At 36.0% G+C, this 288358-nt stretch overlaps 9 protein-coding genes across 15 annotated transcripts in view; 5 read left to right on the forward strand and 4 right to left on the reverse strand.

Moving 5' to 3' along the window:
- Positions 1 to 7486: 7486 nt before the first annotated feature.
- Positions 7487 to 8719, reverse strand: LOC117995586 (NADH-ubiquinone oxidoreductase subunit 8-like). The gene is made up of 2 exons (XM_034983570.2): positions 8375 to 8719; positions 7487 to 8192 (listed from the first exon to the last, which is right to left on the reverse strand). The coding sequence occupies exons 1-2, from the start codon at positions 8688 to 8690 to the stop codon at positions 7759 to 7761; spliced, it is 750 nt and encodes a 249-aa protein (XP_034839461.1). The 5' UTR covers positions 8691 to 8719; the 3' UTR covers positions 7487 to 7758.
- Positions 8720 to 34515: 25796 nt separating this feature from the next.
- On the reverse strand, positions 34516 to 156638 carry LOC117995566 (leucine-rich repeat-containing protein 15-like). The gene is made up of 2 exons (XM_069508683.1): positions 156514 to 156638; positions 34516 to 36787 (listed from the first exon to the last, which is right to left on the reverse strand). The coding sequence occupies exons 1-2, from the start codon at positions 156537 to 156539 to the stop codon at positions 35077 to 35079; spliced, it is 1737 nt and encodes a 578-aa protein (XP_069364784.1). The 5' UTR covers positions 156540 to 156638; the 3' UTR covers positions 34516 to 35076.
- A 10891-nt stretch (positions 156639 to 167529) lies between these two features.
- Positions 167530 to 168423, forward strand: LOC138404550 (uncharacterized). The gene has a single exon (XM_069508829.1). The coding sequence runs from the start codon at positions 167530 to 167532 to the stop codon at positions 168421 to 168423; it is 894 nt and encodes a 297-aa protein (XP_069364930.1).
- A 25256-nt stretch (positions 168424 to 193679) lies between these two features.
- On the forward strand, positions 193680 to 245298 carry Evi5 (ecotropic viral integration site 5). The gene is made up of 17 exons (XM_034983936.2): positions 193680 to 193779; positions 203377 to 203434; positions 213179 to 213310; positions 214868 to 215032; positions 223305 to 223537; positions 223863 to 224054; positions 224718 to 224882; positions 225772 to 225966; positions 226389 to 226547; positions 226991 to 227224; positions 228110 to 228328; positions 229733 to 229840; positions 230526 to 230717; positions 231090 to 231257; positions 232430 to 232525; positions 233183 to 233287; positions 239144 to 245298. Exons 2-17 carry the CDS (start codon positions 203380 to 203382, stop codon positions 239297 to 239299), a joined length of 2574 nt encoding a protein of 857 aa, XP_034839827.1. The 5' UTR covers positions 193680 to 193779; positions 203377 to 203379; the 3' UTR covers positions 239300 to 245298.
- A 214-nt stretch (positions 245299 to 245512) lies between these two features.
- On the reverse strand, positions 245513 to 252844 carry parvin (beta-parvin). Of its 4 annotated transcripts, none has more exons than XM_069508706.1 (8): positions 252754 to 252844; positions 252474 to 252596; positions 252263 to 252352; positions 251708 to 251979; positions 250799 to 250989; positions 249532 to 249646; positions 248972 to 249215; positions 245513 to 248558 (listed from the first exon to the last, which is right to left on the reverse strand). In XM_069508706.1, the coding sequence occupies exons 2-8, from the start codon at positions 252583 to 252585 to the stop codon at positions 248482 to 248484; spliced, it is 1101 nt and encodes a 366-aa protein (XP_069364807.1). In that variant the 5' UTR covers positions 252586 to 252596; positions 252754 to 252844; the 3' UTR covers positions 245513 to 248481. The 4 variants fall into 4 exon arrangements, with proteins under 4 accessions (XP_069364807.1, XP_069364809.1, XP_069364811.1 ...); XM_069508708.1 differs by having other exon boundaries at positions 252742 to 252825; XM_069508710.1 differs by having other exon boundaries at positions 252766 to 252784.
- A 2184-nt stretch (positions 252845 to 255028) lies between these two features.
- On the forward strand, positions 255029 to 260787 carry LOC117995917 (LITAF domain-containing protein). Of its 3 annotated transcripts, none has more exons than XM_034983940.2 (4): positions 255029 to 255160; positions 255381 to 255535; positions 258229 to 258382; positions 259540 to 260787. In XM_034983940.2, exons 2-4 carry the CDS (start codon positions 255394 to 255396, stop codon positions 259643 to 259645), a joined length of 402 nt encoding a protein of 133 aa, XP_034839831.1. In that variant the 5' UTR covers positions 255029 to 255160; positions 255381 to 255393; the 3' UTR covers positions 259646 to 260787. The 3 variants fall into 3 exon arrangements, with proteins under 3 accessions (XP_034839831.1, XP_034839830.1, XP_069364689.1); XM_034983939.2 differs by having other exon boundaries at positions 255031 to 255164; XM_069508588.1 differs by lacking the exon at positions 255029 to 255160 and having other exon boundaries at positions 255259 to 255535.
- Positions 260788 to 264858: 4071 nt separating this feature from the next.
- Positions 264859 to 273286, reverse strand: LOC117995918 (RNA polymerase II transcriptional coactivator-like). Its single transcript, XM_034983942.2, has 3 exons — positions 273172 to 273286; positions 265659 to 265770; positions 264859 to 265116 (listed from the first exon to the last, which is right to left on the reverse strand). The coding sequence occupies exons 2-3, from the start codon at positions 265713 to 265715 to the stop codon at positions 264859 to 264861; spliced, it is 315 nt and encodes a 104-aa protein (XP_034839833.1). The 5' UTR covers positions 265716 to 265770; positions 273172 to 273286.
- A 268-nt stretch (positions 273287 to 273554) lies between these two features.
- On the forward strand, positions 273555 to 276520 carry LOC117995768 (uncharacterized). Its single transcript, XM_034983762.2, has 4 exons — positions 273555 to 273737; positions 274196 to 274313; positions 274397 to 274596; positions 275312 to 276520. Exons 1-4 carry the CDS (start codon positions 273646 to 273648, stop codon positions 275919 to 275921), a joined length of 1020 nt encoding a protein of 339 aa, XP_034839653.2. The 5' UTR covers positions 273555 to 273645; the 3' UTR covers positions 275922 to 276520.
- Positions 276521 to 282529: 6009 nt separating this feature from the next.
- Positions 282530 to 288358, forward strand: part of LOC117995595 (putative peptidyl-prolyl cis-trans isomerase dodo) — a 6319-nt gene continuing 490 nt past the window's right edge. Inside the window, exons 1-4 of one of the 2 annotated variants that reach the window (XM_069508755.1) lie at positions 282530 to 282618; positions 282706 to 282795; positions 285127 to 285345; positions 286342 to 288358. The exon at positions 286342 to 288358 is cut by the window's right edge and continues 490 nt beyond it. In XM_069508755.1, the coding sequence (XP_069364856.1) occupies positions 282732 to 282795; positions 285127 to 285345; positions 286342 to 286562 (504 nt within the window). In that variant the 5' untranslated portion in view covers positions 282530 to 282618; positions 282706 to 282731 and the 3' untranslated portion in view covers positions 286563 to 288358. Of the gene's footprint in view, positions 282641 to 282705; positions 282796 to 285126; positions 285346 to 286341 lie in introns of both variants that reach the window. The other variant, XM_034983578.2, reaches the window with a different exon arrangement.

A 288358-nucleotide genomic window follows, 5' to 3' on the forward strand; every position in this document is an offset into this window, starting at 1 on the left:
ACTGCCGGTGTTACACCAGTCGACGTGCATGTATAAGTACAGACAAGCAGACAACAAAGTGATCCTATAAGGGTTGCGTTTTTCCTTTTGAGATACGGAAGCCTAAAAAAATACAATTTCTGTTTAATTTCTGACTTGCTTAGGTGTAGACGGATGATACACTGTAACAGAATATATAGGGACTATTTCGGAGTACGCTTGACCGATGTCCTCGTTTGCCGGGCCATCGGCGCAAGATAATTGAATCTAAGGGGCGGAATGCCTATCATCAAACTAGATTTGTGTTAAGGTGAAGATTCATCACACGATCAACCCATGCTCACTACAGAGCACGAGTCTTCTCTCAGAATGAGAAGTGTTTTGGTCATAGTCTACCATGCTGGCGAAGTGCGGGTTGACAGACTTCACACAGGTTTTAGAACATTACGGAGAACTCTCAGTAATGCAGGTTTCCTCATGATATTTACCTTCACCGTAAAAGCAAGTGATATTTAATTACTTAAATAAAAAATATAGCTAGCATCTAAATATGCATGCAATCACACACTCCCACTTACACACACACTCACACACAAGCACACACACACAAGCATACACTCACACACTGTTGTAATTTTATTATTGTATTTATTCTAATTTTATTCTGTTAAAATAGTTTTAATTATCATTTTAAGTAATCTCTTGTGGCCTTCTGTTAAAACTAGATTTAGATTTAAATAATATTCATGTAATTACGCTGTTGATTACTTTCAAATAAACAAAAAAAACAAAAAACAAACAAAAACACACACACACACACACACACACACACACACACACGCACACGCACCCACACACACACACACACACACACACACACACACACACACACACACACACCATCTACCCGAGACCCGAGGTGAGCCAGAGATGATGATGATGATGATAATCTGATGTTTTATACGTGCATTTCCAATTTCCCAGACAAGAATTAGAATTATAGCGTACCATGGTCACCCATCCAATTACTAACTTGAACCATCATTTTTTCAGTTACAGACCGACCTAACTGCGGGCCACTCGGACTAAAATTCACTTTTCGCGAGAAAAATCAAGAAACAATCACTGTGTTTCTTCATAGCATAATTTCACCATATGGAAATGTTTACAAAGTATCAATATAACTGTCCATCTCTAGTGGGTACAGACTACTTACAGACTACAGAGTAGGATGGTGGGTGCAAACAGAGGGGCGGAGAGATATGTCGCGTTCTTTTGTTCATTTTGCAGCTTGTTAGCTAATGGCACCTGTTCTTGATTAAGGTTCGTACTCACCTGAGCGGCGCGGCGCGGCGCTTCAGCAAGCTGCACGTCGCGGCACAGAGCGTCAAAATATCATTTCTATCATTTTATATGGCGCATATCGCACTAGAGCGGCGCTGCACAGCGCTTCAACGCGCGTTGCCGCGCGGCACGACTGGAGAGAATATTTTGAAGCGCAGCGAAGCGACGCGCAGTGCAGTGACGCTAGTGCGACATACCCAGCGGCGCGGCACGGCGCTTCGCGCTCGTACGCGAACGTGTATAAAAGTGACGCGCAAGTGACGCGAGGTGCCGCGTACTGAAGTTGTAGTGCGGTAGGCACCGTCGAGCGGCCTGAGGTGACGCGTTCTGCAGTCGGACTGAAGCGCCGCGCCGCGCCGCTCAGGTGCGTACGAACCTTTAGGACGTGCCCGTACTCCTCTTTGAAATTTCTAAAGTCTCAGTGTTTGTTTGAAACGCGGCCGCCCCACTGCTAACAATAGCTTGTTGATCAAAAACCTGAAGAGTGGCATAGGCTACTTTTTATTCCGGAAAATCAAAGAGTTCCCACGGGATTTTTAAAAAACCTAAATCCACGCGAACAAAGTCGTGGACATCATCTAGTTATTTATATTTTTAAAAGAGCTACTCATGGCGCGCCTTGTTACCACGCGCATCGGGCGTCGGCCATAATGCAGGCGCATGAGCGACAAATCCTTTTTGAGGCGTCACGAGTGGTGCTCGGTGCCCACAAGACCCTGCACCCGTATGCACTGCACACCCTATATCCAAAGTAAAGGCTCTGACCCTTGCTATAGCTGTTATTGGCAAGCCACCACGATAATTTTTAGTCGTACCTACTCGTTAGATTCATCATCATCATCATCAACCAATAGACGTTCACTGCTGGACATAGGTCTCTTGTAGGGACTTCCACGCGCCACGGTCTTGCGCCGCCTGAATCCAGCGGCTCCCTGCGACTCGTCTGATGTCGTCCGTCCACCCAGTGGGGAGTCTTCCAACGCCGCGTCGCTCGTTAGATTACTACTAAATATTACTCTGAGGGATAAGATCCGAAATAACAGGGACATAGCCCAAACTATTAACAAGCTTAAGTGGCAGTGGGCAGGTCATGCCTGTCGTAGAGGCGATGGCCGTTGGAGCCGGAAAGTCCTTGAGCGGACACCGCGATTAAGCAAGCGAAGTGTGGGACGCCCTCCAGCACGATGGACCGACGATACCTATAAAGCGGCTGGCGGGAAGAGGCTGGATGAGAAAGGACCGGGTATGGTGGCGCTCTTTAGAGAAGGCCTATGTCCAACAGTGGAAGTCCACAGGCTGATGATGATGATAAGAAAATAATAAAATTTACTTATTTCAGGTTAACATACCCATAAATTACAAGTCAAAATTAATAAAAATAAAATACTAATACATAAAATAATTATGGTGCTGACTCGTTAGATTAGAATTTTCTGTGGATGACGAACCTAACATTGCAATCTCATGGTAAAAATAAATGAGTAACTCACAGCAGTGGCAAATAATAGGGAAAAGGGAGCGGAAATAGAAAACCTTCCTAGATTAAATATCAAAGCGCCACACTCCGTTTAAATAATGTGCGTAAACATTATTAGCAAAATGAGTTCATAGACTTGCCATTTTATGTTAATATTTTCTACCATACAACTCAATTAAAATTTTCTTACAAATAAGATTTTTTTACCCAGTATATAAGCTGAATATTACCTTGCGACATAAATTATGGGTGATGATGTCATTATTTATAAGTCCCGCAAATTGATAATGTGCGAGGTCGCCATTTCAGTGACGTCAGCACTAGACTGAAGTTTCGAACTGATGGTATATTTTTAATTAAATATACGTCAAATGACGTCAAAATGACGTCATTTCGATGTTAACGAGACATGGTTCCAGCGCAATAGCAATTTGCGGGACTTATAGGAGTACCTATATACAAGCTATACGTGTCTTTACAAAATGACGATATGTACATATTCTCTACGACAATGTACTTAAACGAACTTAAGTAATTCAGTAAAATGAGGATAGCAAACGCGTCGTCACGAACGGACGCCCAGACAGTAAGAACGGCATACAACCACTTCAATCTAATTAATTAGCTAGACAGCTCAATATTGGCACAATGAAAATCTGTTATCCAAGCTACTTTTCGCACTTTTTTATGATTATAAATGTAACCTCACCTGATATCTTAATAGACTCTGTCTAGTAAAAGCTGAGAGGAAAAAAGGCGGGTTTAAAAAACTGGATGATGTAAAAAAACTAGACATTTCGAGACATCTTGGTAAATATGGACTAAGAGTCAGCGCTTGCCAGACCTTTGTTATTTATAACAATACAATTATATCGCTCGTACAATTATATTTATATATAATTCTATGAGCTTTGTCTAAGTACCTGGAGTTTTATATCTTTGATCAATAAATGATTTTATGAATAACCCTCACGCGCTATAGGTACCTATAGTAAAGATCCGTACTTAGAGAGTTTGTGCACTAATCCGTGATTTCACGGATCCGTCAAAAAGTATGTATTTGTATGACGGCCACTTCGAAAAATCACGGATATGAACCTAAAACGCAAGAGTGGACAAACGCCCTTACGCTAAAGCAACATAGAATAACATTTCGGCATGCCATAGAACCTCATACTTACAAAACTCAGTTTGAAATTGTGACAACATATAAGTCCCGCAAATTGCTAATGCGCGTGGCCACCATTTTGGTGACGTCAGCACCAGAGTGAAGTTTCGAGCTGATGGTATATTTTTACTTAAATATACCTACGTGAAATGACGTCATTTCGATTTTAATAAGACATGGTCCCAGCGCAATAGCAATTTGTGGGGCTTATATCCAACTTTATTTTATTTGTTTGGGGCTCTTGGGGCAAGAATGACGCCAGATAAAAAGTTGCTTTCGCCAAATCACCGCTTCAGCGTCTCGAGGGCGTAATATAATGAATCAGGACAGGTAACCTCCTGTGACATTGTTTTAATTAATATTGTTTCCTTCCTCTGTAATCTAATGAATACAAATTAAACAAGTCATGCTCTTTTAAGTTTTGTTTCTACTTTTTAGAGTTCCGTACCTCAAAAGGAAAAACGGAACCCTTATAGGATCACTTTGTTGTCTGTCTATCTGTCTGTCTGTCCGTCTGTCAAGAAACCTACAGGGTATTTCCCGTTGACCTAGAATCATGAAATTCGCAAGTAGGTAGGTCTTATAGCAGATATTAGGGGACAAATCTGAAAACCGTGAATTTGTGGTTACATCACAAGAAAAAAATTAAAATGTGTTCATGAACAAATATTGCTATTTTCGACTTTCAAGGTAAGATTGCTATATCAAGTGGGGTATTATATGAAAGGGCTTTACCCTAAATCCTAAAACCTAAAACAGATTTATTTTTATTTTTAGGCATATTAGTTTTTGATTTATCGTGCAAAATGTCGATAAAATACGATTGTAGTACGGAACCCTCAGTGCGTTAGTCTGACTCGCACTTGGCTGGTTTTTACAGAACTTTCTTCCTGTTTGATCTTACTTTGCTCCTCCAAAGTCTTGAATAAATCATCATTAAACAACTTAAGTGTGAGACTTTTCTAACAGAAGAGAAAAGCGAACAGATATTTTTAAGAGAACAAGACATTTGGCGAACAAGTCTTTTTATAAATGTAAGTCTTTCAGCGAGTAGAAGTTTGTTTGGTTATATTGCGAATAAGTCCTGTTGTTATAATAATCCAAAACCAGTATGGTTCGGAATAATCCAAAACCGTGTGTCTGTTGCTTCATTACACCTAAACTATACCATATAACTATAGGTATATATATAGCCTCAATAGCTCAACCGGTAAAGGAATGGACTGAAAACAGAAAGGTCGACGGTTCAAACCCCGCCCGTTGCACTATTGTCATACCTACTCCTAGCACAAGCCTGACGCTTAGTTGGAGAGGAAAGGGGAATATTAGTCATTTAACATGGCTAATATTCTTTTTAAAAAGAAAAAAAAAGCAAATGATGCCCGATATTCTGTCAATATGGTTAATATAATAATTACTATCTTATTTATCCAATATTTTAGGGAAAAATCTAATTGATTTTCCGGGATAAAAAGTAGCATGCCACTCTCCATGTCTTTATCTGTACCCATGCAAAAAATCACGTCAATCGGTTGCACCATTGCGACGTGATTGAAGGACAAACCAATAAACAAACACACTTTCGCATTTATAGTAAGGGTACTGAATTGATGGAAAGGACTCATGATTCAGCAATGCGGAATACGATTATAAAGAAAAAACAAAACCCAGTCCTAATCTAATAAACTGACTATCGCACTGAAATTCTGATAGGTACAACAACGCGATATCCACCGGGACAGGATACAACTACATTCGGATAGTAATGTTTAACTGAATTAGCTTGTCATAGAGATTTCATACATAGAAGTCGATACATTTACATTTCAATACATACCTCGATTGGACATAGTGCGCAGCCCGCAGCCCGTTGATTGAATTATCTCCAACTATCGGCTGAGCAAACAATTACAGCCGCCAAGCGCTAGTTTGTAATTTTTTGTTTGTTCTGTATATAGGGGTTTGAATATTTCAGCCTGACCTACCTACATAACACCTCCATAATTCAATATCACTTGCTTTTACGGTGAAGGAAAACATCGTGAGGAATCCTGCATGCCTGAGAGTTCTTCATAATGTTCTCAAAGATGTGTGAAGTCTGCCAATGTACATTTGACCAGCGTGACGGACTATGTCTGAACCCTTTTCATTCTGAGAGTATACATTATGTGCTAGTAGTGAGCCGGCTATGCAGGCTGATGCCTGGTACACTCATACAAAGGTCCGCCCACAGCAGAATTTAATTTGGTCGGCCCATTGCGTGGGCGACCTTCCTCGCCCTTTTCACTCTGGGTGGAGTCGCTCTCATGTTGCCAGTATTTGGATGAGGTCATGACACTCAGCAATGAGGATTGCGATGCAGAGAGATTTATCTTACTTTGCGGTACACAATGGCGACATGCAGCACGTGTCGCATGATTGTATATGCGAAGTGTAGCGCGATCGCTTCTTTCAAGTGCACCCCATACGTTTCTAAAGAAAGCAATTAGCATAATTAGGCTGAGATCTTTAAAGCGTACTTTGAGTTTTCTCAGACTTAAGTTTCAATTAAACCGAGGCAGATATAACGCCAGTGATATAACACTGTCTCCTTTTATTATAACATATAACAGGACTTTTACTGATCAATAATCACCCACCCCACCCAAATCGTTGAACGAAAACACGCAAAATAAATGCATCATTCATTTAATTTTTCAAACCAACATTGTAAAATCTAAATCTACGCCATATAAAATTATTATAGCATTTTATCCGCCTACATTTAAATTAATTGGATTCATACTGGAACATGTATTTAAAAAAATATATGGTAAAATTAATAACATGAAACTACAAACACGGGTTATAATTTAATATTTTACGATAAATTAATTTTCAAAGAGCTTCAATAATAATAAATTACTCGCTAAAGCCATGAAAGCACTAAATAATTTTAATTATAATATTTAATGGGGATTCATTGTATTAGGACTTTGAAGATAACGACCACCTGAAATTGTAATTTCACTAGTAACATTTACCTCTCAATTCAAAAGACGTTTAACGCAGTACAAAATAATTACAATCTCTATAGTTAAACAATATAAAATAACAGCTTGTCAAGCTACTGTACACAAGTGTATGTATACATAATAATTATAGCATATATTATTATTATATTAACGATTCTTCGAACTACGTTGGGATGGCAACCTCTCACTGGAAAGAGCAGCGTTGGCAAACCCTTCACTATGTGGACAAATGGCAAATGAGTTGCAAGGAGCCACTAGACTCAGGTGGCACAAGATAGCAGCGTTGAAAGACTCTAGAAGCATGACCGTAGCGTAGACGAATAGCTTGCATCTCAGAATAGGCTAATTTTATTCGAGGGAAAATAGTTCGCACGGGATTTTTGAACGTTGATCTACGCGGATTAAGGCCGCTTTTCCACCAGAGATGTGTTATGCTACGTTGCTATGGATGCGTTTGGTATCATATTCATTGGTGCACATAGCATAGCACTGGTGGAAACGGATTCAACTATGTTTATTATATGGAAGGATGCGTGTTATGGATGCGTGCTATGGATGCCTGCTATGGGCCGTCACGAGTGGTGTAGCTATGTGCAGAGCAGAGTACCTACATTACCACAGCTACATAGCTTAGTATTGGTGGAAACGGTCACATATTTTCGTAGCGTAGATTTCACATCTTCGCAGCATAGCTGCATAGCACATCTCTGGTGGAAAGGCACCCTAGACTTGGGTATTATCCAGTTAAATTATAAAAATATAGTTACAGATAAATTTCAACGATACAAATGATTGTCTCGAATAGTGCTCACGATCTCTGGCTCCCAGCGATCGCCATTAAGCAATAGCTTTTCTTTATTGTAGAGGAGTTCTTCGCGTGTTTCTGTTGAGTATTCAAAATTGGGTCCTTCGACTATCGCATCTACAGGACATGCTTCTTGGCAGTACCCACAGAAGATGCACTTGCTAAGGTCTATGTCATAGCGTGTAGCCCGACGAGATCCATCTTCACGTTCCTGAGCTTCTATGGTAATAGCTTGCGCTGGACAAAATGCTTCGCACAGCTTGCATGCGATGCACCTCTCTTCACCTGTAGGATATCGTCTTAGAGCGTGTTCTCCCCGAAACCGTGGTGACAATGGACCTTTTTCGAATGGGTAATTTATCGTTGCAGGTTCTTTAAAAATGTGTCCCAAGGTCACAGCGAAAGCTGTTACAGAAAAAAATTTAATTTAATTTTGATACAATTATTTTTAATGTCGCACGGCAGTGCGAGCGCTCTCTTCACCACTAAGCTGTCACTGCTCAATAGCTCGATTATAACCTTCTTAGAGTAGGTATATTTTAATTATTTCTAATAAATAGTAAAGTGATATATAAGCTAAATAGTACCTCTTACTATTTCAGTCCAGAAAAGTGTTTGAGCGATTCTGTCAACAAAATCTTTCATTTCCGTTTTAGGTGGAGGGTCAGACACGTAGAAGAAGTTTACTTGGTACTTGGTCCGTGGATTGGAAGCAAATGGTGGTCCTGGAACACATGGGGAAGATGGTGGACAAGGGGCACATGGTGGAAATGGGGGGCATGGTGGAAAAGGGGGGCACGGCGGGCTTGGTTGAACTGACGTGCCACACGGATCGGAACATTTGCGCATCTGATGTCCTATTCCCTTTAAATCACTCTTGACTAGTTTGCCTATTTTTAACATTATTTGTTTATGAAATAAATTCCAATGTTTTGTCGCTACGTTATACGCTATGGCAAAGGCTACGTTTGACGTTAAGTACGTTATGGTTAGGTATTATGGTATTATTGTTTATGGTTGTCACTGATGACAAATATTTATTTTTCCATCACTTACAAAAAGTTTTCACTTTTAGTAGTAATGAGAAAAAGAATAAAGAGTTTTACATGACTAATATTTTTAAATCTTTGCTTTTATTTCACCCCTAGTGCTCAAATTAGTTATAGTACGCGACAGGTTGAGTTGGCAATCGGGGTGGTGACATCCCGCATACCCGCACATCCCCCGCACGCGCCATTGCTATTTAACCCTGTTGCGTACTATAGGTACCTAATATTAAACTAATAAATGTTCGTACTTTATTTTCATCGATGTCCGCGACGGGAAAAAGACATTCGGGCTCGTCGCATACGGTGACGATATCTCAGGTGTCATAATTATGGCGTTACGAATATAACAAGTATATAACAACACATCAACAATTCATACATATATGGATATAGTTTCACAATGCGCATGTACAAAGTGACCACTTGGTCAATTAGTCATAGATTCAGGATCAGACCGAGAGCTCACTCACTTTGGTTCACGGTTCACTCTGCTAGTACCATGTACCAAGTGTAATAAATTCCATGGGCAAACGTATTCCAGCGTATTTTTACATGTTTGTTGTGGACCAAATCTTATCAACCTTAATAATCCAGTTATTTTCGGTATTGTATAAAAATATCATAACCGGGTGCCAGTTTTCAACAGTTCCATTTCAATTTTCTCTATATACAAGTTTCCCAGACATTCGAAGGTATTGGACTGAAATAGCGAAAACTAAAGTGGGTCATATAATGCTGATATAACATTGGCTAAAACTTCCAGCGGTCACTTTTAGCTGGACTACATTTTTCGTTCCAATTTTTCGAAGCTCTTCCATTTTATTAATAGAGCAATTATATAAGAGGATGGGTTTATTATGATAGATGGTATTACCTTTGACTCAATTGAAACTAAGTTTTAGTTCCACTGGTCTACCCTCTACAAACATGCCAAGCAATGTAAAAGGCCCTATATAGCTAGGTATCCACAATCGAGAATTACTAAGACTCCGCTGTCCGTCCACCTGTCTGTCCGTCTGTCACCAGGCTGTATCTCATGAACCGTGCTAGTTAGTTAAAATTTCCACAGATGATGTATTTTTGTTGCCGCTATAACAAGAATTATTAAAAAGCAGATTAAAATAAATATTTAAGGGGGCTCCCATACAACAAACGTGATTTTTGCTCGTTTTTATAGATAATGGTACGGACACCTTCGTGAGCGAGTCCGACTCGCACTTGGCCAGTTTCTAATTGTTATTTTTATTGATTGTTGTGTATAAATAAGGATGATATTGGAGTTTGTCTACGTGATCAAATCAAATCAGAAACGAGGAAATCCATTGGAGAACCAGAATACCGACATAGCTCAGTAAGATACAAAGTTGGGGTCCCAAGGTGCTGGAATGGCGACCTCGCACCGGAAAGTGCAACACTGGAAGACCACCCCTAAGTGGACAGACGACATCAAGCGAGCCATAGGGAACCGCTGTTTGATTAAAGTAGTGCAAGACTATGGCGATGTGGAAGTCCCTTATAAGAGTCTTTTATCCAGCAATGGATGTCTATGGGTTGGTGATTATGATGATCTTATTATTTTTTATTTATTCAGATACAAGTTAGCCCTTGACTGCAATCTCACCTGGTGGTAAGTGATGATGCAGTTTAAGATGGAGCGGGCTAACCTGGAAGGGGTGTGGTAGTTTTTATTAAACCCTTGCCCCCTATGGTTTCTACATGACATCGTACTGGAACGCTAAATCACTTGGTGGCACGACTTTGCTACGACGCGTAATAGTGATAATACGCGTACAATAAATTCATTCATTGTGATTTAATTTCATCAACCTCTATGTGGTATAAGCTGTGATAGCCTAGAGGTTAGGACGTTCGCCTCCTAATCAGAGGTCGGGGGTTCAATCCCGGGCAAGGACCTCTAACTTTTCGGAGTTATGTGCGTTTTAAGTAATTAAATATCACTTCCTTTACGGTGAAGGAAAACATAGTGAGGAAACCTGCATGCCTGAGAGTTCTCTATAATTTTCTCACAGGTGTGTGAAGTCTGACAATCCGCACTTGGCCAGCGTGGTAGACTATCGCCAAAACCCTTCTCACTACGAGAGGAGATCTGTTCTCTGTAGTGAGCCGGCGATGGGTTGTTCATGATGTATGTGGTACTGTATTATGCACAAGATGGGTAGTTCCGAACATAATATATTTTTGCTGTCTACAACTTGTTTTTGCTTACAACTGCAATTCCAGGATCGTATTAATTTTGCAGCTACATAGAACACGAGATTCGTAGGAGAACTAGAGTAACCGACATAGCTCAACGGGTTGCGAAGCTGAAGTGGCAATGGGCAGGGCATATAGGTAGTTCGTAGAACCGATAGACGATGGGGTCCCAAGGAGCTGTAATGGCGACCTCGCACCGGAAGACGCAGCGTTGGAAGACCCCCACTAGGTGGACGGACGACATCAGACGAGTCGCAGGGAGCCGCTGGATTCAGGCGGCGCCAGACCGTGGCGTGTGGAAGTCCCTACAAGAGACCTATGTCCAGCTGTGGACGTCTATTGGTTGATGATGATGATGAGTACGAAATAGAACACGATTTGTATTTGAAATATCCTTTCTGTAGGTATTAATTTGATTCAGTGTATAACATCAATAAGCTTATTCCCAATTCCTTGCATCAAGGAATATACGTTCTTAAAGTATATACCACTATATCCCTTTGCCAAAATGGTTCCTTTGCGTCGCAAAAGGATTTGCGATAAGGACTTAACATGATATTAAATGCTTTGATATTTCATGAAGATTATTTTAAGCAGACTAGTAATTTTTAGGGTTCCTTACTAAACAAGGAACAAGGAACCCTTATAGTTTCGGACATGTCCGTCCGTCTGTCCGTCCGTCCGTCCTCGGTTAATCTCAGAGACTATTAGTACTAAAAATCTGTAATTTGGCATGGGTATAAATATTAATCATGCCGACAAAGTGGTGAAATAAAATTGTAAATATTTTTTTGGGGTAGCTCCCCTACATGTAAAGTGGGGATGAATTATTTTTTCTCGTCTACCCCATAGTGTGGGGTATCTTTGAATATGTCTTTTAAAAATACTGTGGGTGTAGGAACATCATTTTTCGATTTTCTAGATCCGTTTGTAAAATATGATGTTTTAAAGTGCTAATTTTTATTAGAGTCAAGTTATATCTGTTTCTTGAGGTTAATTATTATTGTAGGTACGTGGATATTATAGTTTTATTGTCTCTATTGTATTTGTGATTGATCGAAATCCTATTCATTTCATTTAGTTTAGATTTATTTATTGTTATAATAGCTGACCCAGCAAACTTTTGACTACGGAACCCTACACAGCGCGTGGCCCGCCACGCACTTGGCCGGTTTTAAATTATTCTTATGTTAATGTACCTTCATGTATTAAAGCATGTATGTAGATGAGGGAGTTCCCATTTTCCTCATAAAGGATTAGCGGGAAGCGAATTTTCTCCTATGCATTAAGTATGCAGGACAAGAGGAAATCTTTATTATGCATACCTACTTTTAGTGCAAAATGTTACTCTCTGATTCTGGTGTGAGCTATTCGTTTTGTACGTAAGTGAAAAATTACGGGTTTAGTTCCCGGTTGGTTAAAACGTACATAAAAATTGTGTATATTACGCGCCAGGTTGAAATGACAATCGAGGAGGGAACGCCCCGCACACCTGCATAGCCCCCACGGTAACCCGGTGCGGGCGATCACTGATGATGTGCGAGGTGTCCCTTCGTCTTATGTTTGATTGCCATCTCAACTTGTCGCGGACTATACAAATAACATTAAAAAATTACAGCTAGAAGATTACTATTAGAGAGATAAACTTTTACCTTTACATACAACTAATCCATATACTTACTTACCTACTTAATAATATAAATGTCTCTGTTTGCTAGCTTTCGGAGATAGCTTGTATCTCGGGGATAGGCATAGACTCTTTTGTCCCGGAAAATCTGAAAGTTCTGACGGAATTTTTAAAAAACCTTATTCCATGTGGATGAAGTAGTGGACAACATATTCTATTATATTTGCTACAGACATAGCTTGTATCCCGTATACGGATCTAGGCTAAGTTTTATCCCGGAAAATAGAAGAGTCCCCTAGGGATTTATTAAAACCTAAATCTTTGCGGACGAAACTCGCGGGCATCAACTGATCTAAATAATAATAAAAGGAAAAGGTGACTGACTGACTGACTGACTGATCTATCAACGCACAGTTTAAACTACTACACGGATCGGGCTGGAATTTGACATGCAGATAGCTATTAAGACGTAGGCATTCGCTAAGAAAGGATTTTTGAAAATTTAAGCCCTAAGGAGGTGAAATAGGGGTTTGAAATTTGTGTTGTCCACGTGGACGAAGTCGAAAGCATAAGCAAGTATGAAAAAAGCAAAATGAGTTTCATATAAAAGAGCTTAGAGAAATAATAATAAACTTACTTTTGTGATCCGCGACACAACCGCGAATGCCATCATTTTTCCTAAAGAGATTTAGCCCCCGAGGCACTTCGACTCCGAACACATAAGATATTATATTGAACACACACGAAAGTTTGTTTGTTACCCCAAGACATAAATATATAGTCCGTCGATATTGATGAACGATCACATATCACATGCCAACACTCCCAGTTATAACGACATTTTTTGTAAACGATCTATGTTATGTAGCAACTTCTTACTAATAAGCAAGCTGTGATAGCCTAGTGGTTAGGACGTCCACCTTCTAAGGAGGTCGGGGGTTCCAACCCGGGCAAGCACCTCTAACTTTTCGAAGTTATGTGCGTTTTAAGTAATTAAATATCACTTGCTTTAACGGTGAAGGAAAACATCGTGAGGAAACCTGCATGCCTGAGAGTTCTCCATAATGTTCCAAAGGTGTGTGGAGTCTACCAATCCGCACATGGCCAGCGTGGTAGACTATGGCTAAAACCCTTCCCACTGTGAGAGGAGACCCGTGCTCTGTAGTGAGCCGGCGATGGGTTGATCATGATGATGACTCACTCGTGATATCCAACTACCTATTAGAAAATAGCGTTGCACATTTTTCACATTTTTCTTCCTTGTAAATAGGGTTTTCTAGCGTAGGTTAAATGATTTGGAGAAAAGCTTCAAATGTTAATAAGAGTTCCGTACCTCAAAAGGAAAAGCGGAACCCTTATAGGATCACTTTGTTGCCTGTCTGTCTGTCAAGAAACCAAGAGGGTACTTCCCGTTGACCTAGAATCATGAAATTTGGCAGGTAGGTAGGTCCGCCACTACCTATCCACTATGCTATCACCGCTTTTACAAATTAAGTAGTAGGTAAGCGAAAAAAATTGTCACATAAATCGCTAAAATTTGTACAAAAAAACCGGTCAAGTGCGAGTCAGGCTCGCGCAACGAGGGTTCCGTACAGCAGACGTATTTTTTCAACAATTTGCACGATAATTCAAAAACTATGATGCACAAAAATAAATAAAAATCTGTTTTAGAATGTTCTATAATATGTTACCCCACTTGGTAGGTAAAGTTATCTTACTTCGAAAATTGAAAATACTAATTTTTAGTTCATGACCACAGTTTAATTTTTTTTTGTGTGATGTAACCACAAATTCACGTTTTCAGATTTTTCCCCTAATCTAAATATATAAAAGAGAAATACCACTCACTCACTGACTGACTGACTGACTAACTGACTAATCACGAAATCTCAGAAACTATAAAGACTACAAACTTTAAATTTGGAAGGTAGGTTCTTTCTAGGACGTAGGTGTCAGCTAAGAAACGGTTTTGAAAAATTCCAACCCCTAAGGGTGCGAAAGGGCGGGTCGAAGGTTGTATGAAAGTCCTATGTTTTTGTAGTTAGAGACGTGAAAATCGACATTTAGGTTATTAGCTTTAAATAATAAAAATCTGTATAATTCAATTTGGGAAATTCCCCCCTTAAGGGTGGTAAAATAGGGGGCAATGTTTTTATAGAAAAGTTTTACCTATTGTTATTTTTACTTGAAATTTGAAATTTAGGCTATTTCTAGGGGGTAGGTATCATATAAGAAAGGATCTAACTAAATTCCCCCCCTAAGGGAGTAAAATGGGGGGAAAGGGTAAAATGAAAATCCTATGTTTTTGAAGTTAGAGATATGACAATTGGCATTTAGGTATTCTGGGTTCCGTGTCTTAAGGTGAGATTGAGTGAGTAGGTAATAAATGGCCTTTTGCAGCGGGAAAATTTCAGATCTCATGAGAAACCAGTACGCGGACGAAGTTGCGGGCATCTGCTAGTGTCTGCTATATGACCTGCCTACCTACCAAGTTTCATGATTCTAGGTCAACGGGAAGTACCTACCCTGTAGGATTCTTGACAGACCGACAGACAGACAACAAAGTGATCCTATAAGAGTTCCGTTTTTCCTTTTGAGGTACGGAACCCTAAAAATGCTGCGGAGACAGTGACATGGAGGGGGCAAGAATACACGGGACCCCGAGAATAAACCGGCCTTTGTGTGAAGTTGAAAATCTTGCATTATTTTGTAACGTTTGTGTTATTATTATAAATATATTTGGAGAGCATCACAGTCACGTAGGGGTGTCGTTAGTCGCTCTTTATGCTAATACGGTCGCGTCACACGCTTTGGCATGCATCGATTTACGATTTGCTCTTTATCTCATTTACTTTTTCATAAACGAAACACAGGATAATGGCTTTACTTATTCTTAAAGAAAACACATGTTAGAATAACAATACTTACGATATAATATGTTGGATATTAGCGCAGTAATAGCCTTGTGGTTAAATACTAATTAGGGCCCCTATTCGGGCGGTCCGACCCCGGCTACGCACCTGTAACTTTTTGCATATGTTAGCTGTTGAGTTATATGCATCATCATAATGATCAACCCATCGCCGGATCACGCACGGGTCTCCTCTCAGAGTGAGAAGGGTTTTGGCCGTAGTCTACCACGCTGGCCATGTGCGGATTGATAGACTTCACATATCTTTGAGAACATTATCGAGAACTCTCAGGTATGCAGGTTTTCTCACGATGTTTTTCTTCACCGTTAAAACAAGTGACATTTAATTTCTTAAAACGCACATAACTCCTAAAAGTTAGAGGTACGTGCCCGGGTTCGAACCCCCGAATTCCGATTAGAAGGCGGACGTCCTAACCACTAGGCTATCACAGCGTTTTTATAAGCGTTATATGCGTGTTAAGTTTACCACTTGCTTTTAGTGAAGTCTTGCGATCCACACTTAGCCAGCGTGGTGGACTGTGACTGTGGCCGGCGACGTGTTGAGATGAATAATGATCATGAGTTAAGGTAACCTATTAGCTGTCTAAAGATAAGAAGGATAAAAAGCTTAAGCCTAAATTCTAATTTAATTTGATTAAAACTGTTGTGGCTATTATATAGGTACGTCTTACCCTATTTTACTTAGATGGAATCTTGGACATTAACTCGTAATTTACTCAAGTCTTTAAAAATAAGTACGGGCTTAATTTTTAAGACCACTTTTCAACCCTCATAAATAGGTAAACCATCAAAGCATCGATCTTATCCCAACAGCCTTGGACTCATTTGAAAGTTAATTAAGAGGAGTTTATTCGTAGTGTGCGCTAAGCAAACTGAGTTTGTTAATAATTTTAGATACATATCACAAATTTCGTCACTGGCAGCAAGTGGACCGTGGCCTAGCGGTCAAGGCATCCGGTACGAATCCTATCGGTTCCGCAATTTTTGATATGTACATATTTAAAATTATTTAGAATTTTCCTTGTAGTGTAGGTAGCAACACTCGTAAAAATTATGAAAACATATTTTGGTTCTAATTTGAATTTAACCAAGCAATACACCGATACTTGTTTCTTTAACGTGTCTACAAAATTTTATTGAGTTAACATTCAAATGAGAATCAAACTACGTTTGTATAGAGTAAGCTGAGAGATGCGCTAAGGAAACTTCTCCGTCATATTAGTATTGTATTTGACTTTGTCCTGCTTCTTTTATTTTATATTATTTCCACATAAAATTAAGTTTTCCTGAAAATCCCGTACCTAGAACAACTACTATTTTGCGGCATATAAAGGCTAGATTCATCATCATCATCATCATCATCAACCGATAGACGTCCACTGCTTGACATATGCCTCTTGTAGGGACTTCCACACGCCGCGGTCTTGCAGCGGCTGAATCCAGCGGCTCCCTGCGATTCGTTTTATTTCGTCCGTCTAAGGCTAGATTACTCATTGCATAATCCTCGTCGTAAGTCACAGTTAAAAAGAGACAGATTCACGTTGCTGGCATAAATTTGTCTCTTTTTAACTCTTATACTTAAACTTTACTTCATTCCAAAGACATGAAGCTGTCTCTTTTTACTTAAGTAAGCTTTGATTACAAACGAATGTTCAGCCATTTCGAAAAATAGCCCGGACCAGCAAAGAAAGAGAGACCGGTTTTGGGTAACCATCTAATGGAGCTTATTGTTATTTCAAAATCACAGGCAGAACTTCAATTTTTTTAATTAATTTATAATAATATTATGTTTTAGTTAATTAAACTTTTTACAAGTACTTTCGAATCGTCAAACGCATTCAATCGTGAAACGTCAAATTTGACGATTCACAAAATTGAAGTTCGATTCAAAAACTGGTTCGGAATCTTAGATTAATGTATACTATCTCTATGTTCGGAATGCCTTTCCTTATTATACTTTTTAGCGGAACGGAACCTTGGCCAATCTTGAAGAAAAATAATTTGTAGTAAGTAGACAGTTTAATAAATAAAAGAGAAAAATGTTTCCTGATAGCTTTATTGATAGGATCAAATCCTAAACACAATATAAAAGAGACACTTATGTTACGGAACCACTACAATTTAATAATCTATATAATTTTCATTTCACATACTACAAGACACGATAAAATACATACCTAAGGTAAAATACGGTTAATTTTATTTTCTTTTATAAGTGATACTACAATGTTTTAATCTAGACTAGCCAACGAGAGATTGCGTTTTTGACGTCTTCCAGTTACATCTCGAAAACAGCTGAACCGATTTCACTAATTCTTTTTTATAATACTCCTTGAAGTACGAGGATGGTTCTTACAGAGAAAAAAATTTAAAAAAATTGAATCGACTGTTAGGCGGAACGAAGTTCGCCAGGGCAGTTAGTACAAAATAATATTGTGTAACTTCTCGCACACTAAGTAGTATATAAATTAAAAAAAACATTACCTACTTTGATATCTGTTAAACGCAATCTCTCGTTAGCTATATAGTTATTTAGCTAATTATATACTGTAAATAAATGACATAATTCGTTCAAATAGAAATAACCATTAATAATTGATAATAATTTAATAAGTATGCGCACTTACCTATTCCGAATGATTGTTATAAAATATGGGTTTACCTACAATATAGGTTTGTAATAGCTGAATCTGACCCTTCTATGTCCTTTAATTAATAAATATGTACTTGAATATTTTTAGAACCCATAGTTTCAATAAATCTCACATCAAAATAGTATACTGCAGTGACTTCCGATTATAATCAAAATAAGTAAAAAACTGGCCAAGTGTGAGTCGGGCCTGGTTCTTTTAGGGTTCCGTACATAATTACGAAAGTCTGTATGTTTTGGGTGTATAAAATATTTCTTTTCCGAGCTATTGAAAGAAGAAAACTCCAAAAAACATTCATTTGTTTTGCTCACAATTTACAAATAATTTTTGAAATCGTTGTTTTCAGTATTTGTTGTTTAAATACAGCATATTCTATAATATAAAAAGGAATCACTAAATGTGTTGCTGATCGCAAATCTCGAGAAAAACCGAACCGATTTCGCTAATTCTTTTTTTATAATATTCCTTGAAGTAGGTACGAGGATGGTTCTTACGGAGAGAAAAATTAAAAAAAAATTGAATCGACTGTTAGGCGAAGTTCGCCAGGGCAGCAATAAAATGCTGATATTTCATATTTCTAACTAGTTTAGTTTTTGAAATAGCCCTCGTCACAAACTGACACGACACTTATTTTTTAGGATAAAATAAAATAAAAATATATTCGTACTCTACTTCATGACTTCTAAAGAATGATACCCCACGTGCTAGGCTAAATAAAATAATATAAATCCGGCTACTAGTACAGTAAATAAAGCCGTTTTTTGGTCAACCTCGCACTAAATTTCCGATCCAAATTCTTTTTTTTTTAGGTTAAGCGTCACTTACTGACCATAAAATCACAAAATGCTGACAGATCCAGGTGGAGCTTCGATCGCAATCTTGAAGGAAAGTTTTTGGCCGATATCTTGAAAACTATCCACTTTAAGGCAAAAATTAAATAAACTATTATTTTAGAGAGTAAAATTTTGCATCTTTTGTTTCCTGTAAACTTTTTTGTAAAACTTACCGTTTACGGTTTATGACCGATTTTATGAACCGGTTTTTCTATTTCGGCCGATAACTTTTAAAATAAAGGAAAAACTGGTTGATAAAATCGGTCATAAATTGTAAACGGTAAGTTTTACAAAAAGCTTACAGAAAACAAAAGATGCAAAATTTTATTATCTACAATAATAATTTACATAATTTTTGCCCTAAAATGGATAGTTTTCGAGATATCAGCCAAAAACTTTTCTTCAAGATTGCGATCGAAGCTTCACCTAGATCTGTCAGCTTTTTGTCATTTTATGGTCAGTAAGTGACCCTTAACCTAAAAAAAAAGAAATTGGATCGGAAATTTAGTGCGAGGTTAAATGCTCTATTTACTCGACTATACTGTTTCATTTATTGGGGCCCCCTGAAAATTTCTAATTCCATATTTGATTTTCGGTCAACGTTCTTCTACACCAAATACCAAAATTTCTGGTCTGTAACTCATTTCGTCTACAGACGGACAGATAGACAGCAGAGTAACATTAATAGGACTCCGTTTTTACCCTTTGAATACGAAACCCTGAAAAGAAGTTATTTTACACCCGCGGCCATAACTTTAATAATACCTATTATCTTATAATTTCACCATCCATGATATTAAAATGCCAATATAAAAAACATAAAAGACTAGCTCTACATACATAAGATGGGTCAACAAATTAAGATAATAATTAGCATATTATTATAATATATATCTATACTAACTTTCGGAGTAGTGTACAATAGTCGGGAGCGCTTATGACTTTGAGCGCATCTAATTGAAAATGTTTTCTGCAAAATAATCCATAAAATAATCCATGAAATAATTCCATTTATTTTCCTTTTTATTCGTCTATTTATAATAATGTATGACTGTTCAGTGTTCATCTACGTATACTATTATATATTCTGTGGTATAGTTTCTTTATTATGTTTTTTAGGTTTCCGTACCTCAAAAGGAAAAACGGAACCCTTAAAGGGTCACTTTGTTGTCTGTCTGTCTCTCTGTCTGTCTGTCAAGAAACCTACAGGGTACTTCCCGTTGACCTAGAATCATGAAATTTGGCAGGAATATCTTATAGCTGGCATTAGGGGAAAAATCTGAAAACCGTGAATTTGTGGTTACATGACAAAAAAAAATTGTGGTCATAAACTAATAATTAGTATTTTCAATTTTCGAAGTATGATAACTATATCAAATGGGGTATCATATGAAAGGGCTTCACCTGTGCATTCTAAAACTGATTTTTATTTATTTTTACGCATCATAGTTTTTTAATTATCGTGCAAAATGTCGAAAAAGTACGACTGAATTACGGAACCCTCGTTGCGCGAGCCTGACTCGCACTTGGGCGGTTTTTTAATCTTTATATGATTTGCGATTTCCGTGCGAGTCGGACACACCCTGCCAGCAGGCAGAAGTCCGTAGGGATTTTTTCCTCCCCCGAAGAAAAAAAAAAAAAAATGATTTGCGATACAGTAACTTTCGCGGAGCTTGGGCACTAGGTAGTCCCATTTGAATCCGAGAAAGTACGCATAAATCCAAACATTTTATACCTACTGAGCTGGGATGTCATTAAAAAAACACGTTTGTTTTAGACTTCAGATATTAAGCAAAAAAGTGTAGACTAGCATGTCTTATATATATAATATATACGTAATAACTACTGAAAATTTAAAATGTTTTTAATTTGATACTGACATATTAGGTAATATCCACACGCAGCTAATGGATAAGACAGAGTTACAGTCTTTGAACATCGAAAAAGTGAAGGGCTTCCAGTTAGTCTACTACATGACATTGTCTAAATTGCATATAGATATTGCTATTAAATATTCTACTATGTGTACACGTACACTCATAACAGTCAACATTGGAATTTCTAAGCAGCCAGATGTTGGCAGAGGCCTCACATTAATAATTTGGTTGTTTCCAATATCAACTAAATGTGTGTATGTCTACTATATTCACAACGCGTGAATGTTAATCTTGTGGTTAATGAAATCTTTTGTTATATCTTTTTTTAAATGAAACTTTTAGTCACAATAATTCAACAAAACCATGAAGATAAGTAATATGCTACATACAAAGTTCAAACAATGGTACATTTAATTAAACAAATGTAAACAAGAAGTACTTTATATCTACATGTTCTGAAAGGCTGATCAAATCAACGTATAAAATTAAATAAAGTAAAGCTCGCAAAGTAGAAAAGTCATTCAGTTTGATGGTGGTCCAGTAACGGCTGTTGCCAATCATCGTAATAATATTATAGTACATCATAGAAAAGCACTTAAAAACCACTTGACCTTAAATTTATAAGATTAATAGGCCAATTCACCAATTTGATCATTGGTCAGCATTTCAGAAACTGGGTAGGGATTAGCCACACGTCAAGCAATAAACTCCTGAACTATATCTATTACATTTATAAATCGCTACAAATACAATATATATTTCAAATACAGTTCTAAGATATTAAATTCAGTCGAACCTTAAATTAATTTTCCTGATCTCCTAATTTATAATTCTTTTTTTCGTAAGTAGCTAATTGAAATAAATAATTTGTTTTCTTTTATACCACCTATGCCTAATACGTATTACAGATCTATGACGACATAATGTGTACATACTGAGCATACTGAGCCAAAAAACGTAAACTCTATAAAACTAGTGCCAAAGGCAGAGCGTGGTAACTTATGTCTTTGGATATTAATGAGTCTTATCCGCGACTCCACGTATCCATATTAACAAAATTTTCGTCAAAGTTGGCATCATTTATACTGCACCAAGTTACATATTACGTAAACTACGAATAAACCTAGTTAATAATAATTTTGCCCTAAAATGTCTTTTGGCCCTGAATATTTGTATCATACAATAATTATATTCACGTTAAACCTCTATTATACATAATATTATATTATATAACTAAGAAGTTGTATACAACTCTTTTGTTATCTGTAGGTACCTACAAATACAATTTTTTTAAAGCAGTTTTTAAATAATTTAGTACACCGTCATATTATATTAATATGTTAGTTCATCTACTAAACATTTAGACACAATAATATAACACCAAAAAGAACCATTTACTACAACATCGATTTTCGTACTTGATTCGGTGCATGATTATAAAAAACTTAAGAGTGACAAGTCGGTCACTTTTATTTAATATAACCAAAATACTTATTCTAAATATAAATATTACAACATTATTTTTTGTTAATAGAAAAGCCAAAACACCTATCAAATTATATGCACACTAGCTTATGCCCGCGACTTCGTCCGCGTGGAGTACCTCTCTATACTCCAAGAACTCGGCATTAAAAAACGACTATCGTCGCTAGTACAGAGTCGCATATTAAAATTCTTCGGACACGTCTCCCGGCGTGAGAGTGACTCCATCGAGCGTCTTGTCGTGCAGGGCAAGGTGGAGGGAAACAGAGGGCGAGGAAGGTCACCCATGCGATGGACCGACCAAATTAAGTCTGCTGTAGGCGGTCCTTTGCACGAGTGTACCAGGCTGTCAGCCAGCAGAGAGAAGTGGGAATGCTCGTGAGGCATATAACATCTGCCCTCAAAGACGTTGCTTCGTGATGACCACGACCACTCTGCCAAGAGTGATACGACGAAGAAGAAGAAGATTTTACGCCCTTAGGGTTGATCTTTAACAATGAGATTTTAACATATTATGAGCTTAATAAAATATGTCATACTGCTAATTGCAAAAATACTAACTACAAAACTTCTAACTTCAAAACTGACAGACTTCCATACAAACTTTAAACCCCTATTTTACCCCTCTAGGGGATGAATTTTGAAAAATTCTTTCTTGGCGGATGCTTTCGTCACAATAGCTATCTGCATGCCGAATTTCAGCTCGATCCGTCCAGTAGTTTGAGCTGTGCGTTGATAGATCAATCAGTCAGTCAGTCAGTCAGTCAGTCACCTTTTCCTTTTATATATATATAGATTTTTATAGCAACAATGCGCGGGCGGTTTTTTTATAGATTTCTGAGATAAAAATATACTTATAACATGGTTTCAAAAATATTGCATAGGACCAGGTTGTTGATTCTGAGTAAACTATTCAGGTTTCTCATTAACAAAAAAAAAAGTTGTAATTTAAATTAGGTAAGTACAAAAACCTGCTTACATTTTGAAAAATATTCGTAATGTACAAAACAGATCAAACATCATCTGCACGTCACTACAGATATCACAAAACCACTACAATATTTTTATATTTCAAAACAAATATATCTTAAAATGCAAACAGGCATTTTGAACTCATACGTTTTTTCAATAAATAGATAATTACAATATAATATCATCTTATTTTTATTATAGAAATAGTTACACACTTAATCTAAGTATAGTAGAATTATTCTGATATAATATTTCTTGTTGCTAGAATTGCAGTAAATATAATATAGAGATATGTAGTACTATCACATAATTAGTAAGACAATAACAAATTCTGCTGTAACTAAAAGGATATCACTAGACGTAACTACGTAGGTTTAGCTTTCATATATGAATAATGATTTTTTATAGTTCAATTTGCAAACTATCAATTTTGGAATTCGATTATTAATTTGAAAATTAAGAGTTAAAATGCATAAATAAATTAAGCAATCACATTTAGTTTTATTTAAAAGCAGGAATCAAAGTGCATAACGACAAAAAGGTGAGTGATAATTCAACAATAGTTATCGATAGAAACAAACCATAAAAATTTATTAAAGAGGACATTATGCTAAATTTTCACAGGATTGCATTACAAATTCTTGATTTAATAAAATTCTCCGAAACTACAAATTCACAAATTGCACATTTGCACAAGATTAAACTTACATTTTGATCATTTGAATTAAACATCCAAAAGAAACAAAATTTTAGTGATGATAAATAATTATACTAAAACCATTCTACGTTTGTTATTCATATAGATAGTAAGTCATATTCACCAAAACACTGCAATCAATTGTCAAAGGCAACAATGAAGTCTTTTTAATGGGACTAAAACAATTTTTTTTTAAATAAGATTTACACACAGTTCTCTTGTGAGATTTCGCTCAGCTTATTTAAAATCTCGCTCAAAATACTTACCCAGAAATAAAAAAGTGAAATTCAAATCTCTCACACTAAATATCTCACAATTACGCTACGCTATTTTTAATTCATTTTGTTTGCACGTTGTTAAACAAAAGTAAATAATTATTAATAATTCCATTATAAAAAAATATTAAATCAGCAACCCAACCAAAAAATATTACGATGAGTAATAAGGATTTATGTACTAGATTATACTTAGTACCCCAGCACTATAAAAAGAGAATGTAATGATTTATTTGCTCATCATCATCATATTTATGCAGTTTGTGTTGACCTACTTATATAAAATAAACCATCACTTATAATTAAATATATAATAATTTTAATGGGTTCATTGAATTTAAGACACATACGTGTGTTTGCCATTATTGAACTTACAACTATCGGAAAATTATTATACACTAGGAGACGTGCAATTCTCCCTAATTGAGAAAATATGTAATACTATGATGCTGATTGTAGATCATAGCCGACTAACTATTTTTCCACACTAAACTTCATTTTGAAAATCTAAACCAAGCAATGTAGATGTAGACACAATCAAAAAATACATTTAATTACTGACAATGTAACTCACATTGCAAGACGAGATGCCAGATCTCGTCTTGCAATGTGAGTTCAGCTGGGAAAAAGCTAGAGAGTTAGAAATAGTAGAATACTATTTACAAAAATTATTCCGAGACAGCATTGCTGCCCAAATTATAATTTCTGATTGTTCAATATTTAAAGAAGTATAATAATTGGAAATAATGAAATCTATAAAGAAGTATTTTGCACAATTTGTTTAATGATTCGGGATAGCTGTACACTAAGATATCTACCTATTTGGTTACTGTGAATATCTTGCTCCAAACTCAACACATTATTAGACATTATTTCCACATTATTTTGTTATCCTTAATCGAAGGTTTTCAGGGAAAAAAATATTACTATTATCTATGCATCTTACACATATGAATATTTGATTTCTATAATTTTTGTATCTGTCACAATATGTACTGTTTTTATTTACATCTAATTTATTTGGTGTTTCATCTTACAGTGTTTATGTCTATGTATGATTACATTATTTATATTATTGATTATGCTATATTGTAATGTACAGGTATATCATTTCATTTATCTTCAATGTTCTACTCTATGGATTGTTTATTTTAATGTATGTTTATATGATATTTTGTACACAGAGTATATAATAATAAATAATAATATTATGTAACTAACAATAAAATAATTTGGTAAAATAAAATAGTTAATATAATAAAGATAGTAGATAGAAGTAAAATAAAGATTCGGTATAGCTTTACAGTAAGATACTTATTTGGTAACTGTCAATATTTAGTCTTCAAAGCCTATCGACCAAATTCTGCTGTAAATCCTTAATCCAAGGTTTTGGGGAAAATCTATATCTTATTATTATTATCTATGCATTTTAAAAGTATGAAGATTTGATTTCTATAACTTTTGTATCTGACACAATATGTACTGCTTTTATTTATATCTAATTTATTTGGTGTTTCATCTTACAGTGTTTATGTCTATGTATGATTACATTATTTATATTATTGATTATGATTATGCTATATTGATATACAGGTATATCATTTCATTTATCTTTAATGTTCTACTCTATGGATTATTCATTGGTGTATTATGATACAGAGTAAATAATATTATTTATAGTAATATGTAAATAATACAGTTTTCTTCTCATAAGTGTACGTAAGCGTTACAACAATAAAACTACTTCATGCCAACATTCAATGAATGCCAACAATTAAAAGAATCAAAACGTGACTTTTAAAATCATTTAATTCAACTAATTGATTAAGATAGGTTATAAAGATATATCTATAAAATTAAATATAAATCTGTTGAGAAGCAATTATTTTTTAGTAATTATGTTAAAAGCTGTGATAGCCTAGTGGTTAGGACGTCCGCCTTCCAACCGGAGGTCGGGGGTTCGATCCCGGGCACGCACCGTTATATGCGTTTTTAAGTAATTATAATATCACTTGCTTTAACGGTGAAGGAAAACATCGTGAGGAAACCTGCATGCCTGAGAGTTCTCCATAATGTTCTCAAAGTTGTGTGAAGTCTGCCAATCCGCACTTGACCAGGGTGGTAGACTATGGCCAAAACCCTTCTAACTCTGAGAGGAGACCTGTGCTCTGTAGTGAGCTGGTGATGGGTTGATCATGATGATCATGATGAATTATGTTTAATATTACAAAACTAAATTCTCACCGTAACAATAATCTGTATAATTTATTTATTTTTAAATTAAAAATAATGATATTAATAATAACAACCATAATGTTTAATTAATTACTTCACTAAAGTAAATAAAATAATAATACACTTACTAAAATCGTGTTACAATTATTAAAATCGATAAAGACAAAATATAAGTACTTGAAATTTCAGAAAATAAATCTAAAATTGAGTTAGAAAACATGACTATCGGGAATCTTTTCCTGCGAAGGTCACAAAACACTAATCGCTTTATTGCATGTTGGCTAATATACCTACATTATTGCTATTTGTACAATAAACATCGTATTCTTGGGAATATTAATCAAAGAATGCATTTTGTACCAGAAATATTATTAAAAACTAAGCAACCGGTGGACATTTTAAAATTAGAAATCATTTCAGTCTAGGCACAAATCATGATGTCCGAGCCGTAGATAAGGGTTTTAAATAGCTTCGAGAGTTTCAATACGCGTGTGTATCATTCAACGTTTTTACAAATTGTGAGTAATTAGAATAAAACAAATGAATAAGTTAATTGAAGGTATTTATATTATTTTATTTATTAATAATAATGGTTTCAAACTACAATTTTTGAAAAGAACCCACAATAATATTATTTTCCATTAATCTATCCACTAATAAACCATAGGTTTTCATATTTTTTTGGACTATAGCTTTTCATTGGCTACCTGCCTGTTACACCTCCGAAGAGTTTTAGTTTGATTGTGTGGTTTTTTTGTTAGCTACCTATTACATCTCCAAAGATTTATAGATTAATTGTGTGGTTTTGTTACCTACCTGTTGCACCTCCGAAGAGTTTTAGTTTAATTTGTGTGGTTTTTTCGACTCTATCCGTTCCATAGTGAATGTCTCATGTGTCGTGTCGTTCTGAACACAGAATAAGGTAACTGAGTGACGGATTTTATTTTTGTATGTGTTGTGTTCGTGTTTGTATTTTTGATAACAACTTATGATAACAGTGAAAAAAATCTAAAGCAATGTGAGTAAACTCTTGTTCATGTAAAAAGCACTGGAGCACATTATATTTGAGGGCTTTGAAAGTTTATATTAGGGTTCCGTACCTCAAAAGTAAAAAAGGAACCCTTATAGGATCATTTTGTTGTCTGTCTGTCAAGATACCAACAGAGTACTTCCCGTTGATCTGGAATCATGAAATTTGGCAGGTAGGTAAGTCTTATAGCAGACATAAGGGGAAAAATCTGAAAATCGAGAATTTGTGGTTACATCACAAAAAAATAAATTAAATTGTGGTCATGAACTACAAATAATTAGTATTTTCAATTTATTTTCAAAGTAAGATAACTTTATCAAGTGGGGTATCATATGAAAGGGCTTTACTTGTGCATTCTAAAACAGATTTTTATTTATTTTTATGCATCATAGTTTTAGATTTATCGTTCAAAATGTCAAAAAAATACATCAGCAGTATCCGTACTATCCGTATCGCGAACCGAGGGTTCCGACCCTCGGTGTGCGAGACTGACTTGCCGGTTTTTTAATGATCAGCTATGTGTTGTATAGCTAATAATTAAAAAAATGATTTGTTTTTATTTTTTCTTGGATTCCTTTTGCTCAATTCGACCATCACAACAATAACATTTTAGTTCATCTGGTTACAGGCAATGTGAGCTGTTATATTTTCTAATAAATAATACTAACCTAATAAATGCAAAACCGAATAAATTAAGTAATGATCGGTAATATAATCTTTGTTTTGAATTATTATCATTAGCATAAATCAGCGATATCATATATATTATGATTTTAAAAATATAATATTATACCTAGTATCTATCTTAATAGTTTTTTTTTCATTTCATTTTTTTATATTGTCTTATATATAACTTATTGTCTAAATAAAACCTATACGGTATTACACATGTTTGTTCCTTTAAATATTAAATCAAAGTTATAATATAAGTTTTATTCATTTATTATTAATTTTTAATCTTTCATTTGCTGTTAAGTATCAAGATGATCTACGTGCTATATTCTGCATCAATCTATAAAACCTAAAATTATTATCGTACTGTAATTTTTTTTCAATTTGTAATCTTTTTTTTTCGTTTTTAAATTATTTGTATTTAAATTATTTAAATAAACTATTAATAAACGTTAATAATCAATTATTACGTTGTGTAATTAATTAACAATTAATTAACTATTATCAAAGTTATTAAATTACACAATCTAGTTATAATATATTTTCTAATTAAAAAGTAATTAATTAAGAATAATATTATATAAAAAACAGTAAACATAGAGTAGAATATATTTTACGTAAAGATCCAATTTTTTTCAGGGTTAATTTTAAAAGTTTTTATTACGGGTTAGTTTTTTATAAGTTTGATAAAGTTTATCTCCTCCGCAACCCTGGTATTTTTTTTTCATATGAAGACTTTTTAAAAGCTGCTTCCAAAAAGTCTTTCACACAATCCTTAACAGTTTTGACAAATTAAATTATGTGCAGCAGTAATTTGGTGCAGCATCTTCTTCTTCTATCTATAATAATTATAAAAAAAATGAAAAAAAATGAATCACTAAATATGTTGCTCATCGCAAATCTCGAGAACCGCTGAACCGATTTCGGTAATTCTTTTTTTATAATATTCCTTGAAGTACGAGGATGGTTCTTACGGAGAGAAAAACTTAAAAATTTGCCTGAAAAAGAATCGACTGTTAGGCGGTACGAAGTTCGCCGGGTCAGCTAGTTTAAATTAAATATCAATAAATCTCATTGGGCTGATGTTGCGCTGGCTAAAATTTTGATCCTATTCATTTTCAGGGTTTTTTTGTTTGGCAAAGTTCATCTCCTCCGCAACCCTGGACCATTGTTTTCGTATGGAGACTTTAAAGCCTCAATCAAAAGAGTATTTTGGACAATACTAAACATTATTAGAGAAATTTTGATATTATATTTTTGATGTTAGATTACCATGTTTGGAGGGTAACGATAATAAAATAAAATTATACATTTCGCATATGCTCGCAATGCAGTCATGAAAAGGCACGCGGTGTATGTTCACTACTGACTACATATTAAAAAAAACTACATTTTGTTGCCGATCGGTTTTTTCCCATGAATTTTACAATAAATTAATTATTTATTTGAGTATTTATGCCCTGTAATTATGATTTTGATTCCCATTGTATGAACAGTTTAAAATAAACGTAAATTTTATCTTGAATTTCCTAAAAAAAAAAAATGGGAATTATTGGCATTAATTTTTACTGTTTTTAAATGAACTGCTAAACTACTTACTCAGCCCTTATTCTATAATAGTAATATAATACTCTAGACTACATACATACATTCAAAAATATAAATTTTGTGAGCTCTACGTACCAGCTTCAAAACAGCGCAATGTGCGTCCAGAACGTCAGATACAACTTATCCGTTTAAATTTTCAGTAAGGAAAAGAGGCGAATATTATTCTGTCCCACGTCCGTCTATATTGAATGATAATAGTGCGAAGCGCGAGTACTAGTACCAATTATAGTGGACATAGAAGTACCTAACTATTGGAAAAAAGAACGCCTTGATTTTCAGTTTTGAGAAATTATTGTCATATTTATCGGGATCAAACATCAGAATATGTACCTTGTTTACACATCTATGGCAAAATTTCGTACAGTATAAGTCCCACAAATTGCTAGTGGCCGCCATTTTAGTAACATCAGCACTAGACTGAAGTTTCGAGCTGATGGTATATTTTTACTAAAATATACGTCAAAATGACGTCATTTCGATGTTAATGAGACATGGTTCCAGCGCAATAGCAATTTTCGGGACGTAAATTTAAAATTAAATTGTCAGATGTTAATCCATTCTTCCATTCTAATATTATAAATGCGAAAGTGTGTCTGGTCTGTCTGTCTGTCTACTAACCTTTCACGGCCCATTCGTTCAAACTATTTTGACGAAATTTGGTACAGAGTAAACACTGTCATATTATTTGGGCGAAAGCACGAAAACTAACTACATTTCACTCTAGAATTATTAAAAAATAAAAATACGAATATCACATGCTTTACTGCGAGCATTGCGAATTGAATGTTTTTATTTCGTTATGGAATTATTAAAAACAATCAAATCATTAGAAACACACACTAAGTATAGTCCGCGACAGGTTGGGATGGCAATCGGGGTATGAGGCAGGGGTACGCCCCGCACACCCTCACTTGTCACGTACTATACAATACAGTCAAAACCGTTTATAACAACATCATTTTTTTCACACTTACTATAGGCATGTGTTCGCAATCACAATTTGAGAGAAACACTAATATTGTGTGAACTAAATTTAAATTTTACGAATATCGGTATTTTCAACTGTTTGTTGTCAACAAATTTTAAACAAACTTTTGAGCATTTCGGCAATTAAAGTGTATGAATTGTGTAGTGATTCTTTCAAATTGTTATAGTTTTAGGTTTAACTTAAGAGGTTAGGTTTTGCTTTAAAGCCTCAATAGCTCAACGGGTAAAAGAGTGGACCAAAAACCGAAAGGTCGACGGTTCAAACTCCGCCCGTTGCACTATTTGTCGTACCTACTCCGAGAACAAGAGATTTAATTGGAGAGGAAAGGGGAATATTAGTCATTTAACATGGCTAATATTAAAAAAACTATGTAGCTTCATTTTAATTTAGTTCGAAACGATGGGACTGGCATATAAATCATCTGTAGAAGCCCCTTACTAATATGTCAGATTTTAAAAAAAAAACAACATCATTTACCGGTCCATGTATCGGTAATAATGTCCAAAATGCAAGTCTCAGCTTTTTGGTAAAATAAAGACTAACACCGGTTTTTATAACTACTACCTTTTGCGATCTAATAATCATGGTCCCTTCAATGTTGTTATAGTAGATTGTGACTGTATAATTATTTATAAATAACGTATAAGTAAGTAATTTTTATAACCATTACATACATATATCCATAAAATTACCTACAATAATGGTGATCGTAATATAAGACCATGGTACGGCGATGAAAGTACTTGCAGTATTTTGTTATTTTTTAAATACCTATTTAAGCTTTTCAATGCTGTTTTTAAGGTTGGCTAGTGAATACTCAAATAGTGCAGGTAGATAGGTATAATGCATACATTTTGAAAACTCACTTGCCATTTTTGCTCGATGTCAACTGTCATCTAAGGCGAGTCACCGAGGCTAAGCGGAAAAAACTGGTTTGCTAGATCAAATGTTTTAGGTATTTACTATTAAATAATGGCCTTGCTAAAAATATACAATATACCTAAAGACATTGTCTAAAGAATGTGCTACACAATAGGAAGTATTTCACTCGATCAAATAAAATATTGAAAAAAGCCGAAATAAAAGCCTAAAACGAATTATTTAATACTAACATTTCTCTATGGAAATATTTGTCTTTAAGTATTACAGAGAACCTGCTAAATTTTGGTTTTCAACAGGACTTCTATAATTTATTAAATTCAAATTTAACGTTTGAAACACAGAATTTGAACGTTGCCAAGCGGTTTACTTCAAAGCCGCGCTGCCCGCCTCGGTGACTCGCCGTAACTGACGCCGGACTGAAATCATGCTAAGGTTGTATAATGTATTTTGATATGACAGTTGACACGTAGACACAAAAATGGCGCGTGTGTTCTCAAAATGTATGCACTATATTTTTTAAATATCAGCTCTAATAATATTATCATTTAATATAATATAGTACTTATAGCTAAAATGAAAGTATTACTTAAACGGAATGTAGTATTAATTTGTTTATTATACATAGCTATTATGAATATTAGTATCATAATATTATAATAGGCATGTGATAAAATATTTTTGACGGTTTTCGACGGATAAGCATGTAATACCGATAGGTTTAGGAAAAAAGAAACTATTATTATTTCTTGTATATAATTATACTTAGTTGTATTATACTTATATTACATACCTATTTATTTATTAATTGGCTTATCTATTTTGGCACTTTGCCACCTAAACATTCAATACTTAAAACTCGAGCAATACTTAATGACAAAACTTTTTACATAGTTCATTTTAGTGAGCAAAATAGGTATTTATGTCTTCATTATATTTATAACTTCCCTAGACCGTAATCATATTATACATGAATTTACTTAAAAAATGTGCCTTAAATTAAAAAAAAAACTTTTGTGACCGTTTTGATGTAAATTCACAGTAGGCTAATTTTTCAATTGTATCTATGGATATTTTATAGTGTAACGTTGCTATGATCAACAAGATAAAAATAAGTTAAACACACTTGTGAGCAATGTTGGAACTTATTCCATGTTGGAATTCGAAGGGAAAATTAGTTTTTATTATTTGTTTTAAAGGTGCTCAAACCTTTTCTAGCAATAAAAGGATTCAGGCCTCATACAGAGCCAAAAATCCATATTAATACTAATATTATAAATGCAAAAGTGTGTCTGTCTGTCTGCTAGCTTTTCATGGCCCAACACTTTAACCAGTTTTGATAAAATTGACATCCCAGGACATAGGTTACTTTTTATTCCAGAAAATTAAAGTTCCCACGGGTTTCTTCAAGGCCCATCCCTTATTTTTTATTTTTTTTTATTTTGTTTATTTGAAAGTAATCAACAGCGTAAATACATAATTATTATTTAAATTTAAATCTAGGTATAACAGAAGGCCAAAAGAGATTACTTAAAATTATAATTAAACTATTTTAACAGAATAGAGTTAGAATAAATGTAGGTATATACAATAATAAAATAAAATTACAACAGTGTGTGTATGATTGTATGTGTGTGTGTATGCGTGTATATAACCAATTTGTAAGAAATTTGGTTCAAAAGTAGTTTGCAACCCGGAAACTGACATAGGCAACTTTTTATCGCGGAAAATCAAAGAGTTCCCACGGAAATTTTTAAAACTTAAATCCACGCGGATGAAGTCATGGGCATCCTCTAGTATATAAAGTATACCTCATCGTTGTCAAATTTAAGTATAGATTTTCCATACCTTTATCATACCTTTATCTAGAATCTAGCTTATGCCCGCCACTTCATCCGCGTGGACCACACAAATTTCAAACCCCTATTTCACCCCCTTAGGGGTTGAATTTTTAAAAATCCTTTCTTAACGGATGCCTACGTCCTAATAAATATCTGCATGCCAAATTTTAGCCCGATCCGTCCAGTAATTTCAGCTGTGCGTTGATAGATCAGTAAGTCAGTCAGTCACCTTTTCATTTTATATATTTATTTTGATAATAAATCAAATCATGATCTATAGTTCGACTCGACCGTTTTATTTTAAAAATTATGCCTTTTATGACTTAATTAATAATTATTTATCATTGCGTCCAAACAGCTGGAGATTTTATTTTAAATTCATTAATAGTTTTTAATATTTACAAATAACATTTGAATATTAGCAGTAAGTATAAAATTGGTGACGAAAACACTTGTATTAAATCAGGATCAGAATATTAAAAAAAAATTATAGAAATATTTTTTGATATTTGCAAATAAAAATAATATAAAAGACTAAGAAGAGAAGACACAATATAAGCGCCATGAAGATGTTAGATATTGAGAAATAAAATTAGGTATACCTAACTAGTAATTTTTAGCATTTGTAGGGACAAGATTTTTGGTGTGCTGTAATAAAAACCTACGTAAATATATACCTACGTGGTCTTTGAATAATATCGAAAATTAAAGACCATAAAAGACATTATATCAAATACCCATTTTAAACAGTTTGTACCTGAATATTCACCTACATGGGTGGTTTTAATCTATACTAGGTACACAGAAATAACTATTTTTTATTTTATTAATGATGGTCTTCAATTTATCAATATAATAAAATACTCTGATCTTATTATACAAGTAGGTAGATACTTATTTAAGGATTTTTTATGATAGTAATTTTGTTTACCTTGTAAAAAAATTGTACATGAACGGATTACAAAATAGTATCTACCGTTACACAAAACTATGTTATCTTTATAGTTCTGTAGGTATATATTTTAATATATTTTATTTAACCTAGCGTGCTTTATACAAGAAGCAAAATTTACGAAAGTCCAGTACCGCGAAGAAGTTAATTTTACAATTTTATATACATTTGAAAAGTAGGTAATTATGTAAAATTGTAGGTGTAGAAAAATATAATTTTCTTAATTCTAAAACATATGCCTATTTCTTACTTAATTTCAAACTTACCATTTATTAGAATATTCAGTTTTAAATTGTCCTTTGTCTTACACGTAATCGTCATCGTATCACATAATGTCTTTTGTCGACACTTGCAGCAAGTTTGTAGGAAGGTAATGAAGCGGGGCGGAATCGTAAGTAGCTGAGCCGGATGGAGCGGGGGCCCGGAAGGGAACACGATGCGCGCGCCTTTGAGCCTGAGGCGTGGGAGCACGATGTTAGCTGCCCTTCGTCACCAAGTGGTAGGGCGCGTGAATAGTGGCAACGCTTCCTAAATCCGTTCGCCCGAGCAGCTCTTCGGGATGATCATGCTCGTGTTCTCTCCGCTTCTCCTCGTTTGTATAGTAATGCGCCGCGCGACGTCTCGAACAGCACAATGCAGTGGTAACAGCAGCCAGAATAGCTACGCACAAAAGCATTAACCCAGCTATTACACTCATCTGCGCTTCATGCGTAGTACCACATTGTTCCAGACCATCGAAGGTAAGCTCCCCAAAAGAAACACCATGAAGTCTTAGAGGTGAATGACATTTCAGTCGCCGTATCGTTGCATTTAACACAGTGGTCGCCATAAAAACTAACATTGTACCCGCTGAACATTGGTCGCATCTCCAGTGATTCTTTGATAAATCGACTTGCGCTATAGCTTCCAGCCGTTGTAGATCATCTTCTCCAAGAGTTTGAAGTCTGTTGCGTGATATATCGAGCCTTTGCAGGAATTTGGTCTTAGTAAGAAGTTTATATGGAAAGGTGGTTATCTTGTTCCAAGAAATATCTAAAGCAATTAAGTGGTCGTTGTACGTAAAGAAATTCGGAGGTATTTCTTTTAATGATAAATTAGCTAAACCAACGGCGTGAATTTCTGGTAATATTTGAAGAACAATTGCAATTTCGTTAAGCGGTAAATTATTACCACTGAAGTTGATAGTTTTTAAGGAATCTACTACGGGGGCAAATGTTTGCAAGTGGAACCTATCAATTTTGTTGTGGCTAATGTCCAGATGGACTAGTGCGGTTAAATTAGTCAGTGCAGCGGGCGCCAACAGGGCGAGACGGTTGCGTGCCAATGAAAGCATTCGTAATTCCCGATTCTTTCCAAACATATTATCCACAACCACTGATAGTTGATTGCCATCCAATCTAAGCTTTTTAAGTTTTTTTAAACTGATAAACTCGTCCGATGTCAAATATTTAAACAGATTTTCCCCCAGGTCTAACTCATCCAAATGCGGAACTAAATGGTAGATTTGAGTGTTAATTCTTCGCAAGAGACATCGCCGACATTTGAATATTCGCAGGTGTTGAATGTCTTTGAAAACTTCTGGATTGAGGTCCGCTAATGGATTGTCACTCAAATCGAGAAACGATAACTTTGCTAACATCCGGAACAGCCGAGGTACGAGGGTAGAAATTTGATTGTGCGCCAGGTTCAGGGTGTTCAAGGCAGTCAGATGCCGGAATGTCTCACTTGGCATTTGTTCAATATTGTTGTAGTCGAGATGTAGTTCCGTGAGGTTTATGAGACCTCGGAAGTTGTCTGCTCCGATACTGGTCAGGTTGTTATGCGTGAGATTGATGAGCCTAAGGTTTTGCAGTCCCCAAAATGAATACTGACCTATTGAGGGAACATTAGAGTTGACGATGTGAAGTTCCTGTAGATTGACGAATGGCGTCGGTTGAGTGAATATAGGTCCGATCGTGAGATAGTTAGGTCGATTTGTCGGTGCAGATATGATGACTTTGTCTGCTTTATGGTCGATAAACTCGACGGGGATCGATCGCATGTCACCCCGAGTACATTCGACATAGTGCCCGCTCCCGACCTCTGGGTTGAAAATGGTGCGGCAAATGCATTCGCTTGGGCACATGGTGGCCGCTCCGACGCAGGTCAACGAAATACCCCATATTATGAGTATTATCTTGGTGAATCTGAAACAAAAAAAAACGAAATTGTACTGAAATGTATCCGCAATCCGCTTTTTTCTATGTACATTCGCTTATAATTTTTAGATTTCAATGTGGTTTTCACCCTCATTTATGTATTGTGTAGAAAATTAATACACGAGGAAGCTTTACCTATAGGCTATATAATATTATCATGTTAGCACAGTTTCATCTATGGACCAAAGTAAAATCATTGATGTCGAAAACACCCCTTAGATTTGTTATATGAGTAAAATAGTAAATAGTTCTATGTCGTCAAAAACATAGTACAGAGGGCAATCTTAAAAAGAACTGTCGTTGGCATATTATATTACGGAGAACTATGCATGAAATCATCTATAAAACTTTTATCTCTGGAAAACATTTTTTCATTATAAATATCTACGCGATTATTTATTTAAATATTTATTCAAGGACTTAAATCCACGTTGATAAGGTCACGAGACTTAGATGCCTACACGAATACAGCAACATAATATTATATTTCATTTTTCGACATCAAATTTCCGAGATATTTAATTTCCTAAGATCAACGTATATTTCCCTGGAGATATGGATTGAAAACACTCTCTGCCTTCAATCTAAAAGATGTACATGATGTGCTTACTATATGTTTTTGCCTAACTATTATATTTTCAAAGCCTCTTCTCACGTTCTGTTCCTCAGCTTTGAGAATCATGGCTCCCTCGAGATATCACTTTTTAGGGTTCCATACCTCAAAAGGAAAAACGTAACCCTTATAGGATCACTTTGTTGTCTGTCTGTCGCTCTGTCAAGAAACCTACAGGGTACTTCCCGTTGACCTAGAATCTTGAAATTTGGCAGGTAGGTAGGTTTTCTCGCTGACATTCGGAGAAAAATCTAAAAACTTTGAATTTATGGTTACGTTACACTAAAAAAAATTGTGGTCATTAACTAATAATTACTATTTTCAATTTTCGATGTAAGATAATTATATCAAGTGGGATATCATATGAAAGGTCTTTACCTGTGCATTCTAAAACAGATTTATATTTATTTTTATGCATCATAGTTTTTGAATTATCGTGCAAAATGTCGAAAAAATACGACTGTAGTGCGGAACCCTCGTTGCGCGAGCCTGACTTTCTCTTAGGATATTGCGCCATTGCTCTCTATTGGAATATGTACAGAAGGTATTCAAGAAGGGCGTGTCGGCTGCTTCTATACTACTTACTTACGCTCACTACTGCCTACTTATCTTTCTTGAATCTTTCTAGTGACCATGAGTTAGGTATATTTTTAAAGTAAGTAGGTACATTTCTGTCTTTCTATATATAAAACATAAAAAATGTTTCTATACCATACCAATGTCCGTTATAGTTTTAAAAATCATCCAACGGATTCGCCCCAAACAGGTTTCATTAGAAAAGCAATAAAGCAAACAACAACAGTGAAATTCGCATAAGTCATTAAAAAAATTAAAGTAGAACCAACTTGAAGTAAACTGCTTGGAACCTACTTGCAGGGGTTTATATTGTACGTGACGAGGCAAAATTTACCCCTATAATAATGAACTTGGCCCTTTGACCTACTAGGGACCAGTTTGATCGAAATCTATTGTGAATGGTAACTTAATAGTTCTTGATACCTTCAATGTTTTGATATCAATAAATGAATTTCATATTGTGCCCTAAACGTGTAAGTTTGGTAGCAATACGCGATATAATTAGTTTATCATACTATTAGCTGATGCCCACGACTTCGACCGCGCGGATTTACATTTTTCAAAATCCCGCGGGAACTCTTTGATTTTCCGGGATAAAAAGTATGTGTTAATCCAGGGTATAATCTATCTCCATTCCAAATTTTATTCAAATCCGTTCAGCCGTTTTTGCGTGATTGAGTAACAAACATCCAAACATCTACACTTTCACATTTTTAATATTAGTAGGATAATACCCAAGAACTTATTTTAGCTAAGTTCATTTTTAATATTAAAAATAATATGTCTTTGCCTGGAGTCAACAATTCTACAAATCGTCATCTCGTGAGGATACTCCAGTGCCGGAATAATATAGGTATGCGTACAGAATATCTATTGTTATCTTTAAATATATGTATGGTGTTGCATAGATTTTTGCTTGCTATTAGTATTTATGTAGTAGGTATGGTCCGAATCTCTCTCTCTGGTGCATGTTGCATGTTGTACCATACAGATATTTTTCTTTCTAGCACATTATAGCAAAAACAGTTCCCTGAGTATATTATGCTCTCGGATTGTAAAACTTTCTTCTATGTGAACTGTATTCTAAATTATGCAAGAATAAACAATGAAATTCGCAGTGCCACAAAAACATCCAAATTTTATTGAACAAATTACCCTATTAAGTATCAGAGGCCATTAGGAATGTAATTGCTGCTAAAAACTGAAGGTCCAAATGCTATACATCAAGCGGAATTAACGCGTTCAACAGAAAAAAACTTGCCTAAGCCTCGCGAACTAAAACGAGATTACGTGCCCTGAAATATGCGCCGCGCTTTGTCTGTGAAATTCAAACTCCCTGAAAAATAACTCAAAGATAACAAAAGGATTTTGACGAAGGGTCTACCAGATTATCCGTTCTGGGAGGAATATTTTTATAATTTCATTCGTAACGTCCTATAAAAATAATTTAATTTGATCCCATTTTGATCTCTTTCATTTTCTGCTTATTGTCAACTTGAGTCATGCTTATCTAAATTAATATTTTTTGGTTGGTTACACTTGTAGCTTCTGTATTTTTGTTTAATTAGTAGTTCAATAATAATTTATCCTTCTCAAGAAAGATAAAGGTCGTAAGACACACAGCCTGGTAAGTCGTAGGAGATTTAAGCCTAAAATATTGCAAATAAGCAAAAATTATTACCACAACGCTATAAAATGTTAAATTTCGCTATACCGGTTGCAGAAGCGCTTCGAAACGGATCGGCGTAATTTTTTGAATTTGTATAGTCAAAGATCTGGAGAGTGACATGGCTACTTTTTGTCCCAGAAAATCAAAGAATTCCTGCGGGATTTTCAAAACTTAAATCCACGCGAACGAAGTTGCGAACATCAGCTAGTAATTCCATATTTTTCAGTACAATAGCAATAGTTGACAGCGATTACGGAAAATAAATAGCTGTACTTAATCTAACGGGAAAAGGCAGCCTTATCAATGCCTTTTTTTCCATTCATCCATTTGTAACAAGACGAGCGATTGAGGTACCTCTTTGTAATACTATTCATATAAAACAGACCGGGTTTTTATCTGTTTAAGGTTCCTGGACGATTCAGTTTTCTATTCATTTATTTATATATCTGCCTAAGATTTTTTTTTAAATATTACAATAAAACTTAAAGCTAGCCTTATCTAATTACTATACAAATCATGCCCGCGTGGAATGGTGCCAAGAATACTGGCTGCATTTCCGCGCTGGACAGCCAGGGTGATCCGTTTCGAAAAAAATGAGCCAGCCCTTCTGTCACCAGATGAAGCTATTAATCGCGGTGAAATGTCTCGTAAATTTTTTTAAGATTATAATATCAATAGTTTTATTATATTTACTATTTACTTATACATCTTTTATTTATAAAAAATCAATCACTGAATGTGTTATTAAGCGCAAATCTCGAGAACAGCTGAACCGATTTCACTGATTTTTGTTATAATATTCCTTGAATTACGAGGATGGTTCTTACCGAGAGAAAAATTTAAAAAATTGTCTGAAAAAGTCTAAAAGCAACACTTTTCTATATTCCCATACAAAAGATTCGTAATACTAATAATACTTAAAAGTTAATTTGAACTTTAATCCCATACCATAAAGTTTTAGTGTTAGTGGAGGGGTACCGGGAAGGCAAAACAATTAAGTGACGTGTTAGGCGGTACGAAGTTCACCGGGTCATCTAGTTATCTATAACAATGCTTCCTACAGCATTTATTACAAATCATACACCCATACGCACCTGTGGTGATACAAGTTGCTGCATAGTTGTCACCATGTATCAGCGCTACACCCTAAATACGAACCCCTCTAAATACGAACACAAATAAAGTTCTTACAAACTTTTCCTTTCATAAGAAACCACGGAACCTTTCGCGTGAAACTCGCTCTTTCACGAAACTACTTTATTTCTTTTTACGTGTACACGTGTATTTATAAAGTTTCGCTGCTTAATTGTGCGGAAGTGTACTCACAGTACTTCGCGTGTTAAATATTAGTTGTAGATTTTAAGGTCTCCGTCTAAGGTCTAATATAGGCAGTCCAATCCACCTATACAATCCGCCACAGGTTGAGATGGCAATCGGGGTATGAGGCGGGAGGACACCCCACACACCCGCATATCACCCGCGCTCGCCCGCACTGGGTTAGCGCGGGGGCTGTGTGAGTGTGCAGGGCGTTCCCTCACCGACTGCCATTTTAACCTGTCACGTTCTATAGATAAAATAGGGAGCTTATAAAAAAATCTACCGGTCGATGTCGCAGAAGAGGAAGTACTAGCTATCGATTATTTTCTCGCTTAAGAAACGTACACCTGATATATATAATTCAGTGTTAATAACAGAGATAAATGTATCTTCTTGTTCTTGATGTACAAAATGTATTTAAAAATAGCACGACTGGGGGAAAGCACGGTGTTTGCAATATGTAAACTAAATCAGGCCTATGCATCAAATATTCAACTTGATATCTTAGGTACTTTTAAATCAAATCGACCAATAAGTAGCCAAGCGCAAAAATCGCGTATTTTAAGAGAAAAGTTGGTTTCCATAAAAAACCTTTTCCCAGCGGCTTGGACTACGATTTTTCCGATTCCGTATCAAGACAGATTAAAAGGATATATCTACCCATCGAAAACATTCCCCGTGGCTGTGGGGAAAAGAAATTTCGTGGTTTGTAAACCCCTTTTGGGTGTTTTAAGTTGTATTAAACAACTTACAACTTTGGACAATCCAATAATCCAAGGCAAACCTAGCTGACTATACATAATTTTGTTTCAATGATTTGCCGTACTAGAAGACTCAATTGCGATGCAGCTCTGGTCAATTATAAACATCAGCGAAAAGTTGCCTGTCTAGTGATATTTTGTAGGATGTATTATGGAGAGTGTGCCCAAGATCTTTTTGACCTGGTTTCGCCTTCACCTTTCTACTACCGTACCTATTGGGCATCATCGAGATCTGTAACCGTGCGTAGTCAAAATTCCACGGAAACTTATGGAGTGATTTGCCTCCTAGTTTCTAATTTGAACCGTTAGGAAGGGATGCCACCCTTCCAGCATCAGTTTGCCCCTTCATTCTTAAAATAGGTACCTTCAGGTCAAGTGTGAATAGGCATCTTTTAGGCAAAATCTTAGGCTGCACCATGACTTGCCAGCAAGTCTAATTGCAACCAAGCACTAGTCGATAAATAAAAAAAATACTTCGTTAGCTTGATACAAACTGCAATACCGTAATATGTTTGATGAATATTGGCTAACATAATTGCAGTTCGTTCGGGCGGCGATATTTTTATGATGCGCCTGGACTCTGGTTATTGCTCAAATTCGTACAGCAATCGTTTTGATACGGTCGCGCTATTAATTTTTAACTCGTGGAAAGTACTCGCGCAATCGCTTTTTTAATTAAACTCTCACGGAGCATTATTACCCGTTGGATTTTTTACTTTAACGCCCAGGTCGGCTTATCAATTGGATATCAGCTGTAAATGATGACAGTTTTGGGAAGTTGACCATACCTTACTTATACTATAGTTAACTAACTCTACTTCACTTTCAAAACGAAAAATACTCTCTCCTCACTCCCACTTTTTGAACTGAAATAGACAATTTTGGGATGGGCTAAAACTTCAAGGTCGCGTCACTGACATGGTAGTTTCAATAATACTCGGAGTGCCGATAGAGGTTTTTTTAAAATTTATGTGCTATCGCTTGGCTGCAATCAGACTGCTGGCAAGTGATGATTCAGCCTAAGCGCTTGTCTAGAAAAAAACGAATGGTTTCAATTTACAAATTATTAAATTTTAATTTTTGAATTTAATTTTCATAATCTAAAAAAAACGCTACTATTATCTTCTGCCGGCAGTCCCTTCTAACTGCAATTTTTTATTTTTTATTAACTACCTATAGTATTCTATCGATGAGAATAGTGATGTAACCCAAACTATACTCTATGTAGTCTATTTTAAGTTATAGATTATCCCTAATTATCTTTTGGGATAGGTAGGTAGTAGGTACGTAGTTTATATGAACACGGGCGATTCTCGATCTTCGATTATTGTCGATCTATTCTTTATCTCATAATCATTATGAGATACATCTATCAATTATTTGATTCCTACTACCAAGGTATTAGTTCTAAGAACCGATAGGCGTAAGAACTGGTTCAAAGATAGTGGAGTGGTGACCTTGCATCGGAAAGCACTGCATAGGCAGATTCCCCACGTGGCACGTCATCAAAATAGCTGCAGTGGAAGAAAGCAGGGGCATATAGAAGTCCCTAACCGGCCAAGTGCGAGTCAGACTCACGCACCGTGGGTTCCTCGCGCACGGAGGAGACATCCTGCATAAAGGTAAATAAAAATCTGCTTTACAATGAACATGTAAAGCCCTTTCATTAGATACCCCACTTAGTATATTAATCTTACTTTGAAAGTTGAAAATACTAATTATTTGTTCATGAACACTTTTTTTGTGAAGTAACCACAAATTCACAGTTTTCAGATTTTTCCCATACGTATTCTATAAGACCTACTACCTACCTGCATAATTTAATGATTCTAGGTCAACTAGAAAGTACCCTATAGGTTTCTTGACAGACACGACAGACAGACAACGAAGTGATCCTACAAGGGTTCCTTTTTCCTTTTGAGGTAAACCCTAAAAGCGACCTGTGACCACCACAGAGACCATTTATATACACTTTTCGCTCCATGACTCTGTCAAGGAAACGATAATGAAAAATGTATTTCATAATTGCATTTTATACATAATTATTCGAACAGAACTCTTTACGCCTCATTAAAATTTGCAAGCATACAATGCCGTTTCTTGTTATTCATTTTTTATGAAAGGCCTTTAATTTAAAATTGCAAAAATGTGTATTTTTAAAGAAATAATTTTAAAGTCTAAATATTTTAATTTCTGTATTCACAGGAGCATTTTGAATTATCTCAAATTTTATGCCTATAAAACAATGCATAGTCGGAATTTATTATTATTATGAGTCCATCCATAACATAAATCTATTATAAATAAGATTTTTTTCAAAATGTAATGTAATACTAGTGTCATATTTTAGTAGGTTATTTTTACGAATAAAATGACAAAACTATGTTTGTAGATAGATAATTTATACATATTATTAGATATTATGTGTAAGTAAATCCTTACTTAAATAGCAATAGTTATTTGTTATGCAAGGGTGCAAAGATGTTATTTTGTCCCGAGAGTTTGTATTGAATTCCGAGCAAGCGAAGGATTTTAAGGTTGAACCACGAGCGAAGCGAGTGGTTCAAAGATAGAATCCTGAGCGTAGCGAGGAATTCAAAGACTCGAGTGCAAATAAATTTGCACCCGTGCGAAATACACTACTTTTCATCTCACTACATCGAGGCATAGATGATTGATACAAGAGGCGCCAGTACCGTGGGTTTCAATAAGAAGTTTCTATATTATTAGGCCACAAAACAGGTAGTGAAGGAGGTTCTCACAGGAGGTTCTAATTAAAGAAGATTCTATAAATAATGAATAAAGTTTTATTCAGGTGCGTTCAGAATTCAAATTTAAAATACTTACCACAAAAAAAAACATTTTTATAATTCAATGAACTTCGTTAAATATTGTTTACTCAAGAAAGCTGAAACAGATTGTTTAATTTAATTACCTAAATAAAAATAGAAATGAATTAATTATATTTTAATTTAATAAAAATAAAAGTTCCTACGGGTCACTTAACAAGTTAGTAAATAATAATAATTAGTAAAGACAGAAAGGACGAACCGCGTTTTGGAACGTTTCATTATCACGTAGTATTTTTAATCGAAAGAAAAAAGTAAGTAGGTACGCAACCATAGACGCATAGACGACAGTTCGTTACGTTCGAATTTCAACTCGTACTTTGTGCCCTAGGGAGCAAAATTACCACTTCCACTCAGATTTCAAAGGGCAAAAGGATTGTTACCGAGCGAGTGAGATGAAAATATTATTAAACATCTATTTCTCTGTCCCACAGTAAAAAGTGTTGTGGCTCGTGAAATGATGTCCAAACTCCAATAAAAAGTTCAGCAATCATTTAGCCTGTCAGCTTGCGACGACGGTTAAATGCGGATTTGCGAGTTTTTCCGACTATTACAAGATTAAATTTCGTTCATTATTTGATAATGCGGGCGGCCTGCGTTGAGAATATAATGAATAAGCGGAGTGAAAAATTCTTCGCTAAGTTTTGGATTTTGTCATGCATTAAGCGAATTATGACAAAGTGATAATTAAGATTAACGCAACCACTGCTGTGGAATTGAAAATTCATAAATTATTCTCGGTTTACGTTATAATATTTATATCATGTACTAGTTACATTTTGTCGTTTTTAGGGTCTCGTACCTCAAAAGGAAAAACGGAATCTTATAGGACCACTTCGTTGTCTGTCTGTCTGTCCGTCTGTCGTGTCTGGCAAGAAAACCTATAGGGTACTTCCTAATTAGATAATTTTTTCGAGACATTTCACCGCGATTAATAGCTGGTCATCTGGTGACTGAAGGGCTGGCTCATTTTTTGCAAAACGGATCAGCCTGGCTATCCAGCGTGGAAATGCAGCCAGTATTCTTGGCACCTTTCCACGTGGGCATGATTTGTATAGTAATTATAATATAAGGCTAGCTTTAAATTTTATTGTAAAATTTTCATTAAAAAAGCATGCATTTATTTAATATTGTCAAACGAGTAATACTACTTGTTTTGTGTGAGTTACGCTTAGCGGAAACATTTCGTGATAGAGCCGAATTTGGGGTTTTTCCTAATAAAAATTACTCTTGTCTTGTTATTTATTTGATTTAACTTTTACTTTATTACATTTCGCCTACGCTTCCTTTGTCACGAGAACGTCGCTCTTTGGAATCTTCCGCTGACAGACATAGGGATTTTCGTTCTAAGTGCAATCACCCACTAGCACGGCTAGTCGCGTGCTACGGGTGGAATTTATACGAGCTGCGACAGAAGGCGCTAAAAATGAAAAAAGAAGTGATTTTTAGATATTGACCTATATTATTAGCACGTCCTACGAAAAATGATTTCAACATGATATATACAAATACTTGCGCCAGCACGATGAGAAATCGCGCGCGTTATATCATCACAGTCCCCATCATAATGCGGGGTGCGTCAATAATAATTTATATAGGAAACTAGCTTACGCTCGCGACTTCATCCACGTGGATTACACAAATTTAAAATTCCTATTTCATCCCCATAGGGGTTAAATTTTCAATAATTCTTTCTTAGTGCGCGCACGATCGACGCCAGCCGTCCCGTTCGCTCACAGCCGCTCGCATGGGCTGACCATGTTTTTTGAGGACTATGATTCAACACAACAAGCTTATAATTTCGTAAATTTTCAATATATATTTTTGAAATTTTGTGTTATAATATATTCTTTATGTTTTTTATTTTATTCAGGTACAAGTTAGCCCTTGACTGCAATCTCACCTGGTGGTAAGTGATGATGCTAGTCTAAGATGATAGCGGGCTAACCTGGAAGGGGTATGACAGTTTTTATTAAACCCATACCCCTTTGGTTTCTACACGGCATCGTACCAGAACGCTAAATCGCTTGGCGGCACAGCTTTGCCGGTAGGGTGGTAACTAGCCACGGCCGAAGCCTCCCACCAGACCAGACCAGAAATTTAGAAAATTATAAAATTCCAAACCCCGCCCAGGAATCGAAACCGGGACCTCCCACTACTAAGACCACAGCGCTCACAACTGCGCCAGGGAGGTCGTCAAAATATATATGTATATGGTCGTCAAAGGTGTAAAAATATTCGACACGTGTTTCGGTTTTAGCGTGAACTAAAACTAAAGTTGTATATTCAAATAAAAGATTACTGAGGTACTTTGTATGATAATTTAGTAATATTTAAAAAAACAGAAACAGTAAGTACACGGAGAAATAAAATTTATATGTGTAAAGTTCGGCATACATTACCACGATCTCTGGTATCAGACGTTACTTTTTCAAATGGATAAAAATGTTGACGTCCCGAACAAAAAATCGCTTCGCATAATAACGGTCTAGATCTTGATGTATCACGTGAGATTTATTTTCTCGTAATACCTACTCGTATCTGTAACCACAAATTCTTGATACAGAATTTTCGAAAGGTAAACTTAGTCTATGCACCCCTCCCGGATGCTTCTGCTCCTCAGACACCGAGCATACAGTCGAGCGTATGCTGAACGAGTGCCTGTGAAAATTCGTATTAAGGTTTTCGGTCGAAAATGAAGGTCAAAAAATGTCTGTTTCAGAATTTTTAAAAATTCTATCCCCTCATTGATTTTCAAAAATCCCACTCGTACGAAGCCAGGTTAGCTACCTTCGATATATTTAATAACATGAGCTATATTTGTAAAAGTTAAAAGCTCTTGGAAGTTCTTTCACTTTGTCTCCAGATCCATAAGTCTTAGAAGTTTGAAAGTTCTTATAACTACTTATGATTTGTTTTAAGCCCTAGTACACTAAGATGCGATGCCTACGTGTGCCTACCTGCTACTAAGTTTTAATAAGAGTCCATAAATCGGAATAAAACAACACATCTCACTCTAGTATATTGCATTGATTCATTACACGTATTTACACTAAACATATATACATTTGCTAGTCGTATTTACATTGATTCATTTTCCTTTGAGTGGGATAGGTACTGTTGACAGAACAAAGCTATTGGCTAATCCTACATTAATCTGAACTAGACTGTTGTACACGCAAACTGGCCTATGATTACTAAAGAGACGTTTATCCCCAATAATCGTCAGTAGGTCGATTCTACTATCTATTGTTTTCCCTTAGCAAATAAAACTGGTTACCATTGTACACTTTATGATTATCAATTGTGAAATTTGAAACATAATGGTGTAATTGTGATAGGTAATTAATTACGTAAACTTAAAACTAAACAAGAATTTTCTCACAAAGTGAGAAAAGAAAATGAAATATCACAAATCAGTTAATAACCGGTTTGAACAAGAATAATTAAATCATTTTAAAATGGGATAAAATGTTACGAAGTTTTCAGTTAAAAATGTTATATCCTATAAATGAATTAAAGGAAAATTTCCGAACAGCGAAACAATAAAAATATCATTCCAATCGTTACGCGGCTTTAACGAAACTAAGTACGATTTAAAAGCAAAAAAAAACGAAATCCACTTTAAAATATAATATTACTAGCTGATGCCCGCGACTTCGTCCGCGTGGATTTACATTTTTCAAAAACCCGCGGGAACTCTTTGATTTTCCGGGATAAAAAGTAGCCTATGTTACTCTCCAAATCTTTATCTGTACCCATGCGAAAAATCACGTCAATTATTGTCATTCAATCACGTTGCACCGTTGTGACGTGATTGAAGGACAAACCAACAAACAAACACACTTTCGCATTTATAATAAGGGTACTGATTATGAACTATTTATATTTTCCTCGTATCCCTATGAATTAATTGAGAAATTGAGAATGACTAATGAATTACTAGATGATGCTTACGTTTTTGGTCATGTGGATATACCTGAGTTCTTAAAAATCACGGAATTTGCTTCATTATTAAAAAACAAAACGTCAATAATTGGCTCTTTTCTGTCCGCACGCCAGCAATTTCCAACAGGACGATAATAGAAATTGTTGAACACTTGCATACCTACGTAGTACCGAGGTTCTAAAACCGAAAACCGATTTTTATGAAATTTGGTATAAGACTATAGAGTTAGCTTACATCCCGGGGAAGGGCATAGGCTACTTTTTATCGCGGAAAAGAAAAAGTTCCCTAAATACACGCGAACGAAGTCGCGGGCATCACCTAGTAAGTAATATAAGTAAGTCTCGACTGAAATTTAGTTTAAAAAGTCTCAGCTCGTCGCTCAAAATCACTTCGCGTCGTCCTTCCATCATTACTCGGTCATAAATTGCTATTATTTCCGGCCTGGACAGTAATTTACATTGTAGCATACTATCATAGGTTAGTATCTGTGGTCAGGTCTCGCTCTATGGTCTTGAGAGTCGAAAGTACTCACTAAAATGTTCAATTGTTAAAAGTGGCTTAATAAAATACAATATTGTGAGAATGTCTCTTTTATTTGTTTAAATAGTTACATGTAATTAATAAAGTGTGATACAACATGATACATGGCGCAGTCTTTGTTGACCTACGTATAAAATCGTAAGCAAGAAACATCAAGCAACAAAATGGCGGTTTCGTCATTCAACTTACCAGAGAAATTGGATGTACTAGGAAACTTGGCTGAAAATTGGAAGTTTTTCGAACAGAATGTGAACATATATTTAACAGCCGCGGGTCTTAACAAAACCAGTAATGAGAGAAAAATTGCGATTCTTCTAAATATAATTGGTGAAGAAGGCGTGAAAATTTTTAATAATTTTTCCCTTGCTAGCGATGCTACTTATGAGCAAGTAATTCAGTTGTTCAGAGAGTATTCTGAGCCAAAACAAAATGTTTTATATTCTAGATACCTTTTCTACCAAAGGTCTCAAAAGGAGGAAGAACCTTTTAACCAGTTTGTAAATGATCTCAAAAAACTGACAAAGGGCTGCAAGTTTGGTTCAGAAGAGGAGGCCATAAGAGATAGGTTAGTTTTTGGTACTACAGATAAAAAGACTCAGAAAAAGTTAATCAAGGAGGGTGATGTTTTATTGGATGATGTTATAAAAAGATTAAGACTGGCGGAGGTTGAGAATCAGCACGCTGCTGAAGTTTAAGGTACTTCAAATGTTCAGGTTAATAAAGTTAATAAAAATTTCATCGAAAAGAAGACATTAAACATGTTGATACGGTGCAAATGGTGTGGTGATGAGCATGAGCGGAAATTGCAACTCTGTCCAGCAAGAGGAAAACAGTGTGAAAAGTGTAATCGGTTTAACCATTTTTCTAAAGTGTGCCGTACTAGGCAAGTTAAAACAGTGGCTTTTAGTCAGTTTTCTGGAGGAGAATCTGACCATGAGTTTTATTGTAATAGTGTAAATGTTAATATTTGTTCTATTGAGTGGACGGAGACACTCATTTTAGAAGATAAAGAGAGTTGTAAGTTTAAGTTGGATACAGGTTCAGATGTCAATTTGATTCCATATAATGTGTTTCATTCGTTATGCGAAAGTAAGAAGTTGAATTTAAAATGTTGTAAATTTAAATTGCATGCCTATAATCAGACAAATATTAGAGTATTCGGGAGTGTTTTATTGGAAGTGAGGTTAAAAGATAAGCACTTTTACATTGATTTCATAGTAACTGACTCGTGCTTTCAGCCAACTCTTGGCAAAGATGCTTGCATTATATTAGGCCTTATAGAACGAAAGAAACAGGTTAGTAGCGTAGATGTGGAAAATCTAAGTTCAGATAGCCCAGAAAAACAGATTCTTATAGATAAATATATTGATGTTTTACTGGTTCAGGTAAATTTCCTAACGAATACAAAATTTTACTAAAAGAAGGATCTGTGCCTGTTTCTAAACCACCACATCGCATACCTTTAAAATTGAAGGAAAAGCTCAAATTTGAATTGGAACGGTTATGTAATAAGGGTGTCTTATCTAAAGTGGATACTCCTACTGAATGGGTTAATAGGATAGTGGTTGTTGAAAAAGATGAAAATAACATTAGGGTGTGTTTAGATCCACGTGATTTGAACAAATGTATTTTGAAAAAATATTTTGAGATACCCACCATTAATGACCTGAAAGCTAAGATTGGTAATGCAAAATATATTTCAGTGTTGGATTTAAAAGAATCCTTTTGGCAAATTGGACTTGCAGAGTCCAGTAGAAAAATTTGTACTTTTTCCACTGCATTTGGAACTTATCAATTTAATGTGTTACCTTTTGGTTTTGATGTTTCCGCTGAAATTTTTCAAGAAACTTGTGAAACTTGTTTTAAAGGGATTGACAATGTATTTATTTATATTGATGATTTTTTGGTTTTTGGACATACAAAGGAGGAACATGATGTAAATTTAAAAAAAGTCTTAGATAGGGCTAGACAGTTAAATATAAAATTCAATTTGAAAAAATTTCAATATTTGCCAAAAGTTGTTAAATATTTAGGACATGAAATAGTTAATGGCTGTTTGTTACCTGATAAGAATAAGGTTAAGGCGTTAATGGATTATGATGTACCTAATGACAAGAAGAGTTTGCAACGTTTTTTGGGAATGGTTAATTACTTAAGAGAATTCATTCCAAATCTCTCAGAACTAACTGGACCACTTAGAGAGCTATTAAAAAAGAATGTTGATTTTGTCTGGAATCAGAGTCATGATAATTGTATACAAAAAATTAAGAATGTTTTAACTAGTCCACCTGTTTTGAGAAATTTTGATCCTAATAAGCCGTTAACCATTCAAACAGATAGTTCAAAGGATGCAATTGGTTGTGTATTATTACAAAATAATCAACCAATAGCATTTGCATCAAAAAGTCTAAATGATGCTGAATGTGAATATGGACAAATTGATAAGGAATTTTTGGCCATATTATTTGCATGCAAAAAATTTCATTATTATATTTATGGAAGACACACTATCATACAAACTGACCATCAACCGTTAGTTGCATTGATGAAAAAAGAAATTCACTGCATTGCATCTCAGCGTTTAAGAAAGATAAGGTTAAAACTTAATATTTATGATGTTGATGTACAGTATGTAAAAGGGTCGGAAATGTTGATTGCAGATGCTATTAGTAGAGCATCTTCTAAAGCTGATTGTGTGAGTGTTGAAAATTCTCTGGATGTAGTGGTACATTCAGTCAATGTTAGTGATGAATTTTTAAGTGATATTGTTGAGGCAACTGTTAGTGACATTTTAATGCAGAAGTTAATTGATTTTTATAAAAATGGGTGGCCAAAGAGTATTGATAAAGTTCCAGATTATGCTAAGTTTTATTGGAAATTCAAAGATGATGTTTTTGTGGAAAATGGACTGGTTTATTTAAATCACAGAATTATAGTATACCAGATTCACTTCAGAAAATAGTATTAAAAAAAGTTCATTCATCGCATTTTGGTACAACTAAAACTTTGGGCAGGGCTAAGTCGTTGTTTTTTTGGCCTAATATGAAAAATGATATTATTTCATTGGTAAGTCAATGTCCATTGTGCCAAAAATATAGCGTGAAGAAAGCAAAGGAACCTATGATTATTGATGAAATTCCAAAACTCCCATTTCAAAAGATTGGTTGTGATTTTTTGACATTTTGCAACAATAACTATTTGATAGTTGCAGATTATTTTTCGAAATGGTTTGAGTTAGTCAAAGTTAATTCTCTGTCAGCTGCAACTGTAATTAAAATCTTGAAATGTTTATTTGCTTCACATGGCATTCCAAAAATTCTCAGAGCTGATAATATGCCATTTAATTCACAAGAATTTAAGGATTTCGCAAAACAATGGGGTTTTTCAGTTGTAACATCCAGCCCCTTATATCCAAAATCAAATGGTTTTATAGAAAGATTTGTAGGTGTTGCAAAGAGTATGCTTAAAAAGTGTAAGGAAGTGAAGTCAGATATTGAATTAATGCTATTAGAATACCGTAACAGCCCAGTGATTAATAGTCCATATTCGCCTTCACAACTATTGATGAGTAGGAATATCCGATCAATATTACCAATGCATGACAAATTATTGATACCAAGGGTCATAGCTAATTTTACTGAGTTTCAAGTTAAAAGAAATGAAATAAATAAAAGAAACTATGACAGAAATGCTAAACAGTTTAATTATAATTTTAAAGAAGGGGACAAGATTATGTTTTTGAAAGATAATGTTTGGTTGCCAGCTGATATTGTAAGCGCACATAGTTCTCCAAGATCCTTCATAATAAAGGATGATAAAGATAATTATATGAGAAGAAATACATCTCAACTAAAACCGTTTTACAAAAAAAGTGTAATTATGGAAGAACAAACATTACAAGATTTGTCACCAGACAAATTATTGACCAAATTGGAAAACTATGAACGTCCCAAAAGACTCATAAGGCCCCCTAACTATTTGCAGTATTATGATACTTCATCGTAATTAGTAATTAAGAATTTTAGGTTTTAGGATTGTATTTGTAAGGAGAAAGATGTAGCATACTATCATAGGTTAGTATCTGTGGTCAGGTCTCGCTCTATGGTCTTGAGAGTCGAAAGTACTCACTAAAATGTTCAATTGTTAAAAGTGGCTTAATAAAATACAATATTGTGAGAATGTCTCTTTTATTTGTTTAAATAGTTACATGTAATTAATAAAGTGTGATACAACATGATACAACATAATATTTTCCTTACATCCATATGGATTAATTGAAAATCCACGTTCGTGGAACATTGAACTTACAATATTACGGATTCGCAATCAATATACAACGTCATTATGAGCTTTGCTAATTATTATTCAGAGTTTTCGTTCCCGGGTGGCAAGAACGAATCAATTCCATTTTATAATGAAGGGTTTCAGAATATCACTCCATTCATACGAGTGAGGTATCGGGCGTTTTTACATAATCGGTACGAATAAAGGTAGACTTTCCGGTAGCGACTACATGATGAGCAGAAATGGGTATTATTGCTACTTTTAAATCATTTTAATGGTACGATTACAGTGGCGAGTCAGTGTCCTCGGCCGAGTACTCGGTTGGTATAATCACTTACGAGTGCTCGGCGCAATTTCGAAATACGGCCACCACAGCACTGTCTCGGCCGAGTGACATTTTACTGTCTCGCTTCACTACTCGGTAGGTGTAATCAGTCCATAAGGGTGTTCTCGCTCACACGCTCTTTAGAGTCTTAGCGTCGTGTCGGTGACTGTACGCGGTCAAATAACAATAAATTGGGATTAAGATATGTGATAGTTTTTCAAACTTTGTGAAAGCTTTTTTTCTAGGCTAGCGATAAGAAAAAAACGATCGTGCGATATAGTCGCGCATTGCAGTCGCTCGTCTTAAGGGCTCTTCATACTTTCTGTGCTAACTTACGAAACAATGTGCTAGTGTCGCCTCCTCGCATGTCGCAGAGGCAAGTCGTGATCTTGCATCATGCCAGCTTAAGCTTAGAAAAATCCCAACACCATAGAGTTATTAAGTACTAGCTGATGCCCGCGACTTCGTCCACGTGGATTTAGCTTTTACAAAATTCCGTGGGAGCTCTTTTATTTTTCGGGATGAAAAGTAGCCTATGTCTACTCTACCCAAAATTTCATATTAATCCGTATAGTAATTTTTGCGTGAAATATTAAACTAATTATTTTAGTTAAAAGTTATTTAAATTTGAAATTTAAGTAGGTATGTTTCATTTTAATTCAAATTAAAAAGCTTGAAACATCTCAAACTCTGAGACCATTCTGACTCTACGTTTGCTAATATAAGCGGAAGTAAAGAGAGAAACAAAACAATTATTGGTGTTATTACAGTGGTGGTGCAATTCGTGGCATCAAAAGTTTTGGCCGGAAACACCCTTAGGTTTTTTACATTTACTTCAGAACTTTAATGAAAGGAAAACAGATCAATAACTAGCTTATGCTCGCGACTTCATCCGCGTGGACCACACAAATTTCAAACCCCTATTCCACCGCCTTAAGGGTTGAATTTTTAAAAATCCTTTCTCAGCGGATGCCTACGTCAAAATAACTATCTGCATACCAAATTTCAGCCCGATCCGTCCAGTAGTTTGAGCTGTGCGTTGATCGATCATTCAGTCAGTTAGTCAGTCAGTCACCTATTCTTTTTATATATTTAGATACTACAACCTATTGAACAGCATGCGTTGTAATACCTACCTACTATACTTATATCAAGTAGGTATGTCCGGGATCTCGTAAGTTCCAACTACAGCTGTATTACAACTGCATGAATGGTTGATTTTTAAAATTCCGAGAGAACTTTATGATTTTCCGAATAAAAAGCAGTACGCGACAGATCTGCCAATCCGCATATGGCCAGCTGGTAGATTATGGCGAAAACCCTTCTCACTCTATGAGGAGATCCGTGCTCTGTAGTGTGCCGGCGATAGGTTAATCATGATGATGACGCGACAGATCGAGATGGCAATCAGGGTATGAGGCGGGGGACGCCCCGCACACCCGCACATCTCCTGCGCTCGCCCACACAAATTTCGTCAAAATCGGTTATACGAATGGGCCGTGTGTCAGACACTCTTTCACATTTATAATGTTTCTGTGGAATCATATAATTATGTATAACCTATAAGTGTCGGTATTTTCGTGGACGAAGGAAAACTCTTACTGCCACAAATTACTACTATATCTTTATTTAGGTAAAAGGGATGATAAAAACGGAGCTCTATAGCGGTTGCCGGAAAATATGAGGCAATCACATAAACGATGTAACGCCTAAATAAAATATGATCGAGCGGTATCGTAGCATGAATGTATTAACGGTTCATTTAACCGCTGCTTTCGTTCAAGCAACGACAATTAACGTGCTCTAACGGCTTACATTTTTGTATGGATTTCCTTAAATAGGCATTGATTTCCTGTACATTGAATGTTTACTAATGTGCAACTTTTATAAGGATTTGTATACGAGTACCTTTCTAGTAATAGTGTGGTGTTGACTAGTCTAAAACGCCCAGGAGGTACCTATAGGTAAACAGCTAACGAGTTAGACCAATGTTCGCAATGTTGGTTCAAGAAGTAAACTGCCAAACCGCAATTTTTTTAGAAGAAGAAAAACTTTAACGTAGATTTAATCTAAAGGAATCGTGAATTAATATCTGCCTGTATGCTACGTTTTTAGTTTTCCCGGCCCATCAGTTTAACCGATTTTGATGAATTTTTTTTACTGGTTAAATTTTCAAAAAATTCCACAGATTTTTAAAAATATTAATCCGGGCAGATCAAGTCGTGGGAATCATCTCGTAATTAATAAATGAAAATATCTTCGCTGCAAAGTAAATGCGAAAGTGTGTCAGATGGACAGGCACACTTTCGGATATATAATATTGGTATGGATATAGATAACGTGCAAAAAGACTATGAAATAACACCTTAACCCAGCGATTTGAGTACCTACCCTACTATTCTACATCGATACCTCAACCAAACAAAAAGCAATTTGAATTTATATGTATGAGTTTCATCATCCAAATTTTCTGATTGCTGAAATATTGTCGGTCTACAGCAGGGTACTCACTAGACGTGTAGCATGTAGCGTATCTGATACTGTATCAACCTGCAAGTGGGTACGGCTCGTCCACGGTCACCGCGTGTCCATCTACGAGCTACGTGTTGCCGTCCACGCGCATACTGCGCGCCGCCTTTGTGTTCGAACTTACTGCACTCCACGCATGAGCGGGTCGCAGCGGGCTCATACCTACGTGCTCACTTGATACGGTATCAAATACGTTACATGCTACACGGCTAAGTGAGAACCCTGCTTACTAATCCGGTGGTCGACAACTAGTCAAATCTGTATCTTTTTATCAAACGTCAAAACACGCGCTTATAGTAGTATGCTAGCTTCTATGAAATACTGGCATGTGACGTCACAATGATTTGACGTGCTTTTGTTAGTTTTATCGATGATTCAAAATGGTTATTACACTTAAAACTGACAAAGGATGTGAATTTTACGTATTCTGGAAGACCCTTTATTTAATAATCACTGAGAAATGATTTATTTTTGATATAGGCTTTATATTTGCCGTTATTGGCTTTCGCATACAATCGTAACGGAATTAGTTTTATTTCAATATAACGTAATATGAAAAGCCTAATTTAACTGCTATCAATTTTACCAAATGATTCATTGTAATTTCATGACATCTATATAGGATGAAAATAATAATTGAACCGATAAATTATTGATGATTATGCTATGTTTTAGGTATATAAACATATAACTAGATTATTCCCACGGCTTCGTCCGCGTGGAATACACAAATTGGAAAGCCCTATTTTACCCCGAAGTTTGAGCTGTGCGTTGATAGATTAGTCAGTCAGTCAGTCAGTCAGTCAGTCAGTCAGTTGTTTCTTTTATATATTTAGAGAGAAAATATATGATGATTCCACAGAGATTTTGGTGTAGGTAGGTAGGTACATCACATTTCGCTATTATGCACATTTTGAATTAAAACATGGTTTTTTAGTTTAATCGATAATTTAAAAGGTTATTACACTTAAAATTAACAAGGGACGTGGTTTTTAAGTATTTTGGAAGACACTCTATTTAATAATCACTGAGAAATAATTTATATTTGACATAGACAAGTGCCGTATTGTGGACAACCGTAAACGTATTAATAAAAATAAACGACCCTAAGCTTAAGGTACAAAGCGAAACGCTACATGTAAGGCTACGTAATGTCGCCAAAAAAAGTCCGATCGTTACATTAAAAAATAACCTTAATCCCATGAGTCAACACATTTGTCAACCTTACATAACGCAACTGTTACGTCACGTAAATACATTTTGTTTTTGTAATAAAATAGGTAAAATAATTCTGTTTCTTATTATATTTTGACAACCTACCTTAACGCAGTTGTGAGCGCTGTGGTCTTAAAATCTTGTGAAGACTTTCACCTTTCTACTTTCGTACCGCAAGGTCTGCACCCGTGCGTAGTCGAAATTCCACGGATACGTACGAAGCGATTTGCCTCCTCATTTCTAATTCGAACCGTTAAGATTTGGAACACCCTTCCAGCATTATTTTTCTCCTCCAATTATATTTACCTTCAAGTCAAGAGTGAATAGGCATCTTCTAGGCAAGCGCGCTCCATCTTAGGCTGCATCATTACATGCCGCCAGGTCTGATTGCAGTCAAGCGCTAGTCTATAAATTAAAAACAGGCCAAGTGCGAGTCAAACTCGCACACTCAGGGTTCCGTACTACAATCGTATTTAACCGGCATTTTACACGATAAATCAAAAACTATTATGCCTACAAATAAACATAAATCTGTTTTAGATTGTACAAGTAAATACCTTTCATATGATACCCCATTCAGTATAGTAATCTTACTTTGAAAGTTGAAAATAGCAATATTTGTTCATGAACACATTTTAATTTTTTTCTTGTGATGTAACCACAAATTCATGGTTTTCAGATTTTTCCCCGAATGTCTGCTATATGAGACCTCCCTACCTGCTAAATTTCATGATTCTAGGTTAACGGGAAGTAAAATAAATAAATAAATAAATAAATAAAAGTTTATTCAGCTCACAAAACAAGAAAAGACAAAAAAAAAAGCAAAACATACAAACTAAATGTTACAAATTAAAAAATTAAAACTAGGTAAGCTTAAAACTACGAGCTCGGCAGTACTAAAAAGAAAAATACCATAATAAAGTACCATATAGGTTTATTTGACAGGCCCGACAGACGGACAGACAGACAGTCAGGCAGACAATGAAGTGATGCTATAAGGATTCCTTTTTTCTTTTTGAGGTACTGAACCCTATAAATTTTAAATGAAATTGCACATTTTCTATTGGCCCAAAAGTAGCTGCATCACTGCTTCCTGGCAATTGAATAGCGACCGACCGAACGGCTACAAAAACGCCTTTTGTCCCATACAAAATTGTTTATTTAGAGTAGCGTTTGATTGTACACATACCTACATAAAATCCGATACACACACAATTGGAAAGTGCCCCAGTAATTCCGTATTGGATCGTCGTTATTCCCAACTGCTACGTTTACACGTGGCTATCCGATTCGATTTTTTCACGAATAAAGTTTTACCGTATACGAGTCAGTCGTTTACATCCATCGATATAAATGACAAGATATGCCCTAGCGAACAAAATGTTTCACGGTTTTGGAACCGAATACCTCTTACATACTCAAGAATGACCCGTTTGAAATCCAGACGTCACTGAGGTTGCATTGGTGCTAAAGCACAATTGAGTCGTTGCCATTTTGTTTGTTCTATAGCCCTTTCCAAACAAAGTAATATCCTTTCCATCATAACCATTCCATCCAATTTTAGGGTTCTGGATCACCAAAGAAAAAGTGAATCCTTATAGGATCATTTCGTTGTTTGTCTGTCTCAAAACCGGTCAAGGGAATTAAAACCTATAGGGTACTTTCCGTTGACCTAGAAACATAAAATTCGGTAGGTAGCACTGTCTCATAGCACAAGTAAAGGCAAAAATCCGAAAACCGCTAATTTGTGGATACATTATCAAAAAAAAAAAAAAGTGTTATATCTTCTACGATAGTGTTCGTGTGAACGAGACAGCATAAACATAAGCGCCACTGCATAACGAATCCAATAAATTGTTTCGAGATTTCTCGACTTACCGTGACTAGCTCGATCGGTAATTAGTATAAGTACGGGAAAAGATATTTTACGAGGACGGGAATTTATCGAATGGCCCGTGTGTGAACAGCTACATAGAGTTATTCACTGCCACTGTTCCATTCGACAAAAATCTCGTATACGGTATGCGAGAAAAATATCGTCGAATCGTAGCTAATCCCTTCCGATCGTGCCAACTATTACATCATGAGACAGACACATTTCTGTTCGGGATTCTGGAAAATTCTGGGAAGGTTTTCCATGTGCCTTAATGTTAAAGGAATAATTACGCATTTTTGTTGACATTCTCTAAGTAGAATCTTCTTTTCATTATTTTATGTAACCACAAACTCATGGTTTTCGGTTTTTTTCTTTATATAAGCATTGCTTACTGCCAAATTTCATGATTCTAGGTCAATGGGAAGTACACAGACAGACAAAAAGACAGACAGACAGACAATGAAGTGACCCTATAATACTTCCTTTTTCCTTTGGAGGTACGGAACCCTAAAAATGTAGGAGCTATGAGGACGACAATTTGATTCAGGGAACAATCTTTTCAAATCTCAATAAAAATCAAATATCAAGTGAAAGCAATGTAGAGTAACCCGGAATGGAGCGAAATTTTCTCCATTCATTCCACAAACAAAAAGAATCCAGCTGTGAAATACCATTTGACGTGCGCCAATCAGTATGCGAGGATAACTCCGAAGATCCAGCGCGGTCCCTCTTGGCATAAATCTCCGGAATTCTATTATTATTTGCCGCCACGAATATTAGTATGAATATTTATCAGAGGGATCGGTGCATGAATAATGCAGGGTATACCGCTGCAGTACGCTAGGCCTATCGACGCGTCGCTGCTCAACCGAATCCTCAATGAGCTGTAGTTGACATAACTGTTATTTGATGGGACATTTCCTCGGACCGCGCGTAACTGGATAAAGGAAATTCCTTTTAGATCTTGCCCGAAATAATTTTGTAATAATTGCTTCGTTCTTTATTGGAATCTAGATGATGCCCGCGACTTCGGCCGCGTGGATTTAGGTTTTTTGAAATCCCGAGGGAACTCTTCAATTTTCCGGGATCAAAAGTAGTCTATGTCCTTCCCCGGGATACGAGTATAAGCTAAATCTGTACCAAATTTCATCAAAATCGGTTGAACGGTTGGCCCGTGAAAAGTTAGCTAACAGACAGACAGACACACTTTCGCATTTATAATATTAAGTATGGATAGGGCTGTGCTAGGCCTTCAAGTTCAAGTTATAATTCAGATTATTATATAATTCAACATCCCTGGTGCAGTGGTCTTACAATTGGGAAGTCTCGGTCTCGATTTCTGGCAAGGGCCATTGCAATTTATATTTTTTAAATTATTGTCTCTAGTCTAGTCTGGTGGAAGGTTTTGGCCGTGGCTAGTTACCACTCTACTGGTGAAGCCATGCCGCTTGGTAATTTAATGTTCTAATACGATCCCGGGATGAAACCAATAAGGGGTATGGGTTTAATAAAACGGATACACCCCTTCCAAGTTAGCTCGCTTCCATCTAAGACTGTATTATCGTTTACCACCAAGTACAAAAAAAGTTGGCAAATCTATCTAAAATACAAATTAACTTATATATCAACGTATCCGACTTAGAAACTTGAAGCTTTGCGTGTAAGTTTTCTGCTTCGATAAAAAAGGATTTTCAGCATAAACTTTTAAAATTCAAATAAATGTATAAAATTTTGTAAAGATATGTGAGATAAATTAAGCAAAAATAGAAACACAATATATACCTACAATCATAATATTAATCTATGCCTACAATATTGTTAGATAGGTTATATTTTTATAGGAAAATTGCAGTTTACCAAAAGGGGCTTGCTTTAGGTATATATCGGGTGCGTCGGTCGGGCTGTACAAACAAAAACCAAAAGGATTTCGCAGGAAAGCCGAATGGATTAAGCATTGCATGCGATCGCACGTTGCCTATTGCGGAGTTAAGCCGTGCTCTTGCATTTTGAGCTTGGCCCAAACAAGTGTAAGTATTACCGAGTTCAACTGCAATAAAGCCTTAATCGTCTAGGCCAATACAATTGCCCTATATAACATGATGCCACCAATTGTAGAATTTCAGAGATTTATAAGGAATCTTAATTTTAGAAATAAAAATAAAAAGATTTTTTATTCAATTTTTATTATGGAGAAAATGTTACCATTCCAATCCATTATAATATGAATGTTGCTACCATAATAATATTATGTCGGTTGATAATGCTCCAAGGAGCTGGAATGGCGACCTCGCACCGGAAGACGCAGTGTTGGAAGACCCCCCCCACTATAGGTGGACAGACGACATCAGACGAGTCGCAGGGAGTCGCTGGATTCAGGCAGCGCAAGACCATGGCGTGTGGTCCCAACAAGAGACCTATGTCCACCAGTGGACGTCTATTGGTTGATGATGACGATGATGATGATGATGATGATATTTAGAAACTCTACTAAGGTCATTGAGCCCCGTATTTAAGTCTTCTAGATTCGCAAAGGTTCTGATTAGCCAATCTTAACACAATAACCATGGAATTACGTTGTACACAACCAACATACATAATATTATAGTCGAATTGGCCGACGTTCAGCCGTCGCAAATGGCCGACTTTAGTTGACACGAATCGGCCGACAAGTTTATCGCATCGTATAAGTAATTAGCCGGTCACGTGCCAAATAAAGCGGGGTTTTCCTCCTACTTAACGTTGGTACGTGGGGAAATTATGGATGTGATATTAAACCAAGTTGTACTGGCACTACGAAAGTTATACCTACTTCGTTAAGAAATAATATAAAAAAGTTTCGACTACCTATCGATAAACTATAATAACAGCTTGAGGTAGGAACAAAGTATAAATAACTACAGACAAGTCCCGGATTCGTATCAGAGAGGAAATATTCCTTTGTAATATCATCTAATTTTCTTTAATTGTATGGATCACCTATTTCGATCAAAGCAAAATTTAATTTATTAAAAGTTAGTAGGTAAGCGGGGACTTCTTAAATGGGTTGCTTACTCTATGATAGTTACGCGAATAGTCAAGAACAGATCCTACAGTAATTCACTCAAAGTTTATAGAGAGTTGATTAATCAACTTTTACTTTGTATAAGAGTTTTCTAAGAGAGCTTTAGGTAACTTTGACATTCGTTTAATGCAGAAGTATTCAGATCACAATGCTTGTAGTTTTAGGGTTAAAAAAATTACGAGAAATTTCACTGCGTTTAATAGCCTCATCTGGTAACAGCCTTGGCTGGCTGATTTTTTGCGCAATGAATCAGCCTGGCTGTCCAGCGCGGCAATGCAGCCAGTATTCTTGGCACCATTCCACGCGGGAATGATTTATATACCTAGTCATTAGATAAGGCTAGCTTTAAGTTTTATTGTAATATTTTTATTAAAAAAAGTTTCAACGTTAATTTACTAAAAGTAAGCGTCCCCGATATACCTACTAAAAAGTTTCCTATTTTTTGTTTTGGTGAAAAACCTTTTCAGATTTTTCACCAAAAAGTGGTGCAAATAGTTTGAAGCCTCTAAATGTAAAGTAATAGGCTTTCGTGCTGTTCAATTTATTTTGATATAATATTATCTTCAATGAAAAGAAACCTGAAATTGGAGTTGGTATCGAGAAGCATAAATCACTTTAGCTCTGGAATTATACGAATGAAATATTAAGGTCTAATAGATCGGGTTTCTCGAGACCTCTTTCATTTATATTATACCTATTTCAAGATCAAAAGCCGAATCTCAACCCAATTACTGCTAATTATTAATATTAATTTAGAGCCTCAATAGCTCAACGGTTAAAGGAGCGGACTGAAATCCGGATGGTTGCCGGTTCAAACCCCACCCGTTGCACTGTTGTCGTACCTACTCCTAGCACAAGCTAAACGCTTAGTTGGAGGGGAAAGAGGCATATTAGTCATCATTGGCTAATATTCTTTTTTTTAAATAAAAAAAATAACGGAAAATATATTCAACAGCTTTAACACATTATATTGCTCTATTTCCTGTCTTCTTTCTTATCTAAATATATAAAAGGAAAAGGTGACTGACTGACTGACTGATCTATCAACGCACAGCTCAAACTACTGGACGGATCGGTCCGAAAGGCATGCAGATAACTATTATGACGTAGACATCTGCTAAGAAAGGATTTTTGAAAATTCAACCCCTTAAGGGTTGAAAAACGGGTTAGAAATTTGTGTAGTCCACGCGGACGAAGTTGCGAGCATAAGCTAGTCTATATATAAAAGGAAAAGCTGACTAACTGACTGACTGACTAATCTATCAACTCATACTCCTGGACGGATTGGGCTGTTTGGCATGTAGATAGTTATTATGACATAGGCATCGTCCGATTGAGTTGTACTTTATACAGTTGTTGTTGTTGTCGCTTTGCAACGCATGCCGTATATATGCTATTTGGAAATAAAAAGAACCTATTCTGTAATACATATAGGAAGTTACTTACTTATGCCTAGTAAAATACAACTACAGAACAGGTGTAGGAGTTAAATTCCTCATTATAGGTAAAAGTTTTCTTTCGAAGTCCCGCAGTAAACCGACGTCTTTTATATGACGGTGACTTTTCAAACAATTTCGTTGCTGTAGTGAAATATCTATAAACTTTTGTTCGAAATCGTTATGCAAGTAAACTTCGCGACCTTTTCGTACAAAAATAAAAACATTTCATTCTTATAAAAAGGAGTGAAAAATTCGTAAAGAAATAACAAATATATTCACCCTTCTTACAAATCACCATCAATTTGTTTAACCTGTAAATCTAAACCATGTAAAAAGTGTATAGGCTCTTTACAATATCACTAAAAGAAAGTCGACAAATAGATATACCATTGTTATTCTGTTTGATATATCGATGTCAGTGACCTCGACTATCAATGGACAGTGAAAAGTAGCGCCTGGGGAATATACTTCCTTTATCTACAAAGGTGGCAACGCGACGCAGCTCGGCTTTGAACACAATTCATGCCTTTCAAACCATGAGCTTAAATCTTTTTACACGACTACCCAAAAAAAGGAGCAAAAGTTTTTCCAGGGCTCATCTATGTAAATATAAATGAGTTTTTTGTTCCACCATAACTTTTAGTAAATCATCATCATCAAGATCAACCCATCACCGGCTCACTACAAAGCCCTAGTCTCCTCTCAGAGTGAGAAGGGTTTTGGCCATAGTCTACCACGCTGGCCATGTGCGGATTGGTAGACTTCACACACCTTTGAGAACGTTATGGAGAACTCTCATGTATGCAGGTTTCCTCACGACGTTTTCCTTCACCGTTAAAGCAAGTGACATTTAATTAATTAAAACGCACAAAACTCCGAAAAGTTAAAGGTGCGTGCCCGGGATCGAACCCCCAACCTCCGATTAGAAGGCATACGTCCTAACCACGAGGCTATCGCAGCTTTTTTTAAGTAAATACCTATTTGGACCAATACCAATACAAATTTGGATATATGGGGTATCGTTAGAATTCTTACATCCTCTCGTGTGACACCAGCTTAAATTTTTTTGTAAAAATTAAATATGACGGCTGTATACCGATCCAATGCACTGATCTTTACGAAATTTGACACAATAATAACTTACGTCCCGGAGATTGAGGCTTATTTTATCCTAAGATCTAAGTCCCACAGGAAAACCGAAAATTGGATAAAAAGAAAAAATCCATTCGGATGAAGTTGTTTACTCAATATTTCGCTGGATTCTGGCGGTGCAAGACCGTGGCGTGTTGAAGTCCCTACAAGAGACCTATGTCCAGCAGTGAATGTCTATCGGTTGATGATGATGACTCAATATTTTTACACTAAATAAAATTCCATTACTTAACCAAAATACCAGCAATCCAATTTCACAAACACAGTCCATTTTCTCTATGTTGACGTTTATGAGGCTGCTTTTATGCTGACTATATTAACATTGTCAGGAAAAACAAAAAAACAATATATTTCCGCCACGAATTTCTACTAAAAATAATATTTGCCTATCTGTCTGTTCGTTACCTGTGCGTTTGCGCTGTATTCATCCGATTGAGTTGAAGCTTTGCACAGTTGTTGTTGGAACTCACAGATTTTTCTTATATAGTTCCATCAACATATACCTAATAGGTTGCATTGCGATGCATGCGCCCTGCGGGCATCATCTAGTCACTACTTATATTATTAATGCGAAAGTGTGTTTGTTTGTTGGTTTATTGGTATATTGGTTTATTGGTTTGTCCTTCAATCACGTCGCAACCGAGCATCGGATCGACGTTATTTTTTGCATGGGTATAGTTAAAGACCTGGAAAGTGACAAAGGCTACTTTTCATCCCGGAAAATCAAAGAGTTCCCACGGGATTTTTAAAAACATAAGTCCACGCGGTGAAGTCGCGGGCATCAGCTAGTTGATATCGTTAGAAACCATTAGAAAATTTGAAAATTTCCAATAAATATTAATTTTAATTGATTACCGACCAAAATGATTTGTTTGCGTGGCTCAAAGTAAATTATCAAACTAAATGATTGTTTATATCATTGAAATGATTAAAATGTTCTAATATGCATAAAGCTATGTTTACACTATTTGACAAATTACGATTAAGTAATTAGGTAGCTGATCGTTCTCCCTGTGCTGGGGACAATACGCAGATAATTTAATTTAAGATCCTCAGCTACTAATTTCCCGTGTTTAACTGCTATAATATTTTTTTAAAAAAAGGTAAACCATAGTAAACATTTACTCGGACCCCATTTACAGGTCATTTCCTAGTGTAGGGTCTACTGGTAAAAGTTTATGTAATGTACAAGTAAGCAAGTATAATAAATACTTAGTCACTTATCACCATGACTTATACTTGTACCAATACTTTTTTGAATAATAAACGATAACGATTATGATTATGATTATAAACTTTCAGCTTTTATAAAATAACGAAGGTCTGGCACGCGCTGGCTCTTTCTCCAGTACTATTGAGCCACAAAGCACTGTGTTTTGCAACGGGCATTTCACTAGTGTGTACAAAGCACTTCGTTACGAATGTAGTATCCTCCCGACGTCCGTGTCCTTGCCACTTACAATCTACGTAGTGCGCACTCAGAGAAAAGCTGAGGAATATTCCAGCTATTGTATTTGGACTGCTCTTTTTACTTTTTCATAGGTATACCAAGGACAACCACTTTTGATTTCAAATGATTCCTATTATAAATGCCATTCTATATTCAAAAAATGTTACACAAAACAACTAAGTAGGTATATGAGTTTTTGGATTTGTATTTCATGAGAGTTTGTTTGAAAAAAGGACAATTCATTTTATAATCAAAGAACAACTTACAGGCACAATCTATGTTCTGAAAATAAATGCCCAAGTGTATAAGTCCCGCAAACTGCTATTGCGCTGGAACCATGTCTCATCAACATTGAAATGACGTCATTTTGACGTCACCCGAAATAAAAATATACCATCAGCTCGAAACTTCAGTCTAGTGCTGACGTCACTAAAATGGCAACCACGCGCATTAGCAATCTTGCGGGACTTATAACCACCGTTATCTAAATATATAAAAGGAAAAGGTGACTGACTGACTGACTGACTGATCTATCAACGCACAGCTCAAACTACTGGACGGATCGGGCTGAAATTTGGCATACAGATGTATTATACATACTATTATGACGTAGGCATCCGCTAAGAAAGGATTTTTGAAAATTCAACCCCTAAGGGGTGAAATAGGGGTTTGAAATTTGTGTAGTCCATGCGGACGAAGTCGCGAGCATAAGCTAGTCGTATATATAGTATCTTTGTAAATCCTTGCACAAACGGCTCGCAGTTATTAAAAAGTATTAAAAAGGTGTTAAACAGCAGTGAAATATCCGCACTTTTCTTAGGAAATACCTCAAATACTTGGTCTTAACGTCACTTACAGTGAGAATAAGGGAAGCGGGGAAGGATGAAGCCAGATAAATTTATCCTGGGAGAACGGGGTCACTTGTACCTGCTATTAAATTTATTGCTTTTCTTTGAAATATTTCTATTTGAAATTTATTTCTTTGTTTGTTGCCGGAAAATGAGTTCGCAAGTAATGTCTAATTATTTATACTACTTATAATAAATATACCAAACTATTTTTATAATTCTTACAATTTATACAAACAATTATACAAACAAATATATTAAAACAAAATTTTACTAAAATCCAGCAAGAATTAAATCCCAAGGACGCCCAAGAAAGCTGGGCAGCTGGAAAACTTGACTGGACATTGAAAACGCAGACTTGAGAGTAAATAGACTGCATAAATCAGATGATCGAGACCGGGTGAAGTGGGCAACAAAATGTAGGTAAGCGGACCTCTCTAGATGGGAAAACGCTAAGTCGAAGAAGAATAAAATTTTACAGTTCTTTCATTTCACAAGGGCGAGTGGCTCATGCTTGTGTTTATGTCGTATCGGTATACGTAAGGTAAAGTAAATGTGTGCGTTTACGAGCAGTTGCTCGCGACTGATTTTTACGACATGCACGCACACTTACGCAATGCCCGTGTATATGACGTAACCACATGTAAAGTTCACTCGCCTTCGTGAATTGCAAGCACTGTACTAACATATTAAGGCTGTTCTAGCTTTTTAACTATCGTTAGTGATTTCTATTATACATGTAGGAGACTGTGACGCGTTTGCGAACTGAGTCCATGTGAAAAAGGACCACGGATGGGATCACTAAACTACAGGGTTTGATCGTCGTCTCTCCAAAAACATGAGTTATCATTAATCCAAGTAAAAAATCCCATGGGTCAAAAAGGGTTGATCGTTTATTTATCTTGGTAGAAAATTTTGTAGTCAACTTTTCCCTTTATTTTATTAAGCGTTTCCACAAATTGATTTCCCTTAGCTTCCTTGAATACGTCCCGAAGTTAAGCACCGTTTACATACAACAATTCGATAAACAAAAATCTTTAAAAGTAACTTCAATTTATGTTAATTATTTAAAATTACAAATTCACTTTATAAAATATATAAAATAAAAATATCAGAAAGAATGATAGTAAAAAAATGTAAAGACTAGTCTCTATAAAAATACTATGTATCTCCCAATGACCACCACCTATAGACGCCTAATAGCCGGACACTCCCGATCGCCAAGCTTAGGCAGTTGCTTAGCATAAAAGTCGGTCCACGCCCGAACGGCAATCTCACCTGGTGGTGAGTGCTGATGCAGTCTAAGATGGAAGTCGGCTAACCTGGAAAGGGTATAGCAGTTTTTATTAAACCCATGCCCCTTCGATCTCTACACGGCATCGTACCGGAACGCTTATTTGCTTGGCGGCACGGCTTTCCTGGTAGGGTGGTAATTGGTCACGGCCAAAGTCTCCCACCAGACCAACAGACCGATACATAGCCGATATTCTGCTAAAACTTTTATTCTGAGAGGAGACTGATCTCAGTAGTGCGCTGGTGATTGGTCAAGATGATGATATCAAGTATTCGTAATAAACCAGTAAAATAAAAATATTGTGTGAGTGAGAACATAGTGTAAAAGAACCTTATAAGAATAGCCGATTCAGCTCATTGTGAATTGCTATGTTCCGTAAATGCGGTCGTGTCATAACAAGATCTCTTATTGAACAATTTGTTGAAAGGATATTCTCGTTTTATCCGTATTTTAATAGGATTACTCCATCCGTACTTATCTTCTCAAAGATGTAAATGTTGATCTTTCTATTGTCTTTTCTACAACTAACTGCTGTTTTGGCTGATTTATAGAAAAGTGCCAAAATATCGTCATGTAAAAAGGAAAAAGGAAGCGAAGGTTACTTTTTATGATTCTGAATAGTTTTTGGGGTTTTTTTCCGTAAAATAATATTTCTATTATTAAAGCTTCTATAAAAAATATTTCCTTTAAATTGCAATTAATTTGCCGCTTTAAAGAATAATATAAGCAAAATATTATAATTTAATATTTATAGTGCTTAAAATTTAACTTGTAATTTCTTTATTTTGTTATGAGTGCTTTAATTTTTACAATATCTTTCCCTTGTGCATTCATACTTTACAGATAGGTGCACGCATGCATCTTTTATCCGGCAATTTATTTTAGTTTTCAACTTTTCATATTCCCATAATAGATCAATTTGATTTTAATGAGCACCGATGATGAACAAGATTTTACCAGACAAACTCTATCACCAGTTAGGAATGTAGAAATAGCTGAGAAATAGCTGTGTATAAAAAGCTAATTTAAAAAAATCCTGATTATATACCGAAAAGTTACAAGCAACATGCAAAACTAAATAAAATAGCTGTTCTCAAGAGAAAGTTACCAAAGCATTACATATTCAAATAGTCACAAAATAATTATAAATCTACGGTCTACAAGAATCTTCTGTACGCAAACTGATTACTACCATTACCATAAGAGCCCCGAATCTCGTTAAGCCGGTAGCATGTAGATTAGAATAATTTTCCGCCTATGGTTAGCAATAATTATTACTCTCAGATGCTAGTGATAATAACCACCGACAGGCGACAGTTTAACGTGTCTGTATGTGCGAACATGTTTCCGAGAGAAGCGCAATGATTTGCACGATATCCAGAGACTAGAGTGTTTCGTTTTATGTACAGATTTGGGCCTCTCAATCTTCAGGACAATTTATTTTTATTTCCTAACACAGCTGTATCTACCTTGATTGGTCTATATTCTATTCGTTTTCAACTTTCGAAATTATTTGACAATACTAAATTATGGACTAAGAGCCAGCGCGTTCCAGAGCTTCGTTGTTTTATGAAAGCTGAAAGTTTCTCTGCCGCTTGGATCATGGGAGATAACAGGTAATAAAGGTGTAAAAAAATCTTACGTCAAAGTATAAAGTCTGTTTTATTAGTATTTTCTTCGGAATAGTATTGTATTTATAATGAAAATGAAAATGAAAATCTTTTTTATTCGTATAAACTTTTACAAGTGCTTACGATGCATTGCCAGACACTTAGTATGGTGGCAAAACTCATCCAGGCACCTTAAAACTTCTGAGCGTCTGGCAGGGGGTTGCCACAACAAGCTTGTAGGTCAAGTATTTTTATGATAAAACTTACCGTTTTGCTGAAAAACGCAAAAAACCCATATTTATGAGCTTTGACCTTTAATTATTTTTTTTGTGTCGGATCGATGGTGATTTTTCATATTTCATTTATAGTGGTGTTCCAAACATTTGTACAAAATTTTAGCTCTATGCGAATTAATGCAACCCTACCCCTATTTTTTGAGCTAAATTGACTGGATTATAAAATTCCGTCAAACTGTATTGCTTGTATACCAGTCTGACATCACAGGTAGCACGTATAGCTAGAATAAGTAAACCTATTCGTAAAAAGTCGGGATGGGACAGCTTGTTAATACGACACCCATTAACAGATAATAGTTTAGTAAAACAATAAGTACACCAAAATAGCCCCAACACGTTTACCTCCGAAAACATCGTAATCATTTGTGAATCTTTTGAAATCAGAGGGGTAACGCACAGATGTACACGATGGACGCAGCATTACGACCTCTAAACGAAAGTGCTTAAGTACTTCTATTCCCTAAGTATGTCAATGTATGGACCATTGTACAAAATGCTTAGAGGGATTCCACATTACAGACAGCTGCGTAAAATGCTGGGGTCGGATTGAAAATGGGGATTTGACCCCAAACGGGGTCACCAATATAATGGTGACGAGATTCGCGATCTACGTATACTTGTTATCAGCCATGCTTTACAATTTGCGGTTCAATTTCAAATATTTTTACTCATCCAATGTCCACTATACTTAATATAGCAATAACAATATACATAAATCACTACCCATATTATAAATGCGAAAGTGTGTTTCTTTGTTGGTTTGTTGGTTTGTCCTTCTATGACGTCACAACGGAGCAAGGGATCGACGTGATTTTTTTCATCGGTATAGTTTAAGACTTTTATATTTTCATATCATTATATTATTGTAAAGCCTGTTTAAATTATCAAACGTACCTACTGTTATAAATTTATAATTAATATCTATTTAAGTAATCTATAAAAAATTGTAATCCTATTTGGCCTTATTTTCAGTCTGTTATTATGTAAAATTATATTGTATATATCGCTGTTGATTGCAAAAAAACGAATTAAAAAAAAAGACCTGAAGAGAGACATAGGCTACTTTTGATCCCGGAAAATGAAAGAGTTCCCACGGGATTTGTAAAAACCTAAATCCACGCGTACGAAGTCGCGGGCATCAGCTAGTAAATAAATAAATTAATTCTATTGTTCTATTGGAAAAACTTTTAAATATGACTGAGTTGTGAGATGTTTGTTGAGTGTGTATATTTAAAATGACCGAGTTCATTACATAATTTATTGCATTGTACTGTAGTTTCCATATAGGGATATCAACGCACAAAAAAGAGATATCGTATATTTTATTTTAACAAATAAAATGATACAAAATAATTATTCTATTAACTATTTGATATTATAGTTAAGGGAATTATCCACTTTATCCATTTTATTTCACTTTGTATAAACAGATTTGTAGAGCGGTCGCTAAAGTTGTCCTGCCACAAGTTAAATCCTGGTTTGACCTATTTTGTAAGCAAAACGAGAACCGGAATACCTACTGGATAATCTAAGAGAGTACAGTACGCGGCCGAGTGTAATGTACATCGACCTTTAGGTTTTGTAGAGCAAGAGATAATTCTCTGTGGTTGAGACCGACAAAATGTCACATGGGTATGAGGGACAGAGACAACTCTCTACGAAGCCGAAATGTCATTCTAAAGGCCGTACATTATTACATTATTTTTTGCTGCGTACTGTACATAACAATTATAACCAAATGCTTCGTTGGTATAGTGGCTACCTTATTTATTTATTTTTGTTATTATTAGTTCTACAACTACGCCCCCCTGTCAATGTCATTCAAGTGCCAAGAGAGCCTTGTCGGACTGTAAGAGCTAAAATTTAAAAACAATTTAATGTGAATTACTTCACATTCGCACCTATCACCTTCGCACCTATATCCTTAGCAAAGTGTAGGTATGTACTGATGTAAGGCCATCTCACACATTAACACGCAATTTGTATACTAGCCATAAGTGGAGCTCTTGGGAGTTGAGAGTATTAAAGGCGGAAAGCAGCGATGCACATAGAATGCATAATCTACAATCTACATAATCTGCTATACAATAGGATCTAGGAAGTATTAAGAGTACAATACAACCGTCTTTTATAAATTCAAACAACACACGCCTATTATAAACAAATACTATACATGTAGGTGCCATTAATGAAAGGTCTTGTCTGGTGGGAGGCTTCGGTCGTGCAAAGCCGTGCCGCCAAGCAATTTAGCGTTCCTTCATTTTCTTTACATTAGATATAAAAATAAAAACTCAAAATTCAATTGTTTACTGCATTTTTTACTGTTTTATTTAAATTCTACGTCAATCATATGCTGCAGCTGAAGAGATCATCACAAAATTTCACAAACGTTTTATAACAGAATTTGTTTTGATCCCGGGTATAACAAGTGAATCGATACGATTTTTACGCATTTGATTTTTTGTTTATTGAAAGCTCTTGCCTGTTCTGGTATATTTTAAAGGGTGCACTTGATGTTAAACCAATTTGCTGTTAATTTGATCATCGCAATATCTACATATGAAGAGACACAAAAAGTTTTGTTTTGATAGATTTTTAGTGTGCCGTACCTTCAAAAGGAATAAAGGAACCCTTATAGGATATCATTTAATTGTCTGTCTGTCTGTATGTCGGTCTGTCTTATATGTCATGGGAATCAATGGGTACTTCCCGTTAACCTGGAACCATGAAAATTTGTAGTTACATCATTAAAAAGTGTTATTTCTTGTACGTTGGTAAAACACTTCGTGTATGAATCCCACTTGTACTTGACTGGTTTTGTTTACTGATGAAATCTAAGTCAATAATGAGGTCTAGGTTGAATTTGTTTTGCCTTAAAGGGGCTTTATCGATCTGGCCTCCAAATTACACTAGTATATGTACATGGCAACAGACACGAGGGCTGGTAAGGCATCACCGTAGCTGGTCATACGAGAAATGTTGAGTAGAAAGATTCCACGAAATTAAATTTAAATTTAATGTACAAGCCATTTCTTTTATCTAAACCTTATATGTTGTTGGAATTTCAATACGCTTCCATATTACAATCATGCATGCAGTAAGAATCAGGGATTATAATTATAATAATAATATTCATTGGAATGCTTACCTAAGTAGGTATACTAATAGGAAACGGAGGCAGGCTGTGCATTTCACATCCAAAGCGGTATTGTAAAAGGGATACTAAGCGGCTAGGCAGTCCATAATAGATATGAATATTATTAAGTAGTATTGCATGCATTATTTTGATGTTGATGCTAATCAACCAAAATTTAGAGCCTCAATAGCTGAACGGGTAAATGAGTGGACTGTAAACCGAAAGGTCGACGGTTTAAACCCCACCCGTTGCACTATTGTCTTACCTACTACTAGCACAAGATTGACGCTTAGTTGGAGAGGACAGGGGAATATTAGTCATTTAACATGGTTAATATTCTTTTATATATATATATCTCTCAACTACAAACAATTGCATTGCATGTAGCTGACACATAAGCGACAAACAATATAGTTCATTTTCACGCGTAATTACAATTTTACACCTCTTCAAAAATTTCCCACGAGCTCGCTGTAGAGGTGCTTGGATAATTGATCCGTTTACAGCCTGTGTATCGTCAACAAGCTAAAATTTAATTCCGAAAGGCTGTAAATCGTGAGATTTATGAATTCTATTTTATTTAAACAAATAGAAAATGTTGTAAATAGTATATTCCCTCCTATAGTATATTCCTATAGTAGTATATTCCTTCAAAATTTCCCACGGGCTCGCAAATTTTGTAGAGGTGCTTGGATAAAATTGATCCGTGTACAACCTGTGTCAACAAAATAAAATTGAAATACGAAAGGCTGCGCCTGCAAATCACGAGATCGGTAAATTCCATTTTTTATTTAAACAAATAAAAATGTTGTAAACAATTTATTCAAAAACAAATTGGCAGGTTATTCTGGCGCAACCTAAAAGTTAACAAACAAGGAACAATACAACACCTTTTACACCTCTACAAAAATTTCCCACGGGCTCGCTTTTGTAGAGGTGCTTGGATAATTGATCCGTTTACAACCTGTGTATCGTCAACAAGATAAAATTGAAACCCGAAAGGCTGCAATCATGAGATTGATAAATTCTATTTTTATTTAAACAAATAAAAATGTTGTAAACAGTTTATTCAAAAACAAATTAGTAGGTTAATCTGGCGCAACCTAAAAGTTAACAGGTGAATGATATTTGTTGTTGTCGCGCATGAAATAATGACGAGATAAATCAATAATTGGTTGAGATTTCAATCTAGAATATCAACTTATATTCAGTGTAATACGTTTATATTATGGAAAAGTGCGTATAAAGTGTAAGTAGGTACTAACGCGCTTATGACGCTTCTTTTGAATGCTCTCTATAACAGCATAGTTCACGACAGTAACAAAACGTCGATTTTACCATATTTTTGTTAATGTTTTTTTGTTTCCATTAGGTACTTTTTTTGTTGTTTCTGTTATTTTTTAAAGAGTTCCCATGGGATTTTTAAAAACCTAAATCCACGCGTACGAAGTTGCGGGCATCAGGTAGTTAAATATATTTATATGTTAATTTGAAGTTAAAAAAGAATAGATAGGTATTTAGAAAGCATAACCAAGAATGCTTAAAACAATTTCAACATCAACGAAGAATGGAAACTTCTTCTTATCAGAGTTTTTCTCATGAGTAACCGCAATTCAAACAAAGCCTTTATTTCGGGAGTTGTTTGTGAAGTCTCAATGGCCCATAATTTCAATTACAAAGGACTCCAGTTAAATAACAAGGTAAACTTTGCTGCGGGCCTTTAGTTTTATATTATGATTAATGGTCCAAACAAAAACCCATTTTGATTTATATACAAGTACCTATCCTCACTTTTGATTTAATAAATAAACTTAAACTGCGCCTGCATGAAGGTCGTCAATGTCATTTATTCTGTATGGCATTCAAAATGTATATGCAACTGTGCCTCGTAGATTCAACGTCTCCTGAGCATACTCTGGTGTTCCATCAACGTAAAACGTATGTAGAGTAGGTCTTAGAGTGTCTGAGTAGTGTTACGTGGTGTGGCACTGCTTGCATGTTTAAACTATTTACCTATGATATGCCGTTTTGTCAAACTATCACTTTGAATTGAATATTTGAAATTTAACTTGATGGCCTAAGAGGAACGTTTGTTCGGATGTTTTTTTTTATAAAGAATATTAGCCAATTTAACTTGCTGACTAATATAGGGTATATCCCCTCTAACTAAGCGTACAGCTTGTGCTAGGAGTAGATACAACAACAGTGCAACGGGTTGGGTTTGAACCGGTGACTTTTCGGATTTCAGTCCGCTCCTTTAACCGTTGAGCTATCGAGGCTTTAAAGTGTGTTTGAAAAAGGTTTGAAAGGTGTAAAAATCTTACGTCAAAGTATTAAGTCTAATTTTTACACTTTCTTCAGAATAGTATATGCAAATATCACGTCATGCATTGCCAGACACGTATGGTGGCAAACCTTTTGCCAGACACCTCTAAGGTTTAGTAAATTATTAATGTTTAAGGGTTTCTGGCGTAGTTTCCCACGACACTAAGCGTCTGGCAATGCATGACGCGTGATTTCTAATACTACTCCGAAGAAAATATAAAAAATTAGACTACTCACTTTGTAGTAAGATTGTTTATACATTTGTTACCTGTTATCTCCCAAAGCCACCATGATCCAAACAAACGTTTCTTCCAGTGATGGGGATAATAAGCAGAGAATCTTTCAGCTTTAATAAAATAAGGAAGGTCAAGCACGCACTGGCTCTCTCTCTATGAAATTCAATATTCAACTTTATTTAACTTGGCATGTTATTCCCTTTTCAAAAACACTTTTTTTTAACCTTTTTTATAATTTTCAAAATTTTAAACTGATATATTATAAAAACATCAGCCTTTAGTTTGCACTTATTGTTAGAAAACGAGTTTTGTAAAAGTTAAATTGGATTCTTAGATAATGAAACTCTTGGCTTAGTGAGGTAATAAGTATCATCAACATCATCATCGTGAGCAACCCATCGCCGGCTCACTACAGAGCACGGGTCTATTCTCAAAGTGAGAAGGGCAATATGTATACGCAGCATTTAAAGATAAACATAATTTCTTGAGGCATACAATATAATTTTAGGGACAACAGAAATTACAAAAAAAAAAATTTTTTACGCTGCGCAATCTTCAATTGTTCTGATTGGCTGAATTTGTGTGATTCCTGTTGCAACAATGCTTTGTAGCCAATAGTGAGCAAGCGTCAACCAATCAGAGGTAATTGTGATCGTGACATTGTAACTGTCACTCTACCGCAATCAAGCAACTGGCAACGACCAAAATAAATTAATTGCCATCCCAGACTTTGCGGTAAAATATATTAATAGGTCGGAGGCAGACAGTAAATTTTAAAGGAATTGGAATATCCAAGACAACAAAAGTAGGTACTGGGTTGCCTTTAAATAAAGCATGGAGGTCAGCTATAACTTAGGATCTTCTTTTGTATTTCCAAGAGCTATTTCTTAAAGCTCGCTCGTTCAGAATTAAGATGTATTAGTAGAACTACTTAATTATCCGCAATTCCGTTCCCGTGAACCTACTGTTTGATTGCCAAATAAATGATCATTGGCTAAACTAGAGAGTAATGTAAGAGATGAAATTGATTAATTATCGAAATAACTTGGTTTTGTTATTAAGAAAAAACCGGCCAAGTGTAGTGTTCCGTAGTCACAATCCTCGAAAAATAGATGTAACTCCTTAACCTGTTTACCTTACTTAGCCATGATAGTTTTACTTTAAAATTGATTATATATACTACTGCTGTGAATTTTTTCACGTTCCTATATACTACCATTTGGCTGATAGAGGGGGGGACACTTGACTCTAATAAAAATTAACACTTTAAAACATCATATTTTACAAACGGATCTAGTAATCAAAAAATGATGTTCCCAGACCCACAGTATTTTTAAAAGACCTATTCAACGATACCCCACACTACGAGATAGACGAGAAAAAATAAGTTAGACAGATAGCAGTTCTACAAACAACAGCTTCTTATGCGTCGTGAAAAAAAATGTTGTTGTTCTTAAATTATTCCCTTTTGGTTAAAAAGTTTATTCAGACTATTCAAAGGTGCAAAAATTCTACTATTATATATTCTGTTGTATTATACTACTTAAAATCTTATAATTAATTCAATAAATCAATAAGCAGAGCTTTAGGCTAACCGACGAAATAATCCATCCACGAGACAATGCATAATTAAATTGCCATTAAATCCGATTGGTAGTCTGATGCATTCAACTGGAATTAATCCGGATAGTTGTATTTAATCAGCTTGATTTATTGAAAAATAATATTGTTTTGAATCTATTCAAATACGTTAAAAATTTAGCACCAAAATATATGAGATACACCATGGTCCTAATGTAACATCCTTTTCTGGATAAATAACAATAATTTATTTATTATTAAATAATAAGGAACACTTACAATATACATATTATTCTACATTTACCACATGACATACTAACTATAACACACACTGATATGTATATCGATGATAAGTGAACACAACATTTGCGATTTCTGCGCCAAGTAAACTTAATATGAAGGTGTGTAGGTGTACTCGTATATATATATAACAATCGGGCACAATTTAGGTAAGTTAAGGCGATATTAATCATCATACAATACATATCATCCGAGTTAATACATGATTAAATCACCACTACACGTCCGGATATGCGACGCTAATGGTGTCGGCGCAAAATCCGTTGACACGATGAATCCACCCAAAATTAAGCCGACTACCGCACCGTTGCATTTATTGGGCTTAAATTTGTTCCCACGTACCTATTGTACATTATTCTGTTCTTATTCCAATCTCTGAAAGTAGGTACATCCCAACAATTACCGTCTATATTAAACCGTCTTTTGTAAAAAGAAATATATACAATATATAAAATATACACTTATACACAAAAAAAGAAAACAAATCCCGTCGATTTCCCGAAAGACATGCAAATAAATTAAACCTTCCGCAATCAAAATTAGTACTGCATACTGTCCCTACGTAATGTCTATAAAGATATATAATAATTTACCAGACAAAATTCGTAACATAAACAATGAAAATTAATTCAACAAAATATTAAAAAACTTTGTATTAGAAAAGGGCTACTATGCCGTAAATGATTTCCTAAACGACGAACATAAAAATAAATAATAATATCGGTCTCCCCACTAAGGTCTAAGGACCAAATTGCGACACCCAAACTGGGTATCCATAATACTTTGTACATACTCAATATGATGTAGTTTATGGAAATACAATAAATGAAAATTGAAATTGAACTTATTAACCACATTCTTTGTACTTCATCATCATCATCATCATCAACCAATAGACGTCCACTGCTGGACATAGGTCTCTTGTAGGGACTTCCACACGTCACGGTCTTAAACCGCCTGGATCCAGTGGCTCTTTGTACTTACATATATTTTATTTTTTAAACTGTCCGAAACTTTTGACTCCACGGAAGACCAGCGCTGTGTCTGTGTTCCCGCTACAGGCGCAGCAAATACTGAGTGGAGTCCATTTTGGTACCACACACCGCGAATCTTATTTTGAGGGCTTTTTTTTGTGTACTTTCTTTGACATCAAAAAACACTATCTTTTTTTATTTCTTGTTTCTTTCTTTTAAATTCTCCTATAAACCTCCCAAGTTTTTAACTTATTCATTTACCGACTTGGGTTTACTTTGTTACCCAGCGCAATCGTGTGGTATTGCAAGTTTTCTTAACTATTTTAAATGCATCTTCAGTTTCAATTCAAGTACAAAGGGTACTAGCAGTAGTAGTGCGCTCCATCACTTACCAGCAAGTCTGATTACAGCCCAGCGCTGGTCTATAATTTATTTGGATTGCAATTACTTGCATTCATGGCATCAGTACCCTTATTATACATGCGTTTGTTTGTTGGTTTGTCCTTCAATCACGTCGCAACGGTGCAACGGATTGACGCGATTTTTTGCATGGGTATAGACAAAGACCTGGAGAGTGGCATACGCTATTTTTTATCCCGGAAAATCAAAGAGTTCCCACGGGATTTTTAAAAACCTAATTCAACGCGGACGAAGTCGCGGGCATCAACTAGTTGAAATATAATCACGAAACATTCCGAGGGCCACTCCGAGCTGGCATTTACGAAGGACTGCGAAAGACAAATAAATTCGCGGAATGTCGTTAAAATTGCCTGCGATCTAAGTGATCATTTGTTAAGTCTGATGGCCATTTAAAGGGATTTCTATTTTGTAGCACTTTTCCTTAACATAATGGCGTACTGTAGTCCGAAGTAGTAGTGCTGTTAAAAACAGTTACATTTCTTTCAGAAGTTTTTTTTAAATTTATAGACTAGCGCTTGGCTGCAATCAGACCTGGTGGCAAGTGATGATGCAGCCTAAGATGGAGCGCGCTTGCTTAGAAGATGTGAAGAAGATTTCTATAAGACGTAGAAGTATTCAACTGCGAACCTGTGAATAATAAAAATACACAACTATTGGGATTCTGTCTAATATTTCAGCGAATAAACATTGCGAATATAGTCTTTAATCATTCATACGTCACTCCTTTGATACTAAATTCCCTTTGTCCCTGTTAGGAGTCCGCCAATGATCAATGTAGCGCGTAAAGCATTAAGTCCCAGGTCCTAATCGTGATCGACGCATGTACGAGGGACGATCGGTTTAATAATAGGGCCGTTATAAGGAAATGGCTCAGGATTTAGTTCACGACGAGAAGATTAAGGGTGATCTCTAGTAAATCCCCATTTAGGTCGACATACTAATTCGATAATTTTTAACCTGCCATTTATTCTATAAGACACTTTGTTCACTTTTTAATTTGACGAGCGATGAGTTTAGTCTATAATAATCTGAAATATAACTAACTTATGTTCGCGATAACTCGTGGTAACTAGCTTATGTTCGCGACTTCGTCCGCGTAGACTACAAAAAATTTGAACCCCTATTTTACCCCTTACGGGTTGAATTTTCAAAAATACTTTCTTAGCGAATGTCTACGTTATAATGGCTTAACCAAATTTCAGCTCAATCTATCTATCTATATTTACGCTTTATGAATTCACAACAATAACATGACGTGCCTTTTTATTCATTTTAATCGAATTGAGAACCGCTACGTGTTTTTAAAAGTCGTTTAAAATATGAATAATGAAACGGCAGTACCTACTAAAGGAATTGATATTATAATTTTCATAAAAATCATCCGCGTTTTATTAAGAGCTGATGCCCGCGACTTCGTCCGCCTGAAATTAGGTTTTAAAAATCCCGTGGAACTCTTTGATTTTCCGGGATAAAAAGTAGCGTATGTCACTCTCCAGGTCTTTGTCTATCACCATCATCATCATGATCAACCCATTACCGGCTCACTACAGAGCACAGGTCTCCTGTCAGAGTGAGAAGGGTATTGGCCATAGTCTACCACGCTGGCCAAGTACTGTGACGTTGTAAATTTTGAACTACTAACTAGCGTTTCGTTTTTAATAAAAAATCAATTTTGTTCAAAGTATGTTGGTGCCACCTAGCATCAAGGTGCAGAACTACGCGTGGGTCGATGTTCAGAGTTCATTCGAGCCACAATAGATGGCGTTTGCTTCGTTGTCAATTGTCGTAAAAATAAAACAAAATAATTAAATAAAACCATAATATCATTTGTTTATTGTTAAGTCATTAACAAAACGGTTCTTATAATATATCCTTAGGTTCCGCAAATATTCAAAAATGAATTGGCTTCATGATCAAACTAAATGAGAGCGGCCACACTCGGGTTGCGTCTGGCAACACCGATTGGTGAGATTTAGAATTTTTCTGGAGTCAACATGTGAAGACGAATTTTTTCGTTCCAGGAAAATCTCACTCTTTTTCGCCCATGGCTTCGCCTGGGAAAATACAATAGTTATAAATTTAGTCATCCTAACGTATTTCAATGTTTCATCAATTATGGTGAGTGAAAAATCAAGTAATGTGGATTCGACAAAATGGCGGTTTGGTTAGAGAAAATCCTAATTTCATGATTTCCCTTTCAGTTCCAGTTTATTTTACCTTCCCAAATAAATGAGGATAATGGGTTGTGGGTGGACTCCTGAAAACCATTGGTGGCCAGGAGTTCAATAGGGTTTCCGTTTGCGTTTCCGTTTGCGTTTCCGTTTTTAGTTTTCGGTTTTCGTATTTATTTCTTTTGCACATTCACGTTGGCAACTTAATTTCTATGGATAAGACTTGGTGAAAATCTTTGTAATGAAACATTTCGGTTGTGAAGAATCAAGTTAAATCGAGTTTTGGGAGCTTGGCCGATGCCGTCCAGCTACCTTGCAGTCTTCGCACCTACAAGTAAGCAAATGTTTGTATCCTGGAACAGTTTAGTGAACCTTCTTAGTGTATGTGTACAGTAAGAACCCTGTCTTTACTACTGAGCTTTTATTTTGAAACAATTTTATGAATTTTACTGTGTCATTGTCTATTCCATGCCAATGGCATCTTAAATTTAAAACATAGATTTTATGTACTATCTACCTAAGGCATTCTAATGTATCTAAATTAAGTCTTGACATTAAGCTAGAATAACTAAGCATTATTAGCCATCACTATGTATTAAGCGACCCCGGTAAAAGTTACATTAAAAACAATTTTGCCTAACATCTAGCAAATTTCATTTATAACACCTCATATACATTACAAGGGAGTCGACGGCTAGCTTCTATTCTTTACTAGGTAGATAGATCAAGTAAAGTAAATTATTATTTTCCTCTAATCTTTGTAAGGTGGTAGATTATTCCGTATCCGGGTATATTTCCATTCCGCCCAATTTACCACCCTTACAAATGGCGCCCGAACGTTTTTTTATATAGTTATTTCTGTATATTTTGAGAAATTTTGTAAATTTTATGAAATGTACTCCGCTGATTGTACAATTTTCTAAGTAGTGACACATTGCAAAGAGCACTAAGCTGTTTTTTATGGTTAACTAACTAAATAATAACTAATAGTTAGAAATTTTGTTTGATAGTTTAAGTAATTTTCTGAGTATAGTCCAACATTGGTTTTTTTTCTTATTTAATTAACACATTATAAATGGTGCTTATGCCGTTTAATTATGTTATCGACTTACCTTGGAGGTGTATAAGTGAATGTTTGCCTTCAGTTTAGTAATAAACATTGCTTAACTGAGTTGTTGTTGGGTATTGCTTTCAATAGTAAGTACATCTTATGTTTGAAAATTCCGGTAACTTAGTATAATTAAAGTTTTGAAACGCTATGTGCCGTTAACTAGTTACACACATACATTTATAAATACTAAGAGTTACAACTTGTGAAACTAAATATATAAACTATATTCAGAGATTACATTAAGTTCAAGTATGAAGTTATGAACAATTTTTTTTCAGTGACTTGATACTTCATTATTTTGTTGAAATTTTGTTTAGAGCTGTGTTAAGGTTATGATAAAAGCTACTTCACACACAAAACATGTTAAGTTTAATTGAATGCTGGTAGTTTAAAGTGACATTTAGAAACAGATTTTGTTGTATTTTAGGTTATGTGTTAAAAGTGTAAAGTAACAGCCATCAAACCATTGCACAATCTCTTTGTTTTTTTTTTTTTGAAAGATAATATGCTAGTCAGAGTTCATTGCAACTTTGTTGCCTGTTTACTTTTGTAATTGTAAAGGTTGTAACACACTGTGTACTCATAAAGGTGATACTGCACCTTACAATCATTTATTCAATTTTGGGAAGTTTTATTTTGTTATATTTTGTTTACTATAGTAATAATATGTGCTTGTATTATTAACAATATTTTGGAATAGGAACATAATTGATAAAATAGTTAGGATAGACTTAAGAATATTGTTTTTGTTGTGTATTTTGCTTGTGTATATTTAATAGTTTAAATAACTTCTTTTGTGTTTGTGTTTAACCAATTTGTATGGGGCTGAACATAGACAGTTACACAAGCTCGATATTTTGTTAAATGTGTTTTGACTTAACACAATGGAACAGACTTTTGCCCAGTTTCATTCACTTTTGAAGGACGAATTGTGTTATGAGGTATCCATTCGTTCCGAAACTCCAGCACCTGCAGTGCTAGGTTTAAAGAAACAGTTAAAACAATTAATTCAGGAAATTCCTTCTGAATCAATTTTAGAGACGGATTTCACTTCTGAAAGTGAGTTAGGGGTTATTACTAAAAAACTTCAAGACTTAGAAGATTTATTAAAAAAGTGTTCTGACACTAAAGATAGACATGCCCTCTGTAGGTCTAAAGCTTTAGCTTCACATTTGTACTTTAGAATTTTGAGAATACAGTGTTCCGAACTCAGCTTAATAAGTAGGAAGAGTGAATTACATACAAAGTTGCAGAGTTTGATTTCCAGATTAGATGCTGACAATGAGTCGTCTCACGACGAATCACTGGATTCCGAGAGTACCGCCGTTGACTGCACTGGTGATAAAAATGTTGCCAAGTGGAAGTTAAATTTCAACGGACAGGGTGATCCGCGCAGTTTCATCGAACGCGTTGAGGAATATAAAAGATCTTATGGCGTTTCAGATGGAAAATTATTTGTTTCTGCATTTCATCTTTTTACAGGCCGAGCATTGTTATGGTACAGAGGCAACAAATGTCAAATTTCGTCTTGGTCAGAATTGAAAACTTTATTTTTAGAGGAATTTGATGCAGTAGATTATGACTACAGGTTGCTAGGTGAAATTCGAGCAAGAACACAAGGCTCTGAAGAACCTGTGTCTATCTATTTCGCTATAATGTTTTGCATGTTTTCAAGGTTGTCAACACCACTTTCCGAAGAACAAAAGTTACAAATTTTATTACATAATATTCGCCCTTTTTACTCAGAACAATTAGCTCTTGTTGACATTAAGTCTGTCGCAATGTTGAAGGAAAAGTGTCGCAAACTAGAGGCTGCGAGGCAGCGTTCCGCCTTATTTTCTGAGCCTACTAACAGTAAGGCAACTTTAAGTTCAGAGTTTGCTTACAAACAAGTGACAAAACAGATAAACACACTTTCAGTCACACCTGCACCTAAGGTTGATACAAGTAAAGGCACTGATTTTTCGAAAACAAATAAACAACTATGTTACAAGTGCGGCAAGGGTAACCATTCCTTTAAATTTTGCAGGACAGTTCCGAAATTTATTAGATGTTTTTCGTGTGGACGTCAGAACTTTACAGTAAAGACATGTCCAAGTTGTAGTAAAAAGGCGATTAGTAAACCCAGCAATCTTAGTGAAAAAGGCAAATGGAGACTGGAGATTTTGCCTAGATTGCAGGAAATTAAATTCAGTGACAAAGGGGGATTCATACTCAATACCGTACATTCCACAAATTCTAGATAGCTTGAAAGAGGCAAGGTTTTTATCATCGATTGATTTAAGTTCAAGTTTCTGGCAAATTCCGTTAGCTGACGACTCTCAGGAAAAAACCAGTTTTACAGTTCCTGGTAGAGGGTTATTCAAATTTAAAGTCATGCCGTTTGGCCTATGCGGTGCACCAGCACGACAGCAGAGGTTAATGGACCAGTTATTTAATCAAAATTTTTGTAGTGATATTGAAAATGGAATAGTATTTTGTTATATAGATGATATTGTTATTTGTTCTGCTGATTTTGAAACCCATTTAATTTTATTAAACAGAGTTCTGGATAAACTAAAAATGGCTCAACTATCCATAAATTTTGATAAATGTAATTTTTTTAGAAACTCTTTGAAATATTTAGGGTATATAGTGGATGAATTTGGTTTACGCACAGATCCTGGAAAAGTTGCCGCAGTTTTGAACTTTCCGACCCCAAAAACTGCACAGGAGGTAAAGATTTTCCTAGGCACTTGTTCTTGGTACAGGCGCTTTATTAGGAATTTTTCAACCATCGCTGCACCACTCAATAGACTAACGAGTAAAGGAAAGAACGCACCTAAATTTGAGTGGAGCGAACAGGCAGAGGTAGCATTTAATACATTGAAGAATGCGTTGGTAACCGCACCTGTTCTTGCGGTACCGAATTTTGAAAAACCATTCAAAATACATTGTGATGCTTCTGCATATGGTGTTGGTGGTATGCTGACGCAAGAAACCGATGGTTGCGATCATCCCATTGCGTATGTCAGTAGGAGCCTAAATAAAAACGAAAGGAATTACAGCGCGACGGAACGCGAGGCTCTAGCTGTGATTTTTGCAGTGGAGAAATTTCAGGCTTATTTTGGTTCCAAGCCAGTCACAATTATCACAGACCATGCATCCCTAAAGTGGTTCTTAAATTTAGAAAATCCCTCAGGACGACTCGCCAGATGGGGTTGTAGATTATCACAGTATAATTTTGTTATCGAACATAGGAAGGGTTGTGATAATGTAGTTCCGGATACCTTGTCGAGACTCATACACGTAGATGTAGTTGGTGATCGTGATGATAACTCTAGTCAACAAGTTTTGGTAGATGACTGGTATGACAAAACATTTAATGGCTGTAAAATCAATCCAGCAAATTTTCCGAATTTTAGTATTTTGAACGATAAACTATATCGTTACAGTAAATGTAAATACCAGCTTCTCAGTGAGTTCGACTGGAAAGAGGTAGTCCACAAGAACGACATCCTTAGAATTATGCAACAAAACCATGCAGATGCAACTGCAGGTCATTTTGGTGTGTTCAAAACTCATCGCAGATTATCCCTCAGATATTTTTGGCGTGGTATGTATAAGGACGTGGTTGAGTACGTTAAGAATTGTGATACTTGCTCTGCGTATAAACACACGACATCAGCCACTCCAGGTCTGCTAGGGAAGCCTAAAGTCTGCGAGAGACCTTTTCAGGTCATTTCGGCTGATTTAGTCGGACCTTTGCCTAGGTCTAAATCAGGATTTACATTTCTTTTTGTGGTGACGTGTTGTTTTTCGAAATATACAATGTTGTTTCCGTTACGGCGTGCCACAGGTGCCGCTGTTGTTAAAGCGCTAGAGAATTTTGTATTTTTGAACCATAGTGTTCCAGAGACTGTGATTGTGGACAATGGGTCCCAATTTACAGGATCTGAATTCCGTAATCTCATTAAGCGTTATAATATTCCGAAATTACACTACACACCATTGTACACTCCGCAAGTTAACCTTGTTGAGAGGTACAATAAGGTTGTTATGACTGCTGTAGCCGCTTTTGTGAAAGATAACCACAGGTCCTGGGACGAAAACCTGTACAAGGTCCAGTTCGCCATAAACAGTGCGGTTAATGAATCCACTGGATTCTCCCCGTTCTTCCTTGTCCACGCTAGAGAACCGGTTTTAAATGGTTCCTTCTATAAGGACACGGATAAGGAGTACGAGGCCGGAATTCCAAGGGAGGAATACGCAGGAAAGTTTGGAACTTTGGAGGACATATTTGGTCAGGTTAGGAGAAATTTGTTTCAGGCTCATGCAGAGTATGCAACGCATTACAACTTAAGGCGTAGGTCTGCAAGCTATTCTGTTGGGGATATAGTGTGGAAAAAGACCTATCCACAAAGCGACGCTACAAATTTTTTCGCAGCTAAGCTGGCACCTAAGTATGAAAAGTGCAGGGTTGTCAAGGTTTTGTCACCTTTGGTTTACGAACTAGTTAGAGTAGCTGACAACCACCCAATAGGCACTTGGCATATTAAGGATATTAAGAAGTAGATATTTGCCATTACTTAGTTTGGTCTAAACTGTTTGAATATTTAAGTTATCAATATTCAATTAGGAATTTGAATGAGTGTAGTGATGTTCTGAGTTAACAGTTACATTACCATGGTTCAGTTGAGGAGGAATGTAGTGGATGTATGTAGGGATGAATATGTGATGATTGGAATGCTTGTGGTAGACCAACCGGTTGAGAAAGTAAAAATGCAAATATCGTACTTTGGGGATAACGAAAAGGGGGGGTTTTGTGTTTTGTTTTCGTTTTCCTTCTAGATAATGGATCATTTCTGTTATTTTTCCGATTCTGTTCCGAGATCTATTTTCTAGGAGAGTTATTTCGTTTTTTTTCTCATATTCCGATTTTGATTCGGTTTTATTTTTCCGAATGGGATAGAGAACGGTTGCCATATCAGATGGACCCGTTCACAACCAGTTTTTCCGTATTTGTTGAGTAACAAATATTAAGATGGTAGTTTAAAAGAGTGAACCACCGTAGGCCTAGACGCATTCTATCAGTCAGCTGAAGAATGATGCCAAGATGTTTCCACTCAAGTGTCTTAGACACCATGAAGTTTTTTTGTATATATTCTTTTTAGAAGTTAGGGTTGTGTAGTTAAGTATAATGTATAAAACCTTACACTGTTTTCAGTATATTTATTTTGTTAGACAATTTTCCTTGTTAGTAGTAGATGTGCGTTCACGCGTAACTTCTGTGTTTTTCTTGTTTGTTTCAGGCAAATTGTTAGTAGTTGTTGGATGACGCTGAGGGCAGCGTGGTTCAACCTGTTGAACCTTTTCGTAGGAGGGGAAGTATTGTGACGTTGTAAATTTTGAACTACTAACTAGCGTTTCGTTTTTAATAAAAAATCAATTTTGTTCAAAGTATGTTGGTGCCACCTAGCATCAAGGTGCAGAACTACGCGTGGGTCGATGTTCAGAGTTCATTCGAGCCACAATAGATGGCGTTTGCTTCGTTGTCAATTGTCGTAAAAATAAAACAAAATAATTAAATAAAACCATAATATCATTTGTTTATTGTTAAGTCATTAACAAAACGGTTCTTATAATATATCCTTAGGTTCCGCAAATATTCAAAAATGAATTGGCTTCATGATCAAACTAAATGAGAGCGGCCACACTCGGGTTGCGTCTGGCAACACCGATTGGTGAGATTTAGAATTTTTCTGGAGTCAACATGTGAAGACGAATTTTTTCGTTCCAGGAAAATCTCACTCTTTTTCGCCCATGGCTTCGCCTGGGAAAATACAATAGTTATAAATTTAGTCATCCTAACGTATTTCAATGTTTCATCAATTATGGTGAGTGAAAAATCAAGTAATGTGGATTCGACAAAATGGCGGTTTGGTTAGAGAAAATCCTAATTTCATGATTTCCCTTTCAGTTCCAGTTTATTTTACCTTCCCAAATAAATGAGGATAATGGGTTGTGGGTGGACTCCTGAAAACCATTGGTGGCCAGGAGTTCAATAGGGTTTCCGTTTGCGTTTCCGTTTGCGTTTCCGTTTTTAGTTTTCGGTTTTCGTATTTATTTCTTTTGCACATTCACGTTGGCAACTTAATTTCTATGGATAAGACTTGGTGAAAATCTTTGTAATGAAACATTTCGGTTGTGAAGAATCAAGTTAAATCGAGTTTTGGGAGCTTGGCCGATGCCGTCCAGCTACCTTGCAGTCTTCGCACCTACAAGTAAGCAAATGTTTGTATCCTGGAACAGTTTAGTGAACCTTCTTAGTGTATGTGTACAGTAAGAACCCTGTCTTTACTACTGAGCTTTTATTTTGAAACAATTTTATGAATTTTACTGTGTCATTGTCTATTCCATGCCAATGGCATCTTAAATTTAAAACATAGATTTTATGTACTATCTACCTAAGGCATTCTAATGTATCTAAATTAAGTCTTGACATTAAGCTAGAATAACTAAGCATTATTAGCCATCACTATGTATTAAGCGACCCCGGTAAAAGTTACATTAAAAACAATTTTGCCTAACATCTAGCAAATTTCATTTATAACACCTCATATACATTACAAGGGAGTCGACGGCTAGCTTCTATTCTTTACTAGGTAGATAGATCAAGTAAAGTAAATTATTATTTTCCTCTAATCTTTGTAAGGTGGTAGATTATTCCGTATCCGGGTATATTTCCATTCCGCCCAATTTACCACCCTTACAGTACGGATTGGCAGATTTCACACACCTTTGAGAACATTATGGAGAACTCTCAGGCATGCAGGTTTCCTCACGATGTTTTCCTTCACCGTTAAGAAGATTGAAGGACAAATAATTAAGAAACCAACACACTTTCGCAGTTATAATAAGGGTACTGATGAAAAATTACGCTCCTAGAGATATTTTGGATGAGTATTTGTACCAAAACGGAAACTTTAAACGACATAAATTAAGAAAACGGCTTCCTTATATGACGTGGATAGTTTGGTTTGGCGTAATGTTCCTTTTATGGGCTAGTTGAGAAAAATACCTAAATGAAACAATATCAATTTTTGTGACACCGCTTTTACACCAAGGTCTCACGTGTATTTTACATATGGCATTGTTGCCCTTTTTTGTTTACAGCCAAAACAAGTTGTAACAGTATACAAAGTAAAATATCTGTATAAAGTTCACTACTAGGTACCTATCTGCTATCAAAATTTTTAACAAAACATATCTAAAACAATGACAATACTAGTTTACCATCTGATATATATTTTAACAAATTTCTTACTATTTTGTTGAAATTTCGTATAATCCTTTTCCGCAATGAATATTATGGATGGCAATACATTTGGACCTGTTATTTTAGTTTAGTTTAACAGAAAATTTTAGAGTCTTCAAATGTAAAATTCATGTTCCGTCCCTTTTTAGCAATATTAAAAAGAAAAAGATGCAGATAGTCTAAATTTTGTTTAGAGAAAGACAAGAGAATCGGCGCCACTATCTAGGTATTCATACTTGCTCTAAAGCTTTGAGATTCTCTACAAATTCACAAAGCATTTGTACGATTCACAATTATTATATTTCAAAACTCAATTCAACAAGTTAAAGGTGAAATTTTATAAAGTAAATCGAAGAAATCCAATAATTGCTTTCATAACCGCGAGAATAATAGTCTATGCGAAAGGTTGTTCGAAAGGTCGATTAAAAAGTTTTTAAAAGCGTTGTCTGGATTCAATGAAGCGTTAAACATTTTCTGATCGGGACTGATCGCACCTGATCGATCTGAGATCAGTCTGCGATCATTTCACTCGATGTGATGGAAGTTGATTATATAATATTTATCTATCTATAGGTACCAAAAATAATAATTTTTTTTTTCTATTTATATAAATAAAAATGAATCGCTGAAATGTATGTACTTACGCGTAAAACTTTCGAGCGACTGCATCAGTCAGTCAGTCAGTTTTCCCTTTTATATTTTTCTAATTATTTCGTGAACGCCATGTAATAATATGAATGTAAAATATCTTGGTTAAAACTAATTGATTTTGAAATTGTCATTAGATGTAGCATTTATGGTGATTTCAGACGGCAAATTTTTTGTTCATTTCTGCTAGAGAGAGAACCAGTGCGTGCCAGACCTTAAAAGGCACCCTTAACGTTTAAACCTTTAAACTTTAAGGGTGCCTGGCAGGGGGTTGCCATGATACTAAGTGTCTGGTAATGCATGACGTGATTTGTAATACTATTCTAAAGAGAATATTTTAAAAAAAGGACTTTATACTTTGACGTAACATTTTTAACGCCTTTGGTACCTGTTACTTCCCAAAGCCACCATGATCCAAAAAATATCTAAACAAACGTTCCTCTGAGTGATAGGAACAATACGCAGAGAAATTTACAGCTTTTATAAAATAACGAAGGTCTAGCACGCGCTGGCTCTTAGGCCATAATTCATAAGCTTTGACACAAAACGTACCTATAGGATATTTTCATCGTCATTTTACTTTAAGAGGAAAGGGAAAAAAGCCTTGCCTTTCATTGCGGCATCTTTCACTTGAAATGAAACGTCTGAGCACAAAATGAATCAAAAGTGAAAAAAAATACGAGAGACAATCACTCTAGTGAATATTCACTCGAACTGAACCGTCTGATATCACCTTTACAGTCGACGGGAATATCAAAATGTTTTCGAAGAGATGTCGATTAAAATCGCGACAGCCACCAAATGTCCGGGTCAACAAAATAGGCCAAGAGATTGTTATCGGCATAATAGGGCTGTTGACACTAATCAAGATGTTGATAACAACACATACTGGTCCGGCGGGTCACAACAAATTTGGTAACCATCACCAATAAATGAAAATGATTTTTTTTGTAGTCGTTTTTATTTTTGCAACGTACTTTGGAAGGGCATAGCTCGAAAACGAAACCGAATCGTGATCAGTCCTTAAGTCCAGTCCGCCTGGGTTATACAGTTTGCATGAGCACAATTAGTACTTACTTTTTTATATCATCACCAGCCATATCTCATTATTAGCCTTATTATTAGGCTAGATGGTAGTAGCGATAAAGCTGCAATTTTATAATGGTGCTTTATGGTAGGAAAAAACCAGCCATATCCATATCATGTAATTTTTGGTAACTACTTTTTACGGCCCATCCGTTCAATCGATTATGATGAAATTTGGTATAGAGATAGCTTGCATCACGGGGAAGGAGATAGGCTACTTATTATCATAGAAAATCAAAAAGTTCCCACGGGATTTTGAAAAACCTAACACAATACAATAATAGTACAATATATAAACTTTATCTAATGAATGTGACATTTTGACAGATCCTCAATACAAAAACTGTCATAGCGTCATTATTTGTTAGATAAAGTTGTGAAACAAGGCTTTATTGTGTAATAACTCTATATCGATGGTTCTCCAATATTTCTAGGAGCAATGTTAATAATTCGGTTCCGTAGCGTTGCTTGCTTATAAACTGAAACTCAAATCATTTATTCAAAGTAGTAAGTATTAGTATTTTACACTGTTTGATAGTCAGTTGTTGGATTAGTAAGACGGTATAGCTGTGATAATTAACTACGTATGCTTAAAACTAAAGCTACGAGGGTTTCAAACCGCCCAGGTCTGACAAGAGCCCACAACAAACTCAGAAGCTGCGACATTGCCCGGCTACTACTACTATCATTTTACACTCTTTAGAGATTCCGTAAAATGTAAAATATTATGTAGGTATATTTTAAGAAACTACCTTCATTTAAATTGTAATATAGAATAAAGAAGTTTTATTTTACACTAGCTGCCCCGGCGAACTTCGAACCGCCTAACAGTAGATTTTTTTTTTTAATTTTTCTTTCCGTAAGAACCATCCTCGTTCTTCAAGAAATATTATGAAAAAAGAATTAGCGAAATCAGTTCAACTGTTCTCGAGATTTGCGATCAGCAACACATTTAGCGATTCATTTTTATATATAGAGAAGAGAAGATATGTCAAATACTTATATGAAATGTAAAAAAGTAACAACCACGATCTCTTTGACTAAACTATGCGATTTCAATTTGAAAAATTGAATTTACAGTTCACACTCAGTTTCAACAAATCGGAATGTGATTGCCCTAAAAATGGTCCGTTATTTGCACTCCCTTCAATCTGCAATCAATGAAAGTCACTTTTCATGTTTTTGGCTGAAGCTCTAGTTTGCAAAAATAGCATTGCCATCACATGGGAGGGGGGCATCCCGGAGACCACGTCATGTGGAAGTCCCTACTGTGTCCAGCAGTGGACATCTGTAGCCACAAATTCAGGGTTTTTGGAATCAGCCATTGAAACCAGCAGCTCCCTGTTTGTCGTTGTAATAGTTTGATGTCATCTGTCCACCTCATCATTATCATTATCATCAACCGTTAGACTCCACTGCTGGACATAGTCTCTTGTAGGGACTTCAACACGCCACGGTCTTGCTCCGCCTGAATCCAGCGTCTCACTCTCTGATACAACTCGTCTGATATCGTCAGTCCAACTAGTAAAGGTCTTCCAACATTGTGCCTTCAGGTGCAAGGTTGCCACTCCAGCACCTTGAGGCCCCAATGTCTATCGGTTTTCCGAACTATGTGCCCTTCCAATAGCCACTTCACCTTCGCAACCCGTTGAGCTATGTCGGTTACTGATTTCCTTCCACCTATAGTTATTTACAATAATCTGATATTCAAAGCAAAAAAACGAATAAACAGATTATCCTAAAACGTCCTAGTCTGATTTATAGACCCTTTCAGATAAAATACATTTGGTGAAATAAAGACGAAGGTCGGGATCCGAACTCATAATAGTAAAACATTCGTGTGTTGTTTTTTCGGCGATCAGTGATTTATACAAATAAATTCGACAGATCGTTTCTAATATTTAATGTTAGGGAAAACGTCCTAAAGGGACTCCCTAAGTTTGTCTCAATATATGGACAATATTTGTCTCAAAGGTCGACCCACAAGGCACAGGAGGTCATGTCAGCGCTCCGCGTAACCTCTGTCAGAGTGAACTAGATTGAGGGAGCTCCATGGAATTAGGTACAAACACCTCGTAATAAGAATTATTATTTAGTACATTCAGGTGGAGTTCTCGGCACCGTTCACGATAGTTAGGGAACTTCTAACAAAACGTCGAGGGTACGTCACTGCCAGGCGTCAAATGATACTTGAGTCTTGACATATCGTCGATTCAGGATCAAACTGAGTGGGCCCTCACTCTAGTTCAATCTGCTCTCGTTTTGTTCTTGAATCTACATCTATATTGTGAAATATTAGGTATTTTTAAAGATTTAAAAATATTTTAAACTATTAGTCGTGCTGTGCAAACCAGAAATGAGGAGATCCGTAGGAGAACTAGAGTAACTGACATATTAACTGACTGAGGGCAGGGCACATAGTTTGTACAACGGATAGACGTTGGGGTCCCAAGGTGCTGGAATGGCGACCTCGCACCGGAAGACGCAGCGTTGGAAGACCCCCCCACTAGGTGGACGGACGACATCAGAAGAGTCGCAGGGAGCCGCTGGATCCAGGTGCCGCAAGACCGTGGCGTGTGGAAGTCCCTACAAGCGACTTATGCCCAGCAGTGGATGTCTATTGGTTGATGATGATGATGATGATGATTAGTCGTGCTGCCATTACGGCCCATGTCATATACCTAGTCGTTTCATAGCGTATATTTAACTCCTGCCATTGTAGATGAAGCCTCGTAGTTTGTTAGCATCCCCACCCATCGGAGTGGGAATGGCCCCGCACATCCACACAGTCCCGGCGCTAACCAGGTGCGGGATAGCGCGGGTGACGAGCGGGTGCGCGAGGTGTCCCTTCACCCCATACCTCGATTGAAATCTCCACCTGTCGCGTACTATACCTATTGTTCACGTCAAAGGTTATAAAACCCTGAGCCACTTATTGTAAAGCTTACAAAAAGTGCAAAATTTATGTCATTTGAGTTTAAGCGAATTCACTTAAGTTTTCTCGCTGGAACATCTATTTTTTATCACCCCTTTCATAACGAGATCTCTGAACTACTCAAACTTTTTTAATGGTTTAAGATCTTTTTAGTTACCTACTTAAAAGTTTCTTAACCTATTATTATTATTTAAACTCGATAGTTTAATGTTAGGCTTATCTACTCGTATATACCTAAGTTATGAAACAGATAAAGGCAGATTGATTGAGATAGAGTTCTATTTAGAGCCATACTTCAAGAATAGAAATAGAAACGAAAGATGTTTTATTCACATACATTTTACAAGTGCTTTTGAATCGTCAAATGAATCTACTACTCGTTCTGAATTTATTTCTTTACTTGTGCTATAAGATCTAGCTACCTACCAAATTTCATGATTCTAGGTCAACGGGAAGTACCCTATAGGTTTTCTTGACAGATACGACGGACAGACAGACAGACAGACAGACAGACAGACAGACAAAAAACAAAGTGATCCTATTGATTTACTGGGTAATACCTATCCTCGGTATGCTTACAGCAACGTCGTCTCGCATACCGATAAGTTACATAATATACATAGTTTCTTGAATTCACATATACTAATATTAAAAACATATAATCAAAAATATAATAAGGTTCCTTTTTCCTTTTGAGGTACGGAACCCTAAAAAAGAGAATTTACCCACATTAATTAACCGAAGCGATAAAATACATCTTTACGCACTAATCTACAGCAGAAGCATTTAGCACAGACATGTGAACGAGGTCGAGACGTAATTGCACCTGAAATATTTAATGAAATTTTGGTTAACTTTAATAACATTGTAATTTATAACCCGAGTGTGGTCCTAAAATAATTTATAGCTCTCTTAAGATAATTTCAGGTACTTTAATAAGTTCCTGTAAATATTCTTGTTAGTAGGTCTGTGATCATACAAACTAGGTACATCTGTGGCATCAAAATAAATAAAAGGTAAATATATTATAACCACACAGGGGTCACTAGGAATGCAAACTTTAATGCGTCGTCCTAATACAACGTGAATACGCGGCCATTGCGCGAATGCCAATTAGGATATAATATAATAAACATATTTCGTTGGTGCAATTTAACTAGAATATTCTAACCAGATAGTACCCGATAGTAACCCTTACTTAGTAATTTTATAAAAGCTGAAAGTTTCTCTGCGTATTGTCCCCAACATTGGGAGGAATGTTTGTTTGGATCATGGTGGCTTTGGAAGATAGCATGTAATATAGGTGTAAAAAATCTTACGTCAAATTACAAAGTCTAAATGATTATATTTTCTTCAGAATAGTATTAGAAATCACGTCATGCATCGCCAGACAAAATTAGTATTGTGGCCAACCCGTGTCAGACAGCTTTAAACTTTTAAGCTTTAAGGGTGTCTGGCAGGGAGTTGCCATGATACTAAAACTATTCCGAAGAAAATATAAAAAAAATGATTTTATACTTTTTTTTTTGACGTTAGATTTTTTACACCATTGTTACCTGTTATCTTCCAAAGCCAAACGAACATCCAAACAAACGTTCCTCCCAGTGTTGGGGATAATACGCAGATAAACTTTCAGCTTTAATAAAATAACGAAGGTCTGGCACGCACTGGCTTTTAGTCCGCAAGAGACGAAGTTGCAAGTAACATTGCGGTTGACACGAGGGAGCTAAACCACTAATTATTGATTATGCAAACTGAAACACGACCGTGCCGTCGAATTTCCGACGTCAAAGGCAGTTTGAGTCTAGCACTAAGCGAGTGTATTTTAAATTCTATATGTAAATGAAATATCCTTTTTGATGTTTAATGGATTCAAAAGTTATGATCAACTCGTCGTCGGCCCTCTACTGAGGAAAGGACTTTTCTCCGAATGAGAAAGCTGCCATAGTCCGCCACTCTAACGAAGTGTGTATTGGTAGATTTCGCGTTCATATGAGAACATTATAGTAACTCTGTGGTATGCGGTTTCTTTACAATATTTGCCTTTGCCGTTAAAGCAAGTGATATTTAATGAAGTTACAAATTTCGTTAGTGTAATATAACTAGAATATTTGAACTCAAGTAATGAAGGTGCAAACAACATTACGGTTGACACGAGGGAGCTAAACCACTAATCTTTGATGCAAACTGAAACACGAGCGTGCCGTCGAATTTCTGACGTCAAAGACAGTTTGAGTCTAGCACTAAGTGAGTGTATTAATAACTAAATGTAGATATGTAGATGAAATGTCCTTTTTGATGTTAAATAGATTCAAAAGTTATGATCAACCCGTCTGCGGCCCAATACTGAGGACAGGACTAATTCTCTCCGAATGAAAATGGTGCTGCCAAAGTCTGCCACTCTAGCAAAATAAGGATATTCTAACCCAAGGTGCAAGCAACATTGCGGTTGACACGAGGAAGCTAAACCACTAATCATTGATGCAAATTAAAACGCTCCATCGAGCGTACCGTGAGTTAAAATTATTGAAACTATGTTGATAGATGTCTCATCACTATAATTTAGTCCCGAATACGCTCACAAGTGAAGGTGCTATAAAAACAGAGGGTATCTCGTAAAATTTAGCTCCTCACGCGCCATTTTAACTTTTTGTGCCAAATTTCATGTTAAAAGTAAGATTTCAGTCCTTATTTTAAAGGTGAACTTTTGATATGACAGTCGACCCATACAGTTAAAATAGCGCGTAAGGAGTCATTTTTTACGGACTATAGCGGAGTTCAGTGAGTAGATGATACCACCTGCATTTTAATAGAAAGCAAGGCTAAATGCACGTGCTTAGCGTCTCCATGCAGAGCGTTGAACTGGGAACGTTTATTACCTCGACACAATGGGGATCTCGATGTATGATAACTATTTGCATGATTCGTATAAGAAGCGACAGGTCGAGATGACAGTCGGTGAGGGAATGCCCCGCACACCTGCACAGCCCCCGCGCTAACCCGGTACGGGCGAGTGCGGGTGACGTGCAGGTGTCCGGGGCGTCCCCCTGCCTCATACCCCGATAGCCATCTCAACCCGTCGCGGACTATACAAAGCTTATACATGGGCTGCAGAGGATGATGTGCCTCGTCCGCGCGTCGTTCGTGGCACGGCCCGTGCTGGCATAAATCACCCTTAAACTGTTAAACAGGGGCTTTTATTCCCTCGATGTAAAGGTGCAAACAGCTTTGTGGTTGACACGAGGGAGCAGAACTAATGGATGTAAACCGAAATAAACAAGAGCGTTGTTGTCTTTCCGACATCAGAGGCACTAGGCAGTAAATATGCATACTACAAACATGCTCCAGTATTAATTGCAGTTGGAGTACAGTACGCGGCAGAAAGTAATCATTGGCCTTTAGAATGACATTTTGGCTTTGTAGAGCGTTGTCTCTGTTACTCATACCTATATGAAGTTTTGTCGGTCTCAATGACAGGGACAACGCTCTACAAATCTGCTATCTCCTTCTAAACATCGATGTACATTACTTTCTGCCGCGTACTGTAGGTATATTAGCGGTGGGATGGAACTTCGTAAGGTTTTTAGTTGGTAGAAGTCTGACATAACCACTGTGCTCCTCCGTAGCCAGAGGTATACATACATATATGTATATCCATGATGGATCCATGATGGATTTTCCTCACAAAAAAGGTATCTGATGTTAACTATCCCGCCATGGTTTCACTTGGGTAGAATTTTTGAAAATAAATTCTTAGTCGTAGTCCACGTTACAGAAAAAACCTCCATACAAAATCTTTCTTAGACCCAATATAGGCTTAAGTTCTACGTCAACCTCGGATGTGTAGTGGCGGACCTTTTGAGTGGGTCCACGGCGGAAGGTCTGCCTCGGCGGACGTCGCTGGCTGGGTCGCGGTTGATTGCTATGGTGTTCCCGTGACCCAGTCGCCAGGCGTCGCGCAGAAGCGCCGCTGGGTTTTAGTGGGTATTCCGGTCGATTTCCCAGCGATAAAAAAAGTACTTGATATAAAAATACATTGGGCTCAAAAATCTAAATTATAAAAATTTATACGTTTACGAATCTTTAGATTTACGATTATTTTAATGTTAAATGTAATAAGCGGGATGTTAGGCCTATTTCCAAAAAGAAGAAAATTTTCAATTCTGCGCTTTTTAAAGATTTTCGCTTCGTAAAATACAAAATGACTTCATGTTATTAATTATTAAGTAGGTACATTTGAAATCTATTTTGTTTTAGAAGAAAAACAATTACACACAAGTTCACTTACAAAAACATTACACACCAACAACCAACACACCAACAAAACAAAAAAAAACTTATAAAAAAGAGTTAGGCCACCAAATACACTGTTCAATAATCTACAATGGTATACGAATTACTTTCCCAAAAAACACTCATCAACCTAAATCGGTCCCACCTAAAATAGTCTGGCTTTGAAGACACTTTTTGTAAGCAATTAAGGCTTTTAAAACTGAACAATTTTGGCTAGAATGCAGCGTCCACATAACTACCGAGCGTTAAAAAAATCTAGTCTGAATTTTCCTCCAAAAGTGCTGAAGCACCTAAATTCTACGTATCTATCTACCACAGAGAATTAACATCATGTTCATGACACTATAATATTTCATTTGGAACAAAGCCGTTTATAGCGAAAAAAAATGCTGTAGGTATGTGACTAGGTAAAAATAGAATAGAATAGAAATATATATATTTTTTTGTAATAAACTTTTACAGGTACTTTTGAAACTTTCTACCCCTGGTTTGGAATTTGACAAGAACCAGCACAAAATTCAGCGGTTGATTTTTTTAAAGATTCGATGCACAATATTATGCCATGTAAAAAAATATCTTGCTATTGCAGGAGCGCGCAAATCTAGGCTCATTTACCATTTTCATACAAATACAAATACAAATACAAACTTCTTTATTGCGAATATGGGTAAACAGTGAAGATGTTACAAAACAAAAAAGTACAGCCAAATTCTGCCTATCAGCATGCAATATGTTATGATATACCTAACAACGTGTACATAGTCTTGATAAAATTAGTCACATTATATATTTAGTCGCAAAAATAATTAAATAATAGTATTGAGTTTTGTAGAAGAAAATTTTACAGTTTTTTTTAAATTTATCATCAAAGTACTCGTTTATGGAATAATAGCATTTTTTTACAAGAAATTCCTTAAGTTTGTATTTCAACATACTTATACTAAGAGATCTATCTGCGAGTTCTTTTGGTAATTTATTATAGATTCTAGGAGCCATATTTATTATACTCTTTCCAAATTTCGCGGATGAGTGCTGAGTGAAACAAATTTTGTTGTTCCTTCTGGCATTCTCAGAAAAGTTAAACAGATTTTCATTCGTTCTAATGAATACAACAACCTCATGTATGTAAAGACATGGACAAGGAAGTACTTTCAATTTTTGAAAATATGGCTTACATGAATCAGTCGGTTGAAGGTGACAAATAGACCTAATACATCTTTTTTGGGATTTAAATGCTCTATCCCTGTTAGCAGAATTTCCCCAAAATATTATACCATATCGTAATGTTGCAGTTACGTAGGAATTGTATGCTACCATAACTGCATTTAGATTAACCACTTTAGAAAGCATGTATAGTGCAAATGAAAAACGATTCAGTTTAAGACACACATTATCGATTTGGGTTTCCCAAGATACGCAATCATCAATGTAAAGACCTAAGAACTTAGTGTTACTTATTTCTTTTATTTCAGTTCCTAAATATTTTATGTCAAGTGTTGGTACGAGTAGATTACTTTGTCTATTTTTGAAAGTCATTATATTAGTCTTGTCTAGATTTATTAACAAATTATTTGATGTCAGCCAACTAATAATATTATTTATAGCATTATTGATGTCATTCTCCAGTGTTATTTTATTCTTACCAGTAAAAATTACAGTACTGTCGTCCGCAAATAAGACCATTTGATGATCAGTGCTAGTAGGGAAATCATTAATATACGTTATAAACAGCAAGGGACCTAATACACTTCCCTGTGGCACACCGGTATCATTTTTCTTTGCGCTAGAGAAATATCTCTCTTCAGTCTTATTGAGCATATTTATGCGCGTTATTTCCGTTATTTGATATCTTTCATTAAGATACGACTTAATCAATGCTAAAGAATTACCCCGCACTCCATAAGCATACAGTTTGTTTTCTAGAACCTTATGGTGAACATAGTCAAAAGCCTTTGTCAAATCCATGAATAATGCACACACAAATTCTTTTTTGTCCAAACCTATCATAACTTTTTTTACAAAATTATATATAGCCAAATTAATTGTTTTCTTCTTCCTAAATCCTACTTGCTCATCACTGATAATCCCGTTAAATTCCATGTAGTCGTTTAAGTTTTTGTAAATATGTTTTTCTATTATTTTTGAAAAAATCGGTATTAATGAAACTGGACGATAGCAATCTAAGTCAAGCGTATCCCCTTTTTTGAATAGAGGTATAACGACCGATGTTTTTAGTTTATTAGGAAATACTCCAGATTCAATGCATAGATTTATGATATAAGTTAGAATAGGTGATATAATTATATTTACGCTTTTAATGATTTTTGTACTGATCTCATCATATCCAGTACTTGTAGTATTTTTTAGTGTTTTAATTATTGTTATGATATCTTGAGGGACTAATCATAATCATAATCATAATCTTCGACTAATCATAATCTTCGATTGTGTACCTAATGTACTTTTTCCAAAAGCATACGTCTTAATACTCCGTCATACTATGTACCTATCTATATCAATCTATTTTTATACGAAGATCTTTTGTGACAATTTAGTCTTGTGACACTAAGTCTAAGTCAAAACTTATAGCATAATTTAAAAACTACCTACTTATACACAAGTTTAATAAAAAAAACCGGCCAAGTGCGAGTCAGGCTCGCGCAATGAGGGTTCCGTACTACAGTCGTAATTTTTCGACATTTTGCAGGATAATTCAAAAACTATGCTGTATAAAAATAAATAAAAATCTGTTTTAGAATGTACAGGTGAAGACCTTTCATATGATACCCCCACTTGATATAGTCACTCACTTCGAAAGTTGAAAATAATAATTATTAGTTCATAACCACAATTTTTTTTTTTTGTGTGATCTAACCCTAAATTCACGGTTTCAGATTTTTACCCCCATGTCAGCTATAAGATCTACCTACCTGCCAAATTTCATGATTCTAGGTCAACGGGAAGTACCCTGTAGGTTTCTTAAGGGTTCCGTTTTTCCTTTTGAGGTACGGAACCCTAAAAACATATTTTATACCAAATAAAAGATTAAACATGACCAAATCTTGCACGATATGGCTTATTAATAATGATTTTTGAGAGCAACCACTGAGTTTCTTGCCGTTTGTTCTCGGTAGAAAAGGCATTCCAAATTATTGATTCATTTAACTTGTAAAATGGTACTATTCTATTCATTACTAAATAGTAATGCTTTGACAATAAGTTAATAATAAGTTAACGAGAAAAGCATTTCCTCGGAAAAGTAATTATCTCAGTGTAATCTAAAAATACCATTTTCCGCCGGAAATTATGCCTTCTGCATCACCGGGGTTCTCAAAGCGGAAACAAATTATCGGACGTGTCCTGGCGAGATATCTATAGCACGCGACAGGTCGAGATGGCAATTGGGGTATGAGGTGAAAAGACGTCCCGCACGACACCCGCGCTATCCCACACAGGATTAGCGTGGGGTTTGTGCGGGTTAAGGGTGCATCCCTACCCCGATTGTCATCTCAACCTATCGTGTACTATAGCTATCTAGCGGACTCCAAGCGCTCAAGGTTACGTCCGCTACTTACGTCCGATAGCGGTTTGCACAGTTCAGTGTAAATTTTATAATACAGATGACGCGGTGGTCAGCCGCATCCGATAGTTAGTTTCCGCCTTAAGACTTCTTGATAGTTATTATCTACTTTAAGGAATTCGCAGAAACCCTATGCATCATTTTGTGTGACGCCACCGCCCAGTGTCTCCTTCACAACTAAGACAAATCTAACGATACCATCAAGGTATGATTCCGAACCACGCTGCACGCAGCAGCGCTGCCGCAACAGTGCTGTCATCAGCTGTCACAGTCCTGTCGCGGCACTACTGGTCCCCATACAATCTCTATAAGCTTATAATATGACATTACATTCCGAGCTAGGCAGCAATGTTCCTCTACATTGCCTTGCTGCCGCGACTGCTGCGTGCAGCGTGGTTCGGAATCATACCTTCATTCATTAAAATCTATCCACCTGTTACTGCAGGTGACGCAACGCAGGTGACGGTGGTGAAAAAATTTTTAGATTCATGAGCTGTCATGATGTCACACGGATTGGTAAACAACATTGTTTTCTTAGTAAAATACATTACCACTTCAATCCATGTGACGTCACAGTCGGAATTGCGGCTACGGTATTATGCCTTTTGGGTATTTGTAGAACCTGATAAACAACTGAAATCTTTAAAATGAATTTACAAAATTCATTACACAATTTCATAAACTGAAATTGTCATTTTTCGATTGTTTATTGCTAATACTATATTGTTTATACATTTTTAGACATTCCTCGCTTGCTGTAAAATACCGTATTATTACAAGTTACCCGGTATACCCGGTAAGTGACGTTAAGACCGAGTATTTGAGGTATTTCCTAAGAAAAGTGCGGATATTTCACTGCTGTTTAACACCTTTTTAATAGAACAACTGCGAGCCGTTTGTGCAAGGATTTACAAAGATACTATATATACGACTAGCTTATGCTCGCGACTTTGTCCGCGTGGAGTATACAATTTTCAAACCCCTATTATACCCCTTAGGAGTTGAATTTTCAAAACCCTTTCTTAGCGGATACCTACGTCATAATAGCTATCTGCATGCCAAATTTCAGCCCGATCCGTTAAGTGGTTTGAGCTGTGCGTTGATAGATCAGTCAGTCAGTCAGTCAGCCACCTTTTCCTTTTATGTATTGAGATAGTGACTGGGACCGACGTTTAACTTTTTATGGTTCTTGGGTACGAGTATATCTACAATTACTACCTAGCACTAGCCATAACTTAGACCGATAACGTATGTCGTTATGAAATAAAAACTAATCGACTAACCAGCAAAAGTAGGTCGGTGCCGGTGGATTTTATGAACTTATAATCAGTTTTTTTTTACGAAGCTAACGTATGGCCCGCATAACGGTGCAAGTTAATAACAAGCATTAACCAATTGAAAATTTCATAAAAACTCACTATAAAAATTAAAGTTTATCGGTAGAAAAGTCCAAAATTAGTCTTGAAATTCACTTTTAATAGAATTAAGTATAATACTGGTAACCGCAATTTAAATGTTTGATTTCAAACTAAGTATTTAAAATGCTTCATGTAATTTTAACTACCTAAGTATGGCTATCAGCTGACCCGCCCCAGTATAGTGGTATTTTTGAAAAACGGTGTGAATTTCTAAAAATATTGAAACACGCAGACAGGTAGGTAGGCACTTCTTCATTTTTGCCCGAAAGCCCAAACATCAATTTTCATCTATACTAATATTATAAACGCGAAATTGTGTATGTCTGTCTGTCTGTTCATCTGTCTGTCTGCTAGCTTTTCACAGCCCATCTGTTTAACCGACTTTAGTAAAATGTGGTATCGGGGAAAGACATAGGCTACTTTTGATGCCCGAAAATCAAGGAGTTCCTACAGGATTTTTAAATTCTAAATCCACGCGGACGAAGTCGCGGGCAATATCTTGTATATTATAAGTATAGCTAGAAAAATTACGGACTTTCCTACAAACTTTCATCCCCTATTTTACCACCTTGAGAGTTGAATTTCCAAAAGTTATCTTCTAACTCTCTAACAAATAAACCTGGAATAGCGGTGGAATAGTTATACTCTGTTTTGTCTTTTGCCTTCAAATGTCAAATTACTGATGACAAAGAAAGACAAAACAGAGTATAACTAATCCACCGCTATTCCGGGTTTATTTGTTAGAGGGTATGTGTATAGGTATTTACGTCAAGAACCTACTCTCAAATCTATATAAAGAATTGCCGAAATGTTATAACAACTTCCGTACGACTGCACCAAATTGGTTAATTCTCTTTTGTTGTGTTGTCAGGACAAGGTTCGTAAGAAAGAAAACTTTTGGAAAATCCACGGGAAAAGACAGTTCCCGCGGGACGCGGACAAAGTCACAGGGAAACAGTTAGTTTTTAATAAATTTCTAAATCTAGCGATTTTAAAGCAGCAGTTTTAAACAGTATAATCATTGAAAAACCCTTTGTGCTGAACTATGTCAGTCAGTGAGCCAGGACAGATCTTTTTAAATGTAAAGATTGAAGACACAAACATTTTCATTCAAACAAAACTTCGTCATAATAAATTGTTGTGCAAAAGCCGGCAAAAGGGAGCCCTGCTCATGGCCTAAGAGCCAGCGCGTGACCAGACCATATATAAAGTCTATTTTTTTATATTTGCTTAAGAATAGTATTAGAAATCACGTCCAGACGCTTTGTATTGCCAGACATTTAGTATGGTGGCAGCCTCCTGCCAGACACCTTTATAGTTTCATAAATTATTAACGTTTAAGGGTGTCTGGCGAAGGTTCCCACGACACTAAGTGTCTGGCAATGCATGACGTGTTTTGTAATAGTACTCCGAAGAAAATATAAAATATTAGACTTTATACTTTGATGTAAGGGTTTTTACACCTTTATTACCCGTTATCTCCAAAGCTACCATGATCCAAACAAACATTCCTCCCAATGTTGGGGGACAATACGCAGAGAAACTTTCAGCTTTTATAAAAAAAGGAAGGTCAGGCACGCGCTGACTCTCTTTCTATTACTGTAGTCAAAGGTCCGCTTAACAGGCTGTTATATTTCACATTTGTATGGAAACTTTCTTTTATTCCCGTCGCTGGTGGGAAAAGGAAAAGCATGACACCGTTGCAATGCCATACCTATATCAAAAGATTTTAAAGGCTAAGCAACAATGAATGCACACAGGTAAGTCGGAAAGTTATTCGCAGGAATGAGTGTAATATTTTACAATGAAATTCCACTCAATTTTACACTTGAATTTACACAATATTATATGAAATCTATTAACACTGGTATGCTCCTTGAAAAAGCATGTCATACAATCGAAAATTATGTACTTAAACGATAAAAAAGCATGGATTTGATTCGCTCCAACAAAGCGCGGTTTACTTTTCATAGTATTTATTAATTACATATGAAAAGAGCACGCTCTGAGTTTGTTACTATGTTTCTTCTTGGTTTTTTACGACTCAAAATCACTTGTAAAAGTTTATTTGAATAAAAATTACATATACCACACACCACACTGCACAGGAAATATATACAAATTGTTTATTGAGCACTAATAGTTTTGAACAATGCAGTTTTAAAGTTAAGAGTTATAGCGTCAATGTAAAAGATTGGGAAGCCATATCAATTATTGCTGTCATAGGACATAGTGTATTATTAGAACCTCGATTCCAGGCAGTAGGTATAATTCAGTTCTATCGACTAAATTTTAGGCTAAAGCCTAAAGCCTAAAATTTTGTCTTTAATACAGAGTGTAACCAGAACGCTAGCAAATATGAAGACAGGTGATACTACTGATGATTACTGATATGATACCACCAAAAAAAGAAAACGCAAAAAATAAAAAATAACCCAAAAAATAATAATTTTATAAAAGTTCACGATATGTTGCAAATGAAACATCTGATTGACGCTAGAGGTCAACGGATGTTACGTAAGTAGGTCATTCGGAGGCAAAGCCACGTCGTAGGCGGGGTATCGACCCGAGTTTTGCACTCTATACATTGCGGGGTCGAAAAATACAAAATCACTAAAACTACAAAATGAGGCAAATGGTTATTGGTGTTAGATTGTGTTTAGGTAGAATAACAATAACGCTAAGTTTTTTCTAGCGTTCTGGTTACAACCTGTATAATATATCGAACAAAGAGAAAATAGAATAACTTGCCCTCTGACTTCTAACAATGGAGGTATATTGTGCTAAAAGTGAGTATAGATTATGTATAGATCTACATAGTTGTAATAGCTCAAATTCTAATCTTTGACCGTTGACCTTTGATAGTTTAAACGCTAAGATATTGATGTTCAAATTTAACTATAACTAGGTAATGCTCTACGACGCACGGTAGATAATAGAGTAATATAATATACCTACCTATATTATCTCGTCCGTGTTAACATTTTCCTTACATGGGATCTGGAATAGTTTGGCTAATTAGCTGAATATTGAGACAATCATATTTGGAATTTCAGGATGAGACAGTAAGCTAAGCAATTATCAACCGAATATCCTAATAATTTATGAATAACTAACTTATGCTCGCGACTTCATCCGCGTGGACTATACAACTTTCAAACCCCTATTTCACCCCCTTAGGCGTTGAATTTTCAAAAATTCTTTCCTATCTAATAGCTATCTGCATGCCAAACTTCAGCCCGATCCATTCAGTAGTGGGCTTTCCTCTTCTAGAATACTGCTGCTGTTGCTCTCAGGTCATCTCGACAAGATCGTACAATTAAAGGTAGATAAATTAAAAATAGGGTGTCTTTCCCTTTTTTGAAGAGTTTGATCCTAAAGTAATAAAAACTACCAATAAATTTATTCGATCGATAAGTGTAATAAAAATACAATCACATTTTACATTTCAAATTTCGCCGCGAAAACGCTACCCGCCATCTTTATACGTTCATTAGCTGCTATGACGTCACACGGATTGATAAACAACGCTGTTTTTTTAGTGAAATACAACTTCAATCCATGTGACGTCACAATCTGAATTCATCACGGCATCATCAGCTTCGTGCGTTTAGAATATTTTATAGAACAGATTAAAAAAAAACTTTGAAATGAATTATAAAATTCATTATTATTATTATTTATTTATTTTACATCTAATTGGAACGGCAGTGTCACTTATACTAACTAGATGATCAATGATACATTTAAATACAAACACAAAAAGACACAAAATACAAAATGTTAAACGATAAAACATTCAAGGATTTTGAATGTACGCTGAGACCATTGAACGCCCTATTCATGCAATGCTCTTTATATGATTATATAAATTTATAAACTAAAATCAAAATTTTTCGTGCTCGTGCCCGCCACGTGTTGGCATAAATCACCCCTTAAAACCTACTTAATTTCCACGTCAGTCGTCACGTGATCTATCTATGGCATCGTGAAGGAAAGCTCAAAGCTTGCCGTGCGAATCTCAACACGTGGTCTAAATACGCAATGCGCTAGATGAAGGTATATCACTGATATAGGTACTACCCTACCTTAGAATTTCTACAGTGTGACATTTGCAAATGAGACTTCGGGAGTAGGTACGTGCTATGAACTCTAAAAATTCGTAAAATTTGACCTAATTTTGCTTAACTTAGATCACGAATGTGCAAGGATCACCAGCCCCTCTTTCGTGCCTCTTTTAATTAGTTTTTAGATAGTACCTACGAATCTAATTCATCGTGGTGTTGTCGTCATTTATCATATTTTATCATAACTTGCTTAAGCCCGCGACTTTGTTCGCGTGGACTATACAAATTTTAAACCCCTATTTCCTTAGGGGTTGAATTTTTTAAAAATCCTTTCTTAGTGGATGTCTACGTCATAATAGCACGATCCGTCCAGTAGTTTGAGCTGTGCTTTGATAGATCAGTTAGTCATGTCCGTCAGTAAGTCAGTCAGTCAATTAGTCAGTCACGTTTTCCTTTTATATACATTATATTTAGATTAACATAAATAAGTTGCGCAAATTTCATTTAAAAAAAAAATCTGTTTTAGAATGCACAGGTGAAGATCTTTCATATAATATCCCACTTGATATAGTTATATTACTTCGAAAATTGAAAATATAATACTAAATACGTGACCATAATTAAATTTTTTTAATGTGGTGTAACCACAAATTCACAGTTTTCAGATTTTTCCCCGAATATCTGCTATAAGACCTACCTACCTGCCAAATTTCATGATCCTAGGTCAACGGGAAGTACCTACCATGTCTTGACAGACCGACAGACCGACTGACAGACAGACAGACAGACAAGAAAGCGATCCTATAAGGGTTCCGTTTTTCCTTTTGAGGTACGGAAACCAAAAAATCAGCCTATTTTATAGCTATACACTAATTTATAGGCCCATAGTACACTACCACTAAATACAAACGTATTTCACACAGAGTTCCACTTCACAACCACAGACACCACAATACTCGAGCAACATGATACAAGTGGGGCTCCTCTATTTCTGTATTACAATGTACGTGACGTAAACTTTCGAACTATGGCATAAGCAATAAAATATCAATTGCCTTAATGATGACGGAAAAATGACGAAAAACTATTAACAATTAAAAGTTTAATTGAATAAAATAAATATATTATTTAGAGATACGTTAATTTCAAATACAATTATATCTTCTATTACAATAATTTAATTAATAAAACGAATCTAAACAATGGAACATAAAAAATACAGATCGAAAATATCATCTAAACCACTGCAACGAGGCAGGGTGCCCAGAACGCTGGCAGCGTTACCTCGTTGAATGGCCAGACTAATATGCTGACCGAGGTAATTGCCAGCCCTCAGCCCTTTATTGAATAAATAAATTCAAATAAGATACGCAACGATTACTATGTGTCATAATTATCACTCATTATGTTAACAAACTGTTTTGTATCGGGGTCTTTATTTAGCAACTGTTCAGTTTAGTGGAAACGAAGGGGTAACTTTGATACGTAGAGAACATAGAATCACTATGGAAATTATATTAGGAAGATCAAAGGCCGTGCCCTTTGAATGTATTGAAATTAATGATGGTACAACGAACTAAAGAATAATACACCCATATGTTAATAGTCCCTATGGAGATAGAGAAAGAGACTAAAATACATGGGCCGTAATTGAATGAAGTATTACTCACTGCGCTTTGATAAAACCCAATCGACATTGAATTCAATTGCACTTGACTTGCTGTAATAAAAAATATAAAAAGATAACATTGTGTACAATATGCGGATTTAGGACTCTAGTGTGCCTATTTATAACTCGTAGGTCATGAATAGGAACACTATTCATGACTTACGAATTATATAGTTAGTGATATTTTATTGTGTAAACAATAACTCAATCTTGTGAAAATTGTTTATTCCAAATATGAAGTGGTTTTACAAATATTTATTTAGAACTGCCGCCAAAACTGCTTCAAAAATTCAAAATAATTATTAATTGTATTGAATATTTTATTTACAGAGTTTTTAACTATCACTGATATTCATTTCTAGACTCTATTCAGTTGAAATTCTTTTTGTTCATAATTTCATAATAATTTATTAATTTTCTAATATAAGTGAGTGAGCCTTGAATTACTAAAAATAATTGAATCAAAAAAACATACAGGCAAAATCTATACCATAAGAACAAATTACAAAATTGCTACTTACATGGATATAGATTAATCTTTGTAGACATTGGGGCCGATTCGCTTTCACACAATCTCTAAACCTAAACTAAATTAACAGGTCTACATCTAGTGCTATGCTTTTCTGCAAGCAACATTATGAAAGGGATAGCAATAGATTTAGACGTATCATTTTAGTTTAGTTTAGAGATTGTGTACAACGGAATTAGCCACAATGTCATATTTTGTAATCCCAACGTAATGCTTTTATGACTAAATATAAAATTTACAAGCAGATAAAATCTTATCACGTTCAAGAATTGAAACTTATCCTTGGCTGAACTATCGAAATAGAAGTTTCGTTCGTAAATTTATCTATCTTGCTAAGTTGGTATCGTGGGAGCAAGTTTGGTTAAAGTTTGCGAATCGATGTAGCGGAATTTAAATTCCTCGATGACTATTAGGGCCAGCGAATACAGATGGAGTGGAGTAGAGCCAAGTCTTTTGGTTAAACTCAGCTTACAACTCTGCTCAGAAAACAAAACAAGGAAGAGACTCAAGGGACGTATTAGGCAGTGCCAGTGGTCCGACCGCCGGCGAGAAAACGACTAACTATCAGCGATTTTCTCTCTTAAGAAACGCACAATAAATGTACATTCCGTGGAAACGAAAGAGATGCATATACTATCAAAAGTTGCTTTCTGACTGTTCACACTGCTGACGACGACTCGCTTTACTAGTTTTGTCGCTGAGCAACGAGCTTTCAAAAATAAACTCGCTCAGCGATATTCGTTTAGCTATGTTTGCTCGCTTGAACACGTGTAACGCGCGCGCAGGTTTGCACAGGACTGAGCGACCGCGGGTGAATGGCGCGAGTAATCGCTCGTTGCACTTGCACACTCACTTATAGCCCGGCGACAAAACTATCGAAATTACACACTCGCTTCCCGCTGATCGCCAACTCGTTTAAGTTTCTAGTTCTACTCGTTTCTCGTTCATCGTCGGCGGTCGGACCACTGCCTTACAGCCGCCGCCGCCACCTCCGTCATCGTCGTCCTAGCAGAATGAAATAAGTGAGGGAACTCTCGGTTTGATCCTGAATCTTCGATAATATGACAAATTTTACGTTATTTTGACGTAAAATGATAAAAAAGGAGGACTACATTAGGGCTACCCAAAGAAATTTTAAGTTCTACTTCTAGAATTATTACTTTCTATATCGATGGACCTGCGTCAAATGTACTAACATGTGACACTTGCCAGTGACGTCGAAGCCTCTAAGTTTTGTTAGAAGTTCCCTAACTGTCGTGAACTGTGGCCTTTGTAAAATCAAAGGTTAGGTACATTGAGTTGTTATCAGGAAAAACGCTGCGCCTCGGTTCCACTCCACTTTGCTAGTGTGTGTTGTTTCTCATAGTTTCACGGTTTTTTGATAACAAAAATTGAAAAAGTGCCATTTCTTAGATTATTTTATTTTTGAATCCAAGTTGAAGCTACCGTGGAATAATGTTCACTCACACTAGTTTGTAAGCTTCTCCTATGCAAATGGCATGCGGGACTAGCCACTTTATTTCATACATTTTGTTTTATATAAATAAAGTGGAACAAAAAATTGCTCACTATTTGCATAGAAATTTGGTTTTTATGTTTTTAATCAACTTTGACGTTTTTTTTACATTTTCCTGTCGCATTTTGCATACCTAATTCAGCGATCACGAAAAATTTGTAATTTTTTTAACAACAAATAAGTCCCGCAAATTACTAATGCACGTGGCCGCCATTTTAGTGACGTCAGCACTAGACTGAAGTTTTGAGCTGATGGTATATATTTATTTCGGCTGACGTCGAAATGACGTCATTTCGATGTCAATGAGACATGGCTCCAGCGCAATAGCATTTGCGGGACTTATAGGGAAATAATTGTTTTATCTTGTTAAAAAGGTAATACCTATTTTAAAATTAGTGTGGGGTTCGTTGGACAATTTTTGAAAAAAAAAAGCCATCGTTTAAGAAATTATACCAGTCATTTTGATGTGTCATTGTAGACTATCATGAAAGGGTAAAATTTTAAGAAATCGGCCTTGATAGTTTCTTCTACGTGAAGATTATTCTAGTTCTACAATTCTACTAAGTACTACCTTAGCATTGAGGTACTACGGATCTCCTCATTTAATCACGTAGAGAGATTTCTTAAAGTTTACCTGATAACTAAAACTTTGTTGAAATATTGTTCCTCAGTATACCAGTAGTAAACCGATAGACATCCATAGCTGGATATAGCTGCCTCTTGTAAGGACTTCTATATACTTACCATGTTCCAGCATCCAGCGGCTCCCTGTGCCTCGTTTGATGTGGTCTGTCCACCTAGTAGGGATCTGTCAATTCTACGTTTTCCGATGCAAAGTCGCCATTCTACGGACCACTTTTTTTTAAAAGAATATTAGCCATGTTAAATGACTAATATTCCCCTTTCCTCTCCAACTAAGCGTCAGGCTTGTGCTAGGAGCAGGTACGACAATAGTGCAACGGGCGGGATTTGAACCGTCGACCTTTCGGTTTTCAGTCCACTTCTTTACCGGTTGAGCTATTGAGGCTCTGAATTCACTATAAGTGGTCCCCTGACGTTATGTTGGCACTATTGCAAATCACACAATAATAACCCCTAAGTTCTTTGAAATAAAGCAAACAAAACGATAGTACCAACATGACGGCAGGGGACAATAATTGAAGTGAACAGTATGTACTATGTAGTTCCTTGTGATCCCAACGTCTATCAGTTTTCTGAACTATGTGTCCTGCTCATTGCCACATCGGCGTCGTAACCTGTTGAGCTATGTGGGTTACTCTCGTTCTTCTACGGATCTCCTCATTTCTGATTTGATCACGTAGAGAAACTCCAAGCGTAGTTCGCTTGCCCGCTGAGTGACTGTGAGTGTAGGTACCTATTGTTATTTCGCGCTAATCTTCCATATGTACATGTCACTTCCCGCGAGCACATTGTTGACTTAGGCTGTCTTTGTTGCGGGGACGAGCAAATAATTTGCACAGCCTCTCTCAACATTTTCGTCTGGTTTCACAATCGGCTTATATTCAAATATTTTAGATAGAGCTTTCGTTCGGTATGTAAAGACAATTGGATATTTACTTTTATAACCGTATTACCTACTTCTTGACGAACTTCATTTTAGATTTTGTTTTACGTTCTAAAGCTACGGCCACACTTGCGTGTCATACACGCGGGATGTGGGATGTGATGCGGGTTTGTCCACGATACAAATCTGAACGTAAAATTGTAGTGGTTGCGTAGTCGCGTAGTCGCTTAGGTTATGTAGGTTTGGATGATGCTGTAGAGCGGCTATACACGAACTGCTTGAAGCAGTGGTGACTAATGAGCAGGGTTCAACATTTTCGTAGCATTTTTAATTAGTCAAAAGGATTGCACACTTCCGATCGTTAATATATTAAATCTCACTACTACCTATTTGGTTTATTGGTTTGTTGGTTTGTCCTTCAATCACGACGCAACGGAGCAACGAATCGACGTGTTTTTTTGCATGAGTATAGTTTGAGACCTGGAGAGTGGCATAGGCTACTTTTTATCCCTGAAAATCAAAGAGTTCCCTAGGGATTTTTAAAAACCTAAATCCACGCGTACGAAGTCGCGGGCATCAGCTAGTTTATTATAAAAAACAGTAAGTCCATTCACATGACTTTACCGGGGTCATAAAGTTTTCAGTAGGCAATTATCCATGTGTGGTTGGATGGTTTGAATTCCCTCATAACGTGCCAATGCGGCATTAGAGTTGTAAAAATTGTTTCGCCAAAATTTTCTATACCTTACTCACGATACCCCTAAAATAGATTTAAATGTAGGTTACGTAATATATCGGAAAAAATTGTTCGTATTACCTCGCATTCTTATCAACAGTTTGGTAAGAACAATAGTTCGTGTTTTGAGATGCAGCTCATAGACATAATATTAAAATAATACTATTTTCATAGTACACTAGATATGGCGTGCCATACAAAATGACAGTCATTTTTTGTACCGATTCTCCACCGATTTTGTCTGGTCGTGGCTAGTTACCACCCTACCGACAACGCTGTGCCACCAAGCGATGTAGCGTTCCGGTACGATGCCGTGTAAAAACCAAATTGGCGTGGGTTTAAAAAAACTGCCATACCCCTTCCAGGTTAGCCCGCTTCCATTTAGACTGCATCATCACTTACCACCAGGTGAATTTGCAGTCAAGGGCTAAATTGTATCTGAACAAAGAAAAAGAGCGAACCGGGAATTAAAACTGCCTCATTATCAAATCAAATGATTCTTGTGTTGGCAGATTTCTCATCATTAATATTTAGTTCCGAGTACGCTTCCTGCTGCTAGCAGAACCAAAATTGCGGTAATCAAGTAGCTTCAAAAACACATACTAAATCTCATACCTAGCGTAGATACTACGTAAATAGTATTAATATATACCGATGTGCATAATATAATAACACTCCAAACAAAAACTACTCCAAACACATCAAAAAATAAAATATTTTCTGCGAAAGGTTCTATATCTATCTACGTTTCCTTATGGGCTCCCTACGCCCGTTATAATGGATCTCTTGAGCGATGAACGCTTATAAGATCACTTTGTGGTCCATCTCTCAATGTGTTCAGACTCTTTTTTCAGAACGACATCATATTGAAATCTAAACATCTAAAACGAAAAGGTGACAGACTGACCTATCAACGCACTGCTCCAACTATTGGACGCTTCGTGCTGAAATATGGCATGCAGATAGCTATTATGACGTAGACGTCCGTTAAGAAAGAATTTTTGAAAATTCAACCCTAAATGGGCTAAAACAAGGGTTTCAAACCCGCGTAGTCCTCGCGGACGAAGTCGTGTACATAAGCTTGTTATTTATATAATATTAAGGCTGTAGCTGTTGTTGTCTGTAGTTTCGTACTGCTGTTAAAAGTTCAAGGTCCTAGTCCTACGGTTTTCATATTCATATTCTTTATTTTTGCGTTTCACATGGTGTTTACAAGAATAACACGAGGTACATATGAGACCCTGTTAGGGTATAGCAAAATATACATTAAAATGATTAAATAATTCACTTAAGTATGTAATATTTTACAGCATTCATAAATTATAAATATTAATTATAAATTATAACAGAACTAAGAAAAAGAAACAACAGTATGATGTAATTTTAAATTCCAATCGAATTTAAAATTACTTCAATATCAACTACCTAAGTAATATTAACTCATCTTTAAATATATAAAAGGAAAAGGTGACTGACTGACTGATCTATCAACGCACAGCTAAAACTACTGGATGGACCGGACTGAAATTTGCCATGCAGATACCTAGCTATTATGACGTAGGCATCGGCTAAGAAAGGATTTTTGAAAATTCTACCCCTAAGTGGGTGAAATAGAAGTCTGAAATTTGTGTAGTCCACGCGGACGAAGTCGCGAGCATAAGCTAGTCAAAAAATAAAAATAAAAATGTAAGAGTTGAAGACGCGGGCATCATAATCCAAAACTAGCTGATGTCCACGAGTTTATACGAAAAAGTAGCACACTAACATCCGTCTACAAAGTTCCAAGCTATCTCTGCTAAATTTCATCAAGATCAGCTGATCAACCATTACACCGTGTTATTATTGTAGAGACTTTCCTTTAAGCTTAGATACCCGAACAAACTACGCATTTCAAAATGCTGCAGTAGTACTTACATGAAAAGATCTTACGTAATGGAGGTCAAAATACACTATAAACTACCAACTGAATTCGAAAAGATGACTGTAAATGTTTTTAAGGGACAACTTAATAAGTTACTTTTAGAAAAATGCTACTACGGCGTCAAAGAATATTTTAATGTAATAATTGTTGACTTAATAATTGTGGATAAATTTAATTACTGACATCTACTTAATTTTAATGGTATTGTTATGCTCTGACATTTCATTGATTGCATGCTGTAAGACTAATAATTTTATTTGATAAAGTTTAATAACTTCATTTTTGATCTTCGATATCTCTTAAGATATTTGCACACTATTAATTTAGTTGAATGTTAAGGGCTCTATATATTGTATACTTCCATCTTTTTTGTACCAACGTTCTTGCAAATAAATGATTATTTATTTATTTAAACTTTTGAACAAATATGCCTAAATAACAAAATATCTCTGGTTAGCTATCTCTATATTAATATGAAGTGTATTTTGTTTGTGTTTTTAAGTGAACGCATTTTCCGTATAGGCATTAACGAGGTAGACAAGCTATAATCACTAAGGTGGGTGGAACACCATTTTCCCTGTCCCCTCGAACCTTCTTAAACAACAGCCTAACAAAACAAGCCACTTACATAACATCAAAGTGATTTTCTTGAGAACTTTATCTCTTCTTACAGTTGTATTATAAGTCAAATCTCTATATTATTCGTACATAGTATATTATACGAACAAAACCGTAAAAGGAACTACGAACTACTGTTATTTTGTCATCAAATAAAATATTATATTCATTGTACTTACTTACTTTTTTGTTTTGTTTAGTTACAAAATAATTATTCGCAATCACAACGTAGCGCGTAGTCAAAGTCTTTGAAAATCGTGTAGGAAAATTTTAATTATTTTACTATTTAATTTTAATGAAATGTTTCAGGTGATAGGTGCTGCCATACCTTTATTAAATTAATACTAATACTGTGTAAAAATAATAATTTCACTAAACTTTATTATTTATACACAGTATATAAGGGAAATTATTGACATCGTGAGGACAGCTGCATGCCTGAGAGTCCTCCATAATGTTCTCAAAGGTGTGTGAAATCTGCCCATCCGCACTTGGCCAACGTGGTGGACTATGGCCTTACCCGAAGTTATTCTGAGAGAAGACCCGTGCTCAGTAGTGGGCCGGCTATGGGTTGATGATGATTATGATTTTATGAAAATGAATCTTGAATATCCGCTTATGCCCGTAGCGTTTTCCTTAACAGACCCGACGTGCGGCTATAATCAGGTTGGTAAAAGGCTATTTTATTTTTACTAACTAAAAGCTCCGTTAAACTAACCCTTTACGTGACGTGAAAGTGTTTCACTTTGAAAGCTTAATCTTAAGTCTTCGAGAAATATCTGAGAGCTCTACTAATTTATATATGTTTGGAAAAATCTTTTGTTTCAATTTTCACAGAGAATGTAGCACCTGAGTTCAACTATTAAGTCCCAATAGTTCAACTGTATCTAAATCCTTTTAAAAGTTGAACTACTTGGGAAAATGTCCCACTAGTTCAACGGTTGAACCAATCAGTTGAACAAGTGGGAACGAGCGTGTATTTCTGTTGCTGCTATATCAACAAATAATATAAAATCAAGATGGCCAATTTCATAAGGGTGTCAATTCAAATGAAAAAAACCGACAAAGTGCGCGTCAGGCTCGCGCAATGAGGGTTCCGTCGTCGTCGTATTTTTTCGACATTTTGCAGGATAATTCAAAAGCTATGATACATAAAAATAAATAAATATCTATTTTAGATTGCACAGGTGAAGACCTTTCATATGATACCCTACTTGATATAGTTATCTTACTTAGAAAATTGTAAATACTAATTATTCGTTAATGACCACAATTTCATTTTTTTGTGTGATGTAACCACAAATTCACAGTTTTCAGATTTTTCCCCGAATGTCAGCTGTAAGATCTACCTACCTGCCAAATTTCATGATTCTAGGTCAACGGGAAGTACTCTGTAGGTTTCTTGACAGACCGACAGACAGACAGACAGACAGACAACAAAGTGATCCTATAAGGGTTCCGTTTTTCCTTTTGAGGTACAGACCCCAAAAATAATTAAAAAGTATATGGAATAGATTATAATTATAGAAAAATATAGATAACTAGCAGAAATAGTATACACAATATATTAGTACAACTGTATTTCCAAACAGGCAGTTCTTACCAATATTGTGTAATAGTGTCCGCAGACCACATTAGACAATAGGGCACGTTCTCCTATTTCTGTCAATGCTCTCCACTTTGCGAATGGGATATCGTAACCATATTATAAAGCTTTAGGGTTGTTACATGTATTAAAATTCGATTTATGTGATTTGCCTATTGACATTAAATTTTTCAGTAGGTTGTTGTTGAAGATTCCTAACGAACGTATTTACACGGACTCGGATCGGTTGAGTGCGTAACCGCTGTTAGAGGTTTAATTATTAAAATACCTTCTTAGCTGTTATCTACGCATGTACGTCTATTTACGTACTGGATAACATTATTAATCTTCTTTCCATGAAAAATTGCCCGAATAATAATAGTTTAGGCAAATGAAAACGTTTGACAACCCTAGCAAAACAAAAAAAAACATGAGGAAGCATAATAAAAGTACTGCACAGGGATTTTTCGTTAGAATTTCAAAATGTGTAAATAACTTAAAACCTCTAGCGCACTTTCTCAAGCTATGTATTTATAAATTTCTAAGCTGTCGTAGGCACTTACTTACTGTTTGCAAAACTTGGCTCTAAAAACTATACGCTCCAAGATTGTATTATTTATACTTTCAAAACAGTTAATGCAACTGCAATTAATGCAAGTAACATACAATTAAATTGAAATTATTATAATTAAATAACTAGTTAAATATATAACAAAGAAATATCATAATTGGGCATTTAATACACAATTAGTGTGTGGCGACTGGCGTGGCAGAGTGGAGTGGCACCGAGACATGGCATCTTATATTTACATATTGATAGGGTTCCGTACCTCAAAAGGAAAAACGGAACCCTTATAGGATCACTTTGTTGTCTGTCAGTCTGTCTGTCCATCTGTCTGTCAAGAAACCTACATGGTACTTCCCGTTGACCTAGAATCATGAAATTTGGCAGGTAGGTAGGTCTTATAGCAGACATTCGGGGAAAAATCTGAAAACTGAGAATTTGTGGTTACACCACATTAAAAAAATTAAATTATGGTCACGTATTTAGTATTTTCAATTTTCTTAGTAAGATAACTATATCAAGTGGGGTATCATATAAAAGGTCTTCATCTGTGCATTCGAAAACAGATTTTTATTTATTTTTATATACATCATAGTTTTTGAATTCATAGAAGGCATTCCGAACCAGTGGTAGATGCATCCGACTATTCGTAACCACTTGTAAAAGTTTATACGAATAAAAAAGATTTTCATTTTCATTTTCATTTTCAATTATCGTGCAAAATGTCGAAGAAATAAGACTACAGTACGGAACCCTCATTGCGCGAGCCTGACTCGCAATTGGCCGGTTTTTTTTGAAAATATTACAATAAAAATTAAAGCTAGCCTGTTATAATGATAGTAATTGTTATATTATTTATGTATACGATACTAGTGACTCGCCATGGCTTCTAATTTTTTGCAATGCAACTAATGTGGTGTCAGTGTGGTTGTTTTGTTATATTTCAAAACAATAAGACAACACTTTCCATGAAAGCTCTCAGTCCGTTTGATTTCTTCCGACATCTTGAACAATTATCTGCATATTTCAACAAATTGACACAAAATAATTTAAACTTAGCGTATAAACCTTTTTCACGAATCACTCTATCTATTGATGAAAACCGCATCAATATCTGTCGCGTAATTTAAAAGATTTAAGCATACAGAAGGCGGGGAGCCACTTTGTTTTGTAATGCGTAAAGTAAAGTTTAGAACTGAAAGAATGGTGACACAAATATACTAAAAACAAAAAATAAAACAACGCCTTACAAAATTAAAGGGAACTCTTCAAGATGTCTACTTGTTTTATTATCTCCAAGATTGTTATGAATTTATTTCACGCATAAGGACGCGGCGAGATTACTTAGGCCTCCAATGATAACAAAACATTTTAAGCCCTCTCTTTATCCGTAGTTCAATTAATTTCTTGTTGTAAAAATGTTTTTCCACTTATTATGATAATTATAACTGTATTTTTTATAAATCCACGTATTTTTTTTAATTACCGTGGGAATTCTTTGTTTTTCGCGATTAAAAGTAACCTATGTCTGTCTTCAGAATGCAAGCTATCTTTTGTACGAAATAGACGATGCTAGCGACTTTGGAACTGTTTCGATTTTCTGGCATAGAAAGTAGCCTATGTCTGTCCCTGGTAAGCTATGCAAAGTACAGAACCGAATTTTGTCAAACCCTGGATGGGCCCTGAAAAGCAAGCTGACAGACATGCTTTCGCATTTATAATATTAGTATGGATTAATTAATTTGATAGCATTTAATGATATAAGAATGAAGCAATGCAAATGGCACGTTAGCAAAATACAATGAAGGAAGCTCTTCGCTAAACGGCTCTTTAAAAAACCCTTACAAACCACTACATTAAAAAAACATTTACTTTGTATAACTCAAACACACTCGTTACATAATTACTTAAACGTACATAAAACAGATATGACTGGAATGAAAAGTTGCTCTAACAGTAATCAAATACTCTCGCTCAAATGTAGTACTACGTCTCGTACAACATATTTAATTTTCTCGAGTGATAGGGTGTTTTCATATTGACTGGACACGGATCGGCGTGCACTATTCGCCATTACCGTGCCGATAACGACACCATCCAGTGTGAAACATGATCAATATTTCATAAATTCGACTGGACCGATACGCTGAGGGAGATTGTGCATTCATTCATATTCGTAAAAATACAATTCGTAGGTAGCCGTCATACAAAAACACGAATTAAATGCTGAGTTCAAGCTCACGTTGTATGACAGCTATAATACTTCGAATCGTTTTTTTATGAAAACAAATACATTACATTAGTACCTATTCGTTCGTGGTTCGATGGCGGGATGGGGGGTGCGATGGGGGGGTGGGGGTATCTTTTGCACTTATAGAAGTCTACTGAAACCTGCTGTTGTTCTTCTGTAAAATTTTAATTTTAATTAACTTCAAAATTGTTCTTATCGGCACAGAAGCAAATTGTGATTCAGACAGCTCTTTCGTCATCACAAAGAGGGTAATGTTGGCTTTGCATTCAGCCGACATTTTAATCATCATTATCACAGCAACTATAGCCTTACGAACACCTGTTAAATACAAGAGAAAAGCCAATTTTTGTGTAATAATTAGGCCGTCTTTCCATCAGCTATCAATAATTTAATTTAACTGCAGGGATGCATGGCAAGAAGACTTTTCCTATAAAATTAAAAATATACAATATGACTTTGATATTTGAATAGTGCGTTTTGGCTTTTAAGTCTAAAGTCATGAGTTACAAAAACCATTGGATGTAATTTCTCCATAGAGAAAATACCAAAAGGGCTCTGAATATCTAGATTTTTACCTAATCATTCAGTACATAATCTTTTAGTATTATTAAAGCGAAAACTTTTAGGCATAACCATAAATCACCCGATTTCAGAACCGCATCAGCGGCATGCTGTTTTTTTTTCACATGTTCGATACACTTCATTAAATAAATCTATTCATTACTCTAAATCTAAATTTATCATTGACACATTTTAGCTAAAACCTGATGAAAAGAAGGCCTTCCCATAGAGTAATCACCTCTTACCCGTTGGAAAATAAATAGTTTTTTTCAATCAGAAACAAAGTTATGACTGTTAAAGCTTGGGTTTAAATAAAATAGATAAGCAGGAAGGAGAGGTAGGCTATTTTTTTGGCTTCATTCTAGATGCAGTAATTATTATAGTGATTTTTCATAGTTTTCTAAAAATTGTTTACTTACGATGAACCTTTTAACTGCGCCTTAAAAAAAAAAATTAAAAAAAAAATACTGGAACCGTAAGCTTAATTTGCTTTTACGGTAATGTTAATGTTAATATTGAAAATGTAAACAAAAAATATTTATTTAACAAAACAGTTTTGTCAATTTTAACATTGTCAGATGGTACCCACACTAGGTAGTCCTGTATCGTGGGTACCTGGTTCGCAAACATAATGTAACCGGTAAATTAACGCACGGTAAACTAAGGTATCTAAAATATGTTAAGGTAATATTGACTATTAATATTCTTTATTAATATTAATTGTTAATATATATTATTATTATTAGTAATATTGTAAAGATTGTCCAGTTTTCAGTAACAACCTACAGCAAATTTAATAAAATGTCCCATTAAACCTATAACGATTCTGCACAAAATATGTAGTAGCAGTAGATTCAGATAAGCTTTGCATTCATCAGCCAAATGGCCTCATCGATCAAAACTGCTAATCATCATCATCATCATTACAACTACTCATGCAGAATATCCATTACACTAATTATTATTAATGTGTGATGGCACATTCACATTGATTACAAAATTAACAGGAATAGTCATACTAAAATCCTTTCCGAAATTAGAAAATTGTAATAGCTTGTTTGTTTATGTTAGTTTGTGCATCACGAAATAAAACATATTATTGGTAATCAGTGGGGACAGATGACATGACAGTGGTTTATTTGGATTTTCAAATTAATTGTGCTTAGTATCAAAAAATAATTTAAACGTAAACTTACTTGATAGTTCTACTAAGTAAGTACCTATCTACTGCCTTTTGCATGAAAAATTAGAATTTTTTAAATTATAAATTAAAACCATTAACATTAAATTCATTCGTTACATTAGTAGAGTCCTACCATTAACAGTTCCACGATGGAACTATTAAAGTTTTTTTTTTAAATCACTAGTTCCACATTATTATTTTTCTATCTGCACTCCAAGCACTTTTATCACTAGCATGGACTAATTGAGACATTTTTTTTATAATTTTAATCTACTTTTTACATTGTTGTAACGCAGTAAAACATATAAATATTGTTTGAAATGCTCAAATTATTTTTTTAAACAATATTTAAAACATTGCTAAACTTTGATCTGTTCAAACGCCGCCATTTTACATAGGCTTTGAATGACGTCACGATTCACGTGACAGTAACACGTGACACATGACAGTATCACTTTGGAAGAAAAATTTGAAAACGTGAATCGTGACGTCACGTTCCGTTGGACCAACGACAAACGGCAATTTTGCAAATGTAAATTTCGCTCGCTTATTTTACACTTTTTAATAAATAATTTATGCAATTAAAAATGAACAAAATAAAAAAATAATGGTTGCTATTTAATGTCAGGACAATAAAGATTCGGGGAGGAAAAACTCAAGTAAATTTAAACCACACGCATATTCCTTATTGCGACATAAATTGGTTCAATATTCAGCTTGACCTGAATTGCATCCAATCGAAGCCGAAAGTAAAATTTAGTAAACTATAGACGAAATGTTAAAAAGGGTAGGACATTATCTCTGAACGAATTTTTCGGATAATAAACTATAGTAATAAAGTGGTAGATAGGGTAAGAGGTGGTCTGCTTTATGTCTTATTCGCAAATCTTCAACAAAAGCAAGTCAGTAGAGCCAGGTAGAGGTACAAACTATAGTAATAAAGTAGTAGGTAGGGTAGGAGGTGGTTTGCTATAATATGTTTTATTTGCAAATCTTCAACAAAAACATGTCAGTAGAGCCAGGTAGTGGTACAAGTTTTTTCTAAAGGCCATAATTAGCAGAGACGATGCTTTTAGCATCAGCGATTGGTGATTTTGCGACTATAATCATTGATGCTGTGTCGCATTTTAAAGACTTGGCATTCGATCGCTGTATTGAAATCATAAATAGATAGGTCAACTTGATCGCTGCGACTGGAGATTGTATGTGTGTGGAGTGAATGTTCAATAGCAGCATCAAGCTTCCGAAAAGCAACTATCTCCGATTGCTGATACTAAAAACATCGTGTCTGAACAAAAGCTACTGTCAAAATGTTATCAGGTTTCAAACTCAGTGGTTTAGGTCGAGGCAGTGTATTGATAGATTAGTTAGAACGTCTTTTTATATGTAGGACTAGCTTATGCTCGCGACTTCGTCCGCGTGGACTACACAATTCACAAACCCCTGTTTTACCCTTTTAGAGGTTGAATTTTCAAAAATCCTTTCTTAGCGGATTTCTAGGTCATCATAGCTATCTACATACCGAATTTCAGCCCGATCCGTCCAGTCATTTGAGCTGTGTCTTGATAGATCAGTCAGTCAGTAAGTCCGTCAGTCAGCTTTTGTTTTTATTTATATACTTGCTTATTCCCTTCGTGCGCGTGGACTACACAAATTTCAAACCTCTATTTCACCCCCTTAGGGGTTGAATTTTCGAAAATCCTTTCTTATCGGATACTTAGGTCATATAATACGTAATAGCTATCTACATGCCAAATTTCAGCCCGATCCGTCCAGTCGTTTGAGCTGTGCGATGATAGATCAGCCAGTCAGTCAATAAGTTAGTCAGTCAGTTTTTCCTAAGATAGAGGATTTAAAAATCAAATTTTATTTTAGATGCAAACAAAAATAAAACTACCTTAGTGGTTGAGATTATAAAAAAAAAACGAAATAGCAGCATTAAAGCGCGATATGAAATAAAAGCGAATTAATTGTAGAGCTCTCTGCTAAAGCGCCGACATTCAGATATATTTATACAAAACCTGCATAAAATCCCGAACATTACAATGTTTCAGACAAGGTGAATATACATAAAAATAATAATTACAAAAGATGTATACATATACATATTATAGTACTACAATGCGATAATTTGTCTGTCTGTTACCGTTTCAGGGCCCATCGAAATATTGTACCGCGTTAGTTTGATCCAAGAAATGGGCATTGGCTACTTTTTATGTCAGAAAAAATCAATGAGTTTTTACCAAGTATTTTTATGAACCTAAGCCCACGCGGCTGATGTCGCGGACGTGACGGGACATGACCTACCTACCTGCCAAATTTCATGATTCTAGGTCAACGAGAAGTACCCTATAGGTTTTCTTGACAGACACGACAAGGACACGACAGACAGACGGACAGACAGACAGACAGACAACAAAGTGATCCTATAAGGGTTCTTTTTTCCTCCTCTTGAAGTACGGAACCCTAATAATAAACCCTGTTAACGCATATGATGCAAGACATTATGCTGAGCTGTACACCCATTTGCGGTGGTGTCACAGATAGATGAAAATGGTACTTTGTTTTTATCTGTGACACCAACAACAAATAAATACATTTTCTTTCGTTCTCAAAATTAGAATGAAATTGAGCTAAAAGCCAACCAAAGCTAATTTTGTTGGGCAATGCAAATGTAACCATTTTGAAATGGCTAAATTTTAGTGCAGGTTTTTAGAACAAGCAAAGCACAGTTCTTTTAATAATTAAGGCCGAACGAACCCATTACCCGGTATTTCAGTTTGCCCGAGGACGAGTCGTACTTTTAAGTGTGTCTCTTTTTATTTTCCACGGAACCAAGCGTTTTATACCTCGGACGACCATAACGACCTTTAGATACAAGTTCATGGTATTAAAATGTCATATTTCTTTTAATTTTGAATTAGACTGAAACCAGCAAATAATAGACGCGCGAAAGTGCGGGGCGAAACATCCTTTACTGAAATTTCAGGTTTGTAGAGCGTTGTCTCTGTCACTCATACCCATACGACGTTTTGTCGGTCTCAACGACCGAGACAGTGCAGATCGATGTTCATCACTTTTGGCCGCGTTGTGTAACTTACTACCCGTGCGCAATAAGTTGAGACATGGGGGCGGTGACGCCACAGACGCGTGGTTCTACTGTAGACAAAAAAATATTGCAACAAGTTTCCACCCGCGACTCTGCAATTTGAGACTAAGATGTTAAAAAAATGGCGTTGTCTACAGTACTACACGGGAGCTTGAGGGGAAGTTACAGGGTTACAGGGGAGGGTTGCATTCCAGGCGAGTCTCAACTTATCGCGCACGGGTAGTAGTTTGCGATAAAAATTTACCACTTTTCTTTTACCGCTTGTAGTTAGTAGTTAATACATGAAAGCCATTGATTATAGCATTAGCTGGTGCCTGCGACTTCGTCTGCGTGGATTTGGTTTTTTAAATCCCGTAGAAATTCTTTCATTTTCTGAGCTAAAATGTAGCCTATGTCATTCTCCAGCACTTTAACTACATAAAAAAATCACGCCAATTCGTTATTGCGTAACTGAAGGACAGGCTAATACACACACTTTATAATATGGATGGCAGTTATAATAGAATTACTAATATAATTTTGTTAACATTTACGAGTAAACTCGGTAAAAGGCAGGTTTGTGGTTCACTACTATGCATAATATATCCCACGTAGCTCCTAGCATGTTAGGGTGAGGCCCCATTAGTGCTTTGCGTCGCGTCGTCGTAACGGAACAGCGCATTGTATGCCACACCTGCGTTGCGACGACGCACGATGTCGCAGCGCAAGAGCGTCGCAGCAACACTGACTGCGTCTCAGTTCAGCCTTCGCAATGGATAGATACAAGCGTGTTCTTTTGTTGCTTTTATTACGCTACCGCTGAAATAAACGTAGAAACCATAGAAGATGTTGTTAAAAAATGTCGTTACGCTCGTCTAGCTTCCTCCTCTGGTAATGGATCACTGTCCGTCGTCGCAGCGGCGCTTCGACAACGCAGCGCATCACCCTCCCTCCCGCTTCGTCTCTTGTCCGTCGATCCGTTGAAACATCGCGCGCGACGACGCAACGGTCTAGTGGGGCATGTTATAAAAAATATATGAAAAATGACGCAGCGACGACGCTGCGACGACGCAACGCAGCGCAACGTACTAATGGGGCTTTAGCCTAACTCACTGATGTTACTATGTAAGTTAGGTTAGGTTAGTAATATGATAATGCAGAGATGGAAAGCGTTTGGTTATAGTGTGTACTTATTATATGACTACACACAATGGCGTGCAATCCTATGCATAAAAGTACTCATCATCATGATCAACCCATCGCCGGCTGACTACAGAGCACGGGTCTCCTCTCTGCGTGAGAAGGGGTTTGGCCATAGTCTACCACGCTGGCCATGTGCGGATTAGTAGACTTCACATACCTTTGAGGACATTATGGAGAACTCTCAGGCATGCAGGTTTCGTCACGATGTTTTTCTTCACCGTTAAAGCAAATGATATTTAATTACTTAAAACGCAACTCCGAAAAGTTAGAGGTGCGTGCTGGGGATCGAACCCCCAACCTCCGATTAGAAGGCGGACGTCCTAACCACTAGGCTATCACAGCTAGCTAGAGTAAAGAGAACGTTGTATTTAAATAAGTTCTACAACTTCTAACGCCGACAGAGTTGTAGAATGCGGAGTACCTACTGGAATAGGTACTTAGGTATAAGACCGCCCAGAGAAGGTCCTCTATAAATTGCTTAATAAACTTGCGCTTGGCTGCCATGCCAGATAGAAGTGTTGAATCAACATTGCTGGACTGTGCCAATTTCAAAGATAACATTTTGAGGACGTCTTTGGAAAGGAAAGATAGGAATGTTAGACAATCCGGTATTTGACAACTAGTCAAATCAGTAACTTTTTATCAAACGTCAAATCGCGCGCTTAGTATGCGAAATTCTATGAAATACCGGTGTGTGACGTCACAATCATTTGACATTCTTTTTTTATTTAATCGATAATTTAAAATGGTTATTACACGTGGATTTTACATATTTTGGAAGACCCTCTACTTCCTCTATTTAATAATCACTGAGAAATAATTTATTTTTGCTGTAGTCAAATACCTACTTACCCAATTATTTTTATACTTTCCAAATAGAACGAAACAGTCAGCGTTTGTTTGTATAATAGTATGCAGGCAGTAGACAGTTCGAGATGCCAATCGGCCCTGTATGGTAAGTATATTAAAATTAGTTTTTCATAAAGTGTTGATACGTTTAGTGAAAAGACGTTAATATATTTTTCTTTTTATTTGAATCTTTTATTTAGCTTCTCTATCTTGGCCTATAAAAAGTACACTAAATCCAGAGTGAACTAGAATGAGGAAACTCAGAGGTGAAATGAATAGTATTACATGAAAGCATTGAAAGAACTATCAAAGATTGTCGTTTTATAGCCTAGCCTTCCTAGTGTCAAATGTAGGTAACATTTTGACGCCTGCCAGTGTAGGTGAAGCTTCGACGTTTTGTTAAAAGTTTTGTAACTGTCGTGAACTGTGCTACAGTCCGTTTACAGTTATTTTTACCTCGTTATACGTTATATTGGCACCATTGCTTTGTTTGCTTTATTTCTTAGAGTTTAGGGTTTATTATTGTGTGGTTTGCAATGGTGCCAATATCAGAGGTAAAATAACTGTGAACGGACTGTACATCTGTCTCCGTGATGCAAGCTATCTTTGTACCAAATAGATAATGCTCGTGCTCGCAACATCTTCAGTGTCAATTTATGTTTTGTAGAAATCTTTTTTTTATTCAGATACAAATCGTAGGAACGTTTTGATTTGCCAGGTCGATAAGTAGGCCATAGGTAAACTCGTACTTTTGGAAGATGGAATGGAAGCTATCTTTGTAGGTACTGAATTTCATCAAACTTTGTTAGACTGCTGACTGATGGGCCATGAAAACACTTTCGCAGTTATAATATCAGTACGGATTAATTAGTTATTATTAATACATATTTTTAGTAAAACAATTTCAATTTCAAGTGACTTGCTATATGTTCCTACTAGCAACTTGCAACATCGTCCGTGTGGACTACATAAATATCAAACCCTCATTTAACCCACTTGGGGGTGTAATTTTAAAAAATTATTTCTTAATGGATACCTATTCTTTACAAAAAACACACCCTCCAGTTTTTAAGTCTCTAGGGCCAGTGGCTTAGGCTGTGCGTTGATATATAGTCAGTCAGTCAGGCAGTCAAGACTTTGAATTTTATATTATATACAGATAACCACTCTCAAAGAATGGAACAAATAATTGTTAAAGAGGGTGTTACATTTTTTTTGTTCTGCGTAATACAGGGTACAAGAAAAACGACGTAAGCAGAAACCGCAGACGGATCGTTACAAATAACAATACAGAGAAGGCTTATATTTCAAGACTTTAAATTCAAGTACCTTACAGACACAGAATAATGAACATAGTTCCTACATTTACATATACAAGCGGTTGAAAAGGCGAAATTCTAAAAAAAACATTACGCCGAAAAGTTAGAGTTGTGAAAAATGGAACGCCGGACCTCCCGAAAAGTCTTATTACGGTAGAAACTATTATGGTTATAATTTTTTTATAAATATTAGTCATGATTAACATTAACCATGACTAATATTCCCCTTTCCCTTCCAACTAACTAACTCCAATTAAAACTAATACTCGTAAAATCAACTCAATATTTATTAGCTAATAAAAGCAGTCAGAATTTTCTCGAAGGAATTTATATGTAGGTATAAAAAGATCTTTCGGTGCCTCTATTAATAAGGGTGTTGGGAGCTTACTCCGTCAAGTTGTTTCATTGCAGGTTTTCTCCCGATGTTTTCCTTAACGGCGAAGTACGTGATGAATTGCGATTGAAACACTTAAGTACATTTATAAATATCAGAGGTTACTTGAGTGAAATCAGTTTTCCAGGTCCCTGAGTGTAAAGCCTTGTATTCATTAGGCAACATTTGTTAACAAACTGTTTATGACGAGTTGATAAACAAGTTTACCATAAACACTGTTTCTGAAACTTGGCCATCCACACTATAATAGCGGCACGCTATGATGGCCGGTTTGACGTTTGTCCGCTCATGAAGTTCCGTATTAATTGATAACGACTTTGAAGGAAATAATTGTATTACTTTATTGACGATAGTGATGTGCAGAGATTCATAAATTTTATCGAATGTAGTTTTAGGTTTAGGACTCAAAATTTATTTATTAAATTGATTTCTTAAATGTATACAAGTGTAGAAAAATCAGTTTGCACCATTTAAGGGGTGAATGTACTTGTGAATATGAACAATTTTCACTATGTGGACAAACCTCTGAAATCGCAAAAAAATATCAATAAATTTTTAAAAATGGAATCTAATACGATCGTCACATAGGATCGCTGGCTAGCACAACTACTACCTCCGGCAAACTCGCGTCAATGCTCAATGCAAAACAAAGCAGTTTCGAATTGACGTTGCTTCGAAAAGTATAAACTGTCAGTGCAATGCGATTGTGATATAGTTTTGACCTGGCTTTGGATTTCAAATATTGATACTGCATTACTGTTGACCCTTGCTCGTTAATTTGGACTCTGTTCAAGCCCTTTGTTGTGGATTTCGTCGATATGACCGAACGTACGCAGAGAACTGTTCTAAATAGTCAGACACGTGAGTTCCTAATACGCCTTCGTAACTATTTCGATCGTGAAGCTCAAAATGGAGGGCCAATTTTACCTATAACGTCAGTGGTTGAACGCGTAGCTGATGCGCTTAATATTGGACAACGAACTGTTAGACGGATAACTAAAAAAAAATATGGCGAGACTGGCACAGAAGAAAATAAACTTCACACACCAAAAAAGAGAAAACGAGCAAAACCAGTCGTAGGCATCGATAGCTTTGATGCCGATGCTATCCGAAGACATGTTTACGGCTACTATTTACAGAAGGAGTATCCAACAAGAAAAAAGTTGGTGCATTCACTGAAGGAAGCTGGATTATTCTTCGGTGGGGAAAGTTCTTTAACGAAGATTTTGAAGACCATTGGATTTCGATACAAAAAATGTAACAAACGCAAAATATTGATGGAAAGATTTGATATAGCGATGGCAAGGTATACTTTTTTACGGCAAGTGAAAGAAATCAAAAATTGGCAAAATGTTGTGTTCTTGGATGAAACATGGCTTAATGCTAACCATACTGTAGGCCGTTCTTGGAACGATGACACAGCAGCATCTACTTCCAAAGTTCCTGTAGGAAAAGGATCGCGACTTATAATTTGTCACGCCGGAACCATCAACGGGTTTGTCGAAGGTTCTCTCATGGCTTTTGCGTCAAAAACCACTGGAGACTATCATGAAGACATGAATGGAGAAAAGTTTACTGAATGGTTTACCTCAATGTTGTGTAGCCTCCCTGAACCATCTATTATAATTATGGACAACGCCCCATACCACTCGATGCAAATTGACAAGCCACCTGCCCAATCCCAAAAGAAAGCTGATATCGTCGCATGGCTTCGTAAAAATGGCGTAGATGCAAACATGAATATGTTAAAAGCGGAATTAGTACGTCTTTTAAAAGAAAACAAACCAACCAAGATCCGATACGTCATTGACGAAATAGCATTAGAACATGGGCACAGAGTTATACGGTTACCGCCTTACCATTGTGAGTATAATGCGATTGAGTTGGTGTGGGCTCAAATTAAGGGATATGCTGCAAGACACAATACAGAACCCCCATTTACCACAAAAAAAATGCTAAAATTATTAGAAGAAGCTTGTGAACATGTGACTAAAGGAGACTGGGAAAAGGTTGTGAATAGAACTGTTAAATTAATAAGGGAAGATTATGAAAGAGATGTGAAAATAGATAATATTATAGAAAACGAACATATAATTATTAATGTATGTGATGATAGCAGTGACGACAGTGAAAATAGTAGTATGGACGAATCTGATTAATTATGGCCTTTTGTGGCACCTTTTTCGGTATCTTTTGTATTCATATGTTTCTTGTGTGCATATAAAGTATGTATATTCATTTTCGTTCAAATATTCAGTTCGTTCAAATAAATTAAATAAACATATACATTTTTGTTTTATTAAACCTATTTAATCAGGTACAAAAACAAAACTTAATTGTTTTTTGTTCGAGAATAAATTGACATTCCACATCACTATTGTAATGTGTCAAACCGGCCATCATAGCGTGCCGCTAGTGTAGTCAGTTGTTGCTAGTATGTCACCCGAGGAGGTAGTGATGCTCACTGTTGCTTGTAATGTTTATAAACTCGCGCAACACACGTCCACACCTGTTGACTTTTGTTTATAAAGTGGATGTTTCGCCTTGCTCTCCGTCTCCATTCAAAGTGGGGAGCACGGTAACATGTTTCATAAACAATGTTTCATCATTTTTGTTTACAGAGATGATGAAACATTGTGAAGCACTGTTTATAAACAGTGTTTATTAACAAATGTTGCCTAATGAATACAAGGCTTTATGAATCAATTCGAATAGTAATTAGGTTAACCGCACTTTAAATTTGAATTTCGATCTTACGTAAACGTATAAATAATAATAATAATAATAATTCTCCATTAGACAGGGAGTGTCCCGATGATATCACTTTCGTGAAGTCCTCTTTGGTGCGTATAATCTGTACTTATACAGCAATTGTATACTACCTGAAAATAATCTGCCAAAATTGAATTGATACAAAAATATATCATCATCATCATCATGATCAACCCATCACCGGCTCACTACAGAGCACAGGTCTCCTCTCAGAGTGAGAAGGGTTTTGGTCATAGTCTACCACGCTGGCCAATTGCGGATTGGCAGACTTCACATACCTTTGAGAACATTATGGAGAACTCTCAGGCATGCAGGTTTTCTCACGATGTTTTCCTTCAGCATTAAAGCAAGTGATATTTTAATTACTTAAAAACGCATATAACTCGAAAAAATTAGAGGTGCGTGCCCGGGATAGAATGATCGAACCCTGGACCTCCGATTGGAAGGCGGACGTCTTAACCACTAGGCTATCACAGCTTTTCATCACAAAAATATAATATAATGTTAAGAAATCATGATGATTTTCCTTGGTTAATGGGAGATTAACGTCATTTACAGTTATTTATCGTGAAGAAAAGCTAGCCCTCAACTAGATGTAGCGTCGTCGGTTGAAATGGCAATCGGGGTATGAGGCGATGGGACGCTCCGCACACCCGCACGTCACCCGCGCTCGCCCGGGTTACCAGGAGGCTGTGCGGGTATGCGCCGCGTTTCCTCCCCGATTGCCATCTCGACCTGTCGCGTACTTTACTTACTGATTATTAAATTAATTAAACCCTGTTGTGCCTCGTTATCCATAAATTGTATGAATACACTTTCTCAGTAAAATATATTTGACTAGCTTATGCTCGCGACTTCGTCCGCGTGGACTACACAAATTTCAAACCCCTATTTCACCCCCTTAGGGATTGAATTTTCAAAAATCCTTTCTTACTGGATGCCTACATCATAATAGCTATCTGCATGCCAAATTTCAGCCCGATCCGTCCAGTAATTTTGAGCTGTGATAGATCAGTCAGTCAGTTAGTCAGTCAGTCAGTTAGTCGGTCACCTTTTTCTTTTATATATTTAGATTATTTATATAATCCAACAACAGTTTATACACTACTAATCTAAAATTTTATTCAAATATTGTAGTAAATACCTAAGTAATTAAGGATTCCTGACGCGATCTTCATCAAATGAGTTCGTTAAAATTAACTCGACCTTATTTCCCCCTCTATTTTATAATAAATAGAGTCTCGTTGCGGTTCTTTTGATAATAAGTAACAAGCCAAGTCAAGACTAGACTGAGAGAAAATCATTACTAAACAGTACGTGATAATTCAACCAAGTATAATAATTAATATAAAGTCTGAAAAGTGAATTTTGGTTTATAACTTAATTTGACTTTCATTTGAATATTAACTAATCTCACTCAGTTCAATTTTGTGGACACGTTCTTGAAACTGTAATATTAACAGTCTTAGGCAAACTATGCCAGATTTTTGTGAAAATATTTAGTTTAAGATAAGTATTCAATTAGTTTAGATTCGGAATAGAATATCAATAAACTTTGATAGAAAAACATTGAATACTCGTTGCCTTCTTCAAAACTTTGACCAAATAATAGGTAGGTACTTATTAAGGCTAAATTTACGTTCGTGTTTTGCTCAATGAGTGCTTGTTATAATAATATCTCTGATTTACAACTCAAAGAAAGTTTCGAGTGAATTTAGCTGACTATAATCTATAGAATACTATTGCAACTCCTTGAGAAGCTCTAGTTCATTGTTTGTTCCAATATCTTTGTTTGAAGTGCCGATCTAAGATCTTGTGTTTGTTTGCAACAATATATCTTGTTCTCTTCTTGTTGTATAACTCTACGCTGTATCAGTTAAAAATTAAACCAAAGTAAAAATAAAACATTGTCCACAAAAAAAATGTAAAAAAAAATGAGCCCACGTATGGGTGACGTGAAATCAAAGAAAAATAGGCGACTCATAGGCTGTCTAGAGTCAAATGTATAGTACGCGACAGGTCGAGATGGCAATCGGGGTGGGAACGGCCCGCACACCCGCAAGGCCCCCGCGCTAGCCCGATGTGGGATAGCGTGAGTGACGTGTGGGTGTGCGAGGTGTCCCCCCGCCTCACACTCCGATTGCCATCTCGACGTGTTGCGTACCTGCTATAGGTAATATTTTAAAGGTATGATTCCGAACCATGCTGCACGCAGCAGCGCTGCCGCTACAGTGCTGTCACCAGCTGTCACAGTCTTGTCGCGGCACTACTGGTCCCCATACAATCTCTATAAGCTTATATGACATTACATTCCGAGCTAGGCAGCAATGTCGCGGCAGCAATGTAGCGGAACATTGCTGCCTAGTTCGGAATGTAATGTCATATAAGCTTATAAAGATTGTATGGAGACCAGTAGTGCCGCGACAGGACTGTGACAGCTGGTGACAGCACTGTTGCGGCAGCGCTGCTGCGTGCAGCGTGGTTCGGAATCATACCTTAAAGCGTGCCAGTGACGTCGAAGTCTCGACGCTTTGTTACAAGTCCCTAACTGTCGTGAACTGTGACTATGTTCTATATGTAGTCAATTTATTCTCCAAGCCCTAGTAAAGCCTAGCCAGACTAAAACAATTTTAGCGCAATGTCGAAATAGATGCTGTCTATACAAGTTAAATATTCCACACTGTTCCTCGCAAAGGCTGCAAGATCGGTCTATTTGTATGCCGATATAACCTACATAAGTTATTTTGTGAAAAGATAAGTACTACATGCTCCTAGTCGATATTATATTTTTACCAACTTAAAAATTGCATTGTATAACTAGGCTGGCCTCACTTGTTTAATGTTTACGTTACACGAGAAAATACAGGCTGTAACCAGAACGCTAGCAAAAACGAAGACAGGTTATAGTACTGATGATTAGTGATATGTTACCACAAAAAAACGCCAAAAAAAATATTTGAAATCCGATAATTTTGTAAAAGTCTAAATATATAAAAGGAAAAGGTGACTGACTGACTGATCTATCAACGCACAGCTCAAACTACTGGACGGATGGAGCTTAAATTTGGCATGCAGATAGTTATTGTGACGTAGATGTCCGCTAAGAAAGGATTTTTGAAAATTCCCCTCCTAAGGGATAAAATAGGGGTTTGGAATTTGTGTGTTCCATGCGGACAGAGCCGCGAGAATAATCTAGTTAGTTTATAAAACTCATCCTGTAATTCTTCACCAAAGGCCGAAAATAAAGATGCCAATTTTGTTATTATGCTGCCAATATACGACCTATTTTTGCTTATGACGACCTAAGAATAAATAAACAGAAATAGCTAGTAAGATGGCTAGTAATAAATAATCGTGAACACACTTTTCATATTTCGGCAGTTATATCTGTTTATATAGCATTATGATACTACAAATTATTTTATTAGTTTTTAGGGTTCCGTACTTCAAAACTTCTTTCCGTACAAAAAAAAAGAAAATATATACAGTAAGAAAATTAATAATTAAAAAATAGCGATGACATAAATAATAGTAATGATATATAAATATAAATGTAAATAAGTATTATGTATAAGTTTTGTTTTTATAAAATGTAATTGCATGTAATATTTTTCAGGAAATAAAGGCTATATTATTATTATTATTATTATTACTTCAAAAGGAAAAAACGGAACCCTTATAGGATCACTTTGTCGTCTGTCTGTCTGTTTGTTTGTCTGTCTGTCTGTCTGTCTAAGCAGACATAAGGGGGAAAATCTGATAACCGTGAATTTATCACACAAAAAAAAATTGTGGTCATGAAGCATGAACAGTTATTATTTTCAATTTTCGATGTAAGATAACTATATCAAGTGGGGTATCATATGAAAGGGCAAAATGTCGAAAAAATACGACTGTAGTACTGAACCCTCGGTGTGCGAGCCTGACTCGCACTTGGCTGGTTTTTATTAGATACTAGCTGATGCCCACGACTTCATACGCATGGACTTAGGTTTGTATAAATCCCGTGGGAAATATTTGATTTCCCGAGATAAAAAGTAGACTATGTCACTTTCCAGGTTTTTAAATATACCCATGCTAAAATCACGTGAATTCGTCGCTCCATTGCGACGTGATTAAAGGACAAACCGTAAAACGGACAAACCAACAAACGAAAACACTTTCGAGTTTATAATATGGGTACTGATCTTTCTCTACCTCGTATTCGTCATTATAAGGGTCGTGATCCCTTTTTGCGATGGATTCCCAAGTTATCTAAAATTCATCATCATCATCATCATTGGCGCTACAGCCTTTTATGGGCCCGGGCCTGCTCTAGAAGATTTATCCATATATCTCTGTCATTCGCACTCGTTTTTTATACTAATCTGTTTTGCGCTTTGACTTACCTCATCCAACCAATGGAGTTTCGGCCAACCGAAACGAATAGTAGGTTTCAAAAAAGAACCTGTACATACTTAATTGTTTTATTTTGCCGTGGACGTATTAAATTTTCTTCCGCTTCAGTAGAGAGAATATTACTCTGGATGGTCGTCCTCTTGTTTGTGATCACCTTTAGAACAAACCGTGTTCATTAAACATACAGAGGATTTTAGGTTGCATTTCGAAAATTGGATTCGTATTTCCTGTGATACCATAATTACATAGAACCATCATGTTTTGAATTCGACGTTACACAAATGTAATTGCGGTAGTTCGTCGAAAGCAAAATGAATACCTAATTAATAGTCTGCTACGGGTTGACATGGCAATCGGGGTATGAGGCGAGGCATTCCCTCCCCGATTGTCATCTCGACCTGTCGGGTGCTATACTTATGTTTCATACACCCGAATATAATGTTTGTAGATCAAAATCTGTCTATGTATTGAAATTACAAACCATTTCACTGCAAACAGCTTCTCATAGAAAATTTCATCTCCTAGTTAAGGCATTTCCAAAAAGTCTTACTTAGTACCTAAGTCATTAAAAAAATCTGTTAATAAAATTTCAAGTTTCTAACCCCAGTGACTAAGGCTGTACGTTGATAGATCAGGCAGTCAGTCAGGACATTTCAGTAGGTACATTAGCGCCCGGACCGGTGTAGTATTGTACACACCACAATCATCATCATTATCAGCATCATCATCAACCGATTGCCGACCCACTATGAGCACGAGTCGTTCATTCTGAAATGAGAAGTATTTTGGTCACAGTCCACCACGCTGGTCAAGTGCACCTTGGCAGACTTCACACACCATGGAGAGCATTGTGGAGAACGTTCAGGCATGCAGGTTTCCTCACGATGTTTTCCTTCACCGTTAAATCAAGTGATATTTATTTGCTTAAAACGCACATAACTTTGAAAAGTTAGCAATGCGTGCCCAGAATTGAACCCCCGATCCCCCGAGTAGGAGACCGACGCATTGCCTTAACCAAAAAAAATACTACCTACAATCATGCTTTCCATAATTTCACGTAAGTATTTGCACGGGCTTGGCCAAAAATAAATCACCCCTAATGACAGTTAATTACGACATTCATTTTTATTTATTAACTAAAAATCTAGTTCACAATTAGTATAGTTATTACAAACAAACACGACGAGTTGCAAAATCATAAATTAGTAGAGTTTCGTACTAATAGAGGCACTGGCTTGGCAACTCGCAAGCGGCCTCCATGCCACATGGACAAGCCAAATGGAACTCTATACATTTGCAATTCTCTTAGCTTTGACCCTCTGTGTAAGGCAGTGGTCCGACCGCCGACGATGAACGAGAAACGAGTTGAACTAGAAACTATAAACGAGTTGGTGATCAGCGGGAAGTGAGTGTGTAGTTTCGATAGTTTTGTCGCCGGGCTATAAGTGAGTGTGCAAGTGTGACGAGCGATTACTCGCGCCATTCGTTCGCAGTCGCTCAGTCCTGTGCAAACCTGCGCGCGCGTTACACGTGTTCAAGCGTGCGAGCATCGCTGAACGAATATCGCTGAGCGAGTTTATTTTTGAAAGCTCGTCGCTCAGCGACAAAACTAGTAAAGCGAATCGTCGTCGGCAGTGTGAACAGTCAGAGAGCAACTTTTGATATATGCATCTCTTTCGTTTACACGGAATGTACATTTATTGTGCGTTTCTTGAGAGAGAAAATCGCCGATAGTTAGTCGTTATCTCGCCGGCGCGCGGCGATCGGACCACTGCCTAATGTCGTAGCACAGGGCTGCGTTACGGCAAATGGTCTAGTTGTGAAATACTGGAAATGGAATATTTGATCTCGTTGTCCGGAACTATAGCGCTACGGTAAACAGGCTTGCTACGTATTTGTTGTTACAGCTTGAGCTATTGTTCAGATGGTCGTCTACATTGCTACAATCTCAATTGTTGTGATAGGCTGACTGCAACAATGCAACATGTGACAAACATTAGTTTGCTGCGTTTCATGGAAAGAGCAAAAATTCACTATTCGTAAAAATCCACCTGTGGAATATCAGCGCAATTAATCTTAATCATAATTCCGAGATATCGATTTAACTAAAAAAGTACGACACAAAGAAGACGAAGCTATGACGTCACATCTATGAATTTCATAGTATTCGTCACATCTATGAAGTTCCCATACTAAGCGAACTTTTTATTAAACATCAAAACATTTGATAAAAAGTTGCTGATTTGAATAATCATCACTATTAAAATGTAGCAAACGATCGAAAATTCTAAATCACTTTCCTTGCAGAATCACTGTGAAAAAAAAATCAACAAATGAAAATGATTTAAAAGTAGCAATAAAGCCTAACTCTTATATCTACCTACCTGCCATAGATAGAATGAACTAAGTTTAGCTTTAAGTATTAAATCGAATTATATTAAATATTATAGAACAAAATATGAAAATAAAGTCCATTATGTAGATTTTTTTTGTGAAGGTAACAACCCTATAATAACATTGTGATACCGAGTGAAATATTGAACGATAAAATAGTCTTACGGTTTTACATTGAGCTTAGAGGTTTGACCATTACTGATTCACGCAAGCCAAACCAATACGTTTTGTGTAGCTTGGATGTAAGAATGTATACATATACCTATGTATTGTAACAAGGGCTTCAATCAGTTAATTGATTCTATACACAGATTTGGCGTAGAGAGAGTACCTAAATAGGTGAATATTTTGAATAGTTACAATGTAACATCTACCTATAATACCTCTACCTACCTATAATACCTATACCGCATCCTACGGTAGAGGGAAATGCCCTATACCGCAGGAAGCCGCTGGATCCAGGCGGCGCAAGACCGTGGCGTGTTGAAGTCTTTCAAAAGAGCTATGTCCAGCAGTGTACTTCCGGTGGTTGTTGTTGATGATCTACCTATAGATAAGGAGCCGTCACATTTTTATTACTATTTTTAGATTAGGTATAAGGCGTATAAAATTAGTTCTCATGCGCAAATTAACTTTATGTGTCAAATGTCATGTCAAAAGGTGAACCGTACTTTTGAAAACGTTCAAATGTTACGTTCAAATGAAGCGTCAGAACTGAGAAGTCATTTTTTAAGGACTATAATACTCGTGTTTTCAAAAAGGCATGTCTGACAATATACTGCGATAGAAATACAACTCTGTGAAAATGTTAACTGTATCTTTTCGGTTCATGAGATACAACAGCCCGCTGATAGATATACGGCTGGACAGACGGACGGATGGACAACGGAGCCTTAGTAATAGGGTTCCGTTGAGACCTAAAAGCGATATCTCGTAGCTATATTGGTCGAGTATAAGCTGTGGTAGCCTAGTGGTTAGGACGTCCGCCGTCTAATCGGAGGTCAGGGGTTCGATCCCGGGCACGCACCTCTAGCTTTTCGAAGTTATGTGCGTTTTAAGTTATAAAATATCATTTTCTTTAACGGTTAAGGAAAACATCGTGAGGAAACCTGCATGCTGACGACGAAAGGCATGCATATATACCTACTCGCTATACAACAGACGGGCTAAAATGGTTCAGTATAAACATATTGGTATAGTTGGCTACAGTTATGACTGCTTGCATGGTGCTAAGGACTCGTGTGTATGTCCACAGCTACAATATGTAGATAATTATAAGTACCTAGGTTTGATCATTGATCGAAATTTTAAATGGAAATCTCACAAAGGGGCTGTGTGCAATAAGCTAAGGTCGATATTAGGCAAATTTTACCACCTAGACGGAAGTTTTAAGTAAACGGACGAAACTAGTAGTATACTATGCGTTAGCAGACTCAGTAATTAGTTATAGCTTGAGTATTTATGGCAGAACTTTTAGTACCTATCTCACAGAAATTAAAAATATACAAATTAGACTCTTAAAACATATTTTAGGAAAAAAAGAGAAAAAAATACAAAGGACAATATGACAGTATTTTTAAAGACTAATTTTAAGAAGAAAATAATATTTGAAGAATTTTACCTATTAACAGGAAAGTAGAATACTTGATAGTAAAAAATTATTTTTTCTCAACAAGTTTAAAGAAGAAGGTTAAAATGAGGGATAATGTAGAACAAATAGGAAGGTGAGATTTTTAGAGCCAAAAATGTATAACTACTACGGTAGTTAAGCAAGCAAGCAAGAATAAGCGCATAAATGTAGTTCCTAAAATATTTAATGCAATCGGTTGGGCTGGGGAGGATATCTCGATAAGCTCAGTGAGGGAGTCCTTAAGAAGAGGTTAAAGAAACACTTACTTAGGGACTCTTTAACTGACTATCATGCTTCTTAATTATTAATTTATGTTTTTGTGTTTTTTGTTATTTATTAGTAAGTTGTTTGTATACTCGTAAAATAAATGTTAATTTGTGTTAGTTTATCTTTTAGCGAAGTAGGTAGGTTTAAATAAGTCTGTAGTACAGTTTTTTTATTATAAGTGTAGATAAAGGTGTATGGATAGCGTTAAGGAAATATAGTTGTAAGTTATGCATATTATTAAGAGCGCCATCTCGCCAACAAGTTTGGCGAGATAGAAATGTAAGAAACCTGTACAATTAATCAGAATAAATAAATTTAAAAAACGCCTGAGAGTTCGCCATAACGTTGAGAACGTTCTACCAATCCGCTCATGGCCAGCGTGGTAGACTATGGCCAACCCTTCTCACTCTGAGAGGAGACCCGTGCTCTGTAGTGAGCCGGCGATGAGTTGATCATGATGATGATGATGATGATATTGATCGAGTAATAGTCAAAATGCGGTGATTTTAGGCGAAAATTTAATATTGCACGCTGTAGTTACACAATTCTCGCCTAATACTGAATATATGGTGGAAACGTGAATCTGAATGCGACAGAGCGTAGCATGCATATTCTGCATAAACTGTAAAGTAGCCTTTGTGTAAAATGAAAGTGTTCGCGGGTACTATGATTCCATACTTGGTGCACTTATTTCGTAGCAGTTTAAGAATAAGTTTAGGATTTAGAATCAATTTTCGTTCTAAAAGGAACGCCTGCATATTATGAGAAACTTATTCATTGGCCGATAAAGAACCTACTTATATAGGTATTATTATATTTATGCAAGTATTTTTTAATTTGTGTATTCTACTATCTTTACATAATAATATGTACTACTTATATTATTCTTTTCTAATACAAAAATGAATCACTAAATGTGTTGCTCATCGTAAATCTCGAGAACCGCGGAACCGATTTCGCTAATTCTTTTTTTTGTAATATTCCTTGAAGTACGAGGATGGTTCTTACAGAGAGAAAAATTTAATTCAACCTCCCCCTCAATTTCTAAACTCCACCCGAGCGAATCTGGGGCGTGTCAACTAGTATTTTATATTTTTCTTTGTGCACCATCCCGCGTTCTGGTCATATTATTATTTCAGTAAAGGTTACCTGGAAGAGATTGCTTTAGCAATAAGGCCGCCTTTGCACCCTCTTGAACAGATCTTCTGTAGCTTATATTGTTTATCTGTATGTTTATATTTGTGTGTGCAATAAAGTATTCTAAATGTACCCTTATTATAAATGCGAAAGTGTGTTCATTTGTTGTTTAGTTGGTTTGTCCTTCAATCACGTCGCAACGGTGCAATGGATTGACGTGATTTTTTGCATGGGTGTAGGAACGCGTTATTGATACCTTCGGCACTAAAAATGTGTTATTTAGCTGATGCCCGCGACTTCGTCCGCCTGAAATTAGGTTTTTTAAAAATCCCGTGGAAACTCTTTGATTTTCCGGAGTGTAAAGCAGCCTATGTCAGCCTTTCCCGGTCTTCAACTATACCCATGCAAAAAATCACGTCAATCCGTTGCTCCGTTGCGACGTGATTGAAGGACAAACCACCAAACAACCACACTTTCGCATTTATAATATGGGTAGTGATGGATTGAAGGATAATATTATACAAAAATGTAATACCGTAATTGCTATCACAAGCTAGGCTGGAGAGCAATCGACGATAAAGTAACTTAATAACCCATTTCATTTCACATTTCATATTGAAATTCATCGAACACATATTTGAAATTCAATTGGCTGAAGCTGAAAAACACTCGAACCGCAAATCATTTTACTTACAAATATACGGTGTAATAACTTTGTATATTTTCATCCGACTACGGGATTATTGGGTTTAGAATCTTTGTTTTTAAATTCTTGCCTTGAAACAAATATACTTAAAACAAAAAAGTAGCATAGGTTATGCTTTTTTTGAACTTAATAAATATTCAATGACTTACTGACGTCAACAGTTTTATTTACGAGCAGCCTTTAATTTATTTCAAGGGTAACAGACACCGGGACCCACCTGTAGTGGATATAGTGGATGCATGGTGCATAATAATGGATAGCAACACGATGGGAACTAGGGAGCATATTAAACGTATAGTTCGCGACAGGTTAAGATGGCAATCGGGGTATGAGGCGGGGGCACGCCCTGCACAACCACACGTCCATGTCACCCATGCTATTCCGCGCCGGGTTAACGCGGGAGATGTGTGGATGTGAGGGGCGTCACCACCCCGATAGCCATCTCGACTTGTCGCGTGCTATACGTGTATAGGGCATGTCATTGAGCTTCAAAAGTTATTATTGTACATGAACGGCAAAGTGAGAAATAATCCGTTCACTCTTTGATCCTAGTGTTATGAAATCTCTACCGTGTTGGGCGGTGCATAATCAGGGGGCACGGCAGTGCCCCCGCCAAGACGAGCCAAACTAAAGGACGAGTTATACTCTACCACACGCATCTTCAATTCAATTATAACTTCGTAACTGTTACTTAATAATCGTAGGTACCCTACGAATAAGGACACTTTCACAAAAGGATTACTTTTCAGGAGGAGGATTTTTGTGTTTTATTTTAATATGATGAACATGTATGCAATTTTAAAGTTTACAGTGTTAGTAAAGGGTATAAGGGTTATTATAAAGGCCTTTATTGTACTTTTCTTCAATTGCAAGCATGACAATGATCCCTTAGGACTTTATCCCACGGAACCAAATCACTTCAATAAATTAATAAATAAATAAAATAAAAATCTTTTTTATTCGAAAAAACTTTTACAAGTACTTACGAATAGTCGGATGCATCTACCACTGGTTCGCGTCATAAGGGTGGTTATGTCATTTTTGATCGGAAAATGTGGGTGTAAAAGTATGAAAAGTTCTTACGAAAACAGCCACAAATAATGTAGTGGCTGTATCCACGCAGTTGTGCAAACTTATAAATGCTAGAATGAATTACAATTACTAAATGAAATACCTAAATATTTAACTAGTTTTTAGTGCATTTCAAGCATATTATATGAGGCCTACGCTGATCGGAAGAAAAGTGACGGAGCGGCGTTTGTGACCTGACCTCGCTCATAAGCTATACCTAATTGGCGGGTAAAAATCGGACACTGCGGTGGTTGTTTTCGCCGAATCTTTTCGCAAGTAAATTTGTGGCTTATTTTCAAACGCTAATTTCTAGGCAATAAAATGAATTTTGCCAAACTTTTATGAGTTTGAATGATGTGCAATTGAGCGTAGATTTCAAATCAGCAAAAAAAAACACCACTCCGACCGTTGTGGCGTTATTCGTAGGATAGGTACGACGCCTTGAGTCGGCCATGTCAGTGAACAGTGTCACATGATAACGGTAGGTACGAAATACGAACCAATCGCGATCCTGTTGCGATTTACGCTAATTTAACTAAGTAATAGTTACGTGTTTAACAGACGTAAGTTTGTGCCTACTATTTTCGAATGACAGTTGTTAGAAAGGTAATTCATAGTTAGACGTATGATATTATTATTACCTACGTACGAAATGGCAAAACCGAAAGCTAGAGTGACGTTTTATGGGATCCGTCCGTTTTTATGTTTTCCGCGCCATTGCTTGTTTTTCACTACCTACCAACTGAGATTTTATTTCATGCCTATAAAACTGCCAAACTGTGCTGACATTAGAAACCTAAGTACCGACGTGAATTTTATGCCCATCGACATATTATCCATTAGGCTTGTGATACCCTTTTTTAACTCTAGAACTCTATAGGTACTGTTTTAGGCAAGCGTGTGTGTTTTCTATATTGAAGGGACTACCCTACAATATAGGTATACTACAGGGTCCTGGAGAACCACAAAGCTTTTAAGTCTTTTAAATAAATAAACCATTTATTTGTTTATAAGGTACTGAATATTTTTTTATTTTTTTTATTTAAGTATTGTAGTTAATTGAAATTTTGCCCTTGATGCATTGGGTCATGCTTACCTACTCTATTTCTATTTACAATGAATCAAAAGCTTTATTTGCTGTAATCCGCTGAAATTCCGTTCATTGTATATCATGGACTTCCGCAAAGTAACGCCTGCTTCTATACAACTATTTCTATTTCATTATCATTTCAATCCATCGCCGGCGCACAGCTAAGCACTTGTCTAGTCTCCGAATGAGAAGAGATTAAGTCGTTTTATACAGAATGTAACGCTGGCAAAAACGAAGACGGGTGATAGTACTGATGATTACTGATAATATGATACCACAAAAAAAAACACTGTTATACATTGCGGTTTGAAAAATACTAGATCACTAAAACTACAAATGAGGCAATGGTTATTGGTATTGGATTGTGTTTAGGTAGTATGACAATAACACTAAGTTTTTGCTAGAATTCTGGTAAATCTCTTCTCATTTCCCTGCCCTCATTTCATATTATCCCTGTACTCTGAATTGAATAAATCTATCCTTCTCACATTTTTGCTTGGTTCTGGCCTCTAAATAGTTCTAAAGGTAAACTTCAAATTTCAATAAAGTGAATAGTAAGACGAAGCAACCGTTAGGTGTAGGGCATTTAATTATAATGTCAATCAATTACACACATCATACGAAAACATACAGAAAGCTCGGAAATTTTGGGGCAATTACGATCCACCAATAGTGATTCATGAACGATAATTACACATCAGTAAAATGACATTTCGGAAACATTTAATGCCTCCAAATTCAGCTGTACGATATCATTATTATTATGTATTGGATCTAACAATAAATTGTATTACAACCGTGTTTATTAGTACGTAAATATACCTACTTTTGAAAAAGCCGTGACAGCCTACAGATGTCTTCCTCCTACTCAGGAGGTCGAGGGGTTTGATCCCGGACACGCACCTCTAACTTTTCAGTTACTGCGTTTTATATCACTTGCTTTAACGAGCTGCGAGTTCTTCGAGTGCTCCATAATATTGTCAAAACTATGTGTAGTTTACCAATCTACACTTGGCTAGCGTAGTTGACTATGGCATACAACCTTCTCATTCTGAGAGGAGACCTAACCTCAGCAGTATTCCGGTGATGAGTGCTTCTAGTAAATTCATTTTATCTGGCCGAAATTGAAATAAAACAAAATAACATAGGTATGTTAAATGTTTGAAAATTATAGGATTTTACGGCTCAATGTTAGTGAAAATAAATAACTACAGAGATCAACGATTAACTTGCTTTTCGACACCAATAAATTATGATCAAAAGCTAGTCACCGGTTTGGGTCGATGTTGCTTAACCAACACTTTCAATTTATATCCGCCAACTCTGCGCTAACCTCATGATCAACCTTTATAATAGAGAATTATAAACACTAAAATTGCTTCCCAAGCTCACGTTTAGTTCAGGTTTAAAACAGTTGAAAACTCTGGGAGCAAAATTTTGCTATTAGTTAGCTCATAATGAAATCATGTGGGCACAAAGGCTTTTCCTTTCAGGTGAACCTTAGAATAAAAATTAAACGTGAAAGGTAACTCTATCCTGTTTATTATTTCCTACGCTGTTCATAATATTTCGCAAAGCGGAAACGTGCCGCTAGCCATTCCATACAAAGTCTTTACGTAGTTGGAATTTGCTAGTTTTAAGGCGCAAACACATTATCTGCTGTTGTGATGTGTCGCAACGTAACGACGTATCACAATCGTTATTGTCTTATCGCAGTGCGCTACGAGCATCAACACAGGTGCTGGAGCGCTATAACATAGCTAAAACAGACGGTTGTCAAGAATGTAGGTATAGTTACAGATGAAAAAATGTTTATATCCTAGATGTTTACGTGAAAAAATTTATATAACCCTTAAACCTAGCCTAATTGATTTTATATGTATATGTTAATTGAATTGGCACAAATAACCTTATAGTGTGGTTAAGTTTCATAAATATATACTTCTATAAGCTGATAATAACGTTTAAGACTTAAAATAGAAGGTATTAAATAATTTTGGCATATAAAATCAACGTTAATATTATTTTTGGCCAACCATACAGAGTTAAATAGTAATTGGTGGTATTTTTATTTATTTTTTGTATTATAGACATCTTTACAAAATATGCATGACCCAGATCGTCTTTTGTCCGTCACGACACAACACAACACAGTGATGTGTTCGTATCTTTAATGCCCTCACAAAATCTGTGGTGATATTGAGACACGCTTTTATCTAGATAATACGAATAAGAGCAACTTTAGTGTCGCGAATTCTGTGTTGTGGCTTTGTTTCGTTTTACACGATAGTTTTAGTCACTAATGTTTAAGCGATTGTAGTTTCAGTTTATGTAGCAGCTAGCTAAATATCGATTTACTCTACTAGTGGCACAACGAATGTTGTTATTACTTGTATCTAACCGGTAATTATAGTATACATTAATGTTTATGGATTTTTGTAAGCATAATATAATCAGTTCGATACAACTCTCTTTCTAAGCTATTGTAACATTTTTTCGATGAAAAAGTCACGAGATATCGTTATGACATTGATTATGAACTCGGAAATGAATTTTCGCATCAAAATACTTCGCGGTTCTAGTGTGACTTATTAATTTAATCATTATCATAAGTAGCCCAAGTCAAAATCATTCAAAATGGCTATTGTACACTCTCTGATTGTTTATCGTTTAATTATGTAAATAATTAATTGTGCAGACTTAAAACTAAAGCTACGAGGGTTCCAACGCGCCTTGATCTGAGAAGAACCCTACAAATCACAATATACGTAGCAGGGTGTCTACTAAATTCTATCTATTATTATTATTTTATAATATCTCTTAAAACTTGTAAGAAAAAGCTACTCATTCCTAAGCTTATCATTTCTTATCATTCAAACAATCCTTTACATTGTAATAGTTTTTTTCAATAAGGTTATCTACGTTTTATAAAAACTTTGAACTGCGGTTAACTGCAGTAAGCTGCACCAAATTAAAACAATAAAATCTAGTGTCACTTTGCAAAAATCACAAATGTGCGGTTTCTATATTTTATGCGAAATTTAAATCACAAAATCCACTAATTAGTTAAACTTTTCAGAATTAATTTTGTTCTGAAAAGTTTCCCAAACACATCTTACGTTATAATGGTAGTTTAAAATTTCTGTGAATATCATGTGCTAGTTTGCAGAAAATTATACCTGATACGATTAATTTACAATCCCTAAACTGATGCTAATATTTTATTACTACTCGTATGTTGATATTAAGCTTAACAGCATCGTGGAATATAACCGTTCTAACTTTAATCATCATCATGATCAACACATTGCCGGCTCACTACAGAGCATGGGTCTCCTCTCAGAGTGAGAAGGGTTTTGGACATAGTCTACCACGCTGGCCATGTGTGGATTGGTAAACTTCACACATTTTTGAGAACATTATGTAGAACTCTCAGGTATGCACGATATTTTCCCTCGTATGTTGATATTAAGATATAAATACCCACGTTCTAAAATAAACACAATAACGAACATTAAAATTATGAACCAGAAAAAACTAAATTTTGCCCATTGATTTTACTTACAACCAATTTTTATAAAAAAATTAACGTTCCAAAGTTCAAATGTATACACTCGTATAGGCAACATTTGGATCAAAATTTATATATATTATCAAAATTGCGACTAAAAATATTCTAAGGCCCAATTTCACTAACGATGCTGTCATCCTATGAACAATGAGAACTATGTAAGGAATAAAATTAACTTGGATAACTTATAATCGTTTCAACAGTTTTTGATAACCTATTCTTTGAAATAGCGTATTTAATTGACTATGGCAGTTTTGAATGAGTCAAAATGAATGAGTAAATGTCAAAAACTGAGATTATACGTCAGTTTGAAGTTTATGCGGTCAATGTCAATTATCATTGAGACGACGCGACGTCGTCATTTTGATTTTATCCAAGAAATAAGTACCTTCAAAACCGGCGGCATCGAAATATTCTCGTATATCTTAGGTTTAATTAGTATTTGGTGAAATGAAAATTTGGTTATCAGAAATAATTGCGACATTATCCTGGGTATGAAATGTATTCCATTTCGGCATTCATGTTGGTGAAATTGGACTTTAGTAGGATAAAAGTTATTCGCTTTCCGTATGGATGTTTTATTTGAATCTTTTCTAGCGGTTTCGTAAGTTACCGGAATCGGAATTTCACGAGTACAAAATTGTTCTTTGTTGAAATCTGTCAGTGGGGGATAAAAATGCATATAGGAAGTGACTTAATAAAATGGAAACGTAAATTATTCAACTGCCCGGCGTTGTGGATTCCCCAACAGTTTCTATATTGGTAAATAAGTGTTGTTTTGTCCAGAGTTTAAAATGTATGTTAGTCCTACTGTGCCACCCAATTATCTTAAATATTACTCCTGAATGAACACACCTTTATCTATCTCTACAGTCATATTATCATTTACTACATTATGCCCCTGATTTCGACCGCATGGATTTAGATATTGAACAAAAATCTGCCTATATCCATCTCCGGGATGTAAACTGTCGGAAATGGGCCGTAAAATTTCTATCTGTCTATTTGTCACCACATTCTCCACCATCACCGGTCACAACCCACCTAAATATATAAAAGAGAAATACCACTCACTCACTGACTGACTGACTAATCACGAAAACTCAGAAACAATAAAGCCTAAAAACTTGAAATTTGGAAGGTAGGTTCTTTCTAGGACGTAGGTGTCAGCTAAGAAACGGTTTTGAAAATTTGAAGGTTGTCTGAATCTGAAAGGCCTATGTTTTTGGAGTTAGAGACGTGAAAACCGACATTTAGGTTATTAGCTTTAAATAATAAAAATCTGTATAAGTCAGTTTGGGAAATTCCCTCCTTAAGGGTAGTAAAATAGGGGGGAGATGTTTTTATAGAAAAGTTTTAACTATTGTTATTTTTACTTGAAATTTGAAATGTAGGCTATTTTTTAGGGGGCAGGTATCAGATAAGAAAGGATCTAACTAAATTCCCCCCTAAGAGAGTAAAATGGGGGTGGAAGGGTTATATGAAAACCCTATGTTTTTGAAGTTAGAGATATGAAAATTGGCATTTAGGTATTCTGGGTTCCGTGTCTTAAGGTGAGACTGAGTGAGTAGGTAAGTGAGGCCTTTTGCAGCGGGAAAATTTCAGATCTCATGAGAAACCAGAAATTTTACGCGGACGAAGTCGCGCGCATCTGCTAGTATTATTATAAATGGCAAAGTGCTTGTTGGTGAAAACAATAAAAAAAATGCGATCCACGGTTTGTTGGTTTGTCCTTTAATCACGCCGCAACGGAGCAGCGCGCTGCAGCGGATCGACTTATTTTTGGCGTGGATAATGGAGAGTGACATAAACTACTTTTATTCCGGAAAATCATATTTCCATGGAACTTTGAAAAAGTATGGATTTCTATCAGATGAAGATGAAAGCGTTAGCTAGTTTACATATAAATGAGAGGTACAGTACGCGGCAGCAAGGTACATCGACCTTTAGAAGGTGACAGCAGATTTGAAGAGCATTGTCTCTGTCGTTGAGACCGACAAAAGTCATATAGGTATGAGTGACAGCTCACGCTCTACAAAGATTAAATGTCGTTCTAAAGGCTGATGTACATTACTTTCTGCCGCGTACTGTACCTATTCAATTAGCTTTATTTTACCAGTAGGCTTTATACTAAGAGTGTTCCTAAACGGTAGCCAAAGGAACACTTAACGGTTTCTATTTTTATTTTAAACTATTCTGTACGAACAAGAATTTAAGAACAGAAAAGAAAAGTAATGGTCCATTTACGTCTTCCTGCTGGGCGGAAAGCTTCTTTTATATCGAGAAAGTTCTACAGGGTATATTATAGCCTCCATCTACTAAGTTACTATCCATACTATCCATACTAATATTATTAATGCGAAAGTCTGTCTGTCTGTCTGGCTGCTAGCTTTTCACGGCCAACCCGTTCAACCGATTTTGACGAAATTTGGTACCGAGATAGCTTGCGTCCCGGGGAAGGACATAGACTTCGTCCGCGTTGATTTAACTTTTTAAAATCCCGTGGGAACTCTTTGATTTTCCTGGATAAAAAATAGCCTATGTCACTCTCCAAGTTTTTAAATATACTCATGCAAAAAATCGCATCCGTTGCGACGTGATTGAAGGACAAACCAACAAACAAACAAACAAACACACTTTCGCATTTATAATAATACTGATTAAAAAAAAAGTTAGGTATGGAGTGCCCGTGAGAAGACCTAATGTTTGGAAATCCAGGCCGGTGATGTCAACGCAGGTGTGCCGTCGATGGTGGTCTCGGGTTAGCAGAATGCAGCGCTATCATTTTTCCTAGGGCTGTCGATCGGCGCTAGGGTTGCCACATAATAAGTTGATATTGATTCAATTTATTAATAAAAACTTAGCTATTTAACTAAAATCATGCAAAAATTATGTCAGTCCGTTGCCACGTTGCGACGCGATTGAAGCACAAACCAACAAACTAATAAACCAATGAACAACTACGGTTAATAGCCTCATCTGATGACAAAGGGTTGGCTCATTTTTAGCAATTTTATTGACAGACAAAGTAAAAACAGGTCCGCAACACTGATGAAAAAAACTTACCTAACTACTAAACTGTACCTACCACCAATCAGTAGAGAACTTTCTGCGGGCAATTATGGCTCTAGCAATATAATAACTCTCTGGTAAATATTATTCATAATAAGTATAAGTAAGCCTTTATTTACTTTGGATCCTATTGTATAAGCAACGCCCTAATATAGAACCTTTCGGAATCAAAACAGCGTGAGTTTTATAATTCAATACCGCTTTTCTACGCGTTTTACAAAAGACTAGTTTATTCCTGTGACTTCATCCGTCTGGATTTACGTTTCTCAAAAATTCCGTTAAACTATCTCAAAATCTGCCTGCCCTAAAGATGAATTAATTTCGAGGTAATAGGTACATATTTTGGGTATTGAAAGTCATTCATCCAGGATCAAATTATCTAAATATATAAAAGGAAAAGGTGACTGACTGACTGACTGACTGATCTATCAACGCACAGCTCAAAGTACTGGACGGATCGGGCTTAAATTTGGCATGCAGATAGCTATTATGACGTAGGCATCCGCTAAGAAAGGATTTTTAAAAATTGAACTCCTAAGGGGGTGAAATAGGGGTTTGGAATTTGTGTAGTCCACGCGGACGAAGTCGTGAGTATAAGCTAGTTTGATCTAAATATGTAAAAGGAAAAGGTGACTGACTAACTGACTGACTGACTGATCTATCAACGCACAGCCCAAACTACTTAACGGATCGGGGTGAAATTTGGCATGCAGATACCTATTATGGCATAGGCATCCAATAAGAAAGGATTTTTGAAAATTCAACCGCTAAGGGGGTCAAATAAGGGTTTGAAATTTGCGTAGTCCAGGCGGACAAAGTCGCGTGCATAAGCTAGTCTATATTAATATTACAAAGAGGTAAAGTTTGTGAGTTTGTTTGTAGGCGGTAATGGCTGGAATTACTGAATCGATTTTGAAAATTTTTTCACCAGTAAAAAGTTACATAATCCCTGAGTGACATATAGGCTTATATTTTATTTCAAAAAAAATTAGAGATCCCTACCAATATTGTAATAAGCTACCCGTGCGAAGCCGGGATGGGTCGCTAGTCCTAATATAAAATATGTTAATAAGTAACTCAAGACCGGGAGCCGCAGCAGAAACAGCTGAAAACGGCAAGCGGTGCACCGCGCAAGTAGGTACCTATACTGTGCCTATGCCTCTCTTATCGAGAGTTACATTTTTGTTGCGTTTGCCGTGGAGACCCTGGGGCCATGGAGTCTTAGTGCTAAAAAAAATAGCCTCATCTGGTGACAGAAGAGCTGGCTCCTTATTTGCGCAATGGATCAGCTAGGATGTCCAGCGCGGAAATGCAGCCAGTACTCTTGGCACTTGGATTTGTATAGTAATTAGATAAGGCTAGCTGTAAGCTTTATTGTTATAACTAATAAGTAACTCAAAATAAGTGAAAAAAGAGTCCGGCTACTGGCTACATGCTCTTCCCTCTGCCAACCTGGGCACTATGTTAGGCTTGGCGCCACAATAAACCAGCCTCACCGTTGCCACTGCGGTGACTGCGTTGACGCCTTCTACCACCATGGGCTCTCCTGTTCGAGAAGCGCTGGACGCTTCTCCCGCCATAGAACCCTTAACGACATCATCCGGAGGTCCCTTGCCACCGCCCATGTGCCAGCTGTACTAGAACCTATTGGTTTGGCACGTAGCGATGGCAAGAGACCTGATGGTATGACGCTCGTACCGTGGAAGATGGGCAGGTCGCTTGTTTGGGATGCAACTTGTGTAGACACTTTAGCTGCATCCCACATTCAGGCGACCTCCTCTATGGCGGGTGCAGCGGCCATCAGCGCCGAACAGGCCAAGAGGCGCAAATATGAAAACCTCGATGGGAGCTTCGTATTCGTGCCTTTTGGTGTGGAGACCTTGGGGCCGTGGGGCCCGGGGGCTCGAGCTCTTTTTGAAGAAATTGCGAAAAGAGTTATCGAGTCAACCGGGGACCCGAGAGCTGGCAGCTACCTTGGCCAAAGAATTAGTTTGGCCATCCAAAGGGGTAATGCTGCCAGCATCTTGGGTACAATGCCTCGCTGCGGTGGTCTCGATGAGGTTTTAGATTTAATTTAATTTATTTTAGTTTTAATTTAATATTGTTTTCTTTTTTTTTAGATTTAAGTTTATTAATAGTTTATTTGTTTTTACAATGTTATTAAAATAATTAATATTACTTAGTATATTACACGAATGAAACTATAATTGTAACGTTTTGTAGTTAATAAATCAATGCGTTTTGATTAATTTAATGTTGTTTTTTTTAGATTTAAGTTTATAAAAAGTTGCCTATGTCAATTTCCTACCTTTGTATCAAACTTCATAAAATAAGTGATTTATATTAATTTACTTTGCATTTAAATGAATTTAGGAAAGCTGCCATTGGCTTGACGAACCAATATGCTGCCAATTGAGAAGCTTCGTAAGTGCCTTTCTATAAGTGAAGTATCCAATACTTTTCAAGTGCCTACTTCACAAGTCTGAGTAGCATCGAAGGAAATTTCTGTTAGGCAAGCTTTCGGCAAATGAACTTCAATGTCTGTTTTTCATCCAAACTTTCGTGCTACATCTATATCTATTCTATACTAATCAATAAAATTCAGGTGTCTGTCTGTAATTTCGAAATAACTACCTCAAATTAAGCTCATAATATGGTTATTTGAACGATACCATAACAGAATCACGCGTTTTTAAAATTTTTGACTGTCTGTCTGTCTGTTTGAACAGGCTAATCTTCGGAACGGCTGAACGAACGGGACTTTCACAGACAAGTAGAAGATTAACCAAGGAGTATCATTGGCTACTTTTTACCTGACTTTCAAAAAATTAGGAGTTGTGTTTTTCTACCTATGTATACAGAAATCTCCGAGATTTTCGAACCAATTTGCGTATTTTTTTTTTCATTCATAGAGAATCTTTGTGACATTGTCCCGTTAAAAAATAGATTTCAACTCCTCAATCCTGATGCTGCAGGGGACCTGGCCACCAAGACTGATGGGATTTAGAAACTGTCGGTTGTTATAAATTGATACCTATTGGACCCAACTCTTCAGCCTTGATGCTGTAAGGAATTGCATTCCTAAATTGTGGTGATCTCACGGGATTTTTAAAGAATCATGCCTTTACATGTTTTTACGAAATTTGGTACTGCATACTTGCATCTCCGGGCTACTATGAAAATCTTCCTATTATCCTAATTAAGTAAACGAGAACAAAAACAACAGAATTACGTAAACTTCCATTCCAGCGCTCGTCGAGACTTCAAAGCAGTGCCTTAAGACGGGTGTTGTCCAATTTAAAGTTCCTCGCGCCTTCCCGAAATTATTATACTTAGCTTCTTTTGTAAAGATACTCATTTAATTTTTGTCATTTTTAATGGTTTTTATCTTAAAGCTCATTTCACACTACGGGATACAAATTGTATTACAGTATGATCGAAATAGACATTCAAGGTTACAATAATTCGCATAAAGCTAAAAATGGGTACAAATGTTCGGAACACCAATTAATCGAGCGATATGGACTTATCACAATTCATTTATATTGGTGTTCCCAACATTCGTACCAATTTTTTACTCTATGCGAATTGTTGTAACCTTTAATGTCTATTTTGACCGTAATATAACATGATTTATATCCCGTAGTGTGAAATAAGCTTCACTCTTGAATTAAATTTTGTTACTGAGGTGATGGTGTATGAGAAACAATAATATTATGATGAGGCCATGGATGTAGGAAATATTGTAAAGCCAACGAGAGATTGCATTTTTAAAGTTTCGTTGTCAGATATCAAAGTAATGTACACCTATGATGTACACATTTTGTATTTAACTTACAGATGTCAAAAACGCCGCAATCTCTCGTCAAGTCTATACCTAATAATAATTCTATAAGACATCTCCATGGCGTAAACTTCTTGTACAATGAAAATATCCTTCATTCACATTTCTATAAATACGTTGACAGAATAACATCATGTTTTACCCTGAAAAGTTACAGGACCTTTGCTCAATTAAATTTGGAGCAGTTTCCCACACCACCGATTATAGGTGCGTACGTAGATGGTATTAATTCAGAAACCGTCCCGCAAGTTCCAAAAACAACTGTACAACGTTTCAACGGTAAACTATGCGCGAACACTGACAATTTTTAAATATATGAATATATAAGTAGTTTGATTTATTATAAGATTAATAGAAAATGCTTTATTTTAAGCTAAGCTTTTGAATGCATTTTTCTTATAGACTTCATTTATTGTGATTTTAATTGAAGAAAATAACAAAGACGCAAGTCTAGACAAATAAAATGATGGTAGGATTAGCTGAAAAATAATTTATAACATTATTCAAGAATGCGGAACCCTAAAAACGAATTTTAGTTTTAATTTAATATTTTTTTAGGTTTAAGTTTATTTTATAGAATTAAAAAAAAATTGAAAAAATAATATTCAACGGCATACCTACTTTTGTATATCGAAAAAGTTTATAGTATTTTAAACAAAATAATTATTTAATAAATTCAAGTGAATTAAGTAAAAATACTTTCTGAAATTCGATTCATTGCCTAAACCATAATTAAATTTTGTAAACAAATAACTTAGCGAAACCAGATTTAACTTTATGCACATAAAATACTAACCTAATCCTATTTATCCGCTTTTTTTTTAATTCAATAAAAAAAATTGCCACGGATATAAAAAGTAATAAAAAAAACCCTGACAATTTGAAGCCACCCCAATGTAGGTATGTACTTTACAAAAAAAGCGCACAGCAAACAATCGCGCGGTAAACAAAACACTTCGCAAAGAACTTTGGTCGCCTTGCAAAAACATGTAAAAAAGAAAAATATTAATTCTACTCACCTTTTCCATGTAAACTCAGCATACATTTCGTACTGTTATATTTTACAGACGAAATAAACTTTAACCGAACTCATTGCATACGTGTTTCGACCACTTGGGAAGGTGCTCACGCGAGGACGGGTTTACCGAGACTGCGTTTGCGGAGTGGACTCGTGAACGTACGCCGAGTCGGGACTAGGGTGCTAGGGTTGCACCCCACGGTCCCCTCCCGGCGTTGGAGAGGTAAGGGCGAAGCCCGCCTTGTAGGGACGCTTGCAGCGGGAGCTTAATTGTACGGCATGTGCACAGAATATTGCAACTAAGTTTAGTTTGTATTATTGAGTTTCATATTAATGCATGGGCTGCCTAGCTACCTTAGTGATAGTTTATCGATGTACGAGGTAAGTAAAATTTGTATGTAAGTGGCTATCCCTGGACTAATGATCTGAATCTGAAAATTCTTTCATTGATAAATATCAAAGTATCCCTGATTGTTGTATTATCATGCGGACGAGCATAAACTGACTGGTTTTTAACATTGTTTTGATGTTGCTAACTTAAATCTAGCCTCATCTAATTACAGACTGAACGATTTCACGAGATAAACTCTGTGTAATTTTCCAAGACCCTACCCCCTTACTTACATTAATCTGTTGAAGGACAAATCAAAAATCAATCAACAGACACATTTTCGCTAGAGATCCAGATCACACATTTCATATTTGTGTCTTTATACGGGCTACGGTGCTTTCGGTTACTGTCCTGCATTGTACAAATACATATAAGTCTCGCAAATTGCTAACGCGCGTGGTCGTCATTTTAGTGACGTCAGCACTAGACTGAAGTTTCGAGCTGATGGTATACTTCTACTTAAATATACGTCAAATGATGTTAATGAGACATGGTTCCAGCGCAATAGCAATTTGCGGGACTTATACCTACTCGTAGTTTTAAAACATCTCGCATAAAACATATTCATACTTTCCATGAATATTTCATACACCTTTTGCGTAACACCTTTTGTCATGCTCTTTATATTTTCGTACTAGATGATGCCCGCAACTTCATCCGCGTGGATTTAGGCTTTTTATAAATCCCATGGGAACTCTTTGCTTTTCCGGGATAAAAAGTTGCCTATGTTAAGTTCTGGGACGTAAGCTACCCCTGTACCAAATTGGTTAAGCGGATGGACCTTTAAGAATCCCGTGGGAACTCTTTGATTTTCCGAAATAATGGCCTATGTCCGTCCCCGGGATGTAAGCTAACTCTGTACCAAATTTCATCTAAATTGGTTAAACTGTTGGGCCGTGAAAAGCTAGCGGCAGACAGACAGACAGACATATACACTTTCGCATTTATTATATTAGTATGGATTAGTTAAAGAGTCAGTGAGTAACATAGATTTCTTTTTATTCAGGAAAATGGAGATAAAACATGTCTAAAGAAGACGCGCCTAAAGAAGTTTTCACTTCAAAATTGGGTGTTACAAGTGTTTCAAAGATAAAATAGCTGATGAACGTACAAACATAAGAAACAACCTGCCAGCCATGCCTAATACAGACCGGTAGATTACGTACGGGTTTAAGCCTTCCTGTGGTTATTACCTTTGTAACAAACTCCGAAACAGATTTGAATAAAATAATAGAAGCACAGAAGTCCACACTTAATAACCGCCTGTTCCCGTATAATCCTACAGGGCGAACTCGAAGGAAGCAGATTATACCTGAAATATTAGTTATAATAGACCTCATAAAACTCGCTGGTTGTAGACCATGCATACCGGGCTTTGCCTTTCACTAGAAATGTAATCTATGGCGTGTAATAAGCGGAAGCGACGAATTACAAGATGTGATGTGTGGCACAATTCAAGAAATAAACATTGTTCTTTCTTTATTTCTAACTAGCTAAAATATTTAATAGATCGGAATATATATTTTAAATTAAAACTTGTTGATTTACTTTTTCCAGAGTCCCGCGGAAACTCTTTGATTTTCCGGGATAAAAAGTAGCCTATGTGTTAATCCAGGGTATAATCTATCTCCATTTCAAATTACATTCAAATCCGTTCAGCCGTTTTTGCGTGATTGAGTAACAAACATCCAAACCTTCAAACATCCAAACACCTACAATTTCACATTTATAATATTATATTAGGATTAGGATTGGATTAGGATTACGATAAAATGTACGAGTTCACAGTTCGAACGTAATATGTTCACAAATTAACTATAACATAAAGATGTAGTTCTTCTCAATAAATTGATGTCTTTGTCGCGTATGCAAATACGCATCGAATTTGAAAATATTATTAAAACCGTGGAAACATGTAAGATTTCTAAATAAGTAGATATACTTAGACTTCATCTAATAAACACGTCTACACTCTGCACCAACGTCTCGTCGTCAAACCTACCAAACCAAACCAAACCGTATTGTAAGTAGCCCAAATGGTATTTTTTTGTAATAGATTGTAATACATGAAGTATTAACTCAAACGGGTTTTGCAGTTATTCAGTTAGTATCACTTTCGCCCACTTAGTATTTTATTTCGCACGCTTGAGTTTTTAATTCGATCGATCACTTGAAATTTTGATTACAAGATTAGAATAATTATTTCCCACTTTTATCAGCTCATTATACTTATATCTTGTGCTCCATAGATTGTCGCAAGATATTATGTTATTTTTTCGCAAACATAATAGGTATTAACCTATCCCATTGGCAGTCACCAACTTATTTGTTTTTTGCACGATTTATTATATCCCTTTTTTTGTATTATTAACCATTTATTAATCTTCTATATATTTCTATATATAAAAATGAATCGCTAAATGATCGCAAATCTCGAGATCAGCTGAATCAATTTCGCTAATTCTTTTTTTATAATATTCCTTGAAGAACGAGGATGGTTCTTACGGAGAGAAAAATTTGAAAAAAATTGAATTGACTGTTAGGCGGTACGAAGTTCGCCGGGTCAGCTAGTATTTCATATTGAGAAACTTTAAAAACGTCTACGTAGTTCTCTAAGTTACGTAAGGTTTTCGCCATTCTTAGAATTTCTTATGCTGAAAAAGAGTTATTTCCCAAAATTTAAAAACGTCTACGCAATTCTCTAAGTTACGCAAGGTTTTCGCCTTTCTTTGAATTCCTTATGCTGAAAAAGAGTTATTTCCCTCGGCGAAACAAGCCTGTATCGTGTCGATCGCAAATTGAGAAGCACTCCAATTACCAAGTTTCAAGCACCAAGATAAGCGAAGATGTTTCCAACAAACAAAGTCAATACAAAAAGTTTATGAATTCAGGGCATACTTTCCTATTTAAAAAGAGTCTACGTATGCCCTGACTTGTGCGTAGCGCGTCTTTTTCATTGTCATCAACCCACCGCCGGCTCACTATTGAACACGAATCTCCTCTCAGAATAAGAAGGGTTTGGTCATAGTCCACCACGCGTGACATACTTCACACACCTTTGGGAATATTATTGAGAACTCTTAATCAGGTTTCCTCATGATGTTTTCCTTCACCGTTAAAGCAAGTGATATTTAATTACTTAGAATGTACATAAATCCGAAAAGTCAGAGGTGCGTGCCCGGGATCGAACCACAGATACTTATTTAGTTGAACGAAAAGTCGTGTAGTACGTACTTTAATTTATCCTTAGTAGTACTTAGATCTGCTAAGCAACCCGGTGAAAAAGATTGCAGATAGATAGACTTGACGTTCCAAATGAGCCTGTAAAAAACCGGCAAAAGCGAGTCGGCCCTCGCTCCATCCTAGGGTTCTGTAGGTACACATGACTAATGTTTATGCTCGCAGCTTGGTTTCGTAGCTTAGTTAGCTGGTTACAGTATTGTTTAAAAACACAGTAGGTATGAGGTACATCATCATCATCATTATCAACCCATTACCAGCCTACTCACCATACATCACCATTATCTGAGCACGGGTCTCCTGTCAGAGTGAAAAGGGTGGTCAAAATCTGCCACGCTGAACCAATGTTGATTGGCACACCTTTGAGAACATGAAAAACTCTCAAGCATGCAGGTTTCCTCACTATGTTTTCCTTCACCATTAAAGCAAGGTATGATATAAATAAATTCTAAATTATCGACTAGTTAAGTATTTGAGATAGATCCCGTAAGGAAAATTATCTATAACTGTCGTACTTATTGGTAAATAAATATTCGATTTTGTATTCTACAGTCTACACCAATAATATTCGAATTCGAATCCGTCGTAATTTATTCCGTTTATAACCTTTTATTTTACAGGTATACTTATTTGTTTACTAAACAGTAACTATTTCTAATAGTTAGAAATACAATAGAAATAGTTTTTAGTGTTATTTTTTATAGTTATACAAAATCATGTAGAATAATGTGAGCTCGCCATCCTCACATAAACTTTTATTGTTTTTAGAGGATGGCTGGTGATGTGTAGTATATTTGTCTAATGTCATTGTACAACAATCTATTTAGAGATCCGTGCGGACAGACTGACAGACAAACAGACATCAGAGTAACATTCATCAAGCACCCCTTTAGGTACGGATCCCGAAAATGGCCTAAGTAAAATGAACGTGATTGCTTCGCGATTGGCGAAAAAAGATTGCATCACGTCTATCGGAAATTGGGAATCGCTCACAACTCACGAAGCAGGTAAAAATCACTTAAGGTCTTTATTAGGTAGCTAAGTAAATTATTTTAGCTACTAAGTAGTAACTCGTAAGTACAGTCAAAGGCCAAAACTCGTTTAGCACTTCGCTTGCACGGCACGGCACGGTGGTGCGCACATCTAAGTGTTTGTGTAACGTATTTATAGAAAAAAGTACTAAGTGCAACTGGTTCTTGATGCAATAGTTTTGCGGAATTGCTACTCGAAATCTGAGGCCGACCGTACCTACCTAACTATGGTAAAAGTAGTAGAGTAAACTAATTTAACATTATAATAGTATGCATTAATCAGAGCAAAAAGTAACCGTTGAATTTTTTTTTGTTTACTTTATTCCTTAGAACCTAGGGTTTATTATTGTGTGATTTGCAATGGTACCAACATAACGTTAGGGGACAAGTTACAGTGAACGGTCTCTAGTAATTCCTTTTTTATCTTTCAGGGGTACAAAATATAATATTGAAAAAATTTACTGAGTAGGTGAACACTTATCTTCTATAATATAAAAATGAATCACCAAATGTGTTGCTCATCTCAAATCTCGAGAACCGCTGAACTGATTTCGCTAATCCTTTCTTTATAATATTCCTTGAAGCACGAGGATGGTTCTTACGGAGAGAAAAATTTGAAAAAATTTGAATTGACTGTTAGGCGGAACGAAGTTCGCCAGGGCAGCTAGTTAAAAATAATAGAATAATTTTATTCGGTACTGTGAGCTCTAGAAGAGAGATAAAAAGGAGAAAGAAAGAAATAATAACTTTTGTTGATGTTTCGTAAACGAATCTTTCATTAGCAGATTTTAAGTAAAAGGGCTGAATTGTAACACTTAAAAACTTGAAGGAAGTTACACGAGCTCTACGAAATTTTTAGTCAGCATATTTTGTTGAACGGTTGAGCCGTGAAAAGCTAGCAGACAGACAGACAGACATACACACTTTCGCATTTATAATATTAGTATGGATATGATCCATAAAAATGATTGTATATATACATATTATATTTTTGATATTGTGTTCGTGCGTTCGTTCGTTAGCTACATATACACTTGCGCATCTTTTCATCTTTTTTTCATTCGTTGGACCTTTTTACAGCTGTTTATGACACTTGCGGGAAGGTTTTTGACTTCGCACCATCAACATACAATCTTCATCCATACTATCCATATTATATATGCGAAAGTGTGTATGTCTGTCTGTCTACCTGTGTAGGCAAATAGTAGTAAGCATTACTAGGTAAGAAAATAGCAGAAAAAATACGTCCTTAAGATATACCTATTACCTACTACGTTAAGTAAAAAGAATAAAAGGGATGAACGCCATTTGCCTCAATGGACAAATCTTCAACACAATGAACGGTAAAAACTAGCACAAAAACACAATAATAACGCAATTCGAAATTGTGCCAAGTATTACAATATGGAAGTTTTTGGGACACTAAGTAAGTAGGTACACTGGTCTGTATGAAAGCTTGTATTTAGGGTTCCGTACCTCAAAAGGAAAAACGAATCCCTTATAGGATCACTTTGTTGTCTGTCTGTCTGTCTGTCTGTCAAGAAACCTACAGGGTACTTCCCGTTGACCTAGAATCATGAAATTTGGCAGGTAGGTAGATCTTATAGCTTACATTTGGGGAAAATCTGAAAACCGTGAATTTAGAGTCAGATCACACAAAAAAAATTAAATTGTGGTCATGAACTAATAATTAGTATTTTCAACTTTCGAAGTGAGTGACTATATCAAGTGGGGTATCATATGAAAAGTCTTCACCTGTACATTCTAAAACAGATTTTTATTTATTTTTATGCATCATAGTTTTTGAATTATCGTGCAAAATGTCGAAAAAATACGACTTTAGTACGGAACCCTCATTGCGCGAGCCTGACTCGCACTTGGCCGGTTTTTAACATTTGTTTTACTTCAGTAAAACTTTTTAGCCATGGCTTGATAGTAAATGGCTGCCAAACAGAACAGCTACATTGAGGCTGCTGTGTTTAATCGATATATTTGTACCAAGTAGTTAGTGTCATAGATTCAAAATTTCCGCCATGAAAATTAAAAAAAAATGCTTTTTGATGGTACGGAACCCGTCGTGTGCGTGTCCGACTCGCATTACAAAGCATCACTACCCATATTATAATTGCGTAAGTGTGTTTGTTTATTGGTTTATTGGTTTGTTGGTATATCTTTCAACTACGTCGCAACGGAGCAACCGATTGACGTGATTTTTGGCATGGGTATAGTTTAAGACCTGGTGAGTGACATAGGGTACTATTTATCCCAGATAATCGAAGAGTTCCCACGGGATTTTTAAATTCCTAAATCCACGCGGACGAAGTTGCGGGCATCAGCTAGTAAATTATATTACAGTCCGGTCAAGATAGACATTCAAGGTTACAATAATTCGCATAGAGCTAAAAATTGGTACGAATGTTCGGAACGCTACGTATCCATGGTAATTTGTAAATCAATTCTTCCGCAGACGACTATTTCAGGTGTGGTTCGGGTTCGTAGGGGGTACCCCTAGAAAGGTATTTTCCTTTGAGCCTTAGGTCTCCCCTCGTCGGAAGAGTTTCAATACTTACCACCCCCATCCGGTGACGCTGTAAAGCCCGTACGTACAACAATACACAGTAAAGCGAGGTTTAGACTAGCAAGAACTTCTTGCAAGTTATTCCGCAAGTACTTGCAGAATTGTTTACACTACGATCTATATTGTACATGTACATACATTTGTGACTTGCGGCAAGTCCAGCAAGTTACAAAACTTGCGGAAGTGAACTTGATGTGATGGTAGAAATAGCTTGCGGAAGTCAACTTCTGCAAGTTTTGTTGCTAATCTAAACCTCGCTTTAAGCCTGAGTTTTAATTAGCAACTTCAGAAGTAAAATTAACCACCTTCCTGGGCTTACCTCTCCCGTTAATTTAGACACTCTTTTAATTGAATTTGAAAGGGAAAAGATTTCTTTAAGATTTTTTTTGTTATTTGTATCAGGTATAACTTTGGGTATTTCGGCTTTTTAGGGTTCCGTAGTAAACAAGGAACGCTTATAGTTATAACGCGTATAGTTTCGCCATGTCCGTCCGTCTGAGACTATTAGTGGTAGAAATCTATAATTTGGCATGAGGGTAGCTACTAGCTCCCCTACATAAAAAGAACCGTTTGTAAAATATGATGTTTTAAAGTGTTAATTTTTATTAGAGTCACGTGTGTGTGTGTGTGTCCCCCCCCTATCAGCATAAATGGTAGTATATAGGAACGTAATCAATTTTAAAGGAAAACTATCTTGGCTAAGTAGTGACTACGGAACCCAACAATGCACTTGGTCGTATTTTTCTGTAGTATTCCTTTTACTGACGGTGGGTAATCAAAACAACATCAAAAGACAGGAAGAAAGATACCTATTTTACCATTAACATTCCCCTAAGCCCATTCCGTTGGAACTGTTTAGTGTATTTTTTCCAAAGTATTATTGGTATATTTTGTATTTGTATAACATAAAAACAAAAGTTAGGTAGGTGATCTAGTACAATCTAACCTGGTGAGTTACCGGTTAGAATAGTTCATGCTGTGTTTCTAGTTTATAAAAAATAATTCCTTAAAAATATTATAAATGCAAAAGTGAGTCTGTCTGCTAGCTTCTCACGGCCGTCTGTTTTTAACCGATTTTAACAAAATTTGGTACAAAGATAATATGTAACTTGTATCCTAAGACGGACATAGACTACCTATTTTTTATGCTAGAAAATCAAAGAATTTCCACGGGATTTTCAAAAAGATGCGGAATACGTCGTGGGCATTATGTAGTAGTCTATAAATTATTATTTATTACTAGCTGATGCCAGCGACTTCGTACGTGTGGACTTAGATTTTCAAAATCCCGTGGGCACTTTTTGATTTTCCGGGATAAAAAGTAGTCACCCTCCAGGTCTTAAACTAAACCCATTCAAAAAATGACGTCGATCTGTTGCTCCGTTGCGACCTGATTGTGCGACAAACGAACAAACCTACAAACCAACAAACCAACGAACAAACACACTTTCGCATTTATAATATGGGTAGTGAAATATAATTAGAGCCTAAATAGCTCAACGGGTAAAGGAGTGGACTGAAAACCGAAAGGTCGACGGTTGAAACCCCGCCCGTTGCACTATTGACGGTACTACTCCTAGCACAAGCTTGATGCTTAGTTGGAGAGGAAAGGGGAATATTAGTCATTTAACATAGCTTTAAAAAAAAAGGGTAGTGATTTCTATTACATTGAAGATTGTGGGCGTCATGTATCTAACGAGAAAAGAGACGTACATGACAAAATACTGCTACATTTCGAATATAACAGTTGTATTCAAAGACATTAATCTTTGCATTAAAACTCGCAACATGATATAAACTGGAACTAGGGCATGCAAGACATACAATAAATAATTCTTGTACAATTTCTATTACCCACAACTTTAGTAGAGGATGCACGAGGATTTCTGAGGGCATAAAATATTTTATTGACACCATTGTAACACGGTAATGTTATCTATACAGTATTCAAACTTCATACAAACGGACGAAACGCGAGCTATACCTACGCGCCTCGATCTCGCGGTGCGCTAGCGGTGCAGCCAGTCGCGACTGTGCCGCAGTGACGAACGGACGGTGTTTGTTTTTTAACAATAACCGTTCGAAAGTATTTTATTTGTTTATTTATTTATTAGTATAGATATATAAAAAAGTATATTTACTATCACAAAACTAAATGGAAACACAAAGTAGGCAAATGTAATTAAAATGCTGAGGGCGGGCAGCCCTATCGCATGTTTACGTGCCGCTCTGCTGTAGGTAGTTATTTCAAAGATACGGCCGAGTTACAATCTAATCTAATCTAAATCTAAATCAGCCTGTGCTGTCCCACGTCTGGGCAAAGGCCTCCCTCCGATCCTTCCACAATTTTCTATTTCGTGCCTCTTCAGGCCACGTAACTGTAAATAAAAAAAATACTGTATGATAATATTACCGTGATTGTACCTACTTCGAAACTCACATTAAGTGAGCACAACAAAACGTATAGCTGCAAAACAATAATTATGTTTATAGAAAATCACCAAAGTTTTTCAAATTGCGTTTATCTATGTATATGTTACCGACAGTGTGCGCAATTCAGTAATTCTAAAGGATACCTAGAAATTCCATAAAATACCGGGTTAGTTTTGGCAAAGGATAAAATGTGTGTGTGTGTGTAAAAAGTGTGTAAAACCCCCCACTAGGTGGACGGACAACATCAGACGAGTCGCAGGGAGCCGCTGGATCCAGGCGGCGCAAGACCGTGGCGTGTGGAAGTCCCTACAAGAGACCTATGTCTAGCAGTGGACGTCTATTGGTTGATGATGATGATGATGATGATGATGATGATGATGATGATGATGATGTTAAAATGTGTATTATAAAAATATAAAATAATTTCATACATTTCCTAGGCATTGTATACAATTCTGAGGTATTCCATACGACTCGTTAATGCTCCTAGGATATGTATGAAATGTAACACTATACCGTAGAATATTAGTGAATAAATCATAAATGAAACACAGATAAACTAAGAATGATGATAATGCTCACCATACCTAAGATCAACATAGTTAACCCTTATCATCATGATTCTCAGTTTATCTATTTCATTTTTCCTGGCGATGCTGATCATGACTATGATGATTATGTTGATGATAATGATGATGATGATGGTGATGGTGATGGTGATGGTGATGGTGATGGTGATGGTGATGGTGATGGTGATGGTGATGGTGATGGTGATGGTGATGGTGATGGTGATGGTGATGGTGATCGTGATAGTGATGACGATGATAGTGATTAAATATTTTAATATTAAGTTTACTTAAATTAACGTTAACTTAAAATATTAAGTTTTTCAAATTACACATTTAATATTTTGCCAAAACAAACCCGGTAAAAGAATTAAACTGGAACTGGACAATTTCTGTAGACTAAATATATTTTTTTTCAAAATAATCTAAATACATATATAAAAGGAAAAGGTGACTGACTGACTGATCTATCAGCTCAAACTGTAGCAGAGACAACTCATAGACAAGTGACCAATTATTGTCAATGTCGTACGTAGGTGTCACCTGTCATGTGTCAACGTCAATTGATAGACTTTGACTTGTAAGATTTGGCCAGAGCCGTGCACACTAGCTCATTGTATTAATATTAATTACTAAGTTAATCCAAGTGGAAATATTAAAATAAACACAAATTACATGAAGAAACATTATTTTATTTAACACAACATTACATGGCGCAGCCGTTTTCGAACAAAACATCAGATTAAAACGGATTGTAAGTTTGGACTGAACAAAGACAATGGCTGACGGGGCAACGACTACGATGCAAGGCGACATGTGTGGTGTCGAATTTAAGATGCCGCGAGGAATAGATCTGGAAGATTTGGATACGTGCTGGCAGCAGTGGCAAAAATTCAAGGATTCGTTTAAGATATTTATGCTGGCGGCGGGTTTTGAGAAGTTGTCTGAACCAAGAAAAGCAGCATTATTATTAAATTGCATTGGATCTTCAGCCCTGGAACTATACCTCAACGTATTAAAAAAAGAAGATAAACCGAAATTAGAGGAAGTTATCAAGTTATTCGACGAATATTTCAAGCCGAAAAGTAATGAAGTAATGGCAAGTTACAATTTTAATAGAAGAGTACAACAAGACGGAGAAAATTTTGACACATTTTACTCAGACTTAAGAAAACTGGCAGACAGCTGTAACTTTGGTCAACAAAAGGACAGGATGTTAAGGGACAGACTCGTCATCGGCGTGAAACAGACACGAGTGCAACAAAAATTATTAGAAATTAAGGACCTCACACTGGACAAGGCACTGGACATATGTCGATCAGCGGAGCTGTCCAGTCAGCAACTTATGGTGCTACACAGCTCGGAGGTGAATGCGGTGGCAGCAGCAAGCACAACCCGGCAGCTGACTACCCCGGCGAGCAACAATAGCAAAGCTAAGTATAGTAGGCCCCATAATAATATTAATAATAAGAAAAATTGTCAAAATAATTATAAAAATAACTTGAATAAAAACAATTATCAGTGTAAAAAGTGTAATAAGGTACATGGTCCTAGGCAGTGTCCAGCCTTTGGAAAAACTTGTCTAAAATGTGGAAAATTAAATCATTTTAGTGTAGGATGTATGTCTAAGAATCAAAAGCTGGATAATATCAATAACATTCATGATTTATGACTAGTATACTCAATAGATTTTACTAAAAATGAATGGAATACGTTGTTGCAAGTTGAAAATAAGAGGGTCTGTTTTAAGTGTGACACGGGGGCCCAAATAAATGTTTTGAGTTTGCGGGACCTTAAAAAAATTGTCGATGATGAGACAAAAATAAAAATGTCTGAGACAAAAACCATAATAGAAGTCTTTGGTGGAGGAAAATTATTTCCTATAGGAAAGGTCACATTAAAAGTATATTCTAATAATAATATTAATAACAATGAGTGGTTCAACACTGAGTTTTTAATTATTAATGAACCGGTTAGACCGATCCTAGGGCTAGGCTCTTTGGTACAGCTTAGGCTCTTAAATACTAATAATAATATTAATACATTTACAAGTTGCACTAATACTAATATGAAAATGAGTAAAGACTCAATTGTTAATATGAATAACGAACTGTTTCAGGGAGTCGGGGAGTTTAAGAGCTCACTGCAGCTACGCATTCAACCCGGCGTGGAGCCTGTGGTGCGACCCCCACGGCGAGTGCCTAACGCACTGAAGGATCGCCTTGCGGACAAGTTGGAAGCTCTGGTGAAGCACAAAGTCATCGCGAAGGTCGATCACCCTAAAAGTTTTGTAAGCAACTTGGTTATTATAGAAAAGAAAGATGGTTCACTTAGAATTTGTTTAGATCCTAAAGATCTTAATAAAGTATTAATAAGAGAACATCATTTGATTCCCACCATTGATGAAATTATAACTAAACTTTGTAATAAAAAGTATTTTTCAGTGCTAGATTTATCCGATGGTTTTTATAATATTAAACTTTCAGAAGATTCGAATGATTTATGTACATTTAATAGTCCATTTGGTTGTTATAAGTTCCTAAGAATGCCATTTGGTTTATCAGTAGCACCGGAAATTTTCCAAAAATATAGTGAAACAGCCTTTGGAGATATTCCAGGCGTGATAGTGTACTGTGATGATTTGTTAATATGTGGTGAAACTGAACAAGAGCATGATGCAATATTAAAAAAGGTTTTTGAACGGGCTAGAGAACATAATGTTCGCTTTAATAAGAATAAATTTCAATATAAATTAAAAGAGGTGAAGTATTTTGGCCATATTTTTTCTGAGAAAGGTATGCAAATAGACCCAGAGCGGGTAAGTGCAATTATTAATATGAAAAGTCCCAATAATAAAAAAGAGTTACAGATTTTCCTTGGCATGGTCAATTATTTAAGAAAATTTATACCTAACTTGGCTGATATTGCATCAACGCTTCAGTTATTATTAAAGAAAGATGTTGAGTGGTTATGGACGGAAGTTCATGAAAATGTTTATAATAATATTAAAATTAAATTAAGCCAAGCACCCATTTTACAGAATTTTAACAGTAAATTGCCTATAACGATTCAGTGTGACGCATCAAAGAGTGGTCTCGGATGCTGTTTACTTCAAAATGGTAAACCAGTTTGCTTTGCTTCAAGAAGTTTAACACCTGCAGAATGTAATTTTTCCCAAATTGAAAAAGAGTTGTTAAGTATAGTATGGGCAACTAAGAAATTTCATTATTATATCTATGGTCATAAGATTACCGTAGTTAATGATCATAAACCTTTAGAAAGTTTATTAAAAAAGCATTTACATGAGGTACCGTCTCCTAGACTACAGAGATTAAAGTTAAAGTTATTAAAATATAATTTTGAATTTAAATATTTACAAGGTAAACAAATGTACATAGCAGATTTGTTATCAAGGTCGTATCAGGAGTGTAATGATACAGATGATTCTTATATGTATGAAGTCATACACTGTATAGGGTTAGCACAGAAATTAGAATGCACAGATGAACAAAAATTAGTATTAATCTCAGAAAGTTCTAAAGATGAAGAGTTATTAAAAATAATTGAATTTATACAGAATGGTTGGCCGGACAAAATTTCTCATATTCCAGATGTAATAAGAAGTTATCATAAATTAAGAGCTGAACTTAGTGTGGACGATAATTTAGTCTTCTATAATGATAGGTTAATAGTACCGAAGTGTTTAAGATTGAATGTCATTAAAACTTTACATGAAGGGCATGTAGGTATGTCAAAAATGAAGCAGACAGCTAGAAGGTTGTATTACTGGCCTTATATGGACTCTCACATTGAAGAGTATGTTAAGAAATGCTTTCCTTGCCAAACGCATCATAATAGTAATGTTAAAGAGCCATTATTATCACATCAAGTTCCCAACCTTCCATTTTTAAAATTAGGTATAGATATCATGGACTTTAGAAGGAAAAGTTATTTAGTAGTATATGACTATTATTCTAAATGGTTAGAGATAAAATACATATCCAGTAAAACTGCTACAAGTGTAATTAATACATTAAAAGATATTTTTAGTACTCATGGAATACCTGCAGAAATAATATCTGACCATGTTCCATTTGATTCGAGGGAATGTAAAGAGTTTGCACATAATTGGGGATTTAAATTTACTTATACTAGTCCAAGATATGCCCAAGCGAATGGTATGGCTGAACGAGGGGTACAAATTGCGAAGAAAATGCTAACAAAATGCCACGAAGATAGAACTGATGTAAGGCTAGCATTATTACAATATCGGGCTTCTCCCGTTTCTGGTACAAATTTTTCCCCCAGTCAGCTACTAATGAATAGAAATTTAAAAACTAAGTTGATTGTTAGCTCACAATACCTAACACCTAAGTTAAATCAGAATGTAACTCAACAGTTTAATAATGTACAAACTAGAAATATAAAAAATTATAATAAGACAAGTCGATTTAAAAGTAGGTTTACTGTAGGGCAAAAAGTTTGGTTCAAAAAAGAGCCAAGTAAGAATATTTGGTCAGAAGGCGAAATTGTTAGATATAATGGATATAGAGCATATGTAATAATAGACAAAAATAATGTACAATATACTAGAACCTCGTTTCATATTCGACCGGCGGCGTAGACTTTGTGTTTCAATCAGACAGGCTGTCCATCGCTGGTTGAATGGGTAGTTTAAGAGTCAATAATTGTAGTAAATTTAAGAAGTGTGGCACAATAATATTATAAAATTAATTAAGTAATAATTATGTAAATTGTAAATTTAAAAGGGGATGATTAGTTATGTAAAATTAAAAGGGGATGATATATGTAAGTAATTTTTCAAAATTGTAACTGGATGATTATGTAGATATTTTTTTTAAAAAATAAAAGGGGATGATGTAGCAGAGACAACTCATAGACAAGTGACCAATTATTGTCAATGTCGTACGTAGGTGTCACCTGTCATGTGTCAACGTCAATTGATAGACTTTGACTTGTAAGATTTGGCCAGAGCCGTGCACACTAGCTCATTGTATTAATATTAATTACTAAGTTAATCCGAGTGGAAATATTAAAATAAACACAAATTACATGAAGAAACATTATTTTATTTAACACAACATTACACAAACTACTGGACGGATCGGGCTGAAATTTGGCATACAGTTAGCTATTATGACGTAGGCATCCGTTAAGAAAAGATTTTTGAAAATTCAACCCCTAAGGGGGTGAAATAGGGGTTTGAAATTTATGTAGTCCACGTGGACGAAGTCGCGAGCATAAGCTAGTTGATATATAAATTGGGGCCATTCTTGAATGCATTAAAGTTGAACATATGTAGATACATAATAAAATGTGTAACTCAAACTGTAACGAAGGGTGGAAAGTGCCCTTGGACTTTAAGCGCTCATCGGGGTGAATCTGAATAGAGACTTTTTTGTACTCAGTACTAGCCTGAGACCTTGAAATTTTGAGGTTTAAGCACTATCGACCGTCCAGGCACCCTTTTTAACTTAGTATAATATTACATAATGTAGACTGGAGGGTGCAGATCCAGATTAATGCGTTCTCATCAGCCAGATGTGAGGATTGATAAATAAAACTGGTATTATAATTGTATCATTTTGTAATGCTACAATAATAGGTGTGCTTACACGTGCGTTACGACTAGGGTCTCACTCAGTAAAAAGCTATACAACCTATGTACTGTATTCAGATAATTTAATCCTTTCTTTAGTGCTGCTGTTTTACTAAAGCATGGCATGTGATTTTTTTATTCAGATTCAAGTAGGTACATAAAAGAATATGTATAAAAATGTGTGAATTTGTTCTTGTTATCTGTCTGCTGTCTGTCTGTCTGTCTGCCTGCCTGCCTGCCTGCCTGCCTGCCTGCCTGCCTGCCTGCCTGCCTGCCTGCCTGCCTGCCTGCCTGCCTGCCTGCCTGCCTGCCTGCCCACCTGCCTGCTCGCCTGCCCGCCTGCCCAAGCCCGCCCGCCTGAATGCCCGCCTGGCCGACCGCCCGCCCGCCCGCCGTTATCACAGCTTATAAAATATCTGCGGACACACACACACAGCCTGCGAGAATTCTCTCTCTCCACTAGTTTGTCACAGTAACTTCCACTTCCAGTCATTCCTACCAGTAGGGATAGATGGGAAACGTTTTAATTTTAAATACTACCTCTAAATTTTTGTTTGATAATTTATACAGAATATGTAGGTATATATTTTTGTTTGTTTGTTTTTATTTTTATTTTTCGTCCTTTTTTATTTTATTTTTTCACTATCAATACCAGATTTTTTAAGTAATTATTCATTTTAATTACTTTTTTTGTGTATTTTTATATTATTAGGTATATCTAACTAATTTTTCAGAGGTCATCCCAAACGCGGGCAAAGGCCTCCCCTCCCCACTTTTCTTCCAGGTTTCCCTGTTAGCGACCAGACGCGTCCGCAGCACACCGATTTAATAGTTGATTTTAATAGTTGTGTTTAATGATTGTATGTGGACACAGCCTGCGAGTAATTTAGGTAAAGTTTGAAAGAAAGGAAGAAAACTCTTTTATTTTATCACTACATTACAATGAACTACAATACACCTTAAAACTAATTAAATTAATCTACATAATTTTACTTGTAGGTAAAAATATACTAAATAAAGTGTCATGTGTGACCAAATATAAGTTTGGTAGTTCATGAACAAAAAAATGCATAAAGATAGCTAAAAAGATAATGGTGGTTCAGCTGCCAGAAAATAGGACCGTGCTAAGCATAATATAAGCCCGGAAAAGCACTGATTTTCCGGCTAATACAGCCGGTCCGAATACAGTGCCAAACAGATAAAAAATAACTACATCAAACGATAACAGTCGTAGATAAATGATTTTGTCTGAGATAAGAGCTTATGAGTAAATAAATAGCTACATTATAATATAAACTAGTAAAAAGACATAAAAAGTTAATAAATACTATCAAATTATTATTTACACGTTGTTACTAATACTATAACTGCAAAAGTGTGTCTGTATGTCTACTAGCTTTTTAAGGGTCATCCGTTTCACAAATTGTGTTGTGTACAGAGATTGGTTGGGTTCTTGTATCCTGGCGATCCACTTCCAAGAGTATCCACAGGATTCAAATTAACCACATAGATTTTTTTTAAATCCATGCAAGGAAGTCAACGCATCGCGTGCATAATCTAGTAATAAATAAATGAAATTGAAGTGTCTTTCTGTGATTCAAAATAATATTATGGTCATTTACTGTTATTTTTATACTAAGTAGGTATGTTTCATTTACTGTCGGTCGGGTCTGCCTATTTGTCCTGGGCTAATTTTCAAAATAGGTTACACGATATGAACGGGAATTCCAGAAAGATAAATTAATAATCAAGGATCCAAGCTGCTCTTACTTTTCATCGTGATTAATATAGACAAAGTAACGAGCAAAAGCTAGTAACAAGTATCTATCTGAAATGTAAGGGCAGTGCACTGAAGTGGTCTTACAAGTAGGTACGCTGGAAGAACTATACAAAATGACAACTATTTTTTGTGCCAAGTCGAAGCGCCCCACGAAGCTTACAGGCTGCTCGATTGCGGTAGAGTGACAGTTACAATGTCACGATCGCAATCACCTCTGAATGGTTGACGCTCGCTCACTATTAGCTACAATGGATTGTTGCAACAAGAATCGCAAAAGTTCAGCCAATCACTACAATTGAGATTGTAATAATGATTGATGCAGATTTTACGAAATCCTCCTACTGGAATCAAAATTGACACTTTGTGTCAAATGATCTTCGGGTACGCTTACATGATGCTCACTGATGATTTAAGCGCCAAATTGACTAAAATTAAATTGCTTCAAAAATAGGTTGACAACAGCAAGTCCAGCGTACCTACTTGTATTAGTTGACGTCAGTCAATGTATGTAATTGTTGCTGCAACTGTGCATTTTAGTCAATACTGATAGTGCCAGGCAATCAAGCGATTGCAACGATTTACACTATTGTTGTCAACTACGGTGCTAGCCTCCAGAAGCCTAACGTAGAAGAATAACACCTACAGCGTGACAATCACGATTACCTAAGTGCCAGCTACACGATTAGCCTTCTGAGTGTCTGGCAGAAATTACCGCCGGCGCGGTGGGAATTATCTGGCAGTGTTGATTAATTTATTAACAATATTCTGTAAACAGACTTTAAGAAAAGTAAGGTTTTTAAGGAGGGACTTTTAATATCTGAAACCTATACTTAAATTCACGCACCTCTAACATTTCGGAGTTATGTGCGTTTTAGTTAATTAAATATCACTTCCTTTACCGGTGAAGGAAAACATCGCGAGGAAACCTGCATACCTGAGAGTTCTCCATAATGTTCTCAAAGGTGTGTGAAGTCTACCAATCCGCACATGGCCAGCGTGGTAGACTATGGCCAAAACCCATCTCAGCCTGAGAGGAGGCCCGAGCTCTGTAGTGAGCCGGCGATGGGTTGATCATGATGATGATGATGATACTTAAATTGGCTCTCGGCACATTAATTATCCTACTCTTTTCTACACAGTTCGTTTCTCAGGAAAATAAGTAAGTCTGGCGGCAGTGGGGTCTTACTCTATTATATTGTGACGCCGTTTGCGAATAGTTTTTCACAAGTGCGTGCGGCTTCGTACATTTTCTATATTTCACAGAATGTTGCGGAAAAAAGCGTGAGGTGCACTGTGCGGCCTTACTCTAACTGGCTGACACTTATCTCACTATTGGCTGAAATGCACTGTTGCCCAAACAATTCGATCAGATCAGCCAATCACAGCAATAAAATTGAGATTGCAGCAATTATTTATTTATTAATCCAGCTTTTTCGTAATCGATCAGGGTCTCATAGGAAGGAGAATGAAAAACAGTTTCTGATTAAATGCGTTTATTTATTATTATGTTCATAATCTATGGTTAAAAAGAGGGTATAGTATAATATTATGCATAGGTTATATAATTAAGATTATTACTGGCGAATGAAATGACCCAAAATGAGCGCCATTAATTTCAAACTTGTTTTGAGACATTTCGCTTTGCAACGTCCAACCTAAACAAACGAGATCGCTATGTTTCTTTACAAAAACAGCTCGGAAGGTTGGAACGTGTCTTCTGTGGAGGTAACCATAAAAAATTGAACATTTTATAATTCGCCAGTGGACTGTGACCTTTTCGTTATCTTGTTCAGAAAAAGACTTAAGTTCTAAAATTTAATAAAAGTACGTAAGTAAGTCTACTCATGGTGGATTAGTGCTTTAAGAAATTATGTTTTCTATCCTTCTAATATCTGTGACACAGTGTGAATAAATGCGGTTACAAAATTAATTTTATTCATAAAAAGTAGACATGAAATAAGTGCAGAAGTTTTGTGATACAATAATATACTTATACTTATATGGATCTGCATAAGTTAAAAACAAAAATATAACAATCAGTGCTTTTTAACATTTAATATAAAATCTGAGTTCTATTTTAAATTAATTGCTGATAGTAAAGTGTGGCATGGTATCAATTGTTGTAAGACCAACGCATTTTTACTGCAATAGGAATTTACGATTTTTTAGAAACTTAGGATACCTGTTGCGTCAAGGGTTGCATCAAGAGTAGGTATTTATTGATAAAATCCGTCAAAAAGCACTGAAAAATTAAGCAATAAATTGATCCCAGAAATTACTAAATTATTGTATTAAAAAATAAATCCACTTTACAAAACAAAAACTAATCATTGGAAAAAATTCTAGATACATAGGTAGTTATATTAAAATTGCTACGAAAATGAATTTATACACTAAACAATATTATGATGTACATAATGAACCTGCATAATGTTGTGATAGACAATAATTATTATTGTAAAAAAGTTGTCGTTTTATTTTAATAAGAATTTTATTATTAAATAAATATTCTTCAACTGAATTTTTAATGTCTTTGTTAAAAATTAGTCTATTTATTTGATGCAAATGTATCAAACTCTGACCAGTACTTCCTACAATATATTATATTCTTGCACAATATTGAAATACATGCTTACAGGTTAGTTTCCTTGTGGTACTATACGGAATTTTTCTTTATAAATACTGAATGATTATGATATTTCTAAGCAATAACTTTTGTTAAAAACAAATCTTAAATTGATCTCATTACGCAAGAATTTATGATATTACTTGGCCAAAATCCACATTTGAGTTTCAAATAATTTGAAAAAGAAAAACTCCATATTTTACAAAAATAGTGCTCATTTTCAAAAATATTTAATTAGATTAGATAATATTTAACACTTGCTTAAATATTATCTATCCTGGTTGATTAGGTTTTTGACTAAATAATACAAAAATGGATGATTTAAAAATCTGGTTCATTATTATGTCAAAAGATGAAACGTAATGAATGAAAGAACCAGTAAAAAATGATTCTTAAAACAAATAATCTCTTCAACAGTTCGAATAAAGGTATTCGCTTTTATGAAATTAAGTTATATATTCCAGATGTCTGTTACAGTTTTGGCAGTTTAATTCAATTACAAAAAATAGCACTGTCTCAAATCGCTGAGCAAAACTGATATAATAATGAACTCAATGATTATAAATAATAAATAAAAACATGTTAAAAAAAAGAAATTTTACCTTCTTATCTGTCTTGTTTTATGGTACTTTTCCATGTATAAGTTTTAGCGCTTAATGAAATGATATCAATTTCATCTTTTGCCCCGGGTATTGTTTGTTTCATTTAAATTTCGTGAGTCCATTTTATTTTATGTTTTTTGACGGTTGATATTTGATTCTCCATGAATTTAAATTTGGCCGTGGCGATTCCAGCTTTTCCTTTGTTATTGATGTTTGAACTTTGGTTGGATGTTTATGTAACCTGAAGTATTTCATTCGATTCGAATTCGTTCGTTTCATATCTCGTCGAAAACCAATGTTTGTTGAGCCCAAACTTAATCCTTTTAACTCTGTAAGGCCAACGGTAAAGGAGATATGGAGGAGATGGAGGAGGTGCAGTTGAAAATTGTAAAGCAGATCGATAGTCCGGGTTTAATATGATTGGCCCGGAGCATATCTTGCCCCGGGCCGTCTAAACGAACGTTGGCCACCGCGACTATAGCTGGAATGGGTCATAACATTAAACTGCCGCCTTTTATACCGTTTCTAAATTGCGCGTTTACGACCCCAGCATGTTTTCCCTTTGATCAACCCCCTCGCATGAAACCTAGCAACACCCTAGGCACCCTATGTAATCCAGACAAACCAGTTCAGACGTGGATTTTCGTCGTTTTGTTCCTAATGATAGCTATGTAATATTTTCTCACTGCGCTGTAGGGGAAATTTAAATACGTCGAAATGTAATCTGTTTGTTATTTACAGCCATAAAATCAATAGTATTTACATATGCGTGTAACGACAAGGACTTAACATCAAAGGGACAACGTAATATACTTACTCAGCGTAGTGTAAGAAATAATAAAGGCTATAATAATATGAGCTAGGCTCGCCACGTTAATTAACGAATGCTTCAATAATATTGACCAACTTACCGGATGACTGATATTGATGCCTCATGCCACAAAGACTTAATTACTTTCTCTAATATTAATTAAACGCGCGTGTATTTATTCGATCCCCATGACCCATCTCAAATCTGAAAATATCATAAAGGCCTCTATTTGTATATTTAATACTAGCGACCCGCCCCGGCTTCGCACGGGGAGCTTATTACAATTTTCGTAGGGATCTCTAATTTTTTTGTTTTTTCAGAAATAATGTAGCTTTCTACTGGTGAAAGAATTTTTAAAATCGGTTCAGTAGTTCCAGAGATTACCCCCTACAAACAAACTTAACGACATTAACTCTTTATAATATTTAATATTGAAAAGCTTATAACGTAAACAAAATATGTATCCTGTTATAAAGACAATGGTTTTTCTTCTAGTGAAGAAATCTGAAATCTTCATACTACGATATTTTCAGAGAGGCCACTTAAGCTATTAGCATGCGTATTTGAGGCAATCTAGGGAGAGAATGGGGGAATGAGAATAAAAAATCCAGACTGGGGCTCGAGGTATGTTCGCTTGAGCGGCTCCAACTTTAGATACTTAGACAAAAGTAGCCTGAGGTACAAGCCACGGATCCTTGCGTAAATACGCTACAAAATGTTTCAAAGAATATCGAACTTTATCAACATTGCGTAATGTACTTACCTACATCTCTACCCATATTATAAATGCTAAAGTATGATTGTTTGTTTTTTGTTAGTTTGTTGATTTGTTCTTCACCGCGTCGTAACTGATTTTGTGCATGCAGCATGGGTACAGTTAAAGACCTGGAGAGTGACATAGGCTACTTTTTATCCCGGAAAATCAAAGAGTTCCCACGGGATTTTTAAAAACGGACAAAGTCGCGGGCATCAGCTAGTATTTTATGTACACGAAGACTCCTCAATATGACGTTTCTCTTACAATTTGGAGCCAGTTTTGCTTTGAAATTCGTCCCTTAAATTTATATGAATTTCAATTATAGATCAGTGGTTTCCTCGAATAGAACTGGTTTTGATGAAAGGTGTCTCTTACTGAATACACACAGATGGCGAACGCTCTAGTTTAGCTGAATAAACCCATTAAAATGTCCTCTTTTCAAAATGAAACTTGTTAACCTCGTTCTCATTTTGTAAACTACGTTTAATAAAAATAACACCGTTGGTCGAAGGGGCGACCCTTAACGAGATTAGAAGCCATCTTGTAGATTCAATTGATGAAGGGAAACTTTTACTTACCATACGTCTTATGACTACATCTAAATTATATATCTAAATTATATAAAACGAAAAGGTGACTGACTGACTGACTGACTGATCTATCAATGCACAGCTCAAGCTACTGGACGGATCGGGCTGAAATTTGGCATGCAGATAGCTATACGTACGCATCCGCAAAGAAAGGATTTTTGCCCCTAAGGGGGTGAAATAGGGGTTTGTAGTTTGCGTAGTTCACACGGATGAAGTCGCGAGCATAAGCTAGTTTTATAATTCTCAGTAGGTTTATAAATAAACCTGATTTAGTACGTTGATGGATCAATCAGTCAGTCAGTCAGTCACCTTTTCCTTTTTATATATTTAGATTACATTACTGATTTGACTAGTTGTCCAAATACCGTATTGATTAAACCATAGATTAATTATTGGTCTCGCTCGATTAAACATTATCTTGAAATTGAGTATCATATTGTCACGTATTGGAAACATTCCAATTTCCAATGTGCCATATAGATACCTACCTACTTGTAACATCATAGCTCAATCAGCAAGATTATAAAGATGCGCAGGCTGGATTCAGCGTTTCGTTATTCACATGACTGACTTAGATAATTATGTAGACCCGAGCGCCCTGAGCGTTGTCTGCGTTCCTTTTAACATTCATCAAACATGACCCTATAAAGGTAAAAATAAAAATGAAAACTCATAATCTCTGCAGAGCTATCCTTATATTAATTTTCTCATATTTTCCGCATGACTTTATCTGTATGATTTCAGAATTTTTTTAATTCATTAACTCATTTCTTTCTTAGGGAGCGTCTTTGTTACTGGGTATAGCACGAAATACTATTAAAAGTACTGTAGAGACAAAGACTAACAAAATCACCTTTCATAATATTATGTACCTACAGATTCTATTTTTTGGATATTTAAGAAAAAAAAAATATTTCATTGTTGAAGACTCTATTTAATGCTACCTTATTTTGGCCTGTGTTATATTTGTAGTTACGAAAATAATATGTGACCAATAGAATAGAATAGAATAGAATTTATTTTATTCAAGTAGACTTATTACAAGTTCTTATGAATCGTTAACTAGACTTTGACCAAATGAGCTTATTAAATTCGAAGCGGTGTGACTTTTGTGAAACTTACATAATGTAATAGCCTAGTGGTGACAACGAACATTATCAATCGATTATGATTTCTAAACAACGCTGACCCAAGTCGGTAACTAGATGGGTGACCCACTTTGGAGATTCTAACATTGTCTCCGTGCCTCGGAGAGCACGTAAAACAACCGTTCCCAGTTAAAATGACTACTTAATAAGTTTTTACATATATTTTATTAAAAGACGATTAACAAATTCCTGAAATACCTGCAACGCATAGGCAGTTCCTCTAGTGCTGCAGATGTTCATGGACGGCGGTAATCACTTAACATCAGGTGACCTGCCTGCACGTTTGCTCGCTATTTTTATTTAAAAAAAATGAAAAATCTTAGAGTTGAAATCTCTTTCTCTTAGTCGAAGTATAATAACATGGGAAAGGATCTGAGAACTCACTGCATTATTAATCATCTTCATGATCAACCCATCGTCGCCGCCTCACTGCAGAGCACATGTCTCCTCTCAGAGGGAGAAGGGTTTGGCCATAGTCTACCACGCTGGCCAAGTGCGGATTGGTAGACTTCACACACCTTTGAGAACATTATGGAGAACTCTCAGGCATGCATGTTTTTTCACGATGTTTTCCTTCACCGTTGAAGCAACTGATATTTAATTAATTAAAACACACATAACTCCGAACAGACGTGCGTGTCTGGAATCGAACCCCCGACCGCCAATTAGAAGGCGGACGTCCTAACCACTAGGCTATCACAGCTTCAATGGTAAGAAAACTTCTACCATTATGTAATTAATGGAAAAGGGCACGATCCTCAGCAATGAAGAATGCCTACGACGCACAAAGAGATTAGTACTTTTACCGTGTGTTAATCTGTTCGCGTTGGTAACAACCGTTAGGTATATTGTGGTCATTTATTGCAACACGATAATATTATGATCTACCATTAATGAAAGAGTATCACGAACGGCTTTATTAAGAACTAGCTGATGCCCGCGACTGCGTCCGCGTGCAATTAGGTTATTGAAAATCCCGTGGGAACTCTTTGATTTTCCGGGATAAAAAGTAACTCTCCAGGTCTTTATTTATTTATACCCATGCAAAAAATCACGTCAATCCGTTGCACCGTTGCGACGTGATTGAAGGACAAACTAACAAACCAACAAACCAATAAACCAATAAAAAACACACTTTCGCATTTATAATAAGGGTACTGATTGCCAGGTCTTAAAACCGAAAAGCCGAACAGACTAGACAGTTTTTGACATTTGGGTAAAAAACCTTAATTTTTATCGTTCCGTACCTCAAAAGAGAAAAAGAAACCCTTATAGGATCATTTCGTTGTCTGTCTATCTGTTTGTCTGTCTGTCCGTTTGTCGTATCTGTCAAGAAAACCTATATCTCTATGTATAGGGTACTTCCCGTTGACCTAGAATCATGAAATTTGGCATTTAAGTAGGTATTATAGTTAAGGAATAAATCTGAAGACCCTGAATTTGTGGTTATATCACAAAAAAAATTAAAATGCGTTAATATGGTACGGTGGCAACTGCCTGCCAGACACCTTTAAAGTTTCTGGCGGGTGTTCACACGACACTAAGTGTCTGGCAATGCATGACGAGATTTCTAATACTATTCCGAGGAAAATGTAAAAAAAATAAACTTTATACTTTGACGTAAGATTTTTTACACTTTTATTACCTGTCATCTCCCAAAGCCACCATGATTCAAACAAAACAACTCTAAGGGTGTAAAATAGGGGTTTAAAATTTGTGTAGTCCACGCGGACGAAGTCGCGGGCATAAGCTAGTATGGGTATAAGCTAAGCTGTAGTTCCATGGTAGTTATTTATTACCTTCGTTATTTTTTAAAATGTGTAATACATAAAATACTTACACAATACGGATTGATTTCCAAATATAAAAAACCGACCAAGTGCGAGTCAGGCTCGCGCAATGAGGGTTCCGTACTACAGTCGTATTTTTTCGACATTTTGCACGATAATTCAAAAACTATGATGCATAAAAATAAATAAAAATCTGTTTTAGAATGTACAGGTACAAGACCTTTCATTTTATGATACCCCACTTGATATAGTCACTCATTTCGAAAGTTGAAAATACTAATTATCAGTTCATGACCACAATTTAAGTTTTTTTTTGTGTGATCTAACCCTAAATTCACGGTTTTCAGATTTTTCCCCAAATGTCAGCTATAAGATCTACCTACCTTACCTGCCAAATTTCATGATTCTAGGTCAACGAGACCTCTTGGTCTCGTATTTTGTAAACATGCGCAAAACGAATCCATAGTAATATTATAAATGTGTGTCTGTCTGCTGGACAGACAGACAGACAGACAGACAGACCGACAGACAGACAGACAGATAGCCAGACAGACAGACAACAAAGTGATTCTATAAGGGTTCTGTTTTTCCTTTTGAGGTATTTAACCCTAAAAATATAAAACCAACCAAATGAGACAAAATAGCACTACTATTTTGTCTCATTTGGTATTTTTTAGCCATTGAAACGGCAAGCAAGGGATTTATTTACTTAAGTATTACAAAACGCTATATTCTGTGCCAAGATTGCATAAATTATTATTTCAGTTCTGGAATATCTAATTTTCAGAGATGGCAGGAATAATTGTAAAGGTGCTTGAGTAAGATTTCGCCTTGGACCTGTCCGGAATTTGAAAAGCTATGTCCGAGGAAACTATAATTTCCGGGTGCATTATTGCAATAACATCACAATTTTTTAAGATGCATTTCATCATCATGATCAACCCATGACCGGCTCACTACAGAGCACAGGTCTCCTCTCAGAATGAGAAAGGTTTTGGCCATAATCTACCACGCTGGCCAAACGCGGATTGCAGTGAGCTGGCGTTGGGTTGATCATGATGATGATAACCAAGATTAACGAATTTTAATAATATCAATAAAGTACGTAGTCTTATATCACGTACGATGGTACGGAACCTTCGTGTGCGAATCCGACTCGCATTTGATTGGTTTTTAATAGAAACTATACTAAGTACTATACGTACATACGTACGTAGTAATATATTTGTTATATAAATCAAATCCTTACTGGCACTCACGTAAAGTTGTTCAACCTGAAGAGTTGAAATAAAGATTTAAGCACCTCTGCAAAATGAAGAAAAATGTTGCTGAAACTATTCCTTTAATTTAACCGAGCATCGGGGTTCTCGTTACTAAGCAGAAATACCTATTAGTAGATAGGTATGTATCTATTTACCTATTACCAATTACGGAGCAGTAATTTCGTTTATACAGAAACTAATTGCTTTCCATGATTTTGGGTTGTCCATTTAGTTAAAGAAGTGTTAAAAATAATATATCTAATATCACTAACCATGGGTATTATTATATGCGAAGTGTTTGTTTTCTATTTTGCCTTCAATCAATCGCAACGGAGCAACCAGGAGCAACGCACCGATCAAGTTTATATAATCGATAATATTATAAGGATATCTGATTAGGCTTTTGCACTTCAGCATTAGCATGGTTTCCTTTTTAGGGTTCCGTACCTCAAAAGGAAAAACAGAACCCTTATAGGATCACTTTGTTGTCTGTTTTGTCTGTCTGTCTGTCTGTCCGTCTGTCTGTCAAGAAACCTACAGGGTACTTCCCGTTGACCTAGAATCATGAAATTTGGCAGGTAGGTACATCTTATAGCTGACATTTGGGGAAAAATCTGAAAACCGTGAATTTAAGGTTAGATCACACTAAAAAAATTAAATTGTGGTTATGAACTAATAATTAGTATTTTCAACTTTCGTAGTGAGATAACTATATCAAGTGGGGTATCATATGAAAGGTCTTCACCTCTTTATTCTAAAACAGATTTTTATTTATTTTTATGCATCATAGTTTTTGAATTATCGTGCAAAATGTCAAAAAATACGACTGTAGTACGGAACCCTCATTGCGCGAGCCTAACTCGCACTTGGCCGTTTTTTTTACGTTTTAATATATCAGGTTTCTTATAAACCTGCCAGCTCTTATTTAGGTAGGTATCTTTTTCAGATAGGGCACTCTACTCTCCGTAAAACAATTATTGTTTTTAGTGTTCCGCACTCAAAATAAAAAAACGGAACACTTATAGAATCACTGGACTCTTGCACCTGAGGCTGAGATCTATAGAGCGCACTTTGACTTTGCTCAGACTTAAGATTGAGTTAAAACAAGACAGATTTATGTAAAAGATATAGCTGCCTCATTTTAACTCTGTATTAAGTCTAAGCTAAGTCAGAGTGCGCTCTATAGATCTCACCCTCAGGCTGAGATCTATAGAGCGCACTTTGACTTTGCTCAGACTTAAGATTGAGTTAAAACGAGACAGAATTCTGTGAAAGATATAGCTGTGTCATTTTAACTCTGAATTAAGTCTAAGCTAAGTCAGAGTGCGCTCTATAGATCTCACCCTCAGGCTGAGATCTATAGAGCGCACTTTGACTTTGCTCAGACTTAAGATTGAGTTAAAACGAGACAGAATTCTGTGAAAGATATAGCTGTGTCATTTTAACTCTGTATTAAGTCTAAGCTAAGTCAGAGTGCGCTCTATAGATCTCACCCTTAGATTGCAGCGCTGCAAGATCCCCACTATGTGGATGGACGACGGCAAGTCACAGGGAGGGACCGTGGGCATGTGGAAGTTTCTACGACAGACCTAAGTCCAGCAGTGGACGTTTATCGGTTGTTGATGACGGTTTGTTTATAAATTTTTCAAAATAATTACCGAATTGACAAAAATTTCAGTTGTAAAATGTTTGTTGTAAAAAGCGATTGCTCTTATTATTTTTTGCATGCAACCAATGCTACACATTCTGTGAATATTTTACCTATTAGGTAGAAAGTTGAAATTTTCACCGAATGTGTACCATTTCTATTGCCACTATTTGTATTGCTATAACAACAAATAATAAAAATTTCCAAATAACCAACATGAAAATTTAAAAAAAAGTGTTATTTTTTGGTGCGATGGTACGGAACTCTTTATGTGCGAGTTTGAGTCGCACTTGACGGATTTTTTTTTATTACAGTAATGAAAGCTCTTCGTCTGTCTTAATAAAATTCACTTCGTATTGTTTATTTGTTAAGAAAATGGAGAACGCAAAGCTGCGAAGCTCAGAAAGCAAATATAAAAGAGATGAAAAACACCGTGATCTTGTAGTTATTTATTTATTATCCTGTTACGTCTAATATATCTCAATTAATCTCTCACATTGCCATGATGACTCTATGAAAGAAGCGATAATTATTGTAATTCACAAAAATTAAGGAACAGCTAGTGTGCATTGTAGAGTCAATATAATAGAATAGTCTACTCGTATGTATTATACCATCATCTAGATGCCCGCGACTTCGTTTGCGTGGATTTAGGTTTTTAAAAATCCCGTGGGAACTCTTTGATTTTCCGGAATAAAAAGTATAGCCTATGTCCTTCTCCGGGATGCAAACTATCTCTACTACCAAATTTTGTCAAAATCGGTTGAACGGTTGGGCCGTAAAAGGCTAGCAGACAGACAGACAGACACACTTTTGAATTTATAATATTAGTATGCATAGACAACTAAAGTCTCAATAGCTCAACGCTTAAAGGAGCGGACTGAAATCCGAAAAGTCGCCGCTTCAAATCCCACTCGTTGCACTATTGTCGTACCTACTCCTAGCATTTGCTTAACGCTTAGTTGGAGAGGAAAGGGGAATATTAGTCATCACTGGCTAATATTCTTATAAAAATAAAAATAATAAAAAAAAAACATAAAAATTGGCGGAGTGAAAACTTAAACTATGAAAAAAATAGCAGCTATTCGGAGGTAGTCCGACTACCAAAAGCGTATGACATTTCTATTACGATTCAACCGTAATAGGTTAAGGACCAAATGCTGATAAAATTAAGCATTTCACTGATGCGACTTCAGTTTCAAAATCAAAATTGCCGATTTACACTGCAACTGTACTACAAAGGCAAATTAAATTCCTAATAGGCCGGCAACGCATCGGCAGTTCGTCGTAATCACTTATAATCAAATGACCCGCCCTATCTCTATTTAAAAAACTCACGTACAGAAAAATAATTATATATATTAAAATATGCGTCTAAACTGAAGATTCAAAACTACCGCATTTGTTTCAAATTCGTAGATAGCCATCGATATAAATGACAAGATCTGGTCAAGCGAACAAAAATTTTCAAGGTTTAGGAACCAAATAAATCAGCGCCACCTCTTAGATACTAATGAACGACCCGTTTGAAATCCAGACGTCACTGAGGTTGCTACTATAGCACCAATGAGTCGGTGCCATTTTGTTTGTTCAATAACCCTGTACATACGAAGTAATATATGTATAAGTCAATGTGGATAGCTATCTAGACTACTCTCGTAGGTTTTGTGTTTTCGGTCATACCCAGCAGCGAGAGCAAGTTTTATAAGCCATGTACCTAATATAAACGTAACATAATAAGTGATGTAATATTATCAGCGATACGTTTTTGTGTGGACATCATATTTTAATAATACCTACATATACGCTAAAAATGGTGTGCCATATGAAACGACACTTATTATTTGTGCTGATCTGAAGTGCTCCACCAAGCGTACCAGGAATTAAAATTGACACTTTGTATCAAATAATCCTTGTATTGATAGTGTTGACAGAAGTCTCATTACTAATATTTAATTCCAAGTACGCTCATATGGCGTTCACTGCTGTTACCAGCGCCAAAATGACAAAAATTAAATCCTGTGATTACGCTACAAAAGTTATGTGCGTTTTAAGTAATTAAATATTACTTACTTTAACGGTGAAGGGAAACATCGTGAGGAAACCTGCATGCCTGAGAATTCTCCATAATGTTCTCAAAGGTGTGTGAAGCTTGCCAATCCGCACTAGGCCAGCGTGGTGGACTATGGTCACAAGCAAGCGTAGTGTGGGACGCCCTCCAGCACGATGGACCGACGATATAGAGGCTGGCGGGAAGTGGCTGGATGAGGAAGGCTGAGGACCGGGTGTGGTGGTGCTCTTTAAGGAAGGCCTATGTCCAACAGTGGACGTCTACGGGCTGATGATGATGATGAATCACAAGTCCAGCCTACTTGTAATAGAGGTCAATGAAAGGATCCACGTTGAGTTACCAATAAACATTTAAACACGATCACGTCCTCTGAAATCTGAATATTGTCATAAGAGTAGCGAAAAACAATCGAGTTCACATGCATTATTCCATTTTTATTCGAGACATTCAATATCGTCTGTGTTATTCCACGTGAATGTATCTGTTCAAATAACTGACGCAACTCCAGTGATCATGAAATGTACCTTTTTTCGTTCAACTGTATCAACAGTTTTTTTAGTTACACTTTCGTTGTGATTTCATTTAAATCTTTCTAGTTGCGACGGATCTTTCAATTACTTCTAAAGAACCGATTCCCTTGCACACGTATGACGTTCTCTATGAAATGTACCTTTTTCGTTCAACTGTATTAACAATTTTTTTAGTTTGACTTTTATTGTGATTTCATTTAAATCTTGCGACGGATCTTTCAGTTACTTCTTCAGGACCGATTCCCTTGAAATTTTGCACTGGTATGACGTTCTCTATGACAATATAACATTTATATAGTTTATACAAAATGACTCCTCACGCGCCATTTTGACTATATGGGTCAACTGTTATGTCAAAATTACGGGGATCACTATTTAGCTAAAGGAAACAAGTTTTTCCCACATCCTGTAAATTTGTTAAAATTGAGATAAGTAAGTAATAGCTACCGGTTGCCAGTTCACAGTCGGTATGCGGAAGGATCTGGGAAACCCTATATTATTATTCCAACAAAACCAATGAATTCGTCGTACGACCCAGAGAGACAGGAAGAGATTAAACAAAACGTCGTAAAAAAGTCATGTAGAAAGTGCGAGTTCCACCACATAGCACAGAGGTCATCAGGTTATTTGACTACAGTCGGCTGAGCGCGGCTTATCAGTGCTCGCTAAACTCTGATTTATATTCACTCTGCGAGTTGTGCGCTCTCTGCACCAGCCAGGGCTGCCAACAACGCAATTACCCCTTCCGAGACACTTTTAAACTTTTTACTTGCACCATTTTTACCACGCTAACAATATTTTGCTGGGCTCGGCAACGTTATGAATAGCAGACTATGAAATTTGACCTACTTTTTATTGTGTAAATGATTAAAAGCGAGCTGTGATAGCCTAGTGGTTAGGACGTTCGCCTTCTAATCGGAGGTCGGGGGTTCGATCCCGGGCATGCATCTCTAACTTTTCAGAGCTATGTGCGTTTGAAGTAATTAAATATCCCTGACTTTAACGGTGAAGGAAAACATCGTGAGGAAACCTGCATGCCTGAGAGTTATAATGTCCATAATGTTCTCAAAGGTGTGTCCTCAGTAGTGAGCCGGCGATCATGATGATGATCATGATTAAAAGTAATTTTTCGTTGCCTGTTTACGTTAAAACAGCTTACGTCCTGGAGACAGATAGGTATATGCATTGGTATATAGGCTACTTTTAATCCCAGAATATTTTTTTTAAAACCAGTAGGTATTTTTTTTAATCGAAACGTATGCGGATGAGGTCCCGGGCAGTAGGTAGTAGTAGAAGTAGGTGCACCTACTAGGAAGTACAAAATGTTATGTAGATAGGTAGGAACCTATCTACATAATATTTTGATATGAATACCTTGTTAAAGTAAAATATGTAATGTGAGTTGTAGAAGTTATAATGATTGCCGAACAAACAAATAAGTACCTACCTATTGTAAATATGTTTTCTCTGTAAGTGAATTTTGTAATTCTTTGAGAGAAATAAATAATACTTTAACCTAAAAAAAAAAAAAATACCTACCTAAGTATAATTTTGTAGGGGGATTGTAATGCTATTCATAGAAAGGTTTTCTAAATAATAAATAAATAAATAATAATAATAAATCTTTATTTTCAGATATAAATCCAGCAAGTTATACATTATACATTATAATAAAATACCTACTAAATAAAGAAATTAATATAAATTAAAATTAAAATTAAAATAACTAAAATATTATTTGATGTTCAAGAAGTAGAAGTAAAATCTTACTTCTACTTCTTATTCGCGTCCCGATGCACACGCCGCCAGTGATCGAATATCTGACCGGTCATATGCCCACCTATAACCTCAAGTATGACGTTATTGGATTGTCGTATTCTATCCCAGAAAGAGGCTACACGATTACGAATAATGGCGAAGAAGTCACTGACTCTCGCCTCGGCGAACATGCCTGACGCGCTGCAGTACCTTGGCAATCTCATTAGGATGCGAAATGCGTCATTATATTGCACCCTAATGGTGTTCATTGTTGCTCTTTTATATTTCGTCCATAATTGACAGGTATAAAAACACTGACAATATGCACGAAATAGTGTCAATTTCACATCTTTACTGCACTTAGAGAATCTGCGGGCAAGCATGTTACACCGAACCGAGAGGGCTCTTCTCTCTCTTTCTATATCTAAATCATCCCTGAGGTCACCAGTGAGAACATGCCCCAGATACTTAAATTGTTGCACCTCCCGAACCGCAGAACCCTCCAGATAAACCGGGGGCACCCTCTCCGGTCCCTTTCCCGATCTAAATACCATCATTTCTGATTTAGAGACATTGTATTTCAACCCATGATCTTTTGCATATCGACCACAGATCGAAAGTAATTTTCGGAGTCCACTAATCGAGGGGCTCAGGAGCACCATATCGTCCGCATAGCTAAGATTGTTCACACAAACATTTCCTAGATGACAGCCGATCCTGGTGCCCCTGAGCTCACATATCAGGTCATTGATATAGACGTTGAAAAGGTCCGGAGAGGTAAGCCCACCTTGGCGAACCCCGCAGTCTAGCCTATACCCACTAGAAGTTGCGTCACCCCATCTTACGTGGTTAATCTGACCCCCGATAATGATTGACGGATAACTTGTTAAATTATTATGACGGCACCAGAAGTTTTGGACGCCGCGTCTTGGCCAGATAGAGCCGAAATTAATGTACACGTTCATGAACTTTGGCTGTAATTAAGTTACAGACGACTATCGGCCAGTTTCGGGGGTAAAGTTTTCATTAACTTGACAAAATTAATGGGCCTTGGTGAAATATTTGTCTATTCAGAAAGCTTCTGTATATAGACCAAAAATAATTGTGGATGCCATAAAGAGTTATACTTAGGTATATTTACTGGACTGACGACCTTATGAAGGTAGCGGGAAGTGGGTGATGAGGAAGTGGTGGTACCCTCTTGGGAAGGCCTAGGTCGCAAACAGGCTAATTGATTGATTGATATTTATTTACAAAGTAAGACAATATTACGAAGTTATCTGGTTATCAGATGGATGAAGATCTTTCTCATTTCGTATCTCATAATCTCGATTAAACAGTCTTTCGCTGGTCTTTCGAAATAAAAAATAAAATAAAATAAAAAATTAAAATTTCAATTTTTTTACAAGTATTTTTGAATCGTCAGATGCATCTACCACTGGTTCGAAATTCCTTTCCTACCGAGAAGAACTAGCAAGAAACTCGGCGGTTGCTCTTTTCGACAGATACACAGATATGCATATACCTACACAAATTAAACTTATAACATCCCTCTGTTTGCAAAGGGGGTTAAAAACAAACCATCGCGGACGTAGATTTACAGTTTTGGCTCCTCGGAACATTTTTCATCCGTCAAAAGCGCAAAACCTTTCCTTTGTAAGGAGAATGCAAGAAGCGACAAAAAAGGCTGAGTGAATTAGACAGTGACTGACTCTTGTCGACCAAGTCGGTAATTAAGGGTGTATGGCGTTGAAGGAATGACGGAACGGGGGTCGATTCTCAATTTGCATTTGAATCGATGTAGCGCCATGTTGCTGACAAAGGCGACGAATAATTTACATGCAAAAAAGACGATGCTATGAACGTAGGTACATAGTAAAGACCAAAGAGTCTTTTACTACCGTTTTCTAGATTTTTATTTAAAGACTAGCGAGCGTCCCGATTTCACACGGGTGCAATTCACTAATGGAGAAAACGATACCGTCCAAAGGAGAGGTAGGTATCGACAAGCTAGGAAAAGTCATGCCAATATGACAAAAAACTACTACATATTTTTTTAAATTTATTCTTCGTTTTAGTAAAATACAGGATAATAACTTACCGCTACAATATTATAGAAATATAACTAAGTTCCTAGGTAAGTTTTCTTCACGAGAAAAACCAGCCAAGTGCGAGTAAGACTCGCGCACCGAGGGTTCCGTATTTGGGTATTTTTTTCGACATTTGCACGCTAAATCAAAAACTATTATGCATTATGTAAAGCCTTTTCTAATGCCTATAATTAACATATTCAATTTACTCTGTGCCTATTATAGCTATTATACAATTTAGAAAACATAGAAGGCTAGTTCAAAAACTATGATGCATAGAAATAAATAAAAATCTGTTTTAGAATGCACATGTGAAGACTTTTCATATGATACCCCACTTAATATACCTAGTTAACTTATTTCGAAAATCGAAAATACTAATAAACCACAATTTAATTTTTAGGGTTCCGTACCTCAAAAGGAAAAACGGAACCCTTATAGGATCACTTAGTTGTCTGTCTGTATGTTTGTCTGTCTGTCTGTCTGTCTGTCTGTCTGTCTGTCTGTCTGTCTGTATGTCTGTATGTCTGTCTGTCTGTCTGTCCGTCTATCTGTCAAGAAACCTAGGGTACTTCCCGTTGACCTAGAATCATGAAATTTGGCAGGTAGGTAGATCTTATAGCTGACATTTGGGGAAAAATCTGAAAACCGTGAATTTAGGGTTAGATCACACAAAAAAAATTAAATTGTGGTCATGAACTAATAATAATTAGTATTTTCAACTTTCGAAGTGAGTGACTATATCAAGTGGGGTATCATATGAAAGATCTTCACCTGTACATTCTAAAACAGATTTTTATGCATCATAGTTTTTGAATTATCGTGCAAAATGTTGGAAAAATACGACTGTAGTACGGAACCCTCATTGCGCGAGCCTGACTCGCACTTGGCCGGTTTTTGTGTGTGATGTAACTACAAATTCATGGTTTTCAGATTTTTCCCCGAATGTCTGCTATAAGACCTACCTAGCTGCCAAATTTCAAGATTCTAGGTCAACAGGAAGTACGCTGTAGGTTTCTTGACATGCCGACAGACAGACAGACAGACAACAAAGTGATCCTATAAGGGTTCCGTTTTTCCTTTTGAGTTACGGAGCCCTAAAAGTATAAAACACCATTCATATCGTTTCACACTTGTTTAATTAGTCTTAAAATATTATAAAATAAAAAGACGAAACGTGCGAATTATTAAAATAGTGTTTATTGTACTATGGCAAGCAATCAGCATAAAGTGTAAAGTATCAAAATCGCTTATTCCTAAGCCCTAACGGGGATACAATTAATAACCATAATTATGTATTCTGACAATTAAACTATTTTTTTTGAAATTTGCCGCTATTTCTCATTCAAGCTGACTCAACCATTGATGTTGGAAGGCTACCCCCTCTATTATATTCTGTGGACTCAACAGCTTTGCTTTGCGACCTCAGTTAGCTTGGATGAATAATTATACGACTCTCTTCACTCTACCACTATTGTGATTGTGGTCCGTAGACGGAGTAAAATCAGTCTACGGCACTATGGTGTGGTCTGTCAAAACTGCTGCCATCTTGTGGGAACGTTAGAATGTTTGGATATTTGCTACTTCTATTTTTTTACACAGATGTCACTCCTCACTAAAAGTTAGAAAGTTTTAATAAGGTTATAATATAATTTAGAAAGACTAAATACCTACTAAATGGTTTCACAATAAAATAATTGTTTTTGTGCCTTTCTATAGATTTATAAATTTTATTGTTAATCTATGTCTTGGCAGTTCATTTCTCTATGACAATAATTGACATTATTTGACACTATTCTGTGATTATTTATCTTGTATTTATGTACTCTATGGTATGTTCAGAATTCTGCCAGCTGGGCGGATCCAATATTTTTAATTTTTTAAGTGAAAGAAGTGAAAAGTAGTGTTCTCGATACCTCAAAATTCCGTACATAAACAACAGGATGTAAGTATTCATTTGAATATCACGCTTATAATTTTTTTTATGTGATCGACAGGTATTTTCTCGTTACACGAAGTTAGTTGCGAAAGTAACAGTACCTTGTTAGAAATTTATTCCAACGCTCTTGTTGGAATCAATTTCTAATGGTATTGAGCATAAGGTAAGGTTGAGGTAAGAACTGAGTAGGCTAAGCACCTAAATATTAAGTTCAATCCCCTGACGAAACTAAACAAAATATAATATTTTAATACTAAACATTCCTTATAATTTTTTTAGTACAAACAATTCGTTTTATTGTGTGGTAATAAAGTGGAACTAAAATTAACCACATTTAATATTTAAAAAATGCATAGGTAGGGTTTTTGCTAATACAATAACCATGTTAATAATAGGGGCTATTTCGAATTTAGTACCTATATAAAATTAATGATAATGTGTTAGTATGATTCATGAACCTCTACATTCTCTGTTTACCAGACTTCAACCTTTTTACTACTCAATGTATGTGAAAGCTTGCAAATATGATATAAAACAATTTTGATCCTTGCATTATTTGTGTATACTAGCTAAGATTTGTGTAAAGCTAAAACCGATTAATGAGAAATAATTGATTTCAAAGAACAAACTCTTAATTATTGAAGTTCCATTATGATACTTAATAATAATAATATCGCTGGTGATACATTTCTGTGGAGCCTAGCCCACACCATGAGGTTTCCTCCTGCGATCATTCCCCAGTTTGCTCTCAGTTTGACATTTTGGTTACTCCATGTACTCAATATAATACGCTGTGATAGCCTAGTGGTTAGGACGTCCGCCTTCTAAAAGGAGGTCGGGGATTCGATCACGGGCACGCACCTCTAACTTTTCGGAGTTATGTGCGTTTTAAGTAGTTAAATATCGCTAGCTTTAACAGTAAAGGAAAATATCATGAGGAAACCTGCGTGCCTGAGAGTTCTCCATAATTTTCTCTAGGGAATGTGAAGTGTACCAATCTGCACATGACCAGGTTGGTAGATTATGGCAAAACCCTTCTCACTCTGAGAGACCAGTGCTCTGCAGTGTGCCGATGGGTTGATCATGGTGATGTAGTCAATATTGTTGAATTTTGTATTTAAGGTCTATGTTATATAGAATAATGACCTTGCACCAGAAAGTGCAGTGTTGAAAGATCCACTCCACTCAGTGGATAAATGATATATTTTAATGACTTGCAAAGAGCCGCTGGGTTCAGATGGCGCAAGACTCGCATCTGGAAGACTCTACAAGAGACCTATGACAAGCAGTGGACATCTATGAGCTATGTCGGTTACTCTAGTTCACCTACGGATCTCCTCATTTCTGATTTGATCACGTAGAGAAACTCCAAGCATAGCTCTCTCCATCGCCCGCTGAGTGTCTCTGAGCTTTCTTATGAGGCCCATAGTAAGTGACCATGGTAACTATGGGCCTCCATAAATCTATGTGTATGAATTAGCACCTGACATTGACAGATAATGTGTAGTGCCGTTTCCTCATCCTCTTGACAGAGCCTATACACTTATCCATATCTTGGAGCTTGAGATTGTACAAATGTCTGTCCAATCCACAATACCCCGTTAATTCCCGCACTAAAGTGCATAAATTATTCCTACTTAGCGCTAGTACTTCCGAGGCAGCCTTCTTGTTGAAGGCTCTGGAGTGGTTTATTCCTGGGAGATTCCTCCACTCTGAATGAGTGTGTCGTAATAGCAGTAGGTTAACAGGGTAAGTTGTGCCAGGCTTTTGAGAATGTTGGTCTGTCCCATAATATAAGTATTCATTTCGACGTTCAGTTCACGAGATAAATGGGCGAGCCAAGTAGCGCCTGTGTTTATTCAAAACTGGAACTCAAAAATTTATTCTTTGAATACACCAATTGTTTTATCATCATTATCATCTGAATTCACCCCGGGGCTACTACTAAGGGGCTCCTCTCAGAATAAGAAGGGTTAAAGCCATAGTCCATCACGCTGGCCAAGTGTGGATTGGCAGACTGCAGATATCTTTCAGGACATTATGGAGAGGCATATGTTTTACTTCAATGTTAAAACAAGTGAGATTTGATTGCTTAAAATTCATATAACTCCAAAAAGGTAGAGGTGCATGCCGGGGAACTGTGGATCCTCTGAATAGTTGTTCAAACAAACTACAAAAGAATTGAAAGAGGTGTGCAGTTTGTGCTGGGCAGTAACTAGTTAATATTGAAATCATATTGACCTTTAGATCTCAATACTTGGTTAGCGTGCAATAGTGTAATTAATTTGTTAACACAATATATACCTATCACAGTCTCTATTATGAGCATAAATGTAAAATCTATTAATTAATTTACTAACTAAATTAACCAACACTTTCAAATTCAACCAAGAAAAACTTCTTTGTTAATTGTATTTAAATTACTTAAACTATATTATATAAGTACTGAGAATTGAGATTTTTTTCCAAGTATTAATTACAAACGTCAGTTTTCAATATTTAATCTATTTATTATCAATTTGTTAATAAATCATTTTTAACAACATCATTGTTGTTTTACCCTAAACAAATTTTTAATTATTAATACTAAGCATGGTTCTCTTCTCAGACTGAGAAAGATTTAGCTATAGTCTACCAGGTCTGAATTGGCAGACTTCACACACCTTTGAAAATATTATAGAGAACTCTCAGGCAAACCCATGTCTTTCTTCACCGTAAAACCAAGTGACATTTAATTGCTTATAACGCAAATAACTCCGAAAAGTTAGAGATACCTCCGTGAGGAGGTGCCCTAGATTGAACCTTCGACCTCCCAAGAGAGCGGCCCGCGGACGTCTTAACCACTAGACTATCACGGCTCTATTGCTTCCGTGCAACAACGACATTGTGTAGACTGTAATTAATACAAAGCCCTGCTGAGTGCTGACAGCATGTCAAAAAAGTGGTAGAGGCATTCCACTAACAAATCAGAACGAACGGTAATATTACGTTGGTAGGAAGGTTGCGTGATCAGTACCAAAGAATAACAGAGCCAGGCGTGCGGAAATACGTACCTATCAGAGAAAAAGCTATGCCACACGAAAAATTAATTGGTCGGAACGAGATGGACATAGTTTTCGCATCCGAGTGTGAGAGAGATGGAGCGTGGTTTTAGGTCGATGTACTCGCCGTGTTATGACTGCGATCTCTATAGACGAGATGTGACGGTAACTGTGGTAATTAAGGCATATTCTGTTCTTCTGAAAATAATCTCTATTTATAAGAGGGCGCTTTTTAATTGAAAAGGTAGTTACTGCTAGAAATCCAAGTAATGGCCAGAAACTTATATATAATCTTCTATTCTAATGCGAATTCGTGTCTGTCTGTCTGTCTGCACATCTGTTAAACCGATTTTGACTAAATTTTGTACAGAGATAGCTTGCATCCCGGGGAAGGTACATAGGCTACATTTATTCCGGAATATCAAAGAGTTTTCACGGGATTTTTGAAGACCTAAATCTAGGCGGACGAAGTTGTGGGTATAATCTACTTGGTACAGAGATAGCTTGTATCCTGGCGACAGATCTGTTTCTCAAGCTATATTTTTCACCCATAAGAGGGCAACCTTAGCGTACGATACCGCAGGCCGCAGGCATGTGCTAGTTCGACTAGTCTGAAATGTAGGTGAAATCTATATATATAAAATTCAAAGTCCTTACTGACTGACTGACTGACTGACTGACATACATCAGCGCACAGCCTAAACCACTGGTCCTAGAGACATGAAATTTTGAGGGTGTATTCTTTGTAAAGACTAGGTATCCCCTAAGAAAGGATTTTTTGGAATTCCACCCCTAAGTGGGTTAAAAAGGGGACGAAAGTTTGTCTGAAAGTCCGCCATTTTTAAAGTTACATTGATGAAAATTGGTATTTAAGCTTTCGGTCAAAAATAAAAAATACGTATTTCATGATTTTTGGAAATTCTACTATCAAGGGGGTTAAAAAGGGGACTAAAGTTTGTATGAAAGTCCGTCATTTTTCAAGTTATTTGTATGAAAATTGGTATTTCGGTACGGTCACAAATGAAGAAATACGTGTTTCACAATTTTTGGAAATTCAAAACCCACCTCGATTTTCTTAATTCCACCCGAGCGAAGCCGGGCGGGTCAGCTAGTATTGCACGAAATGATAATCCTACATTTTATTGCACTTGCGATATCATTAGTTGCAAATTGCAATCAATACCGACTATACACCTTATCGCTTAGCGAATGTTTATTTTTGTTATGCATGTGTAAATTGTTGAGGTTTTATTTCCTTTTTTTTAAAATGCGAGTTAGGCTTGCGCTTGACGACAAATCATGCTTAGTATAAATAAACCGGCCAATGCGAGTCGGGCTCGCGCAACGAGGGTTCCGTACTACAGTCGTATTTTTTTGACATTTTGTGTTAAAACTAAAATGCATAAAACTATTCAAAACTGTGATGCATAAAAATAAATAAAAATCGTTTTTAGAATGCACAGGAAGCCCTTTCATATGATACCCCACTTGATATAGTTATCTTACTTTGAAAATTGAAAGTACTAATTATTAAAGCCTATGTGGAATCTCTTTGATTTCCCGGGATAAAAAGTAGCCTATGTCACTCTCGAGGTCTGCAAAAAATCACGGCGATCCGTTGCGACGTGATTGCAGGACAAAGCAAAAAAGCAACAAACGAACAAACCAACAAACCAACAGACAAACACACTTACACATTTATAATATGGGTACTGATTGAATCTATAAGCTTTTTGCTTTTTTAAACTACCAAGTATAACCAGTGAGTATGTATTTCCATAATAAAATACGTGTAGTTCGCGACAGGTCGAGATAGCCATCCGGGTATGAGGCGGGGGGACGCTCCGTACATCTACACATTACTCGCACTATCCTACACCGGGCTAGCGTGTCGATTTTCATCTTTCGACCGAAATTCAAAATCTGTTTCCAAATCCATAAGATTTAGAGGAAGCCTGATTTTCAGTGATTGGGAAATAATTGCTTGATCTCAACATACTTTTGACTTAGACTTTTATACTGTGTTCTATTCAATCCTAGTGCTCCTCCTTAAATTAATTTGTAGTAGGTAATTAGGTAGGTAGGTTAGGTAGGTAGTTCAAGCTATAGGCATAGCTTTAAAAGTCAATTATCGCTTAGAAGTTTATTATTTCATCTACAAGGCAAACGAGTGTGACCCGTCGAGTCGATGATGGCAACTAGTATATGAGTCACACTACCCACGTGGTGCTGCCCTCGGTATAAACGCACAAAAACGCTACACACTTGTTTGTATTGTGTCCGGCATCAGAGTTTTACCATTTATAACAGTATCTTAAATTTGTTTTTCTTAATCAGTTCCTACATACTCTCTACGTCGTATTTCTCATTGCTGCTTGTCATGACTCGTAAAGCCTTTCCATTAATCACATAATGGTAGGGACTTTTAGGCATAGGTAACCATACGATGAGCTCCCAGATTTTTCCGTGTGTGAACAGGATTTTTTTAAAGAATATTAGCCTTAGTTAAATGACTAATATTCCCCTTTCCTCTCCAACTAAGCGTCAGGCTTGTGCTAGGAGTAGGTACGACAATAGTGCAACGGGCGGGGTTTGAACCGTCGACCTTTCGGTTTTCAGTCCACTGCTTTACCGGTTGAGCTATTGAGGCTATAAATTCGTTCGTAGAATAGTAAAAATTTATTCATAGGCTTATCAATATGTGATATTTATCCGATATAAGAGTTGTGCTTAGCATAAAAACAACAAGATATTAAAACGCTGAAAAATTATATTAAAATTGTTTTTCTGCCGCTTTGTATATTTTAATGTTGTAGTATATTTATATTTATGAACTCAACATTTTCTCCTCTTTCATTTGACACCCCACTAGATTTGATTCGATAGCAAAAAAAAAAGTTTGAAACCCCACTTTTTTGGGTGCAATATCCGCCATATTGATTTTGTTAATTTAAAATGTAGCCTTTGTCATCCGGACCATAACAACAAATCAATTTGCATCTCATTCATCAAAATCGGCCCAGTAGTTTAGCCGCTACAGTGGAACACACATAAATACAAACCCACATACATACATAGACTGCCAAAATCATAACTCTTCCTTTTCGCTTTGCCGTAGTCGGGTAAAAAAGAATCGATACATAATTAACATAAAAAGAGAAGCCCTGACTCACTCACTGACTGACTCATCAATGCCCAGACCCAAACGTTTGGACCTAGAAAGCTGAAATTTGACACAAAAATTTACTTTATAATATAGACAAGGAATAAAGCCAGATCTTTTGAAATTCCCGCAGGATAGGGAATACGGGAATCTATGTTTTAGTTTTTTGAAGTTACGGGCGGTCGCTACAGATATTAATCAAAATTCAAAGTCAAATTAAATCCAAATCCACGTTCGTCTTATAAATTACTAGCGACCCGCCCCGGCTTCGCATGGGTGCAACGTAGATACTAATGTGGTGTCAGATATTTACTCGTGTGGATATAATATAGGCACCGCGGTACCGCCGCGCCGCGCGCCGCCTCCGTCTCGTTAGTTTTAATCTTACGCTATTTCATATTATTTTGATTTTGTGATATCTCGTAAGATATTATTCTAAATTAAATGATGTAAAGGGCAATTTTGGTCTAAATTAAATATTACAGATGATTAACTATTTTGTCTTGATAAGAATTAATAGTATGTCAGTAAAAACACCCTCGAAAGTAAGGCTTTGTTTCAGATCACATTTGAAAATCATAAAATCGAGTATTGTGAGCCATCCTTCAAAGATACATGTATGCTATCGCGGACTTATTTGTAGAACTTTTCAAGAGAAACAATTTCACCATATATTGTTTTCGTGTAACTTTTACCATTTAGGCAGCGCACGCCTCGGAAACTCAAAATGAGAGGATATTTTCCAACCTAATTAACATTATTTCAATTTCCCTAGGGATCTCTAATTTTTGATAATTATAATCCTATAAACCTTCCTCTTGAATCACTCTATCTACTGGTGAAAACTGCATTAAAATCCGTTGCGTAGTTCAAAAGATCTACGCGTTCATACATACATACAGACGCAGGAAGCGACTTTATTTTATACTATATAGAGATATTCTGTGGTCATATACCTTTAAGTTACCTATACGGCTATATCTAACTTTGATGGTGAAGTTTTGATCGCAGTTAGTCATCATCTTGCAAAAATACATTTTAAAAGTAGGTATAACTCTCGCATAATAATACAAACTTGCTATCCATCTTAGCGCTATCTTAGATTCTATTTTTTTTTTTAATTCAAATACAAGACGTTACCCCTTGACTGCAGTCTCACCTAGTGGTAATTAATGGTCCTTTAAGGTCAGGTCCTGACAAGTTTATTAAACTTACTTCAGGGTTCCCGACACAAAATTGTAAACCGATATAGTTGGTGTATAGATAGTACTAGATATAGTTTAAGATGGTGCATCTCTGATACTTAACTGATTTTGAAATCTTATATTGATAATGCATCATCGTAATGACCTCTGAAATTATATTAATCCAACAAAACTCGGTAATAAGTCCCGCAAATTGTTATTGCGCTGGAACCATGTCTCATTAACATCAGCTCGAAACTTCAGTCAAGTGCTGACGTCACTAAAATGGCGGCCACGCGCATTAGCAATTTTCGGGACTTATATTGACAAAAGTTAGTATTGGTAAATTGCACAGTAATGAATTGAAAGTTGAAAGTAACATAACGTGCTAATTGATTATTTCTTCCACGCGAAATATCAGAACAATTAAATAGCGCCGCGTGGCGGTCAATCATCATTTGTCGTAAAGGCTAATTAATATTTCCCAAACCTTTTATGCTTCAGAACTGTGGATGTCATGACCTAATATTATGTCCGGCAAGTAGTTGGAATCAGTCTTTGATGTCAGTCATATATTTATTTTCATTTACAACTGCAAACCATATTATTAATTAAAAGTCATCGTTTGCCGATGGGTGACAAAATTCGATATAGTCCGGGTACAAAATGAGTCAATCCAATCTCCACAAGGCAAACATTTTAAGTTCTCACTCGCCATCTCTATGTGTCAACTGTCATGTCAAAAGTACCGTTCACCTATAAAATACTTAACCTTCATGACAGTTGACAAATAAAGTATCGCCTTGTATAGATTGGCCATTAGAGTTTGTATCGAATTTTGTCATGGCGAGACTATCGCCGCTAGTCTGTCATCCATGGAGATGGTGCCTTAGTATACCTACTGTACACCGTACTTATATGACAGCTTGAACCGTGATCGTGGACCAGTGGGTGTTTGAGGAAGGATTCGGACCGCGGAGCACGCGGGGATCTGCGTTTTTGTAAACGTCTGCCCCAGAAAGTGGAGAAAGACTCAAAGGGACAAGGAAAGGATAGAAAGAATTTGTAGGGAGTCAGGGAGAGGGAGGAAAGAGCCACCGAACAAGTACCGAATGGGCGCCCTCCCGCGTTTCGGCCCATATAACCGCGAGGTTGGTGGGGCAATGGGTGGTGGTGGGTTGTACACCATATATGAGTCGCTTTATACAGCAAAAGGTTAATGTCAACCTTCAAGTTCAAACCCACATATCAACAAAGAGAAACGCCTAAACAAATACACGAGTATAGTTGAGTATTTATTCATTTGGGTTACGTCGCCCAAAGAACAGGGAATTGTCGTACCACCGTATTTTTCGCAGCCATGAAATAATAAATAAATAAATTTAATTAATCAATTAAAGCCATGAAATAAATAAATTTAATATTTTCAGATAGAGCTTATTGTCAAACCCGGTACGAGATTACTGAGTTAGTTACCGGGTGATTTAGTTCACTGAATAGGTTTTGCCTTGCCACTGAAATTGCCTTGCAATGCAGACGTTCTTTGCGAGCTGTCAGGCATTTAACATTCAAATTAGGTGCAAAAAGTACTCGAAAGCAGAAAATCACTCTCTCTTTTCATTTTACGTTTAAATTATTATTGCAGTACGCGGCCGAAAGTAATGTACACCGACCATTAGAAAGAGATAGCAGATTTGTAGAGCGGTGTCCCAGTCGTTGAGACCGACAAAACGTCATATAGGTATGGGTGACAGAGACAACGCTCTACAAAGTCGAAATGTCATTCTGAAGGCCGATGTACATTACTTTCGGCCGCGTACTGTATTTTAGAGCTGTAATATTATATTGATGAAGTTGTGTCATGATTGCAATAGTTTACTTAGATCTATTTAGTACTTTCAGAACTCTAAATATTGGAGACTAGCTGATGCCCGCGACTTCGTCCGCGTGGAATTAGGTATTTTAAAATCCCGTGGGAACTTTTTGATTTTCCGGGGTAAAGTAGCCTATGTCACTCTCCAGGTCTTTATCTATAATTCTATACCCATGCACAAATCACGTCAATCCGTTGCACCGTTGCGACGTGATTATAGGACAAACCAGGTAGGTAGCTATGATAGGTTATATATGTGGAAATGGTGGAAACTAAAAATGTAACTTCAGCTGTGAAAATAACTGTAATTACTGTTTACAATTCTGTTTTTCTTTTTTTCAGTTAATGTTCGAGTCGGTGCCGACCGTGACGTTTACACCGACTTTTACTCTAATTAAAGGTAAGTTATTCTTTAAGTGGGATAATTATTATGAATTATTATTTGCTCGCTTTTCAATTGTACTTATATTGTAACATATTGAAGTCAATGCATTCTTATATTGTACTGTCGGTCTGTTAACCTATTTTCAGTGCACCATTTTTTAGGGTTCCGTAGTTAACTAGAACCTGCATAGTTTCGCCGTGCCCGTCTGTCTTGCTGTAATTTGGCATGAGTATATGTTAATGAGTAAAAACCTACTTATTAAATTGGAGTCGAATAAATTTCATTAGGTAAAAGCTACATGAAGTTGTTCGTTGTGTAGTCCGCATATTTTGACAGAACTACGGGACCCTACACTGCGCGTGCCGCACGCACTTGACCGTTTTTGGTATTGTAAACCTATTTTTAATATACAACTGTTTTTTCAAAGTTCGGTGCCTTGATGCATTGATTTCTTTTGTTGGTTTGATTTTGTCGTGTTGTGTCGTTTGCGCTTCTATTATTCTCAAATACATTTGAAATTATTTCACTGTTTGATGCTTAAACGGTTATACATACTATAGAGACTACAGGAACCGATGTATAATTATTATAGTAAGAATTAGTAAATTGGAGCCAAGTGAAGTGGTCACTAACAATAAAACTTGCAGAGGTCAGCTTTGGCAAGTCCCTTGCACTGTGTGAACATCCGTAACATGTTTGTGTACTGAAATTTAAAAAAATACTTATTTATGTGTATTTACACAGTAACAGTTACTTGCCAGAGCTTACTGCAAGTTTATTGCTAATGGATACCTTTAGCTAATTGAATATTAATTTATTATACACTTCAACTTGCTATCTCTAGATTCTCCTTTTTAAAATAATAATTGAAGTTTAACACTTCTTTCTATAACAACAATACAAAATAAGTAAAGTATGTAGTATCCGCGTGCTTACACGATTTGGGACAATTCATAACTGAAAGTATAAAAATTTCTTGAGGTTGAACACCTAGTTCACTAAGCTACTTTTCATACTTACTTATCTACACATGAGTCGGAGCGGTTAAATTGTACACATAAAAATGTAAAGCATACGCAATTTAATAGTTAATAATATAAGTAAAAGTACGAACAAGATAAGTCCAGACCGACTTGATCCATATCCGAGAACACTCAAGAACATCAAGATGTGTCTAAAATAGCCCTCGACTCGAGTGTATTGAATCTTTTATAAATAAAGAGGTTCAGAACACGGTATTTTGGTACCTTTGACTTCATATAACTTTAGGTTTGTGACCTCAATCTTATATTTTGTACTAGATGATGCCTGCGACTTCGTCCGCGTGGATGTAGGTTTTTTAAAAATTCCGTGGGAACTCTTTAATTTTCCGGGATAAAAAGTAGCCTATGTCCTTCACCGGGATGTGAGCTAACTTTGCATCGAAATTGTTTAAACTGTTGGGCCGTGAAAAGCTAGCAGACAGACAGACGGACAGATAGGCAGACAGACAGACACACTTTCGCATTTATATTTTTATGGATATTTCGATATGGGCCTACATACAGAAACATCTATACTAATCACTACCCATATTAGAAATGCGAAAGTTGTTGTTGGTTTGTCAGTCACGCCGTAACGGAGCAAAGGATCGACGTGATTTTTTGCTTGGATATATTTAATTACCTGGAGAGTAACATAGGCTACTTTTATCCCGGAGTATTATGCACATCGATAAGTGCAACAAAAATGCATTCTAATTATGAGACATTTCACCGCGATCATTAGCCTCATTTGGTGACAGAAGAGCTGGCTTATTTTATGCGCAACGGATCAGCCTGGCTGTCCAGCGCGGAAATGCAGTATTCTTGGCACCATTCCACGCGGGCATTATTTGTAAAGTAATTAGATAAGGCTAACTTAATGTTTAACTGAAATATTTTCTATTGATTGGTTCCAAATTAAAAGATTGGTTTCATTGGATATTCTTAACGATTTTTGCACCTCAGAGAAGTCCTTCAGTCAGACTAGACGTGCTTGCGAATATTTTATTCAAAGCGTAGCCGTAAAAAACGACCACGTTTTTTCACCAGCAATAATCATGCTGCTGGGGAAAACCTTTTCAGCAAAATAATTATTTTAATAGGCCGCAACACAGACGAGTTGAGAGTTAAATTCATTCCGGCCACATAGGCAAACAATTAAAGAATAAATGTAACACGAAATAACTTCACAACGAAGTATGAAAGTATTATTTTATTTGATTACAAGTTAGCTCTTGACTGCGATCTCACCAGGGAAGATAATATAGCAGATTTATTAAACTCATCGATTCTTATCAATACTACAAAGCTAAATCGCTTAGTGGCATAGCTTTGCCGGTAGGGTGGTATAGAAACGGTCGAAGTCTCCCATCACACCAGATCAGAAACAATTTCGAAACTATAAAGTCCCGAATTGCTCCTCATTCAAAATTAAAAATAAACTTGGAAATCAAAATGAACTATGCAGCGATGAAGGCATTGTAATAATAGTACATACAGTACCTTTATTGAGTGCTAATTATGAAAACGTCCAGAGGTTTGAGCTGTGCGTTAATAGATCAGTCAGTCAGTTAGTCAGCTTTTCCTTTTATATATATAAATATAAATATATATATATATATATAAGGAGATAAAGTTTGTAAGTTTATTTGTTGGGGGTAATCTCTGGAAATACTGAACCGATTTTGAAAATTGTTTCACCAGTAGAAAGCTCCATTATTCCTGAGTAACATAGATTTTATTTTCAAAAAATTAAAGGTCCCTACAAAAATGCTAATAAGCTACCCGTGCGAAGCCGGGGCAGGTCGCTAGTAGTTAGCTACTAGCTAGTATTATATAAGTTGAAAAATTATTCCAATGTATATTAAGTACCTATCTTATTCATCGAGCTGAAGACCTAATTAAAAAGGTAAGGTCAATATACTGCATCGAAGCACTTATTAATGGAAACGAGTTCGAAGTGGCATAACATGGAGTTGATTGGAGCGTATGCCAAAAGTGCTCTCAAATGAAATCCTGCATATACGCATGGGGATGTGAAGTTACTTAAACGCTAAAAACTTCACTCATAATAATAATTATACTCTGATTTTTAATTCGGTGGAAATCTGACGGTGTCATTTTTATACATCAGGGGAGTTATTTGTATCAAAAACAGTGTGACCACCACCTGAAGTTCGATTTTACCCCAAATTACATTAAATCCCTATCAATATAAAAGCCCTAAGACATAACTTTGCACTAAAATAGGGTGCAATCTTTAACAGTGGAAAGTGGAAACTGGCAGCAATGGGATCGGTTGATTTGAGGATGTAATCTTGACTTATATGTTGAACATTTCTAAGTTTATTTTTAGTTCCTTTTAATTTTAATCATCTTGATGTGCCTAAAAGTACACGCTTAGATTATGATTCAGGATTTTTTAAGAAATTCTTTCACAAAAACCTTGTTCTTTACGAAAACAACAAAAAATCGGCCAAATCGGTTGATTTGTTCTCATGCGGCAATTGATTTATGTACTTAAATTTACCTATGTACCTACAATATTTAAAGTTTTCTTCTTTGTGGGAATTGTTTTATCTCTGGTAACATTAAGAAACGTCAGAATTCCACGGAATTAAAAATCAGACTATAGTTCCATGCACATTTCTGGACTATCATCATACCCGACTGCGGCGAAGAACAAAAGGAGAATGATGTGTTAGACCTGTATATGTCCGTTTCTATGTCCGCTCGTAACTTCTTAATTATTGTGATAAATGTTACATCATTAAATTCTTCTTGATGGCAGAAGTGTTAAAGGGTACAATAACATTAAAAAAACCGGCCAAGTGCGAGTCAGGCTCGCGCACCGAAGAATCCGTACTTCAGTGGTATTATATCGTCATTTTGCACGATAAATCAAAACTATTATGCATAAAAATAAATAAAAATCTGTTATAGAATGTACAAGTAAAGCCCTTTCATAAGATACCCCACTTGGTATAGTAATCTTACTTTATAAGCTGAAAATACTAATTATTTGTTCAAAACACTTTTTTTTTTTTGGTGATGTGACCACAAATTCATGGTTTTCAGATTTTTCCCCTAATGTCTGCTATAAGACCTACCTACCTGCCAAATTTCATGATTCTAGGTCAATGGGAAGTACCCTGTAGGTTTCTTGACAGACAGACAGACAGACAGACAACAAAGTGATCTTATAAGGGTTCCGTTTTTCCTTTTGGGGTACGGAACCCTAAAAATCAAAATGGCGGATTTTATGCGCTTTATTGTGTGGGTTAAAAAAGATGCAGTGCAATCCGCAGTCGGGGTTTTTTTTTGAGAAATTTTAAATTACTTGTTACTTACTTTATCCGTGCAGGTAAATATCACATGATATGGGTGACATTTTGAAGGTCTAATCGATATCTACCGTCCTCGATATCCTGTCCTCAGCTTTATAAATGGTTTAAGCTCTGCATCGTCTCGTCTGTCAGTCATTTTAAGAACCTTTATATCTAAACATGGGCCTAAAGTAAAAATAATAACACTTTACCATAGACATGTTACTTTCATATTAGATAGCCTATACAGCGTGTTTGATACATCATATAACATGACAAATGAGGTAGGTATCTATTACCAAATAGTTCTTCTTCTTCTTATACTTTGGGGCTATGCAGGTTCTTGAACCAAATAGTCAGTGCTCTTATTAGTGCCATACATTCTTTCGTTGTCTCTGATACGTGACAAACGTTCGAACGGTCCTTCGAGTTAACAGAAGTTATTTCCAAGTTAGACAACACATATGTTATATTACCAGCTTAATCCCGCGACTTCGTCCGCGTGAACTACACAAATTTCAAATCTCTGTTTTACCACCTTAGAGGTTGAATTTTCAAAAATAATTTCTTAGCGGATTCCGACGTCATAATAGCTATCTGGATGCCAAATTTCAACCTGATCCGTTTAGTAATTTGAGCTGTGTGTTGATCGATCAGTCAGTCAGTCAGTTTTTCCTTTTATATATATACTAGCTTATGCTCGCGACTTCGTCCGCGTGGACTACACAAATTTCAAACCCCTTTTTCACCCCCTTAGGAGTTGAATTTTCAAAAATCCTTTCTTAGCGGATGCCTACGTCATAATAGCTATCTGCATGCCAAATTTCAGCCCGATCCGTCCAGTAGTTTGAGCTGTGCGTTGATAGATCAGTCAGTCAGTCACCTTTTCCTTTTATATATTGAGTACAATAGTTTGAAATGGTTAGAATTCCTAGCTCGATGCGTGTTAAATCATACATTGCAAAAACCGTTTGTCGGGTAATACGGTTAACCGTTATATATTTTCTCTCCTATGTTCTCTAAGCGTTGAGTTGTTCAATACGCAATAGATGAATAGTCTTTATTTTCTTTGTTAATATTTGTGAAGAAATCAGACAAGTATACTTGCTTATAATAATTGCTTTTAATATTAAGTCGAATTATTGAATTCGCTATACCATTGCTGGCACTTACAACGCGAAACTCTGCATTACCCACCATCTCACTATCATTGCCTTAAGGTACGCTATACGGGCAATTGAAATACCTCAATTCCAGGCAATTTAGTCAATTATGACGTCACGACCACATGAAGCAATTAACTGCAATACCCAGCAATACCTGAAAATTTCAGCAATGTTATGCGAGATTATTGCTCTAGATAGCTCCACTTATTGCTCCAGGTTGATGCATACGTGTTGCCGAGCAACAACATTTGCTTAAAATACTGCCCATGTAAATGAAATCAGGACAATCTTATGACCAGCGCATACAGACGGAGTGGGTTAGAGTCTGGTCTAATAAAGTACAGCTTAAAATCAGCTTTATGTAAGCTAAGCCCCATAAACTACAGCTTTACAGAAAATCACATAATTTTATTACTACAGTCCAAGACCCTATTGGTGAAATTCTTAAGCATAAAAGATGTTGTGGCTCGATTCCACTTCACTCCGCTAATCTGCGTTTTTCCTTAGAACTAACATCAACAGAAATGCCTTTACAATTTTATTTTAACCTACTAATACCAATGGCCTAGAAATACTTTCCAATAAATAAATGTTTAGTGATAACATTGCACGCCCCGTCTGGTCACACCCATCTAGGGTGGATTGCTCCTACTTAGGGTTGCCATCTGTAAAATCTGTAATCTAGGACAAGGAGTTCGGCAACCACGGATTTAAGTGTAAAACTTCGACGGTCTATTTCTTTACCACATAATTAAAACTAGTTATTTATCCTACTAATATTATAAATAAGAAAGAGTGGATGTTTGGATGTTTGTTACTCAATCATACATCCATCCATACCATCATAGGAGATAGATTATTCCCTGGATTGACACATAGGCTACTTTTTATCCCAGAAAATCAAAGAGTTCCCGCTGGATTTTGAAAAACGTAAATCTACGCGGACGAAGTCGCAGACATCAGCTAGTTAATTTATAAATGCAAAATTACTTAAACTTCTAAGGTAACAGTAGGTAACATCTTTTTCTATTATCACTCAAGAAATACAGAAACAAATTCGATCTTGACTCTTGATATTTTCAAATAGCCTTCAAAATGCATTCTTACTTAAATAAACTAAAACCGGGACAGTATATAAAACCTTGCCCGGACGCTCCCCGGATGTCCTCCAAACTTCTATGAATCTGGGGAAACCCGAACAGATGACAACCCTATCCTATCCAACCCACAAATCTACTTATTGAAGGCAAAGTCATATAATATGTTCTCATAGTACCTCAAAAGCACCGAGAAGCCGTAATTTAAAACCATTAATTTTGAAAAGCTGAACTGAACTTTTTAAGTCAGGAGCCAATCGTTTTTGAATTTCCATTGAGGAAAATCCGTAGCATTCGTGTAGAATATCCATATAATAAAAACTAATGTTTGGCTGCATGTTCATTTTCATTTGCTCATCCGGTTTAGTTAAAACCTTGTACAGTTGTTGTTGGAACTTGCGTTAAGGCTTTAGCCAAAGTAGGTACCATCAACGCACAATAAGTGGCACGCGAGTCATTGCAACGCATGCCAGGCATTAACTAGTATGCTTATAAAAACAGGTAGGTTGGTAGTAGGCACGTTCCGATCCTTTTCATTTAATACTTAGTACTCATTATAACTATATAATCATTTTTACGGGTTAGTAGACTCATGTTTTTTTACAATTTTGCGTTATGGGTAACTTCCAATAAGTGCAAAGTAAAGTACCACAAGTACAAGATTGTCTCGTATGATGGAGGTGGGATGACTTTGTTTTTGTGACTATGTACTTCTCAAAAAATACAATAAAAACAGCCGATGATGGAAATGGACGCTGGGCACTTCATCTACTTGTTGTTAATTTAATAATATGAGAGAGCATATGTTAAGCTTATATAGTATATTGTTTTCATGCCTAATTTTCAATCCTTTTTATTTAATAAATAAAAGCTTTGTTACTTCAAACTTACTAGGTATCGGTATCATTTTAATGTCATTCCTTTTGAAATTAAATAAAGCATGATAGGTATTGCATAATATAATAACAAGCTTAAAAACTACTCAATGCAGTATTGCAATGATGCGTTCAAATTCTCGCAAAAGAATACTACGAAATAATTCCCTAAAGTATAGTGTAAAGTGCGTTCATTATTATTAGTCATAGGTATACTGTTTAACGTTTTATTATATCATTTGGGAATTAGGATGGTGCGCGCGCTTGCCGCGATGCCGATGTGACGGCCGGCCTTCATGGTTAGTGGTCGGCAGACTGCCGCGCGTATCGCCAACTTTCACCTACACGGTTTCGTTTAAACAAACGCGAAATACGATCTCATCGTGAATCTCCAAATCCCTTGGCAATTTTGTCCCGCGTTAAAATTATAACGAGTTTGTTATGCTCTCCTGTGCCGTGTATGATCTGGCATTCAGAATGCCACGGGAATTTGCGGCAATTTGAGTGTCTAGCATTTTATACCGTGTAATTTCCCCGGAGAAAAACTTGCTCCGACGGCTTAATTAGTATCCACTTAAACATTTCTGTAAGTACTTATTTGAATCAGAACTTAGAGGTTTTTGTCTCTAAACAAACTCTCTAGGCTTTAGGAACTTGTCTATGTCTATGGTTCTCCAGATTTCCGTTAAAATATTTAGTTTCAAAGTTACACGGACTCGAGAATTTACATTAAAAAATCCCCTAATTTTACGAAAATCTGGCAAACCACAGTCATAGATATTAGTTTCTAGAACGTGTCTACAAAATCACATCGAGTTTGATTGGTTAATATTCAAATGAGAACCAATCTACGTTTGTATGGAGCGAGTGACAGAGAGACCACCGTATAGGAATATTCATATTTCTGCTATTAGGCACCGATATTTGTCGACGATCAGGTCGAACGATGTTCAGGAATCGTATTATAAATACCAAATGCATAGTTTGCTTTTGTCCGCGCCCTTTTTTATGTCCTTTAGGCATGCCAGTTTGATATTTTACTTAATATACGTACCTTCATTTACCAATGGTGATTGTACTTCTGAACTCTTACATCATACCATTTTGTCATACATAAACGCTGTCCAAATGCATGGGTGCACTTTTAAAATATCTCATTTTGGGTATTGGTTAAGTTAATGTGAACCGAAATGAAATTTACCACAGGTATAATAATAGTTTTTCGTTGAACATAAGAATTTTGTCATTGATAAATCTTTTCGAGTTCTCTTGGTGGTATAGTATACATGCACATAAGCATATTGCAATGATTCATACAGGAGATTTTTTTATTGAGGTGGGTGCTACCCCAAACAAGCATAATTATAATATTATATCTGAGGAGAATTTTCAATCCATAAAATGTATTTTAATGCAAGATAGAGAGGACCTAGAAATGGAAAATTGATAAGGATGTCTCTTGCAAGTAATAAGTTCTGAGACTTCCTGGAATATGATAGATAGATAAGAGCCGGAACAGTTTTCTTCCCTTACGTTACGTTAAATTAATACTGAAAAATAAACAAAATAGTCATTCTTTCGTAAGGTATTATTAAAATTAATGTATAATAGCAAAATACAGTTATTAATCTATACTTCCATACTAATATTATAAATGCGAAAGTGTGTCTGTCTGTCTGCTAGCTTTTCACGGCCCATCCGTTTAACCGATTTTGGCGAAATTTAGAACAGATATAGCTTGCATCCCGGGGAAGGACATAGGCCACTTTTAGCCCGTAAAATCAAAGAGTTCCCATGGGAATTTAAAAAATCAAAACTTACGCGGACGAAGTCGCGGGCATCACCTAGTTATAAATAAATTGCCTAGTTGAAAATGGGAATATTAGCCCCGAAAAAAATCTAAAAACTGCACAAAAATATGTCATCTAAAAGATCTAAGAATATGCATATATGTATATATATATATATATATATATTTAAAATAGCTTTTTTCGTTCGTATGAAGTTTCAGAAAATTCTTAGTCGATCAAACGAATACAAAATCTTATGTTTCTGGACTCATTGATTTAATCTGTATTCTATACGTTACATGCCAATCTGTCGGTTAGCTTCTTCTATAATTACCGACTGCGGCAAAGCCCAAAGGAGGTTAAGAACTTACTTACATTCCGGGTAAATCTACAATTAGCATCTAGTGCTTCCGGTTCTTAAGGGGACCTTCTGAAAGACACAAACTGTGAATCTGTGGGTCTGACGAAGTTGGGTTGATGCAGAGCGGCCGTATCGCGAGCCGGCATATGGCCGAAATTCACGGTTCAACATGAAGGTGGACGTGGAAGCCGAGGAAGCCGTTGCCGCCAGCAGTTCTCCTGGTAACACTGACTCGCCTGTCGCATTTCTTGACGGTTTGTTTGAATCCTAACACACTAACGATTGTGAGGATTTCGGTCTGCCTGACTGCTTATCCGGACTTGTATATATGCATAATGCTTCATATATCTTGGAAAATAGTTAAGAGTCCAACTAGATATTGAATAGTTAGTTTGAGTCTTTAACATAAGACTAGACTTGATTAATTTTATAAATTGTCAGTAAATTAGTTTCACACCTATATTTTTATGATTATCGTTATAAGTTACCAAAGTACCTACGAGTGTAGTTTAATTGTTTTAGGGTTTACTTAATTATTATTTCGTAGACTGTTGCACACTGAGAGAGGAACGCCAATACTAATAATGGAGGAACGAGTATTATACTTAAAAGTTTCCACAAAATAATTTTGCTTCTGAGTATAAAAAAGTCATCTGTAGTTAAGGCGAAATTAATTTTAAGGGTCAAACTTCAACGGCGAATTTAATTTATAAAATAGTTATTAAAATTTGCCTTTGGTAGAAGATGTAATTTTTTAATGCTTTTTTGCCATGCCTGGTAGTTAAGATGTTATCAACTTTATTTTAGCATTTATCGAGGTTGCTTTAATAAATTTTCTCTCTCTTTCCTACCTCATAATATACATGTTCGAGAAAGAAGGAAGACAGAAATTCTCATTTTACTTAAAAGCTTGCACTTTACATAAACGCCTGCATTGCATTTAACTCCGTAACCTCCTAACCCAACCACCGCCGCTTACAGTTCCATCCACCAACTAATATGGATAACAAGCAATGTACTTTTAGAATTTTAACTTAGATTTTAGTTTTAGATTATTATATATATACTTATTAATCATATTAAACCTCTTCGCAAATATAAAGTTCTTAGACATTTTAGAAAAAATGAAGAAAATAAATACTCCCATATATACTATCACACCGCAAAGAAGCATCATTTTTCTATCTAGAAGACAAAATACATTTACACGTGGAATTTGAAAGAGTTGCGTTTATATAAGAATGAAGATATGGTTGACAGGCCATTGATCGATTCGCTCGATCGTGTCCTTCTGAAGTTCTGTTCCTTTCAGTATTTACTTGACAATAGGAGCATAGGAGTAATAAATTTTCACATCTGGATGTCAATAAAAAAATAGTGCTCTAGTCTTCAACAACGTGTAGATATAAGACACATAAATGCATTTAAACAACAAAAATAATAATTACAATCATGTCATATTGTTAAACATATGATGCCCAAATATATTGACGGTTTATTTAAATGCTGATCCTACATAATTAATTGTTAGGCCATAAATATCTATAAAACTTTCAGTCTTCTTTGACGGACAGTAAATTGAACAGAATTCTGTTTTCGATTCCAATGTATATAGGTATATGCGTAAAAAATGACTCCTCGTGCGCCATTTTAACTTTTTGTGTCAAATTTCATGTCAAAAGTACGATTTTAGTCCTTTTAATTTAAAACTGAACCGTACTTTTGACATGACAGTAGACCCATACAGTTCATATAATTCGTGAAGAGTCATTTTTAACGGACTATATGATATGTGTTTGTTGCATTGACAGGCTGCGCCACACCAGTGTCTGGGGTGGTCTCTTCTCCCGAGCTGACGCTGCTAGCCAAGCTGGAGGAAGAGAACAGAAGGATCGAGGCGGACGTCAAGTGCCCCTCGCTGAACAAAGTGCACAGCCGCAAGAGCTCAGACACGTCACAAGTATCATTCAATTCAGGTGAGCCTCGTCACGCGTTCATAGTTCCAAATTTTGCAATTTACAGCTGGTAACACCTGACGTCGAATCTGCGCAATGTTTTTTTTAAACTATACTGGGTGTAATTAGAACACTAGCAAAAACAAAGACGGGTGGTAGTACTGATAATAAAATACCACGAAAAGATGCACAAAATAATTTTAAAATACCTGTATTTTTTAAAAGTTCGTAATGTATTGCAAATAAAATATCTCGTAGTACAAGATTTTACGTCTCACCAAACGAAACCAAATTCGAGAGTCGAAATATTTCCGCTTTACAGTAAAATGGACCTAAACAACCTTGAATTGAAGTCAAATATTCAATGCCACTGATTTTAATTTCGCAATGTTTCCGCTTGGAGCGCTGGCTGTAGAAGTGTACACAAACTTGAGCTTTCAAAAAAGGCAGTTAAGATCCAGTTTACTGTAACACGGAAGTATTTCGACTCTCGAATTTGGTTTGGTTTGGTGAGACGTAAAATCTTGTACTACGGGTACTGACTGATGGTAGAGATCAACGAACGTTGCGCAGATAGATGCCGTGGGGTCAATACCGCATCGTAGGTGGGGCATTGACCCCGATTTTTTTATTACATTTTAGATTCAAAACTTTCGATTATACTATGCAAAGCATACGATTTACTCTAGTATAATTATGAAACGTTTATTCAAGTGTAGGTAATAGACCTATATCTGCGGTCATTTGTCTCATTCTAGTTTAAGTATCGACATAAATACTTGCATGCGCCATACGTGGCGTTTCGTGCATTTACTTATTACGTTACATTTACTTTTATACGCAATTTTAGAATTACATTGCTTGCGAAGCTGTTCATATGTCTAGTCAGAATCTATAGTCCGCGACAAGTTGAGATGGCAACCGGGGTATGAGGCGGGGGAACCCGCACGTCACCCGCGCTCACCCGCTCCCCAATTGCCATCTTGAGCTGTCGCGTACTGTAGATACGTTGCATAGTATATATATGTAACGAAAGTGGTCAATTCAAAACTTTATACTAAATTACAACAATTCTTTAATTAAAACGTTAAAATATTTTGACGTACAAATTAATTTTTTGGCTAAAGGCTTCTATTTTACATAACATCGCGGTTTATGGGATATTATAATACATATAAATAAATAAATAAATAAATAAAGCCTTTATTACTGAATTTACATTTAAAAGTTACATAATTTAAATCTCGCACTTTAGTTCTTTCCGATCAGCGCGTCTTCTGACGCATAGGCCTCCTCCAGGTTTTCCCATAATAGTCTGTTTTGTGCTTCTCTTGTCCATAGTGATCCCGCTGCCTGCTTTATATCGTCTACCCAGTGTTTTCTTTGTCTACCCCTTTTCCGCTTTGAGCCATCCCTAACTTCCCATTCTGTTATAGCTTTGGTCCACTTCTTTGACTTCTCTCGAAGCATGTGTCCAGTCCATCTCCATTTAAGTATTTTGGTTTGGATGACTACATCTTCGAGTTTGGTGATTCGTCTTAAATCTTTACATCTCTTCCTGTCCTTTCTGGTGAATCCTAACATGCTGCGTTCCATGCCTCTTTGGCAAGTCCTAATTTTTTGAAGAGTTTTCCGAGTCAGCGCCCATGTTTGGCATCCGTAAGTCAGGGTAGGAAGAATGCATAAGTTAAAGAGTTTTCTTTTTGATGACATAGGGTATTGGCTGTTCTTCATGATCTCTTTGAATGACCAGTATTTTCTCCATGCGTTTGTCACTCTTCTTTCAATCTCTTGATCCATTTGATTACTAAACGAAATAAGTTGCCCAAGGTATACATATGAGTCTACGTATTCTATCTGTTCGCCCTCCAGCAGTATTGTTTCAGTGTTACCATTGGTCATAACCTTTGTCTTTGATTTGTTCATAGTCAGTCCTACTTTCCTACTATTAACTGAGAGTTCTTGTAACATTTTTTGAAGAGTTGTGTGTTTGTCGGAAATAAGTATTAAGTCGTCCGCAAATCGTAAGTGATTCAGTATTGTTCCATTAATACTGATTCCATAATTCTGCCAGTCCATGTTTCTGAATATATCCTCCAAAACTGCTGAGAAAATTTTAGGTGAAAGCGGATCTCCTTGTCTGACTCCTTTGCGGATTGGGAATTCTTCTCCAATTTTTTCCAGTTTAATTTGGGCTGTACAGTTGTTATATATGTTTCTCAAGATTCTTATGTATTTTTCGGCTACTCCTTGATTTTTTAGCGCTTTCCAGATACTATTATGTTCCAATGAGTCAAAAGCCTTAGTGTAATCAACAAATGCTAAATAGACAGTTTTATTATATTCTTGGCATTTTTCAATCAATTGCTTGACTACATGCATGTGATCCGCTGTAGAATAGCCTGCTCTAAATCCAGCCTGTTCTATAGGTTGTTGCTCATCAAACTGAGTTGTTAACCTTCTCAAAATTATCTTCGAAAATATTTTGTATAAATTTGACATTAGACTGATTGGTCTATAATTACCAATATCATTTTTATCTCCTTTTTTGTAGATCAAAACAATAATACTCTTTACCCATTGGTTGGGAACTTCTTCTGATGTTAAAATTGCATTAAAAAGGGTTGATAATATTTTTAAATTTTCAGGTAGGGTTAATTTGATTATTTCGTTTGATATATTGTCAGGTCCAGGGGATTTACCAATTTTCTGTGTTGTAACTGCTAATTCAATTTCACTTTCTATAATAGGTGGTATATCATTATCCTCGACCTCACCTAAGTATAAGTTTTCTGGTTCGCTATTTTGATTAGAGTACAGACGGGTATAATATTCGGTAGCTACAGCCATGATTGATAATCTTTTCGTTTCCTGCTTACCATGTACGTTTTTCATGTGTGGAATCCAGTCTTTTTTGTCACTCAATTCTTTTAAAGCTTTTTTAATGCCACCTGTTTTCGCAATATGGTAGTTTATGTGTTTCATTCTTCGTTTTAGATTATCTTTTTTAAGGTTATGGCTAATTTGTTTGCTAATGTTCGTGATGTCTTTCCGGACTTCTTTATCTTTCTTATTTTTTAACATTTCTTTTCTTTGTTGTATGAGATAGCTTGTTTTTTGGCTAATTTCAAGTTTATTGGTCTGTTTAATTTTCCGATATGTTTGTAATTTTTGAATTAAAGAGTCGTAAATACTTTGAACTTTATTTTTGTATGATAAAGTGTTCTGCGTTGGTTGAACTATGCTCAATTGTAAGTCTTTGCCGAAGTTCCTTCGTGTTTTATTTGGTTCCTTTGCGAATAATGTCGCACGGACCAGTCTATGGTTAGTGTTAAAGTTTAGGTTATGTAGTATACTGACGTCACAAAACGTTTTTGGGTTATTAGTTGCTATATAATCTATTTCATTTCTGTATTTGCCATCAGGTGACGACCATGTCCATTTGTTTTTTTGGTTCTTTTTGAAGAAGCTATTCATAAATGATAAATTATTTTCAAATGCCATATCTATCATTCTTTGTCCATTATTATTTCGCAACCCAATACCAAATTTTCCTACCACTTTTCCTTCATTTTCCTTTTGCTTTCCAATTTTGCCATTAAAATCTCCCATCACTATCTTGTTTTTGTGTGTTTCTTGAAGAGTAAGATTTAATTCATTGTAAAATGTATCTTTGTCGGATTTGCTTGCCGTTTCTGTTGGCGCATATATTTGTACAATTGACCATTTATTTTTATATCCTGGCAGATTTATATTGAGGACAGCAATTCTTTCAGATATACCTTTTAGTTCCTCTACGTATTTCTTCAAATATTTTTTAATCAAAAATCCTATTCCAAACTGTCCCTTAGTTTCTCCTTTGTAGTAAAAAATATAGTCTTCATATTCTTCTATGTTGTTTCCCATTCTTCGCACTTCACTTAATCCTAGTATGTCCCATTTGATATTCTTCAAAGATAATTCTAGCTCATGTAGTTTTTCTGGCGTTCGTAATGATAAGGTATTAAGTGTGGCTATGTAGATTTTTTTGTCTTTTTTGTAATCTTTTCAGTATTATCTGGATTATTTTTCTTTGGCTTGTACCCTGGAGGGTGTTGGTCTCTAGCCCCCACGGTGACCAACCGGGTTGGGGGGTTTGTGTTGTAGCTATTTGATCTTAATGTTATTGTCGTATTACGTTTGTCGTTCCGGTTACTAAAGTGCGCTATTTCCTACAATTTATTTTTTTCAGACAATGATTGTGACCGTGGTCTATACATTTTTTCGAAAGCATTTATTTTATTCAGTTTTTTAGGAGCTGCTTTTGCCATCTCTGGTTCAGTTGCAGAGGCAGATGTAGAGGGAGAGGAAGAGGCTTCCCGCTTCCTTTTGTCACGGCTTTGGTCCCTTGCTTCTTTCACAATTAACTTATCCTCTTTTATATAGGCAATGCGTCCTTTTTTCCTCTCTTCCTGTAGCTTTGGGATAAGCTCCTTCCTCCTTGCTAAAGTTTCTTTACTAAAATCTTCACTTATGGAGATTCCTTTTGGTAGTTTCTTTTTGTTTTTCATAATTTCATTTTTCCTCCAATTTGTAGTAAGGCTGGCCAGAATTGGTCTAGCTTTCCCCTTATATAGTCCCAATCTATGTGCTTTTATGATTTCTTGTTTATCTAAAGTTATTTCAAGTTTTTCCTTAATTAAAGCTTGCACACTGTCTATTGGTTTAGATTCTGAACTTTCATCTAACCCAAAAATAACTAGGTTGTTTCGCTTCTTTTCTATCTCCATGGCCTTTACTTTATCCTGAAGTTGGTGAATTTCCATCTTTAAATTTTCGTTTTCTTGTCTTAGAGGTTTTATCTATAATACATATATGATTAAATATACATTGAACTTTCTTTTCATTGTTCGGAATAAATTTTCTTGTTTTGCAATATCAACGGTTGATATCAACATGTTATTTTTTATTAAATATTATATTATAATACAAAAAAATACAAATACAAAAATGGAATTTTCTTATCCAATCCAATTAACGTAATTGAAAGTTGAAATATTCAATTATTCGAGTTGTGCCACTTTCGTTATTGTATTTGACTCGTTATCTCTTCATCTTTTACGTGGTGATAGTGACAATTTAGTATGACCTTCCTTTATAACTTGAGATGAGTTAAAGAAGTGAATCGAGTAAAAGTGTTTTGGAATTCTATATATCGTGTGTCATAGAGAATATATTATTAGGTAAGTATATCAATTATAACACTAAGAAAATAATGTTGCCTACGACAGGCGACGTTTTCTTTGTTAGTTTTTCTATAACTTCTAAATAATAGATTGCATATCGAATATTGAGGTTAAATTACAAAATCGATATTTTCCAGTGGCAATCAGTGTGTGTAGATTTTAATATTCTCCATGCTGCATGCGATTTACTGTATTCAGAATCTAGATTAATGCATTGAATCCCTGTCTGGAGCCATTTATGCTCGCGAGCGTGCACTTATATTATGTAGACATAGAAATGTTTCATAGAAGTTGTCTATAGAAAAAAAAATCTGGGTCTGCCGCATTTGGCTATCCCTATTCAAATAACAGACACGCTTGACATCTCCCTCAGAAAATTTGTGAATGAAGTAAGCAGGAGGTGCAAAATTGCCACTGTATGTGGCAAGCGGCCCGAAGGTGGTGCGAGTGGGATAACCGCACAGGCCGCCGTTAGGGAGGTGCTGAGACAGAAATGCGCCCACCAGCAATATAGCAAGCAAAAAATACTCTCGCTTCGCGCATTTTACAATCATAGTTATCATATCGCGTATAACCTAAACACTATTTTTTCTATTTAACATAAATATCTAAAAACCTTTAGCTCGCTTCGCTCGAGCTTTTTCAACTTGCGAGTACCGTGTTTTGATTTTCACATGCCAGACATATTACTATTATAATGTACAACTTATTCTATATAAACTATAAAGAGATAGCTCGCTGCGCTCCTCCTTGTATAGCTCCCTATAGTTATATTAGTTACTAGCTTATGCTCGCGACTTCGTCCACGTAGACTACACAAATTTCAAACCCTATTTCACCCCCGTAGGGAGTGAATTTTTGAAAATCCTTTCTTAGCTGATGCCTACGTCATAATAGCTATCTGCATACCAAATTTCAGCCTGATCCGACCAGTAGTTTGAGCTATGCGTTGGTAGATCAGTCAGTCAGTCAGTCACCTTTTCCGTTTATATATTTAGATTTAATCTTGATATCTCCACGTGTTCCTGAGAAAAAGGGTCTTGACAGGCTTTTTTCTTTCAGGTACGGAACCCTAAAACTGGGTAAAATTAGCTTTGCATGCGAATTGCGAATGCTTCTGGTGTGCAATAGTATTCATGTGCACATTCCCTTAATTCATTTACCTACGTACCTACTACCTACCTAAGATTTTATCCTTAACTTTCCCCAAATACAACAATACAATTCGAAACGAAAATTCTTAACTTTAACACTTGTAAACTAAATTATCCTGAGAAATACAGGTAAGAAATTTCGGAATGTAGTGAAATTGGAGTCGTATTCATCTTACGGCCAAGTGTCCACTGGAAAGTTGTTTTGCTGAAGTCACAGCGACTGCAGACTGCACAAATTGTCATAACACGATGACAATTTCTGCAAGTTTTTAGTAACAGAACTATTTAAATTGCAAATGTTTACTTGCTGCAAATGAAGTTGCAGAAGTTACTTGCCACTGGACATTTTAGCTCATATTATGTTTTTTTACTTACTACCAATCCGAAGATGGCCAGCGTGGTAGACTATGCCCTAACCCTTCTTACTCTGAAGGGAGACCCGTGCTCTGCAGTGAGCTGGCTATGTTTTGATCATGATAATGGTGATGATGTTTTTTTTATTTTTTCATGCCACTTCGGAGATGGATGCAAATACTTTTAGCTTATTAAATATTCATGCGAGCGAAAGCATTAGCGAAAGTTTTTTGCTAGACTGTAATAAATAAACTATAATTTACCAAGTACAGTATTCATCATCATCATCATCAACCCATCGCCGGCAAAGTCTCCTCTCAAATTAAGGATTTAGCGACAGTCGTCAACATTTCCGAAGTGTGAGGCGGAGGTACGCCCCGTACACCTCCACCACCACGTCACCCGCGCTCGCCCGCACCGAGTTAGCGCGGGGGCTGTGCGGGTGTGCGGGACGTTCCCTCCGCGATTGCCATTCCCGTACAATACTCTTATAGAATGATTGACATTGTTGCACTTTTATTACGCCTGTTGTCACGCTATTTCTGATGAAAAATGTTTCATATTATGTGTATCATTAATCCTTGTTTCAATAGAAACGGTGAAAACATGCGTGGTGTAATAAGATGGAACAATTTAATTAATTCTCTAACTTTTATTGTACAAAATACCCGTATATTGCAATAATACAATTTATAATGTTGTAATATGTGTAATTACCGAGGTCTTTAGTGAAACTAGTACAGCTATTGCGATTGTAAAACTTTGTTAGTGTCAAAATTGGTTCAACTCATAATGCTCTCCAAATGTACTAAATTCGTAACTTGTTACTAATAATGATACTTTAAGGATCGATATGCTAAGCGAGTAGGATATACTATATTACTAAATAACCATGTACATTTTATCAATAACTAGCTGCCCTGGCGAACTTCGTTCCGTCTAACAGTCGATTCAAATTTTTAAAATTTTTCTCTCCGTAAAAACCATCCTCGTACTTCAAGGAATATTATATTATAAAAAATGAATTAGCGAAATCGGTTCAGCTGTTCTCGAGATTTGCGATGAGCAACACATTTAGTGATTCATTTTTATATTATAGATATGTTTTACTTTAAATAAGCCACCTTATTAAATCTGTGATACATATCCTTGTTTTTGGTGGTTTTATCTAGAACTGTCTCATCCCTGAGTTCCCGCGAAAATTCAGGGATAACACCAATGAAATCATAAGACGTCGAGTGAAACTCAGCTCACCTAGATTCTATACAATAATACAAACTATTATTTTTATGTGCAACTAGATGGTGCTCACGACTTCGTCCGCATGGATATAGGTTTTTTAAAAATCCCGCGAAAACTTTGATTTTCCGGTATAAAAAATAGCTTGTGTTCATTCAACGTATAAAGCTATCTCCATTCCAAATTTTCGCCAAATCAGCTCAGTCATCGTCAACAAACGGCCAAACATCCAAACCCACATTTATAATATTATTAGAATTAAGATATAAAAAAATCAACGTTTTTCTCCCTGGTCATACAAATCTCGTTTGACATCCCCAGCGACAAGTTTGAGCCATGAAGAAGCCAGAATGGGGAGCAACGGTGAGGAGGACTTGTGGACTCTATGGGGGAGACTCGTCAGCAACTGGGAGTCGGAGTGGCGACGCCGCAACCAGTTCGTCCGCGACCTGGTGCGTCAAGGAGTGCCGCACCACTTCAGGGGCATTGTGTGGCAGCTTTTGGCAGGGGTTGATTCCTCGCCGGACAAGAAGCTTTATGCCACTTATATCAAGGTATATATTGTGAACATAACTAGAAATGAAGATATAAGTCTCTGTCAAGGACAATAAGTCATTATAATATAAAACCATTTTATTAAAATCATTGTATAATTCTGCATTATAGCTTATTACATAGTTTTTAAAGAAGACCTAATAAGATAGAAGAATAAGGCAAGATATCTTGAATTTCAAGAGGCTTCAGCCGTAGCGCTTAACATCCTATAGAAAAGCCCTCGTCGCGCGACCCACTGACGCCTAAAAAATGCTATTGCGACGCATCTTGCGGTTAACTTCAAGAAGAAAATATTTCCTAAGTTTGTAATGGTTTCTTGTACAGGCCAAATCAGCGTGCGAGAAGGTGATCCGTCGTGACATAGCGCGTACATACCCGGAGCATGATTTCTTCAAAGAGAAGGACGGGCTGGGCCAGGAGTCGCTGTTTAATGTGATGAAGGCCTATTCGCTCCACGACAGAGAAGTCGGCTATTGCCAAGGATCAGGGTTCATTGTTGGATTGTTACTCATGCAGGTAAATATCATCATGATCGACCCATTCCCGGCTCACTACTGAGCACTGGTGTCGTCTCAGAATGATAAGGGTTTGGCCATAGTCCACCATGCGGGCCAAGTGCGGACCGGCAGACTTCACTCACCTTTGAGAATTTATTGTGTCTTGAGAATATATTTACCTGCCAAAGCCACGATAGCCTAGTAGTTAAGACGTCCACCTCCTATTTGGAAGGTCGGGGGTTCGATCCCCGGCATGTATCTCTAACTTTTCGGAGTTATGTGCGTTTTAAACTATTAACGTTGAAAAAAAAAACATCGTGCGAAAACCTGCATGCCTGAGAGGTTCTCCATAATTTTCTTAAAGGTGTGTGAAGTCTGCCAGCGTAGTATACTATAGCTTGAACCATTCTCATTCTGAGAGAAAACTGGCGTGTAGTGGACGGTTCGAAATGTATTTTTTTCCTTTTTTTAATGTGACTAATACTACCCTAATAAGCGTAAAGCTTGTGCTAGCACTATTGTCGTACCTACTCCTAGGAGTAGGTACGACAATAGTGCAACGGGTGGGTGACGGCGGCCTTTTAGATTTCAGTCCGCTCCTTAATCGTTGACCTGCTGAGCCTCTTTGAGAATATACTCATTCAAATAAGGATAAATGATAAAAGTCTAACTTTGTCAACAGATGCCCGAGGAAGAAGCTTTTGCAGTGCTGCTGAAAATCATGCAGCATCACCGTATGCGAGACATGTTCAAGCCGAGCATGGCTGAGCTGGGCCTTTGCATGTTCCAGCTGGAAAACCTCGTGCAGGAACTTATTCCTGATCTACATGTGCACTTCCAGTCGCAGGTCAGTACAATGATCATCATTATCATGACGTCAACTGCTGCATTTAGGTCTTTTGTAGAGACTTTTACACGCTACGGTCTTGCACCGACTAAATCCAGTGGCTTCTTGCAATCGTTTGATGTCGTCTGTCCATCCAGAGAGGGGGGAGGGGGGGGGGGGGGGGGGGGGGGGGGCATTCTAGCACAAAGATTAGCCTGTGCGGCAGGATATTTTAGACACTCATAGTCCGATGTGACGAGACTAGATACAGATCAAGAACGATGGTTTTACATGCTTTGAGGTACAAGGGTAACAAAAAGTTACTGGATTGACCAAGTTAGTCTAGAACCGGGCTAATACTAAAAAACAGAAAACCTAACTTAACTAATTAAAGATTTACAAAGTTACAGGCATTTTATTAATTTTGGAGTGGGAGGGTCTTCTATCCCTTTTGCGCAAAACGAAAATTTGTATGAAACCGCACGAAGGTACTATGGCATTAGTAAGGTGTGACGTCAAAATGCTATATCGCCATCTCTGTCTAATCTGAAATATTTAAATGCCTATAACTTTTTTGTTATTTGATCGATTTAGTTAGTTTCTTCAGTTTACGTCATTATTTTTATCCTAGTCCATACTAATATTATAAATGCGAAAGTGTGTCTGTCTGTCTGTCTGCTAGCTTTTCAGGGCTCAACCATTCAATCGATTTTGACGAAATTTGGTACAGAGATAGTTTGTATCCCGGGAAAGGGCATAGGCTACTTTTTATCCCGGAAAATTAAAGAGTTCCCACGGGATTTTAAAAAACCTAAGTCCACGCGAACGAAGTCGCGGGCATCATCTAGTTTATAATAAAGTAATAAAAAAATTGATGTCAAATACCCAATTGATTTATATTTGTCCACAGAACTTCAGTACATCATTGTACGCCAGTAGCTGGTTTCTAACGCTGTTCACGACAACCCTCTCGCTGCCTCTAGCGTGCCGCATCATGGACGTCTTCCTGTCAGAGGGCATAGAGATCGTGTTCAAAGTTGCCCTAGCTCTACTCACTCTGGGCAAGGACGACCTTTTGTCGCTCGATATGGAGAACATCCTGAAAGTAAGCTTAGAACATTACTTTACATTAGACCGCCGGCGGCTGCAATTTCGTTTGAATTTCGAAAAATCCAGCCTCTTTCCTACTATCAGTACCCTTATTATAAATGCGAAAGTGTGTTTGTTTGTTGGTTTGTCCTTCAATCACGTCGCAACGGTGCTACGTATTGGCGTGATTTTTGCATGGGTATAGATAAAGACCTGGAGAGTGACAAAGTAGTCATAGGCTACTTTGTCATTCCCTGAGATTTAAGTTATATCTGTAACAAATTTCTTCAAAAATCGTGAAAAGCTAGTCTGTCTCACAGATACATAAACATAATAATAAACACTCTAAACAAATGTGTTTATAAATTGTGTCGCATGTGTTTCGCATGATGATAACAGTTATCAATTTTATCACAACGATAATAATTTTGATTACAGTGCATACAGAAGGAGTTACCATTGAAAGCCGAAGCTGATCAGGACGCGTTTATGAATCTCGCCTACTCTATCAAAGTTAACCCTAAGAAAATGAAGAAGTTAGAAAAGGAATACACGGTTATTAAGACAAAGGAGCAGGGAGATATCGCTGTACTCAGAGTAAGTTATACGAAACTATACTATCTTCTTATCTAATAGTAATATTATAAAGAGGAAAGACTTAGAGAGGAACACAAAAAATGTTTCTACCTACTTTGAAATCATCCAAATGATGTGCCCCGAACCGGTTACGTTAGAAAGGCAATAATGGGAAGATGGTTTAAGACAAAAACGTTTGGCACATTCTTTTTTTAGCGTATTAAAACTTGTCTGTAAATAATGTCTTGTAAGTTTTACCTAAAAATGTAAGTGTCTTTGTTTGTTGTCCCTTATGTGTTCTTATACCATTCATTGCGATGAAACTTGTACATTATACAATTTTTGTTGGGACTTTTGCATGGCACACCTTTTGCTGTTCATTTCAGTGAGAAGTGCACGCTGGTACTATTTTAAATGGTATAATGGTATGGTAAAAGATTTTGACCTTTATTTTCTGCCTGCAGTGTCTTCGTCAAGAAAACCGTTTGCTGAAACAGAGAGTAGAGTTGTTGGAAAAGGAGAGTTCTGCGCTAGCGGAAAGGCTGGTGAAGGGGCAAGTGGACAGAGCCGAGGGGGAAGAGGAGACCTTCGCTTTGGCCCGCGAGGTGCAAGCGTTGCGGCGGGCGAATATGGACGCGCAGCAGAGACTGGCGGTCGCACAGGATGAGATTCGCAGCTTGGAGATGACAATTGCTGAGGTTAATATAACTGCATATAAGTAACTACTAGCTGATGCCCGCGACTTCGTCCGCGTGGATTTACATTTTTCAACATCCCGCGGGAACTCTTTGATTTTCCGGGATAAACAGTAGTCTATGTAATCCAGGGTAAAATCTATCTCCATTCCAAATTTCATCCAAATCCGTTCAGCCGTTTTTGCGTGATTGAGTAACAAACATCCACACTTTCACATTTATAATATTATTAGGATTTAGGGTTCCGTACCTCAAAATGAAAAACAGGAACCCTTATAGGATCACTTCGTTGTCTGTCGTGTCTCTCAATTCGGGGGAATCAATAGGTACCTATAGGGTACGTCCAGTTGAAGAATCATGAAATTGGACAGGTAGCAATGTCTCATAGCACAAGTAGGAAGTAGGTACCGAAATTTTTATCCGCAAAACCGTGAGTTTGTGGTTCCATCACAAAAGAAATAGTATTCCCGTAATAACTAGCTTACTAACTCGTACCAAGATGGCGTTGTCCATCATTTACTTGTAAATGTTTACTATACTGGTATTATTTAGGATTTTTTGTGTGATGGTGCTGAAAACCTTATTACTGTTTTACCACACCCTTGAAGGAAATTCCGAAATCTTGATGTTCGCCACCTTGGCGCTGATAGCAGCAGTGAGCGTTATGTAGAGCTTATTCGGAACTAAATGTTAGTGATGAGCATACTGTCAACATAGTGTCAACACGAAGACCATTTGATACTAAGTGTCAATAATAATCGCCAGTACACTAGGTGAAGTGCTTCGAATCGGCCCAAAAAAGTTATCCTTTTGTATGGCTTATGTATACCTTTTCCAGCGTACTAAATATGTCAATTCAATGTGAAGTAATTCATGAAATTTTTTCAGAACAATTCGAGACAGTCATCTCTCGAAGGGACAGAGGGTAACAATGTAAAAGGCGAAGAGCTTGCGCGTTGTCTCCAACGTGAACTTGTGCGAGCCAGACTCGACGCTGCGGAGCGGCAGGCCACTGAAAGGGAGCTCAACGCGAGGATAGCGGAATTAGAAAACGAGAACAAGAGTCTGAGGAAACAGCGGGTTGATAACAACGTCGCTCACTTGCAGGTTAGTTTTGTCGTTGAATGGAGAACTTGCTCTTTGTCTCCATCGCGAACTTGTGCGAGCCAGACTCGACGCTGCGGAGCGGCAGGCCACTGAAAGGGAGCTCAACGCGAGGATAGCGGAATTAGAAAACGAGAACAAGAGTCTGAGGAAACAGCGGGTTGATAACAACGTCGCTCACTTGCAGGTTAGTTTTGTCGTTGAATGGAGAACTTGCTCTTTGTCTCCATCGCGAACTTGTGCGAGCCAGACTCGACGCTGCGGAGCGGCAGGCCACTGAAAGGGAGCTCAACGCGAGGATAGCGGAATTAGAAAACGAGAACAAGAGTCTGAGGAAACAGCGGGTTGATAACAACGTCGCTCACTTGCAGGTTAGTTTTGTCGTTGAATGGAGAACTTGCTCTTTGTCTCCATCGCGAACTTGTGCGAGCCAGACTCGACGCTGCGGAGCGGCAGGCCACTGAAAGGGAGCTCAACGCGAGGATAGCGGAATTAGAAAACGAGAACAAGAGTCTGAGGAAACAGCGGGTTGATAACAACGTCGCTCACTTGCAGGTTAGTTTTGTCGTTGAATGGAGAACTTGCTCTTTGTCTCCATCGCGAACTTGTGCGAGCCAGACTCGACGCTGCGGAGTTTTAATACAAGTATAGATTACTACTATACACGATAATAACTGTAACATAATTGGCATTTACAAATAAGGAACACACAGTCACAGAAACATGCCTCGACTAATTACCGAAGGAAAAAATTACAGTTTTCTTGTAATGCTTCGTCAATCCTTGTTGGGAATCTATGGATCTATCATATAAGTCTGTACAAAATGCCATTTTAACTGTCATGTCAAAAGTACGGTTCACCTTTGAAATAAGGACTACAATCGTAGTTTTGACATGACATTTAACACAAGTTAAAATGGCGCGTCAAAATTCATTCACGCATTATACCTTGAAAAAACGCTCCTAACACCTACTTAAAGCAAATACCTACTTATCGCTGACCTACTTTGACTAATAAATTACGCTCTTGCTCGGCAGTCAAAGTGGGATAGCGATAAGTGGGTGTTAGTAGCGCTCGACCCATCTTCATCATCCATCTAATACATTCCTGATTGGAACTAAAATCCTACTATCCTACTAATATTATAAATGTGATGGTGTGGATGTTTGGATGTTTGTTACTCAATCACGCAAAAACTACTGGACGGATTTGGCTGAAATTTGGAATGGAGATAGATTATACCCTGGATTAACACATAGGCATACTTTTTATCCCGGAAAATCAAAGAATTCCCGCGGGATTTTGAAAAACGTAAATCCACGTTGACGAAGTCGCGGGCATCAGCTAGTAATAATATATTTTTGTAATATCTTGGTTCATACTAAACTTAATGTTTCTGTTAACAGGACGAGTTGATCGCTGTTAAACTGCGCGAAGCGGAAGCGAATCTTTCCCTCAAAGATTTGAGGCAGCGCGTCACAGAACTGTCAGAGACGTGGCAGAAACATTTGCAGGTAAATATCCACAATTTTTTTTAATAGATATAGCGAGCAAACGAGCAGGCGGGTCATCTGATGTTAAATGATAACCGCCGCCCATGAACATTTGCAGCATCAGAGGAACCGCCGATTTGCCGGCCTTTTAGGAATTTGTTGGTCCGCCCCTTGAATAACCCCATGTTATAATCTAGTGGGAACACCGCCGATGGGAGTTGGTTCCACAGTTTGTACGTGCGTTTTATAGTTTTAAATCTTAAGTCAAGTTTTTTATTATTCACTATACAATAAACATGCTTGACCACGATCACACCTAATGGAAATGATGATTTATTTTATTTAAGATTTGGCCTAAGATGGTATGCATTTACCTAGAAGGTGCCTAAGTATTAACTTTTGTTTTAAAGATACGCGAATTATAATGAGGTGAATTCCTTCACCATTAAATCAAGTGATATTTAATTAATTAAAACGCACATAACTCCGAAAAGTTAGAGGTGCGTGCCCGGGATCGAACCCCCGACCTCCGATTAGAAGGCGGACGTCCTAACCACAAGGCTATCATAGCTTCCTGCGTTAGCACTATGAAACTGTCCAGCAGTAGGTATCTGTCGTTGTCGTGTTGAAAGAGACGTTTTGGTTTTTTTTTAATATTTTACCCAGCAAGTGGGAGAAAATAAAATCATTTGAAAAATGTAAACAGGAACATAGGCAGGAAGTGCCACCACCACCCGCCCAGTCTAACGTGGTCTCCGATATAATGGCAACTCCTAAGAAACTGTTAAGGGCATGGGAGGGCAGGTCCCAGGACATGCAGAAACTCGACGAGGAGTTGATGACCATAAAAATCAAAGAGGTGGAGGCACTTACGGAGCTTAAGGAGCTCAGACTTAAGGTTTGAATTTTTTTTTATATCCAGCATAATATTGAACCTTTTTTAAAATCAGATTTTTTAAGGGCTATTATCGTCACACACTTCTTCACTCTGGGCTGGTTTCCGCACTTAGGCCCGGTATCCACCTAAGCGGAGAGGAGAGGAGAACAACAGCTATCTCTATATGTAAAAATGAATCGCAAAATGTGTTGCTGATCGCAAATCTCGAGAACAGCTGAACCGAGTTCGCTAATTCTTTTTTTATAAAATTCCTTGAAGTACGAGGATGGTTCTTACGGAGAGAAAAATTTGAAAAAAATCCTGAAGAAGAATCAACTGTTAGGCGGTACGATGTTCGCCGGGGTAGCTAGTAATAGAATATAAATGGTTTAGGAAATGGAGCTCCGCACGCAAGTGCAAGTGTCGACGAATCAGCTACGGAGGCAGGATGAGGAGCTGAGGCAGCTGCGCGAGGCGCTGGACGCTGCGCTGCAACGGGAGCGTGCGCTGCAAGCGAGGCAGCGCGAGTTCCAGCACAAGTACACTGATCTAGAGAGCAAAGTGCGTTTACTACTTACTTAAAAGTCAAAGTCAAATGATTTATTCAAAATAGGTAATAAATTACTCTTTTTGATAGTCAGATGTTGGATTTGTAAGATAAAGTTGTGATAATTATTACGCAAACTTAAAACTAAAGCTACGAGGGTTCCAAACGCGCCCAGGTCTGAGAAAAGCCCACAACAAACTCAGCCGGATAACATATAGTTCGCGACAGGTCGAGATGGCAATTGTCTAGTCAGATGACATCACATACCGGGTAATCGGTATAGATAATTTTATTGATACGCAACAAATTGAAAGTCAAATTATTACCAATTTTCTTAAAAGTAATATGTTATTCATCATCATCAGCCTGTGGGCATCCACTGTTGGACATAGGCCTTCCCTAAAGAGCGCCACCACACCCGGTCCTCAGCCTTCCTCATCCAGCCACTTCCCGTCAGCCTCTTTCATTGTTATTCATCACAAAAAAAATCAAATGGACTTATACTGACATCGCTACAAACATCTGAATTATGAAAATGATTCTAATTGTTCATGTGCTACTGATTTTGAATAGGATTTTATTTTGGACATAGATTTCATTTCGATATGCCAGTGTAAAACACAGCCCTATCCAGTGTATTTACAACAATTATTTTTCCATTCAGTGTCACAATATTCTAATACTTTTCAGGCTAGTTCACGTGTTTGAGAATGGATTATTGGTTATTTGGCTTCTACACGCGACGAACAGGCAACTGAAGTCATATTTTTCAATATACCAAGATTTGTGTATTGAAAGACTTGTGTCGCTTGTTGATAAGCAACGTCGAAGTCGATAAACTCGGTTGAAGGTTCCCCCACACAGCCGCGTTATTATTGGTCGATAATATCGCATGCGTTATTGCGATATCTGTTTTCAGTACATTTTGTATTAGGATGGTCATGTTCCATTGCGGCGTTATTAACGCAGCAGTGTGTAACTATATCAGATATCGCAATAACGCATGCGATATTATCGACCGATAATAACGCGGCTGTGTGGGGGAGCCTTTATAGACTCGTGCAAACACTAAAATTATGACTGTGCGGTTGTGTTGCGGGCATCAGCTAGTTAATAATAAACAAATCTTGGTTTTTATACAGTACGCACCATCTTGTTTGTTATATTTCGATTTGTTATCTCACAGGCCAAATACGAATCGATGCAAGCCAACATTCGTAACATGGAGGACGCTCAAAGAATAGCCGAATTAGAAAATGAAATTTCGGAATATAAAATAAAAGTAAGTATAGATAAAAGCTTCTTATTAATTACAAATATATTTAACACTAGATGATGCCCGCGTGGTTTTAGGTTTTCTTAAACATCCTGGGATAAAAAGTAGCCTACGTCCTTCCCCGGGGTGCTAGCTAACTCTGTACCAAATTTCATTAAAATCGGTTTAACTGTTGGGCCGTGAAAAACTAGCAGACAGACAGACACACTTTCGCATTTATAATATGAGTATGGATTTATAAGATTGATATAAAAGGTGCACTTACATGGACAATTATTAAGCAATTGTTGCTCGGCAACAGGTATGGATCAATGTGGAGCAATCTGGGGCAATTATTTCGCATAACCTTGCTATTACAGGTATTGCTGGATATTGCAGCTAATTGCTTCATGTGGTTGTGACGTCATAATTTACTAAACTGTCTAGAATTGCTGAATTTCAATTGAGTTTACGAACTGTTTGCTCTGCCCACTGCCACTTTTGCCTCGATACCCGAGTTATGTAACTCTAGTTCTCTTATGGATTTCCTCATTCCTGATTACATCGTACAGAGAAACTCCAAGCACCTCGACCGCAGGGTTTCTTATGAGGCCCGTAGATATATCGCAGGAACGCATATTGATTTTTAGGAACCCAATTAAAATAAACAAATACACATTTCAGAACGAAGTGATGGCAACGGAGGGTGAGCTTCGCAGCAACAACAGTATGGACGACTCGGACAGAGTTCGCGAGCTGCAGGACCAGGTCACTGAACTCAAGGCAGAGGTAAACCACACACGACAAACGACCTAAAACAATGACTTATTACTCACTGACCTCTACTAATACAAGTACACTGGACCTGCGATTGCCGACCTGTTTTTGGCCAAGCAACTTGATTTTGGCTCTGAGACATAGTGTCAACACGAGGACCATTTGGCACGAAGTGTCAATTTTAATTCCCCGTGCGCTCAGTGGGGCGCTTCGGATCGGCACAAAATGTATCTGTAATCTTGTATACACAGGTCCAGTGTACTTGTATATTTCAGTGTTTTTAGATATAGTTAATAGGTACATGAATTATTAATATGAAATTCAATTAATTGGCCCAGTCCTACATCAAAGTCCTTCAATTTCGTTGAGCTTTTCTTTCATACCCCAACCTAAAAAAACCAGTTCCAAAATATATTACAGTAATTTTGTACTATATACAACACGTCAAGTTACTGTATTTTATACTGTTTAATTTGTGGATTTCCAAAAGTCACAAAAAATTTCTATTATAATTCCTTAAGGACTAAAGTCCTCTCACGCGTATGTCCGTCGCGCGTACGATTACTTGTGTCTGGTAGTTGTGACTTGCAACTTGAATTTACATTTAGTTGCAACTTTGCAGTCACGCTGTTTTAGTGCGGCAAAGAGTGCGCCAGTAATATCCCGTAACAAAAGAGGCTTTATCAACGAAATTGAACGCTGGACTAAGTATTAGAGACTGTAATTGACCCTAGGATAGTAATTTATATCTCCGCGTGCCAAAAATTCATTTTCTTAAATAATTCTGACATTAAATTACCCCTAAGTCCCTTTTTTATAAGGCACAAATCTTGTTTCAACTTTTGTATTTTTTAATATTCAATTTTTCTAAATAACGTACCGATTAGTAATATGAATGTATACCCCTAGACATGAATCCTGTGGCTATTATAGGCTTACTGATCGATTGAGACGATAGCATAGCTGCACGGTGCGAAAATTTGAGATTAGCCTAAGGGGCTAGAACGAAAATGATTTTAGTAAAATGTACTTATTTTCTGTAACAAGAAAAAATGAAAATATCTACGTAAATATAAATTGCAATTATCCACACAAATGAAAATAATAAATAAAAAATCATTACTATTTGGTAATTTTTGGATATTATTCTATGGAAAAAATTTGATCGAATAATGTTCTTATTTATTAACTTTAGATAAAAGACATAAAAGTCTATATTATAATAAGAAAATCGTTGTTTTATAATAGTTTTCAACGTATGTGTTCAATATGGCCCTTTAACTTCAAATGTCACTCCTCACCACACTGCTAGTACAAGAACCGTCTCAATCAAAATGCCTGTTAAGAATATTAAAGGATTCTACCAAAATTCGAGAGTACCAAGGGTGCGGTTATATCTTTTTTAAAGAGACTTAAGAAACAAGATAAAAAGTTTTGATAACAAACCGTCTTTTTAGGAATATAAATTAAATAGTACATAGTTATTAATAAGAAGGAACACGCCATTGCACTAAGAGTGTGTCATGAAAGTCATGAAACTAACATCTCGTGCCTTGCTTTGCTTAGAACCAAGTGCAATTTAGTTGAACTTGGTACTATCATTTGTTTCTCTTTAACTCTCTATTTGTTTTAATACTTTATCTGATTTTTCAATCGCCAATTAATATGGACGTTGTGACAGTGGCATCGATTCTGATGTCTTTCTCTAAACTAAATTTAGAGCATCTGCATCATTTTCGTTTTAATACTTATTGCTAAAAAAACACGGTAAATGAATTTAAATTTTACAATTTAAATTTTTTGAGCTACCCTAAACACTATGCTCAAGACTGGCACCTAAAGTAACGAGGTTTGATAGTTAAAGTTAAAGATTATTTGGCGATTGAAAAAGCGATTGTTAAAAAATTATAGAATATTTCGGATTCTTGACAAATCACTTTGCATAATTTATGCCAAGTAATTTAACAGTAACCCATATTTTGTACATATAATTTTAAAGTTTGTACAGTTTATGTTTAACTTTGTGAAGAAATTTACATTTTTCCTAAAGATGTGTACAAATTGTTAACAATTGCTTCAACTAAAATGACGCAGTGGTTCTGCACCTAAGTATAAAAATACATGCTTTGTAAATAAATCACTATAAAATGTACTAATTCTTCGTGGATATTTCATAACGGAGCTTTTTTCATAAAAAATGCATTGTACATAAAATTTATGCATACTGTTTTAGTAAATCTGTGATGTATCACGAAGGCAGTCAAAGAACTGTACATTGGCGTTACTTTAACGTGGTGTCTGATACACTATCTTTGCACAGTACCCTACACCTGTCACCACGCCTGACGCCGACCCGTGGAGGTGTTTCGACGACTTACCAAACCGCTCTCACCGATAGTATTTACATAGTATGTTACGATCTTGTGTGTTGGCCTTAATTACAGAACTTTAGAGGCTTGTTTGTTTTTCTTTTACACGTTGCTACTTTCAGTATAATTTCAGTGAACTTTAATACAAAATATCAGACGTTTAGAGGAGTGTTTCTTTTTTCTTTAATCACTAGCATCAACACCTCAAAAATTCTATAGGCACCCGGCTACTGTCGCGTTTCTTTAAATGAAACAAAAACATATTACAATAAATACACAAGGCAAAAGAACATGACGACAGACGTTATACTGTACACTTATAGCCTGCACAGACGAGGAAAAGTCCTCAGGGTACTTTTTTGTCCGTCAAAATAGATCGCTTACAATCGAATAACGCATACGAAGAACTTAAAGTAACCCGATATACTGAATAGCCGCGGATGTCGACAGACCGGACCGCATAAAAGTACGGCAGAGTCCTCGAACAAAAAAAGGACTAACGTTCCAAGGCATGTCAAAGCACATAGCGGGTTTTAACCCGCGTTGAGTCCGCGATCCGGAATAAAGTAATGGACCAGTATCCTCTTTGGAAACGATTTCTCTTCTTCTTAAACTTCAAGTAAATTACAACACAACATAATCTCAAAATATATGCTGAAATCGCGCGCGTGTCACTAAATTTCTTGAGAACAAATGATTGTACACCAGTCCGCTAAATCCGTGGCAAGTTCTCGGCGGACATTTTATTTGCTCTTCGGGGATTTTTTTTCCTCCGCCGAAAAAAGTCCCTCGTCTGCGCAGGCCATTAAATTTACTAGAAATCCTTTAAACATTCAAGAGTACATAACCGTGATGATAATACAAAATTTTATAATTTTCAGATAGTAAATCAATTACCACCAGATGTTATTTCTTCGATAGTAAATAACCAATAATAAATTGGTTAGTATTTCAAAATTGTAATGTTATATTATGTGTTAAACTAACAACAGCAAAGCCGTAGATTTGTTTACTTAAATCCGATTTTATTATTAAGTGTAGACAAGGTTTCTGGTGCAGTGAACGAAATTTCAACACACTAATGTATTCAATAGTATCGAATTTGTGTTGTCTCGTTTTTTTTGTATCTGGTTAAATCATAATTAAAGGTGGAAGATTAGGTAGGTACTATGAATTATATTTCTTTGTCGCTTTTTATTGGTTTGGTCATTCCCATTGCATTGTTAAGTTTACTTTCATTAGCTACAATAGAATTCAGACTTATTGGCGATTGAATAATTAGTGCAAGCCACGTCGCAATTATATAATACTCACTGTATTTCTATACTGTGTACCTGCACGGACCTGTTTTAGCAGCTCACTTATTCTTTAGCCGCCAAAAAGGATGAATCTAACTGTAAAGTAATTTCTGACAAGGTTTTTAATAAAAAATATCGTGATAGACGTAAAAGTTGATATAAGTAAAGTTTAGCACAGCAAGGGCTAGCTCGATCGTTTTACAATTATGCTCTTTCATTGAATAAGAGATGACTGTGAGATTTAATGTGATAACCATTAGACGGTCATTCTGACATTATTATCTTTCACCATATAAATTTTTAAATATTTTCGAATATTTTTGATTTTTGGCTTGTATATTGACGCCAAAAATCAAAAATATTTTAATGTACATAATAAATCTATCGATTGACATATTCACTTCAGTTATCAAACAAATCTTTTTTTTTTGCGCTGGTATATTTTTTCGCAAGAAATCTTCGGGCCGTCTCTTATCATAATATTCGCATGCTTACCTAATTAATTTGACTGTAATGTTGATTGTGGGTGTTGGTACTAACCGGAATCATTATCGGCGTTAACAGATATATTTGCTTATATAACGCGTAAAATTTAACTCCTCACGCGCCATCTTAACTTTTCGTGTCAAATTTCACGTTAAAAGTACGATTTTAGTCCTTATTTTAAAGGTAAACCGTACTTTTGACATGACAGTTGACCCATAGAGTTAAAATGGCGCGTGAGGAGTCTTTTTGTATGGACGCACAGTTTTATGTTCGTATTTTTATAAACTATAATAATGTTGATCACACATTACAATTGAACGGTAATCCATGGGCTAAATTCGATTTCATCAAAGAAATTGCATTTCCGCAATTCCATTAAGTTAAACTACATTCGTTGCAAAATTCATTCCGTAATATGCGATCAGCTTTATGATGGACTTTCCAGTCAACTGTATGTGGCATCAGTGTCGCTGCGCTCGAAATTCCCGCTCTGTCGCGGCGTCACTGACGTGGCAGACGCTTGATTCGAGACTCCACCTTTAGGAAGCAGTTTTTATAATAAGCTTGTGGGTGACGTTTATTTGTACAAATGCACTAAGTGCTTTATGTTGTACAAGACTATGCCCGCGACTTCGTCCGCGAGGCTTTAGCGTTTTAAATCACATGGAAACTCTTTGATTATCCGCGATTAAAAGTAAAGTCCGTCTCCGGGGTGCTAGCGGGGTGTTTCAAATTTCGTCACGTGAAAACAGATAGACAAACTTTCCCATTTATAATATATGTTTTGATTGTATTTAATAAGAGTTTTCATAGTAATAAATAGTCGAAATGTTGTCTTGTGTTACAGTTTATTTAGAAGCTCGAAAGCCCGGAAGGAAGTGTTAAGGAGATGTTTGGTAGAAAATTGTGGCTTTTTCTCATAGTTCACAATTTTATAATTTAGATGGAATGGGCTTATCGTTTTGCTTTTATATAGAAAAAAAATTAAATGTCTTCTAATTCGCGAAACCCGCGTTTTGTACGGAAGTGCTGCATAAAAGCAACCTTACAAAATCAGATCTTATCAAGCACCTCCTCAAGATTTCCTACCTGCTCTTGGGCCATAATAGCTATTCAATATACCTACTCTTACGTGTCATTTTGTATTTTGAGATAAAATCACCTTCGTGAATATATTTATACCTGTTCCCAATAATAGTATTTATATTAATTTAGGCAGATGGGCAAAACTTCGATCACCAAATCTGTCAGACTTACAGAGTAGACTAATTATAATTTTTTATATTTCTTCCAATTACCTGCCCTAGTACGCCATTCACAATTTGTGTACGCATGTGTCCCATTTATCCTTGGGGCTTTCGTCGTTGAATTATTATTGAAGAAGCCGTTACCAAGTATCTTTAAACAAGACTGTCCCGCGTCATCACATCATCACTTTCAATAAGATGTGATTGTAGTCAAGGGTGTGTCTATAATGAGTTTCGTCCACGTGTATAACGTTTTTTGAAAATACCGTTGGAACTTCTTGATTTTCCGAGATTAAATCAATCCATCTCCAGCATGCAAACTAGCTTAGTGATTTCCATAAAGATGGGTTCAGCGGTTCAGTCTTGAAAATGTAACAAACAGACAAAGTTACCTACGCATTATCACAATATTATTAATATGGATTTTATAAAGTTCCCATGGGGTAAAGTCTCAATATTCTGTACTAGGTTCTGAGGTTAGAATCGTGGCGAGCGAAATTGCTGGGTCACACGCTAAGCCGCGAAGTCTCCGTTGAGGAAGACCTCGAAGAAGACGACAAACTTAAACTTACCTTCCGAAGAGAATCATCAACGTCTGTCGATCTCAGCACCAAGAATTTGTAGCACGTACTTAATAATTTATATATTTATTCTGTTAAGGCTGAAACAAACACAACGTGCGACAAGACAGGAAATGGCAGGTATAGTATGAAGTTCCTTCACTTCATACAGTTCCTTGTATAACGACTTCTCGGAGCTGCCTTTGACGCGTGTCCGTCGTGTCTGTTTCAGGCTTAAATCGAATATTAATTTGATCGCACATTACAGCAAGCGCACGTAACACTTTCGCAACGAAAGTACTAAAAGTAATGAAGCTGGAAATAGCGTATCATGTTGTCGTGCGCGTCAAAAGCATATAGGTTTAAATATGGTTGAGCATGGATGTATACAGAGGCGGCGTAAGGCGTGGGCCACGTGGGCCACCGCCTACGGCCTCGCGGAAATTCAACATTGTCGCTGGTTGGTTTATTCTTATTTCCAAAATAAAGTTTTCTGTTTTCCATGATATTTCTCAGATAGTTGAGAAAGGGTGCGTTTGGAACCCTCGTAGCTTTAGTTTTAAGTTTGCGTAATAATTATCACCACTATATCTTAGAAATCCAACATCTGACCATCAAAAAGAGTTGTTTATTACCTATCAATACTTATAATAAATTTTGAATAAATCATTTGATTTTGACTTTGACTTTGGGTGCTGTGACTGGAAGCACTTAAGTAGTATTTTACTAAGACATGAGAATACCACAGAACATATGGCATATATTATATTCGATACATCCGGTTGTACATGTGACGTAGTTTTAATTGAGATAGCGACTAGCGTATGCTTTAATGTGCGAACAGTTAGTGGTAACTAGCCACGACACAGAACGCTTGCAGTTAAACGTTATTTATGATAATGTCATAAAAATTGCGTTGTAAATTATTGATGACGAACTATTTTGCATGCCTCTTTTCAAGTATTACTTATTTATAATATATTAGTTTATTTTGTTCCAGAGCAGGTTTACTAGAAGAACTTTATTGAAAACATTTTGTCATGTCGCATTCAACAATTGCGCTATTTTGTTTTCAAGAAAGAGTTGATTTTTCTTCGACCTTATTTTATGGAGAGTATAATTTTTTGTTTCTAATATTATTACATTAGCTATATTTTCTACTTTAGTCACCTGCACTGTAATAAATAATTATATAGGTATATCTGAAACATATTATTTAATATTAATATTTAACTTAAAAAAATATTGCCCATTAATTATTATGTATTAGTTGCACTAATTACAATGCAGGTAGCAAAAAATGTTGTTCGGATTGGCCCGTCTAGTGCGTATTATATAGAGATATTTGCTTTTATATTTATACCGAAGACTATTTTTGTACTATTACTGAAGCAAACCCATTTTCAACTTTGCAGTCTGCTTTGAAATCGAAGCACTTTTTCGTTTCCTTTTGTAGTCTTTTTATATCTCATTTTGTGTTTAATCTGTTTACTTTTCCAATAATTATCTCAATTAATATTGTCTATATTCTATCTAGGGTATATACTTTCTACTTATTATACTTTTTTATAAAGAAATAAATGAAATAGATCGTCGAACTACCTTACCTATATGTATAATATTATAATCCTTATGAATACCGAGTACCTCTTCAGTGGCAATTGTAACAAAATACTTTAATACAGGATGGCTATAAATTAAGTTTTTATACTTATCTATAGGTATGTAGAAGATACAATTAACTTGCTTTCGATTACCGTTCGTCAATTTTAAATAATAATTCGTTTGATTTTGGTGACCTCAAAAAGATGTAGTACAGGTTTCAGTTATAAAATTACACGAAAACAAACTTTTACATGAAATAAAACGAGTTTTAAGTAGTTAGACACTTAAATGTATATTTTTTATCTAAATGGTATGTTGCGGTTATACCAAGTTATAGCGAAAACGTACCCATTGAAAACTATATGTAATTATGTAGATATTTCTAAAAATTTAACGAATAGGATAAAATTACTGTAACCAGTAGAGATAGATCATTTAACGTAGTGAAGGTAACTCAGTGTCCAATCCGTGATGCCAATTTTGAAGTAACGCAAAAAATGTTTAGGTACATGACGCACCGTCGAAACTATTGACCAAGACGAGTACTACGACCAAAATAATTAAAATTAGTAGAAATAAACGTCCGGGGTCGATATCATTATAATCTCAAATATATTATAATATGATTTAATAGCACATGCGAATATATTCATAAGATCGTTAAAATGAAGAAGCATGCAGTATGCCAGTTTATAGTCCATACAAAAGGACTTTTAACTCTCTGGGTCAACTGTGATGTCAAAAGTAAGATTCACCCTTAAAATAAGGACTAAAATCGTACTTTCGACATGACAATGGATACATAAGTTAAAATGGCGCGTGAGGTTTCATTTTTTACGCATAATATATGGGTAATACAAATTATTGTCTATAAGTAGTTATAAGTTTATGCGATATTGATGATGATACTTATAGAGGGGATGGCTTGCGTCTCCAATGGGGCCTATTTCAGAACCATTCCACCTAAAGTGCGCAACAGGTCGAGATGGCAATCGGGGTAGGAACGCCCCGCACACCCGTACAGCCCCCGCGCTAACCCGTTGCCGGCGAGTGCGTGTGTGCGGCTGTCCCCTGCCTCATACTCTGATTGCCATCTCGAACTGTCGCGGACCATAAATCCCCGTATTTGGGACACAACTCCTACTGATAAGTTTGACGTATTTTTACTTGTTAATTCAGTATTAACTTTTATTTCCTAAAATATATCGTTTGTAAACTTGTTATGCAGTTTCAAAATACATGTTTATATTAAAATCATTTTAGTTATGTATACTTAATGACTTAACACGTATTAAGTATAATAAACATTCCATAACACGTAATTAACACATTTGTATATATGTTTAAGTAAGTTACTAACTTTATGTGTTAACGTGTACAGTATAGACCTTTGTCTTATAATTAATTTTAGATAGGGCAGGTTAATTTGTTATTTTGCAACCTAGCCCTGTTTTGCAGTAAAGATTGATCAGATAAGCAGCTGAAACCTGAATTTCGATATCCACACAAAATATAAGAGATATTATTAGCTTTAAAAAAAACCCTGCTTAAAATATTTACCTACCTATTAAGTTCTGTTATTTGTATATTTTGTCACTTTTGCTACTTTGCCTTACAAAGGTTTATTGACATTTTGGGCTAACCTTCAACAGTTATGATACCGATACCAAAAGATAGGGTGTATGCATTTCATAGTATGGCAGCTAGAATCGAAGGCGCAATGGTGATTTGGCCTATTGTTGACTTTATTATGTGAAACGGTCACTTTTATTACTATTTTACTATCAAAAAACATTAAAAGTATAGACAAAAATATAATTAAATACCTACAACCAATATACCCTTCACTTGATCTAGGTTTTATCTGTTGGAAGGTTTCCCCATGGATCTTTTTGATTAACTCAAGCTGCAACGAATTTATTTCATAGGTATGTTCGTTGATAGTGCAATAATTAGGTACCTACCTATATATTTCATTGTAAACGCGGAATCTTTTAAACAGACGTAGGTAGCTTTTCGGGCGATATGTTAGTTTAATATAATACAAAGAAATGTAGGTACTTAGGTAGACGGTAATTTTTAGGACTTAATGTTAAATGACGACTTTTTGTAATACTCAAAACAATTTAATATTAACATACACACATTTTTTGTATTAATAAAGAAAAGCTCTTTAAACTTTTTTTTTTTAAATTGAGCTCAGGTAGCTTTACTTTTTGTATCACAATTTTGGTTTAAATCTTTCGATAAAAATAACATTTGTTTTTGTTTTCTTCAACCCATTAAATATTTCTTTTTTCTATAAAGTTACACAATGTCACTTTATTGCAAACTTAGGAAAATTAATTGCATAATCTCTATATATAAAAATGAATCGCTGAATGTGTTGCTGATCGCAAATCTCGAGAACAGCTGAACCGATTTCACTAATTCTTTATAATATTCCTTGAAGTACGAGGATGGTTCTTACGGAGAGAAAAATTTAAAAAATCCTGAAAAAGAATCTACTGTTAGGCGGTACGAAGTTCGCCGGGGCAGCTAGTCTTCTATAATATAAAAATGAATCACTAAATGTGTTGCTCATCGCAAATCTCAAGAACAGCTGAACCGATTTCGCTAATTCTTTTTTTATAATATTCCTTGAAGTACGAGGACCAACCATCACACCAAACAATGTTTCTAAAAGCAAGTCAAATTCAGAAGAACAGTTGGACCAGACAGTTGAACCATTGATGCCTGAAATTATTGAGGAGGCGAAACTAATTAGTCATCGTGTTTGTATGTCCCGTGGAAAAGAAAACATTAGAAAAGAAATGGTTTAAAATTAGGTAAGGTTTAGTCTTTTTCTTCACATCATCCTTTTTTAATCACAACAGAAACTATTTAGATACAAAAAATGCGTAATTTTAATAAACAGTACGAGTCAATTAAGATCATAGAGGCAATATCATAATATAATGGATGTAAGTACTCACTACCAGCGAAACAAATTCTAAAATTTATTCATTTCAATAACCTAACGCAATAATCTCTATTTTCGAATTATTAATTAATTTTAAGCGCATCATATTTTTTTATAGTTAGTTTATAGCTACTGTTACTTAAGAACAGAAATATTTTTTATTGGCAGCTATTGCATTGTTACTTTCGCTGATTTTTTATGTAAAGAAATGAGTTTATAATTTATAGCTTTATATTTTGAGACCTTGAACAAGGTATGTGATTGACCCTTATAGAGATTCTTTTTGAGGTACATAAATAAAAATAAAACATATTAATGTAAGTAATTGTTTATTATATCCCCGCATTTATACATTTGCTCGTCGGCATGCCTACTATGCTTCATTAATGGCCTCAGAGCCTGCGCGTGCCAGAGCTTCCTTATTTTATAAAACCTGATAGTTCCTCCCAGTGTTGGGGACAATACACAGAGAAACTTTCAGCTTTTGTAAAATAACTAAGGTCTGGTACGCGCTGGCTCTTAGTCTAGTACGTCTGCATCTATGCCCGGCCGAATGTATAAATGCGGCAGTTGGCTTTTATATGCCTCAGTTCATAATAAATAAGAAATGTCAATTACGTTAAGATTTCTAAATGTTTTATAACCAGAATTCATATGCCAGACGCTTCAATATACATATAGATTTTGATAAATCATTTTTTCATTAATATATCTGAAAATGTGTATGTACCTAATGTGCAATATGGAAATTATATTACTGAATTACTGTGATAAGTGTTTTTTTCAAGGCATTACAAATGGCGGTATTGAATAAAAGTGTAGCATCTTCCAGAAATCAAGTAGTTGATGGCAGAATTTATACTTTTCAAAAATAATATACCTAATATAAATGAATTCAGTACCTACTAAAATTGTATATTCTTGTTATACTTTAGCTTTCCTTTTAAAAGATAAACAAATTGCAGAAACCTTGGAGAAACGCGTAAGCGACGCGGTTTGTTCAGCGATTTTGACCTTCTGGTTTTTCACTCGTATTACCTCATCACACGAGTAGATATATAGACCAGAGGGGAAGCTTCATACTAGCGGCTGGCTGTAGGTTCACTCACTCTAGCGCAGCTCACGCACACCACGACGTGTCACGGACGCTCCGTTTGCCGCCAAACTGGGCGCACGGAGCGTCAGTGGCACGTCGTGGTGTGCGTGAGCTAGTGTGAAGCTTCCCCTCTGGTCTATAATATCTACTCGTGTGACCTCATTGGCAGTTCACGGTAACAAGGTCCAATGAGCCGCGTATAGCACGCCTCCACATTTCAGAGAGAAGCTACTACTTGTTTACCTTTTAAGTCTTTTAAGGAAAAATAGATTATAGTAAGGTTGCAATAAATTGACATGTTCTCATAACAAATGTGACAAAATGTTGGTATATATACCCAAAGTATTTTGAGTTGTAACTTTGTGTTAATAAGAAAATAAAATTAGTCTGTTTGCTATAATTACTTGTTTTTTTTCTTTATTTTTACCTATTTACAGTACGTGGCAGAAAGTGATGTGCAACTCCTCACTTTAACTCTATGGGTCAACTGGCATATCAAAAGTACTGTTCACCTTTAAAATATGGACTAAACCTACAAACTGATGAAAACTATATTATCCAGATCAGACAAATCATTGAAAAACTTGGTAGTTTTGAAATAAAACAACAGTTAATAAAGTTAGTTTAAGTATATTCAATAGATTAATTATTAGTAGGGTGTATTATAAATCACTTATGAAGTTACTAGCTGACCCGCCCCGGCTTTGCTCGGGTGCAATTTAGAAAATCGAGGTGGGGGTTGAATTTCCAAAAATCCTGAAATATATATTTCTTCATTTATTACCGAAAACCCAAATACCAATTTTCATGTAAATAACTTGAAAAATTACGGACTTTCATACAAACTTTCATCCCTTATGTAACCCATGGTAGTAGAATTTCCAAAAAATCGTGAAATATGTACTTTTTATTTTTAACCAAAGGCTGAAATACCAATTTTCATCGATGTAACTTCAAAAATGACAGACTTTCATACAAACTTCCATCCCCCATTTAACCCACTTAGGGGTGGAATTTCAAAAAATCTTTCAAATTAGTGGATACCTACTCTTTACAAAGAACACACCTCAAAATTACATGTCTCTAGAACCAGCGGTTTAGGCTGTGCGTTGATATATTTGTCAGTCAGTCAGTCAGGACTTTGAATTTGATATATTTAGATAATAAAACTAACTGAACGATTTCTGTAGGTACATGACATAAAAAATAAACAAGAACCGACTTCAATAACCACAACACTAAAATTTTAAAAAAAACTGCCGAATATGTACCTAATATTTTTGGAGCCGGTGCCAATTATTAACCGCACGAATAGTTTATTCTTCATATTGTTTTGGGACTCCATATTGGCACCGATTTCAAAAAATAATTCGGTAGTAAATTAAATTATTTTTGAAAAAAAATTATTTCACAATTTTTTGTGGTATTAAAATGTGCTATGCTTGGTTAATAAGCTACTGTTTACTAAGCTATTACGCTGATAGCGACCGACCAATTTACTCTTATCCATTGAGGAGTTCCGCTCTCCATCTCCGGAGATATTCATCATTTATCTTCACCAAATTGAAATGGGGGACCACCTCTGAAGTTAAAAAAAGAATTACTAAAATCGGTTCATAATTGGCGGAGTAATCGCATAACAAACATACAAAAAAAACAGTCGAATTGAGAAAAAACCTCCTTTTTTGAAGTCGGTTAAAAAAACATAACTAATAATCCGGGTAAAACATAATATAGTGAAGACCTGATGAATATTTTCGGAGATGAAGGACTAAACCCCTCAACGGCTAACAGAAAATCAATTATTAGCTTATCGTACAAGACTTTTAATTATAGTAGTTTCATTTTTTTCTCTATAAGTAACAGGTTCGATTTCGGTAAAAAAAATAGTATCTATACGTTTCAGTGCAATCCGATAGTCACTCAGAACATTTCACAAGGAAGGTTTATAATACATAGTTTAGTAGACTTATATTTGTCTATGGAATAGGTAGGCCCCTCCTGCGAAGACAGAGCAGGTCAACTAGTTGTTAATAAATTAATTAAAGTTAGTATTTTCTTCTTAAATCGTTTTAAACTAAAAAAAAAGTTCTTAAATTTTTAAATTCTTATACTCGACTTTTAGTCTATAATGAACACTATTGTGTTCATAATAGACTAAAAGTCGAGTACTATTGTACTAGGTTTAGGCTTGTAAGATTTTTCTGCATTTCGTATGACCTGCATTAATTTCAATTGGTATATAAAACATAAAAAACATTAGTTATTAGTTTATTAAATAATACTACTGTTAAAAAGATACATCACAATCCATATTAATATTATAAATACGAAAGTGTGTGTCTGCTAGCTTTTCACGGCTCATCAAATCCGGAAAATTAAAGAGTTCCCACAGGATTTTTAAAAACACATTCTCGCTGACGAGGTCACGGGTATCACCTGTTATTTTTAAATCATACATGATACATAAAAATACCTAATTATAGCAAGCCTAAAAATACGTCTTGTTATAAACTTTTGAATAAAAATCAATTTCACAAAATGCAATGACTTATGAATGATAATGAAACTCATACATTTTTTTTTATTTAAAACTTGCGGATATTTGCTTGTTTACTAGGTAGGTACACTCTTAAGCAAAAAATGACTAGGTATTATAATTTACTTAAGATTTTTCGTATTATTCTTTATTCATACCTAAGTTGCGTTCTATTGACATGTCACCCGCACCATGCTACAACTAAAATATAATAAACTATAAGTCCCGCAAATTGCTAATGCGTGTGGCCGCCATTTTAGTGACGTCAGCACTAGAATGAAGTTTCGAGCTGATGGTATATTTCTATTTCGGCTGACGTCAAAATGACGTCATTTGGATGTTAATGAGACATGGCTCCAGCGCAATAGCAATTTGCGGGACTTATATCACAAAACCTAAACAGTTCCCAGACATCCTGAGCTAGTGAAGCTGTCCTGTATCCTGAGCTAATGAAGAACATATTTGCTGTAATAATTGATAGTCGTACTATTCATCGAGCACATTCTCATCTTTAAAGAAGCCTGTCTCTTTGTTTCAACTATGCTAAAGCGATGACTTCGCTCGAAGCTCGAAGAGTAGAATAGAACATATCTTTATTCAAGTAGACTTCTTACAAGTGCTTTTGAATCGTTAACTAGTTTAATTTACCAGAAGAAACTATGGAGTGTATTTTTAACGCATTCTTTAGTAATATTATTAAAAATCGGGAGGCAGCATTGCATTTTGTTTGGCGTTTTTGCATTATATGACACTTATAGTACGCGACAGGTCGAGATCGAACACCCTCATAGCCCCGCGCTAACCCGGTGCGGGCGAGCGCGGTAGACGTGCGGGTGAGCGGGCCGTCCCCCCGCCACGTACCCCGATTGCGTCGCGAACTATAGTTTGAATATAACTATTAAACAAATAAAATGATAGTGTTCTTTGCATTGCTGTCTCCCGGACTATAATGTTTGTGCGCAAATGTAAATCAGTAAATCATTTGTGACGTCAAATTCATTAAAAGCAATAACGTAAAATGATGACAAGAGAATGACTTAGGAGTTAGGCCATATTTTTGTACTTTGTGAAGAGATTATACAAAACTCTGAGTGTTGACTTCAAATCGAGATTCACGATATCTGAAACAATATTATGCAGATTTATAATTTTCATGAAATATCTTGCATGCATACTGTGAAGGAAAAACAGCTAAAAAATCTATTTTATCGATGCAATTTTTTTTTGATCCTGTTTATTGTGAATTTAGAAAGTGTTACATAATAACATATTTTATTAAAGTATTTATATTTTTAATATACCTAGTAAGACAAAAAATTAAAGCATTGTTTTGTAAACGAAACATATACTAAAAAGGAAAAAGTGACAGATCTATCAACGCACAGCTCAAACCACTGCTGCTGTCATGATGTAGGCATCTGCTAAGAAAGGATCTTTGAAAATTCAACCCCGAAGGGGGTAAAATAGGGGTTTGAAATTTGCGTAATCTACACGTAAGAAGTCGCAGGCATAAGCTAATAATAGTATAAATTACCTTCAGGCCTTGCTTTAGGCTTAGCAAGTCCAACATCCTGCATCAGCTCAAACGCGAAAGATACATTGTGTACTTTCTGATCAAATTCCTGAGGGGTCAGGTGGAAGTCATAGAGTGGGACGAAGAAACCCTCAAGCAGACCCATGAGGAGGCAAAGGTATACACCGTCGTGGAACTGCGTGTCTAGATCCATCACCTCCAGATTCACCTTAGTCAGGTGTTTGTTCACAAAGGTGATCAGCGACTGTAAATAAAGGTTAATTTCAAATTCTAACCAAGTTAAAAAGGAGGTTTCCGATTCGCCACCTATGGATGTTATCTTATTGAAACTGCAATACATTCACATAAGAACATCTATTAGGGCTCCCAAACAGTTATACAAAATTGTATTTTTAGGTACATATGTTTGTCCACACATTTTTCCGAAACTATTAATAGAATTGATACCTTTTTAGTTTTTTGTATTGATTACTAACTTTTTTTGATGCATAGATACAATATTCCTGTTCAATAACTAGTAGCCAGTCAAAAGCTTACTTTAAACGTAGGAAAAAGCTTACCTTCTTCACAACTTGTAATTTATCTGGTGCATGGTCAAACAGAGCATCAAATGCATCTCTTTCACACTTCATACCAAGGTCATCGTAGGTTGTCGTGATGTCTTCAATGTAGGTTCTGTAAAAATAAGTTATTAAATTACCGTCCAGCGGGGTGATTCGCTAACTCAGTGTCTATCGACGAACGTTGGACAACAACATTTGTTGGTTATACATTGCTACGTCACTGAGTGACATCAAAACTATTTTTCGTAGAAAAACTTCAATGGATTAAAAATAAATGCCAAATGACATCGATGGCTACCATTCTGTGTTGGGCACTGAGTTAGGGAATCACCCCACAGGCCTGAAATAAAAAAAATGGAAGGACGACAGGAAGCAGAGTACTTCCAAAGTGATAAACAAAACGAGGCTGTGAAATGCTATTTTTTTTTATTCAGATACAAGTTAGCCCTTGACTGCAATCTCATCTGGTAGTAAGTGATGATGCAGTCTAAGATGGTAGCGGGCTTACATGGAAGGGGTATGGCAGTTTTTATTAAACCCATACCCCTTTGGTTTCTACACGGCATCGTACCGGCACGCTAAATCGCTTGGCGGCACGGCTTTGCCGGTAGGGTGGTAACTAGCCACGGCCGAAGCCTCCCACCAGACACGTGAGTTGTGTATTACAGTGAATTGTGCATTATTTTTCTCTCATTTGCGAGGAAACGCGCGAGTTTGCGTAATAATTATCACCACTATATCTTACAAATCCAACATCTGACAATCAAAAAGAGTAATTAATTACCTATTTAGAATAAATCATTTGACATCATCAAAGTCAAAACTTTGAAAAAAAAACAATAAAAAAATTAATTAGATATAATGTATTTCATACAGTCAGACAACGATAAAATAATTGAATCAGGCATTGCTGGATTCAGGCGGCGCAAGACCGTGGCGTGTAGAAGTCCCTACAAGAGATCTTTGTCCAGCAGTGGACGCCTATCGGTTGATGGTGATGATGATGAATAACTTCGCAAAGTAAACTCTAATAATTCTTCTTCATATGAATTTACTCATTTTCAACACAACTTAAACATTGTAGAAACTTACAAAAACTTCATCATCGTGACCAGAGGGCCTAACATGCGCCCCGCGAGAAAATTTTGTCTACGCAGACATATGCTGTGCAGGTTGATGTTACAGATATTGAAGTTGAAGTTTTCAGTATTTCTTTAATTAGGAACATCAACCTGGTCATATGTCACAAATAAATATAACATACCTATGAGACAGCTGATTGGGTGCATCTTTCTTTACTACGACAACATTAACGCTGACATTCTCCGGGAGGCGGATAGGCGCCCTGAAGTGACGGGCAAGAGCCACCAAAAGGTGGAGAATAGATACTACGTTTTTGGAATGTACAGAATCAACACTCCATTTCTGAGCTGGTTTTGATGTCCCAAACAGCACCTGTTAAGATTTTTATGATTTATATTACAGCGTCAACTCTTCAGAGCCCCATCTATAAGATACTTTATATATACAACATTTCGTGAATAACATAAGGATGACCCTTACATGCGAGTTTGGACATCATCTATGTATATAAAAGGAAAAGCTGATTGACTGACTGACTGACAGATCTATCAACGCACAGCTCAAACTACTAGACGGATTGGGCTGAAATTTGGCATCCAGATAGCTATTATGACAAAGACTTCTGCTAAGAAAGGATTTTTGAAAATTCAAAACATAAAGGGATAAAATAGGGGTTTGAAATTTGTGTAGTCCACACGGACCAAGGCATTTATATTTATTTGAAAAGAGCAACCGCCGAGTTTCTTGCTGGTTCTTCTTGGTAGGAAAGGCATTCCGAACCAGTGGTAGATGCATCCGACTATTCGAAAGTACTTGTAAAAGTTTATTTGAATAAAAAAGCTTTTTATTTTTATTTTATAATGAATATCACTTGCAATAGTTTAAACACTAATATTTTTCATTCAACAAATAATAATGTCCGCACTGCCAAAGGTCACTGGTAGAGATCTGTCATAGAGATAAGTGCTTCCCTGTCCACTTTTGTGGACTCTTTTTCTCTTTACTGTAAATGTTTTTGGTACAAATAAAAAAAAATGTCTGAGTATCTTTTACTTTTAAATGTATGTATAACAAGTATGAATAAACTTACCCTATTAACAGCTCTGAGCACAACAGCTAATTTTTGACGCTGGCCCTCTTCAGATTGTGTCACCTCAGGAACATCAAGTTTAGTCTCTGTGAGCTTTTCCAGAAGTTTCTGAAGCACCTGCCCATCATACAGATCCTCGCTGATATCCTTCACAATGATCCTCTGGGCTGCAAGCTCATCATTAATCCAGTCTATCAAAACCTGAATAAGCTCTTTAACTCTTGGATCTTCTAATGATCTTGGTTCTATGATCGCCCTTTCTTCATTATCAACTAAGGGCAAACAAACAAAAATTATGGTTGCTGTCCACTGAAAGGAGCTGAGAGGAGATGAGCATGCTTCAACCAATCAGATTGATGATAGATGACATCTACGAGTAATACTCTGATTGGTCTGCTGAACATGTCTATGCTTCGGATACAGAGATACCTTGCACCGGAGATGGAAATAAGATACTTGTACACTGGATAATCAAAGTGCCTGCAGGATTTATTAAAACCTAAATCCACATAGACAAAATCGCGAGCTTAATTTAGTTTACAGTTGGTAACTCACGTAAGCTGTACTCCTCAGGCGGTATCTCCGGAGCTGTGGGGCTCCCAGGCGAGTCTATCGCATATTTCCCCTCTGCTTGCACTTCCTGGACTGCCCAAAATAATCAACAGTTAAAAGAATTCCACTAAAATAGTAACACCTGTGACACTGTGAGGCAATCACGTAAACTGTGTCAACCTACGCACTACTTCCTTCAAAGACGCAAACTTACCTTCCTTGATACGCTTCTTACGGCCGATGGTGCCAATTTTGTCCCAGAATGATTCTTCCTCTTTTTTTGGCAATACCGGAGTACGTGGCGATTTCGGGCGTGGTGAAGACATTTTCTTCGCTTCTAATGAGGAAAACAAAACCAATATGAATCATCACCTATTTTAGGTATAAAATAGTAAATTTTCAATTGAAGTTAAAGGCAGTTAGAAGTTTAACTAATCATTAATCCTTAATTAAATGCACTTGTAAATTTGTTATGAACATACATAAATACCTACTGTTTAACCGACTTCTTATATTTTATTTACTTTCTACAATATCGAAACATAGGGCTAAGCTCTTGTCAAAGTACACTACCAAAGAGTACATCACTTGATAGAAGAATATAATCACTTGTGCACTGCTTGTTAACCATAGATAATGACAAATTGTTACTGGTCTGTGGTACTTACATAGATAAATAGAAATCACAGACAACTATACTACCTTTATGGCACAGATCAATAACCACTCAATAACATAGTGCTTTTTTTTTCAACTGGCTTTCCAGCTCCAGCAGCATTCCAGCAGATTCTAGCCATTAGAAATAGATTTTATTAAATAGCTTATCGACTCGGTATTGCACGGGTCGTAGTTACGGCGGTACCGTAAAACGGGGTGAATAGGTACGAAATCTAACTTCGCATTGAAATTTACGGATGTTTTGGTACAAATTATGATGCTTTAACTGTTTGTAAGCATCTCCGGTTGTAAGAATTCTAAGGAAACATCCAAAAAATATAAAATAATGATAAATCACTGGTATATTTTAATCAAAATATATGCTGTCCCTATTTATACTTGATCCGGGGTGTAACGGAATGGCAAAGGGGTGAATAGGGAAAAAAGGTTAGGGTTGTCAAACACAAGTTCGTCTATCCTCTAATATTACAAAACTAGCTTATGCTCGCGACTTCGTCCGACACAAATTTCAAACCCCTATTTCAACCCCTTAGGGGTTGAGTTTTCAAAAATCCTTTCTTAGCGGATGCCTATGTCTTAATAGTCATCTTCATACCAAATTTCAGCCCGATCTGTCCAGTAGTTTGAGCTGTACGTTGATAGATCAGTCAGTCAGTCACCTTTTCCTTTTATATATTTAGATTAGGAAAGTGAAGACTTGTTTGTTTGTAATCGATAAACTCTGAAATTACTGGACTGATTTTGAGAATTCTTTCACCATATTCTATAGCTATTTTATTCAGAAGTAACATAGGCTATATGTTATTATACATGGCATAGTAGGTATCAAATCTTTAAAAAAAAGCAACCGCCGAGTTTCTTGCTGGTTGCTGGCATTCCGAATCAGTGGTTTGACGATTCAAAAATAAATAAATAAAAATATTTTTTATTTAATTAAACTGTTACAAGTAGTGTAGTACTACCTATACTTGTAAAAGTTTAATTGAATAAAAAATATTTTTATTTATTTATTTATTTATCAATATTAAACAGTAAAATGCCATTTAACTAAATTTTACTAGTCGACTACACAAGAAAGAAATTTTTTTTTGAACAATTTAATTAAATATTTAAAGTGACAGCCCTGTCCATATATAAACCTTACTGTTCCTATTTAACCTTGATTCGTTCCAATTCAGTAAGTATAGCGTTCCTATCCACCCCTTTCCCGTACCTATAATCCCCATGGCAAAGCCAAAACCACTTGGTTTCCAATTTTTTCTTTTTTACAGAAAAATATGTAACATTTAGACAAATCTGCTTTTGTGACGCCTCTTAGATAAATGTTTAATGATTTCTAATAGTTTTTGTACTGTTTTATTCTCGTACTGCGTCAAAGTAAACAAAGTTTTGAGACCTACGGCTTAGCGTGTTTTGAACAACGTTTTTGCAATTACGCTTTCGTTATTTTAATGCCAATTTGTCTCTGGTTCAGTATTGCCAAATAAAAGATTAAATATTCTACTATAGGGAAAAACAATGCTACCAAAATTCTAAGCTGATTTGAGTATTATTTTTACGTTCAAATCTCATTCCCAGTTTTGTCCCTATTCACACCCCGGTTCCTATTCACCCCGTTTTACGGTACTGATAATCAAATAACGTTAAACCACGAAATAAGCTTATTCATTCAAAATCATTAAAAAAATAACTTTTATCACAATAAAATAGTTTAATTTTCTTTTGGTGAGATATCCTTAATGTGGCTAATTAAACTAAAACGACGCATCTAAATCTATTGCTATCCTTTTCATAATGTTGCTTGCAGAAAAGAGTAGCACTAGATTTAGACCTGTTAATTTAGAGTACAAGTGTAGAGATTGTGTACAAGAGAATCGGCTCCAATAAGGCTTTAACTAGTGTTAACTAAGCTTTAACTCTTCTTTAACTAGTATAAATCCATGATGTGGATTTCTGTCAAGAGTCAAAGGCTCAAAAAGGCTAGAGCCCAGAGCCGTAAACCCAGTTGAAAAAATGTGAAGTGTCAAAAAAAAAAAAAAAAAAGTGTCAAATGATTTTGTCATCTGTCACTATTACAAGCAAAGATTACAAGCATACAAGTGTCAAGTTGTAAAGGTGTTTCTCAATCTTGTTTATTAATCTTATGAATTTCACTATCAAAAAATATAGTAAATAGATAGAAAAACAAACTTATTATTTAATCCACATATTATTTTAAGCTTGGTAGGTACGATCTCTCCTCAATCTCTTAATTAGATCGTATGAATTTACGTACAGTATTCATAGAATATACGCTTAGAAATCACGAATATGTGACTTGTGAGCATCTGCGTTATAACGTATGTTGGAATCATACCTAAAAATAGCAACACGATTGTATTGCATCACAAGAAGGTAAATTGTGTGCGTTAAAGTGAAGGTTGTTTACTTATTTTCTTTTTAGTAAGTCTTCAAAAATGGAGAAAAGCAGTTATCCTCCTCCATATGGTTGGAGTAACGGGCACACAATGCAACCCCCTCCGGCGGCCCCGCCTAGCTATTCCCAGGCTGTGGGAGGTGTGGGACCTTCCAGCCCATATACACCCCAATACCACCCTTGTAAGTATGAGATACTTTTAATGAAAAACAATAATTTTGACCTTAAAATATTTGGAGTGATGACTAATATATTGTGGCCTTGTAACAGTTTCCATTTTCTGAATGAAGTGAAGGTGAAGTGTTAATTTGTTTTAAATACTGCTATCTTTCCAATAACAATTAATTTCTATAGTTTCAAAATAATGTATACTATACAGGAAAATTACAGAACTGAAATTAAATACAACAAAAGCAAACAATTTTTATGGTGAAAGAACCACAAAGAACCACAGATTATTTACTTCCAAGGCTAATAAATGACCTTCCAACGGATCTTTTTTTTTTTTTTTTTTTTTTTTTTTTTTAATACAATAAAACTTAAAGCTAGCCTTATCTAATTACTATATAAATCATGAACGCGTGGAATGGTGCCAAGAATACTGGCTGCATTTCCGCGCTGGACAGCCAGGCTGATCCGCTGCGCAAAAAATGAGCCAGCCCTTCTGTCACCAGTTGAGGCTATTAATCGCGGTGAAATGTCTCGTAAAAATTTTTTAGCACTAAGACTCCGTGGCCCCAGGGTCTCCACGGCAAACGGCACAAAAATGTAACTCTCTATAAGAGAGGCATACTTGCGCCGCTTGCCGTTTTCAGCTGTTTCTGCTGCGGCTCCCGGTCTTGATGCTGTCTTCCTGATATGACACGGGGCCAATGTGTCAACGCAAGTTGCGTCCCACATTAGCGCCCGTCCCCGTTCCCAGGGAACCAGCGTCAATCCATCAGGTCTCTTGCCATCATCCCGACTAATCCCTGCCGGCTCAATGAGCGCAGGAATATTTATGGTGGCAAGAGCTCTTTTAATTGTATCGTTAAGAGAGCCATGCCTAAACAGCCTACCGGAGCTCCTTTGGCAAGAGAGTCCGTGGATTCCAAATTTATCAACCTCTTTTCCACACGGACATCTGTGCTGATGGCACAGTGGTGTTCCCAATCTGAGACCTAGAGCCACAGCCACGGATCTTAAATCCAAAATAACTAAAAACAACATTAAATACAAAATTAAAAATTATTTATTAAATATGAAATAATAAAATTTTCTATCAAATTGAAGCAGCCTGTATACGCGTTAGCCAGTATATTGGACCGAGCTATGCCGAAGTGAGCCGGGCCGCATTGCGTTGGTCTCGGGAGAATGACTTTTATCGCTATATACCGTCAAGTCATTTTATCGAGATCGACGCTGTGTGGCATGGTACATTTTGGCGTGGTGAGGTCCAACTCGTATGCAGAAATTGAAGCTGGTATACGCGGACATAATTATTTTATTTTAAAACTACCTACCTACATTAATAGTATGTATAGTATGTATGTAAGTATAAGACTACAGAGGAATGTGCAGTGCTCAGACAAGCCGCCAAGCGCTTACGAGCACGAAGAAACCAATATTGTGTTTTTTTCTGTTTGTGTGGAAATAAATAATAATAATAAATACAGTCTATACAGTAGGTACATGTATATAAAGTCTTGTGTACATAATTAAGAATGACTACTTACTTCATAGCAAATGTAGAAAACTACTTGTTATAACTTTGTTGTAAAACCATTCATAACTTTTGACCATCATAGCTATGTGTATAATTACATAGAAAAGATAGCAAAACAAACAAAAATGTTAACCTTTTGTGATTATTTTATTTAACTTCAAAATGTACTCATAATATGAACAAGAAATGTTCAATTAGTTTAGAATGCATTTTGTTTTGTTCTAAATTCTTTTTCTGGAGAAGTTATAATAATTATATCTTCTATTCCTGCTTAATAACACATTAATTTTTAACTGTTGCATGATAAATCAAAAACTATTATGCCTAAAAATAAATAAAAATCTTTTTTAGAATGTACAAATAAAGCCCTTTCATATAGTACCCCACTTGATATAGTAATCTTACTTTGAAAGTTGAAAATAGCAATATTTGTTCATGACCACAATTTAATTTTTTTTGTGTCATGTAACCACAAATTCACGGTTTTCAGATTTTTCCCCGAACATCTGCTATAAGACCTACCTACCTGCTAAATTTCATGATTCTAGGTCAACGGGAAGTACCCTATAGGTTTCTTGACAGACAGACAGACAACAAAGTGATCCTATAAGGGTTCCGTTTATTGAGGCGTGGAACCCTAAAAATGAAAATAGAATTATTTTATACATTTTACAAAAAATGGTTAAAAGAAAGAAATTATTATTGTTGCTGGTAAATAACACCAATTTTTCATACAACAATGTTGCTATGCACCTAAAATGCTTTTAAACTAGACTGTTTAGTGCTGTAAACATTAAGGAATCTAAATATATAAAAGAAAAAGGTGACTGACTGGCTGACTGACTGATCTATCAACCCACAGCTCAAACTACTGGGCGGATCGGGCTGAAATTTGGAATGCAGATAGCTATTATGACGTAGGCATAGGCTAAGAAAGGATTTTTGAAAATTTTTGGGGTGAAATAGGGGTTTGAAATTTGAGTAGTCCATGCGGACGAAGTAGCGAGCATAAGCTAGTAAATCATAAAAGCTAATAACATATGGATGTATGTAACACAAACTTGAAGATTTTATGCATCCCCAAAATCTTGAATTAGTATTCACTTCAATAAATGATTATGTCTGACTAAGTGTTTAATACCATATTAATTTTTGTTACGTAAATATCAGCGTCAGGTCCTGCGATAGTGACCACAGTGGTGCCAGTGGGACCTCAACCGACCCATATGATATGCCCGAGCTGCCATGCTGAAATGAATACAGATACACAGACTAAGCCAGGACTTATTGCTTATATAGCTGGGACCATCATATTTATGTTAGGGTAAGAAAATATTTTCTAATACTCATCATGATCATCAACAACCAATAGATGTCCTCTGCTGAACATAGGTCTCTTGTAGGGACTGCTTCACGCCACAGTCTTACACTGCTTAAATCCAGCAGCTCCCTGGAATTCGTTTGATGTTGCCTATCCACCTAGTGGGGGTATTCCAACGCTGAGCTTTCTAGTGTGAAATCGATAGCACCTTGGGACCCCAAGTTATATCAGTTTATCAAAATAATTTTGTGCCCTGCCCAGTGCCATTTCAGCTTCGCAACCCGTTAAGCTCTGGTTTTTCTATGAAATGAATCTCCTCCTATAATTTGATCACGTAAGCACAGCTCTCTATTGCCTGCTGAGTGCAGAGCTTTCTTAAGAGGCCCATTGTTAGCGACCATGTCCCAGAGTCATATGTCATCACAAGTTTAATAGTTAATCCATATTTCCATACTAATATTATAAATGCGAAAGTGTATCCGTCTGTCTGTTTGTCTGCTAGCTTTTCACGGCCCAACGATTTAACCGAATTTGATGAAATTTTATACAGAGCTAGCTTACATCCTGGGGACGGACATAGGCTACTTTTTATCCCGGAAAAATAAAGGATTCCTACGGGATTGTTAAAGGCCCATCCATTTAACCGATTTATGTGAAATTTGGTAAAGAGATAGCTTACATCCCGGAAATTGACAGACTTTTCATCTCGGAAAAGCAAAGAGTTCCCATAGGATTTTTAAAAACCTAAATCCACGCGTACGAAGTTGCTTGCAACATCCATACTCATAAATGGGAAAGTGTCTGTCTGTCTGTCTGCTAGCTTTTCATGGCCCAACAATTTAACCGAATTTGATGAAATTTTGTACAGAGCTAGGTTCCATCCTGGGGACGGACATAAATTACTTTTATCCCAGAAAAATAAAGCATTCCCACAAGATTGTTAAAGGCCCATCCGTTTAACCGATTTATGTGATTTTGGTAGATCTGTAGACTGTAGCTTACGTCCCGGAAATTGACATCAAGACAACTTTTACAACTTTTTATCCCAGGAAAGCAAAAAGTTCCCATGGGATTTTTAAAAAACCTGACGAAGTCGCGTGCATCATCTAGTATCGTAATAAGCTAGAAAATTTTATTAATAAAATGTTTTTGTATTACAGAGGTGTATGTGGATGCTGTTTGATCCCATGCTGCATCGATAGCTGCATGGATGTTCACCACACATGTCCCAACTGTGGGGCATATCTTGGGCGCTACAGACGATAAGTTTAAGTATTTATTACATGACAGCCCAAAAAAAGAAGTGTAATGTTTTCAGGGTTCGTGTACGTATGTATGTGAGTTTCTTTATTCCACCATAACCTCTAAACACCTGAACAGATTTAGATGTACGGAGTATCATTAGAATCCTTTCATTATCCCGAGTGAAACTACCTATAATTTTTTTTTTAAATTTCTACATATCAGGGCAGTTGTGTCTTTCAACTTTTATGATTATTTCTTTTTTAAATAAAAGAAATTATTTTGCTGGTGACTAAAAACTTAAACAGTGACTAATAAATCTTGACTAGCGCTGGCATCCTTCCATTATTACTGGCCCCAAAAAATGTAAATGCACTATTGTGCAATCACTTAAAAATAATTGACCACTAATACTATATTATTTGTAAGCTGTTTGCAAATTAAATGAGGCGTTAATTTTTTTAAGACTCGAGTAGGGTATCAAAATAAAGGACTTTAAATGGCGAATACGAAAATATATATAATATATTTGAAAACAGTTAGGAGTCACAAATCATAGAAAATATAGTACACTGGCGTTTACTACTACTTAAAACTAGCACTGTGTACAAATTGTGGTAGTTTATTTAAGATCCCTTCCCCCTCCACTCTACACCATTCCACATAATCCCACCTACACCTGCCCCGCCTTTACTTTAATTGTAACTTTAATTTAACCTTCCAACGCCAAACACTACCCATACTAATATTATAAATGCGAAAGTGTGTCTGTCTGTCTGTCTGTCTGCTAGCTTTTAACGGCCCATCCGTTCAACCGATTTTGATGAAATTTGGTACAGAGATAACTTGCATCCCGGGAAGAACATAGGCTACTTTTTATACCGGACAATGAAAGAGTTCCCACGGGATTTTTAAAAACCTAAATCCATGCGGATGAAGTCGCGGGCATTATCTAGTAATAAATAAAGGACTACATTAAAGTTACACTAGAAATTAAAAAAACTAAAAACCCGACTTATAATAAATACGACCTCCCTGGCGCAGTGGTGAGCGCTGTGGGTTCGATTCCTGGCAGGGGTTTGGAATTTTATAATTTCTAAATTTCTGGTCTGGTCTGGTGGGAGGCTTCGGCCGTGGCTAGTTACCACCCTACCGGCAAAGCCGTGCCGCCAAGCGATTTACCGTTCCGGTACGATGCCGTGTAGAAACCAAAGGGGTATGGGTTTAATAAAAACTGCCATACCCCTTCCAGGTTAGCCCGCTATCATCTTAGACTGCATCATCACTTACCACCAGGTGAGATTGCAGTCAAGGGCTAACTTGTATCTGAATAAATAAAAAAATAAAAAAAATAATAACTGGTAGGTAACTGAAAGAATAGAATTGCTTGCAAAGCTTGCTTTTTTGCTTTTTAGTTACCTGTTACTATTCAGGGCAGTCGGATTTTTAGTGTTTTTTTATTACGTAATTTTTTCCTTCTTCAAACCTAACCAGCTTTTTGTAAACCTCCACTGCCTTTGACTGATTTATACCAGGTTTTCAAATCCTTAAAACATCACACTTTGAATGAAGAAGCTAAAGGGATTGTATAAATAAGTAAATAAGTGTTCTAATATATTGAATATTTTTTCTGCTTCTATATGTACTTGAATTAATGAATCACATCTATTAGTCTGTTTTATGGTAAGGCTCCACTTTCGTTAATCAACAAATGATTAGTGATATCGCGAATTGTGTGACCGGTGGCAATCGTGTCGTTCCACACATTTGCACTAACCCGAATGGATGGCACGAATATAAGTTTATACTTTTTAAATATCCAGCAGGACTTCTGTTTTTTGTTTTTTGTTTATTGAGAACTATTCGCTGTCACATAATGTGTCGTCTGTCGACCGACTGATTTGTCGAACTTATAGTCCGTTCAAAATGACTCCTCACGCGCCTTTTTAACTCTATAGGAAACTGTCATGTCAAAAGTATGGTTCACCTTTGAAATGAGGACTAAAATCGTACTTTTGACATGAAATATGACGAAAAGTTAAAATGGCGCGTGAGGAGTTAAATTGTACGCGTTATATTTAAAAATTCGTAAAACACAAACAGTCGCCGTAAGTATCCAGAATGATACAGCCAGTTGATTTGCCGAATGCCGAACTGTCGCAAAATTTGTCCGAACCCGAATCATTTGCTAAATCCCGATAGTGGAACCATTCCTTTAAAGGGGTCATATTTGAATCTATATTTTATTTTTTTATTACATATTATTACAAAAATTGTGTTTCTCGAAAGTATCTGCTGTAGGTATACATTATTATTAAAGTTTGGTCTTTGTTTTTGGATGACCAAACAGTTAAAAGTGCCATAGCAGCTTTGAATATGGGGAAGAATGGGGGTTGTATGTAAATGGACTGGCAGCTCCAGTGATAATCTCCGATTATAGTTCTTGCATTACACGAGGGCAAGTGGCTCATGCTTGTGTGTCGTCGTATCAGTATAAGTAAGTTACAGTAAATGTGTGCGTTTGCGAGCGCTTGCTCGCGACTGATTGGTCCGAAGTGCACGCACACGTGTATACGACGTAACCACAAGTAAAGTTCACTTGCCTTCGTGAATTGCAAGAACTGTACTGTATAAGGTATTATGCCTTTCCATTATTTCATATACATATTATGCTGTTGCCCATTAATATTTGAGAAGGATCTCAGAAACTCGGTGTCATTAAAGTTTTATCATTGTATGTTTGTGTATAGTGTTTTCAAATATTCAGGTAAAAGTCCATGCTGTTACATAATATTACAGACATTGACTTATTATAGTAGGGTATACAGATGAATCCTCTTGGCCAGAACGCGTCTACCTAGATACGCACAATAAAGGCACTGTTTTAAATAGAAAAGTACAATGTTAAAACTTCAATGATCAAATTGATCATTGGTAATTGAGTAATTGTTATTCAATCTTTTAATTTGAGTTTATTATAGTTAAGTATTGTGTTATGCGTGTGTATATGATATTGAAGCCAATGAAAAATGAATATATATATATATATATATATATATATATATATATATTCATTTCTAACATATATATATATGTTAGAGAACATGTCTACTTAGTAAAATTTTAATCTGTCTTAACTTTTAATACCTACTTGGGTAATGCTTGTGTAAAGAAGCAGTTTTCCAGTACCGGTGCGTCGGTGTGGGTCGGTGACGCTCTGTGCGGGTAAAATAGCCTTATATCATCTTGTACGCTTTACCTATTTCTCTATGTGAGAGCTCATAAGATGATATGAGGCTAATTTACCCGCACCGGTAGGTACCGAAAACGCAATCGCGCAGCTGGTCATTTATTGTATTGTATTCTGGCAAGTACCCATTGGTTGTCAAATATTTCATTTTTAAGAAGATCTTATTTTTAACCGATTTCCAAAAAGGAGGTGGTTCTCAATTCGGCCCGTTTATTTTGTTAACATTGCTTACATAAGCTTAATTATTAGTTAGTTTTTATAGATTTACAATTTACTTTAATTACTAGCATAATATAATTTTATGATTACATCTACATTTTGTATTTTATTAAACATGTCTGTGGCTTTATACTAAGCTGTTATTAACTTATTAATTGTATAGGTACATAAGTGCATAATAAAGTTTTAAAATTACCTACCTACATACTTGTTTTTTTACTTTAGGTATGACCTTATACCTACCTATCCAGTACATTTTAAAGTTGCTCCTATGAACAATACTGACAGGTAGGCATCACACAGATGGGATTACCCTTGGATAAATGATTATTATGGGCTCACCTTTTCCATAGACAAATAGAAATGTCTTCTACAATACATTTAAACCTTTCTCATGAAATGTAATGAAACCTGTACTGTACGTATTAAGTTGTGCTGTTATCCATCGAGGTGTTCCATGCTTCATTTCCGAAACTATTCACCAGATCACTAAACTTATATGGGCCCTAACTGACAATAGGTACAACCTTTGTAAAGAAAAATAATATTTTACAGATTACAGATACCCATTCGTATTGTAATAAGGGGTACCTACTTTTTAAGAAAATATGACGTACCTACCTACCTAGTGTTTGTAATAGCCACAGGTATAATTAAATCTATAGATTCCTCCTATTTCAAATCCTACCTACTTAATCTGTTTGATAAGTTGCAATTTTATCTATAGCTTTAATATAGGAATCCTAATACTTAGACTGAAAACAAAACGTTATATTATTACCTAGTGGGATGGATCTTACCATAAGGAGTAGTTTTCTTTTAAATATTATACTTATGTGGTTATACTTTAGTTCTGAGGTTTACCTATACCTAATGAAGGTTAAAGGGTGTTGTTTTATATCTATCAAGTTTCATTTAGCCACACCAGGCTATGCACAATACCCCTTCTCCCACTCAACAAGACCTTAGTATAGATTGATATTAACATCTTCTTTACTCTGGGCTGGTTTCCGCACTTAAACGTTTCCGTCTGTTGTGCGTTCATCGCCCCTCCCCGCCGAAGTTATTTATTTAACATCTTATGTTCCAATGAGATTGTAATAAGTTATATGAAGTCCAGTTTACTCAACTACAACTCTTCATTTATGATGCTGTAAGTCAGGTAGGTGTATTGCCCACTCAAACAGGTTGTTATTAGGCAATGGGTTGTAAGGATTATTCATACATAGACAGCCATTTATATAAATGTTTCACTTTACTAGATGCATTGCTTCATAGTAATAAGTTCCGATGAGCATCTGTGTCTACACTCCTGTCATAATAATCTGACAGACCATTTCTATCAACATAGGTAAGTTAGAGCAGACTAAGGTACTGAAAGTTACCTATATCTACTCGAATATGATTATAATTTAAAGTTACAGCACAAGTTTAATTTTTAGAAACCGACTGTGTCTGAAGTGTATTACGATTGACAAAAGTGCAGATACCGATGCTCGTTGGAACATGTTGTTACTATGATGCGCCACATTTAAAGAAGCATTATTTTATGTTGCTGATAGTATAATAATTGTGTGCCATGAAATTATTGAGTAAAAATAGCTGTTTAACATTTGAGTAATATTATTAATATAAGTATAATATGTAGTTTTATGTAATTCCTGTGGTAAAAATAATAGGCAGTTATTGATAAAATATTGTGTTTAATTCATCATTTCAAGTAATTAATTAATAATGTAACAAACAAATATGTTAACAAAGTTTAAATTTAACAGTGTGAGCTAACAGCTTCATTTATTTCATTACTTAGTGATAACAGCTTTCTCCACAGGTCGGGTGTCAGACTGATTCCTTTCTTGCCTGGTAACATTTCACCATTTTTCTCATAGAACTCTCTTATGTCTACATATACTTTTCCCTTAAATTCTCGGATCTTGACTAACTTCTTCCCTTGCAGAACCCATGTCGGTTCTTTATCATTGGTTCTTGAGCCCATTTTGGCCTTTTTTTCGGGTGGTTCGTTACGCTAATGAAACAAAAAGATGAATTTTAATGCATTAGGCTGCAAAAGTCTACCAATCTGTGTATAGCCAGCTTAGATGAGCCTTACTTAGATGAGACCCATGCTCTGCAGTGAGCTGGTGATGGGTGAATCATGATGAAGGTGAGTTTGAGTAATCTAAGTCAAGCATTTCTTTAAAACTAGATGATGCCGCGACTACGTGGATTTTTATGAGATTTATTGATTTTCTGAGATAGTATGTAGCCTATGAAGGCATTGTCTGTATCTCTCAATCTATTTCGTCCAACTCGGTTAAACAAATTGGCCGTGAAAAGCTAGCAGACAGAGAGACGGACACCCTAATCATCTTCATCATCAACCGATAGACGTACACAGCTGGTCTCTTGTAGGGTCTTCCACAAGCCATGGTCTTGCACCACCTGAATCGATTATGTCGGCTAGTTCTCATAAGGAGATTAATTATTAGTAATAATGAATAATTATTGTAGATAAAAGAAGCACCTACATAACCTTTGTATGCACATGCAAATTAATTAATAACTTACATCCACAGGACCTTCATCGCTATCGCTGCTACTACTTTCCTTTTTATTTTTTGGCATGGTTAAACTTGTTAAACTTATAAAAATATGTATTTTTTAAATTTACAAAGACTGAATGAAGATCAAAGAGTATTATAATATATAGGGAAAAGAGAGCCCTCTCGAGGCATTTTATGCCAATATATTTTGAAGCGCCATCTGGTTCTTGGTACCGACACTAATCGATATATATACCTACGTATACTCTATATAGGTATCTATATATTGTCCTACCGTGCTGTTCACAGGAATTCAATATTTTGGCGCCAAACAGTAAGTTCTTTGTTTAGGAATATTATTTAAGGATATTATTGTGTTAACAAGACTTTCTACGTTTATTAATTATTAATATTCACAGAAAGTCAGACTTAGCACAATGATATCCATTATATTCCTCAACAAAGAAAACTCACAGTAGGCGTCAAAATATTAATTTCCTGCAAACAGAATTAACACGGCAGAATATAGCTTTCTTTATACAAAAATAAACTACAATAATGTTCTAATCTGCTATTAATTAATATTGTAGCAAATAAACTTTTTCCCAATATCAATAAATAATTATATGACTAAAAATATACAAAATATTACGCTCGCCACAATATTATAGCATACTAGAACAAAATTAGTATTATATCTATGTACAGAAGGGCAGGATTTATAGCTAAAAGAATAGAATTTCAATTTTCAAGTTATTTTTTATTTTTATAATGTTTACGTTTATTATAATAAATAGCAGCGTTTCTTTTAAATTTATCTTTACCTCCATATGTGATTTTTCCGGATAAAATTCGATTAATGGTTCTGCACCAACTATACAAAATGATATTAACTGTGGCATCTAAAAAATATGTTTTTAGCTTATCTTTGTGCGTCAAACATTGAAATGGGTAGTCTACCAATACATCACAAAGTACGACGATACTCTTTTTAATATTTTTTTTTGGTACGTTATTTTTCAAAAATGATTTTGTAACATTCTGAATGTTATGGAAGCAATTTTCAGCAGCTTCACTCGGATAACACAGCCAATTTTTGTTGCAATATTCTTTTGCTTTTATATATTTATTTCTCTCATTGGCTGTGTTTAGTAGTGTTTGTCGGCATTGTTGACAAGATTTACAGATTTTTTTGAGGCATTTTGTCAAAACCCATCCACACACATAATTCCCTTGTCCCGCATCTTCTTGGGGTAGAATGTCGACACATAAATCTTCATTGAAATGTATTTCTTCGGGAATATCAGAAGTTTCTTCTGGAAGAGAGGTGTTGCAATTTCCTCTTAAAAAAAAATCTAAATTTTGCAAACATTCATTCCCATCTTCTTCACAATTTGCTCTCCTCGAATGAGGAGCGCTATAATTATTTAAAAGTAACGCTTTAAATGCCCCTTCAAAACAAATGGTGTTAGGGGCATTATTCCTTGCTCCGTAACTTCTGATATTCCCAAAAAAATTTTCAACAGGGTCTTGATTAAAATTTCTTGTCAACATTGCGTCTAAACCATACTTTTTTGTTAACACTTGCCATATTGCTTCCATGCCCTCTATGGTTTTGATAAGATTCGTGATTGATGGCACAATTTTTTCAATTAATCGAATTTTATTCCCTGAAACTTTTTTTTGTAAAAATTTTACAGTCTTGAAAACCTTTTTGCTTTCTTTCCATAATTCATGGTGGGGCGAATTGTATTTGACCGCCCCCTTAAAAACTTTTCCATCTGGTATATTTAAAGTACTCACATTTAAGGAGTCAAACAAATTATTAAGTAGAAGCGTAATATCTACTAGTTGTCTACATTCCTCTGGTAGATCTCCCCTTGCAGTCAGGTGGTCAGTAACAACTGCAACACTGTGGCTGAAAATCTGTGTTGCAGTCTTCACTCTCATTTTATTAATTTTTTCAGGATCAATATGCTCCTCAGTAATTTTATGAAGTAATTTAAGTTCCCCATATGATTTATCGGCACCATAAACCTTTTGGTAATACTCCCACTTTACAACTTTTTCTTTATTTTTTGTTGTATATAATAAATCTTTGGTAAGCAAATTATTTCTGATACCTTTTATTAAATGGGGAGTATCAAACAGAGGAATGATTTTACGACCCTTAACAGAAAAATAGTCATACCGCCACTCGACTCCTTTTCTCAAACGGGCTGCTTTTGTTTCTTCAACCAGCTCGTTTATAGCACTGACATTTACAGTACTTTGGTCACATACTGTATTTATTATAATTAAACCAGAGTCGTGAGCATGGCGGATGACTGTTTTCAAAATACTTTTTAATTCCATCTTTTTCAAACAACTAGTGAAATAATATGCAATAGGTTGCTTAAAATTTTGTTTGACTCCCTTGATCATGAAAACAAGAGCATGGTCAGCAAACTGATCGTCATTGTTACAGGCAAAGCCTTCAAATGTGTCCTTTTGGTTATTATAATTTATTTGTGCACTTATGGACATTTCATCAAATGACAAACTACATAGTTTATCTGTAGTGCACATTTTTGCTACAGTCTTTTTAATTTTCTCAAAAATGATTGGATTTATGCCAGGACATAACTTTATTCTGCTCAATAATCTTTTCATAGCTTTCGCTGAAGGCAGTGTAAATGTTCGTTGTAGAAAGGTATAGCATTTTGGACTTTTTTTATATATTGACAAACACAAAACTTTTTCAGGTGTTGTAAAACGTCTGCCTTTAGATTTTTTAATACTTTGTAGTTGCATATTTAAAAATAACTGCGATGGTTTAGTCAACCTATTTACCACGTGCTGAAATGTCTCACTTTCCAACAATTTATGTGCATTGTTCAACCTTGACACGAACTTGCCATTCCTCTTCAAACGGCAAATTTCGCTTCGTAGCCGCTTTATTTCGGTACGCATATTGCTGACTTGAGCGCAGTTGAATCCCTGTGGTTTTTCAGAACCTAAAAATAATAATAAAATAAGTACACTTAAAAGTTGTTAAGGAAGTCAGCACTCAGTATTTTTTAAGATATAGTAGAGAAAATAAACCTTCCTCGGGGCAGCCCGATTCCTCGGAGGACGCGTCCCCAGGTGGCCAATTGGGGGATACCCGATGGAGGGCAAACCTCCATAGGGTAGGAAGGAAATAAAATACCTCCCGGGGACCACATGACCGGAGATGGATACTCCGTCAACGAACCCCGCACGGAAGGTTCTTCGACATATTCGAAGTAGAGGCTGCGTGCATGCTAGTTGTTCAGGGTGGAGTGCTCAGTACGGATGGCGGCACATGAGCCCCTGACGGACCAATGACAGCGAACGAACCCTGTAGTGGGTTACACCCTTGGCGTCAGGTGGCAACCGGCCATAAAACAGAAACCAACTGACTATACTTATCATGGGAAGGCAAATGGCGTCGCATGATAAGGAAAGCCGGCCCCGTGTAGCGGCATAAGCCGAGGACAAAGAAGAAGAAGTAGAGAAAAGCTCTGGCCAATGAATTCTTTAACGCTCATACTTCAGTTAAATAATTCGTTGGCCAGATCTCGTTTTTACTACTTTTCCCTGAATTTTCTCTCCCCCAGTCGAGTTTTTTTTGTTTTTTTTTTATGTTTATTCTATCTGTGAAAACTTGTCATTAGCTTCAATCTTCATCTGTTTTTACCTATTCATTTTTTCATATTAGCTGTAAGTTTTCCTGTTAAATAAAATAAAAAATAAAATAAACCTACGTTTTTTAGAAGCTAGTCGTCTTTCTCTGCTCACAGAATAGTAATTGTGTTCCTCCAATACACGAACTGTGTCTGCAGTATGTGAAGTTTTGTCTGAAACGAAAATAATTTTAGATTATGCCTATGTATTGTATATTTTTGTTTATCCATCTCATGAGCCATCTGCCACATGCAGATTAAGTGAGGGCTTATCTCTCTATTATATCTCAGAAACAGTGATACTTTGGAAGATTTTGTCTCATACAATACGTCTTGTTTGTATTGATTGATACAGATTTTTTGCGTGGCTGCTATTTAGGAAAAAAAGAAAATGGCAGACTATTAGGTAGGCCAGGCTCCATACTAAAATATTCAAACCCCTTTTAAAGGTTTTTATGCATAGTATCCTTTACCTGTATTTCTTGATTTTGATGATGGTCTCACAGGATTTTTCATTTCAGGCTCAAGTGCTTCAGACAAAGGTATTTCTGTAACTAGAAAAAATAAAAACAATTAATACATATTTTACATTCAGGTCTGTAAGTTATGTTTCGCTAATTTCATTTTTTATTTTCTTTGGATTTCCGGGATAAAAAGTAGCCTATGTTACTCTCCGTCCTTTCGACTGCCAAAAATCAAGTCGAATGGTTACTTAGTTGCTTAGTTTTTAAATATATAAAATGATGGAATGAAAATACAGTAACGGATTTAGAATTTGATCATTAAAGTCTGTTCTCATCTTCAGCTCTAATATTATAGATTACTAGTGACCCGTGTCAGCTTCGCACAGGTAGCTTAGTACAAATTTTCATAGGGATATCCAATTTTTTTAAAAATAAAATATGTCACTCAAGAATAATGTAGCTTTCAATTGGAGGAAGAATTTTCAAAATTGGTTCATTAGTTCCAGAGGTTACTTCCACACAAACTTACAAACTTTATCTCTTTATATTAGGATTTTAAAGATGAAAATAATTGTGAAACTATCAATGTAAATAATATAACTTACCAGTGCTTGACAGGAGAGATATAGAAGCTTGAGAGAAGCTGCTGCTGTTTGTAGACTCTGGTATGCCTGAAAATGTATAATACATTATATTAAAAGGTGTAATAGTAATTTAATATCTTTGAATAGAAAAGTACAAAGTAGCAATCCATTTTTGTGTTGCTTGTAACTTCAAAACTTTGAAGTTGGTTAAGTATATTATTCAATGTGTTTCAAATGTTAAGTCCATCGGCAAGGTACTGATTGAAACTCTCGTAAAATATATATCTAACGGAAATACAGTAACGGATTTAGAATTTGATCGTTAAAGTCTGTTCCCATCTTCAGCTCTAATATTATAGATTACTAGTAAACCGCGTCAGCTTCGCACAGGTAGCTAAGTACAAATCTTCATAGGGATCTCCAATTTTTTTGAAAATAAAATATGTCACTCAAGAATAATGTAGCTTTCTATTGGAGGAAGAATTTTCAAAATTGGTTCAGTAGTTCCAGAGATTTCCTACAAACAGACTTACAAACTTTATTTCTTTATATTAGGATTTTAAAGATGAAAATTGTGAATCTTTCAATGTTAAATAATATAACTTACCAGTGCTTGACAGAAGAGATGTAGAAGCTTGAGAGAAGCTGCTGCTGTTTATAGACTCTGGTATGCCTGAAAATGTATAATACATTATATTAAAAGGTGTAATAGTAATTTAATATCTTTGAATGGAAAAGTACAAAGTAGCAATCCATTTTCAAAATTTATCCTCCTGCTTTTTTGTATATCCAGTGAGACTCTTTTTCCTTTTTTTATATAACACTAGATGATGCCCGCGACTTCGCCCACGTGGATTTAGCTTTTTAAAAATTCTATGGTAACTCTTAAAATTTTCCGGGATAAAAAGTAGCCTATGTCCTTCCCCGGGATGTAAGCTATCTCTGTACCAAATTTCGTCAAAATCGGTTGAACGGTCGAGCCGTGAAAAGCTAGCAGACAGACAGACACACTTTCGCATTTATAATATTAGTATGGATATGGAAATGGATATGAAAGTATGGAGTATGGATATGGATATGGATTTAAGAACAAAAATCCTTTAAAAATAAGCAGGGTAATGAAGAAATCTTTTTTATAAGTTTGAAATTTCAAGTACCGTTCAAGTACCGTACCCATAGTTATTTACCTGGATGAAGCCCTGGGTGAGTCAGTTAGTACAGTATAGTAATATAGATAAAAGAATTAAACCAGTTAATAATAATTCTTACCTGCCAAATAAAGCGAAGGAACTGCTAAAGCATTTAGTCTATTGTTACGGTTGCGATCTTTTTCCACAAAATGCCTGTCACAAACTCGTTTTTCCTTATAAACATGACAGTCAGCAGGCGATTCAAGTTTTCCTCCACAAAGAGTAACCCAAGTCTTAAAGCGCTCTGGAAACTTTTCGTGACTGGGGAATCTATGCATTGGAACACCTGGAAAAATATTACATGTGCTGAATTTTACGCTAGTAAGTATGATGTGATAGCCTAGTAGTTAGGGTAATAGCTGTGATAACCTAGTGGTTAGGATGTCACACTTCATAACTTTTCAGTTGTGCGTTTTAAGTAATTAAATATCACTTGCTTTAACAGCGAAGGAAAACATCGTGAGGAAACCTGCATGCCTGAGAGATTTCCATAATGATCTCAAAGGTGTGTGAACTCTGCCAATCCACACTTAGCTAGTGTGGAAGACTATGGCCAAAGTTCTTCTCACTCTGAGAGGAGACCCGTGCTCTGTAGTGAGCCGGCGATGAGTTGATCATGATGATGATGAAGTGTGATGTTTTTCCATATTTTGTATTTCTATGAGACTAAACTTTTAAACAAAATATAAGTAGGTACTTAAGTATGTAAAGCAAAACATTATGTTTTGATTAAGTTATGTTTTAAGAAAAGATGTTTGAACATTCGAATTGTTGACTTGTAAAAGTGTGCAACGTGTTTCTTAACAATTCAGTACCTATTTTAGTTAATTTACTATGAAAGCTTACCGGCTGTACGCTTGCACCCAAAGGCGCAAAGGCATGGCATTTTTGATAAATAGGTATGTATCCAGCACACTTAGTATATCTAACACAAAACAGCGTCCTTTCGCGAAATAACAAATCACAGTAAAACAAGCGTCTTTTTCGCAATTATATCTAACACAAAACAGCGTCCTTTCGCGAAATAACAAATCACAGTAAAACAAGCGTCTTTTTCGCAATTATAGAGTCCTATCTCAAAATGAAGCACTAAAACTTTCGGCAAATACGGAGGAGACAAGACTCAACTCAACGTAGATGGAAAATTAAACGCATATCACATCAACTTTCGCCAATACGGAGGAGAAACAACTCGACTCAACGCAAAACGAAAACGAAGTGATTTAAAGTTTAAACTGTCAAAGTAACATAGAGTTAGGGCTGCCAGATACTAGTTGAAAAATTCTACTTACAAATTAGAATGCAAAATATAAATAGCATTGTACATTTTTCATTATTATCTTAATTTTTGACTAAGTAATTATGAAAAATTATAATGTGTTTCATGTATTATAGTATCTTTTATGTTTGAGTCACAAAATAAGTATTTTAAACTCATAAGAATCATATATTTGTACCAAAATGGTAGTTAATTATTGATATGGGAAATCTGTAATATAGTGCCATCTATTGAGGCTCTTGCATACTGTTTGTCGAAAAGTTTGCGGACCCAAGGAACAGATGGCAGTACTATCTTTATAAATTATCCAACTGTATGAAAGTGTCTCCCCCCTGATGAAGATAAAAGGTGCAAACTGTTTCCTGAATATTATTATACTCTTTGGTGATTATAGAATATAGTGGCTTCTTGGCATGGACCTAGAATAATTTTAGTAGTTACCTGTATCTTATAGGTAATCAATAAAAATAAGCAAATACGCATAATCGATGCAAATACGGCAATTTTATGATGTTCATTTTATAAATACGGCAATCTGAAGTATGGAGTACGGCAAGGCAACTCTATTAAACTTGATGATTGGCAACCATTTGGCAACACTGCTACATATTTACAAAGTAGGTACTCTGTGACTGCTACGGGCTAGGTACCTACCTTTCGCTCTCCACCATAGATTAAAATGTTGCTCAAGCTTTGCTCAAGGTTGCTCTCCACCTTTTTTTATTTCTGGTCGGTGCTCTTCGCCGGGCACCGGTACCTAATCTATAGCAGAAAGAAATCTCTAGAAATATACAAAACTTGTACCAAAAATGAAACTTTATCAATTTATGGAATCAACTCTGATAATATTACTAGCGATCCTCTTTATATTGTTATTGTGGGAACTTATTATCAGTTTACGGTAAGTGATGTAAGGTTATAAATTATTATTAGTAGGTACATTAATGCACGAGGCCGGGAAGTAAGCACTTTACTGTGCTCGCAGCACTGTAAGAAATCAGAAATTAGATAGATATGGCTAACCGTGATGTGAGCTAAAAGCGCTATTTCGTAGAGTTCCGAATTCAAACTAAGCTAAAGAAAAAATAAATGAATGTTTGATATTCAGCAGGAAGAAACATTATTCCTAATTCAAACTTATCATTGTTACTTTTTCCGTTGTAATAATGTCCCGGATGTTCATCTTTCAAACCCATTGACTTATTATCTTAGATCTCTATGCTTATTATAGTAGTGTATCATATGATCATATCACTGTTCAAACCAATCTACAGGTGAAATGTACACATTCCAAAAAATCTGAAAATTTGAATAATACTTTCCCGCTGTTCTAGTGATTTTACTAATAATTTTTTCCAGGTCATTTCTGTATTGGAGAGTAAACTGTTGGTTCTGCAATACCAATATTTGGATCAAGTACATTAATCGTAACTGTTGGACTTGCCAAACATGCAACCAGTACAATGGATTTACGAAGGTATTTTTTTTTCTTAACGTTATGTAAAAATAGTCAGTTAAAACATTCTGATTCATCTAACTGTTCATAAATGTGTATTTTAGGATGGTGACTACAACAAAGAGCTTTGTGAAGGCCTTAAAACATCGAAAGCTTTAAATAGTTTCAAGTTATTCCTAAGAAGTCCGTCCAAAAATGGTCTCTGTAAGATGTGTAATATTAACCAACAGCTTAAGGTTACACAACTAGCGAATTTTGTACCCATGAATGAGGAAAAATATGATGAAGAAATTGACTCCTACAGGTATTTCAATTACCACATTACTAGCTGATGCCTGCGACTTCGTCCGCGTGGAATTAGGTTTTTTAAAAATCCCGTGGGAAATCTTTGATTTTCCGGGATAAAAAGTAGCCTATGTGTTAATCCAGGATATAATCTATCTCCGTTCTAAATTTCATCAAAATCCGTTCAGCCGTTTTTGCGTAATTGAGTAAAAAACATCCAAACACACACTTTCACATTTATAATATTAGTAGGATAATAGGTACCTCTCAGTAATAAATAAATGTTTTATTTATTAGCATGAAATCAATATAATAATATAGTATGCAACAGGTTGAGGCAATCGGGGAGAGTACGCCCCGTGGACCTGCACAGCCTCTGCGCGGTGCGGGCGAGGTGACGTGCAGGTGTGCAGGGCATCCCCTGCCTCATACCCTGATTGCCTTCTCAACCTGTCGCGGACTATAGGTACATATTCATACAGAGATCAATAAATATTTACATGGAGGAATTGTTATTTTGGCTATTTAATAATAGTAATTTTAAAATATTCAACAGAACTTAATTATAAATTATTAAGTCTATAATATAATTATTGTTTGACTTGACTTAATTTGCTATCGAAATATAACAGGGAAATTCTGTCAATTCAATAAACCACATGTTCGTTTAACCACACGTAATTATATCCAACACTATTATGTTCATGCCTATTATTATTGTTATATTTTTTCAGGACACACTTAGAAAAAGCGTACAAACTATGCAGTCCATGCGAAAGAATCTTGCAAAAGAAACTTTACAAGGAAAAAGTGTTTTTTTTAGATTCAAAAATATTAGAAACAAGGGCTTCAGACAAAAATGATCGAAAGATCCAAAAACAAAATGAAACAATAAAGAATCTAATAAATACTGTGCTTATAGCGATAATGTTAGCAGTTTTGGTAGTAGTTGAATGCCAGGGAAATACCTTGACACACTTGAAGAATTTATCAAACACAATATATATTATTCTTAAACAAATTATTTGGAACCCTGTAGAACGAATTTTTCAAATTGTAAAAATGACGCCATTATTTATATTCCCGTCACTAGAAGATATAGACATTTATAATATAGATACAGGGATATTTACAAGCTTTATTGGATTCAACAATTTGATGCAGAAAGCATTAGGAGGTGTTGCATATTTTATACAGATTACAAAAAATATTTGGAATATAATCAAAGCACAATGTGCAATTGACTTTCTCTGGTCTGTTCTCGTACTGACTGTAATAACCGAAAATTTTGTGACTGCAGACCCATTATTAATGAGTTTAATAAGTGTAAGTATTATAGATTAAAACAAACCTGCTGATCTCTTGTTGGGGCCATATTATATAAGTGCATTAAGAATTATTGTATTGTTACGATTTTTACACGGACGACAGTGTCCTTTCTCAACAAAATGTGATATTTAGACTAGAAATTTTTGCGAAAAGTAAAGAAAAAATAATTCTTGATGCTATTATTATTTTGATTCTATCATCTTGTAGCCCAAACTTTTTGTGAAGTTCCTTAAATAAAATATATAGAAATCAATTAAGTTCTTAAGGACACTTTGTTCGATTATATTGTATCACTTTCATTAGTTGTAAGCGGTTATTATTACTTGTAAGACTGAACCTAGCTGTAAGTTTATCTGCTGATCTCTTGTTGGGGCCTAGTGACGGCCATATTATATGAAAGCATTAAGAATTATTGTATTGTTACGATTTTTACACGGACGACAGTGTCCTTTCTCAACAAAATGTGATATTTAGCTTATTATTTTTTTGCAGAGTAAAGAAAAAATAATTCTTGATGTTATCATTATTTTGATCCTATCATTTTGTAGCCTAAACTTTATGTGAAACTTCTTAAATAAAAGATTTACATCAATTAAATTGTTTATTATTTATCTAACATGCAATTTTTTTTTTAACACTGGGAAATACGTTTACGCATCACCCCCTCCTGGAAGCCAGCCGGCTAACCAGCCAGCCAACCAACTGGAAGGAAGGTATGTGGTATGTGGAAGGTATATACCCACTAAAACGTCGCCTGGTGACTGGGTCGCGGGAACGCCGTAGCAAACCACTGCGACGCAGTCAGCGACATCCACCGGGGACCCCGCTCACGAGGTCCCCACACCGCACGTCCGAGGCGCACCGACCAAGTGCGTGCGCCTCCTGACCCGGGGCGACAACTGCATCCTCCGCTTCGTCCGCTGTGCCCTCTGCTAGTCAGAGGGACACGCGGAGAAACCTTCCCCCTGCCAGGTCATTAGCCATGGCTAACAATATCCCCGAAGAGAGATTATTAGCCATGTTACCGGGGTGCACCGGCCCGAATACTACTCTTCCCCTCGGATACCAGATGCATCCAAAAGGGACCAGTAGCACCCAGGCACACTGGGAGGTTACCTGGCTGGCACCCCAACATGCAAAATTTGCTATTTCACTAATTTAAAGCCTAAATATATCATGGTAACTTTAATTGACTAGGTCAAAAAGACCGGAAAAGCTTAATATAACTTACAGTCCCTAAGGTACCAAAGTTTGTTAGGAGACTGCACAATAAATAATTTGTAAAGTAGTTTATATTCAATTTTTCACGCTTAGGTAACTTACTAAGTATGATTTAATTTTATATGAAATTTATTTTAGTTTGAAAATTTTCTAACAAATATGCATGCAATAATTTTTGGTGTCTTATTATTATGACCCAGGTTATTTTATAAACCTTGCTATTCTGAATATTCTTGGTGTAGTATATACCTACTATAAACTTACTGTTGGTACAGTACCTACGCGGCAGAAAGTAATGTGTATTGGCCTTTAGAATGACATTTCGGCTTTGTAGAGCGTTATCTTTGTCAATCATACCTATGTGGCGTTTTGTCAGTCTCAACGACAGAGAAAATGCTCTACAAAACAGCTATATCCTACTAAAGGTCGATGTACATTATTTTCTGCCGCGTAGGTACTGTATTATTGGTTAGACAGAATTTTTCTAATTTCCTGGATTGTGGTTACTAAGGGACGTAACTACTGTATACATTTTGCACGTTAGATAAATAATAAAAAAATAATTGATGTACTTAAATCTTTTATTCATATTAATTAATTTAATTGATGTATAACATCAAGAATTATTTTTTCTTTACTCTGCAAAAAAATGATAGGCTAAATATCACATTTTCTTGAGAAAGGACACTCGTCCGTGTAAAAATCGTAACAATTCAATAATTCTTAATTGAAAGCATTATAATATGGCCGTCACTAGGCCCCAACAAGAGATCAGCAGACAAACTTACAGATAGGTTCAGTCTTACAGAGAAAGGACACTGTCGTCCGTGTAAAAATCGTAACAATACAATAATTCTTAATGCTTTCATATAATATGGCCGTCACTAGGTCCCAACAAAAGATCAGCAGATAAACTTACAAATAGGTTCAGTCTTACGACTACAACTAATAACAACCGCTTACAACTAATGAAAGTGATACAATAACAAAGTGTCCTTAAGAACTTAATTGCTGTCTATATCTTAAACAATTTATTTTTATTTTCGTCTTTTTTCGGTTTAAAGTTTTTATTGTTAATAAGGTTGTTTGTTGTGTTGTAAGAAGTAGAAGGTTTAGATTCCTCTTCTAGTTGGCGTTTAATATTCTTCTCATGCTGTTTCAGCTCTTCATCTCTCTCTTGAAATGACAAGGGTTCTATTTGGACACGGCCATGATGTGTTTCTCTGACTCGTTAAGTTGATATTTTTTTGTCAAATAGATCCGCAAAGATTTGGATCTTCTACAATGGAATTTAGGACTTACGGGAATAGTCAGTGGGGAAGTTGACTTTATGAGATTGGTTTTTGGCTTTTCAAGGATGTGTTTGGGCACAGGTCGTGCTCTAAAATTAGGAACAGGTTCTGGAGAAGGGGGTGGCTTTTTAATAACTTCTGTCAATTGAAATGGCTTGGGCACTGTAAGTGGTTTTTTTTTAATCTCAGGTAAGTTTTTAGGCCCTTTTCCATGTTGCTCCTCCAACTTTTCTTATGTCGTCTTCCCATCGCCTGTATTGTTTCCCTCTTTTCCTTTGTCCATCTCGAGGTAACCATTCAGTTATTTTCTGTGTCCATTTTTCGTTGCTTTCCCTTGTCATATGTCCTGTCCACCGCCATTTCAACTTTTTAATTGTCTCAAGTATGTCTTGCACTTTAGTGGTATTTCTTATGTCATTCGCTCTCTTCCTGTCTCTTAAAGTGAATCCTAACATACTTCTTTCCATTCCTCTTTGACAAGTTCTAAGTTTCTGCAAGTTTTTCTGCGAGAGGGCCCAAGTTTGACAGCCATAGGTCAGGCATGGGAGGATACAAATGTTGAATACTTTCCAGGACAGCGCGTGACAGGCAAAAGTGGAAGCTGCTGGAAGAGGCCTATGTGTCGAGAGGACACGCTGATAGCTAAAGAACAAAACAAATTCTATTTTGTAAAGACTAAAACTAAAAATATTAAAAAAGAAAAACTATCAGCAATAAAGGTTAAAAAAAAAAAAAAAAAAAAAAAAGTTTTTAGGCCCGTCAAGCAAGGATTTGGGTAAGGGACTAGCCCTTATTTTATGCTTCCTAATTTCTTCTAATTCTAATTCTTCTTTCTCCTTTTGCGACAAAATGCGATGTGAACGGACCCGATCCTTACATCTAAGTTTCGGTGATTGAGGGCAAGTCGGGCCATGAGGGACAAATTGTGCTTGTCCAATGACAAACATACATCGCTTACAAGTATGAAATCGGTCAGGCGTATTCCTCTGAGAGCGGTAAATGGATTCAGCTACGGACAAAAACTTAGTTTTCGATTGCTCCGGCGTCCAAGATCGTATTTTCTCTCTCCAGTCCTCTTCCTTTATTGTAGTTAAGTTACCCTCTGACAGGGCTTTCTTCATTTCGCACGGGGTTGCTATAGAGTACAATACCATCCATTGGGATAGAGGGCAGTAAAGGGGGCGCTCCTGAAACTCTAAGTTTCAGGAGCACCCCCTTTACTGTTTCTAAATTTCAGAGCTCGAAAATCATTTTTTTAAATAAAATTAATCACTTTAATCACAATTAGCATTTTTAGAATAAACTCGACACACAATACAAAATCGCAAAATACGATAGATAGGTACTGTCATAGGTTACCACCGTTAACACCTGTAATAGGGTGACATGGTAAACAGTGAACCACTAAAATTTCAAACATTTGTAGATCCACCGTACGTGAATGTAGTTAAGAACTATTGGCATTAGATGAAAGGTAATTTATTAAACTTGTGTTTTGCATATCAATATCAGCACTAATTGTAATAGTTTATAGGTAATATTATTTTATTTAAAAGATGGCGAATGGTTCACTGTGTACCAGTATATGTACACAGTGAATCGGGGGGTGAGTCGACAGTGAACCAATGTGTACACAGTGAATCATCATTTTAATTACCTACATTTGTCACATATTTAAAAATATTTATTGATATAAATGTCGTTAAATAAAACTACAGTAAAGTAATATTTAATCATTTCTTTATATATTTGTATTCTTTAGCAACAATCACATAAAATCAGTACAAAAAACAAACTAGTAGATACCTACTAATTTAACTTACAAATCTAATTAGGAATACTGACTATATAAATTAAAGCTTGGATTTTTATATTTCCACTTATTAGTATAAAAATAAATAAAATAAAAAGCCTTTTATTCCTTACATTTTTACAATAGTTTAAATTATCTATGTTTTGTTAGTTGGTTAGTTGAACTTATAATTTAGTTGTTAGTATTGTTAGGATTATTATTACTATTCATGTAAGGACCCCAGGTTGGGTAAAGGCCTCCTCCAAAGATGTCCATTTATCTCGGTCCTGCGCTATACGATCCCATTTCGGGCCAGCTGTTCTTAAGATCTCATCTTCCCATCTTGTCAGTGGTCTCCCCCTGCTCCTTTTGCCACGAGGGCCTCTCCACAGAGTTACTTTTGTTGTCCACCTCTTATTAGTATTTTCACATAAATCTTCTCATAGTTGAATATTTTAAATTACATTCTTGTGCTGCTGTGTGTATACTCATTCCGTTCTTTACAAGATCTACAGCTTTTTTCATTTCTTTTGCATCATGTCCGCCAATTTTTCGATTTTTTACTGTAGTTCGACACATTCTAAAACAAAAAGATTACTTTTATTATATTAAGTATTAGATCTTCTATTAACGCCTTTTTTTGTTCATAACAATTCACTGTGTACCCTACGATTTTGAGCCACTGTGTGCAGACACCACTTTCTAACCTTTAAGGTTACATAACTATTAAACATACCAAATTCAAAGGATATTTATATATCTAAGTTATTAAGGAACAATTACTTTACACATGGAAACAGTGCAATATACTAAATATACAACGATTCTAGAAAGAAAATAAATGAAAACACGTGTACTTACTTTTTTTGGCTCCAAGGACAAAACCATACACTGTGCCACTGTTACGGGCGGGAGAGCGCCGTCGACTGGGGAGTGCGGGAGGTGGTAGAAGGCGAATTGTTTCGCGTTTGCAGTACGGTTTAGCAACGTCGCGTTTTTGAGATATGAGTGGTGGTGCACTGTGTACTACTGGGCCACTGTTTACCACCTGACCCTACTTTTTTTTTACTGGTTTTACGGCTCTGGGTTCTAATTTATAACCCCTCCCCCACTCCTTCCCTCACTTGTAAATGGCGAGGAAAGGAGAGGGGGGAAACACCTACAATTCGGTTCTGGCACTAAAAATGGGACTAACTACTACTAAACTAGGGACCTAATTAATTTCATTTTATTTACATAAATCTGTATAAAATATGCGATTACGTGTCTTGAAATTAAGAAATTACGTAAAGATCAGTGCAAATTAATCTCTTTCCAGTGAATATTAACGAAATCTATGTAGTAATCGTGTTTTCTATTTATAATGTTAATCATTTTAAAATTGTATAAATGTCTATAAATACGTGTCTCCGAAACTTGAAATTACAGATGTGTAAAGTGCAAATGAACCTCTTTACACTGAATATTACCGCTATACCTATATAGTATAATATTCGTGAATAAATAGTGGTGAACCTCTCTATAGTGGAGCCTTTTTTTTAGCCGAGCACCAGCAAAATTGTAACAAACTTGATTACGATTTTAAAATTTTATTCTCCAACTTCTAAAATTCGTAATGTTCGTATTGGTTCGTATGTAGCACCGACCAGAAATAAAAGGCACTAAAAGGCACAGAAGCTAAATGGTATGTAGTTTCACACCGAGAAAAATCTAGAAACCGTTACAACCAGACTTTGTTTTTTTTTTTTAATTTATTTTACGGCCCTGGATAACAGTCTTTTAAGGCCTAGACTGATTAAAAATTTAAAACCGACTGCTGAGAGCTGACATAATATCACTATGGTTGTCGAGGTTGCCATTACAAGATCTACATGAGATTGGGTAACTTTAGAAAGACGATAAACATTGCCTTGGACATTTTTATAATGTGGCGCGCTAATGAACAAAAATTTTCACACAAAATCTTAAAGTCTTCGTTAAATAATAGTTAATACTGTTCTCTATATTTATATTATATGGGAGAATTTTTATAACGTAGGTGCCCCACTAATTTCCCGTCCGTTTTTAAAGTTACCTTAAGTTTAACCCCCCCCAATCAATTCCAGGCAACGCCCTACCGGCGGTACCTAGTAATTAATTACTACGTTCTGATGTCGGCTGAGGATTAATGATTATTATCGGTCATCCTCTCCTCATTCCTCATTGCGCCCACAACAACACGGTACACTGTTACCCGTGATGACTGTAACGCATTTTTTTTGGAAGCAGTTGACAACATTCTCATTTCTCTCTAAAAATTAAACGTCAGATTGGTTTGAGTGTAAATCATAGAGTAAAGTAATACACATTACACATACACTGGAAATCTGTGGTGTAAATTTTACGCCACGGCTGTGAAATCATTTTTGTAATTAAATTTTAACTAACAAGTAGGTATCCAAAGGTATCACTTTAAAAAGACTTGAATGATCATAATCTTGTTTTGCATTGGCAGGCAAATTTTGAAACAACTTATCTGAGATGGCATCAAGTCACGATGAAAGTCTTCCAGAAGGATGGCAAGCACGCAAAAGCAGAAGTACTGGTTAGTAGGTTCTGTACGGACTGTATCTAATTTCAGTACGCCCACGTTGATGATTAACAATAAATATTTAGTAGGTACATAAAAACTTTTCGAAATGATGATACCTTCAGTGAAAAAGTTACAGTGTAGATAACAGTTGCCCTTTTATAATACTAATACCAGCTTATGACCGCGACTTCGTCCGCGTGGACGACACAAATTTCAAACCCCTATTTCACCCCCTTAGGGATTGAATTTTCAGAAATCCTTTCTTAGCGTATGCCTATGTAATAATAGCTATCAGCATTCCAAATTTCAGCCAGATCACAATAAAACCTTAAGCTAGCCATACAAATCATGGCCGTGTGGAATAGTGCCAAGAATACTGGCTGCATTTCCACGCTGGACACCCAGGCTGATCTGGCAAAAAATGAGCCAGCCCTTCTGTCACCAGGTGAGGCTATCAATCACAGTGAAATGCCTCATAAAAAATTATAAGCACTAAGACTCCATGGCTCCAGGGTCTCCACGGTAAACAGAACAATATTGTTTTGTGTTAGTTCGTTGAAATAATGATGATACTCGTTCAAGATGTCAGAAGAAATCAAGCTTTCATTGAAAATGCTGTCTTATCCTTTTGAACTAAAACAAAATAACCACGCCGACACCACATTAGTAAATTCATAAGTTAAAAGTTTCCACCGATGTATAATGATTAGGGTTCATGATTTCTCGAGCTTATCAATTTCTCGGGTCTCGAGAATTCTCGAGGCTAATTTCTCGGGTCTTCTCGGGTTGTCGAGAAATTTACATTTACGTACGGATTTGCATATTCTTCGGTTCCAATAATGCGATTAATCAACAAATTCTGTGGTTTCCTCTCAAATAAAAGTACCAAAATAATTATAGGACTTTTATTGACAGTCTTCAACATAATTAGCTTCTTTTTCTTAAAGAAAACTAAAAAAATAAGCTATTCTGACATTTGTGACTTATACATATATACAATTACAGCACAAGCACAGCATTAAAAAGAAAAAAAATCAACTTAAAACTTCTAGCTTCTTTCTTTTAAACAAAACAAACAATAAACAAAAATTTCAACATGAAAACGTTAACCTTATCCTAACTTATAATTAAGTAAATTACAATCACAGCACCATTTTTTGGCATGTTAATTAGAAAAAAAAAATCAAATGAAATTTTTGCATTTAAAACAAACGGCAAACGCAAATCGTTTTATTTTATAATTTCATAGACTCACATATGATTTCTCGAGTTCTCGAGTTTTCTCGAGGTTGATTTCCCGGGAACAAAGCCCAACGATTTCCTAATGGTGATAGATGTCTCCGTACCCGGCTTCTATGCGAGATGCCAACTGCAGATCTGTATGGAGGGTGTACTGTGTATGTGCATGCCACAATCAGTGAATTATTAATTAATTAAACCCTTATTATAAATGGTACTGATTGATATGGAAAAAAAAATGCGAAAGTGTGTTTGTTTGTTGGTTTGTCCTTCAATCACGTCGCAACGGCACAACAGATTGACGTGATTTTTTGCATGGGTATAGATAGAGACCTAAAGAGTGACATAGGCTACTTTTTATCCCAGAAAATCAAAGAGCTCCCACAGGATTTTTAAAAACCCTAATTCCACACAGACAAAAAAACAGGCATCAGCTAGTGAAATATACATGTCTGGTGAGAGGCTTCTGCAGTGACTATAGTTACCATCCTACTGCAAAAGCAGTGCCGCCATGCATGCAGTGTTCTGGTATGATGCTGCATAGATACCGCTCAGCATATGAGTTTAATGAAACTGCCTATTCCTTTCAAGCAAGCTCGCTTCCATCTTAGACTGCATCATCACTTAGTAGTTAACTACTTACCACCTGGTGAGATCACAGTCAAGGGCTTACTTGTATAAGAATAAATAAATAAAGCTGGCCTCTTCAACAAAGCATTTATTTATAGGCCGGCACCTTAAATAAAACAACAATTTTTTTTTTTTTTTTATAAAAGAATATTAGCCATGTTAAATGACTAATATTCCTCTTTCCCCTCCAACTAAGCGTAAAGCTTGTGCTAGGAGTAGGTACGACAATAGTGCAACGGGCGGGGTTTGAACCGTCGACCTTTCGGTTTTCAGTCCACTCCTTTACCTGTTGAGCTATTGAGGCTCTGTAAAATGGTAACTTTATTGCTGGTTACAAGTGAAGAAAAAAACACAATTTCAAAAGCTCTTTGGCATATATCTGTAAATTGACAAAAATGTATAGTAGCAAGCACCTTTGGTTGTAAGACCAACATCAGCATTCAATGGGTTAAAATGATTATCTAATTATTACAGGTATGATATACTACTTGAATAAACATACGAAGAAATCTCAGTGGGACAGGCCCGATGAGCCAGCTCCTTTGGTAGATGCTGAAGATGATGATACTGAAACACCCAGTCAAGTGCAGTGCAGTCACCTGCTTGTCAAGCACGCTGGAAGCCGCCGACCCTCCTCTTGGCGGGAAGATCATATCACTAGGACCAAGGAAGAGGCTTTGGAAATTGTCAAAGGTATCTTTAGAATTAATTTTTGAAGTTAAAACTTGTGCATTGGGCCATTAATGGATAAAAACTTTAAGGTCGCGTCACCGACATGCTAATTTCATTAGGTATCCTATATTTAATGGAAATGTCATTGTTAGGTTAGTGTTGTTGCTTTCGGTAGTCAGTATTACTTAGTTTTAAGTTTTCATTTATCTGGGCAGTTCCCACTGACTACCAAGTTTTTGTAAATAGATTAGTGCTTGGCTGCTTTCTAATCTGCTAGGAATAAATGATGGAACCAAAAGTGGAGCGCACTTGTCTAGAAAATATCTATTAACTCTTGATTTGAAATGATGTTAAAAGTGAAAGGCGTTCAATTTCCTATCGTAGTTTTAATTAAAAACAAGGAAGCAAATCATGTCTGTGAAATTTCGAATAAATGCAATATGTATATAGAAGTAGACCTTTGCGATGCTTTGCAGTCAAAAAGTTCAGGGCACCCTCTCCAAAATATATCTTGTTGAATATAACAGACAACTTTTTGACAGTTGAAATGAAGTTGCACTATCTGTCTTTAGTAACTTGTTACTAAATATTATTTATCAATGAAAATTGGATATATTCAGTAGTATTTAATCTAAATATATAAAAGGAAAAGGTGACTGTTTGACTGACTGACTGATCTATCAACGCACAGCTCAAACTACTGGACGGATCGGGCAGAAATTTGGCATGCAGATAGCTATTATGACGTAGGCATCCGCTAAGAAAGGATTTTTCAAAATTCAACTTCTAAGGGGGTGAAATAGAGGTTTGAAATTTGTGTAGTCCACGCGGACAAAGTCGCGAGCATAAGCTAGTAATCTTATATAACTGTTATTAAATACACCTCGAGTGGGCAGAGATGTTATTTCTTGGTAGGATCCATATGTCGGTCACTTGGTAAATTCAATCACCAAATTATATCTGCTTTTTTACTGGTTCATACAATAGTTTCGAATAAATTATATATTTATTTTACAGAATATCGCCAAAAAATCATAAACAAGGAGGCTACATTTGAAGAGTTGGCCCGTGCATATTCCGATTGTTCTTCGGCCAAGCGTGACGGAGACTTAGGACGTTTCAAGAAAGGCCAAATGCAGAAGCCCTTCGAGTTGGTAGCTTTTTCACTACAAGTCGGACAACTAAGCGCACCAGTAGATACAGATTCAGGTGTTCACATCATTCTCAGAACTGCTTAATTTGTATTGTCTACGACTGTTCTACTATTTTACTACCAGCTTTTAGTTCTTAGTTTACTTGATAACTTGAGTGTGGGTAATATTGATGAGTGTGAAGACACTGACGTAATCACTGTGTAATATTATTCAAATTTATGGAGAGAACTGTAAATACTAAGTAGAGTAACTCACGTTAAGAGTATGCTCTTTGGTAGCTTCAAGTAATGCGCGAGAGCATGTTATTCAGATCCGCGTTTACATGCGGAACACTCATCAAAAGATCTCACTAGTTTCTGCTTACATGTCTATGCAGGTTTGAGCACGATCGCAACTTGCGTATCAGCCTCGTGTTCTTCAATCTAATGTGATATAGGTTCTCAAAAATCCTGTGGGAATTTTTTATTTTCCAGGACTAAAAGTAGCCTATCCGTAGCAGCCTGTCCCCGGAGGCTGGGATGCAAAGTTATCTCTGTACCAAATTTCGTAAAAACATTTAAACAGGTGATTCTTTAAAAACCCTGTAGAACCACGATTTCCTTACAGCATGAGGGTTGAGGAGTTGGACCCTCAAGTTCAACGATAAAGTCTTTACTTGGTTGGTACCTCCAATATCGATGTATAACAGACAGTTTCAAACCCCCATCAGTTTTTGTGGTCAGGCCCCCTACAGCATCAGGATTGACGAGTTGGAATCCAAATTTTTTATGGGCCAGTGTTGCAAAGTTTCTCTTACTTCTCTCTGAAAGTCCCGTCAAAATAGGTTCAGCTGTTATCGTACAGTTCAAATAACCAGATGAGCTTAATATGAGAGGTAGTTATTTCGAAATTACAGACATACACTTCAAATTTTATTTATTACTAGCTTATTCCTGCGATTTCGTCGTGTGGACTAAACAAATTTCAAAACCCCGTTTTACCCCCTTAGGGGATGAATTTTCAAATATCCTTTCTTAGCAGATCTCTACATCTTAATAGCTATCTGCATGCTCAGCTGGATCCGTCCAGTAGCTTAACTGTGCATTGATAGATCAGTCAAGCAGTCAGTCTATTTATATTGCTCTTAATTAAGAATAAGAATTTTTTGTATAAATAGTTTACATACATAGTTACTTTTCTTTTTCGAAACGTTAATTGAAATGTAGGTATTCCTGGTTCGATTATGTGAAATGATTGGTTTCATCTATAATTGGTTATTTCGAGCATTGATAGATGGCACTAAATAAATTCAATACATCACATTTCAGCTTGCACTGTAACGCCACTTTCTAAATTTAAGAATTAATAATAAGAGGTACCGGCGACTTTAAGAAGTTGTAGGCGAGCTTCAAATAAAACGTTAACGTAATATAGCTTGTATGACGTTAGCAATCTATCTTGTAATAAATTATCTCTGCTAATAGAGACACTTAAAATCTAAAGGGTCAGTGAATTCGATTTTTTGCTTTTTAATTTGTAACTTTTTAATTTTTTTAATTGATAGAAGTCAATATGCTATATGTAATATTTTAGGAATTCGCGTCCATTCCCTTCAATGTACATTGAGCCTAATTTGTATTATTGACTTTATTTAATCTATACTGTTATACTATTATAAATGCAAAAGTGTGTCTATCTGTCTGTCTTTCTGCTAGCTTTTCATGGCTCATCCTTTTAACATATTTTTATAAAATTTGGTACAGAAATAGCTTGCATGCCGTGGAAGAACCGGTCATTTGGTTCCCTAAAATCAAAGAGTTCCCGCGGGATTGAAAAAAAACTATATCGTATCATCTAGTTATATATATTTTTATATTATTGTTACAATAATAAGCAGAGAT

Source organism: Maniola hyperantus, chromosome Z, assembly GCF_902806685.2.
Source record: "Maniola hyperantus chromosome Z, iAphHyp1.2, whole genome shotgun sequence".
Classification (NCBI taxonomy): Eukaryota; Metazoa; Arthropoda; class Insecta; order Lepidoptera; family Nymphalidae; genus Maniola; species Maniola hyperantus.

Bases quoted from the DNA above. Each gene is read 5' to 3' on its own strand.
- LOC117995586 (XM_034983570.2), bottom strand. From the start codon at position 8,690: ATGTTAAAAATAGGCAAACTAGTCAAGAGTGATTTAAAGGGAATAGGA. The intron at 8,193-8,374 runs GTACTATTTAGC...TTTCTGTAACAG, and splicing joins CTGGACTGAAATAGTAAGAG to CTTTCGCTGTGACCTTGGGA.
- LOC138404550 (XM_069508829.1), top strand. From the start codon at position 167,530: ATGGCTGACGGGGCAACGACTACGATGCAAGGCGACATGTGTGGTGTC.
- LOC117995566 (XM_069508683.1), bottom strand. From the start codon at position 156,539: ATGTATGCTGAGTTTACATGGAAAAG. The intron at 36,788-156,513 runs GTGAGTAGAATT...TTTTTGTTTCAG, and splicing joins GCTGAGTTTACATGGAAAAG to ATTCACCAAGATAATACTCA.
- parvin (XM_069508706.1), bottom strand. From the start codon at position 252,585: ATGTCTTCACCACGCCCGAAATCGCCACGTACTCCGGTATTGCCAAAA. The intron at 249,647-250,798 runs GTATGTTATATT...TTATTTTTACAG, and splicing joins CCCAATCAGCTGTCTCATAG to AACCTACATTGAAGACATCA. The intron at 248,559-248,971 runs GTAATTTATACT...ATATTGTTTCAG, and splicing joins GCCTAAAGCAAGGCCTGAAG to ATATCGTGAATCTCGATTTG.
- Evi5 (XM_034983936.2), top strand. From the start codon at position 203,380: ATGTTCGAGTCGGTGCCGACCGTGACGTTTACACCGACTTTTACTCTA. The intron at 203,435-213,178 runs GTAAGTTATTCT...GGGTTGATGCAG, and splicing joins GACTTTTACTCTAATTAAAG to AGCGGCCGTATCGCGAGCCG. The intron at 224,883-225,771 runs GTCAGTACAATG...ATTTGTCCACAG, and splicing joins ATGTGCACTTCCAGTCGCAG to AACTTCAGTACATCATTGTA.
- LOC117995917 (XM_034983940.2), top strand. From the start codon at position 255,394: ATGGAGAAAAGCAGTTATCCTCCTCCATATGGTTGGAGTAACGGGCAC. The intron at 255,536-258,228 runs GTAAGTATGAGA...CGTAAATATCAG, and splicing joins TACACCCCAATACCACCCTT to CGTCAGGTCCTGCGATAGTG. The intron at 258,383-259,539 runs GTAAGAAAATAT...TTTGTATTACAG, and splicing joins ACCATCATATTTATGTTAGG to AGGTGTATGTGGATGCTGTT.
- LOC117995918 (XM_034983942.2), bottom strand. From the start codon at position 265,715: ATGCCAAAAAATAAAAAGGAAAGTAGTAGCAGCGATAGCGATGAAGGT. The intron at 265,117-265,658 runs GTAAGTTATTAA...TTGTTTCATTAG, and splicing joins GCGATGAAGGTCCTGTGGAT to CGTAACGAACCACCCGAAAA.
- LOC117995768 (XM_034983762.2), top strand. From the start codon at position 273,646: ATGAAACTTTATCAATTTATGGAATCAACTCTGATAATATTACTAGCG. The intron at 274,314-274,396 runs GTATTTTTTTTT...TGTGTATTTTAG, and splicing joins AGTACAATGGATTTACGAAG to GATGGTGACTACAACAAAGA. The intron at 274,597-275,311 runs GTATTTCAATTA...ATATTTTTTCAG, and splicing joins GAAGAAATTGACTCCTACAG to GACACACTTAGAAAAAGCGT.